Raw genomic sequence first — 243,793 nt, forward strand, 5'->3', positions numbered from 1 at the left:
CACACACACAATCTAATTGAACTGACAGGAAACTGGTGTTTAAAGGCAGAAAATTAAAGCTGTTAATATAATAATGAACAGTTGTGCTTACTGTCTGTGCCTCTGACATTTCATATTGTCATCTCACCAGCTAATCACTGCCTCTCCCCCTTTTGTGGGAGTTAATGTGTTTTCATCCATTCACCCAACAAGGTAGCTCTCCAATTGTTTGACAGTTACTAATATATCCTACCTGCTAATGAGCCACCGAGCTGGAGCCACACAGGTGATGGAATAATAACCGCCCACCACTCCGCAATAACCCTGGTCAGGCCAGGCACAGCGCGCTACGTGCCCGCTTGCTGCTCGCCTCGGTCCCTGGGATGAGGTGAGCCCCCCGATAGCCCCACTCGCCCCCTTGGTGCTGGGGGGGGACATAAGGGGTGACTCTATCCGAGCAGCGATGCAATGCTTCTGCAGGAGGAGGGGAGAGCCATGGCCGCTGCCTTCGGCCAGGGAGGTCCCTCCCCAGCTCAGGGCTGGGATGTTGGACCCTGGCCATGGATGTGGACCCCAGCCCAAACCGCTGCACCATCCGTGGCTTTGCAGGGCACCCGGCAGGTCTGCCCGTGCAGCTATTCCCAGCACAAGTCCTGGAGGTTTTGGAGGCACTGCGCTAAACACTGGTCCTGGCTTTTATAGCAGTTCGGCTCCTCTAATCTCCAGCCGAGAGCTGTGAGGACTTCAGCCTGCAGCCAGTCAGGCTACTGGGCTGGGCCATTTCAAACCATCTCTGCAAGTTTGCTGGCCAGCTGCCACCTGCCTGCTCGCCCAGAATCGGGGCCAGGAGCACCGTGGCTTGACGGCTTTTTTCGCTTGGGGAACTGCACTCACCTGTAAGTCAATAGTTCTGCTCCACAGATGGGGAGCCTGAGGGGAGGACACGAGGACAGGCTCGCTTGCCAGTCAGCGGCAGGACTGGGAAATGGACCCTTTCCCCAGCCACCAGCGTTGCCAGTTTCCATTTCCAACAGTGGAAGAGGGAGAAGGAGAATGAGGTTCATCCGCTTTTAAAGACGACCCGCGAGCTGATTTCCTCCACCGATTTTCCAATAAACTTGACTACATCGCTTGAGTGGATTTTTGACAGCCTCAGCATAACAGAAAGGGCACCACACTCCCTTACAGTAGCCCCCGCGAGGGCTGCACAAGCTCAAAGCCTGTGGAATAAATGTTACATTACCAAGGCCAAATCCTGCTTTGTGCTGCCCACCAGTCATGGCCTAGGTGATGTGTAACTACCTTGTTAATGGTAGAGGGATGAGCTTGGAGTTGCCAAAGTGATTGCACCTACGGCTATTCATCATCATGACCGGGAGGCACCTTCTTCTGCTTGCACAGCCAGTGTGTGCAGAGTCCCCTGTCCAGCTGGGAAGGAGGAAATCCAGAGGAAGGAAGGAAGGAAAAGCCACCGTTCTCCTGATCCGTCACCACGGGGCAAATGAACTGTGTGGGGTTAAGGAGTGGGCTCTGGAGACTCTCACACTTGGGCCTCTGACTTGAAACATGGGGATGAGCAGGACCTTGAACTGGTGCTGTGGTCACGTCCTTACTGAGACTTCCAGAGGACAATGAAAAAAACTCTGCAACATAAATTTATAAAAGCATGTGTCCTTTGGAGAAACTTTATCCACCACCCATCTCATAGAAACTGGCTTCTGCCACGAAGCATGGGGATTTATTGTCCATCTAATAAAATTAAGGGTATTCCATTATCCGTATTCATGCCTAATTTTTTATTTTGGCCCCATTCTGTTTTTTGGACACCTTAATTTCTGACAGCAAGGAGTTCCACAGACCTGGAGCTATGTATTACACAAAAACAATATCCAAGGTTTTTATGTGCAGTTTTTCAATTTAATGACTCCTCGCCAAGAAAGAAAGTAATTAGGAGCATCCAGTATACCTTGTCTAACCCATCTATTGTTTTACTCTTGTCTACCATGTCCCTTGCTATTTATGTCTTCTGTTTGATAAAGAGATCCAGTATTTTCCACCCCTTTTCCAAGTCTTTTCTATCTGGTTACCAGTTCCTTTTACTTCTCCTACACCTCTTCTGAATAGATCTCCAGGCCTGAGTACAGTATTGCAGGTTAAAGCAAGCCATCTAGCAATATTATAGCATTGCCACAAAGTTGATCTCCTATTACATTTCCAGCTGTTCTTTGCTTTGCTTCACCACCTTCCTGCATGCTGGAGGGGTTTCACGGAGCTCTCTGTACCAGAAAGCTCACTTTTTTCTTTCCCTTAAGTGAAGACACAGCAATGTCACTGAATGGTTTAAATTATCTCTCCCTGCTCCTCACCCATGATGGCACCCGCATATTTAGGAAACAGATCATTGGCTTTGTTCAGGTTAGCAGTCTCCCATCCTCTGCATCTCTGTGCACTTGTCACATCCTCTTTCAGTTCTCTGTCTTTATGGGGCTGCATGAATTGCCCTCCAGTCCCCGAGTTAGCCCCAAGTGTACACAGACCCACACCAGCCTCTGGGAGCAGCGCTGGATGGAGATGGATGGAGACCTCTTCCCCTGCAGTTTGCCCTAAACCCTCCACTGAGGAGCTGCAGGAAACCAGTCTCCAAGCCCAGTGTTCCCACTACCAGAGATGCGAAGAACAAAATAAATCTCCGTTCCCCCAAGCGGGGATCAGTACTCGTGGGTGACATTCAGGCTCCTGCAGGGAGCAACGAGGCAGTCAGATAGCCCCTGCTGCTGCTGCCGTGCAGTGGTCCTGCAGCTCGAGCTGGGCGGGTTCGCTTCAGTGCCTGGGTTGATAAAATCCAGAGGACAGTCAGCGAAGGTCACTTAACAAGCAGGGACAGTAAAAATCCTGTTTCAGAGGGAGAGGACAGCAAGGTAAAGTGGAGGGGGACTGTCCCGCTGAGCAGAGCCGGCTCCACAGCCCACCACCACCACACTGCAGAGCATCAGCGTGCTAGTCCCTGGGGATCGCTGCAGCGAGGGGGATGCTCGGTGGAGATGCCTCACTTCTGGGCAGCCATGGCCGCTGGCACCACATGCTGCATGGCAGTCAGCAGGGATGGGATATGGGGATAGGGACGATCAGAAAAGCCAAGATGTGATGAGTTGTAGCAGTGAATCAGCTCTTCCCCTGGCCTGGCCCGTCCTTGCCAGCAGACATTAGATGCAAATCACAGCTACTGGGCTTGCCTTTCCCATCGGGACTGAGCCCAGCCACATCCCCCACCCACAGACCCCATCCTCTGACAGGTAGGTAGCATCCAGGCTTGCCGCTGCAACTCGGGGCACTTTGCTCCTTACCCAGCCCACAGCACAACCGAGAGGAATGCAGTGTCACCTCCCCCAGGGAAGGACATAAATTCCCATTGCCCAGGCAATAAAAGTATCTTTCCTAGTTTTATAGACACCTGCTGACAGGCTTTAAAAACAGGGGACCCAATTTCCATTTTCATGGTGTTCCCTTATATAATATAAAGGAGCTTTAAATTGGAGTGCTCTATATTCATCTCATGGTTTCTTTCCACTGCCGAAGTGCTGTAAAATCTGTTGTAGTGTAAATGAGAATCAGGTCCAAAGTGTTCCTCTACAGCACAGAAGAGTGCTGGCCCCTCCAAGGCTTTAAGCAAGGTACCTGGGAAGGGGGAGAAAAGGAGAAATCCCACGGTCAAGGAGGGAGGGAAGTAGGAGGGCAGGGAGGGAAATGTGACCTTGACAGGTACATTTGAGAAATAACTCTCTACCAGCTTGTGGCTGTGGATGGCTCTCAGGGATGTGAATGCTCAAAGAGGTCACGCGTGGGTGAATTAATGTGGGTCTAGGCTTGTGAGAGAAATAAGCAACACGCAGGTAACATCTTCAGTGACGCTGTAGATATGTATGTGTATAAATCTATAGGTATATATACATGGATATCCCTGCGTTTTGGCAAATCTTTTCAATTTTTTTCAAGTACTGCTGAGATCCAGTGGATTACTGATTATTTAGAGTTATCCTTCCTGTACAAGATAACCAGTTTCATATGCGGTGTAAGCAAATATGTCAAGCAATTTCTTGGTTCACCCATCTGTAGCTGCCAGTCATGCTAGGATTTAGGTATTAACTGTGTTGGATCAAATGTCGGCTCAAATGTTGGATAATTTGGGGAGGGAGGCCAGTGTTTTTGCCACTGAAAAAAGAACCTGCTGGAAGATGAACAGGACTGTGAGCAATGGTATAGTTTTACTTTTTTATCCCCTGACAAATGCCACAGGCAGCAAGGCTGATCACCTCCCCTGTTAAAACTGGGAAGATGACTGTAGTTTTGGTGTATACCCAGCTTACATGGAGGTAGCCACCACCACTGGCAGCGCTCCCCTCTGACCTCCTCCACTATGCCTATGGGTGCAAAGTGATTGTTGTGACTCCCAGTCTGGGAGGAGGAGGAGGAGGTAGCGCAAATCCCAAGAGTCAGAGAACAGCAACTGCTCAGCAACAGGTTTCCCTAACACTGCCAGCCTCCACAAAAAACCATCTTTTTCTTTCAGGTTGTCTATTCAGCCTCTCCTCTCACTACTCACAGATGGACCAGCACAGCTAGGAGGAATTTTGTTTTAAGACCAAGATCCACATGGGCTCCCAAGTTGCTCTCTGCATTTGTCCTTCAAAGAAATTGGTATGGCGAGAAGAGGACAGCAGTGCCTTGTCCCTTGGACCCACACTAAGCTCCAGAGAAACTTTCTGGCTTGAAGAAATTGCACTGAGTGAAACCCTGGGACCTGCACCAGGCCAGTGGCTGAATGCTGGCATGTCCCAAGGCCCTCCCAGAGGTGCTTGGAGGATTGGAGGAGGGACAACCTCTCTGACCCTTGTGCCTTTGCTCTGATTGTGGTACAAGAGGAAATGGCTTCAAGTTGCGCCAAGGGAGGTTTAGATTGGACATTAGGAGAAATTTCTTTTCTGAAAGAGTGGTCAAGTCTTGGAACAGGCTGCCCAGGGAAGTGGTTGAGTCACCATCCCTGGAAGTATTTAAAAGACGTGTAGATGAGGCGCTTAGGGACATGGTGTAGTGGGCATGGTGGTGTTGAGTTGATGGTTGGACTCGATGATCTTAGAGGTCTTTTTCAACCTTAATGATTCTATGATTCTATGATTCTACCTCCTGCCCATCTAATTCCCGATGGGACTCTGAAACTGCTGGGAAAACCAGTAGGTGGGCAAAGGGGAATCAGCTTTCACCTGATTGCCTCTCCCCTAGAGCATCATGGGAAAAGTCAGATAGGAGTTTCTGGGATGCTGAAAGAGGAAGGAGGGAAGAAGGGAGTTCCCAACTCAGCAAGGGTGAAAGGACATGAAGTTTGCAGGAGGCAGCCTCCAGCCAAAGAGGAGGCTTTGTCTGAGATCTCTGGTGCATTAAAGAGATGTGTGAAGTGCAAACATACTGGCCAATGCTTTGCAATAATGTCCTCTCCCCACAGAGTTACTGTCACTGGGTGACACAGCATTTGGGGTTAAAGACAGGACCATGTGAATGTCAACGGTGTGGGTAACAGACGAGGAGATCCCATTAACTCTCTCCTCTCATGGATTTCTGCTCTAAAATAAATTGGCAGTTGGCTTCAGGCTCCCCCTACAGAAAACAGCTTTCTGGTGTCCAACTGGTAGTCTTCTCGTTCTGCAAACATCCATTGTGCCTTACCATCACACATTTTTCTTCAAAAAGAGAGGTCAGACATAGTTCAGAAGCTAGTTGAGTGCTGCACATTTTCCAGCCAGAAAATGTGAAAACAGCTAAATGAAGTGAGTGGGTTAGAATTGGTCCAGGACACTGGTACCCTTTGTCCTAGGGAGAAAAGCTGTGGCATTTGTCAGGAATTAAAGATATCACTAGCTGTACAGTTCCTCCAGGTCTTGCTGACTCTTTTGTTGAGCATGGATTCAAAGAGCATGAGAGTGGCTGTTCCCCACAATCACAGACACACCAAAATACCAGTGCCATTTCCCGCAGCAGCTAAGTTTCTCATAGTGGGGTATTGATGCAGAATGCTACTGCTTACTTTGTAGGACAGGCCAGAAGCAGACCCCCGAATGACGCCATGTGCTTGTCTTCTTCCTATAACTTCCTCTTGCTGAGACTGGTCACATCTCCCTCCAGCCACTTTGGCCAGCATATCCCGAGCAGAGAGACTGCTGTTGCCAGCTGAAGCAGACCTGGCAAAAAAACCATCAGAGCACTTGGCTCTTCCAGAGCAAGACCTGTCCACAGCAAGCCAAGAGATGAGCAGGAGTCACGAGTGACTCTTCCTGAGCTCCCAGGCAAGGAGCTGCTCATGCCAGGTTGTGCTTCCCAGAAGTTGGGATCGTTCCTCCAAGGCTCACTTTGCTTTCGCTATTTCCTAGCTCATATTTGACTAGTTAAAAGTTTTATCAGCCAGAGCCATAAATTACCATGACAGCTTCTAGGAAAACTCGGCCCTTTCGTCTCCTGCTCATTTCCTCTCTGTCCCTCGCCATTGATCAAACCTGCAGAGTTTTAGACTTTTCAAAAGCAGAAACAAAGAAAATTCCAACCCTGTTTAATTGAGATGTGGGTAAAGTTAAAAAGCAGCCGCCACATATGTATTTGCCTCAATTAAATTGGCTCCTTGATATTTCTGATAATTCCTTTTTCTTGTTTCCTTATTTTCTTTTAAAGCAGCTTTATGATTAATGGCCACTGTGATGTGCTGACATTTCAGCTTTTCGCATATCCCACGCCCCTGTTAAATGGCGGGGGCTCGAGCTCCTATTTGCAAGGAGCGAGAGGACCGCAAGTTGTACCATTAATCAATGAGGTAATTCAGCCAGGGTGCAGAGGGGGAGCTCGGAGCCCAGGTCCTGGCAAACATGATACTCCCCAGGAACCTCGAAAATGTTTGTATCCGATGCGCTCTGCACCTGAGAGCAAAGCGGCTCGGCTGAGTAGAGGGCTCAAGGCAGTATCACTGCACTGCTTGAAGGTCATTAATTTGTGTCTGATGAGGAAGAAAAAAAGCAGTGAAAGCCAATCTTTTCCAATGTGTGGATTGAGGGCTCTAACAGGCCCTGAAAAGCTGATGCTGGAGAGCAGGAGTTGTGTTTCAACCCATTAAGCTCTGGCCTGACTTGCAATGTCAAAAAGGAGATGGATGATGGTGCTGAGAGCAGTTTCCTTGCACAGGAGTTTGGAGGCCATACAGTAAACTTTGAACTGGAGGGAGTGTGAGGAATATGGGGCTTTGCTGGGGGCTGCCTCTATAATAACAAGAGTTTCAGACGTTGTAACTGCCTCTGATCCTGAAGGGACTTCAGCAAACCTGGGTACAGGAATTGTCACTGTGCTGAAAAGGGAAGGGCGGCTGCTCCCGGAGGGAAACAGTCACAGCGGTGTAAGACAGCACTGCATGCCAGGAAGGTGGGACTGATCCTTCCATTTAAAGGAAGCATCGAGAGTCCGAAAGCAATGAACTCAGGTAATGTTTAACCATGCCCCTAAGGGTACCTCCTAAGGTGCACGAGCACTATGGTGGCTTGCCAAAGAGCTTCAAATTTCCATAGGCAGGTTTCTTGGTCAGGTCTCTGCTAGGTCAGTCATTCTGTAGCTGGGGAGATCAGAAAAGGTCGTAGCCTGAGATGGGTGATGAGCTTAGTGCGTGAGCAGGGGAAAGGGAAAGCACAGCTGAGGGACTGGCGATCAGGATTCTCCCCTTCTGCCCCTGGCACAGCATTTCTGAACAGGGGTGCCAGCCCCGCATTTAGCATCTGAATGGGAGCAGAATCGACTCCCTTGCTGTTGAAGGGGTAGTTGCACAATATGAAGGGGTAGTTGCACAATATGGTGTGTTCAGCAACAAACAAAAAGACACAGGTTAAAAATAATCCTCCCAGAAAAGGGCTGGAGAAGCTCACCTCGATCTTCTTATCAATGCACAGCACAGCCCTACAATCAGTGGTATCAGGACAACTGAGGGGGCTGCAAAATGAGGTACGAGGGCAGGAATTTCTTAAGTCAGCTTTGTGAGCAAAGGAAACTTATGATGTAATTACACCCTGCCAGCAAGTACAGCAGCAGCAGGTCTCTGTTGTCTCTGGATTTCTGTTCCTCTCTAGATGGGTGTAGTTATAGTAAAAGTAATCCAGGCAATCCAAGCTACCCCACATAAAATAACAGCAGTGAAAACAACAGCTGAAAGCTTTGTCTGCCGTGGCCGTACAGGACTTGTAGATGATGTTCCCAGACCTAGGAACAGGAGAGGCTTCTCTAGGAGATCAGGACACCCACAATCACTGTGTTGCCTACCTAGTGTGGAGATGGAAGAAGTCGTGCTTACTCTTTGGGAAGACTCGTAGAGCAGCAGCCCTCAGAGAAAGCAGCAGTGCTGGTAATTAGCTATTGCAGAGAGCGCTCTGGTTTGGCACCACAACAGTAATTATCCCACACTGACTGGGAGGGGAGCAAAGAGCAGCAAAGCAAAGAGGAGAATCCCGCAGTTTATTCAGCATCAGTGCCTCTCTTTCCGAAGCACCAGCAGAGGTATATAAGAAGAGATGCAAGAGCCCCTTCTTGGGCAAGTGGTGTCCAAACCCCCTGTCTTTCCTGCTGCCCTGCCAAACCCAATTCCGAGATGTGCCGAACAAGTAGTCTCCAACCTAACTAAAACAAGGGATGAGCAGCAAGTGTTTTCCCTGAACTAAGGCAGCTTCCAAAACAGGGTTTGGGAGGCCTGGGAGGTCCAACAGAAAAGGATTTAAGGAGGCTTTGACAGGGGGCTCAGGACCACAAGCCTTAGAAGGGGAAACACCAGACACGTTGGCGTATCTCACCTTGCCTGGGGAGTTTCTGGTGTGGGTACATGTCTGCGGAGAGATGCAGCTCTAACTAACCCTGCCAGGGCAGGAGGATGGACCAGCAGATCTCATGAGGTCCTTTTTACTCCCATTTTCTGCAGCTGCTATGAAAGGGATCTCTTTGTAAATAAAACAAATCATTGTCTTAATTCTTCCACAACCAGAAAACAGGCTTAAGCAGAGCAAATAGATTTAGATATAAAACCCAAGGGACAGGCAGCTCCATTGGAGGCCATAGCTTTATCCAGTAACCCCAGTCACTTCCTCCCTCCCCTGCTGAATAATTCAGATCTTCATTTTCTTATCTGCTCTAATCTGGGTTTGTACAAACTGGCCCTGCTGTTAAGTAACATGAGCGAGATAAAGAACAACAAGGCATCTCTGTGCAGGGGGAGCCTCAGCAGGCAACATATACCTCCTCTTTGTGCTGCCACGCTCTGCGAGAGAGGAACTGGCATCTTTCCTCCGCTCTGGCACATTCACTTCCCTCCATTTTCTCTCCATGCTCCTTTCCCCACAAGGATTCGGTATGTGCCTAGGCTGGCCTCTACCTGGAGCGGGGAAAGCCAAGCAGCACTGGGGAAAAAAGAAAAAGGAAAAAAAAAAAGCCCCAAGCTCTGTAATAGTCTTTTCATGACATTTACTAAATCTTTTAGAAGTTTTCCTTCTTTCTGCACTAAATATCAGTTGCTTAAGATAATCTGCGAACCTGTAGAACGGCCATTAGGAGCTCCCTGGTGACTAGGTTAATTCACAGTAAATTGCAGTCACTGCCAAGGAGATTGCAGGGAGGTTAGGAGGAGATTGGAAGCGGCAGGCAGTAAAGCACTGTAGCATTTACCAAAAAAAGAAAATAGAACAATAATCAAAACTCTCCCTTGTAAGGAACAAGGAGGCCAGGCATTGAATGCACGTTGGAATACGGTCATTTCCAAACTCTGACAGATGCTGGTAAATTCTGAGATCAACACTGGGCAAGTTTTCTGAATGACAGGCCAGCAGTAGCCAGTGTTACCATGCCCAGGAAGCATGAGGAATAGCCACCGAGACCACCGTTTTCCCAACTCTTTTTTAATATGGTAGCACCCAGGAGTGCCGGGCAAGAACCAAAAACATGGCTGCACCAGGCACTGTCCTCATGGAAAGACTTCTTTCAGGCAGACAACAACCTTTTCCACCTTCCCTTCCCTTTCTCCTCACCGTCCTTCCATCCTCTCATATTTTGCAGTTAATATGGCACTGACCTTGTCACCAGCCCCATCACTGGTGTTGCTGTGTGTACCTGGGCTCTTTAATAGCCAAAATGTTTGCTAGTGCGCTGGGTACACCACAGCTCCGAGGCAGGCACTCTAGGTGCATAATCCTCATCCTGGTGATGACCAGGTAATTTTAAGCATTAACTCAGGGACAAGCTCCCTGTGCAAGTCACATCTCTCAGAGCATACTTTGCCTCTCTTCTTCTGGCTCAGTTTGGACACCAAATCCCTCCCATCCATTTGGCCATCCTGATGTTGAGCATAAGTACATTTTCATAATCACACTTGAGAAGGGAAAAAGGGGAAAATGCCATGATCCAGGCAATCCCCATATTACTGAACAGTAATTTGAGTCACATGCAACGTCTAAGCTCTGTGACCAAATTGTGCCTGGAGAGCTTTTTGGAGAATGCCAGAGAGCAGTCTCCACTGTAGGACTGTCCCTAGCTGCAGTAGGACTGCAGCTGCCCTACTGCAAACCTTCTCAGGGCTCCCAGAACAACTGTATGCATCAAAAAACTGCCAGAATTTCTTCACCACAGCTGCCAGACACAAAGGACTCCCGTACACACTTGTACAGTGTCTGCATCGCTTCAAGAGACCAATGCAGTGAGGACCAAACAAGCCCATAGCAGCAGTGTGGCCAAAAAGCAAAAGGACACATGGCACGTGTCACCATCCCGCTGCAGCTTCTCTACAGCCTCCCACGCAAGATCCATCTCCCATATCTTGACACTGCCAAGGTCTCTTGCTCCAGCTGCTGCTCCGGCTACCAGCCAATATTCCTAACCCTCTGATATTCTGGCTGTGGCTCCCTAGCATACAAAAGCCCGGTATTCGATAGAGTCCCAGTGAGTTGGTAGTAGATCATCCTCCAACGTGCCGGGGTCTCCTGCACAATTCAGCTCAATTCATTCCTCCACCACCTATCCCAGGAAGCTGCACCGGGCAGCTGCTTTAGAAAGGCAATGCCCTGAGTGCTGACAACCACCCTTTATCTAAAGTGGGCAACAGACAACAAGGTATAGAGGCCCCTGGAAATTCAGATATCATCTCATCCTCCTCTCCCTTCCTCCTTTTCTTCCTCCTTCCCTCCCTCCCTCCCCAGCAGCCTCTGGACTGCCAGTTCTTTTAATATGAACTTTAATTTCTGCTGCTAGTAAAATTTAACTCTACCAAAAACTAATTTGTTTTCTTCCTGAAAATATACATATTAACCTATCGGAAAGGCTTCCTTTCTTCTGCCAACCGGTATCAACAGTCAAACAGAATCTGTCAACATAGCAATTTTATCGTCTCCAACTTGGGTAGCAATGCAGTCGTCATGGGAACCAAAATAGTAACTATGGAATAGCTGCCTTAGTAACAACAACAACAAAAAAATGTGTTGGCATAAAATTGCATTTGTAGTAAATTTCAGTTAACACTTTAGAAATTAAACAGTTGCTGTGTGAATCCTGGAGTTTGTAAATCCAAGGGCCCTCTCCAGGGAAACGATGGCTTTTAAAGTTCCCCAAGATCTAACCTCGTTGCTGGTCCCTTGCACTACAACTTGAAAGAGGAGGAACAGAGGGAAACACGTGTTTATTTTGATATGGGCATCTGTATAACGTGAGATTAAGGATGCAGCAGCTTTATCCTGCTTGAAGAGGCAACCTGCATTCCTTATGTATGGAGTTAAATTTTGTCATGCTGGGGAGAACTACTAACTACAGACACTTTCAAGGCAGGTTGCTTTGGTCCATGCGAAGATCCAAAAGAACATGACCATGGGCAAACAGCAGGAAGGGAAACATGGAAATTGCTGTACCAGAACAGACCTGTGGCGCAGTACTCTGGGGCATATCCACGTTTCAAAGGAAAATGCATATTTTCAAAATGCTTTTTTGGTCACATATGCACAGATATTCAGCTTTGCAGGATAGTGGGTCATTCCCTTAATCCATTTGATGCTCACGCTATACTTCCAAAAGCAAGAGAACAGAAAGGCAGAGTATGTCTAAGAAGAGCACTTGCTGGGTTTTTCTTTTCAGAGGACAGGTTTAATAGACTCAGTGCTTTTATCTCATCCAGACCTCTGGTTTCTGTCCTGTAACACCTTCAGAAATGGAAAAAGTCAATCCTAGCTTTACTTTGTACATGACCTCTAAAGATTCTGCCAGATCTCCTTGCATCGCATAGACGAACGTGACTCTCTTAACAGTGAAGATGAATAGCTAATTTCCAGGAGGGCTTTTTAAATTCTCTGTCAAGGAGATGACCTACTCAGCTGAGCATCAACACTACCCACAGCAGCAGGTTCAAATCCCAGCACTGCCTTCTCTGCTCTGCATCTGCTTATGGAAGATAAATTGTGTTCTCTACCACTGAAGCCAACAAGACATTCTGGACAGTTGAGGAGGGGGTTATAAGAGTCCCCAAAAGAGTAATGAAGTTCCTTATGAAATGTTTTAGGGATCTTTTTGAAATGACAGCACTATTTATTGCAGTTTGCCAACACTACCAAATATATAGAAACCACATCTGGCACTAGAAAGGTTGAGCCACAGGAGGTTGGAGGCTGGATAAGATGTGGGGAAGTATCACTAGCTGCTTATGCTGATCTTATATTCTTCCTGAAAGGTCCAATTTTTGGCTCCTGACAGAGAAAAGATGCTGTGCTATGTGGATCTTTGACAGGCATGGTTTGGGTATTTTAATATTCTTCCATACACATGCCCAGTTTGTTATTGGCCTCCATCCAGGGAAAAGTTTTATTTAATCGGTGCTGTATTAAAATTGTGAAACCGTTCTGACAAAAAGGGGTTGGATAGGTAGCTACTGTTTGTCTTTCTAGAATAAGAGGTAGTTTACAAATTTGTGTAATTGATATGTCACAGGATTACAATCCATTACGTCAGCACCAAGACACCCTCTCCTGGAAACAAGGCAACTGAGACTGTCAATTTGCAACAAAGGCCAGTGACCCAACCTTCAACCTCCTGCTCCAGCAGATGATGTCCCCAAGTAAAACACAATCATTTAGAATGCTATAAGTGGTGTACACAATTTCAGTGACCTTTTATCCAGATGAGTTTGTTCTAGTGACTAGTTACCTAGAGAGAGCACGTTCAGAGGAGAGCAACGGTCAGAAAGGTCAAGAAAGCTTTCCACTCTTCCCCATTCTGAAATCTTTTTGTGAGGATGCCTTGAGAGGCTCCAGAGAAATCAATAGGAAAATTCTGCTGGAGCGGTAACAAAACCTGCATCATGTAAAGTGAATTTAAACCTAAGGTTTAATGTTATTATCTTAAAAGGGCATCTCTCTACATTCTTCCCAGCACTGTGATAGTACAGTGGAGAATGGCCAGAAAAGGTGTTTCTCGAGAGGAGATGTGAGTGCTGGAGGGTTTGGAGGATTAACCTTTCAGTTTTGGAGACCGGGGCTCAAACATAGACTTTGGCATTAGAGCAGTGGCTATGAGTAAGTGAAGGCTGCAACGCTATCAGCATGGACAGAGCTGACAAGGTTACAAAACAGTTTGTGTGATTAGCCAGGAGCCACAGCAGAATCAGTGACAAAAGTGAAAACAGATTAGAAATTCTGCAGCTTTGAAGACAGGAACTGGGACATTAGCTAGAGAATAAGGTTAGTTTGCTCAGAGGTGTTCTTGTGTTAATAATCAGGGACGAGGGGACTGGGGAGGGCTGTAAAGCTGATCCAGAAAACAGAACTGCGGGTGGGAAAGGGCTGGCCTTGGAGGCATTAGCAGGTCTAGGGTGTCCCCATGCAAAAGAGGGTTGTAGCTATTATTTCCCTTCCACACTTTTACCAGTTTCCCTCTATCACTTGCCCCTTCTCCCTTTCAATCTGACATATGCAACCACTTTTCCAAGCAAAGGTGGGGGCGAGGTGAGAAATCTTCGCAGTCGTACCACGCAGGAGAGCTGAGCACTAACCAGGGTGTTCACATGAAACCATAAAGCACTAATCAACTTCAGTGACTGTTGCCAAACCTTTTGTGTTTTCCTGTGACTATCAACCACACCCCTTCAGCTCCTGAAAGTTGATTGCTACTGTTCTCATTTCTAAAACTTACAAGAGAATTGTAATTCCTTTTTGCATTGGGGAGTTATGGGTTGATCCCAGTGTTAACAGTGCCTGGCTACTGCCTATACGGCTCTCATCTAATCCTCAGAAGGTTTCCGTATCCCACATATCCTACAATTAAAATATCTTATAGAGAGATTTAACTCCAAGCAAAAAGAAGCAGAAATATTCCATAAACCCACTAAAACCTACTGGGATAAGGAAGGTTTCAGGAAGGACGAAGGGAAAAAATAAAGCTATTTCAGAAGACAAACGGGGCATAGCATGTGCACGAGAGCCAGTTTGTCACTGTTCCTCAGTGCCAACTCTGGCTCAGGGGGTCCCATAGTTGCAGACCACAGGCAGCCGAGGAGAGCACACCAAGGAAGCATCATCCCCTAATGGCTTATTTCTGGTGCTCTTCTCCAGGCAACAGCTGCTGCCAGATACTGGATCCTGAGTGAAGTGGCTCTTGGGTCTCACCCAGAGCAGCTGTTTGGATGGTCGCATCCTGCGTTCCTGGAAGACAACTCTGACTATGTGAGCTGGAAAGGAAAGATCTCAGTCCAGGATGAAACACTATGAGCAATTCACAGCGGCTGTGCTCTAAAAGTCTGTGCTTACCTTTGACACTTCCAAGAAAATGTTGCTGAAATCAGGTCTGCCACTGCTGACCTATTTTTGCAGTTACAGAGCATGTGATTTTTGAGGAAAAAGTGACCAATTGGTGACAATTTTCCCTTCTCTCAAAATAAGGACCCAAACAGGGAAGGCATCTCCAGCATGCCCTGCATGGCTATGAGCAATATTCCGTGTAATGCGGCAGGACTCAGGTGAGGGAGAGGGGGGTGAAGCCCTGTCTCAGCCACACGCACATCCCAGCGCAGGCAAAGAGCCCGGCTCCACTTGGGTGAGGAGCTGTCTGAATGCCACAGCAAGAGGAAACCCAGGCCTGAAATGGTTTCCCTGCCCAGCTTTGTGCAGCACCATACTTATCATTTGATGAAATTATGTCATTAACTAATTTGCAAATTTGCATAGAACCATTAATTTAATCTTTAAATAAATAGTATGGATTTAGCGCTGGTGAAAGCACTCCAGATTAACTGCTTGGTGAATGAAGCCCTCTGCTTATCTGTGAGACAGCAGCAGAACAAGCTTTATCCACACGCTGCCCTGCCAGCACACTGCAACCTTGATTTGACAGATACGTGCACAGCTTCATCGGAGGAGTTTGAGGAAGGAGCTCAGCTCTCCGGCTCAGGCACCTCATAATCTCTCTTGAGCCAATTAGCGTACATCAGGGCAGAAAGTTTGCATGGAAGGCAGCTGGCACTGAGACCCGCCACAGTTCCTGCGCTTGAATCTCAGAATCCTTGGAATTGAAGTCACCAGTGAGTTGTCACAGAGAGCCAGAAATGGCCCCTCTACGAAACGAACGCTACGCAGCTGTGAGCAGCCTCAGCAGAACAACACTTTCGCACATTCTTCCGCTGTCTTATTGTCCTATGCCACCCACCTCGCTTAAGCTATTTATACCATGCTCTACACAAGATGCTCACACCTCCTTAGAGACAGGGAAGACAGACAAGGCATCTGATGGTTGCGTTATGACAGCTCAACTGATTGGATTATCTTGACTGCTTGGAAGCTGCTCCCACAACCACTGCTCTCTTGCAAGTTGCAGAGAGAGGCGGCAGTTGGGTTGAGGAGGGGCAGAAGATCCGTGCGTACCTGCTTGGTGGCGGATGGAGCTGGATTCCCTCATCTACCTGTCATAGCTGGGCTGACTGACAGCTAACAGCCCTTCTCCCTTCGGCTGGAAAAAACACATTACAGGCCTACACCGCGAGGGGAGGAGGAGGAGGAGGATCCAGGCTCTTGCTCCGCTGCCTTCGCCAAATCCCGGGACCGCGACATAACCATGACAACTACCGCTCTGCAATCAGGGGAGTGAGTACTAAAAGACAGTTGCGGCCAGCCACGAGGAATGGCAGACAAAAATCAGAGGTAGCAAATTAACAGGAAGGGGGGAGACTTCGCAGCGTGCGATGTGAAAATAAACCCTGCTGCCTCACGCCACGGCCAGGGAGGCACGCTCAGCGGCTGGGCACACCTGGACCAGCCGGTTGCTCTTGTTATTCTCTGCAACCCTTCAGCATGACTCTTGACAGAAAAATTACCAAATGTAATTCACTTGTGACTTAGTTAATTTGCACCTGTATCTAATTTCAGACTTGCTAGAATAACAGAGCAGTTCCGTAATCAGAACAGGAGAAAAAAAAGCCAGATCTGCCACTCACGGGCAGCTGCAGGGGGAACTGCCCCCACTTCACACAGGGACCTGGTACAAGAGTTTTCCACAACGGTCGTGGCAGGATGCAGAGGTTTCCCAAAGCGAGCCCCCGCGCGTGGGGCTCGGGAGCGAGCCCCTGGCAGTTCACAGTGGCAGCTGGCAGCATCACGCTCCTCCCAGGTTTCCCAGGCAGGAATTGCTTCAGCCTCCTAAATGCCTCCGCGTTTTCATTTCGGGAGATGATTGTTCTGAGCAGTTTACAATTGCCTACTTGTGTATAATGGCCATGACTTTCTGGATACCAGAGAGTGCCATGTTTCATCATCAGAGAAAGCACTAATGAGACAAAGTCCCTCTGGCCTATGGTTGTGGCTCATTAGGGTACTAGTCACGATGCCTCAGTTTCCCCTCCAGGCTCTGGGGAGCCACAGCAGTTAGAGTTCATGTGTTATTTTTAATTCTCTCCCTCAGCCTCTGCAAGGGTCTAGCTCCTCCGGGGTATTCAAGTCCCAAAACAAGAGATTTAAGAAAGTTAAAAACACTTTGCTTTTGAGTCCAGCCTGCTCAGCACCTGGCCACCACACCGTGCTGCCCACTGGCCCACAGACCTCTTCTGGGCTGCCCCGTGGGACCTCGGGCTGGCCTTAGCCCTTCTGGCCAGGGCCAGCAACCACCTCTCCTTCAGTGCCCGGCGCAGAGCTGTGATGACAAAAATGTTCTTTCTGAAGGAAATCAACAAGGAAGAGCTTTGGTTTCCTCCTTGGCCGACTTCTCTGTCCAGCCCTCCTCAAAGAGGTCCTATCTATATGCCTCGCTTTCTATTGTCCCCTCCCTGCATGGATCCCATTGCAGCATCTCCATATAGATACCCCTTGCATCTTGATATCCCTTAACCCAGGTGCAACTCTACCCTGTCACATGAACCACTGTTACACTAAATCCTCTCAACCCATACCCAGCCTTCTTCCTACACCTTCCCTCAATGGTGTCTGCTGTTCCTGTAGCACAATCACGCATCTCCTTCCCCGGCGACAGTGGTGACTAACCCCAGCCATCTTCTCCCTGTGGGGAGCTGGAGGCGATACAGACACACACACAGCACAGAGCAGCCTGCACTTTTCCCCTTTGAAAGACCATCAGCCTATGACAGAGCTGCATGAAGAAAGCAAACCAGGACATAAAACATTTTGAGATCTTCAGATGAAAGGGGTTAGTACGTCATTAACATCAATTTCTTTGGCTGAGACACATGTTAAGCACAGGACAGGGAATATGTAAGTCTGATTTTTTAACCTTGTCTTTCTCACTGACCCCACATCTCTAACCCTGGTCATGCATTTCAATACCCTTGTCTCAGTTTCTTGCCTACAAGGAGGCTGATCCTAACTGCCCTGCCTTGCAGGGCTGCTGTGGTTCTGCAGTTAGGCACAGCCTGTAGATCACTGTAAATGTAAAGAGCAATATGTAAGCATTATGTATTTTTAATAGCCTCAAAACTCAGTGTCCTACAATAGCCGGTGTACCACAGCATTTTGCTCACTGGGGAAATCTGTCCTTCCACCTCATGCCTTGCTTCTCTTCACGTGGAAGTGCTCTCTTGGGCAGCCTGCGCAGGGGATAGCCACCCTCTACAGCTGAAGCTGAAGGTTGAACCAAGAGCAAGGAATTTCAGACGCTGTCTCAGGATGTCCTCACACTACAAAGGCATTTATCATGCTATTATCCAAAAGGTCTTCTCTGCACTAGAATACAATCCCAGGATGCGGTTGCTTACTCACCGAGGGAGAACGGTGCAAAGCACAGCCATTGATCCATGCTGATCATCCCACCACTGCTGAAATTTCCTCCCAGTGATGCCCTGCAGCAACGCAGCTTGGAGAAAAGTCTGGGTGAAGGGTATGCACGTCTGTCCTCAAAGGGACAGCTTAAGCCACCAGTCTTGGCCTGCCACAGAAAAGCAAAGGTGGACCATGAGCAGACCATGCCAGGATTCACACCAGAACCACAAGAGGGAAAGACCATGGGGAGCGAGGCAAACTCAGGGCACTGAGCGGTGTCAAGGACTTTCTTCATACCGCAATCAGTGCCAGGGAACCCTCCACTTTGGTCAGCTGAAGAACTGTTTCACATTCACTGTACCTGTGCAGAAATTCTTTCTTTTTGCCGTTTCTATGCCGAATAGCCTTTATACGATACGCTCTTTATATGTTCGGAACAAACGACTAGCAGGGAGATCCTCAAGTCCTCTCAAGCCACTGTGACTCATGACTAGGTAATTGCCTGCAGGCCTGCTCCTGTGAGACAAGCACCTACCTATCGGTTGGCATTCATCACTCCTCTTGCTTTCAGTCCTAGCAGAGAGGCCAAGCCCCGAATACACCAGGGAAACCAAACGTCTAATCCCTAGAGGTGGTGCCTCCAGGGCAAGGTTGAAGGCGTATTAGCGATACAGTGTGGGAGAGCTTTAGTTTATCTCAGGATCCAGAGCTATCAATCCAGCGCTGCGGTGGGGAGATGCAAAATCTTTAATTAACTTTTGCGCGCTTGCTCCCTGCACTGGTGGAGGTGGGTGGATGTGATTGTCGCTCAAGGGAGGATTCTCCCCTCCTCCTGCTTTTGACTTCCAAGGCAATTAGTGCTCTGTATAGAGCAACATAAATAGAGCTCCTCAAACCTGGAGGATTTAGTTTAGTTTTGTTTGGGGTGGGTTTGCCCTCCTACCTGTTCTATCAAATACCAAGCAATTTTTGGACCACTTTGCATGTGTTTGCACACCCTTTTTGCATCTTAACTGACAACCTACATGCTTTTTTAATTAAAATTTTATTGGCTTTTCCATAAGTGATATACCTACTGTAAGTGAGCACAGTTCAGTACAGATAACGTGGTTTGTTTAGCTATCTTGCGGGAGATTATTTCTGTTATCATTGTAAGTTGATTATTGTAATTACTGAAAGAGAGAGGGCTGAGAGAGGAAAGCATGCAGAAGGAAAATGGGGGGAATTAAAAGATAATAATAAAAGATAATAACAGCCTCCTTTGTTCTTATTTCTTTCTCTTGACATGCTAAATGTACATGCTATTGTACATGCTAAATTCCAGTTTAATGTTAGAGTCAATCCCTCCTGTTGCTAACACACCCCCATCAATAACACAAGGTCTTTAAATCCTAGATGCCTGCAATTAACTTCAGGGCCAAAGAAAGCCAGGAATTGTCTCTCTTGTTAGTACCACCAGCCCTGTGAGTATCTCAGAATGCTTCTTTTCACCTCTTTATTCTGAATTCACTTGACATTTTTAACTCTCTTTAGAAAGTGTATGGCTTAAACGTACACCAAATTAAAGATAAGCATTATGTATGTGGGGGATGTGTGTGTGTGTGCATAAAAAGACTGGGGGAGAGAGATTATACACTGCACCGATAACCATGCTGTCCTGCCATCACTTTGAGGCCAATGTGTGGCATGGGAAGGTGGAAACCCCCAAAGGCCAGTCCCGATGCTGTTGGTGAAACACTGTGCTACCTTGCTCTAGCCAGGAGGGACATATGTTCCAGAGGCAGTGAACGTTCCCCGCTTGTGTGAAGTACAAGGCAATCTGCAGATGCTGGGCATCTCTGTAAGCAAAGTGCTAACCGTCCCAGGTGAGGAGATTGTTTTCCACGCTTCAGAGAGACGCTGACCAACGCTCACAACAACTGGAGGAGGATGTCAGAGAGCCACCTCTTCCCCATCTTACTTGTTGCTGCAGCGGAAAATGGCAAGGCTGTCATATAATTCAGATGGTGCTGATAAGGTGACCTGTTTAGATACTTTTAAGGCTTTCAAGGACTGAGACTTTGAACTTAACTACGTATTCTCTTAAAACTTGAGAGGAGAGGATGGCACAACCAGCTTGAGCTCTTGAAGTGTTCTGGGCTGCGGCAACATCTCCCACACCCTGATGACTTTGTGCTCATTAGCAGTAGGGGTGTATGTTCACGTCTCTACTAACTGGGTATGTCCCACCGAACCATTCCCACCAGACTGCAACCCCTCTCCTCAGCAGGGGCCAGCAGGGATTCATGGTCAACAGAGTCAAACACTGCAGAGAGATACAGTGGGAAATCTGTCCTCTAGCCGTTGAAAGCAGAAGTGCCACAAAAGCAGTTTCATCTAATGGCCTGGCCTGACTGCAGCCGGAGCCCTTGTGTCTTTCCAGGAGTACTGCGAGCGGCAAACCTCGCTCGGGACGGAGGGTCAGTGCTGAAGCTATCCAGCTATCAGCTTTTCAGATGCTTCTCAGAAAATTCTCCCAACAGACCAAGCCCCACGAAACCGACCTGAAAAATAAAAACCAAGAAATCAATGCTCTGCTCTTTACAGTTTCTTTGTGGCAAATAAATACTGCATTACCTACACCATGCTCACATTAAAGGATTTTCTTCACTATGGGTAGTTACTCACTTCAGCATATTCGGCGTTTGCTTCCCTTCTTTGCCAGAGGACCTGATTTGTGATGTCGCATGAAACTTCAAAATGAACTGCAGCTCTCTGTTTCTTCACACAGAAAAGGAGACTAACAAGCTGCATACCCTTGCCCACCTCTCCCGGGGAGGGAGAGCTACAGCCCACGTTATTGCTTTATAATGACGTGACTATTTACGGCTGCAAAAGTTCTTGCCAGGGTTCCTCTAGTGAGGACGAGAAAGGGAGGACTTAACGCTTTGAAGGTCAAAACAAAATGGACAAACCAAGAGAGTGTTTTTTCCACTGGGGGCGAGACGGGGAGAATAAGCCCCTTGAGATCATCTTGTGAACATAAAAAAGCAGTAGGGATCAAAACAGATGATTTGCATTTGAGGGGTAGAAATCTGGAGATCAGACTGAAAATATACTAAAGAATAACCAATTTTACCATGCCTTCATTATATAGCAGCGCCCATCCTGACCTGCATGTGGGAAGCAAAGAAATGAAAGAAACTGGAAGAAAAATATTTTTAAATTAACCCAGCTTTCTCAAGCCACTTCAAATAAGCAAACAAACAAATAAAAAAGCCTGAACCGTCACTCACTTCTTGGATGCAAGCTCACGTCAACTTTTATTTTTCTGAATTGATTCACTTGTTTGTATTGCTTGCCATTTTTATTTTTTTGTCCCTGAAAATATTGTAAAAAACAACTAATAGGGGTACAAAATACTAAGTTTTATGTACATTGCAGAAACTTGTATATGATGCAGTTTGTTAAGATCTCTGCCATTTCCCAGCAGTGTGTCAGGTTTGTCTAACGCCTGGCCCTTGAGTTACAGTTTTACGGTGCCGATTTATAGCGTTATAAGTTTAATATAGTGGTGCATTGTAAAAGGGCTTTTTTTCCCCCTTAATTAATATTTCAGACCCCAGGAAAACACCACAATGGCACACGGCAGGAGCAGGGGTATAATTTACAGAGTGCCTGGAGCACAGCATGGAAAATCGGATCCTAGTGATGGGCCGGGATGAGCCCCAGGGCTGGGCTCGACTCGGCTCGACTCGGCTCGGCTCGGCCCGGCCCGGCCCGGCCCGGCCCGGCTCGGCCCAGCTCGGCTCGGCCCGGCTCGGCCCGGCTCGGCCCGGAGCGGCAGGGCCGCGGGCGGGGCTGCCCGGCGCAGCGCTGCCCCCTGCCGGCCCGGCGGGGCGCTGCTCCCGCAGCAGCGGCCGCGGGCCCCGACCGCCTCCAGCGCCCTTGCGTCCGCCGTCGGCCCCGCGCCTGCCGCCGCCCTCCCGGGGCAGCCGCCGGCATCCCCGCGGCCGGGAATTGGCTGCCGAAAAGCCCAGGAGCCGCGGCGAATACACGAGAGGTGGGGGCTAGAGGGTCGTGGGGTGGTGTCACAACAGCTCCGTCTCCCCCACGCGCCTTCAGCGTGCTGAGCAAGCATCCTTAAAAAATAATAATGATTTTAGAAAAAGATAGCGCTCTCGCACTAGTTAAAAAAAAAAACTAACCACACCCAAGAATAGGCAACCAGAAAATAATAAAAAATGAACAGACACAACCCCTTAATACCCTTTCATTGCTAATGTTAGCATCAAACTGCAAATAAGTGGGGCAAAAGTCAAAACGTGCCAGCCCTTGTGCACTGGAAGTAAAGGCTCATGAGTTCTTTCCCGCACTTGTCTGATCCTCCTGGAAAGACCTTGCTGCTGCTGGGATCGTGCCACGTGCCTGGGACACCTCTTTGAGGCCTTCACCTCCCTGGAGCTCACCTCCAGCCTGACAGGTCTCCTCCAAGACACTTGGGAACGTCTGGGCAACTCCAGGAAAAGCAGCAGCATTGCTGCTACTTTTTAAGCCTTCTAATTTGCCGTTCTCCAGTGAATCATTTTCCCCACAGACTGGTGGGATCTGACACTATTGCCTGCAAAACGTATTGTCTTACAACGGAGGTGGTGTTGCAGAAGTGAGTTGCAAAGTGAAGTTGCTTCAGGGACAGAGGAAAGAAGAGATGCTTTGGCTTTTGCTGCAGCCCCTCTTCTGTCGAGCCCTCTCTACTCCAAACAGCTGCTTGCCATCAGCCGTGCCCATCTCTGGAGATGGCTTCTGCTTTAGTCCCTGCTCCTCTCTGTCACTCTTCTCTCCTTCCCTAGAACACCAATTTGCCTGATTGTTTGCAATTAACTGTTGATTATTGTGCACAAAAGTCCAAAGAGGATAATTAAAAACAGTTCAGCCAGCAGCAGTGGAAAGAGCCTGCTGCCGCAGAAGAGAGAACAGTGTACAGCAAGCACACCCCTGCTTACGGTGGACCGACGTGGGCTGGTGAGGACCAGCGAGGCTGGTGTGCACGGGTAGGCTGCAGGCAGGGCAGGGCAGGCTGGAGGCTGCTGGTGATCTCAGAGAGCTAGGACGAAGCACTGCAGCTTGCTGCCCCGGCTCCCAGGGGCCCTCACGCTGCGATAAGCACCCAGTAAGCCCTGAAAAAGGGGTCCTTCCCCACCCCATTAACCAATGGGACCAGGAGCCCTGCAAGTACAATGTGCAGCAACCGCGAAGCTTTGAGCAATTTCCTCAAGAACTTTGCTGAATGGGTTGAAGAAACACAGCTTTCTGCCTTCTCTAGCAGCATCTCTTTCTAGACAAATTGTCGGTGGAAATCCTTTCAAGAAACCACCTTGCTCTGAAAATACGCTTTTGTTGCTTGAAATAAAGGACACAGGCAAATGCTGGAGCTGATAATACAAAGTGCCCTCTGAGTCCTCTGTCAACACAGATCATTTTTATACACAGCAATAGACAACATGGAGTGTTGAGGAGAAGCCTGAGCAGAAACAAAGTACATATATGCTAAATTTAAACCTTGGAGGACAAAGTGCGGGAAGTGGAGTTTTATTGAGGTAGAAGGGTTTTGCCTCCCCAGTTATACAAAAAAGAATTGCAGATCGATTAGAATGAAGAAAAGTCTGTCCAGTTGTATGTGCTAAGCTGGCTCTAAATGCAGACCTCAGAGCCTCTCTCAGATGCCACCTGTGAACAGGAACAGCCTGTGACTGTGCAAAGAGAAGGAAGGTGAATGAGAGAAGAGGAGTTTGCAGGGAGGACTGCTGTTTTTCTCTAATAGCATGTCAGAAATGAAGAAAAGAGCTTTTCTACTTAAAAAATGAACCATGTATCCAGAAGGGGCTACTGAACTTCCTCCACCATGGGTGAAACCAAGTCTTGGTACATGGTCAGCTGAGGCAACGCAGCTGTTTCTGCTGAAAGGAAGGGACCCTCTTCCTCGCCCCCTTGTCTTTCTTTACCTCACCCTTTCCTCTGGCCCTGTGGGCTTATCTTTTCCCTTGAGCCAATTCTTGTTGCTCACCAAACCCTCCAGTGAACTACGTGAATCATTAACCTGGCAGGATATGATCCTATTTTCTGGGGTGGTATTCAGCAAGTTAAAGCCACTCAGGGTATGACACATGCAAAATAAGAAGAGGACAGATGCAGCTGGAAGAAATAATAAATCTTTCTTCAAAGGGAAATAGGATGCCAAAGCTGGTGAAATGGTTCAATATTTTGTAAGAAATAGACCTTGAGTAAATCCCAACCTTGACCTGTATTTGGGTGACCATCTTGTACCCCAGATACAACCAGCAATGCAGAAATGGGTAAAAATGAAGAATAAAAAGAATAATTGAACTGCTTTGATTTTCAAAGAGAGGTTCAGGACAGCCCAACTGTGAATATAATGAGCATCTTTTGTTTCCTCCATAGGAGGTCTGTAGGGATACAGTTCCTGTAAAGATATGGGCTCAACAAACTGATGAGACATGATACAGGAACTGTGCCATGCTGCTACAACAAAGCATTCTTCGAGACACAGATATAATATTTTCTCTGAAAAAGGTGGAGCTAATTGCAAATTCTCTTGGTTTCGCTGAAATCTGCTTCTTGGCTTCATTTCATAAAGCCTGAGCCAAGGAAATGTGAACAGCTGGGATACCAGAGGCAGAGCGGAAAGGAGCAGGAATTCTGTGCAGGAGAAAATGCAAAAAATCCAAGCTGAATGAGGCTTAATACATCAGGGATGAACTCTGCTTTAACTTTTTTTTTAATAATATCCTGCAGCCTGAAGACACGATGCTAGATACTATAAGAAAATAGCTCTCCTCTGAAGCCTGATGTTTCAAAAGAATCAAGGCTTAAAATCCCATTAGATGTTTGTTTAAGGACTAACACACTTAGCAGCTGTAAAACCTAACTATAATATCTTGCTGTTTGTCCACTAACTCACATTACGCTCTAGCAGTGGGATGTATACTCTGCTTTGCTGTCCTGCCTGTCCCCAAAACTGGGGTTTTCTCACTGAAATTGCCACTAGCATTGTACGGTTCTTGTTCTAGACCTTGTATTTAGGGCTGGTCAAGAGGGATGTGAGAAACATCTTTGAAAAAGCTGACCTCCTGCCAGGCAGCTCAGGAGCAAAAAGGCAGGACTTGAGCTGAGGTGAAAAAGGAAAAGTTTTTCTTTTGTAAGAATTCAAGAAGCAAAGGGTAACTCCTAAAATACACAGCTGTGGGACACCCACTGATTCCAGTGACACAGCGCCTTCCCCACAGGTTACTGCTGTCTGCACCATGGGTTGACAGACAGGTTTGAGGGAATGAGGGTTCCTCTCATGGCAGGCGCTGTCCTGAAACAAAGCAGGCTGCCCCTGTTTCATTTACAATTTCAGCAGGAGCTTTGCTCTCTTGAACCCAGTCTGCTTTGGTCCATGGATCCTTCCCAGTGAAGACTAATGCACGTTTCACCGATGCTCAGCTACTCACTGAGTCTGTGCTTGCGTGGACGGGTAAGTCCTGGCATCCTGGCATTTGGGCTGCTAAAATGCGACACCTTGAAGCCTCAAATCTTCAGATCAAGCTTCTCATTTTTCCCAGTCACTGTCAGGCTTTCATCCCATTCAGAAAAGCTGCTCTCGGTGTTTAGAAAGTCATCCTTACAGCCCAGTCTAGCCTCTCTGCTGAGCCTCATAGCCCATTGACAATTTTATTGCTCTCTCCCCTGCTGTGGATGTGCCAGACCCAGAACTGACAATCCTCAGTACTCAAATCAATAAATGGTACCCCAAAGTTGTGAGTTTTTTCCAAAAGTTGTAAGCCGAAATAGATTACTTACGGACAATTTCAATTTGCCTTAGTCCGTATTTCCCTATGAGTAGTTGGCTAGAGATTTGGGTTTTTTTAGAAAGAAGGAAAGAACAAAGGCATTAATTCCTTATAATCACCCAGCTCCAGGAGACAGACCTGCAAGACATCAGAGATCTGGTAAAACCCTGAGCTGGCAACACCCTGAGCTGGCAACATCCCAGCCCTGGGGCCTCTAAAGAGCTGCTGGGGGAAATCAGGCTTCATAGCTCGTCAGCACGGAGCAAATACAAACTTTACTGTGTAATCATTGTCGCTGGAAGAATTTTCTATTCTTTATCTCAGTAAGATCGAGAGAGATTAAGTTTGGAAGCCTATTAGCCACCACTGAAATGCCATTGTTATCATTCACTGTTAATCATCACGCCCAGCCCTAAGGAACTTAATCAGAGCAGCTGACACTTGGGCTCTAAATGAGAATCAGCCAAGAGGGAGAGAGGAGGAAAATAAATGCCCATGGCTGTCACATGGGGCTGGGTTCTTCTGCTCCTGGCAGCTTTTGAGTTAAACACCCCAGCAGCAGGGTGGGAACTCCTGGCAGATTTTTCCCGATCCCCAACTGATAACGGCTGGTCTTGGCAGTACATTTAAATGGCATGGGGAAGTCAGCAGAAAGGCTCCCTGTCATGAAACATCCAACACAGGACTAACAGACACGTTGAGGAAGCCAGCCCCTGGTCAGGGAAAATGGTTCTTGGGGTCTTTTTGGAAACTCCTGCCTGCCAGCTGTTAATGGATGGGGCTGAACTGCAGTCTGAATGTTAATGAGCCTATTATGAACAGCACTTTATCTTGTGACAAAGGTGGATTTAATGGAGTTGAAAGGTTTCCCAGAGTAAATTTCAAAATGTCCTAATAATGCAATGAAGACTCCATTAGTGTATTTATTAATTACAATGCAGCCATGTTTCAGCAAGGCTGTTTCAGCAACCCAGGATGTGAATCTCCCAGCAGAGGAAGCTCACATGGACATGTCCTGCAACCTGAAGATGAGAACATGCGGGGGCCACGTCGTAGCACAAAGGAGCTCCTCGCGGATCTGGGCCTTGTGGGTAGACAGCTATAGCAAAATATCATCTCCAAATTTAGCTTGAAACATTTCACTGGAGCATAGCAAACCAGAGGGTGAAAAAGCCTGCTCTATCCTGCACAGACACGTGGAATCCAGGCCAGAAGAGATCACTAAATAGTGCAGTCTGACCTTGTACAAGTCTTTAACATGATGTTTCTTATCTCATCTTGCACCTTTACTTCCACTCTGCTTTATTTTGCGATAATTCTAGCCTTGATGTCTATCAGGAGCACCAGGTGCTTATCATCCAAATGCTTCCAAACACCTCCTCAGTTGATCTGTCACTGATACAGTTCTGGAGCGGGATGAGGCCCCGTCTTATGTAGGTTCGTAGGTTAGGGCCATGTTTCACAGCTCCCTAGGCATACCCCACAGCTTCTCTGGGCTATTTTGTTGAGGCCTTTGCCTCTACCATGAATCCTCCAGCAAAACTGACAGTCATGTCAGCTTCTGCAGTGCCTGCTTTTACAAGCTACTGTGACATGTACCAATTCTTATTCTTCGCACGCCTGGGCTCAGATCCTTTAAAGTTCAGGTCAATCTCAAGGCTAAGATGAATCCCTTTGTCTCAGGATTGATGCTGTCCTTTTGACCCTGCTGGTCAGAGGCCTCTTCTATCTTAGATGCTCTGGCCGGGTTTCCATGAAGATTGTCTAGAGGAGATAGGGACCATGTTCATTGTTTTACAGCACTGACAGATAGAGGACATCTTTCTTTGTCTTTCAGCTTATGGTTTGAGTTAATAGTTAAGTGTGAATGACTGCAGGCTTTCCGTGGGTTTGCTGGAGTCAAGCTTTTGAACTCTTTCCTCTCCTAGGAACTAGCACACACAGAGGTGAGGAAAACAAGGTGTGCAATTAACATAAAATTCTGGCACAATATCATGATTCACAGTATCACCTGGGTTTTCTTTTCTGTGCTCATCACCTCTCTCTCTTATTGAATGCCCTCTGTGCACAGAATACCTATGGTGTCAAGCTGTAATCCGCATCTCATTCAGCAACCATACACCTGTTAAAAATAATTCTCAAAAATAACTCACAACTTTTCACTGACAAAGAGGATGTGATCTTTCCTACCTCCACTGAAACCTCCAGTTGAACTACTTGCTGTGAAAGGAGCTGCACTCATCTATAGAAGACGTTCTCCTTCATGCCAGTTGGCACACAAGTCATTTTAAAGGAAGGGTTTAAAAGTCTATTTTAGCTGGAGAAGGGGACTAAACAGTCTCCTTCAACCCAGTTCCACTCCAAGCTTTCAGCTGCATTGTAATTACCTTTACTATCTCCAGCAATCGAAGAGCATCTTCAGTCAAAATAAGAAACAATAATTCTATAGTACTTTCTATCCAAGACTGCTAATATCCCTGAATTATTTATCTTATCATCCTACTGCCTATTGTCTTCCTTTTGCTGTTGGAAGAGCTGACTCAAGGCGCTGTGAAGCAGCTTGTCTCTGCTGACAACGAACAGTGGTGGGACAGACAGACTCCATCTCGCTGGCCCTGACTTACTTCCCGTTCCTACACACTCATGCTGTCTCATTTGAAGACGCTATGAAAGAGGCCACGCTGCGTGAGCCCTATTTTGTGGCAAGCATATCTCGCTAAGTAATTCCAGATCTCCTGAGAAGTCTAGCAAGTATTAATGCTGTATCCAGAAGAAAAATGGCTGCATTTTGGTCTTCTAACAGGAAGAAAGGTAAGGTCATTCCGTCCTTTCTTTACAGCAAATAAGAAATTGCTCTGAACATGGAAAGGACCCTGTTCAGATCATCTGGACCACCCCCTGGCTCACATGCCATCGTGCAGTCATAGAACCGTGAACTTCAACATCATTACACAATGGTATCATTAAAGAGGTCCTCGTTAACACAGGTATCCACATATACCTCTGAGAAACAAAGGACTATGACAGATCTAGGAATCTCTGTTTTACACATTGCTCCACGGGTAAATCTCAGGAGTCTTGGCAGACATCATGAGGGAAACTCTCAGCTTCCTGATGTTTGTCATGAGTGACCAGAGAAGCACATAAAACCACAAATAAAGCCATTTGTATTGCTAAATGAGTCTTGAACACGGTGTTTTTTCTAGAAAATACAAATAATAGAAATTAATTTGTCAGCCCGTGTTTAGGCCCCAGCCTGTTCCACAGCAAAACATTGAGGAAAGCTGGTTGAAATAATTATTCTCGACTTATGCAATCATTCTTTTTATTTCTGAAGGCTAATGGAGTGAAAACACGCTTTCCAGACCTTTGCTAATGACAGAGTCAGAAATAATGATCGGGGACCCTTATGTTCCTCTCATAATGAGGAAAGCAACACAAAATGATAGGGATACGAGTCCTCAACAATCGCTTGTTCTTTATTTAAAAGGCAAATGGAGCGTTTAGATGAGTTCTTTAGGTTAATGGAGCCACAAATAAGGTTTTGGGGCAAAGATTTTTCATAGATAATGCAACACGGGCAATACCTTCTCTGGAGGACAGAAATATTTACAGATGTTGAGATTTCACTGACACCGAGAGGCAACCTAAAAGCCAACGCTGCGGGATAAGCCAAATCCATCCTTTTCTTCTCATCCCTCCCAAGTTCCAGCCTGGGTTTCAAGTGCTGGAATGGTGCAGGCAATGTGAGCCCCAAAACAGATTCAGAGAAGGGGCCACAGCAAATTTGAAAATTACTCCTCATATGCCTGTCACCCGAACCTCACGTCCTCCCACCATGCACTTTCCTATTCCATAGCTTTGCAGGAGGCACAGATGCTGGCGCCAACCCAGCCTGCACAAGACCCCCAGCAAGACAAAATGACTCCTGCACCATTGCTGTTTGCTGGGGGTCACATGTTTGGACAGGCCAAGGCCAGACTGGCCCAGGAGGCCCCTCAGAGGACCCCCAAGCAGCACCTCAGGCGGTTTTAACCCAAGGCCAGGAGAAGACAGAGGGAGTTGTCCACAAGACGTTAAGCTTCCCTGCAAGCAGCAGCTACAGAAGGAAGGGGCAGAGTGTGGGAAGTCCCCCGGGCACTTTGCTGATGATCAGATGCGACTTGTTTGACATCTGCTACAAACAACTGGAAGGAGAAGTGAGAGCCTGGGAAGACTTCTGCCCTGCAAGGTCCTTCTTCCTAAAGGGGACTTGTACCTGTTGCTTTCCCACAGGCTGGTGAAGGCAGCGGCAGAGCGGAGCCCCCCTAACCTTGGGGTGGCAGTTCAGGTCCAGGACTCTGAACGGATCTGTTTTTTCGCCACATCACCACGTGAAGCAGGTTCATGTTTCCCTCCTGGTTCTTGTGGTACTCATCAGTTCTCCTGTAAATAGACCTGACACAACAGCTGTAGGCTGAGGATTTTTAGCGAGAGGGACCTTAACTCCTTTGTCGCTAGCACCACATAAATTAATTTTGTACCACTGCTTTCACTCCTACTGCAGCAAGAGGATGGCCAGGCTTAAGCATGATCTCTGCCATACAGTCCTGAGTCACTGCTCTCTCTGTAGAAACATAGGAGGGAATACAAAGTCCCTCCTTCACTCTTAGCAAAACCTACCTTGCAAAGGGAGGATCCTCTTAGTCCTTCTCAGGCTGCTGGTTCAGACGGTTAAAAAAAATCCAAATGCAGGTATACCCATATCATTGATTACTCAGAAGTAGGAGGCAGTACATAATCCACCAAGTAAGTTCTGAAAGATGCATAATTAATACAATTAACAGTCTCTCATTCCTTTCAATCTGAGACCATCACAGGGGAAAAAATTTTCTAACAACACTATGATATTTATAACTCGGTATGTATCATGAAGCAGTCTCCTGGAAAGAAAGAGATAATAGTTCACAGATATGTTTGGTTTTTATCAAAGCCTGCTCAGCATTTATACTTTAGAAAAAGAAATTTAAACCCATTGATCTGTCAGGGTTAATGACTAGAGAAACAAATTTGAGAAATTGGTTCAATTCTCAAGTCCATATTTTAATAAAGCTAACTGTTTTCCTAGGTTGTGATCTCATCAGTTCTCACAAGCTTAGTGGCAGGAACTTTGTCAGCGTGTTCAGTGGGAGCCCATGAGTGTGTAGAGAAGCACCGTGAAGTGATGGAGGAAAGCTGCCCGATCCTGCACGTCAGGACTTGAGCCTAGCACCCTGGTTGACATTTGCCTGGTGTAGTCATCTGTGAAAAGAGATGTGGAGACAACATCCTCAAAATCTGTGACCATAAAAGATTCCACAAAACTTCGTGGGTTTATGTTAGGGTAAATGATGTTTATTTGCTTTTGAGCAGCAAAAAAGCTACTAAAATAGAGCATTTATCAATGGATACATCTTCATATGTGCAACTTCTCCCTTAAGTTTTTTGACTTTCACTTCAGATCCTGGATGAAATCAAGATATTCCTAATATTTAGCTGGAAATAGACTCCCCTTCTATTGTCTTTACATTGTTCTATAGGAATATGAGTCTTTGATGCTGTAGAGCAAGCACCAGCTGGAGAAATTCTGCTACTACGACTTCCTCTCCCTACTCTGACCAAGACAGTATGAGATGCTAATCACCCTTCAAATCTCGCAGCATGAAGACTGACTCTTGAGAGTCTATTAATGAAGACCCAGCTGCAGTAAGCTGGGCTTGTGGTTTGGACAGATGGTACAAGAATGCCCAAATAATGAACTGGGAAGGGCAGTTGTCCAAGAAAGTACTTCAAGTAACTTTAAATGCACATTTGCCTATGTGTAATTTATCAGCCAACGCATGAATCTTTAGTCACAAGCACAGCACCAAGCTTGGGGAAGATGTAAGCCGCTTTAATCAGCTTGCCCCTGGGCAGAAAAAGCACACAAGGACAAGGGTATCATCAGTAGCAGAGTGACACATGCTGAGCGTAGAATAGGTCTCAACAGTCACCTGCACCCCCACCGAGTCTCATTCACTCATTGCTGGCACAACACTGTCACCCTCACCTGTAAGAGACTAACACTAACATACGCAACCAGCTAAAAACAGCCTGTGCTGGCAAAAACCATTGGCAAAACAGTCAGTGATAAGATCCAAATGTGTTACCCTCATGTAACAGATATTTTAAGAGAAAAAAAACAAACGAAAAGAAGAAAAAAAATCTGTGTTAGGGCTGCCATGAATAAGAGTTGACCGAATCAGAATTGTTCCTTTTTCCTGCAATCCAGGTGAATGACTTGGCATTTGGCAACATTAAAAAGCATTTTATTGAAACGGGCACTGCAGACTGCACCATCCTATCTCTCCGTGTAACCACTCTGTTCCCATCGTTATTGGCTACTCTGTCAGTTTGTGTGTCATCCTCAGATTTTACCAGCAGCAATTTTATATTTATTTCCAGATCACCGATAGAGAAATTGAAATAACCAGACAGACTATTTTCTAAAAACCTCACTCCCATCAGTCAGCATTCCCTGCCTCTTTTGACTCAAGTCAAAATATTGCGTTGGGCTATGTTGAACACATTGCAAAAGCATATTATCTCTCTGCAGTCACAACTAAATTTGTAATCACATACAAAAGTTGTTCTCTTTAGCAGGCTTTACTTGCTTGAAAGCTATGTTGCCTGTTATTAATTATATTTCTTGTTCGCAATTGAATCTCATATTTCCCTGTTCATTATTTTGCCAGATATTGACTTCAGGTTGGTCAGCTTCTCATTATCTTAACCGCTCCTCACACTCCTCTGAAGTACTGGCAAAACCTAAGAGCTTTGCAGTCATCTGTAATATTGCCAGCACTCCCAGGTTCATTAAAACCAGATGTTTCCTGAGCCAACTCTCTTAAGACTCTTAGGTATATGTTAGCCTAATAGATGATGGTTAGCAGACTCTTCGGTTACTTCTTCTTGGAAGTAACCATCCTTATCTAAGCCCGTATGCTGCGGCTTTTAAAATACAGAGTGGAAATCATGACATAATGCCTTTGACTCCCTGGCCTCATTATAATGTCTTTAATTATCTCTGCCTGATAATTCCAGCAATTCTACTGTTCCTACCTACAGAAATTCCTCGTTGCCTCTACCTCTTCTCACTAAAGCTGAGGGTTTACATGGTGTGTTCAGCTGTCCCCTGCTCCAGCGACCCCTTTTCTGCTGCCCCTTTCCCCTCTCCGACACTGAAGGGGTGTCGTGGACAAGGAAGAGCAAGCAAGTCCTGGAGGAGGATCAGGAGGGACTCCCAACAACTGCCTAGGGATTCGGAGGCTTTCTGCAATTCACCTAAAGGTTAATAGGGCCAAAAGCTCTGCCTGCAATTAGGGGAAAATTTGCTCCCATCCTCAGGGTCTGCAGGCTGTTGTACAGGGCTTCTCTCTGTCCAAAAAAGGTCAGGAGAGTAAGGTAATAGTTGGCACAAAGCCCATAACAAAGACAGGGACAGAAGTCACCTCTCTAAACTATTAATTTTGTGTCTTTTTTCCATTCCACTCTATCTTTTTTCCAAATTACCTGCCCCATCTTGTCTTCACTGCCACACGCACAACTGAACTAAGAGCTTTGCACCCAGAATAAATATCTACTACACGGAGAAGCTTGTTATAGTAATAATGCATTCACCGCATACATGCTGCATTCTAATAACTATGGTCATGTAGAGAAATCCTCTTAAATCAAAGAAATACCACAACGAATAATGAGAATGTTCAACAAAACTGTCTGAAGCAAACAGGGAAATAGAAAGATTGTTTGACCTTTTAATACTGTGAATACATCTGCAGTGCCCAAGGAGTGGCTGCATCCCACAGCCTCCTGAACAAATAGCTGGTGCCTCTAATAACACCGTTTCCCTGCATGCGTCTGTCACAGCTGCACGGCTCCTCTTAGCAGTAGAACAAAACAGTTGGGATTATACGGAGCAGCATTTCCCAGGTGTTTTGGGTTTTGGTTTGTTTTTTTTTCTTCCAGGAACTGTGTCCATTGAGTAGGCAAGGTCATCAAATGCAGCATCCATTTCTTCTCAATAGAGTTAGGCAGTAGCAGGATACTGGGCATCTGCATGTGCAGCCAGCCAAGAGCTGCTTTATTACTCACGACAACCAGAAGAACCAGCTGCAATGAAACACATGTCACACTGGACAAGCCACACTTCACTGGGAGAAGTAGGATGAATGGCCTGATCTTAGACGTCTCACAGTCCTGAAGGAGCCATGAGGGTCAGAGGGGGATTTTGATGAGTGCCTGGGGCAATGGCATCCAGCGCCGCCTCAGTATCTCCCTTGGCTGACAAGGGAAGCAGCCTCCATAGGTTTTGAGATTCACCCCCATGCAGAATTAGTTGCAGGAAGAAGTCTCCTTATTGACTGAGGTTGGGGGTGAGCCTATACATTCCCCAAAGCACTATCTAGGAGCTTCCAAATGGCAGTGATGGGCACGAAGCATAAACTTGTCTGCTTCATGCAACTGTGCACAGGGCAAAGACCATCAAGTTAATTCTGCTCTAATTATCTCCCAAACTGGAAGGAGAATAGCTGTGAAGCCACTTTGCTGTACAGCAGGGCTAATTTGCTGGGCACTGAAAGGTCTACTGGATCTCTGGAAGATGAGGTGTTATCTGCGCAGAGCCGCGCTCTGCCATGAAGACTCACCAGCTTGTTAAGAGGTACCACTGCACAGCCCTGGATCAGGTTTGCAAAACAGTTCAGTTCCCACTCTGCTAGGTCTGTGAAACCCTAGTCCCAGGTATAAGTGCTGATCTGTTTGGAAAATCAAGCCCTAAGCTCTTGAAATCTGCCCTTTCTCATGCTCTTCCAATTACTACTGATCTCCTCTTTAAAAGCCTGGGTGGTGTGATCAGCATGGTAATAGGAACAGGTTTCTGGAGTCTGCAGAGCTACCTCTGGTTGGAATGTTTCAGCCATTCTTCCTTGAAAGTAGCATTAAGAATGGGAAGAAAATAGTAACAAAGTGTTTAAAATGATACCCACAGAAAGCAAAACTGTTTCACTAATCTCTCACAATTCTCTGGCCATGTCAAAGGAAAGCCATGACTTACTCAGACTGCCAAAACACTTTTGAGCAAACAATGCAAAAAAGAGAAACTCTAGGAATTAAGACAGTATAAGGGAGGGGGATAAAGTATTTTCTGGATGAAACTTTTAACAAAGAGAAAAGAAGCAAAGATGTGAAGAAACAAATGGCCTATTTTCACCCTGGCAAACGTCATATGCCTCAAGGCTCCACCCTGGGTCCCGCACTGTTTAATTTGCTTGTGTTTATGAATGATGTAGAAAGGGATGGAACTGAAATAGCAAAAATGGCACCAGCCACAAATTTTTAGGTAGGTCAGTAGTAGGAACAATTATGATGACATTCAGGAAGACCTTACGCAACCAGATGACTGGCCTATGTAATCAAATTCCAGTGCTGAAACACCAAAGACATGTAACATTAGAAAGGGGAAAAAAAACGCTTGCATGGGAATCTAAATGGAGGTGGGCAATTTTTTCTTTACCAAGAAATTTTTTCTTTAACAAGAAAAAAAATTTTTTCTTTACACCCATCCCATGTTCTGTGCCCCCAAACTGCCGAGGCCCCTCATTGCTGTGCAGTGCATCCCCGTAGCAGGCACGTGCCCAGCGCCTCTGGCACACAATGCCACCACAGCGCTGAGTGGCAATTGCCCCTGTCCCACCACGGGAGAGGCTGTGTCCCTGTCCCACAGCAGGCCAACACCTCCCCTGCCTGCCTCCTTCCCCCTGGCTCACATCGTGGGGCTCTGCCGGTTCACGCAGACAGGTCCTCCTCTGCCTTCTCTTGCCCACCACACACAAATACATACATGGATGACACAATGAAGTAGTCCAGGAAATCACTGTAGGTACATTAATGTAGATTCAATATGTGTACAAATGGTAACAGAGAGCCAAAGTTAATTAGAAATGAAATGCTGAAAAATGTTTGACCAATTTTATGTAAGCACAACAGACCCAGTTACACATAACATCTCTTCGTAGGCTCTAAAAACTTCCTCAGAGATACCACACAAGTTAAATGGGGTTATGAGATGCAACAGGGAGGAAAAAAAATCAAAAATTCCTGTTAAAGCAAGATATTACGAAGACATCCTAGGGAAAGAGCAGCAGACAAGGCTAAGGCTAGGGTTAAAAATGACAATAAAAGAGCTACAGTGGAGCGGGACAGAAAAAGGGATGCCAAAGGAACATGGAGGCTGCAAATGCATTCTGCACTGACAGCTTTTCCACCCCCAGGGTGCCTGAGGGTCTTGGGCAAGGCTGTGCTGACAAATAGGGCAAGTGGGAGGGTTAGGGTTAGTGTTGGGAGACACAACAGCTACTGCTCCAGTTGGAGTAGGGCAGGAAAGGGGCTGCCAAGGGATAGATTGTCCACAAAAATAGCTTTCCTATGAGAGGTTGCTCATCCTAGCCACGACTGGGAAAGCTGGGACAAAAGTCAGCCAAGGTCAGCAATTTGGAGTAAGGTGTGGATTAGGGTTTATGTTGGGAGAGATGCAAAGCCTATCTCTCTATTTTTGAGTGGGGCTGGGAACAGGCTGCAAAACCAATGCTTAAGCTGCTGAAAGAATTCATCCCCTGAGACCTTTTGTACAATAACATGATGAAGGAATATGCAATCTTTAGAGTATACTCACTTTATCCCTACTCCTTACTTCATAATGTCAGGAAAAGAGACATGCAGTGAAAAAAAATCACAGGGAAATCACCATAGATAAAAAGAAATATTAAATACTTTCTGCAAACAGGTATTTAAGCCTATGTACTCATTGCCATAGTAGACCAAGGACACAGGATGATTCAAAATGAAAATGTATTTGTCTATGGATAACATTAGTTTCCAGAGTCATGGGAGTTAATGATAACAACAATTTTTAGAGTCTATTAAATGCCATACTTCAAGGCTTAATCCAACTTCTAACTATTTAGGGATCAGGATGAGATCTAATGGGGCTTGAGAACAAGGTTGAAAGGATTGATTATCCTGCATCTGCCTGCTGTGAAGTTCTTACATCTTCCTCTGAAGCATGTAGTGCTGGCCAGGGTCAGAGGCAGGGTGCTGGATGGGAGGACACCCTGGATTAGCTTGTTTGTACTCCCTCTGCTCTGCCTTGGCTGCAAGCTATGCAAGGTTTTATGTCTGTAATCCACAGCTCTCCTTGAGGAACACAGAGGGCCTCTGAAATGCTAAGCAATCCAGGGAAAGAAGCTTACCTGAAGCCATGAGTAAACCCAGCAGTCAAACCTCTGGCATAGATTTTGGCTTCTTCCTCTTCTAAATGGCTCAAGGTTTGGATGTCTTTGTTTTCAGCCCTGTATCTGAAAGATAAAGGAATTAGCAGGATTTCTTTAATCTTTGTGTTCTCCCAGATAAGTGTATTAGAGGAATTTTGTAGGTTATGGAAATATTTATTTTGAATTAAAATTAAAGCTGTACCATGCTGTGTGTTATTGTATCTTCATGTAGGGCAAAGCTGAGCCACTCAGTCTCCTATACCTGACTGCAGAAACATCATTCCTTTGGTCCAGACCTGGATAAATGAAACAACGATGCTCTCTTCTCAGCGAAACCCAGTTTATATCTGTTGTGACACAGAACACATGGGGTCCAAAAAGTCTCCTTAAATATGTATTTTTTTTCAAAATTTCATAGGGAAATTGATTTTGGCTTTTAAACAGCAAAGAACTAGAAGTGTAACCTAGGGCATTATGGAGTCAGTATGCCCAGTTGTTGACAGAGGAGACCAATAATTGCATTTCTCTGTAAACTTCTTTTAGTGAATATAAGAGTATCTCAGCTGGCTTTACCTGAGCTCTCTCTAGCCAGTTTCCTTTAATTTAACCAGAGGGAAGGTTGCTGCTACCGTCTAAGATAAAGAAGAAAATAGAAAAAGTGGTAGACAATTAACAGGCAGACACACTTCCTCACTATGAGCAGAGTTATTGCTGGTGTCTACAAAATTCCCTTCCCAGCTCCAAAGGAAATACAGTTTTCGGAAAAGATGAAGCCCAGAACACAGTCTAAATCTCACAAGCAAAGATTTGTGAACGAAGTGAATGTATTTCTCACGTGCAGCGTTCCCCAACCTGGACAGAGGGATATAGGGGGAGGTGGGAAGCACAGTATGAACCCTTCCCATCTCAGCAGCTATGGGCCTCTCTGATTCCTCCTCGTGACTGCGTGAAGCCCTCACTGAATGCAGCAGCCCACCAAGCAGCATAGCTCCAGCACCAGCTGAACTACTTTCTTACCTACATCCTAGCAACCCTATCATAGCCTTCAGCAAATCTCCTTCACTCTTAGCCCTGGCCCAGTCAACACTCGGGGAAATGCAGTTTCATTAACCCTTTCTCACAAGGACCGCGTTCAAGTACACCATCCAGGTAAGTACTAGTGTTGGCTCCGGTCCTATTGCCTCAGTTTCTCCTGCCACTCTTTTTTTTTTCCCTTCTGCCTTCAGTAAGCTCTTTAGATTCAAGCACTAGCCTCAGTTAGTGCTTTTTATCCAGCTTTTTATTTCAAAGCTGGATTACTGCCTTAACTCCCTCTCCCCATTTTTCTACCACTTATCTCAATGCTCTCTGACTGTGAGGATGTAACACAGCAACAAAAGACCAGGGAAAAGACAAGGGATTAAAGTATAAATGGAACTAAATACTTAATAGCTGGAAGGAAGAAAAGTGTGACCTACATTAATCAGAGGCAAAATAGTGACAATAGGCTTCAACTGGTTGTGTACCTAATGTTTAATTTATTTTTAAGACACCAGGTAGCAAGAAAACATGCTTGAAAAGGTTTCATTCAAATGTGGATTCAGACCTGATTTGGAAGTTTTCTACACTTTGGAAAAAATCAGACAGCATTTGAGGGAAAAAAGTAAAATTCACCTTTATGAGAACTGGCACTCCAGACAAGAGACAGTCAAGAGTTGCAGATTGAACACTCCTGTGTGTGAATTACTGAGATTTCTGTTTAATTTCACCATGAGGATCTTTGTTGCCAGTTCTTGAAACTTATCCACATGCCTTTCAAACTGCAGCTTGAAGCTCCAGGCCCTGGAGTCAAGAGATGATATGAGAGTCTCAGCTTCCATCACAAATAAAATTGAGGTCTGACTTGTGATTGTGAAGATAATGTTGAATATCAACAAGGTTCAGATATCAGGTGGAAAAAACCACCCTCTTCTATCTTTTTTTGACTTACGATTTTTAAGGCAAACTCATAAGGATGGTGTACCAACTTGTCTTCTGAATGGCTGGATCAGCAGTGCAGTAAACGTGGGGCTGTTGTAAGTATGCAGATCCCTCACGACTGTTGGCTGCATCCATTATTTCTCACTCCAGCTGCTATTGGGAGGAAAGACAGAAGATGCAAATGGCCAGTGCCAAAGCTAGGCTTGTGCCATCCGCTGCCTTGTGGGGGGAAGTCTGGGAAGAAGGCTTGCTCTGCTGAGACGTCTTGGCCTGCCCAAAACAGGGTGTGTCTTTGGGTTCCCCGAGCCTGAAGCTATGAGCAGCTGGGAGTGATGCATTCATAGCTTCAACCTATACCTTATCTGCTATCCTCCTTTGAAACACTACAGCTTGACTCGTTGGCTGTACTCTTGTCTCAGTAGCCTCTCGAGCTCTGAGCTGGATTGGGTTTCCTTTAACAAATCAGCCTCCTAGCCCCCATTTTAACATTAATTGATTGGAGATGCTTTTAACTGTTCCTTCTGGGTGTATTAATTTTTTACAGATTGAATTTGGTTTGATGAGGCAGGAAACCTGAAACTATTCCTGGCATCTCCTGCATACTCAGAATAACCGCTCTAATGCATTCAGAGAAGCACAGAGCAGCAGGGTCGTAACAAAGCAGGGAGGCAGAAGGAGGGGGGCAGGGGGAGCCTAGGTAGTCACCTATCCATTTCCAAAAGACATCAGTAAGTGATTGCTTACCCGTGTCATCTTTTATATTAAACATTTTTCCCAGCAATGCAGGTATTTCGATCAGGCTGGGGCTGCTGACATTAACAGATATTAAATACACTCAGGAGAAATATGATCAAATGTTTGAAGTGTCTAGTAAATGTGCTGTTAGCCGCCCTCCCAGGGAGGCTTAGTGCAAGCTATTGTGTTTTGCTGAGCGAGAGAAAGACTGGAATATTAGACAAGGAATCCAAAGGCAATTTTATCAGCAGTGTTATGCAGCTCTGGAACACATTGCTAAAGGATTGGAAGCTTTTCTATTACAGCCATCAAATTACTTGCTATTCTTAAACATTGAAATGCCATTTTGCATTTTACACCCTCCAAGCTGGCACCTGTAAAGGATTGCTATGCTCAGCAACAACACCTCCTTATTCTGACACCATGGTGAGGCTCTGGGCAGGGATGGACTTTGATGCCCTATTAGACCAGACAAAGGTTTCATCCTTCCTGCTCACCCAGACAGGAGTGGGAGATACACTTGGCCAAGCTCCTCTCTCACGTAACCCTGCTCAGGTCAGCACGTTTAACCCATAGATGAGGTGACTGATTCCATTGCTAGCAAGATGTCCTGGATCATCAAATAGGCCTTATCCATCTCAGAGAGAGTTCATTTCTTCCTTCAATAGGATTTGCTATCTTTTTACTTCCAGAGATTTAGTACCAGCAAACCCAGTCATTACAGCTCAACTATTCTGCTCAACTATTCTGCTCCTGGAGCAGAGGAAATAGCAGATGGAAAGACAATTGACAGAGGAAGAAGGGGGATGGCCGTACTGGAAGCTATGTGAAAGAACATCAGGGAAAAAGCCTGGGAGAAGATCCTCCCTGAAAGTATCTCTCTGCACTGTGGCTATTTCTCCTCCGTTTTTCAGCTTTTGGTTTCATGAGAAGGAGCTTGGGGCTGCTCCTTCCTCTTGGCACATCAGGGATACCACGTCTGAGCCTGTGAGACCTCTGTTAGGCTGGACAATGTAAACACTCCCTCACAGAGGTTTCCTCATTCTTAAAACAACCTCTTAATCCTGCAGGAGTGTTCCACAGGGTCATAAAAAAGAAACCAACCAAAAGCAAAAGGCCACTTTCTTTGGTAAAAGGTCAAGTTCCTCTAGGGAAAAATGGTTGTAGATTACAGAAGACATCCTTTTTATTGCTAATAAATAAGTTACATAGATTAGTGACATACATAGTATTTTTCTATCCTGGAAGGCATCCTCATTCCTTTAAAACTTCCCAATATATCCAAATAATCCAAATACAGCCATGTCTGGACTAGATACAGCACCTCAAAATACTCCTCTCCAGCCAAAAGAGCTTTCAGTTCAATTCAGCCAAACCGAAGGACTGGCTTTTTTTTATTAAAGAAATCAAATGCCGTGTTTCTGGGGTACATCCACACCTTACCTTAGGTGGTCTGTCCCAGGAGCAGCCTGAAGCCTAGGGCACTCCTGAGACCCAGGGCTACATATCCACAGCACCCTTGTAGATTATTTGAATTCAGCCTGAACTCATGCTACACACAAACCTTGCCACCTTTCCAACAGGCGATGTTAGTGCCCTGCTAAGAAGAACTTGGACCATCTCATCTATCCAATCAATTATGTGATGTTGCTATAGGGCAAACAAGATACCTGAGGACAGCAGGGCCATGCATCTCACTCTGGGGTTTCCAGGTACACTCACCCTTTAACACCTGTACGGTACTGTGTTCCTTCTCACCCTCCTCCCTATAACCTTGGGCTGAACAGCTGGATTAGCCCAGAAGTACCCCAAGGCAGTGATTCAACAGGATAGACAGTCAGTGCAGCTGGCTTCAGTCAAGGCTTTGCGACTAGTCATTAATCAGTCATGATGGTGAAAAAGTAATTGGCTAATGCACTGCAGAGGTTTTTAACCCACCGTTCATGTACTGGGTACCAACAGGCGCTGACTTCCATGAACCAGTGGTCCCATTTAGCAAAGCAAGCCCTAGGCCCTCCTAGGGTTTGTTAGAGTAGCATGGTTATTTTAAATTAAAACCTGCTGTCTTTTTATACTCTTCTTTTTCTATGCTAAAAATGGTTTTATGACAGATCTTGATGGATATGAATTGTCTGCCATATGTTGTTTCCTTTCCTGACTGTTATCTCCATATGTCAAATGTACTTGGATCTGATGATCTCCATACAAACGATAAGAAAACAAACAGACAAGGAGAGGCCAGACTACAGGGGAAACGGAATCCCAATCAGAGAACTGAAATACCAGCAGACAGCCTTTCTACTGGAGACAGTACGGTTTACGTGCTGTCACTCAAAAACAGTGACTAGCTACTCATTCCAGGCACTCTCGCACATTAGCTGCTCTCTGACTGCTAAGAAAGGACGTATTTGAAGGGAAATAACCTGGGGATCCACCAGCCTGGTTAGAATATACAGAGTGTAGTGAGAGACCTTGTGAGTAAGGGTTGTTTTGCCTCCAGCATAATCAGTGCCAAGCTTTTTATATCTTGTTTTTTCCTGTTAAATTGGGTACATTATCAGAAGTGCCTCAAGTGACTTCAATTTACCAGAGATTTGATCTCCTAAGTCCCTTAGACACTTATGAAAATTGAATCCTTTCTCTCTTATAGTCGTTGCCTTTCTCTTTCATTTTCTCCTTACCACATTCCCATTTTCTTCTGTATCTTTGTGGTTTCTCTCATTCTCCAAGAGATCCAACAGTAAGGAGTATTTAGAAAGCAGAGGATCATAAATATCTGATAATCCAAGATAATGTAAGTTGAGAATCCTACCATGTTGCTCCTAATTACTTTTTCCCTATTCGTCCCAGTTTTGTTTTCCGAAACCAGATACGGGAATTCCTGGTCATGCTTCAGGCTGCTCCCCCCTGCAATAAGCATCTGTGAACATGGGAGCGCTTGGCCTGCCGAAGTCTCCTTTTCAAGTCTGTTGCAAAGAGGATAGGCTATTCCCAGGGAAGCTGGTGACCCTGAGGACAGGTGAAGCTGTGCTCCACAGCACTCTCATCTCTGTGGTGGGAGCTTTCTTTGAGGCGACGCAGATCCAAAGTCAGATTGTGCAGCCCCTGTGACCATACTGCATTGCTGGAAAGGAATAATCTTTCCAGTGACAAGTATATGTGCAGCCCTGCTCCCTTGCTCATGTGCCCAATCTTTCCAAACGAGAGCAAGGCACAGTGCCTTTCATCCTGGCTGAATCCACGAGGAATGAAGTTCTTCCTTATGGGCCAAGGTAAATCTGTGCAGTTCCTGAAAAAGAACCCACAGCAAGGTAAAAGTTAAAAAACACATTTTAGGTCTGATAGTTTCTGACTGCCTCAAGTTCTACTTCTCTGAATCCTTCGTTTCCTTCTTCCCCTCACGGTTATTGCCCTGCTGAGCTGCTCAAGAAATGAAGCAAAGCGTTGGAAAAAAGATCTTTGCAAGGTTAAAGAAGACACCTTTCACTTTAACAAATGATGGTCTCCATCTGTTTAGCATCCCTCTCATGTGTCTGTAACAGATACAGGCAGAATTGATTATCTTTACTTCAGGCCTACTAATTAAAGCCCTCCTCTGATGTAATGGTACCACTAAAATTTCCACTTGGGTCATCTGTGTTTTTCTGTGGATCCTACCTTTTTTATAAGACAGAAAGATAACATTTAAGGGGGTAGATTTTTAAAGGGAGACCAGACAGAGAAGAAATGAAAGGAGCTGATGAGTCAAAACAATCTACCCGAAGGAGTTCTAAGCTCTAGAATAATTCAGGTTGAAAGAGATTTTTGGAGTCCATCTAATCCAAGCACAAGCTCAACGTCAGATTCAAAAGTAGATCAGGTTGCTGAGGGCCTTGTCCAGAAGTTTTTAAGATCTCCAAGGGTGGTGATGCCACAGCCTCTCTGGAGACTTGTTCCAGTGCTTGACCACTCAACTTGCAGGCTAATACAGCAACCTAATAAAGGGGTTTATGGCTGGTATCTGTCTTGAGCTATCCTTTCAAGGCAAAACATGGAAAGTGGGGCTGGGTGTAGCCAGTATTTGCTTGGGGCTCAGCATCTACCCAAGAAAACTCTATGGCCCACAAGAGGAGCCAGTGATTTGGTGTTTCAAGCTTTTGTTCAACTACAAAACACATTAAGGATGTGTATGCTCTTAGGGAAGCGTAAGTCAGCCTGTACAGCCATTTGGTGAGCCGTGTTGAGAGAAAAAGATCTGTAACACAATTCGCCTTGAAGAGCCACTGTTGTGAATCCAGCACTTCCCAGAGCATCCCTCATCATGGGACTGGCCACACTGCACTTGAAAAACAAGACTCCTTTATCACCTATGATGCTACCAATGTTTTTATTAGTCTTACAGTGTCACACATACTCGCTTTGCCAGAAAACTGCAGCAGATTTCCTACCATTACCACCATTATCTTTTCAAAGTGGTCCACGTCCACAATACTGAGTGGTCCACATCCACTAAACACCCAACGGGGCAGTCAGTTTGGGTACAGAGGCAGAAACGCGCAGCAAAGAGCAATCCAGGTCAGAGGACAACAGACCAGGTTATGCCAGCTTCAGTGCCAAAGTCGATGTGTTAAAACTGTGGCCTGAGTGCTGAGCCACTGCTGGAAGAGATCCCACAGGAACACGTGCTGGTGCTTATTTGAGCGGTCAGGCACAGGAGAGGGACTGAACCCTTCAAGAAACGCCTCTTTCTGGAAGGCAGGTTACCACCTCCTAGTCTTGAGTGTAGTTAACAGAGGTCAGAGGTTCCCCATAACTCTCAAGGCGACTCCCTCACTTCATAACCTTGCTAGGTTTTGCTGACTCTTGTGACTATGGTGGTCCCTTGGGCCCTTCCCATGGAAGGAAAGGAGAGAGGCACAGGCTGCAGCAGACCCTTGAATGCACAGGGAAAGCCGGAATTTTTCTTAAGAAGTTGCAATACACGTGTAGTTTATTTGTCAAGTTAGTAATGCCTGAGATAACAAAAGGCTTGCTGCTTCTCTAAAGAAATCAAATTTTAGCTGTTGGCTCAGGCCAATACTATAGCAGACTGGTGGGGTTGCCTCTGTTCTACGTGATGGTTGTTATTAAATGTGTATTTAGAATATTTTAAAAAATGAAGGTGATTCATTCTTTTGAGCTAATTGAAACAACGAGTTGATCCAGACAGAGTGAATAGACAGTACAACATGCTTGCACACCCTGGAGTTTCTCTTTGAGTAATTCTAGCCCAACCGAGCCTCAGATTTCATTATTTAGCAGTAAAGTTCACAGTTGTTAAAATTCAAATCTTCTAGGTCACTTGCTCATTAGCCACAAAAGTGCTCTGCTTGGAAGTGCAATATAAATATAAATAAATAAAGGATAATGTATGTAATTCAATTTCAATTCAAGAAAAATTAACCTGGAGAGTTTTTCTTAAAGTCATTCAGCTTTCCAGGACTCTGGTCTTCTGACCGTGCTTTAACAACTGCTGTTAAAGAAACAAGCAGTTTAGCAAGAGGCACTGGGATATGGGAAGGGTTGAGGACCGGGAGAGGATCAGTTTGGGTGGACTATGACCAACCCAGCATTAGCACGGAAAGAAAGCAACAATTTCAGACCCTCCTCTACCACAGCTCCAGTTACCAGAAGTCTGCCTGTAAGGATTTACGTAATAAATAACTCCTAGTTTTGTCTCTTGTACATCTCTGGCCATTAAGTACCTGTGTTATTGCCCTTGGAGAGCACTTAATATCTCCATCTATTTTAATTTCATATCATTTTGCACTGGTTCTTTAGAAATGCAATTGCATGCATGGCTTTGTTTCAGTCAATACCACCTAGACAGCTTGAAGTCAGTACACAAACTCCTTAAAGATAATAATGCCCTGAGATTAAAAGAAAATATTTGACTGCTTCATACACTTGAATAGGAAGGAATTGAAAGGACCACTACCAACATCAGACAAGGTCACCATTTAATTTTATATTTTAAGAGTCTGATTATATTTTGTTGTCAAACTCCTCCAGTTCAATTCAGTACAGTTTTTACCAACATACCGAGCACTTCAAAGCTGCTAGTGCAATTGTTTCTATTTAGATGGTGCCCTTTAATCAACATAAGATCTGGCGTTACAGACAGCATATATGTAGAACTCATAGAAAGCCTTGCCAAATCAGAGCTCACGATCCTTCACAAGCTCTAAAAACCAGGCCTATCTGTGACTGGAAAAGAACAGAAATCATAAAGCTTCCCTAATTAGTGCATTCAGTTTTGGTGCCATCTAAAGACTGAAGCATGTAAGTCTCCGTGTTTAAAATTAATTCTACAAGACAGAGAGGAATCACGGTAGTGCACAAGCAGAGCCAGAAAAGGTGAGAGAGGAGGAACTGGAACAGCAAAACGACCGTGGCAGTAATGATTAAGGCTAATGACAAGATGTTGCAAGAGCTAAATCGTCCAGCGTGAGTGAGAAAGAGTGTGTGTGTGTGTGTGAGAGTGCATGGGTCTAGAATCAAAAGGATGAACTGCTGAACCTCAATGGAGTCGAGCAAATTATTCAATATAAATAACTTCTTGAATGAAGTTTATCTTTTAGTCTACTTACTCTTTACAAAGTGTCTGTTCACTGATTTGAGGTTTTTTCTGAAACTAATTCATCATTTGAAATGTATCTGGAAACTGTTAATTAAGTCAAATGATCTACAGTTCATTCACAAGCTGTTTGTTGCAAAACTTTGGTACTAAAATTGTGCTGGTTTTGTCTAGATTTCTGGGTGAGTTAATATGCTTCTCTATCCCTAATTGCTGTCCCTCATTAATTGCTAATACTGGTTTTCAAAGGTAAATTCTACCACAAATTCAAAATTCAATCTCTGAAAAAAATTCACACACCAGCTAAAATTCTTGGTAAACTGTAGGAAATTCTCCCTTTTTACCAAATTTCTGTGTACACGTGTGCTCCTGGGAACTCTGGCTTCCAGCTCCTCGGGAGAACATGGCAGGGACAATAACAACCAACAATACGTCTATGCTGTGCTAAGCCAAATAAGTCAGTGAATCCAGCTGCGACACAGTGAGGACTCACGCATGTTATACGTTTTAACTACCTTACAGGTGAGTTCCCTGATTCAGCTGCTAGATGGGCTGTAAAAATAAAGTACTGAAATCCTTCAGAGGATATCTAATGTGAGGTATCATGAAAAAAAAAAGCTTGTAATACTGAGATCTGCCAAGCCAAGGGACAGAATCGCAAGAGAAGGGGTAGGAAACACATTTCTGAGACACAGAAATTCGGTTTGATAGCTGCCTTGCACGGAGGCAGCTAGAGGGATGCTGAGTTGGTCTTTTCAACATACAGCTATGATTTTCTGGCAGCCGGTGCAAGAAAAAAAAAAAGAAACATCTCTTTTCCTGAGGGTAAAACAATATGCTATTTCAAATTCCCTTCCTATGGCAATATTAATGACTCCCAGTGAACAGGGGGCATGTTCCCCACTCCTGCTAGTGCCCCTTCCTCACACAACCCTTCCCATGCTCAGCACCTCTTTTTGGTACTTATTGCTCCCTTGTCAGTGATAAACGTACATCCATCACTGCTGCTGTAGATTATGGCATCAGGTTGGACTCCCAAACCCATGGACGCAGGACTGGCACCAGGCAAAAATTTTAATTAATTGAGATTTCCCTCCTCATTTGGAAACAACTCAGGGAAAACATAAACCTTGTCTGAAGGACAGCTTAATACTACACTCCTAAATGAGACATGACTGAGTCTTAATCCCGCTGAGTGAAACTTGACTAGTTCGTATTAATAGTTTATTATTATCTCTGATAGTTTTCCCCACTCCAAATCCTTTGTGCATCATTTACATGGGATTTTTAAATGGCAAAGCAAAATCCATTTGGAGAGACATTTTCCCATTTTAATAACATTTTTACACACATCAGCTAAGTCAGTCACTGTTGCAAGCTCAGCCTCCCTTTTCTGCAGTGATCAAAATTAAATGCCAGCTGACCTCCAGGGAGGCTACAGACTGACCCAAGCGCAGCAAGCTCCTGCGGTAGATACTGATGCTCTCGGCGAATCCCATCACTCCTTATTCATGTGTTTAGCAGTAATTCAACACCTCGTTTTTGCACAAATCACAGATCCCAGCCAAGCAATTTTTGCTGAGGGAGTTCCTCTATACCCTGAGATTGGTCTTCAGGCTGCCTCACTCCAGCCTCTCCATTTCTCAGTGCCAAGTTAGACCTGTCTCCACACTGGTTTGAGTGAAGAAGTGCCCTGAAGTTAACACAGGAGCTTAGAGCTAAAGATGGGGGCTCTTTCAGGAACCTAGGAAGCAGATGTCAAATTCAGGCTTTGCTGTTTTGTGGACATACTCAATTAGAAAGCTTCTGTTTTTCAAGAAAGAGCAGAATATAACTCCCTTTGTTTCTCCTTCCCACAGAACAGGTCTCTGTCTGTCTCTGCTGTGAGGAGCTGAAAGGAGAACTAGCAAAACCAGCATGCAACCTCCCTAACAGTCATGGCCAGCACTGCCTGGGGTAACCACAGCTGGCCAGGGTTCATCCAAAAAAAGCACTAGGAAATGTTAGCACCAGCCATGTCTTTTTACAGGTAAGGTCCTTCTTCCTAAATGCTGTGATCACGTAGATCACACTCATTTTCCTACGAATAATAACCCACAACACCAAACAATTCAAGAACCAGTGCCTTCAAGACCTCCAGACTTGGACTGGCAGATGTCCTTCTGAGGACACCAGAGGGAGATAACTTCACTTGCAGAAGTAGGAAATACACTCATTTCAAGGGTTCTTCTGTAACTACTACCTCCTCTTGTCCCCCAGGAATATTTCTCTTCTTAATAACCTGAGCCCCAGCCCCTACGCGGCTATAACAAAGAGTTCTCGCTTTGAAAGTAATCCTTAAGGGAGGGCACACTGCTGTCAGCACTGCCATCACCCAGAACATTTTGCCGGACTAAACCGTTTGGGAAAAAAAACCACAAATGTGCAGGACCACTGTATAATACAAACCCTTTCATTCCATTTGAGGTATGAAATGGATCAGATGTAGCAGGTGTTTTAATTGTGAGTGCACACAGCATCCTTTGCCATCCATTCTACTGCAGTTATAGGTGATCATAGGACACCTGAAAATTATCGAGAGTACAAACTGGCAATGTTATAATTCCTGTACGGGCTCAGATTTTGAAAAATTAAATTTTATTTGCAGGTTGCAAGTGAACAAGGGCATGGGAAGTGGTGTTTCATACCTAGTAGCTTTCTAAATTTATGCCAGTTTTGTAGGGTGAGGATCAGTCTCAGTGATCCTGTTTTCAGATAAGAGGCAGAAGAACTAAGGAAATGTGCTACTGTGTTTTAGCATTTGCTAGTAACATTCTGTGATTGGGACTATTGTAGCATCTGAGCTAGTCTTGCTTTGCACCTTGCACAGGCATTCATGCCTGAACAAAAAACATACAAAATGCTACTCTTTGGATTTGGCAGCGTGTTATAAGCGTTTGGCACAAGCATACATTTCAGTGTAAAGTGCAAGGCAACAAAGAATCCAATCCCATTCACTTCACAAAGAAAAGAGAAAAAAAAAAAGAAGAGTATTTTGCACCTACCTAATGACAAAATTTGCCAGGTCTGAAGAGTCCTTTTTTTAATGTTCCTATCAGCCTTGCTTTTAAAACAGGAGGAATGGTAGCTGAGGGCAACTAATAGCTTACAGGGTCAATCTCAGCATTAGGATTTGAATGGAGAGATGAAAGAGGTCTAAAGGGAATGAAATCCCCGGACACAGAACTATGATCCTTTTGGGAATCGTTCCCATGGGGCCACTTAGCAACAGGCCACCATCCAAGCGCAACACCCCTGAGAGTAGAAGAAAAACTTTCTTCTTTGTATTTTGCCCTCTCTGTTGAAAATCCTGTTTTCAGTTTATTCCCTGGGGAGTCAGTGCCTCATCAGGAAGAAATAAAGCCTGCCGGTCTGAGAGTGATTGTGTCTCATGCTCTGCAAAGGCACACATTTCTCTTATCCCCAGGAAGAAAATTGCCTCATTTTATATTCAGAATCAAATGTACTGAAATTATAAGCAGTGGAATAATTACGTTCAACATGACACACTAGATCTGACCTTAATAAGACAGCCTGGTGGCCTTAACAGTTATGGGACCGGCTCCTTCCATTTGTAGACCTGGGGATCATTTCCACATTCTCCCTCCAGGAAAAATAAGTTATGTGCTTCTTTCATCATGTCCATGTGCTCTGTGTGACCCTGGGGGCTAAAGCAATAACTCACTCGGTTCTGCTGCATCTGAGTGCTGACTTGGCCAGTGCCACTAACACAGAAACAAAGAAAGTAAACATTTACTTAGAGAGAGGAATAGACACAGCCGTAGAGTTATTTTTAACCTTTAATTGTTTGATATTGAATTTTAGCAATTCTAGAAGAAACTGTGGCTCCTCTGACACAATGAATTTGCCTGGAGTGTTGATGGCTCCAATGCAGCAAGGACATATCTCTTTGACAAAGGTATTTCGTATCAAAATCTGTCACACATCAAAGTCTGGCAGCTTCTTCACTTCTGACCTCCAGGTCACATTCGTATTCCAGTGCCACCCCCACACATCTCTGCCAGTGCTGCTCAGTCATGACCTACACCCCCTACTATTATAGCACCGAGCACCCCACGTGGTGTAGACAACGCATTTTTCTGATGGCATAGGTATAACACAAAACCATCACACAAGTTGGAATCGTTTGCCTTTGCTCTGAACCCCCCCTGCACTTAGAGGACGGGAGGGAGGGGGAGGAACAGATCTGTCTAGGACACATCCTTGGGAGCCTGCAGATGTGGTTTTTAATCCCTCTTTTCCTTGGGGATCAGTTAATCAAAAGCACGTAAGAGATGAAAATCAACATCCCACCTTTCTGCTGAGTAACAGCAGCAGCTGGAGAGAAATGTGTGGATATAACTGAGATCTAACAACTATGTGCAAATTCTACCCTCCAGAGAGGTGCAAACATGAAAGTTTGGTTGAGAGTTTGCCCCCCGCCTCCCCTGGCAGAGGAATTATTAAGGTTTCTGCAACTAAATATCAAAAAACAGGTTATTACAGTGCTTTCTTCCAGAACTTATACAACCATTACTTATTACCAGTTCAGCTTTCTATATAATCACAGATTTCTTCAAACCAAAGGTATGAGACACGCCTTAGACCCCCTGCATTGCTATCCCTTAGGTGTAAAAGAGGCACCCTAGTATTTCCTTCACAGGGATGCTGGAAGGATAACACTGCAAATGCTTGGAAGGTGTTCAGAGACTGTGGGTATAGATGTTGTACGCTATGAGGACGTGCAAAAAGAACTGACTCGTGTCTTTATCGAGAAATTGCATGTGTAGGGGTTAGACCAGGAAACTTGGAGAAAGGATATCTGTATTATTTTCTCAAGTCTGTCCTTGGTCTTCTAGGTGACGCTAGAAAAAGCACGTTTCTTCTCAGTACATCCATTTCCCCAGCCATAGTATGGGAACAGTTCTACTGACCTTACAACTCGGGAGATCGGGAAAGCCGAATCCACTCACATGCAGAATGCTTCACAATTTGCATCACAGAGCGTGGATGAGAATTAACAGTGTCATTGTCCTGGTGCAACCCCAATGCAGCTGATTCTGAGCCTCTCATATTCCAGTGCTAAAGCAAGGAAAGCAAAAGTCATTCTTGCTTTAACCGGCCTTGAGCAAACCCTGCCTGTGCTTTCTGATACACACCTTGGAAAACGATGACATGGCAGGTTGTAGCCCATGCATCAAGGACAACCGCACAACATGCCTCTGCGACGGTGACAAGCCATAGCACCTCTTGCATGAAGCCCCATCCCTGTTCAATGAGCTCTGCAAAACAAACCATAAGCAAAAACAAAGGCTGCAAGAGAACCCCAAAACACCGCTGTACCTTTGTCCTCCAGAGCTTCCCTGGCTCACCTGGCAGAAGTCCCTCAGTGCCTCTGATCTGCCTCGGAGAGCCTGGCAGGACAGCAGACACCTCATGGCGGTTTGTCACTCAGCATTGCAGGTCGAGGACTCGTGTTCCCTCCCCTGTAGAAAGCCTCTGGCAGGAATTTTCCAAGCTTTAGTATTTCCTTGTCTCTGAGGAAGATCCATGATCTGAAATCGGAGAGGGTCTCCTACACGGCAGGAACTGGTCAGTGCCCTGCTGCTTCCCAGTGACAGGGGTTTTGCTCCTTGTCTTATTTTGCATGGCCTCAGCGTTTATGGTCTGTAGCCTTCTATATACCCTGCTCTTTGCAGTGCCACCATGGAAATGTCTGTATAAATGTGAATTTCAATAGCCATTATACTCCCAGCAGCAGCAATCCACGTTCAGTACCTCAGAGCCTGTTAATCTGTAGTAGTCATAAGGCTACTTATCTCCTGCTCTTTTCAAATACCTCAGCAGTGGATACAAAAGGGAAATGGCAGGAGCTATTCTCCTCCAGAGTCTGAAAGGTTTTTTTTCTCTTTTTCTTTCTTTTTTTTTTATTTTATGCTGTACTGTTGCTACATTACCAAATGTCACATTCAAAACCGATGGCAAAGTTTGCAAGAGAGATAAAAGATGACAATCTCCAAAGTTTCTGCTAGTGTAAGACTCTTGGCCCAGGAAAGTCGCAAGTTGCAGGGTGACGTTGTAAGGGCCCAGAGTGCTTAGCTGTCTGTTAGCTAATTAAAGCACCGTGATCTGAAAGCTTTGAAAGATTTAGTTCAGATCTTCCTTGGGGTCATTTGGAGCTCTACTACCTATTTGCTGATGAATCCTCAGCTCCAGCCTACAGGTGTTGAGCTACAAAAGGATGTTTGGAGAGGGATGCTTGTATGCCATGGACATAGGCGTTGTTAAAAGACAAAGAGAGATGTGGCTGCAGAGAGACTTCTAGTGAGGATAACGAGAACTAAAAATGTGCAAAGAAAATAAATTCTGAAAGAAAATTATGAGCTGGATTGGATTTGGGCTGCTGCCTCTAAGATTTTTATGGTGAAAAATTTGGGATGATGATTCACTTAACCTCTACCACTGCTGAAATCCAAAGTTGAAACCATTTCAGCAGCCAAAATCTGGACAAGAGCTCTCCCTGAGAGCCAGCCCTCATCCCTTTTTATCTCCCCAGATGCCGTGCTGCTGAGCAATAGAGCACATTGCCCAGCCTTGGGAGATCTCGCCGTGTGGCCAAGTGTGACTAAAACAAGGCCACAAAAAGAGCATTAAGACACAAGCTCCATGATTAACCAGCTGGGTATGTTGGACACACTATGTTTAATGATGGACTGAAGAAAATTCTCTGCTGTGGGATGAAGTGTCCTGGACAAGAGCGGAGGTCTGCCAGATGCTAGCTAGGGAAATCCAGCTGTGGGGCTGGGTTTACAAAAACAAAGGGAGGTGCTGGACTTACTCGTCCAACCACTCCTGAGCAGAGCTGGGTCTTGCAAATGGAAAGCAATTGTGCCAACTAAAGCAGGATACAGAGTATTGCAGATGTGAGGGAATGAAGAGGATGCTGAAGGTGCTTAGCAAAAAACCCCAAAAGATGGGGGTGATCTGGTTCTTGTGAGGAGATGGTAATAATACAACTTTATTTTGTACATATAGCAATTAAGATACTTAACAGTTCTTTCAGTTCAATTTTAATCATTTGATAAGCAAGAGACCCTCAGTCAAGACACAAAAGGCCAAGAATGAAATCTTCATATTTATTGTCCATCACCCGGTCTTTGCTCTGCTTTTCTGGCTTATTTATCACAAGGTCTTGGTGAAAACAGCTGGCTCACCGACCACAGTGGAAAAAGGTTCAGGAGCACGTGCCAAGAACACCAGCACAAAGAGGAAGGCTTGCAACTTTTTGCTTGGAGCGGCCGGAATATTTCAGTAGTGGCAGATCACCTTCAAACTTTTTCTGTTCCTCCACCTTAGAAATAAACCCTTAGGTCTTTCTCCACCCACATATTTTTTCTAATTGTCATGAAGATAAATGGATATCCCATCACCACCAGCTAAGGAGATCAACCATCCGTACAGATGGGACTGGAAATCTCCTGGATCTAGAGGCTTGGAAGAGCTGATTTACTGAGGCAGAGGAAAAGAAAGGGCCAAGGACAGTCAGTTTATAGTGCAACAGCAGCAGCCTTCCTACACTGCCTGACACAAACAAGCCATTGCTCAAATGTTTCTGTTTTCTCTTGCTCTGACACCTTTACACATCCCTGAAAAACTTTCTCATCCTGGAACTTTTGCTGGAAGGTTCAGTCTTAGAAATAAATCTTAGATCAGCAAAATGGCAAGCTTTTCAAGTGCTGATTGCTGGAGACTGGGGAAGTGAACCAGGCAAGGGGCATAAGCGTTCTGTTCTTACATGTACACTGAAGCATCCACCACTGTCACTCTCAGACAGACTGCTGGGCTCAGTGGACTTTTGATCTGACGCATAGCGGCTGTTTCCTCGGTTCCTCTTTATAGAAGTGGTCAATAAGTAAATTAATGTTTTAAGAGTCAATAGCTTGAAGTTTCATTCAAATTTGCTTTGCCGAGGCAGCTAATGATAAATTTAGCTTTTAAGCAGGAGAACAAGCTTGTAAGCCTCTTCTAATTAGAGGAAGCTCAAGGCGCATTGTTGCTTCCAACCAATCCAGTCTGCAAATCTAAACAAAAACTCTGTCTTTCATAAGCAGGGGTCCATATAGATCAATATATTCATAGAGCTTCACTGATCTTTATTTTGTTAAAACCGTCCTTCACTGCTGCCACTTCTGCAACTCTAGCAATGGCAGCAACAGTGGCAGGGCTAGGACAGACAGAGCAGCACTGCTGCTTTAGTCACATTATCAGATCATTTGGGCCCTCACAAATCAATTTTAGGTGATATTGCAGTGTAAATGTCAGCAGCCAGGGCTGTACTATTGGGAAACAGTCATGGTCTCTGCTCAGTCAGGCTGGCATTTTACACTAGAGATAAGGAACAAGGGGATAGCACAGGATTTTCTCCTTTCCCGCTGCCCAGGGGCCAAGAAAATTCAGTAAAGGACAACGCTGGGCTCCTTGGAAGGTACCTTTAATTCCTATTGAATTTCTGCAGGCACAGCCATATATAACAATAACCAAGACAAGACAAAATAAAAGCAAAGAGCAAGGCCTAGCAACCTAAGATAAACCGTGCTGCTTTTGCTATTGATCACCTCGACTCCCTGCTTTCGTTCCTAGTCAAATCTGATCAACACATTGGAGAGAGAAACAACTCAAGGATTTCTGAGAAAATAGGCCAAATGCTGTATACCTGAAAAAAAATCTATCTGAAAAGCCGTGGGCCAGGAGCAAAGGAATGAAGTTGAATCAAAATCTGGCTTTCTTCCCCGCCACTTACCTCTCTTCCACTCCCCCACCGAGCTAACAAGCTTCTGCCATCATCTGCTTGTGGAACGGCAAAGGCTTCAGGCACCCTCCTTTTTCTGTGCCAGCATCATTGTGATTACATGAGCAACCACCGGTGTAGCAAAGGAGTCTTGTATTTTCTTCAGCGAGTCTGCCTCTATGTCCAACCTGGAAGGAACGTACTTGCGGTGTCTTTCCTTGTGCATCCGCATGGACGGCCCACTGCGACTTGGCTGGTATTTGCTTTTCCTGCCTCACGGGGATAGATATTCAGGAGGAAGAAAGTAAATGAGAGAGTACCCAAGGTGCCTCAAAACACGATTTGGTTTGCCTTCTGAATTATTGCTGCCAGAAGCTAATGAGCATTTCTCCCCAGACTTTCTCTCACAAGGACAGAAAACTCACTTGGTTTAACAAGATTTTCCACATGCCTGTTGTTGTGCGTACAGGCTATGCAAGCCAGAAAGGAGAAATATTTTCTTGGTTTCAGGCAGCCACACAAAAGCAAGAGAAGCTTTTATAGAAATCAGGAGATGCAATGAATAAGCTCAGATTTGCATTCAAACTTAACCTCAAATCCTCAAAGGCAGAGAGATTTGAGGTGATCGTTTCAGCATGTTTCCTTGACGTCTGCTGGAGGTTCAAGTGCATGAATACAATTTTGTGGTGTATGCATGGATGTGCATGTACCTGCTGATTATTTATGTGAACACTGGCATGTATGTTTATACATATATTCCGGGCTTGCTCCAATGCATTTGGCAATACCAGTAAACCTATTTTCCGGTGCTTACCTAAGCAAAGTAATAATCCAGTTGTACTTACAGCACTTTGCAGCCAGGACACTTGGGGCACTACAGAACAACAATAGAAGCATTTCAGAACACAGTACAAACACAGTATTAAAATCATCTTATAATTCAAACAAAACATGCTGAGTTCCTGAGAGGCAGAGCAATGGAGATGTCAGAAAGGAATAAATAAGTGGTTACAATGGTTTTGTTTCAAAGCACACTGTGAGAAAATGTGGTTTGGATGGATTTAGCAGGGAAGTGGCAGCGGGGTGAGTTCCTAGCGCTGGAGCCCTCTTTGACAAAGACTCACTCTAAAAGCGGGGCTGTGTCTGGCGCTGACACACAGTCAAATTAAGCTTGAAGGAAGCAAGTCTGGGGTATTGCAAGGATCGGCGCCGTAAAGGGCTTTCAGCCAGCAGTAGCAGCATGTGACAGTCGCTCTGCCCCAGAGGAGGCAGCCGTCGCGCTGAACGCGGGGCACGTGAAATTTAATCGCTGCTGTTTTCACCTACCAGTGGGGATTGAGGGAGTGACCTGCTAACCATTGTGGGAGCCATGTGAAGGGATGGGGTATGACACCTGTGACCCCAAAGGTGACTGTTGCTCCACCAAACAGCAACACCTGTATTTTGTATCTGTGGCCCATCCCAGGTACAAAATAGACACCCTCACCCTCCTCTTTTATTACACTTGGCCCTTACCTTCCCATAGATTTACCCAGAGGAACACAGGTCAGCCCACTGGGAACGCCAGCTCTCCAGCTTGCCTGCTCAGCCATGGAGGGGTCCCCAGGAAATGCTGTCGGAGCCGTTGTTATTCCTCCCGTGCCGTATCTCTGAGCACAGCACAGAGATATAAAGCCGGCAGGAGCCTGGCAGACAAGGGCCTCATGATTTGCTGAGAGCCTTCTCCAAGGCTAGCGTGATGTAAAGGGAGCTGCATCTGGTGATAAGCGTCTAGCTCCAAGGCTACTGGAAGCTAAATAAACCGATGTTTATTTGTTGTGTGGCAAGCAGAGCTCTAAGCTGGATGCTGCCCGGTGCCTTCCCCATGTAAATCGGGGAGTTCCTGCTCAGATGCCAAATGTTAGAGCTGCCTTGGAGTGCCTGACATTGATTTCAATGGGATGCAATTGCTGGAGCTTAGTTCTCACTGCACAAAATGAAAGACCTTAAACAAAGTCATGCCTGGTGGAGCTGAGTTTGGTGTAGCAAGAGGAAGGCTGAAGACTGCCCTCTGCCTTTTCAGCTCTATGCAATAGGCATTTTTCACTCCCAAACAGACTCCCGTAGTATTCCAGGAAAAGTGCCAGGAAACTCTCCAGAAGGAGCCTGGGGTCAGGGCTGAGCCCTGCTGGTGCTGAGTGCACAGTGAACTAGAAATACTGGTGGGAGGGAAGAGTACTGGAGGGGGAAAGAGCGGTAACCAGGAAAGCACTGACATTGCGCTGGAAAGAGTCGTTCAGTACCGGCTTGCTTGGGGAGGTACCAGGAGGCCGTGGATCGTGCTGGCTGTCCTGCAGGAGTCCCAGTGCCATCGCAGCGAAGGACCCCAAGCAACCTGCCTGGCTGTCTTGACAACTGTGTGTCAGGGTCCCACAGTGTGTGAGACCTGATGTAGTGTAAAAATAAGCCCAACACTTTAATATAATCCCACTGACATAAACACAATCACGAATTTCACGTGCCAATTCAATCATGAATGTGACATCCATATTTTCCCTCTAATTTAAAGAACATCAGATGGTCTTGGTCCAAACTTTAATTTAATATAACCAGGTAGGGAAAGAGTCTTCAGTGTATAAACAAAATTACTTGTTTGCTTTATCAGAATAGCATAGAATATAAATTAGTTACCAATATTTGCACAGCGCTTAGACAATGACTGAGTGCTTGGACTCTTGGAGCATCCTCTCAAGAAAAGGAGACAAAAGACACCGTTCTGCCATCTTTGTGTTCCCTCTAGCAGCTCTCCCTGTGGGATGGGTAGGAAGTCCGTCTGGCTGGCAGGGGTCATATTGGAATTTCTTCTCTTGCACAACCACCCTACCCCCAAACATCAAATTGTTACATGAAAGTGCAGGGTGCTGTGTATCTCAGGTACAGTGCTCAGAATCGGTACTCCCAATGAAGTCATTGGTGGCTGAGAGGATGAGAAACTGAGGTAGTATTGAGTCAGGAACCAGAAAAGCTTAAAATGTATAGTATTGAAGTCATTACTGATCTTCTCCAGTCTGTGCTTTAGCTGGAAAAGTTCCTGGGGCAATAAAACCAGCATCCCTGCAAGACTCGGGCAGAGCCTAAGACTCCAAGCTGACCCACTCTAGTCTCAATTTATTAGACAGGACCATGCAAGAACAGCTACAGCAGCTCTGTCATTTCAAGGTTAAATGTCTGAAATGATCTAATATATCAAAGAAGGTGAAACGTCAGGATATATTCGGCCAATTGATGTAATTAACCCCCAAAGGAGGACTGAATTCCACCTGTCCAGAATCCCTTAAGTGCTGCCTTTCTCTCCAAAGACCTCCCATTATGCTGCCTCATGTATTATTAGTGACATTAGACCTATATCTATGGTCTCTCTCCCTGTCACAGTCCCTACACATCAAACACTGACATTGCCCTTTCCTCCTAGCTTTCATAAGGAATGACATTTTTGACATCACCCTATGAGCAAGAAGTAAAGAAGCAGCAAAGCGGCAAGCTATTCCAGGATGAAAACGCACAGATCCACCTAGTTAGTGATCTGAGAGTTTTGCAGGCAGGTGATGTCTCCCGTAGATTTCTTCTTCAGATGGAAAGAAAAAGGATACATGGAAGACAAAGTCTCCCACAGTCCAGGGCACCTGGTGAGAAAGCGACTGAGAGTATTCACAAACTTCCAAAGTTTGTTTCATTCTTTTAGGGCACACTTATACTTTTGGGTATCTGAATTAAACAACCTCCTGGGGCTTCCTTGCTCATTTTGAGAAACTCTTTTCTTATGTGAAACACCTCCCTTGGGCATTTGGGCATGAGGAAGTATAGAAAACGTGCAGCCTGGGAGAGAAGGCTGGAAAGGCCGGCTGTTCTAGGAAGAGGTTTGAAGATGCTGAGAGAGACTGCTTATGTCTCACTGTGGACACTTCTGCCTTCCTATTCTTTTATTCTCCTTTTCCCCCTCCATTTTTCCTGAAAAGGACTTAAGGATAATAATCAGCAGTAACACAAAGAGCAGAAAACGACAGATACCTGGAAACTAATAGAGGAGATGCTCTTCTGGGACTGGTCTGGAGCCCATAACGGTGTTGGAAGTCACTGCAGTCGCTCCAATCTCTCCGTTTCAGTTTCTCACTTTATTTTTCCTTGGTGTCAGCACTATGTCTATACGGCAGTGTTATATGTAAAGGAACAAACAAAGCATTTAGTGCTGCACCAATTTTCTGAGGTTGTAGGCTCAGTTTTGACTCAGTCTTTCCTCAAGCTCCTTCTGGAGAAAGAGCTGAATCATTATTAAATAAGGAGCATGTAAGCTGGAAATGGATAAACAGAGTATGAAATTTTTCTCTTGGAATTCTGTTCATTCTTCAGCCATTACCCTCCATTTGCATACAAACAGGTGAAAGGATGGGTACAAATATGTTCCAGGCTAGACAAAGTAAAGTTGATGGAGACTACAGATGCCAGAGCAAATGAGATCTCTGAGGGCTCGGAAAGAAACTCGCTGACATATCCACTCAATATTCATTGAAATGAGCTCAGGGAACGGTGCTCAATTAAAGCCTGGCTGCGGGGGAAAGCAGATGCAAGCTGAACTCAGAAGAAGTGGTTTTCTGGACCCATGAGATCTAGGTCAGAAGAGACATAGGCCAAAGGATGCAGTATATTATAATGACATCTTCCAGAATCAGTGTTTTGGAGCACTCTGGCTTACTGATGCTCATCTCTCATGGTTACACCAGTGATGCAGTGTTAACACCTCTATAGCTAGCTTAGTAGCATAGCTATACCTATATATGCAGACTCCCACAAACAAAGGGGACTTTTGACCCTACTAGTCAGTGAATAACAATTAGAAGAGATTATGGTCCTAGTGGCAGTATATCTGGAATAAATCCACTGAATTCATTGAAACTTTGGTAGATTTACAGTAGCATAGACTGTTTTCACGTATTCAGTTGTGGTACTGCAGACTTACGTTGATATAATCATATATCTCGTGTCCATTTCATTTGGAGAGAGGAAACTACAGACAACTGGAGTCAGCACAACTCATCACCTCCCCAGACTCCCCGTAAAAGCTCCAGAACAGGCATGACTTTACCAGTGAAGGTTAAGCAAACCTGCATTGTCATTCTAAATGATGCCTCCCCACGTGGTACCGAGCCATATCAATGCAGTCAATTACAATAACATCTTACGTTTCTGTAGTAGCATTCACCCCAGAGGAGCCAGTGAGGGATCCAGTTTAGAGGTTTTGGTGGAACGCTTTGATTCTCCTTTGCTGCACGGAGCAATTAAAGACATTTTCAATTATTAATTAAAGACGTTTTCAAAATCAGCGCTTGCAGACTTGTTCTGCTTTCCACTGCTGCGGAGCCCTTTCCTGGAGCCTACGCAGCTCAGTCTGAAGCCCTGGACAACAACATCACCCACTGACCACCCAGCAAACACCTTCAACTGAAGCTGTGAATGAATGTGAAAAGCTGTCAGAGAAGAGCCACACTTTGTAGGTGAAAATCAGACAAGTCTCACTGCTTGCGCTATACTGTGAGGCATAAGGTGGGTCGTGAATCTCAAAACAACGGATAAATGGCCTGACCTATCGAATATGAAATTGGAAGAAGCATACTCAGAGGTCCAACCTAGGTCAGATGGAGGCCAGACAAAAACTGTGCATTTTCATCGTGTTGCATTCTCAGATTACACTGTGAATGTCTAACACGGAGAGGAAAATCTTCCCTGTAGGATCTGACTCTTCTCTGCCTCCGCTTTTGGTAATAGCTCTCATGTCAATGAAGGCAGAATATCATTTAAGTGAATTTGATAACTGAGTCTGGAAATAAGGGAATTAGAGCCGTTAGTAAATCTTTTCACCTCAGAACCTAAACAAACAGGATCAAATTGCTATCTGGTGTAATCTAATTGAATTCCATGGATTTACAATCACAGACAAATTTTAGCCAATAAAGAGAAGAATATAAATGTTTTGTTCTGACATTTGGGACATCATAAAATTAATATAGCTGTGCAATGAAGGGAAGATTTTCTGAGCACATTTGTCTAATTTAAGTCTCATTTATAATAGAAAGTAATTAAATACATTCCATGAAATTGGAGAAAGCAGAAGAGAATGCTGAAAAATGTCACTTCATTTGTGGGACAGAGATGTACTTTGTTGTTTCCTGCTGTTTATCTTTTGCTCTGCAAGCAGGAGTTCCCATTTATGTTCAGCTATCAGCTGCCAACCTAGAGCCCACTGGAAGTTGCATGTCATTTCCAGAAGAATCTTAATAAAAACCACCAGTGGAGAGACATTTCACACTTGGCAGTTCATCTGTCAGAGCAAGAGATAACTTCAAATTATTTCCATGACCATTCTGCAAGCATTTGTGGAAGGAGGCTAACACCGAGAAGATAATACTTAGGGAAGACATAAGTTAGGGAGGACTCTCTGGCTTCATTAGGGGAGAGGACAGTTCACTGAGCTCAGGGGTGACACTCGTCTTACCGTCGATTTGCTACACCAAGTTCATCAGGCCAGTTGAAGAAAATGGAAATAACAACACTTCCTTGCAATGAAATGTTCCTTGCAATGAACAGCACAGTGCTACTAACGGCATCCCATGGCTCTGGGGTGCCACTGCCAAACCTCTCTTAACCATGTCGTGGAGGGCAGAGCATCTGCAGGGGAGATAGGACCCAGACGAGTGCTTGCATCGCACAGAAAAGTTAAGAGGGCGTCCTTCAGCCTCCATAGGATCCTGCCTCTGTAGCAGTGTCAGGGTGATAGTTGTCTTCTGTTTCTCTAAGAAGCTCTGGAAGTTGCTGAAGATGCTCCAGCTTAAGAATAGGGCCATGTGGCATACATGAACCAAGCGGGGAAATGTGGTGGCTCTCACCCAAGCACTGCCCGTGCCCCTTTGGACTGTGCTCCCACTGCATCGTTTATCTGGCAATGCTCCTCTCTCCCCATTTTCCCATCTCTCCATCACCTTCCTCCACTTCTTGGATAAAAGGGAGAACGGGATGATAGTGAATTGGGAAAACAGGATGCCTGACTGACAAGCAGGCAGCAGAAACTGAGGTAAGTGTGGCTGTCTTGCAGTCCCTTCCCAGCAGAGAGGCGAAGGAACAAGGAAAGGCATGCATACACAGAGTCTCAGGAAAGGTGTGTGTAAAAGCAGTGTATCTAAGGAAAGGCGTGACTGAGAGGCTCGTTCTCCTGAAGCCATCTGGCAGAAGCTCCTGGCAGCTTTCCCCGTGACATAGCACTCCTTCAGCAGCTTCCCTCGCAGCGTGGCACTGCAACCTGCTCTGGGTCAGGCACGGCAGCAAGGCAGCTGCCTTTACTTGGGGTCATGTCATGTCCTGCCGCCCGAGGCGGCTGCTCTGTATTTTGGTTCTGGTGCTGGGGAGTAGAGATGAGAGCAGGGAGAGGAGCAGAGCGCTGGCCCAGTTTAGGTCCTCTCCTGGAGTGGGTTTATTCCTTGCATGTGTTCCTTGCATTTGGGTTTGTTTGCACATGGAGCCCAGCAGTCCTGAGTGGAATGTCAGTGTATCTAACAGTTAGCTAAATTGAATAAGTGGGTCCTCTCTGACAAGAATTTGCCTTTATTTATGAAGGACTTGATGTTGTGAATGGGAGAAAGGAGTCCACTTTGATGCCCTGCAGCCCCATAGTTTTGGTTTGGGAAGTAGGGTTGCTGGGATTTTTTTTCACACCTTATTCTTTGCTCGCAAGCCTTGCCAGTGTAACTGCTCCAAGCACACCATGTCCGCTCGCCCAGCCTTCTCCTCAGTGCCCCCGCAGCACTGCAAGGCTGTAGCAGTTCTTGTGAAATAGGAGCTCCGTAATTCTGGACACGTATCCTGGAGGGTTTATTCCTTCTCTGTTTGTGCCCACGGATGTCACTACCTCATTACACTGCAAGTTCACCTCTCCCAGCTACTACCAGCTGGTACCTACCTGGTTATGGGCTGCTGCTGGTGTTGCTGTCAGGGAAGCTATGGCAATGGTGCTGATAGTCCAGGGCAGGCAGCTGGGTGATGCATAGGTTTCTGACAGATTTGCAGTTAAACTTTCTGATTGCAGCTGATGATTCCTCCCTTACCCTCACACACACACACACATACACGCACACGCACACACACGGAGCAGGAGCAAGACTTCACACAAAAAAAGAAATTAAGGGCCTGGTTCATCTCTGGCAAAGGTCTGCCCATGTTTATATGGTGTGACCAGCAGGGATATAGGATGCCAGGACCTATAAAAAGCTAAGCCTATTTCATCTAATGAGAAATGATGACTCCAACACCACTTTGACAGCAAGGGTGTTGTGATGTTTTTCTGTTCTAAGAAAAGAATCTGTCCATCAGCTCCCCGGTTCATGAAACTTTTTCCTGGGCACTTCTATAAGACCTGCTCCATTCTACCAAGCATTAATGTGGAATGCATACAAAATATATATTTGGAAGGCTGATGAAAGTATGACAAAGCTGGAGGCTACTGAGCAATATCTGCTCCTGTGAAATGTGAACCTACTGTATATTTTGCCCCATAGGTAAACCTAGCCCTGAGCCTCACTGACTGGTAGAAAGGTGAAGTGCAGGGTCTTTGAACACGTTAAGGTCAGCAAACTGCAACAAATCATGGCTCAAAGGTGAGGGTGGTTTTGCATTCCTTCTTTAAAGCTAGGTGCTAACCATGCTGAAATGCAACATTATTATGCAGCCTGGCAAGATTTCAGTGATTTTATTGAAAGGGCATTTTGTTATGTTTATTAGATTTGTCAAAAAGGCATTTTATGATGTTTATGAGATAGCATATACATTTATGAAACTTTAACGCTTTTGTCAAAAATAGCCTTTACTGAAAATCAAATAATGCAAGCAGTAAAACCTCCCATCAGACAAATCCAGGCAAAATTTTCCATCAAGCAAGGCACAGACTCATCCACGGAACAATCTGTGAAATACTGTCAATGAAACCCACGCCGTAAAGCAGTGGAATAGCTGCTGGGTGTGTGCAGTAATGCTGCCATGCTCCCAGGTGGGTATAGATGTGGCAATTCTGTCTGATGTCCTTGCCTGACTACCACTGCCTGACCCTCACACTACAAGTGTGGGAGTTGCAGGGCATCTGCTGGTTTTGTTACCCTAGCTTTTGCAGTAGGAAGGAAAGAGCTTCTGGCTTGTGTTTTGTACTGCTGTCCATAATAAGCATTTGTCCCTCTGGGCTCCAGAGCACGACTGGCTCGGGTTGACATACTGCGCAGGAACGAGCCACAAGCACATCCTCCACCAGCTCTCTGCTTCTGTCTCCACTCCAGAAGCCCCTTCTGCAGGTTTTTTATTTTGTTGTTGTTGTTGCTTTTCATTTTCTGCCATTCATTTCCTACTTCCCACCCCCTTTCAAGTAAAAAACTGCCTTATATTTCTGCTCAGAGCTCCCTTCTGCTCCTCATTTTTTTCCTTTGTTCATACTCCACAATACCATCAAGACGATGAGAAACACTTGATCTCTTCCCTTTTCTGTGTTACTTAGGAGGTTAGTCTGGCACTCTGCGATTGATACTCTCCCCCTTCTTGGAGACTGTGATGTGGCAGCAAGACAGGCTGAGGAACTGATTAAGTCATTACTGTGTCAGCAGGGATCTCTGTAGCAGCCATGACAACATTTCCAAAATTATGATTTTGGAATGCCATTCCCAAGCCTCTTCCCCAGACAGGGGAAGGTTTAGCGACAATAAAGTGCTTCCCACACTGCTTCCCCTTTGCAAAGGAGCCCTAAAAAGTTGGAAAGGTGTCAGGGATGAGAGGATTGGGAGGTTAGGCAGGAGAAATCCATGGAGTAAAGAGCTGGAAGAAGAGCAGGGTGCAGGAGGAAATGCAGTCAGCCCTGCCTGTGTTGAGGCAGGCTGTCCTTATGCTGGAGGAGTTCATCCTGGCATGAATATGGCCCTGAAGGGCAGAGAAGGGAGCTATCTGAAAAGCAGAGGACAATCAAGGGAGATGTAGTCACTTCATGTGGCAGAACAGTCCTCTCACAGGTGTAGCATCACTTCACCAACAACCTTCTTGGACCTGCTCTGTCTTGCACTCTTGGTGAGAAGCTGCAGCACTGCCTTTGCTTGCTGTTCTCCCTTATTTCACCAGGGGACACATTCAAAGCACAATGCCAAGCAGGGTCCTGCAATAACCGTACTAGACCCAAGCTCTGATGATGGCAAGAGTGTGACTGTGACTGTGACCAGCCAAGGGGTATTTAACCTCCTTCCATTTCCACACATTTTCTTTTGGGAAATGTACCTCATAAAATGCCATGGGAGCTGAAAGCTGATAGTGTCCATCAAATAGCAAAGTGCCTTGTTTATTGTCCAAACTCTCCCTAGCTGAAGTATCAGTAGACTTGGATGCCTCTCTTAAATATTTATCTATCTGAAAGTGCTGCATTGTCATTAGTTTGATTGAGGTGGAGCCACGTACTGCAGTGATTGGCCTGGATAGCATGAAAATGCAAAAGGCTGGGAGAATGGGGATGGTGAGTAAGTGATGGTGTGCAATTACTATGCAAATTTTAGGGGAATAATCATCACCAAACAAAACTTCCCTGGTATGGATGCTGCTTTCAGCAAACATAGCATCAAAATGGGAGTTACAAGCCAAACAGATTGGAGAAACTTCCTAACTCTTGTTGGCCTAAAATAACATCAACTGCAGGGCTTGCAGAACACATCTGTGCGCCTTCCCTCATCCCTCTCTCTATAATCCCAAGATACGCCTTAACATAAAGTCTGCTACTACCGTCTTGAGAACCCTCTTACTGCAGTAGTACAGCAAGATTATGCTGTGTTTAGGGAGCACCTTTGTCTGGGTCTGCCCTGGCTTTTTGCACAGGGAAAGAATCCTGGATTTACAGGAATTTTCCATCCTTGTAGCCCTGGCTAAGTTAGGACAAGTCTCCTCTTTGCCACCAGCACAGGCCACAGCTTGCACACCACCTTATGCACCAAATATCAGACCCAAAGCCTTGGAGAAGAAATAGGTACATGGAACATTGCCAGAGACCTTGTTTACAGCCTTGGATTTTTTTCCCTCATTTTTGCCAGAGTTTCATTCCTTCATGGTTGCAATGAGCTATATCCTAAGTAGATTCTTCTCCACTCGTTCATTTTAGTATACTCACTCCTGTATCTCCAGGTCACTCCAGGCAAGTCTGAACAGCCCGCTTTCCCTGGGCGTATGATGACCTATGACTCCTGGATGACCCCTCATGTATGCTGGGCAAGGAGGTTGAGAGGCATGACGTAGTATATGAGATTTTGAGAGTATATATTCCCAGGCTACTTTTGGGTACACACACCGTTAGCTGAATCCCATTAGCTTGACCCTTGATCCAGTGAGAGCCTACAGGTAAGCAGATGAATCAACCCTGGCATGAAGCAATATCATATGGGACATCAGCAAGAGGCCAGGCAGAAAAGTTCAAAGTATAGATGTGTCCACACAAAACTTAATACACTGTAGCTTATCCAAAGATTTTCGCATAAGTCATTTTTAAAATGAATCCAGTCTATGAAAAGTGAACATTGACTCGCTGTAGTTCACTGTGTGAATTCAAAGTGTTTCAGGTTTGTAAGAAGAAGGTAGTACAAAAGCACAAATAGAATAAGCCGGCCATTAGGTAGCGTTTGTCATGTGGCTGCGAATAACTGAGGAAAGCATGTGAGCAGCACACAAGCGAGCCACAAAAGAAAGGAGGATCAGAAGGAATGTTAGAGCTTCTTCCTCTTAAGAATTTATTTAACCCACTGACCTCTTGTTTGTTTAGTTCAAAATAAAAGATTACTGAACGGCCTCCATGGTTCTTGGATGATATATTGAGGATACCTTAACTCCGCACTTTGGGCTGATACCCTTTGGACTAAATGTGATCTTGGCATAATCCCAGCATCTTCCACCGTGATGTACCCCATTACCACAGTGCTGATTCTGCCTTCTCTTGTTGAGGCCACATAACCGCGCTCAGCAGTTATGAAAGAAATGTATGAAATAGAAATGAAATAGAAAGAAAAGTATGGCTGCAGCTTCATTAATTTTACTCCAGTCTGAATGAACTTGGAAAGCTTTCTAGGTGAGGTTTTGAAGTGAGGGAATACTAAGCCAGCAATTTTTAAAAACCTATCATCACTGACCCTGATTTAATATTTTCCATATCACTTCAAACACCAGGATTCGTAGTCGATCTGACAGGACTTTCAGAGGAGGCTGTCCAAGCACTTCGAGGTCACAAAGGCCTTGGAAACCAGATGTCCCTAATATCTGAATGTTGTTAAGAGTTCAGAAGAGTTTCTTGTCCATTGGCAACCTCACTTTGTCTGTGGTAACCCGATATCAATTACCTCACCAGAGAAAATTTGCTTCAGACATAGAGGTGGCTATTGCCATAACTGGTGAAGACCTGAGATCCACCAACATCTCGAGCATTGTTTACTGTGGGAACAACTCTGCTGCACTGTGCTTTAGGGCCTTTAGAAACAAATCAACAGGAGTGGAGAAAAAGAAAGGCTCTGAGGGGGTCGATCAGCCCTTCCCAGCGCAGCTTGCGTGTCTCGTGATGGGACAGGAGTGAGTATGTGTTGGCTCAGTCCCACCTTCCCCTTCCTTCCCCCTGTGCTGCCCCAGATACTTTAGCATCCTTGCCCCAAGTCTGTTGAATCCTCTGCCTGTCTACCATGAAGACCTTGATGCTCCTGTACAATATGTGGAACGAGTAAGAGAGACTGGGTGGGCTCCTAACCATTCCCTGCGCCGGCAGCTTGAAGTACAAGAGCAGCTTGTACCTGAACAGACAGTAGCGTTCAAAATACCTGGGCTCCTCGGAGCCAGGGGCTTGAGTCCCAGCAGGGCCAATTCAGCCAGCTATTCCCAGTTGCTTAACAGCAGTCCACGTATCTTCTTGCCTCTAACGCTGAGGACGAGAGCTTCGCATCCTGAGGCTCTGCCTGGTTAGTATGCCTGCAATATGTTTTGTAGCACTCTTGGTGAAAGCTGGGTTTTCCCCAGTGGTTTTGGGTAATGTTTGCACCAGGAATGATCCAAATATCTAACTGGCAGGAATCCCAGACCTTCTGGGGAGTAAATTGCCTAGGGAGGTATTCAATAGATAAGATATTCTGCCATGTATATATCAATATTTACAATTTCTAGGACCAAATCTGAAGTCTCTTACTGAATAATTGGAAGAACTCACACATATTTTGACAGTGCTAAGTAAGCACTTTGGGCCTCGACTCTAATTTATAATGTGCTTTGGGATTAAAGGTGTCCTATAAATATAAGATTATTAATAATAAACAATATCATTGCAAGTCCCAAAACAGTGAGCTAGGAACAGATACAGGGTGTTCTGCATATTTGTTAAACCAAACATAACCACTACAGGAGACCGAGTTGTTCTGCCTTTTATTAGAATGAAGCAGAAAAGCAATATGAACAAATATGATTAAAAAGACCCTCTGGATTAAACGTACACCTGATTGCTCTTGCAAGCCAGATATCAAATTCTGTGCTGTTTTCTAGAGGTTGATTTTTACTCTACAGTCTTCATCTGATTTTACAGTCAGCATTACTTCAAGCTTATTACATTTGTAACAGGATACAAATACAGCACCATTAATTTAATTTTATTTACATTTCAGAGTTATTCAGCTGGAATAAATTGAACAGAATTTGATTGAAACTGTCCTGCAGGGCTGACTTTAAGCACATTCAACAGGAGTGCTTTATAAATAATGGCAGCATTTAGTACACAAAAGACACCCTCTTGGACTGGAGGATTTGCAGGAGTCATTAGCAGATGAGGGAAAAGCAACATTGCCAAGAACAGAGCTAAGCCGAACACTTCTGCTCTGGAGCCCACTTTTCACGGCGTGCATCTTCAGAAAAGACCTCTGCTGCAGAGCATGATGACCTTCCACGTACAGCTCTGTCTGTGACCTACAGAAAGCAGTGGCTCAGGTAAACTGTTCAAGTGAACCTTGATAGAAAAGGAATGAGGAATATCAGTGTTTGTTTTGCAGTGGCCCCTAGAAATCCTCCTCAATGATGGAGAAGCCGTTGTAAAGACACTTTGCAAGAACCAAAAGACCATCCCTACCTTCCAGATGTGCATATCAAAAAGGCAGTGGATCTATCTGGACAGACATGGCAGTAGGTAGGATGAATGGACTCCTGTCGTCAGTGAGATGGGGAGTGGCCAAACCACTGTCAAGCTCTTCATAAGCAGCATAGTGAAGGAGGGCTTTCAACAGAGATTTGGAAAGATAATGAGGGTCTTTCACTGCTCTTTACCAAGGTTCCTCCCACTAACAGCAAGGAAAAAATCACAGAAGTATTTCTATAAAAATGTTAACAAGTGAGAAATAGAGACTGACAGAATGATGAGAAGGGAAACGACACTGTCATAGCAAAGGAGAGCTCTTTGGCAGGGTGGGAAGGGCCTTGACAGGAAAGATAAATAGTTTGTGTTTGATGGGGTAAAGAAGAGGAATGTAGTAGAGAGGAGCAAAGAATGTGTAAAATCCTCAAGCTGATGGATTAGGAGGATGATCTTTACAGCGGTATTTTGCAGGGATGTGCACAGACTGAAATTACACTTGGCAAGACCAGAGAGAAGGGTGTTTCAGTAATCAAAATGCAAGGCAATTGAATTTTAGCCAGGTTAGATAAGGCCTCCTGATGCTTTTAAATGGGAAGGCTAGGCTACTACCAGCATCTTTCCTGTCTTGCCTGGAAGCGAAAGGAAGAGTTTTGAAGCATTTTTTCTTTCTGAGTATGATTGTTTCATTTTTACCTGAATGTGTTTTGTTCCAGCTTCTGACAGCCTGCAGCATCCACGAGACAATCCCATTCGCATGCGTGGGAGAAGGACATGCCCTCAAAAGCTGTAGGCTGTGGGGTCTTTGGTGTCCTGCCACCTCTCTAACTGATCTCGTGTAAGCCCTGCAGGAGAGTTTGAAGCTGTCACTGTTAGGACAGATAGGTGAGCTTTGTTAGTGCCTATTTGGTGGTGCCTAATAGGTGGGCACTGCAGGTCAACCCCCTTACAGAGCTAGCAGAAGAAAAAAGAGATTTTGTTTCAGACCGCTGGGATTAGTGTGATCTGTCACAGTGAGTTTGTGAAGATTATGAAGAAACAGAATTGCCATGCTGTACCAAACAAATGGACCACATAGTTTAATAAACGCGTTGTGACAGTGCCTGGTGAAATGCTTCAGATTAAGTACAGAGAACCTAGCAGAAGACAAGTAGGGAATGACTTGCCAACAGGGGAAGTTTCTTTTTAATTCTTATCAGTTAGCAACTAGCCTAGGCCCTGAAGCAAGAGGGTTTATATCCTTTCATAACAAAAGAAAATATGTATTCTATTTAATGAGAACATCCCCAATTACATTATCCATATAAATGACTAATCCTTTTTAAAAATCCTACTAATCTCTTAGGCTTAATGTTACCTTATGGGAATGAGCTAATTAGACAATGTAGAAAATATATTTCCTTTTAACAGTTTTATATTTGCTGCCTTTTATTTCCATTGCACGTCCTCTTGTCCTTGTATTCTGGGAGGGTGAATAGGAGCATCTATTTTTCCTTCTTTCTACCACCCACATTTTCCACATCCCAGTCAGGGACCTTCTCTCTGATGTACAATTTTCACTGTTTCCAGACCTTCCCCATCAGAATACCATGTTCACGTCATTCTGCAATTTCTGCCACTTGTATCCGAGAGCCTTATTCAGCTTTCTTACCAAAACGAGATTGTGCCATTGACTTAAACAAGGCCATTACCATGACTGCAGACTGGTTTGCCCCATACCCTAGGTAGATTGACATTATTTGCATATTTGATCACCCTTATGCCTTGAGGGAGAGAATCCGCTGCGCTCTCCTTTGCGGCACCCCAGTTCCCTTGCCGAGGCGTTACAGCTCCAGGAAAATCCGGTGAGGTGCCAGGGTGCCCTCCATCACCCCTTCTGCAGGCTCTGCCCTGTGCCTGCCAGCGTGGGAACGGGCCCGCCGCCGCCGCCGCCTGCTCCCGCGGGTTGCCGCTGCCATTGCTCCATCTCTGCTAGACGTGAGGAGACTCCATGGCAGTGTCAGATCCACCTCTTACACCTCACCCTCCCCGCCCTTTCCCAAATAGTTCAACAGTGGCCATAGCAGGGATTAAGGAGTTTTCTTGCTGCCAATTTTGATGAACTTAAAAACTGATCACTTATTTCTATATTTTGTTTCCAGCCCTTTTGCAGGTGTTTGATGGCTCCTCCTCTCACCTTTTACCCACCTTGCCTTTTTAACAGTGTCTTGGTAGGGGGGTTTGATACGTGTTTTTAAACGACCGAATAAAATTTGACAATTTGTTCACATCCTATATAACCCTGCAGTGGTCCTGGAGTCAGGATAATAAAGCTTAGTTCTTGCTAGAATATAAAGAGCCTGTATGGAGCAGAATATAGAAATTGTGAAGGATTTCTATATTCTGGATTCAGTACAGCATTTCTTCTGGCTCTCGTCCAAGCTTCTCCACATTGATTTTTTTTTCAGAGCTTATACAGGAAGCCAAACAACCTTTCCATTGAACCCAGAAGTAAACTGATCACAAGCCAAAGATGAGTCCTTTCTCTGCAGCCACCTGAACCATTACAGCAGCATTTGTTGAGCGTGCCTTTATTTTTCTGGTTTTAATCTGCAGTGTGCTGACAGCCCCAGAAAGATCCTTCTTAATGGACTTTAATAGCAATGCAGCGCTAAACTTATATAGCACCTGCCACACCAAGGCATCCCAGTAGACTTCCCAAATAATAGAGTTTAAAGCTTCTGCTTTCACGAGCCAAAGGCAAGGCTCAAGAGAGCAAAATTAAGTTTGGGTTTTAAAATATTGACAAGCTTGACATTATTAATTTCAAGAGAGGAATTCATCACTGCTGGAACGGATTGCAAAGGAGGAACCAGGGGAGGATCAGCAGAGACAGCATTGATCAACTTACAACCACACACCTGGATGGGAACCTTTCAAACCCCAGGAACGAAAACGTTTGTTCAACATGCAGCAATTGCATGTTTACAGCTGCTTAGCCCACTGTAATTAAAATAAGTCATCCAGAAAAGTGACAGGAAGTCTGAAGTCAGGCTCACTGTATGTAATTTTGAGCTTTCATGCAGTACCTTCTATACAACGGTCTCAAGGCATTCTACAACTATTAACGGGTTACGCCTCCCTGGTAGCAAAAGCATTATAGCTATTGCAAACCAAGACACATAAAGATCAAATGATCTGTGCAAATGAATTCATAGTAGTACTAATAGCAGAAACCCAGGAGCTCCGGTTCTCAGATTCCTCATCTACCCCTTAGACGATGAAGCTTTCTGAAACTTCGAGAGGCCAATGTGTCACATGCATAATTTCTCTTTCACGTTGGTTCTAATCCTAGGAATGGTTATATATGTGCTATTAGGGCTACTATAACGTTAATAATTGTAGCCTTTAACTGGTGTAAAGCAGGTGTCATTTCCTTTCATCAATAGGATTTCATGCTTTTAAAGCCAAAGAAGCGGGAGAAGAACCAAACCTTGTGTTTCCTGAGCTGTCCAGTCTTTCAGCAATAAATGAAACAAGCCTGAAATATCTTGCAGACCACCTGAAACAAGAATACAAGGAGGTGCTGAAATGTTTAGAACATTTATGAACACAGTTTATCAGATCCTGGTAAGAGATTTTACCTCTTTTCAATGGAATAGGAAACCTATTTCTTAGCTATACGCGTGAGCTGATGAAAGCTGCTTCTGAACTGCGGCAGCAAAGTTCAAGACAGGTCATGCTTTCCAATAAGAAATAGGGCATATGCTTTCTGAACATTACAACCAATATATACTTTTTGGTTCCATATCTTTAAAAGTTAAATGCGTCTTCAAATGATTACAGCTATCTTCTTATTCTCAAGTTATCTATCACATGTCTAATAAATCTGTGAGCACCAATCAGTGCATCAAGCTACAAGTTCCCATTTGAAACTCCTAAAATATTTTTTTCATAATGGCAATAAATGATTTTGATTCACACAGCATAAGTAACTGCAGCTTATAGATATTATTCAGAAGTGAGCTTGGAAATAAGGCATTTTTATTTCTCTGCTGTAAGATTGCCCTCCTTGATTTTCAAACCATTCTGAGACATTTTGATGCCAGGCAAAAGGTGACATGTAAAATAAGTTGTTGGAAGGAAAGGGTATGACTGAGCAAAAAGTATGCACAAAAAAGGCAAAAAGAGCTTTTCTCTGAAAGAGAAATTTTATAACCAAACTCAAGCAGTGGAAAAAAACTGGTTTGGGGATTCAAACTATTCTTATTATCCAATATATGAACTCCACCCTTCCCCAAGGTCATTCTCTCCTTCTGCCTCCTAAGCAGCCCATTTACAATCCTTTTTTTGAGTGACTTTTGAAGGCGCGAGGAGGGACATAGCTCTGACTGAGCTCTGTCTGCCTAGGAACCAATTAGTGCCCTGCACCTAATCCACAAATTTGCAGCATGACTTCTTTTCACCTCCGGACAGAGCCTCTGACTCTGGAAACCAAAATGCTGAACCGGTGCCTTTGAGCTCTCCTACAGCTGTTTGGTGTCAGGAGAATCCAGCTGGGTAAATCAGATAACAGGTATCAAAGGCCCAGTTCTGTCACTTTAAGTAAATACAGGACCACTATCAGTGCTGTCCAATGACGAAGTTCTTTGGGTTAAACAGATCCAAAATATGAAGTATTCGTACTAGTTCCCTCCAGCATTCAGATGGGGAAATGATGAAGAGATGTGTTATTCTAAATGCCTAAGCACCACAGAGGCACAGCGTAAAACGTGAGGCAGGCTGCACAGCAGAGCTCCCCTTGGCTCATGTATCAGCCTGCACGAGCTGGTGAACTGGCAGTAAAAAAAGCTGCATGCTGTCTTTTCTGTCATCACAACCAAAGCTGGGGCAAACAGTCATCAAGAACAGCTGATGCTGATACTCAGTAAAGGAGGAGATCAGTCTAGGATGGGTCATGGACACCCAAAAGGATCAGGCAGCAGAAGGAACACAGAAAACTCCTAGGTGTTTTATAGGACTGACGTGTCAAATCGGGTGGCCCTTCCTGAGAGATGCTGCCACCCAGGCAGGGTGTTTGGTGGGGGACTGAGAAGCAGCTTTTGCACCTTGCAGCTTGAGGGAGGAGAACAGATGTTCACAGATTCTCTGGGGAAGAGGCTGAGCTTTTTGTTAGGTTTTTCCCAGGGTTGGCATGGCATGGGAAGGCAAGAGAGGGGAGAGGGAGTTTAGTAAGTATTTTTTTTAGTGGGTTTATACATGTAGAGGATTTTATGTGTTTCATTCAGGAGCCCAGTACTGCTGGGCACTGTCAAAACATAAACCACCAAGGCAGTTCTGCCTTGATAAAGTTACCAGCCGGGAACAGGGAGCACAGAACAGATCAATATATAATGTGGGAGTCATCGGCAAACCACCTGCTTAACCAATGTCTAACAGCCTGTCTCCAGAAATAGACTACATGAGACAAACATGGGTGTAAGAGACTCTGCAGCAAATGATTATGGATTAAGCTACAGCTAACTACTAATAGTTTGTCTCTCATCCATTTTTGTACTGCCTCACCCATGGCTGCAGTCACCATGCGTTTTACTTCAAACTTTATTTTCATCCTCCTGAAAAAAGCTAGCCATAGGCATCTTGCAGGGGTATAAATTAGAGCCTGGGTTTCAGTGTAAGCTGAACCCAAACTGGACACAGCTGAAACCTAGAGAGCAGAGTTTAATTTTAGTAATCCTTCAATGCCACTGCAGTCTCCTGAGCCTGTACTTTCCAGCCTCTCTATTGCCCCTCCTTTTCCTCCAGCTTACTAGAAGCCACCTGCTTGTTTCTAGCAAAGCTGAAACCCAAAATATCACAACATGCTCCATTCCTTCACCACTCAGCTCTCTTCAACAGCCTGAAAAGATACTACCTGAATGGGCTGCTCGCTGGGCTGAGGGCTCAGCCCCAGGTGCTCACTGTGAGAGCAAAGAGCGTGGTTTGGGGAGGCGCGCTGACACCTGCATGAAAACAGCCACGGGAGGCTGGCAAATGAAAGGCTCGGGCAGATGGATGTCCCGCATCGGGGTAGATTAAATACAATCAGACCATCTCACTATCTGCTTTACGAGGCAAAGTACTGCGACAGCAAGAGCGGCCACAAGGTTGTCCCACAGCAAGGCACATGGTAAAGCGTTGGTACGAGGTCAAAGAAAGAAAGAACAGACTACCTTGGGAGAGACCTTGGCAACAGGAGGACCAAAAAAGCAGGAACAGACCTTGGGACAGATTGTGTGATTAAGTGGAGCTGGAGATAATTGTATTTTAAAGATCTCCTGGGGAATGGGCTCAGAATAGAAGCAGCAGCAGGGCTGGATCTGTAGCTACGTAGATAGCTATCGCTGCATTTCTTAGCATGGAGAAGGAAACGGAGAACCGAGGTCTACATGGGCAGTTTTCTTTTTAGCAGGGCAGTGCAGTGTTAGACAGATGTGCCAATACTAGTGGTGTAACATTGTCCCGCACAGGCTGTTGTAAGTCCTAGGGCTATACTAAATGAAACTGTTGACAGGAGTACTAGTCTCCAGAGGTTATTTGTTCACAGCCTGTTGTTTGAGAATAATGAAGGAAGCTGGAGAAGAGATAATTTTTTAACCATTCTCTGGTATCTCAGTTCAGCACTGCCTGGATGTTCACCCAGTTATTCCTTATTCCTGACTGGATGCTTGCCATTTTTTTTACAGAGGAGAGACTTGCTGCAAGCTGTGATATTCATAAGCAGGATAAATGTCCAACAGCTGCCAGCTAGCTCTCCCCATTCATTCATATGTCAACAGGTGCTGAAATCTCCCCTCTGAATAAGTAGATGGCTTTCTATCAAAAGCCCAAGAAAAGTTACCCAGTTTCTTGTTTAGGAGTCTACAGGAAAATGCCATCCTCGCAGGGTTTTGCTGGGCTGGAGAAGCAGTAGAACAGCGGTGGAAATGGGCCCTACATCTGATTGCCCTAACATTTCAAGCTACTCCCCTTGCTTTTTTTTCCTAAATTTGTTTAATGAAACCGTTTGAAACCATGACAATAGCATAGGTGTGGCTGCTGCTGGTAATAACCAGGCTACTAATATCTTTTGAACAGGCTCAGCAATTAAATAAAGGCATGCCTAGTAAGCAGAAATGCTAACTTGTGGCCACGCCATGCTGTAGGGCTTAATATAGGATTTTCTTTCTTTCTCTGGACAAAAAATAATATGCCCTTTCGTTGTTTTGATAGGACTTGCCACCTCAGCATGGCTAAGGGAGCCGTTCTGACCTTTCAGCAAGAGATTTGTGACACAGGAAGAAAGATGCAAAAGAACTCAGAGGGAGCAAGGTGCAAGGAAAGTCCAGTGGCTTTGTACGTGTGCCTGAGTAGCAGGAGGGAGAGAGGGACAGGGAAAGAGGAGACAGGAGCAGGGGGAGTGGGGACAGGGAGGTACACAGTACACAGGGTGTGAAGAGAGGGAACAGGACAAACAGCAGCAGCAGAGGCTTGAATGGCTCATAGTTTAAATGGCCATCAAGTAAAAACCGCAGCGACAGCGCTTGTGGCAGTCCCACCTCCCACCGTAGCAACCGAGCAATCTCTACATCCTGTGAAGCACCTAAGAGAGGGTGACACTGGTGGTGAATTCCCCTCACATGGGCAAAAGTCCCTATTCACTGCCCTGTCACCCCCTGCCACCACAGGAGCAGACCAGGCATCGTGCAAGCCCAGTGAAACACCACTTGGTGTCACGGGTCCTTCCACACCAGATGCACTCTTCTGCTTCATTCTTGGCGATGCATACTGCTTACTAGCAGCTGTGAAGATTTTCAGTATCACATTTGTTATTTTAAAACTTTGTTATGCCTACATAAATTGGTTAGATCGGACAGTAGATCTGTGCATATATATACGTGGGAGAAAGAAGCAAAAATAAGGAAGTTGTATCCAAAGCTTATAATGAAACATCGCTCTTCTATAAGTATATAAATAAGGGTAATGTCTTCCTCTGCCCTTGACAGCTGTACGCAGCACCACATCCCCCTATCACAGCATCGCAGAGGCCATCCTGTGATGTCGATCGTGAGAACACAGGTGACCCCTTTGTCACTTTGGTCCAGCCACAGCGCGGATGAGTGCCTTTGCTGGCTGCCCATGCACACGTGCAAACTAGCAAGGCTTTGAACCTCTTGCTGGAGAACTCTCCTGATCTTCTCACAGATGTTGTGCAGATGCACTGTGCTCCAGTGAATATGAGCTGCATCCAGTTGGCTTTGCAGGCAGCGTGGCCGTGCCTTCAGTGCACCAGATGTGTGCGCTAGCGCCGGCTCAGCATGTATAAACCGCCTGCTCCCAGGTGCTTTGATTTCAGCATTTAACTTCTTGAACCAGAGCAGTGTAGTCTGGTTTTCTTTAAAAAGGGATACTCAGCTTGTAGTATATGCAGCGCAGAGTCCCTTGCCTGGTTGCTGTAGCTCTTTTTCCCTGCGCAGCCAAGTGCCAGGTGAAAGACCCGGGGTGTGAGAGCAGCTATCTCCCTCTCTGCGATAAATCAGTATGGCCAGAAAAATGCTGGGGTGGAAGAGAGAGGGTCACAGTGTGTGGCCTTACCTCGGGGCCCAAAGTAGGGAGGTGATGTGCCCACCCCAGAAATGCAGGGAGCCACCACTGAGAATGAGTAATGGCCATCAACACTGGCTCCCACCCATGCTGTCTGCAGGACTTGTGTCACCTCCTGATCACACACTTGAATGAGCTCACATTAATGAGTCCCTCCTACTAATTGCGGGTAACAACAGTACTTCACCAATAAGCACAGTCAGTTCACACCTCAGAGCTGTTGTCTATAAATTGCCTTCGAAAGCTGGTAGAAATTCCTGGATAGGTTTTTTCAAGCTTTTCTTTGAAACCAGGAAAGCAGAAAGCTTTCTTCCCTGGAGAACTAGACAAGAAATAGGCCTACACTGACATGGTCTTAATCCAGCCTTGACTACAAATAACAGAATAGGAAACTAAGCAGTTTGTCCCAGATCCAATTTCAAGGTGTTAAAGAGAAACCGTCACATCGCTTCAGAAATAGATGCTATTACAGACAAAGCCACTGTGCCAGCTTTTCCCTTGGCCTCCTTAAACCTCTCATGTCCCTGTTAACCACTGCTGGGGGGGTTAATAAAGGAATGAGTAAACTCAGCAGGCAACACAAGTGACAGTCCCCAGCAACACCGACCAGCTTCAGGAGGCTAATTGCAACAATAAGGGCTTGAGGATCCCTGCTCAGGATCTCTCAGGTTTTGTATTGCTTCCCAAGAGCTTGCTGATGCCTTCCCTTTTCCTATCCTCCTGTTACTCTTTTCTTCATTGCTATGGTTTCTGCCTGTGGTGTTTCATGGAACTATTTTCAGCTTGTTAACCATTGACCTGTCCCCACGTTCCACCTCCTCCTGTCTCCTCCTGTCAGCAGCCTTCAAGATGTACCCTGTAACCTGTCTTGCTGTTGAAAAGTTTTCTATAAAATGTAATAATCCTCCTGAAACCCATTTGTAAACCCAAATAGTGACTCATCCTCTCTCCTACATGGGATAGGGGTGGTTAGAGATACCTGATCATCCAGTGTTTCATTCCTGTGCCAGTATTCAGCTCCAAACCTGAGTGTGGGTACTCACACTGGTCTTCTGGCCAGACTCTTACTCCACTCACATTCTCATTTGTCCTACGAATCCACACATTTGTAGCCCATACAGGCCAGACTCACTGCTGAAATCAAAGATGGGTTTGGGGAGCTGGAGGGGTGAGTGCACCTTCAGAAATCGAAGTTAAGAAGCTGTAATGAGTCTGTTTCCATCTCCCCTCCCCGCTACAGGACCTTTACATCCCCCACCCGTACACAAACACTTGGAGCCACTTTCCCTCCCGCCTGCTCATAAGAAGTCCTCCCTCTTGCAGGAGCTGACTGCAACTCCAGGACCATCTATGTACTTGGGGTGTGTGTTATACGCTATACAATCTGGCATGGAGAGTCCTAAAGACTTTGAGACAAGGCTTGCCATGCCTGCTGCTTTGGGAAGGAAAAGGAGGGCTGCTGCTTGAGCAACGGGGAGACATCACCCCCCCCCAGCAGCAGCCCCACACCGTGCAGTCCATCCCTCTTTCTGCACCAGTGGTAGCATCAACAGAGCTGCGCAGGAACAAAATAAGGACCAGCAGCGGGAGTCTTACGGCTACTCACACTGTGGTCATGCAGCTCAGGCGCTGCAGCTTCTCCCTCACCCCGCCTGCTCTCCGCTCTCTGTCTCGTCTACAACTACAATGTTGTTGCGCAACTCAAATTTCTTTCTCTTGCAACTGAGCCAAGGTTTCTCCCCAAGGCTGGTATCTTGTCAGAAGCTTCTCCCTAACCACTGCTTCACTTCCAGATTCCCGGTCCTAACTCTCTCAGTTCCCTGGAAACCGTTCTTTCACAGCTTACCGCTCTGGTTTCTTATCCACTGCTTTGCTCTCTAGGTTCTCCTCAACTTTCTGACTCTGAAACAAAATGGAGTATCCTGGCTTCAGCAGTAGCCTGTAAAAGTGAAATGCTTTGCAGCTTGACAGAGGGAGATACAAAGATCCTCTGTTGTGTTCCTAAGGAAAATTCAAAACCTTAGCATTCTCCTTACTCGCCTTCAAAGAGCACCATCTCCTCACCCTCTGGCATGTACCCCAGCTCCTCCAAACTGGAGTTGCAGGTCTCCCCTCGGGGTGAAAGACTCCTTCAGATCTCAGCGTTTCCAGCCTGGGGAGAGGAGAGCAGAGCACGCCGCAGCGGGTGTGTTACTGCAGGAGGCAGGACAAGACTCTCCAGCAGCACCAACTCACCTCCTCTTCTTCCCTCTTCAGCCTCTGTCCAAGGCTGGTGGCTGCTGCCCTGGCCTGGGGAGGACCAAGCTGCTCAGGGCCACTACCTCCCCCAACCTTTCCTGCTTGTATTCTGCCATCACCTCGATGCAACAGGCAGAGTGGGCAACACTGGGGCTCTCTGGCAAGATGGAGGGGTGCCTCCCGGGCCGGGGCCAGAAGGAGGCACAGATTTAACGGAGTGGGGCAGCAGCTTTGAGTACCACCGCAAGCACCGGTCAGCCCAGCAGATGCTCCCGTGTGGCATGACAGTTGTGGTTGACTGCACAGCATCCCTGTCCACCAGCCTGCAAGTCCACCCGCAGTCTGCCCGGCCATTTGTAGCCAACAGCTGGGGAAATGTTTCTCAGAGGAGTTGATCTGAAAAGCAAGGAGACTGAGCACAAATGTGGCAGCTCAGTCGTACGGCATAAAGGAAAGCCGTCAGTGTGCACACAGCAGGGGGAACTGTGCCATGGGTACAACTGTTAACACTTTAAACTTGTTTTATAACAGCGTCAGACAAATTTGAAACAGCTGCTCTGTATGCTCTTCATTTCCAGCGGCAATGTCTTTTTTTTTTTTACTGGCTGTAAAAGAAATTGGTGCTGCTGCTGTTTACAAAATTACCCAAGCTGCACTTACGACTTTTAACTTCTGATCTTGCTGTGACCACATGGATGCCATAAGATCAGGGTTTTCTCAGCTAACGTTGGTGCCACAGCCCTGAAAAAGCTAAATGTTGGGTACGTTATGGAGGGGAGCAGGCAGGGGCAGCAAGGGAGGACTGAAGGCTCCCATTTCACATTCTCTTAAGACCTTTTGTCATTGAACTACTGAGCACTTTCTCATGCTGCTGAGCAATTAAGCCTCCCTGACACTGGAGCGTTTATGAGGGAATTACCGCTCATCTCAGCCATGCTCAGAAACACCAGGTCAGAAGTCAGAGAATTGATAAACCTATTGAGGTGCCTGGAAATACATTCAGCTGCCGAGTCCCTGGTCTGACATCTTCAGAGCAGCGGAGGAAAGAGCAGAAATACCTTATATTCAAACAGATTGCCAGGGGCAGGCACCTTCCGGTGTAATGAAGGCTGGATTGTTTTATATTTATACAAGATGAGGGGTTTATTATGCTTGTTTATCTATGCCGCAGTAGGACCCAGAAGATCTAGGTGCAGACAAGGTCGCTTTGCACTAGGCATTATGAAAATGCTGAAGAGAAGCCAGGTAAAGAAAACCTGGTAAATATCACTTTACATATATCTTTTACCTTTCCATTTAACCATATTCTTTCAGCCTAGGCTCCTTTTTTAAATGGAAGGACATGTATAGTGCTTTATTTATTTTTAACTCTTTAATTTATAAACCAAATAGTCGCATCAAAGATGATTTGGGACACCACTGTTAAGTGAACTTGGATCCTGGGGCAGAGGAGGCAGGTCTTGGGGGTTATTAAAGGGGCACCCAAGGCATGAGCTCTGGAAGAGGGCACAGACTCTGCAGTGGTTGCTATACTGGGAATTGAGTGATGTGAATGCTATTACTAGATCTGCAGGTGCCTTCTTGTGTGACCCTGGGCAGCTTGTTTCACTTTACAAGGCTGCTTTCCTCCTGGTAAAATTGCTGTAATAATGCTTACCTTTTTTAAAAAAAGTGCTTGGAGATCATTTGCTAAAAAGAGCTTTCAAAGGCTAAGAATGGTCTTTGCTGAGTCTGCTATCCATCGTCAGGAAATGCCTAGCACAATGTGATCTTCATTACACATTCATAAGTCTCATGGTTTATAATAATAATAAAAGTCTGGGCTTACATAGAACATCTGCAGGTTTATTTTTCTGTGAGTGATTTCAGTATTAGTCACTGTCATATCTGTGTGGGGTCACTAGCCACTTTTGTTTTCTAGGCATCCTCTCTCCTTTTATTAAATCATGCCTAATGGTTTGATTTTTTTTAAATTTTAAATATTTTATCTGGCAATTTTAGAGTAGCCTAGAATGTTTGTTTAATTGCACTCCATTTTTTGTATTTGTGCTTTTCTCAAAGTGCCCTGGATTACATAAGGGGCGTGAAGGGGAAGTAATATATGTGTGAAATAAATAAAAGTATTATTAATAATAATTGCCTCTGGGTTAGTCATATCCATGCAAATTGCAACTGGCTGTGTTATGAGTTTTCTCTTTCACCTTGGACCCTCCATCCAGCCATTAATTGCAAAGAAACTGCACTCTCTTAGTCACAGTAAGAATAACAACAGCAATTCCTCATTTCTAAAAATGCCATCCAATAAAGGTTCATTTACCAGACTGCCCATAAGATTATTATCGTTTCCATTTCAGAAAACGAAACCGAGGCACAGAGAGACTTAAAATAACCAGGAGAAGAATGTCAAAGTCCTGACTCCGAATTCTGTGCTGTAACTATTTAAACTTGTCCTTTAGTGTTCAAACGTATGTTTTATGTTTTAAAAAGACATAGCTACCAAAACCTTCTAATCTACATGACTCATAAGTTGATAATTCATGGCTGGTTAAATTTTTTTTTTTTTTTTTGCTTTGTCAACACAACCGAGGTTGAGAGCCAAGATGAACTCAGCTTGCCTTCAATAATCTGGAGACTTCCTTCAAGCAGCAAAGAAAACTGGAGTCGGATTCACTGAGGCCCAAGCCAGAGGCTAAGGTGCGGGCATTTCCCTCTTCAGACTGCTTGCACTGACACCTAACTTAAATGAAATGAATAAGCAAATCTTGAGGCATTCAGCTGGATCACACCCTGCTATGCCAGGTATGTACAAAAACCAAGATACGCTTTTCAGAAGTAGAAAATGAGATGAGCTATGCATCGAAAAGCAGGCATTTGAAAGCCTGGCAGCCCTGGTCCCGATTCAGCCAGTCTTGGGCAGGGTTCAGTCACCTTTTCCAGGGTCGCATCTGTGTTGCTGACTTGCTGCAGGTTAATGTCTTCATGGTCTGTAGCCTATGCCCCGGGCTCTAGCAAATCATCGTAATTGTTCCCCTTATCATTAGCTATAACTATAGCTCAGACGTCCTCTCCACTGCCCTTTCCACACGCTCATTTTATTTTTCAGCCTCAATACAGGGTTTAACAAGAATGATCTTCCAAAAGAAAAAATCTCACTAAGAATATCTGCCTACTGGAGAGGAATAAAAAGTGGTGATTATTTCAATCAGTTCAAGAGTCTCTCTAGCAGATTGGCACCACATGAGTCACTTTTATCATTTTATGGTAATTTAGATCTCAAGATGAGAAGGAAGATGTACAATACTTGTGACATTCTCCACCTGCTCCACTTTATGGTTGTGCACGTGTATCTCAATTGGGCAATCATGTTTATACTAAAATAAACAACCCCCAAATGTTCTGATTATATACAGGTACAACCTTTTCTAGTATATCTGAAAAAAGGGAGCACTTGAGAAACAATGGTATTTAATTGTGGCTTCTAAATCTGGTGGAGTGATTCTGTGAGGTCTATTACCTCATCTAATCCTGCAATGGGGCCCCGCTGAGAACAAGCCAGAAACTCCTCAGCGAGAGGTGAAAATCAGACTTCACCATGAGAATGTTCTCCATATATGTCCTAAGCATTTCTCCCCTTAGAGACATCTCTTTTACATCTTCTACTAAACTCTGTGTGTCCTGCTGGCAAATACCTTCCATTTTTGTTTATAATTTTAAACATGAATGTATGGTTACGATCTCTCCCCAAACGCAATCGTTCCCTGGCCAAACTGTAAACATTAGATTTTTTAAGTATTTCAGTGTCTGCAGGCTGTATTTTGGTTGCTCTACTCTGCATTCTCTCTGATTTGTCTGCAAAAAGATGCCCGGAGAAGAGCTGCAGGGCCACTAGAGTTCCATTATAAGGATTACCACCTTCTCCACCTATTTCATGCATTCGGATATGCAGAACTAAAATGACATCAGCTGTTTCTGTTGTCATATAGTTAAACTGTTGCTCGCCTGTTCTCTACCGGCATTACTGTTTTTCAAGTTATTTTCCTATCACTAAGTAGGTTTCCCCCCACACAATGCATATTTGCTTCCCAAGGTTGAAACATATCTGGACCATATGATGATTTTCTGCGTACAAATATTCCCAGCCCTATCCAACTAATATGCTGCATATCCCTGCGTACGTTTCCTAAGTGCTGTTTATCCATTCACCTCTGGATGCTTATACATTAGTTGAGAAAGCATCCCGGGTTTGGACTCTTTGGATGAAAAAAAGCTAGAGAAAATGTCAGCACTGAAACTCCTCAGGGAGCCAGAGGCCTGGCTCAACAGGAGATCTGTTGGAGGAGGAGCCCACACACTGAACGGACGTTGCGATGCCCTGTTCATGACTGCATTTGAGATCCGCTGAACCAGTTTTCTCCCTGCCAGCCTCCAAAGAAGCATCACACACTGGTACTTCCCCTTGCTGTCACGTCGCACCACAAAAACACACTTTCTGGTGGTTGCAAATGGATGGATATGATTAGAAGAAACATGACACAAATCAAAACATTAAAGGGTTTAGAAAAGCAGGTATAGATTAAGATTAACACACTAAATTTTCACAAAACAATGCTGAATGGATACATCAGTAATTTAAATTTTGTGTTGTTTAAACAAAGTAGGAAATACCACAATTATACAAAACCAGTGTTGCAAAAGTCATACTTAAAAAAAAAAAACAACTATATTATAAACATATGGCATAACAGCATCAAAGCACACATGCTCCCTCTGCTCCGTCCCATAGTATTCAACTGTACTATAATCCTGAAGTTTTTTTCCCCCCACAGATTATTCCTCCTTAGGGCATTAGCAGTGGGCAGAGTTAGAGTTGTTCAGGTGCCTTCATCGTCATCATGCTTAGTATGTGTTTGCTTTGTGTAATAACATTATCCCTAAACACTGTTTTTCTTGTGTTTAACTTTGAATTACCACACCACTGTAGGGTTTTTAAAAATCTGAATTGCTTGGAAAACTAGAATTTTGACATTATCCCATTGTAACTTTACAAAATCAAGGTTTATTTGAAATGACACAAGAGTACCGAGCAGAAAGAATGCTTCTCCACAACATCTGTAATACTTGAAAGCTAACTCGATGTGAGCTCACTTTAATAGCAAATAAGGACATACAAACTAACAATCAAATCATCTTTAAAAAGCCAGCGTGTACTCCTTATCTGAGGGGAATTTACAGCCTCCGGTAGTAGTACAGGTAGCGAGCACATAAGAGACAATTTTAATTTTCAGTTGACTTACTGGCTTAAAGGGCTGAGTTAATGAGGCCAGGGCTAATTTGTTCAAGTACTCACTTCTCCTGGTGCACCCAGCAGTGCTGCCTCAGCAGCTAGGCTCCTCAGAAAGATATGCCAAGAGGAAGCTCTCATGCTTCGGTGCATAGGGTGGTATGCAGCCACAGACACTTTAAGGAGGGCTGGCAGTTGGACCAGTTAATGTGTCAATGAAAACTCTCAACACATGTCCCATCTCCATCGTACCACGTTGGTCTTACACTCAATAACATTATTGCATTCAGAGTTGCTGCTGAGGAAGAGCAGCGACTGGTTGAACTATTGAAGCATTAACGGCCCGCTTGATGCATCAACAGGGAATCAGGTAACCCCAGACTCAACAGTTAGATAAAACAACGGTTATTAATAAACTCTGTCACAAACCAGTCTCTTCAAAATAAGTCTGTTTACATGATTTCAATTAAATTCCAACTTTTTATTAAAAAGTTTTAAGTCTGTGTGTATATGTATTTCATTACTACTTTCTTCTCTGTCATGAATTAATTTGATATAAAATTCTTTAAGAAGGTTAATATTCAAGTCAAAAGGTCATTGGCAGAATTAATTAGTTGTTCACAAAGACCTACATACTCTGGATTTTGTTGAAGATGTTTATTATCTCCAATGTTAAACAACCTTGGATTTAAGTGCAAAGCAGAAATCAAAGTATAAGATGGGTCACAGCACCTCACAAATATATCAAAATTCCACCTTCATTATTGTCACACCAGTATTTTTCCATGTAGCATTCTTCACTCAGATCAAAAAGCAATTTCTAGCAGGGGGTCAGCAATATTTCCACTTCACAGACAAAACGAAGGTACAGCAAGTGCAAGACTGTAACTTGCTCAAGGCCATTTGCTAAATCCGCACCAGAAGTACAATCCCCATTACTCAGCTGAAGTCCAAATGCTGGAAATTCCCCTCTCCTTTCCTGTCCGTCAAAGGGCGGCAGCCGGTAATCGCCTATGCACCGTGCCCGCTGTACGCTTCCCTGCTTGCCATACCTTACCTCTTGCAGGTCCCTTTCTCTGGGGCCAAAACACGAGGGCCAAGGCGGCCCCCTTCGCCCGGCTTCAACCAGCCCGCAGCTTAGCGTCCTCAGGCAGGGAGTGGTGTTTACCACAGGCAAAGAAATCCCCACGTATTTTAGGCACCTAACCGATTTTATTTCGTACTGAAGGAAACCGAGGACGAACACCTACAGAAAAGGCAGGAAAGAGAAGCCGGAGCGTCGCCCTCTGGGCCCTCCCCGGCATCCAGGCCTCCCTCTCAGCTCGCAGCGGAGAGGCCTGGCACGGAAGCAAACGGAGCCCACGGGGAACAAGGCCCGGTCCACGCCCCCCCCCGCACCGGGGTCCCTCAGAGGCGGCCACCCGCCAGGGAGAGACCCCGAGTGCGCGCAGGCCGCCCACCTCCCAACACACCGGGCCGGCAGCGACCAGCCCCGCCTCGGCGAGGCAGCTGCCGGCCTGGAGCCTGAGCCTGGGCACCGGCCGCGGCGGCTCAGACAGGTCCCGGCCCGGGAGGGTGGGAGTGTGGGCCCGCCCGGCCCTGGGCAGCGCGGGGGAGGCCCCCGGGGACCCTCTCGCCACCGATCAACTTCCGCGTCGAAGGCCCTCCGCGCATGCGCGGCCAACGCCGGGGGGGGGGAGGGGGGGGGCGGTCTTCCCTGGCTGTACCACTATGTGCTTAACGTCTGGGTAGAGGCAAAAGGGGGCGGCGGCTCCAGGTAGCTCTGCAGGCCTCAGCCCCCCCCAGGTCTCCTCACAGAGAAGGTCATTTCCTCCTCGAGTCTATGGATGCCTTCCAAACTTGCTTCTCTCCTAGTTCCCACCCCCGATCTAACCCAACTCCCCCCGGGGATGGACTATGGTATATGCCACTCCCAGCTGATCCGGTGGCTTGGCGAAACCATCCCGCTCAGCACAGGGGGAGGCAAGGCGCTGGGGGGGGGGGGGCGACACGCATTGTTGAGTCAGGGGCCGAGCGGCGGGGGAGGGCGCGCGCGCCCCGCTGCGACAGCGGGGTCGTCACACGAACCGGCGGGCGGGAGGGGCCGCCGCAGAGAGCTCCGCGCCGCGTCCCCGCTCCCCTGCGGGCCCGGCCGGTAGGGCGCGGCCGCCCCCCTCCCGCGCCCTCCCCTCCACCGCCTCCCCAGTGGTCGCGCCCGGCTCCAGCTGACCGGCCTGGAATCCCGGCTGGGAGCCCCGCGCCCCCCCCCGCCGCTGCCGCCGCCCCGCGCACCGGCCCCACCATGGGAGACGCCGGCAGCGAGCGCAGCAAGGCGCCCAGCCTGCCACCGCGCTGCCCCTGCGGCTTCTGGGGGTAAGCAGGGCCCAAGGGTGAGGAGGGGGCTGGGCTGGAGCCGGCCCGGCCTGGCGCGGCGCGGGGAGGGGGACGGGCGGCGAGGCGAAGGGCGAGGCGGCGGGGGGCCGCGGCCGGGCGGGGGCAGGGCCCGGGCCTGGCCTGGCGGGCGGGCCGGCCGGGGCGCCGGGCCAGGTCGTAGCCCTGGCCTCGGGCCTGTCACGGGGGCCGAGCCCGCAGGTCGCCCCGGGGCGGGGGTGGCCGCTGGCCCCTGCCGGGCGGGCCGCAGGGAGTGCCCGCTGGGGGAGAGGGGTGTCCCCTGCCTCCCGGCGTGTGGCGGCGTGTGCCGCGGTCCCGGGGGGCCCGGGCGGGGGTGGCGGCGGCGGCGGCTCCTGGCTTAGAGGCAGCGGGTGACCCGTGGGGGGAGGTGGCTGCGTTGCCCCCGGGCGCGGAGGGGGGCCGGCCTGGCCGCGGGCGGTGGCCCCGCGGCCTCCCCCGCCGCTCGGGCACCTCGGCGGCGGCCTTCCCGGCAGCTCGGCGCGGGGGGGGCTGCTCGCTTCCCCAGACACTCAGGTTTCCTGGAGCGGCTGCCTCTCCTTTGGTGCTGCCGGCTGCGCTCCGGGGCCTGCCTTTAGCTCCTCGTAGGCGCAGATGGGTAGTGCCGGCCCCTGGTGCCCGGCGTGGTGTCCTGGAGCGCGGTGCCTGACACATCCCTGCCCTGCGCCCGGGAGCAGGGGACTCTCGCTGCTATTCACGCAGATCAGCGCGGGGCGGGATAACTAAAGAAGGAAAAAGGCTAAGGACAAAAATATACTTACTTCTCCACCTTACAAAGGCAGGGAGGTTCGTAATAGGTAAGGTCCTTTTTAGCCGTTGGCTGATCCCCGTTTAGAAGGAAGGAAGTAGGGTCATTCCTATTTGCCAAAGGTGGGAAAAAAAGTAAGCCTCTTCCTTGCTAAACTCTGACACTTCCAGGGTCATGTCTACTGAAGATGTTTCCGTTATTGATTTTTTAATATATTTTAAAATCAGATGTATCATGGCAGATGGTATACTGGCAGATACATGATCATAAAGCGCCTTTAATGTATATCACAGAAATGTTAGTCCTTAATGTTCTTATTTATGGAAAGTTCAAAGAATATGTTCTTATTTATGGAAAGTTCAAAGACTTTTGAGGGCCCACCTGAGATTTACACTTCTCTGTGATTGTACCTTCTTGGGATTTATGTCATACAATTTAAGGTACTCTGGGGGAGTGGAGGCTGAGAGGAAGGAGATGAAATAAGAGTGATTTAGTGATGTCACTGTGCTTTGGTTGGTTTATTGGAGTGGCAGGATTTTAAATGAAATCCCATTTCTGAGTTATGACAGAAGCCTGAACTGCAACAAATGCCATGGCCCCGCTGGGAGTGATCTTGCAAGACAGATTATAAATATACAGTAAATTATTTTGTTTATTTTTGTTTTGTTAGGCTGCCATATTTGGGCCTGATGCGTTCTGTAATGTCATGGAAAGCAAGTTGCTGCTATCTCTAATGTAGTGTACTGATTTCTGTAACATGATACTGATGTGAAGGGAGAGTTGCAGAAAGTTGGAAGTGAACTTTTTCATTGGGCTGAACTTCTTGGCTAGTTCAGCATGTTGCGATAATGAGAAGAAAATCTGGTGCTCTGTGATCAAGGAGCAGCTTAATGGTGACAGGAGACTCTCAAGAAAACCCATGGCCTTTAAAGCCACTACTTTTTTTTTTAAACATACATTTCCCTTGCACAAGCAGCTATCCAAATGGTATTTTTTTGCCCTTCCCCTTCCCCCCGCCCCCCAGGTTGTCATCCACACAGTAGTGTTTCTTGTAATATCTTACAAGAAGAAAGACATCTTTTGAAAGACAGCATTGTGAACAAACGCTCACTTTCTCCACCAATGCAGTGAAGTAATTAATCTGTTTTTCAGTTTCTTTAAGTGTCTGGCAGGTACATTTCAGTACGCGGTGGCAAACTACATATCTATTTTTTTCACTTAAAAAAGTCAAACAAAACCCAGCAAAACCCAAAACTGTGCTGTCAACTTCCAGAGTTTGATGTTTGTTGTACTTCTCAGTCCTGAAGAAACTTAAGTGTCTTCTTGTCCTTATTTACCTAGGCCTTGCTAGTACTTGAAAAGATCAGCTGGTAAATTGTGTAGACATGCTCTTCTAGTGAAGTTGCATTGGCAGGAGTACTTAAGCGGTCACAGTTTTATACCAGCTTTCTGAAGAAAGTAAATCATGATAACAAAAAGACTTATATGCATCTGAAGTTGGAATTCTGCTGCTGTAGATGTCAGCTAGGGTTATTACCAGCAACATGTCTTAAGACAGTCTTATGTGTGACTTTCATGTCACTTTTATATGGCTGTCAAGTCACATTTTGGAATAACCAGGCCATATTTGCCCTTTATCTGCAGGACATTCAAGGCTATGAAAAGTTCTGAAACTTGTAATTTAATGTAGTAGTTTCCATGAAATTTGTAAATAAAGTAATGTAGAAGAATAGTGTTGCTTTATGTTTCCCGGTCCCCATCAGTCCAGTGGTTGAGAATCCTTTCATGGTTGTTCTTGAGTGAGCTTGAGCCATGTAGGTAGCAGAACAATTCGGTGTCAGTGGGTCAAGCAATAGGGTCTACGTTTTGCCAAGTATAAAAGACGGTGATTTTTTTTGTTTTTTTGGATTAATTTTATGTAATGCTTATCCAGGACTGTTTGCAGTAAGATGCACACTTTCTGCAGTAATCCACAAAGATAGGAAACATTAAGGAAAATACTGAAAGAAGCATTAAAATTGAAGTAAGCTGTGGGTCTCTGGGCTAAAACTTGCCTATTGGTGAACAGTGATAGAAGTAGCTCCTGAGGTGCACATTGATAGTGGTGGCATGCAAAGAGATTACAGGAGAAGACTAGTATGTACTATTGCATTAAAGTTGGAGGAGTTCTTCTTTTAAAATGCTTGGTTTAATATTAGAAATTCAGATCCTGTAGGTTTCAAGAATCTCTAGTGACTGGAAAACTACTAAACTCTTGATGTTTCAAGATCTAAGAGACTGAAAAATGAACAGCTGAAAGAAGTGAGACTGTTCAGAACTTCTGAAACATCTGCTTAAGGTCAATGGCTAACGTTTGCTTACCTTTTGTGGAAGATCATGGAATCCATCCTTAAATCTTCTGCAGACTTGCCATTTTTTTTAAAATGTCCAGTCTGTCGTTTCTGCTCAAGTGAAGTTCAAATGGAGTGCTGAGATGATCTTTGTATTTTACAAAATAATTTCAGTTACCCAGATAATCTCAATTGAGAAACCTCATCTGTATTCATGTTATTTATGAAAAAGTCACACAACTTATCGTTTGGAAATATTTTGCTCTCCTTTCTTCCTATTTTTATATCTTAAACTTCAGGGAGTTGCAACTATCTCGCTTTTTATTGGAATAGTCTTAGTGTACAAAGATTGGAAAGGGTACAGTGTGCAAGTTGTTATTTTAGGTTACTTCATCTAGAGTTTATGCTGTGCTTAACGCCTCATTCTTATGATCTGGAAAAATTCTTTCTTCTCTTCCTGATTAACAGACCATGTAATGTTGTTTTTTTTCCTTAGATTAGTGGATTTCAGAAACCTGTTTCACTTTATGGCGTATATAAAATCTTCAACTCTAAGTTAATAAATAAATGAAAATATTACTACATGTATATATGCCAGTTAAGCCATTTTGCTTATTAGAGATGAGGCATGATCCTTTAATGAACTACATGTTGGCAGTTCCCCATTGGCTTTTAAAGGACTCCACAAAGGTTTAACTTGTGTATAGCTCATCAAAGGGCAGGGGCTTTTACTATTAAATGGTTATATGCATAGATGAGGCTTGTAAGCTAAAACACTCCTTGGCTGGTAGAAGCATATACTGTGAAGGAGTATGTCAGAGAGGGTAATACTTTTACAAGTCTATTTGTACTGTAGTGACTGCTGCTTATTTTTCTTATGGTCCAGACTGATACCATACCATTGCATTCAGTGCCTTAGAACCAGAAAGAAGGAAATATGTTAATGGATGTAAAACAAATGAATTCCATTCTTGAAATGGTGGCAGCCAGCAGGAAGTTGATTGAAAACACAGTATGATTAGCTTCATCTCATCTTATTTCTGGCAACTATAAGGTACTGTAGTCAGCTAAAACTGATGGCAATGTTGTTTGAGAACATGCCAGCAGGGGTTTTGCAGGATGTTACCATTTGTTCTGCCTTTCTCTGACACTGCATGCATCATATGAGTGATGAGACATTGTGCCCCAAGCATTCTGTGCAGGCCCAATCCAGAGTTTGTTTCTGAGTCTGGATTTTCCAGTCACTTATGTATCATCAGGTCCCTGCCATGCCAATCTGGCTCTTTTCTCAATTTTGTTTACTAAAATTAAACATTTGATCAAATGGTGAATCATTTAACATAAGCATGATTAGTTTGTGACTGTATATCACCAAAGCTTGCTTTTAGCTTCTAAACAAATAATGACTATATATATATGCACCATTAAGAAGCCTCTTCTCTGGCTAGTCTTTTCCTTCCTTTTTTTGGTGATTAAAGCTGCTCATTCCATGTGAACGCTCAGTGACTGTCCTTTTAATAAATACTTTCTAATCTCATAGGTTGTGTAGGTCATCGTGGATGCATAATGCCTTTATAAACCTAATTTTGCTTTAACCACTGTTGAAACCTCACATAGGTGTTCCTAAATGAGGCTTGAGTAAACTGTTGGAATACATACCTTTCCCTCTGAGAATTGGTTTTCACTGGGCTTGTCTCATGCAGTTCCTTAGCCAGGCTTTCACTTACTGGAGCTTTGGATCAGACGCTAGAATAAGCAATGAATTTGTCAGCTTATGCAAGGCAATGTTTGTGCTAGGTTATTGTTTATTAGACTTCAGTACTAACTGAGGTCTTCGAGTGAATAATGAGCAGTGAGGATCAAATAAGGTGCTTTGGGATAGCTGCGTGTGGGTACTGCTGTGTGAGGGGCAGGGTTTCTCTGCATTGATGATCAGAAACATCAGTTCTTCCCTCTAAAGTCATAAATTGATTTAAATCAATAAATTAATGACACTTATGTTTTAGAAAGGCTAATTCTTACTACCTTGTGCAAGACCTAAAACATTTTTTTGTAAGTAAGATAAAAGCTTGTTTGCTTTTATTTATTACAAATATTTATAGGCCATCTATTACAGCAAAACTAGTTGGTTGGAATCAAGAAATTTGCCCGCTGTGGTCCTTGTACTCTGTTTTGGTCTTAGGTTAAGACTAAAAATACTTGAATATTGTATTTTTTTGTTATGCGTGAACTTATCTCATACTCTCTCAAATCCTTAAGTAAAAAAACTTGAAGCGGTTTGTAGTTAAAGCCATCATTAACTGATGTAACACATCTACTGGTGTGTTACACAAATAGAAGTGACAAATATTTAACTAACAGAAACAAAGTGTCTGATGAGGAATTGATTTATTTACAAGTTTTCCTAGGAAATGCTACAGAGGATGATAACAGGCATTGGAGAGACACTGAAATTCTTTGTTTGGATCTTAATTTTAGACAATATTGAGAATGATGATACGTAGAGAAGCTTCTATCTGAGGAGGGAGTGGTGGGGGGGAATTGAACTTTGCCATGTTCCCTGATTGAATAAGAATATGCAGAATAAAGAATGATAAATTGTGAGGTTCTTGTGATTTCCCTCAGTCATAATACACGTAGAAGAGCATCTCAACTAAAGTCAAAAGATAGATTTTTTTTTTTTCACTTTTTTATACATAAGCACTTTTTTATATATAAGTGAGCAATTGCCTCTTGCAACCACAGTTGCAAGGTACCACGTTTTGGATCAGGGCTAAGTTTTCTATTTGCTGCAGAAGCTTACCTTTAGGAATAAGGGTTATTGACACTTGAAGTAAAAGCAGATGAACTGGCTTTAATACTTTAACTGTAATAAGCTCTTCTCTAGGAATGTGAAAACAATGCTTTCTTTTGCAGTACTTAATAGAATAGACAAAACAGAAAGGAGATTTCATTATTTAATGAAAAACAGCTGTTCTGGATCAGACCAAGGATGCATCCAGCCCTGTTTCTGATTTGGGTGATAAGTGATGCTAAGGGAATAAGCAAAAGAACAGAGCAAGCATGCAGTGATGCTTATCTTCGTATACCTCCTTTGTTTCTGGCAGTCTGACATAAGGTTGTCCTCTGTTTTATAGATTTACGGCTTAGTAGGTCTTACCTATTTTTTAATGAATTTGCATAACGACTTGGTGAATCCATATGTACTCTTGACCCTCACAACATCCTGCAGCAAGTAGTTCCATAATTTAACCATTCTCTTTATGAAAAAAAAAAAGTAATTGATTTTGTTTCCTTTAGTCTTGCTGTGATAATTCTAAGGAGTGAATAAATTCAAACAGCTGGTGTATGAGGGTGTTTTGTTTAAGACGATCCAAAAATAGTCCCGCTTGATTAAAAATGTTTGTTCACTTCTTCAGTGAAGCCAGAATTTGAGAAAACAAACACTTGTTTAAACCATGAATTTATTAAAAAATCTTTATATAAAATGTTTTAGAAATATTTTCTAATTGTAGATGGATGCAGCGCTCATTATAGACAGATGTATCCAGCACCTTTTAATCTAACTGTAACTTCCTTATCAGTCAGAATGAAATTCAGTGTCGTAGCTGCTGCTCCTACAAGTGGAACAAACAAGGAAGAAGTAGACTGTGTGCTGCTTTTTGAAGCTTGGAGGAGTTAAAAGTTACTGTGTCTAGGTTACCTCCCAGGTTTCTTTCTATCTTCCTGTCAGTCAGTACCTTCTTCATGTCTTTTGTAAACTGTAATTAGTTGAAGGTATTGTGATTTGGGCAGTGCTAATGATTATTCCACAGTTAGTGCTATGAAATATCTGTCTTAATGCTAATTAGTAAAACGTTCAACTGTTGTATGGTAGCATAGATATGTTGTGTTTTGTATATTGCTTCATTTTATTGAACATGCTTTGGGTTCTCAAAAGTTTCTAATGGTAAGTCCAGTCTGTTAGAGGGTTGAAATATAGGTATCAGTTTTAAGGAAATGCTGCTGCTGTTTTTAATTGCATAAATTTTAACTACTTCCACATCAAACGTCCACAAAAGTGGTAATGTTGTTGCTGCATGTTGGACTTGGAGAACTGTTGAAGCCTTGAATTGATGGAAGCATCATGACCCAGTATTTACTTTAAGGTGTTGAAATCGGTGATGCAAGGCATTAACCTGAGAGAATGATCCTTGATGGATATATTAATTGGAGATATTTGGTTTTGACTTGAATATTTTCACTAACGTGCTATGCCAATTATTATTGGATTTTAAAATTATTTTAAATTGAAGTTTGTGCATATAAATAGACACAGGCTTCTTTAGAGGCAGTTGGTAGGAATGATGACTATGATATATTTTCTCAGCAAAATATTGCTTATATTCTTTGAAGTTTAAAATGTCACTGTGCTCCTGTATCTCCTCAAATATGGAACCTTGACTAACTAAGTTTGTATCTTAAAGTGTTATCACAAATGTCTTGTGAATGTTTTTGGATAGTATTTGATCTTGATTATGTTGAAACCCTTATTTGGATCTTGGAGATAAACTTCATGTTCAGTTAAGGCAGGTAAATTACATTGATCTGTTCTCTCTTTTTTTTCTCTCCTCTTTTGCTCAAATGGCAAATTCCTGTCTATTCAGAATAGGCAGGGCTCACTAGCATGGAGTCCCTTCTCTGGTTTTGGAAGAAGAATTAAAAATCAGGCAATAGTTGCAGCATGAATTGACTTCTCTAGACATCAGATTTGTGAAGGGACTTCGCAAATCAGAGCAGTTGCAGATACTAGAAAGGCATCTTCTCAGGACACTGAGAAGGCCGCATAAGAAAATACTGTTGAGGATACTATATGCAGCAAATGCAAAATGATTCTGAAAAACACTTTCTGAAAATGAAACCTTTGTGTGGATGACCACAGTCAATGGTTTCAGACCGTAGAGATGATGTTAACATACAGTAGAAGTGCGTTGATATTTTTAGGTTCTGCAAAAATGCCCAACCATTATCTTCTAATTTAATATTTTGATGTAACACTGTTTTGTGGTTTTTTTTTTTTTAATAGGGATGGATCTTTTATTTGAATTGGTGAGAATTTTATATGCTTAAGGAGTGTCGGGTTTAAATTTAATTTTTTTTTAACACATTTTTTGAAATCTTGTAACTCGGAAGTCAAACAATGTGTTGTAATACATAGCTCCATTCCCTCTATATTATTCTTTACTTGTATTCAGGAAAATGTATTAATTGAAGAGTTACAGTATTCCATGAGTTGGAGAAGGAAGACATTTGCAGTTGTGTGTTCAATTTCTCTGTTAATAGCATCTGAGTAGTAGCGTTGTAGTAAGTGCAGTACTTACCTGTATGGAGAAGTTGTATTAGGAAATTGCTGATGGATTTTTACATTTAATCTGTTCTCTGGAGTCTTCCCTGCAGCAGGGACTGCTGCCCTACGTTATTTATGAAAGAATTGTAGGCATCCTGTTCACTTCCTGCTGTTTAATCTGGCCACCACATGCAAGTTCTGAACTTGAACAATGTAGGTCAATGGGAGGAAGATAAATTTCTGTTTCTAAATGTTGTAGTATTTTTTTATTAGTGGTTTAAGGGAACTTATTTTAAAAATTACTTTCACTGGCGTTATGTCCTTTGATAAATATACTTTGGCTAGTGCTGGATTTCCAATGTTTATTTGGTGTAAATTAAAGAGAGTAATTGGAAGTAATGAGAAATTTTGAATGGAGATAAAAATTGGTTTTCCTAAAATAATTTTAAGAAGCAGTCAGACAAACTGTGAGGTTGTTTGATGATAACTCTCTTTAGTTTCTAGCTCTTTAGTCTATGTAGTATCTGATGCTGGGTGAGTTGTTTAATTTGAGGGTCTGTTAACTTCTGCTCGTTTGAATGTAGAAGTTCTATTTAATTCCTAAGCACCCAAGGAAGGGGGAGAAGAAGGGAGCGCAATACTAGATTGGAAGCAGTGTTAAAAAAAACAAAAGTAAAAAGCTGGTTCCATGATAACCTCCTAATTGTGCACTTAGAAAAGCAGAATCCAAAGTCATGTCCTTATTGACTTAATTGCTAAAACACAACCGGCCTTCACAATATGACTGTTACTGAGATCAGCCCTGTCGCCATAACAGCAGCATTTTGATCTCTAATTATATGTTGTTAGAGGTGTCTCAGAGGAAGTTGTATATATAAAGTAGGTAAAATGCTGTCATTTAGCAAGAGTGCCTCAGTATTGGAAATTGTATTGTCGTTCTAACTGTTGATTAGATGCTATTTTGGTCCAAGATACTGTCACCATTAAGGAGTCTAGCTTTTTGATAAATCAATTATTTGTCTTTGAAACTTTTCTTTAACAAATATCCAATATTGTTCAATGAAATGCATTTTTAGGTGGAGAAAGGTGAATCTTAGGTCAGGTATTGCTGACACCAGTTTGCAAGAAGAGGCATTAGTGTTGAATGCAGTAATGCTTGTTCATTGTTTAATGTCCTAGTGTTACTTTTTTTTTTTAGTAATCTCCTTCAGTGAACTAATGGACAATAATGGTTTCTAAAATTGTCTGTGTATTAACGATTGTTTGCTTATTCATGCAGATAGGTTTCAAGTGTTCCCCTGAATTGTTAACATGTTAATCAATTTAAAAACTGATAATTTCTATTTTTAGAATCAACTTTTGACTGTGTACTTCTGTACAATGAAGTACAGGGTGAGTGAAAGCATTTTTACCATTGTATGTTTCCATAATAAAGGTTCTCTGCAGTTTTATTTTGCAAGCATGTTACTGTAATGATTCAGTTTTTAATAGAGGGGAAAAAAATTGATATGGAAAGCATCTTGATTTGATTTTTTAAAATGCTCAAAATTTTAGAAGATTTAAAATACAGTAGTTCTTTGAGGCAGCTGAAATCTTGGGGGGGGTTATTTTATTTTTACACGTATGTGTGGATGAACAGTCAGCTGTGCTATAACTGATAAAGGGCTTTTAGGATTAATCCATATATACTCAGTAAATTCTCTAGGTATTAACTCATTTTTGAGTTTTCAAAAGACAGCAATTAACAATAGTATTTGAACATTTCAAATATCTTTTCTTGGCATTGGGGCTTTGTGATTAATACTTCATTGCAAAGTAATTGAAATTAAACTTGCCTTGGAAATAATAATTAACTTAAGATGGAGCAAAGTGACTCCTTGTTTGATTTGAGGAAGTGGATTAACTCTGGTGCTTGTCAAATACATGGATTGTTTGTGATACTTCTAACATGCTTATTTTAGAGTATATGTCTTTTCCAGAATTAGTTAGATGTTAGAAATGGAAGTGTTGAATGTCACTATATATTCTTCTCTTCTTTTGTCTGTAGTTTGTTAGCAATTGGTTTTATTTTGGGCACTGGGCACGTTCCTGTTTTAACTTTCTGCTTGGGTACTGCGATTTTAAATATATAGATGTTGTTCCTCTAATGCTGATTTTTTTGATACATCTTATATTTATTGTAAGAGTTTAGAGACTATAAATCCATAAAGATAAGGGTAGTAGAATGTTCCTTTTTTTAATGAAAGTCCCCTTCTTGGCATTTAAGTTTGGAAAGGATTTATTATTATTTCTGCCACTGATGCACTGTGTGATAGTCAGTCCATGCTTTTCCCTTTGCATGTTTTCCTTCATTAGTGAATCATATATCACTCTTCATTTAATTCCACAGTGCTTTAGGAGCCTTGAATGAAAGACTTGCTAGCAAGGAGTATTTACAGCTTCTCCGGCTCTGTTCTGTAGAGAGGGGTGTTTGTTTTAAATCAGAACTTGCTCTAGGACAATATTGACCCATTGACATGTTGTTTCCAAAGATGTTCATGTAGAAGGAAGTGTTTGTGGTGGGTGGAGGAAGTCTCTTTCAATCAGAAGAGTTGCTATGCAATTAGAAGAGCAAGAACCGCCTGCATTACACATCTGCAAGTCTCAGGTGGTTTTGCAGCACTCTCTTGATGAAGATAGGACCCCATTATTATCCATTATTCTGTGATGCAGTCTCTCCTTTGACTATTAATGTTCTCGTGTGACTAATTCAGGAAAGACCAGAAATCTTTCTGGTGAATAATTAACACTTCCTGTCCTGCTGAAGTGGCTTGTAAAGACAGATTCAAACGGTAAAAGAAAAACACAGTCATGTATATCGTTACATAGTAAACTAAACTGATGTGTTGCATCATTCTTTCAAAATAAACTAAAATACTGGAAATTCCATCACTTGCTGGCATAGTGAGAACTCTAGCATTATAGGTTAGAATTCAGTTGCCTGAGCTGTCATGTCTTCTGAAGTGCATCTGAAATTCAGATAACTGAAATTACTGGTTGCTTTTGAAACTGCTGTAATTGGAAACTCAAACTAAATAGAACTAGACCAGGGCTTTGAGAAACTTAAGCCTATAGCTTTCAGAGGTTGCTATAATTTTCAGTTTCTTTTTTCTTGTTTCTTTTTTTTTTTCCCCCCTTCCGATCACGTTCCCAGCACATTGCTGGATGCCATTCAGATGGAAAGTGATTTAACTGCTTTCTCATTAGTATTCTTTCTGTCCTTATTATTTCGGTTTGCTGATTTAGTAGTGGGTTTCTGACTTCCGTTAGCAACGTGTTTGTTGCAAACTTGAATACAGAAATGCTTTTAAGTAGCCTTTATGTTGTGGTTGGAAATACTGAAATTGTGTGTGGATTTTTATTTTTTTATGTATACACACACAACTTTAATTGCTTTGTAACTTTTGATACAGAATTACAAAAACTGAAATGGCTTCTTCTGAAGTGCTCATGTAGATGGATTGTGTAGCTAACGACTACCACAGAAGAATGGTCGTGTGTTTATCAATTTTCAGGATGAAAACAGCTGTAAAAGAAATGTTTTTTTTCTTTGAACATGACTTTGACTATTCTAATAGTATTTTGCCTGGTATGAATATCATAAAAATAAAATTAGAGATGGTCTTGATTTTTTTTTTTTTTTTTTTTAGATTATTTTTAAGGACTACTTAAGGCCACTCAACCAATAAATACTTGAGTCAATTTATGGTCCAAATGGATTTGTACTCTTTTTAAGGTTATATAGTAAGATTGAGACACAAATGGGAGTTCCAAAGACTTGTATTTTTTGAGTGTCTGTGAAGGCAGTTAGAGAAGGGGGTAAGGGAAATTAGCTGGTTAATCAACAGTGCTTTCCTTTCTTCTGCTTAGCTTTCTTGTCCCTCATCACCTATGCCGGACAAATTCTGAAGTTAGATGTTACATTTTTAGTAGCACAACTGAGTACCTAGTTTGGAAAAAGTAGACCAGGCTTTGGAGACACAGGCTTTTCTTCAGTATGGGGAAGCTGGTCTACTTTTTCTAAGTATATACCTAGATATTACCTGTGTCCCCAAAATCAATCTTGCCTATATCCTTCGGTCATCATGGCTGCAACAAAACTACTACTAGGACATGAAAGGCAAGTGTCTTCTACCAGCTAGCTGGACAGACGGCCTGTGTTAATGTTTCTGTCTGTTTGTTTTCAGATGTTTACTTGTGGATATTGTTTAGAAACCACTGTTTTTGCTAAACTCATGTAGCATGATATGCAGCAAGCACTGAATGTGCTATTAACCTTATCACAAAAGATATAAGCTGCTAGTTGAATTTGCACCATCTAAAGATAACTACAGATGTGTTTAATTCATTTTGATTCTAGTTGAATTAGTCGAGTGTAAAGATTTTCTTTGAAAGGGTGTAGAGAGCATTTTACGTTCCTATAACAGAACAAAAACATCTACATAAATTTACTTGACAAAAATGATGCTTAGAGAGCTTAAAATCCAAAATTTTCATCTTCCGGTCTACTCTTTGCAGGGGGTAGGGTGTTAAGTGAAAGTACTGGGAAGTAAGGGGGCAAGAAAACAATGTACGTGAAGTTCATAGTTTACATATTTGCTATTCATTAGTTTCATAGTTGGAGACACCTTTTTTTTTTAAATTCTTTTACCTGCGACTTAATTTCCCAGACTGCTGTGGTGCTTTGGTGAAAGTGGAGAGTGAGAGAAGATTGTGTGGTCTCCTTTCAGAAGGGGCCTTCCATGAGTAAAGGATGCAGCTGAAGAATGTGCAGAGATCTATGATTAAAAGCTTGAAATCAAGCCGAATCATGGAAATATTAATTTTTCTTTCTTTTATTTTATTTTTCCTGGAGACTAGAGATGACTGAAGAGTTACGGGCTGATAGTGCTGCTTGCTTGCTTAATTTTCAAAACTCCATTTAACTCCTCCTTCTATTTAGGATTCAACATTAATTTGACATAGTTAATGAAGCAGTAGAGTTGCATTTTGCAGCTGCAGCCTGCCACAGTGGTTAGGTAGTTAAAACTTGCTTGTTCTCCTTGTGTACTGAGAAGGTTACACATAGCTTGGATGAGGGTTCAGGATGAGGTAATGTTACGGTAATTTTTATTACCTACTGTTAATGATCACTCTGTGCTTAGTTACTGTGCCTTTGCCTAAGATTACCTTCAGAAATGCATAAAAAGCTGATCTAATGAAAGAGTCTTTGCTGTTTGCTCTGCATGCATGCGAATGAAGTATTTAACTTGGCCCTGATTTCCCACTGTCTGAATTAGATGAAATAAGTGTACTGATTGTGATTTATCCCTTCAGTCTTGATCAGCAGAGGAAGATAAGAAGTTGAGGCTTATTCCCACATTTTCTCCATGTTATTTCAAAATAGGAAAATGATGAGGATAACATAATGGTTTCTGCAAGTGCTGTGATAACCTTGTTTTTGTTCATGTAAATAAATCTAGGCTGTCTACTTTTAACACTTACAAAATAGTAAAAGCCACCTTGTGAAAATGACGACTGTGAAGATTACAGTTTGCGTTTGCATTAATCTGGATCACAGAAGATGGAAACGCCAAAATACCAGTCTGTGTAAAGGTTTCCTTCTGTCATGGGATGAAGGATGTGGGATGAAGGATTGTTTTTTCACTAGGTGTTTAAAACCCTTGAACTTTAAAGCAAAACGTGCATGCTGAATTCTTTCTACCCTGGTAATTGAAATGCAATTGCCCGAGACCTGGGAAGTGTGCTGTGTGAAAGAGGAGAAAAGCACAATGCATTAAGTAGGGGGTCTCATCCCAACCTTACATCTGGCACCCTTTCTGGGAAGTGCTATGCTCTGCTCTGCCATCCACTGAACAGCACATGCAGCAGCTCATTTCTCATGGCTAGATGACCAATACTAACTTTGTGGAGAAAAGTGAGCTACCTGTACAGCTGGTCCACACTGCCCTCTGCAGTAGTTGCAGTCTTATTTAGGGGTCTTCCACCTGAACAGTGGCGGAATGAGAGCTGCTGACAGTGATCTTTCAAGGCACAACATGAGAAAGGCTATCACAGACGTCTACACTCGGGAATTAATTTCGACTGTGGCAAAACTTTGAAGGAGGTGGGAAGGGGGGAGGGTAAAGCACGTTCACATTTTGGTTGTTCCTTTAGTTTCCTCGTTATCTTTGCTTCAAAGTGCTCACAAGTAGAGAAGAAAAACTAGGTATTTTTATTTTTGTCAGAGAATAAAACTTAACAGTTTTGGGTGACCTTCTTCTCTCTGTCCTCCAGCCATTAAATTTTAGATCTGCTGTTCTTGCATAAAGGCTTTAGTTATAAATTTATAAGGAAAATGTCAAGTGGCTAGGTACAAAATTTGATCTATCTTGTTAATTATGTAGACACTGCAAACTTCTCCACATACTGCTTAAAACTCCTACTCTTCAGAAAAAAAAGCTCACTGCCTATGTGCAATTGTATTATGACAAAGCAAGGTACACATTATAGAATGGTAAATACCAATATTTTCTACAATTTTACTTTAAATGTTGAGGGAGTAGGTAGCATATTGGAGGGTAATGTTTAAGATTTTGAGAGATCCTGATAATTTATTTACTTAAAACAGGCTGCTAATGGACTTTACGCAGTTCAGAAGAGTAAGCTAGTGCTTGTCTTGAATTAATTGTATGAATTAACAGAACTCGCGTATTTAAAATGCAAAAGTGGACTGATGTAGATCAAGCTAGTTAAATTTGGGAGCTTAGATTTGTGGGTCACTGATTAACTCAACAGATTGGTTATGTCAAAGTTGTTTCCAAACAAGACTTACCGCTGTTGATAGCACGTTTGATTATTAAGCTAAACACTTAACTAACCCCCCTGTGATTTAGCATGCCTAGTGTTTACTTAGTTGCATTTCTCATTAGTTAGATGCTGAGAGGAGATGAGATTAGCAGGTTTTATTTATGTTTTGGCAGATTATTGAATAACACTTTCTTGTACTGCTGCAGTGCTAAGATTGTAAAATTAATAGGAAATGCTTTTTTTTTTTTTAAAAAAAAGCCATCTACTTGTTTTTTTGAGCTTTACCTGATTTGTTATTATTTGTAAGTGCTAGCCATGTACACCCTGCTTTGCAGAGCTGCCACAGCAAGACTGAAATACAAGATAAATACATTTTTCATTAAAACTTCAATTTTATTAAATGTAAATTTGGACAGCAATCATATGAAAATATTTATTTGTACTTTAGAGACACAAAGAGCCCCCTAAACTGGAAAAATAATTTATCAAGTTGACATAATGTGAAATTGTCAACTGTTAATAAATCAGTGTGTTCTGCACTAGAATAGTTCAAAATCCTAAAATGGAATTGCTTCCCAAAGTAATTAGGTAAAAGAGGAGAAGTGTGATGCAACATAGACCAGGAAATACCTGAGGTTAGTAGAGGTACAAATGAGTTCAGCTACAAAAATGTAGTTATAAAGTTGGGGAAAATGCATAGGAGATTGAAAACCAAGTTATTTGTTATCTTACTGCAAACCTAAAGGGAGATTTATGAGTGGAAGATGTGTATGGGGAATGCTGAATGCTCTCCACTGGGTATGTCACTTGCTACTTACAGGAGCAAAATTTGAATGGTGACTGGGTGAAAGCAGAGGGCAGGGTTGCTCGTACACTGTACAACCTATGGGTAGTCATTTGAACAAAATTCCAGAGGAAGCGCAGAACAGCTTTTTGTTGCAGTGGATGGGTACTATCAAACTCCAGCTTTCGGGGACAAACAGTAAGAAAGGACTCAAACTTTATTTTACCTCTCATATGTCATTAAGAGGAATGAGGATGATACTGGAATGCATGAGGCTGAAAGAGATCTGTGAGAAAAGTAGCTAGAACTTGTTTTTACACCTTGGAACATGAAAATGAAAAAAATTAAGTTACATGGATAGAGATCATGAATCAATGGACACTTTCAGCCTAGACAGTATTACAGTCTCTGCTTGATGCGTTTCTCTCTCTGAGATTGTTTAGCCTTTTTGTACACTTTCAAATATTGAAAAGCTTAAGACTGAAATAAACCCATCTGAATTCTGATCATGTAACAAGGGCCTAATGTATTTTTTTTTTCTTGTGAAAGTTGAGTTTTGATTTATTTACTGGGAGGGCCTAGTTAGAGAAGCCCTGAAAATCACACAATCGGGTTAAAACCAAAAAGAACTCTTTATCTTTCATGGGTAACAAGGCAAACATAGTTCTCGTAACCGAGTGTCCTTCACTGAAAGTCCAAATATAATAAATGATTTCAAAGCATCTAAATGACTTGTATGTCAAATCCCATTGACACTCGGGAGCCTTTGAAAATGTTATGTTACCATCCATACTTATGTAATGTGATCAAACAGTGATTGTAGGCTTGTAGGACTGAATCCAAAGCCAAAAATATGGTGAATATCTGTGGGGTGATTTAGTTCAGTAGCAGAGTCAACATTTGATAGGCTTGCCTGTGCATTTAAGCGCATTTAAAATGCAGTTGTGTAGTCCTTTTCTTTTATAAAGCATGCATACATCTAATATTGCAGCAGTTTTTAACAACTTTGAAATGAGTTACATGTTGGAATAAATAATATAGTATTACATTCTAATGTTTTCCCCAACTGGCAGGATAACAGAGCAAAAACTGTTGTAGATTTAATCCATAGTTCTCATTCATTCTTGTAGTAAAATTTTAGAACATTGAAATGAAGGAATGCCGTAAAACAGGATAACTAACCATAGCTCTGTCCATAGTTTGCACATATGAAAATCAGTCATAAATACATGGTGACTTATTAGTATTTCAAATATCAATATGAAATGTTTTTCTACAGCTGTGGACAGAAATGTAATTATTTTCGTCGTAGATGTACAATAATTATTTGATTTCATAAGGCAGTAATTTTTTGGACTTCTTACTGGTTACTTTTTTTATGTGTTTAATTACTGGCAGAAATCATCTTGTGTATTTAAAAAAAAAATATATTTTCCCCATTAGTAAGATGCATCACTCCACAGTAATTTATTATCGTTTCTGCTCACAAACTGTTTTGGGAGAAATACGTTCTCAGCATTATGTTCACATTCTATTTATGACTATTTCTTTGACAGACTCTGTAGCAGCATACCTAATTTTTGTGTCATTTGACCTATTTCCAAACAGTTTTGAGTTGGAAATTACTTCAGGTATTTGTGGTGCTTCAGAAAGATACAGTCATTTTTCTCTGTAAAAGTTGCAGATTTGTTGCATGAGTATGTTTAGAGTCTGCAAAATGGTCTACAAGTTTGAGGGAAAAATTTGGAAATCCTCAATTTAGTAGGTCTGTTCCCCTGTTGCATTTTAACTCCCGTACAAGTTTCTCTGCAGCCTCATTGTGATATGTTTAAGTATCTTACGGAAGCTTTCTCCTATCTTTGATCCCTTTCCTTGTGCCTTAGACTGCGTACTGTAACAGCGTGTGGGGAGCCCTGGTAGCAATAGGATTTTTCCTGAATAGGGCAATCAAGTAAATTGCTTGAAGTAAGGAACAAGACAGGATTACTGAACACATTGACTAGTGGAGGGGGAACAATTTAGATGATGGTAATGGGAAAAAAAGTGTTTAAAATACAGCTTAAGTTCAGGTATCCTGAATCAGCAGGTTCTCAGATTCACATACTTTCCTGTTACATTCAGAGGAGAGTTGGCAGGGCAAAGAGGGAAGGGCAATAGCTGTCATTAGAATGGATGGTTAACACTTGATGCTGTGAACTTAAAAGTAGTTTGGAATATTTGTACTTTTACCACAAGTCTTTGCCATAATAAACAGTTGATACATGCACCCAAAAAAGCCCCTTTAGTTTCAGTGAGATGTGGATGCCTGCACTGAGTAAGAAATAGTCCCTTACTCCGGACAAGCTGTAAGCTCCAACATTCCAGGCTGTGATGTTTGATACAGTACATTTTCAAAAGCCTCAGTAACTTGGAAGATGAGTCGGTAATGAAGAAAATGCGTTATTCCATTGACACAAATTCTACTTTCATAATTACATGCAATGTTGATAGAATGTAAAGCTTTCATACGACATAGCTTTTATAGAGAAGGTTGATGTTTTTGGAGGTGTTCTGCTTTCCCCTAACCAACCTTTGAATTATTTGAGACACTTCTATAAAATCAGACAGCTTTTTTTTGTATTATATACTATAAATGCCAGAAATACAGCTACAATCACTGACCTTCAGCTGTATAGTGGTAAGATAAAAAATTTTTAAAACCTTTGGGCCTGATATGTAAAGGGCATTGCTTTGTACATCAGGGAAATGTCACTTAGGAGTGAAGACCAGAGTATTCATCTGGTTAGTCCAATTCATAGGTTGATGTGTGGGTTTTTTTTTTTTTTTTTTTTTTTTTAATTAAACCATGTAATACTTTTTTGTTCCAACTAAAAGTGATGACTCAAAATAAGATGCTCACCTTTAAGGAATGAAAAGCAGTACAGGGAAAGACTGATATGACAGTCTGTCCCATTGGCAGCTGAGAGGAAAGAGGCAGTTCGTTCAGAAACGCTTCTTTTTTTCCTTTGGACCATTCTGTCGCTGTTATTGAGGAGGTTTCTGGACCTTCTTGTGTGCTCTGGGATGAAATGTTCGTGGTGTATTACAGAAACAAACCCTGCCTGCATTGTGTGGCCAGTTTTAGTATAGGTGTTATAAAGGAAAAATGAAAGCTACTGCAATGTAGCTATGGTTCTCTTGCACAGTAACAAAAATACAAAAATGAATATAACCTTTGTTCCTCTGAAACTACTGACAGCGATGGTTGTATTGCTGTAGGTGGTGGGTAAATTATGATAGGTGAGTTAATTAAATGCAAGCTAGAATTGTATTTGTGTCTTGAAGCTTTAGGGAAATGTTGGTCACTGATTTGCAACTAGTAAGAAAATACTGTTTTAATAGCAAAAGTAGTGTGAAATTTTTGGAGAGATGGGAGGATTTGGGTTTTTTTCCTTTGTTTTCATTTTTCCCCAGAAAGAGCATTATAACAGGGAAGAACTTGTTTTATGATGTTAAGGCTTTTAATTTCAAATGTGAGCGTTTAAAGAACTATGTAGCTCTTAAGTATGTTTAGAAAGTTGTCCAGAGAAAATGACAGTTAAGCAATATATCTTTATATTATTTTGTATTCTTATGTTACTAAAACCAAGAGCTGACTGCATGAGCCTGACCGTTGCAGTGTGTTGTCTCTTGTACCATTTCTAGGCAGTGCAGGGTTTCCAGAGAGCGTTTCACAAGCCATAAATTGATGATACTAACAGTATCCTTATATTCTATAAATATACATATATGTTATATATATCACTTATATTGAAGCCATGAGCCTTAGTACTTTCTTATTAACTCAAACATTTAATCTGTATAGTTGACTTTAGCAAAGAAGCTGTGTTATCTTTTTTTAAACTTTAGGATATAGGGAAACAAAATTTGGTCATTTCTTGTGTGATGCATAGAAAATTAAAAGCTTTAGCAGTGTTTAGCAATTCTGATAATTCTAATTCTCAGATGACCCACAAATTAAATTTTGAGGAAAATTTAAGTCTGAAGCTTCAGCCAGTTGAAAAGTCTGAGGTGTTTATTATGTTTTGAAAAAGGGACTGCTAAAAGAAAGTGTCTCTTCTGCTTTTTTTCCTGTTGTTGTTTTAACCTTTATAGAGACACTTAAAGGCTTTGAAATTTGTTTTATCAGTAGAGTTGTTGGGACTGTCAAACCACTTCTTTGCTTCTGTTGAATTTAATAAAGTCTCAAGAGCAGAAGTGGGAGCTCTCACAAACCCTTACTGAGGGAGCAGGAAGTGAGTTGAAATATACGGTGTTGTTCACTTTAGCATTGCTCAAGCATTTTGTGAATGCCTCTCTTATTCTATTTAAATAGATTAAATATTCATGTTTGGTTTCCTGGAATTTTTGTTTTGTTTTGTTTTTGGTGATAATATCTCCCAATGTGTTCATTCTCCCACCTTCTGATTTGCTAGTTCTTATGCTGAAAAGAGAAGCAGGAAAAAATAGCCCAGAACTCTTGTAATGTAGTGTAAAAAGGAAGCAAACAAATACATTTTTGTGTAGATTACTCATATTTTCTTTTAATTACTGGAGAAATTTTCTGGGTTATTTTGCATACGTGAACTGAACTCTGTAATAAGTTACAAGATTTATCCTGTTTCTCTTAATATAGTATTTAGCATTTCCCCTTCTATGAATAACGTACAAGACCACCACATTAATGAGTGTATTTGGTTGCTAGGTACTACTGGTAGGCTCTTAATAGTACAGTCCAATTTTTGTGAATTGGTATTTGGTTCCCTATAGATTTATTTGCATACATTGCAGGCTGGATTATCATATAGTAGTGCCCACTGCCGATGGCATTCAATGCAGCTTTGCAATACAAATGTAAGCAGGCTGTGATTTAACTTGGATTTTGTAGAGCTGAGGGGTGATCTTCTGAACTCAGTGTAGGTCCTACTGTGACTCATCCATTGGTACTGAAGTGTGGTAACCTGTTTCTGTAATACATTTCCTTTATGCAGTAAATTCTCATTAGTGTTTCTAGTAGTTCAGCTGATTCAGTGTTTACGACAGCAGGAACCCTTGTGTGCTGATAGTTTGAGTTATAAAATGTTTCACAGATGTTAGAGTACCTAGAGAATTATAAATGTTCAGTGCAAACTGGCAGAGACCCACAGAGTGCAGATTTTATAACACAGCAGAAAGGCAGTTTGCTAACTTCTGTCCTGTGTGGGTACTTTTCTGTGATGCCTTGTCATCTTAGGGGTCGTGGGTACAACCTATTAGGTGGTTATACCTATGGTATATTTGAAAGTATATAGAGTCATCAGAATTTTTATTGAATAAACAGTCAATTTAATTTTCTGACCTTGACTATGTGTGAAGGCCAAGGGGGAGTGAGCACCACCTATTAGAAGATGAGCAGTCTCTCCCCAACTTCCTTTGTCATGTCTGATTTTTTAAATTTATTTTCAAGAGTTCTGCAGACTTTTTAAGCCAAGAGCTAAACTGAGATTTGGAGTCCAGGCCACTTTCTCTGAGCAGGTCAATTAAACACTGGAACAATTTGCCACTTCTTCATAGGATGTGCTCAAGAAAAGACAGATGGAATATTTACTGTTAAATAACCTCCTGTATTAGTGGAGAACACTGTGGGACACAGCTGGTCTTTCTTAGAAACCCTTTCAGTTTAACCCATACCTAGCTCATACCAGAAACTTCTCTCAGAAAATAAGTGATTTTAAGAATGCTTAAGAATTATCTTTAAAAGATGTTTTTAAAGTTGGCTATAGTTGCATACGTATCACACCACCTGCATTATTTCTTCTGCTTTCAATCACCCTAATACCTTTAAGAAAATAAAGATTTGAGTTCTGGTTAGAAAATACTGTTGTTGTAGATCTGACTGCCTTTTCAGCTGATAATCAAGATAATAAGCAATAGGGTTTGATATTCATGCCTCTGGTTCTAATTTAACAAATTCTGGGGGTCTCCAGGTTCAGTGGGTGGTAGCTGGAAGTATGCCTGTGGGTAAGTGATTTGAATATCTTTGCAGTAGATTGGGAGCAGTACTGATTGACAGCATAAGGAATTATGTACAGTGTTTTGTTCCTTGTCAGGGATAATAGTAGCACCATAGAAACTTTTACAGTGATCAGTGTGAGTTAAAATTATTTTCAAATAGCGAGTCCTTTAAGCCTATGAGATAAGTGCACGCTAAAATGTCATATCTTCAGTCTTGTAGTTTTTAATGTCCACACCTTAAAACTTTGATTTCCTATGCTCTGTTTAGAAGACAACACCTAAAACTTGAATGCAAAAGTGTGTATCCTGGTGTTAGTCATGACCTAATACGTGCTTTAGTTTGTATGATCTCCTATGTTAGTAAATAATTTGAGAGCTATGCAATCTGGCATGCCAGCAGACTGAATATTCTTGTGATCGCTTATTTTTCAGTCCCTTATACTTCAGCTGGTAGAATGGAGTTTGCCTTGCCTCAATTTACATCTTCCACCTATGTAGGCAGGTTATATAGGTGAGGGTACTTTTTTTGAACAGTTTCATGTGTCAGAGTAGTTATATTTTAAGTTTAATAAGGGAGTCAGGTTTGGACTGAGGACAAAATCCTTCCAATAGTTGTGACAAGGGTTTTAAAAGCAAAATCAGAGTGTTTACCTATAATGGCGTGTGTTTCATTTTGACTTTTAAGATTTTTTTTTTTTTTTTTTAATCCTGCCTTCCTCCCCTCCCCCCCAGTGTAATTTATTTTAGTAATTGTCCAAAATCAGTGGAGTGGGTTAGATTATGTTTACTAATGTTTTTTTTCTGTAGCCCGTTCAGTATTTTGCCTTATTTATCTTGTTCTCTGATAATGAGAAGATTTGGGAGGGTGGGAGTAATGAGTGAAGAACACTGGAGAAGGAGAACTTCCTGAGGTTTTTTTTTTTTTTTTAAATTTTTGTTATTACTATGCAAAAGACAGGCTGTATGGGGAAAGATATCTGAAAGGTGTCTGTGGATTTGTTCTTTTCCCCTGATCCTTTCTGCTCTTCCCTGGGTACAGATGCTCATACTGGAATGTAAGGGATTCATTTTCCGGCATGCTGCAGTTGAACATGCAGAAGAGAGAACAGTTCTTGATCAGAGTCAGGAAACACAACAGTTGAGGCATCTGACAAGGTCCCCAGCACTTTGGATATTTTAACTAAGAATGTTTTATTGGGATAGCTAGATACATTAACTACCCAATCTTGAATATTTGGGAATTAATTGCTGTTGTTTCCTTTTGGAATTTTGAGAAATAGAGTTTTTAATATATATTTTGAAGAGGCATAGAGAGCTGAAAGATGGGAAAAAATAAGATAAACTCAGAATAATCTAGTGTAAAAATGCCAGTGCAGCTCCATAAGGAACAAACTCTTGTCTGTTAGATCCAGTTCAGCACTGGTGCTGTTTGTCTGGGTTGGTTTTTGTGTACCATGCTTATTCTATTTCAGTGCCTATGGAAGATAGGTCATGATAGGAACTTCTTGTTCAATGCAAGGACTGTCATAGTGACCATATAGCTGTGAAAGAGAAGTGAAAAATTTTATTTGCCAATGTAAAAGAAAAAGCATCTGTATAGTTATTAACAACATTTACATATTATGACTCAAAATACTTTTGTTTAATTGTATCCTTTTGTTTTGATTGTTTCATTATTTACATAGAAAGTTAAATATGCAGACATACATATCGTCAACTTTCCCATTACAAAAAGTTATTCTTTTATCAGGTGTTTATTTTCAAGACACTCAGTTTTCTCTGTGGAAGAAATTCATAAACGTAGACTTGTAATATGCCATTTTTATTCAGTGAGTCACGTTATCTTGGATTAACATGTGATAAAAGAAAATGCCAAAGACCAGAATACTGTCCACTAAAAGAATGCATAGGATGCTCTTCATCCTGTTTTTGAAGCAGCCTTACTAATACTTAGTTCTTCTGTATTTGAACTAAATTGTATTGTTACAATTACAGAAAGACAAATAGCTAGACGTATGGGCTAACTGTAGTTAATGAGAAGATTGTAGATAATAACTTAGTATTAGCTGTTAGATCAGAGATGGGCAGGTTTTAAATCTGTATTTTTGCAAGTAACTCCCCCCCTGTCCCCCCACCCGAGTTAGGGTGGAGCACTTAAGGTGCTTTTTCTTTCTGAAAAAGTTGAGTACTACTACTTCTGTTGTATTTGCTCTTGGAGATCAGGCATTTGCATTCCGAATGCTTAAAAAAGCAAGACATTGACACCATGGAGCATTACATTATTTTAAGTGTTTCTTATTTTACGCCACATAAAATCTGGACGCTATGGCTGAAGTGATTTGGGCTCCGGATGTTTATTACAGTGATCCTATACTTTAATGTGTAGTTCTTCAGCCCAGTTAAATGTATTTGAAGCATTTTTCTATTCGAAGTAAAATAGAGAAGAGTTTTGAAATAATGTATCTGGATAAAGTGCAAATTTGAGGCAGCTGTTCCTCTTGGCATGTGAGTCGTGCTTCCACATGGAAGCAGCATGTTTACTTGCAGTCCAGTTGCTGAACTTTACCACATCGAGTCATTAACTTTCCAGCGTCCTTTACTCAGAAGGAGAATGGAGTTGACCAGTGCGCCCCAAGTCAAGCTCAGGTCTCAGAAATCACATTGAAAATGTAGGGGGCAGCTGAGGTTTTCAGACATTAAAATATCCTTTGTATGCTTAATGCTTTAATCATGACTTAAAAAAAAAAACCCAACCAAAAAAAAAAACCCTAATGAAAAATATCTTTCAGGTATCATGAAGAATATGTTAAGTCTATGGATCACAAGTGATAGGGGAGGCAGAGATTCTTCTCAGGGGTAGGAGGAAGAGAAACAAGCATGGTAATGTACTGCATGGTCTCTTGTGTAAAGGGTTCAAAACTTACATGGTTTGCAATGTTGCCTCTGCTACTTGGTCTTTCAAGCACTTCCATTTCATTCTGGATTTCTTGACTTAACTGTCAAGTTAAATCAAAAAAGATTTCTCTTTCTTCCCACTTTGGCATTTGTCTTTTAACAGGATGATTTGGGATACTTTATAGAGCATATGTCATTCATAACAAGTGAAGGGTCGGAGGGCTGAAGGTAGTTTTCATGGCCAGCATCCACTGTGTCTTAGAAGCTCCTTAGAAAGCAACTTTACACCGAATACTTGTCTGAAAAGAAGATGCTGCATTGATATAAACTATTAATGGAGCTGTGGGTAACAACTTACCATGTCATCTTTCACTGAACTAACGATGCTTAGTGTATGGCTTCTTTTGTATTTGTTTACTTGTGTTTGTGCCTAGGTACACATTTATGGCAAAAAAAATCCCTCCATCTTCTAGATTCAGATTAATATCTTGCTTTGTATAAGTCTTTCTGTTTATCAGCCTAACTCTGGCTTATAGTGTCTGTGGTTTTTTTTGAGGGCTTGTTTGCTTTTTTTAAAGCAGCGTTGCCAAACATTTATGTTTGTATTGGTTTGTTCCTTGAACTCTTTCTTGTTGTAAATTTTACCTGATTTATTTAGTTTTTTTCAGATACCTCAGAAGTTGAATGTTTAACAGAAGCATCTTGAGGAAATTGTTTATAAGCAGTTTTATGCTGGTTAGAAATGCTATGTTCCTTGGAATTATGCTGAACTCTGGCTTTGTGGTAGAAAAACCAGAAGTTACATATGAGAGGAGATCTCAAGTTTAAATATCTGAAGTGTTGTTCTGGGCCAAAACTTTGTATAAGCTGTTAGTGCAAATACTATTTTATAACATTGCTGCAGTATAGCAAGTAAGCGGCACTCTGTTTCTTTACTCTGGGGTGTTTTTTAAGGTTGGGAGTCTCTGCTCATTACCTTGAGAGATGCAAAATCCGGTACAGACCTCTACCTGAGAACTATTAGGAAGTTGACCAAAATTTCTGTGTGACTAAGATAAGCATTCAAACCTGCGTGTGCTACCAGCAGGATAGGTCTGGATCATTGAAATACAACTGACAGAATTCTGCCAGAAAGGACCTTAGTGTTTTTTGCGCTGATTATGATGAGTTAACCATAGTTTATTTCGCTTCTAAAAGAGATTTTTCTGTGGTGGTTTTTTCCTATTTTTCTTTCTCTCTGATTTTTTTTTTCATTGTACAAGCAGGGCTGAAATGCTTTCTGCCAGTACAGGAGGATGTACTTTTAGGGATGTTTTGTTTAAAGAGTTAACTGGAAGATTGCTCCTAGTGTAGACATATCCTTGATACAATTCATTTCAAATTCCTGAAGGAAGAGCTGAAGTACTCTCTAGAACAGTATCATGAGACGTGGCTACAACTTCCCACCTGGGAACTGAAAATGACAGTGTGTAGTCAGGTGTAGAGGCAGCACTGACCGAAGTCAGAACCGTGTTGCTTCCTGACAGTACAATTGGGTATAAGGCTAGCTGAGATGGAAGAAAGTGAATTTCCCGCAGTGAACTTCCAGCTAGCCTTTTGAAGACTTTACTGAAACCTGTTTTAAATGGGGAGGAAGAAAAGTGCCTGCTAACTTACATGCTGGTAGCTTCTTCTAGACATGTGTGTTTATGAACAGTGTAATAAGATAGGATTGCAGGCACCCTGTCAAAATTCTTCAACTGCTTTTCAAGAACTGCTGCAATTCTACCGTAGCATGCAATTCCAGATGGGTTCGATAAGCGAGGAGTGCAAAGAACTGTAAAACTGAGATTGTCACTCATTCATGAAAATACACTGTTATATTGCTGCTTTTTGGGGTGGCTTAGGGAGGCCTAGACAAGTGGGTATCCTGCTGGACAACCTACCCCTTACTGAATAGATGTAGCTCCTTACCAGTCCTGAAACTGTGGTGCTTTCTTGCTTTGTCCAGGAGATACTCTTTCCTCTTCTTTATGGCTGCTTTATTTCTGAACCTAGCTTTCTGTGCTTTAACTCGTAGAAATGAATATTCAAAATAATTCTTGGGGTTCTGACTCCTCCTGTCACATCTTTTGCATATCACGTGCCTTCAAGTGCTTTCTCTCTCCATAGTTGGGATGGTCAACACTTTAAACTCCTTTTTGCTTGTGTAATGTTTGACTTGTTTGATATTAAAAACAGATCTCTACAACAAAGGAGTTTATCTTATAATTTTGATATTCTGCTAGCTTTTGAGAGAACACTTATGGCACAGTACTTAAACCAGACTTTGTTAGCGTGTTTTGTTAATACTGTGCAACAACATTTTTTCTAACCGGTTTATGTTGGTTGTCCTTGTAAATGTCATTTAACTTGCATACAACAGACAAGGTCTTTGAAATACTTTACAAGGTGCTTTTTTTTTTTTTTTTTTTTTAAATTCCAGGCCATTATAATGCCAGACATTTTAAAGTATTTTTTCGCCAGAGAAAAATAAGTTTGATTAAAAAAAGAAAAATGCTTCTCTATGCTTTTGCATAGAGAAGAGTCAAACTGGGCTTAAATTGAGCAAGAATTAAAAGTTTTCCTATTTTCTAAGCTAAATCTAGTTGTTCAGGTCAGGAGGTATTGGAATGGGTTTCCTGGGGAGGTTTGATATATGATTAGCCATGCCTTTAAGTCAGGGGACAAAATGGATACTTTCTAGAGGTTTCTTCCAGCTTCTTTTTTCTAAGAATGTTTTACTATTTAGTATCTATTACTAACCCTGTGGTAAAAGGAGTAACAGAAATGGAACAGGCTTTTGAATGCTGCTTATCAGTTGGAGTGTCTGATCTAAAGAAAAAGTTGATATGATTTCATATTGCAAGTCTGAAGAAGATGATTGTGTTATCATAGGGCAATGTTAGTTATTACCTGCAATACATGTAAATAATAATGTCCTTGAGGAATTGGTGGAAGATAGGTAGATCAGAACTTTCAAATTTTATTCCTACTTTTCTATTAAAGGTGTCTTGGACTCTATTAATACTTAGTGTTTCAACCTTTTTACTGTCCTTTAAATGATAGACTACACATCTTTGTGAAAAAGATTTTGAAGACTTGCAGAGGAGTGTTTGGTATAGGATTTTGCTGCTGAGATTTTTTTAAGGAAAGTGTGGAGACATGTATTTTTGGGAATGTGAAGCATTTAGCTTTGACTGGAGGGCAACTTTGTAAGCTCAGCTAGAAACCCCGTTGAATCTGATCTAAGTTCTTATAATCTGTCTAACCTAGTTTAGATGCATTGGATTCTTTGCAGTTTATTGTATGAATTGTTGGAGAAGGCTTTAAATTGCAACTCTATCAGTGCTTTTGTGTCATGTTTTGTAAGAGTAAGGAGTTACTTTGTTGCTGTGTATTTTCCCCTCTTACTCTTATGTATTTGTGCTCTTCTCTGGCCTTAATGTCAACAAAGCACCCCAGTGTCTTTGTATATTTAAAACATAAAAAGTGCCTCAGCCATAGAGTTTTAAAAGAATGCTTTAGTGTAGCCATTGAAAAAAAAATAAATCAGGATACAGCTACTTCATTGGGATGCGTCAGCATATCTTTTGAGTGTGGAAAGCTGCCAGAAGGGCATTGCACTATACACGGTGCTGTGCATGAAGTTTACCCTGCATTTAATTTCAAATTGAGGTCAGAATGATGAGGTCCTTATGAACGTGTGACTCACTAACTGAAGCATCATTTTCACCAGCTTCCCAAAAATCTTGAAATGATAAGCAACACTTAAATTGTTTGTGGTGAAAATGAGGAGTCCAAAACCAGAATACTCACATATTTTCCAAGCAAAAAAACGTGTTGTAGTAGTAGTAATAATAATAAAATCTTACTGACCACACTTTTCTAATGAAACTAGAATTCTTATCACTGAGCGTATGGGTACAGAACAGCTGATGAAGTAGAGGACATTGACTGCATTTGTAGGATATTTAATTTTGGATTTTATTTCACTTAAAAATCTGTTTCTGAGTGTATGCGAATGTTTCTGGTTGCCAGGTTCTCTATGGGTCTACCTGCATTTGACATGCTCCACTTCTGCTCTTTTATTTGAAAATAATTTGGCATATGTCATTCTTGAAGAATAACTGAGCTGCCTCAGTCTAAAAATATGAATAATTGTTTAAACTGTCCAAAAAACCTTGCCTGTATCCCATTAGCAAGATCGTAAATTAAGGAGGAACTATAAATATCAAATATGCAGCATATATGAAATCAATGAGGTGACTTCTGATTTAGAAAAGCAAAATGGCTTTCTTCAGAAGCTACTGTACAGGATATATAGAACTTTCAAAGGACGATTGAGGGTCTTATTAACACAATCTAATTAACCTCCTTCCTCTACAAGGTTATATGCTCTAAGTGTTGAAAAGTGTAAAGGAAATAACAGAACTGGATCAATTTTCTTTTAATGATAAATAATCCTTTTAGTCTTGTTGAATGAAAGTAAACACGTGGGCTATGGTTTTGCTTTTGCCGTGTGCCAGGATTCAGCTCAGAGTGAGTTCTTCAGCGGAGTTATAAACCTTTGAAAATTGCTTTATAATGGAAACGGTGACAGGCCATTAACTACAGTAGTATAAATGCACTGATTTAACATAGTTGTCGTAAGTTGCCAAATACATGAAGTATGTGCTGAACGTATAGGGAGGAGGCTTCTTTCTAGTTTTAACTAATTAATGACATGATTCATATTATGTTAACGTTTCTCAAAGATACGGCCCCTGACAATATTGGACAGGTATCATTCAGGGGCTAAGATATATTTGTACTGTAGTGACACTGCGATCCCACTCTAATTGCTATACTGGAAGGGGACCAAGAAGCATTTAACATGGTGTGTTTAATCACCAATGCAATTATAGTGCCACTGAAGCAGATATGTTTTCCTACTACCAAGTCATAGGAACTTCTGAATCATAAAGAATCATTACTAGATATGCTGGAAAACCTTGTTCCCAATAAAAATGCAGAATCTGGGATTTTGCAATCATATTTAATTAGCATCTGTGGCTTAAATCTCTTAAAATATCTAATGCATGCTATATGAAAGCATTTTTTTTCTCCAAATTCCATATTCTTCCATCCTCAAAAGACAACTGAACAAAAATTATTTTCAAGAATAACTATTATTCTGGTGTTATTTTTCAAGCATTGAGTATATACGCCTGTGCTAGAATCATCACTTACTTTTACTCTTGTACAGCTGCATGATTCTTGCTATTGGTGGGCATTTGCATTAATAATGCTAGTTCAGTATTATCTTAAAAAGTGTAGGAGACCTAATATAGACGTAACCGAGCATTTTGTATTGCCCTTTGGCACTTGTGTGGATTTAAGCAAGTATTAGTTTTTAGCATTTCTGTGGGTTTTTTTGTTTTGGTTTGGGTTTTTTTCCCCCTTTTTTTTCTTTCTTTCCTCTTAAAGATGGGAACGGGGAAGCTAGGAAGGTTCTGACAATCTGCTGGAAAATGTAGGCTTTGTTACAAAACCCTCAGTATTTATTAGGTATGCCTATATAAATTTCTTGGCAAAAAATTGTTTTCATTAGAGAGGCTGAGATCAGGCAAATTTCTGTATACTTTTTAACTCTCTTTGAATGTGCAAAATTTCCACATGTAATTTGTTCTTGAATCTTCAGATTGAGATTTTTTTTTTTTAGACTTTGGCTGTTCTGATCAACTATGTACATCTAACAGTCTTGTCTTTGAGATTTATGGCTAGAATATCAACTTCATTCTCTAGATGTGGTTTCGTATTGATAAAATCATATACTGGGAGAGGGGGAAAGAAAAACAAACTTCCAGTGAAGACAGAGTAGAATGCGCATGTTGATTTGAGTGGTACCTCGCAATGGTATACGGCCAAATGGCAAGAAAGAAAAGGAGTAATTAGTAGAATAGGGCATAAATTTGAGTAAATAATTTTCACTGCTTTTAATGGACTGGCTAAGGCCACTCCTTGAGAAGAATGTACTGGAAGTAACATGAAAATGGAATCAGGGAAGCAAGCAGAGGGGCTGAATAAGAATCTTAGTTCTATAGTTTTATTAATTAGTTACGTATCAATACACAGGATTTGACATGTGTTATTTTTGATACTTAGTGCCTCTCACTGGCTCTCACTTTGCATTATTCATCTTTAAGCGGAGATGCAGATGTTAATTTCACTGAAGTTAAGACCTTACAGTGGTCTGCATGTGCGTCTATCTGAAGGCTCAAATAGTTACTTTGGCTATAGAGATTTGTAGGCACAACAGTGTAAGTAAGAGATGATGGTTTGAATAGCCTCAAATGTGTTTTTTATTTTTATCCTTACATGTGATTTATTTATTGCTTAAAGTATAAATATGTTACAACTTCCAGGATTTCCCATTTCTGTAAATTTCTTCCTCTTTCAAAGTCCTTATGTCATTGTTACTACTTTCATGACTGTGTTGTTAAGGGAGTGGTTTTTTTTTTTTCCTTTGGCAGTGGAAGCACTTTTAATACCTACACTTGTGTTGGACCAAGTCCTGGGGAGTTGTTGCATGCAATCATTCTGTAGCCTCTGGGGTTTTCCAGCTGGCTTGAAGTATCCTCTGCCTTTAACTTGCTCTGCCACTTGACCTTCTGAGCTTGCTTCACCTTGTGGTTTCCAATCTACATAATAATTTTGTGTCACCCTTTAGTTAAATGGCTTCTTTTTGACAAGTGGAAGTACCTTCAGGTAGGGTTTAACTTTATATTCTGCCTCGGAGATAATACCATTCTGTTTGACTTGATTTATCCATAAATATGAATGTCTTTCTGAATACCAGCTTAAATTATATACAAGTGGAGATTGTAAATTACCAGTATAAAACTGGCTTTCTAGGGATATTGTACATATAAAATGTATACTGTAGTAATTCTGGATTAGGTGCTGTTAAGCATGAAGCTGACTTCTATGAGGGAAATCTGGGAATTACCTTAATACATTCGGTTAAAAACTGTGGTGATTTGATAACTGCTTCACAAGCGTGTCGAATATCCCCGATCTAACTGCAACAGAAGGGTGTAGAAATGTCAGGTGTCAGCCTAAAGACTTGCAGTCTAAAACATGCAATTCTCATTGCCAGAACTGACTTTGAATTTTAGCTTCATTGTGCCTTATTCACCTTTACACTCCTCATTTTACTGTATGTTCCTAGAAATCTGAAATGTATTGCTTTCCCTAAAAGCCACCTGCTCTGAGTAGAGTTGGACTCTGTGACCATCTCTTTCCTATGAAGTGGAAGGAAAGGAGGCTGTGTCATGACCAGGATTGTTCAATGCTTTAGAGCTTTGAGTGTTTCAAATAAAATTACCTCAAGAAATAACAGATATTACAGATATATGATGTATTTGAAAAGGCTATCAGGAGCAAAGAAATTTTATATTTTGGAGTTCCTGGCTGGCAGTATGAGTTTCTGGTGAATGCTGGAGTCACTGGGAAGTATTTAAAGTAAAACAGCTATATGGTTAACGAGATTTACTTCATAGAGAAAACAGCAATATGCAGATTTGCTCAACTTTAAGTCTGGTGAGAGAGCGCTTGCCTGCTGTAAAGAGGAAATCCTAGCAATGAGAGGAGGGATTTGCAGTGTGACAAAGAGCTGTCAAACATATGTTTTACTTGACAGACATTGACATGACTCTCAGATAATACCTAGTAAGTTTGACGTACGTAAACTGCTTAATGCATTTTCTTTGTAAAGCTTTTGCTCTAATTAAATATTGCACTTTCAAAAAGGGGCTGATTGTTGATCAACACTGTTACTCTGTCTCTAATAAAAAAATGCCATTTTCTTAGTTCTAGTTTAATGTTGATGGATCTGCAGTGGCAAAAGTGACTGTGTAAAAGAATCTAAAAGACAGAAAAAACGCACTCAAAGTTTACATTCTCATCTTCAAGGCAGCCTCAGATTGACTTGGATGCCTTAAAAAAGCATATGAAAGGATCAGAGAGAAAATGATCCTTGAAACTGTAACAGTGAACTGAAGTTATTTAGCTCACAAGGTCACTTGTCCAATAGCACTGTCCTTTCAGAAAATCGTGTGGTTTTTTTTTTTTTTTGTGTTAGAGTAAATGGCAGCCTTTTTTCACTGTATGTTGTATGTGTGTGCGTGTGTGTTCTCCATTGTTGGTGTGCTGATAAGTAAATATTATATGAGGCTTTGGATTGATATTTAACAGCTGAGATGGTTGATTATACCACTGAAAACATTTGTCATTGCCCATTCCAATGTCATCAATATGAACCATCTGAACTCTGCCTTTCTTTTTCTTTGCTGCCCCTGGGGTTTAATGGCTTTGCAGAGAAGCTCCTGCCTGGCATATTGAGCTGCTCCAGAAGGTCTAACCCATAAGCAGTGAGTACTGAACTGCAGCACACTAATGCTGTAGGTGTTGACTCACCATGCTGTTTTTAATTGCAGTTCTTTTGAAGGTAGATAATCTGTGCAGACTGTCAACATAGATATTGAATCTTTAGGTGTATACCAATTTGATGATGTATTTGTATGGCTACAAATGCTGTTCTGCTTTTCTTTTCCTGGGAATTAACTTTTCTCCTGTGCACATACTGTTTGCATTTAAAACTAGCTTTCATGTGTCTGTGGCTCTTGCTATAGCTGGCAAACGCTTATGTCTCATATCTGCAGTGAACTGTGTTCTAGAATTCTTGAGCCTGATGTAAACCAGCTTTCAAATGTGCATGAATTTAAAAGCATCTGTAATGTTTTGATGTGACTAATACTAAGATATGATTGACGAAGTCTGGATTTACTTTGTTACTGGAAAGTCATTCAAAATATCCATTTGCAAACTGGGGAGGGGAATTCTATAATCCTGATAGGTGTGTTCATTTGTGATATAAATGCTTTGAAAAAACTGTCAAAATTTTTGTCTCGAGATAATAAGCAGTTTTGATTTTTATAATTTGTATATTGTAAGATGCAGATCTCATCTCAAAATTCTATCCATGTTTGGCTGGAAATAGAAAACAACTGTTTTGGTAGTCTCAATTCTTTTTGTGTATGCATATTTCTAAAGATAAAGATGCGATTAATTTCGCTAAATGATATATTGCAGCTAGAGGCTGCTCTAAGGATGCAAAAAAGTCTTGTGGGCATGGACAGTTTTGGTACAGCCTTGCCTATCAATATGTACTTTGAGACCTGCTCAGGACGGTGTTAATGCTTATATGTAATGGTGCAGCTGATTCAGGAACGCTGAACAAATCAAATATTGGGCAGTGTGCACAGAAACTGGGTTGCTCTTACCTAAAGACATTTCAACATGTGGAGAGCTTTTGAGACTATTCTCCAGCTCACTTTGTAAAAGAGATGTTGTGATGTTAGAAGAGAACTTTTTGTAAACTGGGAGAAACTTGTTCTCCCATAGTATATTGCTTTGGGTAGTTTCATGGTAGCCCTAGAGAGGTCTATAGCCTTAATTTTTTTTTTTTTTTCTGTGGGCCTTCTGACTTTCTTTATGAGGGTGAACACTTATGGCATAATTGCACAAACACTTTCAAGACATCTGGGAGGCTTAAGATATCGCTGTCATTCTCCAGCTGTTTTTCTCTCAGCTGAAGGTTACTGCCCTCACAGTTGAGCCACACTAATGGATCATAGGAACTATCCTAGTCCATGTCAGTGCCAAGTCAGCCAGGTTATTTTAAATTACTGCTGGATGCAGCTTAAGGTAGTAATGAACAGCTTGAGGTAATAACTTCTTAAGCCATTCCAGCTAGACTTGCAAGAGCACATCTGTCTGTGTCCTTGTAAGTGCAATACTTTAATCTCTCTATTGCTGTCTGTATTCAGGATTTGTCAGGACTGCAAAGCTGTTGCCAAGGGGAGTCTAATATTCAAGTGGAATGTATTGGCTCTTCCTGTCTATCGTTATTATCATATTGCAATAGAAAGATCCGAATGACGAGTGTGTGATATATACATTGAATGGTAAAGTAAGCCTATTTTCAAATACAAGGTAAATGTGTGGAAGTCATGTTTTGGAAGCCCTTTAAATTGGAAAGAGATTGCCATATGAAGTCTCTTCCCCCTGTCCCTATTCCTAGTTTAGCCTTCTAGCCACTTATCTTTGATTCCTAGCCATTTAAGTTCTTACCCTCTCTGTACCCTTGCTTCATTCCCCCAGAAAACTTCCCTATATTGATTAGAATTATAATGAATTTTTTAGCTCTATTTTTTTTTTTATTTTTGCCCCAGGTCCAGCAAGACTATGAATCTCTGTTCCAAATGCTTTGCTGGTAAGTGCAGTAAAAGGTTTTGTGTTCTTGTTAGATTATCGAAACCACATTGTTGGCATCTCCTTCAGGATTTGTGCATGGGTTTTTCTTCCTTCAGTGTGTATATGTAATCAGATTTTCCTCACTTTGGTTCTTCATTTATTTGCTAATCAAGAACCTCTTGTGTAAATGTACCAATCAAATCTTGTTTTTGAAGTTCATGGAATTCTGGAACACGCTTGAACTACAGAGCTCTGCTGTCAGCACAGCTCCTATACGGATGATGTGGCTTTCAAAATGCATAAGTCTGAATTGTAATTTGGAATTTTGTAGGATTTGTTTTGTAATAACCTCTGAAATATGGTATGGATAAAAATGAAAAGGAAAGGTTAGTATAGAAAACCTCTTGCTCCATTTCTTTTTAACTTGCAGCCCTTGAACATTAAATCATCAGTAGCTCATCAGTAGGCTAATTCTAATTGCTAGATATTATTTTCTTATTGCAAGACCAGTTCTACTGTGTAAAATGTTAGGAATTGCTATTGACCTTTTCCTGCTAGTGTTTTCTAGCTTTGCCTTTCTGAATTTTTTTTTGCGGTATTTAGTATTGTAAACTTATTTTTAATTGTAATAAAAGTGCTGTCATAGTTCATGATTTTTAATTTCTCTTGGGGGAACAGATACAACATTAAAAAGTTCAGAATTTTTTTTAAAACTTTCAATCATTGGCTTGTCTGTGAAACATTAATATTGAGCTTGCAGAAAGTTTTTTTTTTTTAAGGTCATCGATTTCCATGGCAAGGTCATAGAATCTTTGAAAATTAAGGCAAAATGTACCAAAAAAATTTTTTTTAAAGCTTTTTCTGACTTTTTTTACAAAAAATAAATTTTGACTTGTAGATTTCCGATCTGGGGTTCAGCATCACTTCATTAAACAAACCCATGGGAAATAAAGATTGTCAAAGGCTGCAGCAAAATGATGCATATATTTCTCTGGCTGTTTTCCAAAGCCATGGATCACTGGAAGGGGTAAAATGAAGAAAGTGCAAATCCTTTCCTGTACTCTTTCCCTACTGACTGCTGTCAGAAACAAGCTACTAAGTCTTTGATTTGACTCCGTACAACTGTTATGTTCATATTAGCACTGTAAACAACTTCTGTTTGCGTACCTCAGAAATGTGGATTTTCTGATTCTGAGATATCAAAATGGCCCATCCCTCATATTCTGGGTTTGGCAGAGTACCCAAGACTCCACAGCCAGCAGGTCAAGCATTGAGCAAAGCATCTTTTATTTTGGTTTTACTGCTTGTTTGGGGTTTTTTTTTTGTTTTGTTTTGTTTTGGTTGTTTTTAACAGGAAGGAAAATTGTTGGCTTCTATTCTGTAATTCTTCTGAAAAGCCATTATCTCTGATCAAATTCATTTTTCTGTTGTAAAAATACAACATGATATCTAAACATTTGTGTGATTGGGGGGGAGGGAGGGGCAGGGAAGCTTACCTTTCAAATTTTCAAGGCTTTCTTTACAGCCTGTTTATTTTAATGAAATAAGACTTGAAGAGTTTGAGTAACTTAAAAAGCTACTGCTGGTTGGAACAAAACTAAGTATTGTGGAAAAAGGCAAATTTACTCTATCTTTTTAGATTTTTAACTACGATTCTTTCAACAAGTAGTGTTGAAATAAGCAGTCCTGTTTGAGAGTTTTTGAGTTACTACTCAATGTCATCAGTCCCACATAACAGTCATTTTTCTTTTTTTTTTCCTTTTTTTTTAATGTTACTGAAATATTTTTAGCGTATTTTTTATACTGGGTTTCCAGCCACAGTATTGAAATAGAAAGATGTATACTCTTGTTTCTGGAAATTTAACCACCACAGATAGCAAGATTTTAGGCAAGTAAGCTGTTGAAAGATGTTTTTCACCATTCTAGGCACTCCAAAGGTACTATGTGTAAAAAGGTCCTCTTGTTTCTCTTTTAATATGGCATGTTATTCATTCAACTGTATTGAAGCAGATTTATATGCAAGGGAAAATTGGGAATTATTATTTCTCTTGACCGTCGTTTCCTTTCTCTTTTATTTTAGAAAAAAGAAATCCACACAACGAAAAAGGTTAGTAACTTTGTTAAACGGGTTTGTTTTTTTTCAGAGGGAACCCAGTTTTCCTGTTTTTTTTTTTTTAAATAATTTCAGGCACACAGAGCAGCAAAGCCTCTTGCATTTGTGTAAGCATTATCTTTTTATATAAATCAGGGGAGAAGGGCAACAAGTCAGCAAGAGATGAAAACACTGTTGGGTTTACATTGCAGTATGAATTATTACATGGAACCTTCCTATCTTTACTGGTTTTTCAGACCTTCTAAACTATGTAGCAGTTTGTAAATACATGATCATGAGCTCTTTGCTTCTGCCATTTCCTTACCTCCCCATCCCTGGTCATAGTTTGATGTCTGTGATGGTTAATTAGCACAAAAATGGAGCAAAGGGCAATGGTCAGGGCCTGTCAGTTTGCCTTCTTGTTTGAGCAAATACTTGTGACTTCTGAATTTATTATCAAGATAAATTCACTGAATTTTCACTCTCATTTGTCCCTAGATGAAACAAACAGCAAAAGCAACAAGATTGAGTAGCAAGGAGAGTGGAATTCCTTGTTTTGGCAATCTTTGTACATTTTTTTATATTAAACACAGGAATACTTTTCACAGATTATTATAGAGATTAGGTTGTTCATCTGTCTATGGCAAGAGTGAGCTGGATACTGCACAGGTATTGCACAACCCTTTGCCTAGAAGAACCCAATGTATTGACCTAGATCTAGGAGGTCCACTAAGCTCTTCTGGACGACCACAAATCTGCTGTTCATTTGCCACAGACTAGTTCTTGCTTGCACATAAACGTTGATAAATATTGCAGAGGAGCTTGAAGTTAGCTATCCTCTTCAGCCCCCTTTGCCTCCTCTTCACCCCATCTGCCTGTTCCAAGAAGGAATACCTGACTTGTTTATTTAAGTCGCATAGAAGCGGCAGACTCTGAAACGTTCAAGAGCCTCTCTGAAATAATTCAAGTTAATTGTACTTTTGCAAAGTACTTTACAACATTCTGTTTCCAATTCAGTGCTGACCACATGTTATCAATGCCTCAAAGTCTCCAGATATGCTACAAGTGTAATCCTACATATTAAATTGCTTCAAATAAATTTGCTCTTCAGATGGTTAAGGCGTAGTTACTTCAGACTTATTGCACATCCAGAATACAAATGCAATAAAGTGTGGGGTGTTTTTAATCAGAATATAGGCTGGTAAGTAAAAAAATGCAAATTACGGCCAGAGTATCTCCCTTAGCGACACCAGATCTTTTGCTAGTACTGCAGCCTCTCTTCTTTCAATATGGTAAACTGTGAAATCTGAATGATTAAAATACAGGACAGTGGTAAGTGAAATTTTTCAAAAGTACTCTTTATTAATCTGTCTTTGCTCCCATTAGGTTTATGGAAGTTTTAATATCAACTTCAGGTAGGGACATTATTTGAGTACTTTTGAAAAGCCACTTTTACAAAGTAGGCTCTTTCAGGCAGGAATTCTACAAACATTCACGAAAACAACACCTGGTACCTCAAGAACTCAATTTTAATTGGAACCTCTGGGAACAGTCACAGAACAAACTATTACGAGTAAGAAAAAATATTTAAATACAGAAAACTGTAAAACTAGACTTTCTACTTAAATCACCACAAAAAAATGCAGTCTGCCTTTAATCCATTTGATTGTGAGTCTAGAAAGCTTAATTTGTGTTATAGTGCCATCGGCATTGGAAAGAGGGGTGCAGGAAGTGGATTTCAGCTTGTTCAATAGTATGTGAAGCTGAAGGTAAGTGCAGCACTGGATGGTTTGGTGGAGAGATGCACTTGGAAAACTGAAAAGATGAAATGATTAGGGTGTTCATGGATTTGTGAATCAGTTTCATAGCCTTTCTGTCTGAAGGTGTAATTGAAACTTCCAGAGGTGGGTGTCCATCTCTCTTCTTAATCCAGCTATGCAGTGTTTATGTTCATGTTCTGTGAAGCGCTAGATCAGCATCACTGAATTTGAGAAAATACTTGAACCGTATAACCCAAGAATTCTCTGAGTTTTAAGGGCTTCGACTCTGAGTTCAGTTTTATTTTTAGTTTGAAATCAAACACATTTTTTTACATACTGGTACCTTGATGAGTAAAAACTGGATTTTTGATCTCCATCTATCGAGTAGGAAATCAGTATTGCTGGAACCACATAGGTATTGTCAATATATATGCTTGGCTCCATACCAGATTATGAAATTTTGTAACTTCAATAGTATCTTTTATTCTCCTGAATTTGAAAGATCTGATAAGGGGGAAAAAAAATAAAAACAGACACTAATATCTTCTACATATCATCTGATTCTAGAAGTATCAGATTATTCGCTATTCTTTCTATTTTCTGAACTCACTCAGATGCCTGACTGTAGAGTTATTTCATGGTTTTGTGCACCTTAACCCTTCTGCTTTGTTAAGCAGAGCTTTGTTTTGTCATGCCTAAGTCACACAGAGTTTTTGGAGCTTACAAAATTGGGGGTTTACGTGATTCAGAGTCACTTGAATAACACAATTTCATTTTCTCTCAGTCTTTGTAAATCCTGGGAGCTATTTAGAATGCTGCCTTGTCTGGCAGTAATAACACCTACTGTAAGCATGAGCTGGCAAAAGTCAGCGTTCCTGCCTAAATAGATTTTGCTGTTAATCAACTGCTAACTTGATCCTCAGTCAAGCTTTCAGCTTGCTTACTGAAAACCTTTTCAACAGGTGAATCTTGCATGTTGCTAGTTCAAATTTTGTTATCTTTGCAGTATCCTGTTGTATGATAAATGATAAATTATGCTTTATTCAGCCCTTCTCTTCTTCATAAAGTTTTTATTCCTAAATGAATGATTAAAAAACTGTTATGTTTGTATTTTCCATATCCTTGTAATTTCTGATGTGAATCCACATGTTTTAGTACTTTGCTGGAAAAGCAGCAAGCATTTTCAGACGTTTGAAAACAGCACTAAGTACTACTTTTCTCTTTCTGTACACAAAATGTTTCTTTTTCAGTATGGTATTCCCTTTGTTGGCTCCTAATGGAAATTGGTGCCTCAATTTGTTGCTTCATTAGGCTAGAATTTGTGCTGTGTTCATGTCTGTCTTTGTATTTTGAAGTACAGAGACTGCTTGCCACAAAAAGCGCTTACTGGCTGGCACTTGAAAGTAGTCAAGTTTCATCTTCAACTTTTCTTACACAGTCAGGCTGGAAGCTAAATAATTCTTTGGAAAATTGGATAGCTGGTTACAGTGGCAACAAAGATACCTCTAATTTCTAGGGCACCTACTAATAAAGAATGATAACATTCCATATATAAACATAGATATTGTCTGGCATACATTTAATTTCTTTTACTCTATGCCCAAAGAATTTTTAAAAGGGTAAGGCTGGTAGGGAAAAGATGTCTTAGCATAATTAGTAAACTTCAAAAGGCTAAGCTTGAGAAAGACAATCACCCATGAGATGGAATGAAGAAAAAAAAATGGGATAAATGACTTTAGTTGGCCTTCACTTATTTATAAGCTTGATTTGCACTGCTGACCTCAAAGATTTTTTACTCTGTTAGTATGCATTATTCTGTGGCTTTAAAAAATGTAAAAATCTGAGTAATAGCTTTGTTTGGGTTGTTAGAACAGAGCAATATTTTGTGGAAGGATTGGGAAAGGATTTATATGTTTTCGGTTTACTCCTTTTCCCCTAACCTGTCTTAAAGTTTTGGAGGGGAAAGACAAATTTATAGAAAATGAGTTTATTGAAGTACAGTTGTATTATCTAAGCTTAGTATTAATTTTTTTACTTCTGTCAAAAATAGTACCATCAACCAAATTATCTAGCATATTTATGCTACACATTCCTAGTACTCAATACATACAGGAGAATTGGAAATACGGAAGAGAAGGATAGCTGAAGCTTTCTAGGCTTGCTGGAGTTTTAAGAGTTAAATAGAGATCACATTTTGAGTGAAGTTAGTATAATGTTACTTGAGAGGTCTATTTTTTTTTCTCTGTCTATACTATGATGGCATGGAAGATGCTTTGTGGTAATACTGATATGATTTTGCTATGCGTTGTATATATATAGAAAGGCATTAAAAGTGCTGTATGGAAGATACAACCCTCATCTTCCTGGGACCTGGCTGTGTGAAGGCGTTGTGTGCACAGCAGTGCAACGTAGGTTGTCAATCGGGCCAGTGGCTCAGCTGCTGGTTTGATTTGCTCAATTATTTTCTCCTTTTTCCTTCTCCTTCATCTTCCCGCATATAAAACAGTGGGAAGGGGCAAGCACTGATGGAAGACAGACCCATGAAGTATTTGTATTTCTGTACAATCGTTAGTGGAAGAAAAAGAATTTCTTTCACAACTGGCACTCGAATGTTGTGTATTGAGGTAGGACAGGTTTTCACTTTTTCTCTTTTCTTCTTTTTAGCTACTACTAACTTCAAGTTAGTAGGGCTTTTTCCAGTCACGTTTGAAAGTATCTTTTTATCAACACAATCTAGGAAAATTGAATGCCTTTTAATTAAGAACTTTAACATTTCACAGTCAATCAATCCTATCAGCAAACTACCCTGTAGGACATTAGTGGCTGTTTCATGGGATTGCATCTTGCTAAATTCACAGTTTAGTAGTCTGGGACTCATTTGTTAAAAATATAAATTACACTCAAACAAAAATATGACCTATTCTCAGTACTGGCTACCTGAAAAGACTGCCAAATAGTCTTAATTTAATTTTTTCCTCTCTTTTCACAAGACATCACTGATATTTTCCATGTGTTTTCTTCTTCTTATCTCAGGGGATTGCCAGTCCCATTGTACAGGGTAATCTACGAGCAAAGAAAAGAGTTCAGCCCTTTTTTGTCTCAACTTGCATTATTTTTAGTTTTTCATAGCTCTGTTTTCTAGTATATTTTCTTCTTTATGGTAAAGCCAGTTTCTTTCTGTTTTGTTAATATCTTGTTCACCTTCTAACTCATAACCTTTCCAAATGATTCGTTGAAACACCAGCTGTAATTTAGTCTCTTGTGTATAGGTTCTCTGATGATGTAAAAAAAAATGTTTAGAAATATGACTTAATTGCCATGATGTTTGCACATTGCCAGCGTGAAGTTACCTATTTAGAATGTGCAACCCACAGGTTTAATTTATTAAACTTTCTTGTAACTCCATTCTCTTATAAATGTGTGCATAATATAGGAGAGGGAATGTTTTTCTTTTTTTCCCATTTAGCAATTTGCTTGAGTTATAGAAAAGTCTGTGCTCTGTTTTGTGTATTTGCTCATTTGGAAACCTTCTATAGTTTATAGAGACACTAGTGATTTGTTACTTAGCCTCCCTGTGGAGTTTGTTCCATATTACAATCTAATTCCATGTCCGTGTCGTGCACTCCTGAGCTGTTAATTTGTACATTTCGATGCAGTTTGTTTCATCGTGTTTTTGTAATCCAAACTGAATGTAACGAGCTATGTGCTTTAGGGACCCAGCCTTGCCTTGCCAATTAGAACAAGTGGTTACTGAGAGAGAGCATGTTTTAAATAAAACATGGCACCTCTGCATGGGACCAGCAGCCTTCGGGGAATAAAAGAGGATATTTAACTCTTTCCCTCTGAGAAGAGAGGCCAGTATCAGTAAGCACATTTTAGAAACATTCCGTTCACTCCTTTGAGAAGAACGATGCAGATTCATGTTTCATCTTGCAAATAAAATTTAGTTTGTCATTGGAGGCGTGTTATGCAGCACTGCATGCGGAGTATTTAGGAATGCACAAGGATAGCTGTCATGTTGACTGCATGTTTTCTAGGATTCTAATTGCTAATGCCACATGAAAATCATACAGGACTAGCAGCTAACCTTTCTATTTCCCCTTGTGCTGCTACCCAAGAGGCTGAGGTAGGACAGGAAGAGTGCCAGGTGGTAAAAGAGCTAGTTTCAAAACGTATTTTACATGGGAAGGAATCTAGAAGCAATACTTATTAACAAGAGTACTAAGGTTATGTGCTAGGTGACCATGAGGAAGGGCTCATTGTTATTCTACCATTTCAAGGTAACTAGGAAAGGGTACCTCTATGACCATCACTATTTGTGATTGTTGCAGAAATTATCCAGCATTCTACTGGTCTTTACACTAACTAAACTTCCTGGTGAATTCAAGCAGGACACAACAACAATTTTAGAACTTTACTTCCTTGCATTCCAGCCCAACATTTCCTTTCCTCTCTCTACACTCTAACTTGCACATTCTATGTGCTTGTGCATCTTCAAAGGGAAGAAGTTACTGTCCACCAACAACCTTCAGCTAAGGACACTGAGAAGGAATTTAAGTGAACAGTCATGGTGATTGACTCGGACAACATTTCAACAGTCCTTGCATACACAAGCAAGGCAAGACCAAGAAAAACCTCCCTTGTGAAAACGTTTTAGCTCAGCAGCTAGGTGTAAGGGAACTATAGCTGTTCGCTAAAGTGATTTAAGCTGTTAGATATGCAGGTGTACAGGATAAACGTGATCTGGATAATAGAACAAAATGTAACTGACTTTTCAATTGTCTATCCATATTATATGAAAGGAATGTGATCTAGCAGCTAGACAGCTAGCCAGAAACTTGAGACCCAATTTCCTTTTCACAGTCAATGAGCATTTCTTCGTGATACTAGACAAGTCACTTTTTTTTGTCTTCCACTTCTGTTCCTCATTAGTTACTGAGAGATGATAACATTTCCCTGCTCCCATGGAATGTTTGTGAAGATAAAATATAAATTATGTTCAATACAGTAACAGTGGTCATCTAAGGAGCTGAGATAAATCTAGAGCCCTATATTGGGAAACAAAAGGTCATTTTGAGGAACAATATCTGTATTTTCCTCTTCCAAATCAGCTTGAAGTAAGCATGCCATTAGCACTTATTAGATTAAAATACAGATTGGCTGTCTTCAAAGTCAGTCGAGGCCCTCAGGCTGAGTAAATTGCCCAAACTCTGGGATAGAAGCTTGATCCTTTGGTTGTATGTAATGCAGATCCACCCACCAGCCCCAGCCCACCCCCCAACTCTAGCGTAGTGTTAGTGATAGTGCAGGAAATTAGTGTAGCAAATTAGCGTCAGATCTTACGGAGGAGGAAGGCAATTTTCTTTCACAAAATCTGTAATTAGGTTGATTTTGTCAATTTATGCTTTCACACCTATATACTCATAGCCCCAAGATGCATGTCCAAGTAGTCTGGCCAACATCACCTGTGTGTGACATGGAGAACAAGGAGTTCTGGCTATAAAGCCCTCAGTATGACAACAATCTGATTTTGGATTTGCCTTTTATACCCTTGAGGAATGGATGCTGTGAGGGATCTTTTGCTTCTTTATTTTATCTTAACCCTCATAAGTCTTAAGCAAAATTCTGGAATTTCAGTTCTCTTCTTTCCCGTATGTGGTTATTCTATCATTGCAGTTCTTTTCTTCATCTTCTTGACACTTTATCTTTAGTTCAGTTTGTTTCTCTTCTTAATTTGAATGAAATCACATTACGCTGTTGCATACTATTTCTGTTAATCCTTTGAATGCTGTTTCTTGTGGAGCCTGCAAACATTCCAGTCATTCATTATTCTTACCAGTCTTCATATATCTATTACAAATCTTGTATGTTCTCACAAAGTTAGTCACCAGAGGGCAAACTGCTCATGCAGATTTAATCAATACAACTATAACTTTGCTCTTTTTTTTTTAAAAAAAACCCCATTGTCTATGAGTAGTATTAATTAGATGGAAAGTGAAAAGTATAATGACTATCTTCTTCGGAGATATAGAAGTTAGTATTTTACTTTGAATGAGAGGGAATTTTTAAAAGTTAGCATTCAAACTGTTGGACTAATTTGCAAACTTTGGGGAAAAAAATCCCCCTTTAGATAAATTTTTTTCGTGTGATCACATCAAAATAATTATTAGTCAGGGAGAATAATAATAGGTTAAAATAGTTTCCAGCAGGAATCTGGCTTTAACCTTAATTAACCTAATGAGTAGATGAATCTCCATAACGGGGGGGCGGAATCTTATGCTGGAGATCTTTAAGCCTGCAGGATTGTAGATAAGGCCTTTCTGGAAAAGATATCTGAAATAACTGCATCTCTAGTAACTGAACGTGTAAGATTTTGTCCTTTCCTTTGAAGAAAGCATAGACTGACTAAATCTGGCACTGAAGATTTAGGAAATGACAAGACAGGTTATGGTGCCATAATAATTAATCCAATCTGTGTGTCTGCATTATAACTGTCTTTTATTTATGCTAAAAGGATCAAAGAGTACAAAAAAGCATAAGATTACTGGCCTAATCTCCTGGTTTAAATCACAGGTCATTAAATATCAGCTAGGTAAGCTCCGTTTGCTGAAAACGTCTCCTTTAAATAGATACCCTGTCCTGATGTGAAGACACTGGGGGTTCTGCATGCACCACGGGCACTAGTATTTCTAATGAATAACCTCTCTCACTATTAAGTAAGAAATAAGGTACACATTTTTAATTGCGACACTATAGGGATGTTTCCATAGAATTGTACTCTCATTCATTGTACTGAATAGGAAGCAATATAAGACATTCTGTCATGCCCTATATCTTCTTACTACAGCATTTGCACATTGGCCTGAATGGAGAATAATTATTTTCTTTATCAAATTTCTTTAGAGAACTAATTAGCCCCCTAGTGCTTCAAGAAAATAAGTAATTTACCATCTTGACATTTCTGAGAGTTGAGGTGATGATATTCTTGTTCACTATGCATAGATAAGAATCTAAAGCACAGATGTCAAACATCCACAGATTCTGGATATCAACTTTGAGAAGCGTCGGGACTGTAGTCCTTTCTTAATCTCCCTCCCCCAAAGCATATAATTTTATGATGCTTTAAACATTGAAAGTACGGATCTCCCTACCTGTATGGAACTGCAAGGGTACTGAATGCTTTTACTAGTGGAGACCCAAGAATACCTATGTGAACATCCTGAAAATAAATATGAGTAGGAGGAATTTACAGAAGTCACGTAGAAATTCTGTGGCAGAGACAGTGGGTAGAATTTAGTTCTCTCTGATTTCTCTTCAGAATTTTCCTGGGGGTTAAAGCGAAGTCAGGAGTCTAGCAGAAAGGAGCTTTGCTTTCTATAAAATTCTGATTACACATTTTGAACTTTTCATTCTATCCAGTAAGCGAGTTAAGGGCCCTCTAAAAGAGAAGTTCTGTTATTGATTGCATGCATTATAAAAATAATTTAAAATTAAATAAAGAGGTCATATCACACGTGTACAAAGTTCAGACACTTCCTGATTTCAGACTGCTTGACTTTTCAAGCTTAGTGTAGGATTTTGCCATCCTGTAATGCCACCCCCCATCCTTCTGGTATAAATAAATTCAGTTATGTGGAACTGTGACTGTTACTGGGCGAAAGCACTTGGAAACCATGAGTCAGGAGTGTTGATTCTGAGCTGTTGGGCTGCAATCAGGTCACAAGTTGCACCCAAATGTTCTGTCTCACTTGTGATGAGACGTGCTGAAGCTGAACAAGCAGTCTAGTGGTAGTCTTCCATAGAGACTACCTTCTGAGATTGCTCTTTTCTTGTTGCAGCAAGAAAAGAGCAAAGTAGCTCTAGTAATGGTCTTTGGAGCATAATGCAAGATTTTTCTCTCTCCTTTGCGTTAAGACTTGTCATGGGACAAATTTGGAGGGAGGCTCTGATGTATATATTTTTAACTACTAATGTTACCCACAGCATAGCTGCTTCTTATTTGTGTAAGTGAACACGTAAATTTTATGTTGAACAAGGTTAATGAACTTAGTGTATGAGGAGGAAACCTGGGAGCTTTCTAGACTTTGTTTTGCATTTATGTACATTTATATACATTATTTCAGCAAAATTGGTTGCATTTTTATTTTATCTCAGTTCCTAAATAACAGGAGCTTTTTTATTTTGGGATTGGGGCATTTCTGCCTAGCTCTGTGGGGAAATGCCCATATAAATGGAGAGCAAGTTACAAAGAGCCAATAGATGTCTTCGGGGGTTGTAAGCATTAGAAAAGACCAAAAGTAAACTTGTGCATCTCAAATACTTTAGGATTGCTCAGAGTGGACTTGGTATTCACTTGCTTCCAGTTAAATTCTCTTTATCTGAGGTGAAAGTTATTGCAGTGAGCTAAATCGGCAATAAAAGACTCATTTCTTCTTCTGGTAACTGTATAAATTACAGGCTTTGCTCTCTTAACCAAAGAAGATGTTTTTTTGCCTTCTGTCCGTTTTTTTGCTTCAGACTAGGGAAAAAAAACACCTCCAACACTTTAGATGGTATCTGTGGAGGTAAATACCAGTCTGGCTCATTTCTAAGCTGGAAATGAAATATATTGTGCTATCTACCATTGTGCTTTAGCGATGTTTAATATAATATTACTGCTGTTAATAGACATGCTTTCATTCACCTCTGTTGACATGTCCTGCCCTGCAATATGTGAAGAAATAGAAAGCTGATCCCAGTGTAGGTGAATGCACTCTTTCACTATGACATTTTCTGTGCCTCAGCAAAGTCTGTGCATCACTTCAAGTCCTCAGTAGAACTGCCGTCTTCTGAAGAGCTTTGAGCAGCAATTTAAAAGCTGGATTTTGGCAACACTGGCTTTTTTTTTTTTAATGAGACTCACTAGTATCTAGAGAAAACGGTGATAGATATAAATAATCCTAGAAATGCAGAAGCCTATAATGGGTGTTGACATCTACCCAGTTGACAAAGGTAAGTTAATGTTTAGAAGTACCTCAAGTATTAGTCTTTATTCTGCTCCATTTCTGTTGTCTGTAATTATTATTTTAAAGGTTAAAATTATTGTATAACTGGAAACTTTTAACTGTAAGGGTTTAATTTAAGATAGGCATAGCAGTCACTTGTTTTGATAATCAGCACATGAAAATCATAGCTGATGCATGACTGCTGCTAGTCAGAAGTAAGTGAATGGATTCCAATATGAATAACTTTTTTTTTTAATTGTGATCTTGAATCGATGTCGCAAATGAGTGGTTTAGAGGCCACTCAAAGAATCACTGTCAAAGGTATTAGCAGAAAGTGATTTTAATAGAAATTTATAAAAGCGCGACTTAACAGAGTTCGATGGCAAGGTTCACCCTCTTTCATTACATGGATAAAGCATACAAAGGAAAAGAGCATGGGAAGCTGAAAAGTCCTCGGCTACTGTAAACACTACTTAGCAACAACTAAAACATCAGCGTGTGTTATCAACATTATTCTCGTACTAAATCCAAAACATAGCATTATACCAGCTATTAGCAAGAAAATTAACTCTATCCCAGCTGAAACCAGGGAATTGTGCTAGAATTGAGTTCTAATAATAATAGTAATGCTGGGTGTACTTGGGTGGGTAATGTGGAAGGATGAGGAGACACAGTGTGTGCCTCAAGGAGATTTAACCTTGGGGGAAAAATAATCTGTGATGTGAGTTGTATGTTGTAGGAAGTGTATCTGCATCCAAAATCATTGTGGCTGGCAATATTCTTCAAAACAATGTATCTGGTAGCTGTGGATAGCAGTAGGTCTCCAGTGCATTTCAGTCCATGTTTTTGGTTTTTTCTCCCCCCGCCCCCCTCCCCCTCCTTTCTTGCTTTCTTTGAAAGGATCTTGTTGTGCCTCAGTTGGGGGAAAATATGTAGGAATATTCATGAAACAGGTTTAGAAATGCGGAGTGCTGGAAGCTTTTGTAATGGAACCTGTTTTTCTTGGTGGAAACCAAAAGAGCTTTTTTGATGTAAAGGTCAGATTTCATGTATTTGTTACCACTTGAATTCTTTTTGACAGAATGAAAGCTATTTTGCTCTTGATTTATAAGATATTTACTGTGAGTTAGTACTGCATAAACATCTGACATTGTGAGCAGCTCTGTGTTTTGCTGACCATGTTCTAGTAAACGGTGAAAGGAATTTTAAGATATTTACTGGGGCCTTTTCTGTAGGTACGGAGAATGTCCGTTTACAGGAGAAGTAATTGTTTGTTTTTAACTTGAAACAGTTTTCTACACAGCAAGCTGCAATAAGTAACTCCCTGTAGAGGAAGAATGAAGAGTTGTGACTCTTTGCATACACACACCTGAGCCTGAGAAATTAAATTGTGCCTTAACCTACAGGGAAGGAAAACTTACAGCTCACATACTTTTGACTTCTGAAGATGATGTCAGTGCTACTTGAGAGTGTATCTCCTTTTAGGAGACTTCAGAAAATAATCAAAGTACTAGACCTTGTATATATGTATATATACATATATATTATGGCAGCTTGTTCTATAGTTGGGCTTACCAAGGTATTCAAATCAGAGTCTAGCTGCTTTTAAAAAAAAAAAAGTTAAGATGATAATCTTATTGGTGTGATGACACATAATTTATTTAAATTCAAGTTGAAGATGATTTCTGTGAAGAATCAGAACAGTTTGTGACCCTTTCTGCACTTTAGTAAAATTGATCAGAATCCATTTCATGGATTTTATAAGGGTTTAGTTAAGAAGAAAACTTTGAAACCATTCTAGAGGTTTCAAAATTTGAAACAGATTTTTAATATATTTACACATATAAATATGTGTGAGGGTGGCATTTCAAGGCTTGTGTTATCAGGTAGAGGTCTTGCATCTTCTTTAGACTATGCTTGAGTAATGCCAGATTAAATGCTCTTGTCTACATAGGTTTTTAAATACTCTTCTTCAGTGCATAGAAAAACACTGAAGTTCTTTACCAATTTCTTTTCCCAATGAGTTGTTCCATGACAGTCAGGAATAAAGAAAAGATCTCTTAATCTGGACCATATTTTTGTGTGTCTACGTGTTTAGTGGGGCAATAAGATAAAATGTTGATCTGTGTTTATGTAAACATATACACATGTACATACACATTCTGTATTTTTGTAAGTATACACATTCTCTCTAGCTATATTCTGTATTTTATGTAACCGCTTTGAACTGACTTTTTACTCCGAATTGTATGTCAAATATTTCCCATTATGAAGTTACTTCACTTTTTAGAATTTTATGTTAACCTGTCACATTCCTAATCAAAATAATCCTTCAGAAATTGAAAGACCTTAGTGATGTGCCAGACCCCATGTATGTTCTTTTGCATCAACTAGGTTTTACCTACTAGATGCTACAAAGGAGCAGATGAGGCATGAAGTTATAGAAGTCACTGGCTAAGCACTTGTACGGAAATACTAAACTACCACTTGTTATAGTAACCTCTTCTGGCAGTGCAGAGAAAATATTTTATTAATTGTGGTTTCTTTTAATTATTTTAATGATTAACATGAAATTGTGAAACAGTAAGAATGAAAATTAACTTCCTGGCCTCTTTGCTTTAATCTGTAAACAGGGATGTTGGGAAGGAATATCATGCAGGATGTGACAATCTAAAGCAGTCATTTTTACTAACAGAAGTAGTACCTCTAAATAAATACCAAGCATGTCTTAAACTTTAAAAAAAAAAACAAAATACCATAGCATTTGGGGTAACTTCTTATTTAACCAAGTAATCAATTTTAAATTCCTGTATTTGTGAACTTTCTATTAAATTCCAGTTTGCATTCAGATGTATTCCTAAACTGTGAATAGACAAATAAACTAGCAAACAAGAAATGTCCAACAAAGCAGGACAAATGCTACGCTTTGTTATTTTGTAAATGCGTGTAGATATCCTTTAGTTTTTTTAGTTAACAAAAAGAAGTGCTAAATTTCATGTAAAAACATCTTTTATTACAAGTTGATATGTTTAAATGTCAACAGTGACTGAGAATCAGACTTTAAATTCTGATTACCAATTTATAAAACATTTTGGTTTAAATCAGTCTTTTGTGAAACAGGACTGGAATAACATTTACTAGGTTTAAAATCTGCCAATTCTTTCTAGAGCTGCCAGGTTAGAACCAATTTCTTCCATTTCCTTTGCCAGTGAAATTTGAAGGAATTCAGGACCTCAAAATTGAAGAAAAGTATAAACTAGAGTGAGATTTTATTATTGAGAAAGTGAAGAAATCCCGTGTTTTGTTCTGCATTCTCCACCAAGTCTGAGGCTGAGTAGCTGTAGAACCTGTGTAAGCATATAACTGCAAGGGTTGAGATGTTTGCAGCTTTCTACCCAACCTTCCTTTTTGCTTAGCCAACAGGAATTTGGTGTTCTTTGGCTCTGAGACTCTCAGTGGAAGCCCTTTAGCACGCAGCTTGACATATGTCTGGGTCACTTTCTGCCCTCTTCAGTTCCCTATTCTCTGAAAGAGTAAGGGTTAAGTGGGGGGAGACATTGCAGTGACGTGGCATTTGCTGTGTCCAAGACCTTGATTCCACCCCCCCCCCCCGCCTTGTATTAGAAAACTCTTCTTCCCTTTTATATTGCGCCTTATATTGCATACAGCGAAAGACTGTACTCTAGTAAGGACATGGGCACCTTTACAAAACACTAATTCATGCATAACTGGGTTAATGAAGGGAAAGTTTCCTGAGTTTTGACTATACCGCAGCTTCCAGTTGGAGGGTGGTTGCGTGAAACTGGTAGCAAATTACTGTTGTAGCTTTTTTGGCCTGTGCTGTTCTGGCTCTCTAGTTACACCTTTCTTTGCTAAAACCTTTCTATGGTACTACTTAGTATCATTTATTAAGTAGAGATTTAATATGGAGTTGAATTTTGTGGTTAACTAAAACTCATTTTCTGCCCTTTGCTCAAGGGAAAGCAAATAGGAGGCTTTCTGCCTCTTTTCCCAGTTTTACTGCTGATTAGGGAAACTGAGACTATAAAAGGTGGCTTTTTTTTCTGCTATATAAGTTTGTGCAGCAAGGTATTAACAGTCTTTCAGTTGCACACTGGTCTATTAGCCGGAATATATAGTGGTACAAGAATGAATTTGTTGAAAATTTTATGTCTCCGTGACCTATTGTAGAAAGTTATCCTGCTGCAGTGTTATTAAGTCATTTTTCATCTCCTCTTAAATTAACGTTGACATTCTATTACTGAATTTGTTCTTGTCTTCAGATTAGAACATAAAGGAAAAAAATCCTATTGCTGGAATATTAAAATTAATTGTTTGGTAAGCAGTACTTTGCTTGAAGTAGAATTCTAGAAAGATTATAATGTAAGATCAATCTCTGCTTTAGATTTGCTTTCATGTGTGAAAAAGTGCTTTTGCAGCATTCAGGACATCAGGAGAATGCAGGAGGTAAGGATGAGTTGAAATCACAGTGAGAAAGGGCAAACTGCAGAAGAAGATACCCGTGTCTGTCCATGCCGGTTTTGCAAGGGATAGTAACTCTTCAGAGAGTCTGCCTTTAGTGAGTATTATAATGCCTTTTCAATAACTGCCTGGTGACACTGTTTGCTATTTGGTGATGTGAATTTCATGTGATGTACAGAGAGGTGGGAAGGCTGTTTGAACTTAAATGTCAGTCCTGATGGTTGGGGTATTTTTGTTTGCTTTGAAAAGACCTTTTTTGCAAAACTGGGTGTAGGTTTGGAGCAGTCAGGTTTGGAACTGGCATTTTACAAATGCTTTTATTGTAGATTTTTTCTCTGATTCAACTTGGGTCAACCCTAACTAGAAGTTACTGATAAGGAATTTCTGTTTGCCTGTGGAAGACAAATTGGCTTTATAATCCAGTTTCTATTTAATACTTTTATCAAAATTTCAGAATACTCCAGATAAAACATTTGCTTTTAACTTTAGGAAGGAGGTAGATCCATAGAGATAGAGCTAGAGTGCTCAGCATAACCAGTAAGAGCTTGGGGTTGAGGAAGTGGAAATGAATTATTTGTTTTGCTTTTAAGATGATTTCACCACCCTACTTGGAGACTTACAGTCCTTCAGACAAAGCTTAGGCATGAAGTGACTTAGGTAGGTGACCTGGTGTTTGACAGAAGTGGTGGAGCACAGACTTGTGTGCAAGGAAAACACTCAACGCTTTCACAAAAAAAGTGTCAATGGCAAATAATTCACTAATTAACAGCCCTAGACAGAAGCACTCAATTTTCTGAGAGAGAGTTCTTAAATTGGTCATTTCAGAACCTGTTATGTTCATTAGGCAAGTGATGATCTGCTTTTACTGTTTTGCATTTGTTTTGTTTTTCTCCTGGTGGGATGGCCAGCAACACGTGATAGCTGAGGAAGAAGAAAATCATCTTCAGTTTGTTCTGTGGGACAACTGTGTCTTTCCAGGAGTTTTTCTAGTGTCCTGTCTTCTACTTGCTTTCTTGTAGAGTGGCAGCAGAATCACATAAGGTGTATATTTTTAATGCATTTGGTTAAAGTTAATGTCTTCACATTATGTTCATCTGGCTCAGATATAAGAATAAAACCAATGTAAAGTAAATTTCAGTAGTTTTGTGCCTAAAACATTTTAAGTTGCTGTGAACTGCTGGTTAAACTGGAGTCATGCACTGGCCAGAGAGGTAGGTTGAGATAGGAAAGTTAGGGTTAAAGTTAGTTTCTTTCTTCTGACCCTTACTGCTGAAATTTAGATCACAAAAGGGATAGTTGGAAACTTTTATGCCAAAAGTCTGAATTGTGTGTCTCATCTGGTGGGACTGACTGTTACTGTAATGGCATTTATGAAGAAGAAAGTTTTGGTTTGTTGGAAGCCATAAACTAGTGAAGTAAAACGAATTTGATCACCTAGTCTGTCTGCAGATGGTACAGGATTTCTGATCTACTTTTGACATGTGATGTGGGCTATAGAAATTACTTTGAGGATAAAAGGCAAATAAGTTAATGGAAGTGCTTCATCTTTACAAAGAACAAAGGAAAAATGCTCATTTCCCCGATGTCTACCAAATGAGATACCAAGAGGAATTGAAATACATATACTTAAAATCTGAGCATTGCTCTGCAAGAAAATAGCATTTTTTCCTCTATTTTCATGTCAAATACCGTGATATTTTTGCACTTGAGCTAGATTTGGTCCTAGAAGCTTTTAGAGAATTTGTAGAATAAAAACATTAGGTTTGTGCGTATGTTAGGTTACCAAAAAAGTGCAAGACATGAGTGTGAGTTTTCTAGGGTTAAAATAAGTGAGGGTAGCACTGATTTTTTTTTTTTTTTTTTTAATTATTATTATCTTCCTCCTTCCTTCTGAGAAGTGAGACCTTTACAGGATGTTGAGTATAGGTTGGTTCCCAATAGACATGAAGAATCTGAGGCGTACCTTACTTTGGAGCTGCCTTTTTTCAATTATTCTTATAGCGCTGTCAGTCTAACTTAGCTTTTTCTAACTTGGCTTTGTAGGCTACAGCTCCTGCCTTAGGCAGAGCGTACTCATGATTGGTCCCAGCTCAGAAGGGATTGTTATTTTTTTTTTTTTTTTTAAGATTTGTATGAAAGCTCAAATTATTCAATTTGATCTACAGAAATGCACAGAAGAAAATGGGGAATCTATTTGAACAGAAAAAACTTCATTAAATGAGGGATCTCTGTGTTCCAGATGGCAATGGTTTGTGCTGCCACTCACCAGGTCTACATGTGTCTGCTGGAAAAAGCTCCCTTATACTAGACAGTTCTTTGTCGTGTCCCTGTCCCCCCACTTTTTTTTATTTTCTGGTTTGATTCAGAAGATGAGCGATAGATACGCATCCGTCACTGTGGTAGTATCTTACAGAATGCAATACAAGAGGGTTAAAGGAAAGCATCTGTATCTCTGATAGCTTTCTGAGAAGCAGTTTTAATCCCTTGTATGGTCACTGGTAAGTTTCCTTACAAATCAGGCATTCTGTGGCAATCTCTTTGAATTCTTGAAATCAAACCCACAGTGTTCAAGAATTGTTAAACCAGTATTATGAAGCTTCTCTAAGAAGCAGATGTGCATTAAAATGTTAAGCGGCATGCTCCTAGTGTTTTTCACTGAGAGAAAATAAGTAAAACATTAACAGTTTTTATTCTTTGTAACGTGATAAGTCATTTGTCATAATGCTTCTCCCTTCCCCTGTCATCTTCTCTCACGTAGGTATAAACGGTAAATGTGAGCTGCATTTTTGAAGGAGTTTTCTGCATCTGTGCTGTCTGGTGTTTAAATTGATGGGGCCTTTTCTTTTAACTCTTATAATGAGGTTTCAAAACTGGTTTAGTTTCTGATCAAGGCTTTCAGATATGTTCACACTTGAAATGTGCTGGGATTATGGGTAGAGTAAATATTTTTTTTACATGTATGCTTACTACTTTTCCAAAGGAACTGAAAATTAACCTTCACTCTAACCTGGTAATATTGTATGTGTGTGATATTGGACTCTTCCATGATTAAAAATTTAGGGCAAGGTTAAGTTACTAAGTACTGACAGACAAATTATGAAAGGTGTAGTAGCTAACTGGAAGAGAATCCGTAGAGAAACTACGCTTACTTTTGAAAATTTTTAATATTTAATCTTTCTCCTTGTTCAGTAGCTTGTGTCTGGCTCCCCAGTACAGCTGTACCTTCTCTTCTGCCAGTAGCCAGTGAAGTTGATACGCAGAGCTCCATCCGTAGGGCAGAAGAGATGAGAAAAGTGTATAAATAAAGAGAAAAATTTGAGAATTCACACTGAATCTTAGGATTCAGTCTAAAAATCTTCACAAAAATCTGAGTTGCTTTTTATTTGCAGTACGCCAGTATGTCACGGCACTCCTGTCAAATTTCTTGAAAGCACTAAACAATGGTGCTGCACGCACTTATGTAGGGTTGGCAGCTGGGCTGGAAAATCACATTACTCTTTTGGAACCCATCAAGGCTATTCAGTAATTAGTAAATTTAAAAATAATTGAGTCTGCATGAGTCGGTGGTACCATGTGATACCACTGGTGATGAAAAGTTATTAGCAAGCCTGAAAAAATTCTTTACTCCCTAGTGCTCTAGTCACCATAATAAGTCTTCTAGATGATCTTCAGTAAAAGCAATGATAAGAACTGGATGCTAATTTCAGTTTTGTTTTACAGTAACAATAGTGTTTATGGAATTTTGTTGTGGGGATTTTCTATTATTTAGGCAATGGGCTTTGTAATTTCCATGTGCTTCAGTCAAAAATAGAGCTCTGTACTATACAAATAAGTGATGATTCACAGTCTGAGCTCAAGTGTGACAGGTAGGAGATTGGCAGTGCACTGGGGAGGCAGATGCCACTGGTAGGAGGAACGTGCAGACAGGGTTCTTGCAGTGGGAAAAGTCTAGTACTTCTTGAAATTCTTCGTTCCATGTCAGTGGCAAAAACTTCCACACATAATAAAATTCTGAATGTTGGATTTTGAGTTGAATTTTAAAAGTTTTTTATATTTAATTTTTTAAAAATTAGTATATTTAAATAACTAATGAATCAAAGCTACATTTGCATTTTTAGTGGAAAACATACGTGTAAGAAATTTTTGCCTAGCTCTTGTCTGCTGTAGAACATAAATAACTGAATTATGTTTACTTTGGGGTCCAGAGGCAGAGAATAGGTTTCATTAACATTGAAAGGGGGAGAGGGAACAGGTGCTTCAGCAGAACTCAGTCTGTGGAGTCACCTCGCTTACAGACTGTTCTTTTCATTGGCATAGTTCAATGACCATTGATCTTCTCTTAGATTGTGATCCTGAACAAGTAGCATGGAGAAGAGAAATATGTGACTGAATAGACTGCGTGGAAAAAGACAAGATTTCTTTTTGAAAGAATGAGTTCTGTTTCCTCCTCTCAAGGTGGAGCTCATTTGGGCTTTTAAGGGGGGGTTTCCTGCATGGTGCAGGAGAGCAAGATGAGTTTTCATCACAAATGTATGTTTGGTTTAGAATACCGCTTTACAAAGAACCGCCCCTTTATAAATGGAGGTAGCATTTTCTCTCTTCCTTTTTAACTTTTGCTGTCATACAGCGGAACAATTTATGAAAAATGTGAGTGCAAGTTAAAGCAAGGCACAGAACTCTTCATTGAAGACCCTGTAATGAACACAGGATTTTTACTCATGAGGTAAAACCTGAAATGTTGTAGGCAAAAGAAGTCAGCTAATGCTCCTGAACTATATAGGCATGTACACATCAGGTTTTTCTTTTTTTTTTTTCTTGATTTTATATATGTATATATATAAAAAAATCATATTTTGGATTCATTAAAGTAAGCTGCTTTAAAAAGAAATGTTCCTTTACTTGCCCTATGAACAGTAGGACCTTTAGTAAGTGTTCAAATTTTCTTGCATTCACCAAAGCAAGGAATTGTCAGAGAAATGGAAGTGCAGGACTCGGTATAGGTGGCATTGGGGAAGGGTGCTTTGCCTGAGGCTGTAAAAGGCATGCTTGTCCTGTGAAATCATGTAGGTCGTAATAGCTTCTGAAAACACTGAAGGCAGCAAACCATTGAAAATGTTGCCCTTTTTTTCTTCGTTGGGCGTAACATACTGTTTTTTAACACTGAGAGCAGCTTCTTTCCAAAGACTGTTCATTTGGCATGATTTGGTATAATAGATTTCTTTCTGTATTTCAAGTGATATTAGATTGTTGTGGCTGACTTAGGAGAGATAAGGAAGAGTGTGTGCATGTGTGTACACACATTTATTTATATTTGTTTCCCTCACAAATATATAGACATGTTCCTGAGACCCTTCTCTCCCCCTCTGTTTTGGCTATGTTTCCATAGAAATAAGTGACAATTTCAGTAGACAGAGGAAATATTCCTCATTTCAAGTTTCATTCCTTGATTGAAGATACTCTTCTTTCTAGGAGTAAGTACAGGAACATTTTCTTCTTGTTACCTATCATTGTGCTTTGCAGTAATGAGAATGTTTCATCAGTAAAATACCTTTTCATCTGCTTCTAACTTATTTCTAACAACATATATGAAACACTTGACAGAATAACAGAATATGTTTATAGTTCAACTCTTACTGGAGTTCTGGATAGACTTTTGCAAGAGGACATTCTCTATTTTATGCATAGTCTGTGCCATACGTAAATATATATTTTATTTTATTTTGGTTTTTTCCCCCTGGCAAAAGGCTCATCAAACATATTTGTATGTCATGCAGCTGTTTAAAAAGGGAGGGGAAAATGTGTTGAGCATGGCCTGAAATGTGTCCTCTACTACTTCAACAGTTCTAAGTAGAAAATATCTCTCTTGCTGCTAGTGAAATAAGAGTTGATCAGCTATATTGGATGTGACAGTGAATGAATGGGAGAGTGAGAGGTGAAAACAGAGAAGGGAAGGTGACAGCATCATAATACTGGAGACATTTGTAAAAGAATATTAGGTCTATTGATGTGCTATCCTGTGTCAGGGCCATAGTGGAAGCTATTGACTCTGGCACAGATTCCATTAACCAGATTTTTCTCAATTCAGGAAGCTTCTCAGTAGAAATTTAATTTGTTAACTTGACTCGGACCTTTCCCTTTGCCTCTGTTGAATTGGTGTAAGGAAATTAATTTGTATCAGATACTTTATTCAGGGTTTTCATTCAAGTTCTTGGAAATACATCTCTATTTCAGTTGCCTTAGGCAAATCAATCTAAAAATTTCTGCAGTGAGCTCTGTTTGGTGCCATCTGTAGTATGTGTTCATTCTGCAAACTCCCGTTTGCATAAGAACCTCAACATACAATATTAAGTTGGACTTTCCTTCTCCTTTATGAAAATCTTCTATCTGCAGACATAAATAGGCATAGTTCAAAGCAGTTTTCCTGATGATGATATAATTAAAACTGTGCATTTTACTTTTTTGGTTTTAAGCAGCAAATTAAAAGATAAACTCACACTACTTTTACAGCATTTAAATCTATTTCATAGTACTTAAATATTTTTATATACACAGTATCCATTTGTTTTTTGCAACTTCCTTTTACTCTGCTATGAATTTCTCATTTAAATAATCTATCATTTTTTCTTCAGTTCATATATGGCATTGTCTTTGCTATATTGATTGCACAGTACAAAAATTTTAACAGATAAGAATTGCTAAAAGAAGCTAAGAGTTACTAAAACTGTACGATTATAAAGTGTTGTTCTAAAAAGTGAAATTTTCATTAACTGAAAGATGAGAATAGTTTTGGAGAAGATGGCATCAGTCATTGTCACCACAGATGCAATAAATCCCAAAGCAAGATGGTAGCTCCAAAGAGTAATAGTGGAGTTGAGTCTTGCTCTTAACTGTGCTAAACAAAATGAATGTGTGGTTAATATTAAATATATTTATAAAATATTTTTTGAGCGAAGAGAAGAAAACAAATGTTTTTACCCATTTTGAAGACCGGAGATTCTTATACACATATTTGCTTTAATTTATCAATTGCCATACCCTAGTATTGAATGTAGAATATGAGATAGAACGCCTTTTGACGTGAAGTGTAAACACACAAATAATTTGCTTTGGTGAAAGCCTTCAAATCTTGCACTTATACTGCATATACTTTTAGTGTTTGTCAATATTACAAGACAAAAATGAGAGTTAGTTTCCAGTGTAATGGATGTGAAACAAAAAAATACATAAAATTCTGTTTTAACAGGAGAGTATATGTAAACAAAAGGGGAACAAGTTAAAATTCATGAGAGAAATTAAACAGTATTACCTGATGTCTTTGAGAAAAATCCAGAGACACTCTTTAAAATGAACTCTCTGTCAAGACTAAAGTATTTGGATTTTTTTTTCGGTACTGTTGTCTTTTATTATGGAATATTGTAAAAATTACAAATTCTGTTGCCTGAAGTGTTTAAAGTGTGTCTATCTATATTTAAATATCTACAGAATAATGCTTCCAAGCTGTTGACAGCCCTTCATGTTAGTGTTCTACCCAGCAAGAGCACAGGTGCTCTCTTAATTCTCTGTGGCATTGCATGATCTTCTAGAGGATGTTGTGTTCCAGCATAGCTACTTGTCTACCTCAAACATAGTGTTTTCATAGTGTCCTGGACTGCTGATGTGTTGGCTCAAATGTGGTGCTTTCTAATGGATTTACCTCCTTGGTATGGAGGTAAATTAATTAAGCAATGTGATTAACATCTGTTGTGAGTGGTTTGTTCTTTCTTTCTCCAAGGTAAATCCTGTAGGGCTGTTATTAAATATGTTATTTTATTCTCTGCTTTATATTTATGTTAGCAAAAGCCAGATCACCAAAATATACCTTGCCTTCAGAGAAGATACTGATAATATTTGCAGTGGTTTTAGTTTCTGTAGGAATTCATTATGCAGACTTGAATTGACTGTGGGGAAGAGTCTGTGCTATGCAGGTGAGCTTCACCCTTGCTTTAGGCAATTTGTGGTGTGTCGGTTCACTGCATAGTTCTCTTCTCCCTCCTAGTACCATGTTGGCAGATAACTGGGTTTCACAAAGATAAGATCTGAGATCTCACCTGAATTTCCTCTTTGAGAAGCCAGTCTAGAGGTATGGACAGGCTTCATGTGCTACTCGCAGTATGACGACGACTGCTATGTTCAGCACTAGTTGTAGTTCCCTGAGGGTCTGGGCTGTAGAGCATTGCTGTAGAGCATCCAGGTTATGACACAGCTGAATGTAGTTGAGGCTAAATCATCACCATCAGATGGGATGCAGCTTGCCTTAATGCAGCCATTTCTTAGAGATCATATTTACCTGTAGGTGTTGGTATATAGATTGTTGTCTTCTGTAAGTTGACAATAAGAGATCATTCATGATTTTCATGGATGCTGTTGATTTGATGTTCCATATGCTGTCCAAATCTTTTGTTTGTTTCTATTCTCAAATGGTAGCATCAGGAATACAGTCTTAGTACTGGCAGATAGCTCTTTCAGCAATTAATGAGAACTGCTTTACACAGAGAGGGATTCTTCATCATTGGTCAGACTGCTGCACATTTTACAGAATCACAGAAGGGTTGAGATTGGAAGGGACATCTGGGGGTCATCTGATCAAACAGTCTCCTGCTCAAGCAGGGCCACCTAGAGCTGGTTGCCCAGGACCATGTCCAGGTGGCTTTTGAATATCTCCAAGGATGGAGACTTTGCAACATGCCTGGGCAACCTGTGCCAGTGTTCAGTCACTGTCGCAGTGAAAAAGTGTTTCCTGATATTCGGATGGAGCCTCTTGTGTTTCAGTGTGTGCCCATTGCCCATATTTGAAGGAATGTGGTTATTAGGGAAGGAGCAGGATGAGCAAGTGGTCTAAATAAGTATCCTTGCTATTCCAAACTAAATATTTGTGAAGAAGGAGGAAAAATATAGTTAGATTCTTAATCATTCAGATTACTTCAAGGAATATTTATTTCTTCCTTGGGCTGCTGTGTGTTGAAACCATTACGTGGAAAGAACAGTGTTTTCAAAGTTCTGTTTGCTTTAACGCAGCCATATATCTAAACACATGATGGTATACCAACCAAATATATCCCTGAACCTTCTTTCTATGCTGCATAGTAGTATTCCTTTCCACCTAACTTTTTGTGTCTTAGAACTCAGTCAAGCAAAAGCATAGTTCCTGATTGATGAAGAGTTTGTTGTTTCTTGAGAGTTCAGGTGTTAAAGGCCACATGATAGGAAGCACAGGAGAATTTGTCTTCATACCTCCCAAAATGCAGTCATTTGAAACAGGACTAGTTTTTCTTGAGGTTTTATTAATAACGAACAGCTTTTCATCCTCTGTACTATTTACAGGGATCTGAATACATTAAATCAAATAATTAGGCTAGCTGTAATGATGAATTTCAGAAGTCATCTTAATTTACATACAATTACTGTGATATACATAGTTAATAAGTTGTAGCTTGCCATAAGGCAAGCAATTCCTTTGGGTAAAATCAGTATTTGATCAAGTTCTCAGTATTTTAATTTTTCCAGGCAGAGGATTAAAAGCAGTGGGCCCGGTATTGTGTATTGTCATTTCCAGGAGCTATTGAAGCATGTTTATGAGAACAGGCAAAAGTTGTTGTGTAAATTGCATACAACAGGCACAGATAGCAACAGTGTAAAACAGCACTTCAGCCTTTTTCTCTCCTCCTTGTGCTGACCAGGATTTTCAATTCCTGGATTCACACGGCTGTTTTATAGTACCTTAATCTGTCACTGTGCTTTTTTCTAGTACCCATTAACTCTATGGTGTTTGTCATAAAGAAACAATAAGGTGGATGACTGACACTCTCCAGCTCACCTACTAAAAATGTAACTGTAAAATTTGATACTAGAAGAACAGCTAATATCATTTTAGGTTTGTATTTGAATGGCTTTGAGCAGGAACGTATCATGCCCTAGAGAAAGGTCAAGTTAATCCTCTGCGTTGTGGGTACTAAGTAATTTATATAGTGTTTCCAGTAGAAAAGCAGTTTAATGGACCTGCAGGTAATGTTTAATAACTGAGAATGTAAGTTAAATTGTCCATCTGTTACATGTCTCTGCACTTGCTGCAGTGGCATGTGAGATGGTGGAGGAATTTCACACTCATTTTGTTTCTGATTGTTCTAAATCTTTCATGCAAAGCATGAAAAGGCTCTTGCAATTAAGAGAATGCCCTCTTTAAATTAAATGTAAACCTGGAGATTTAATCAAACTAATTTCCAAAGTACGTTCATTCCTCTTCAGTGATACAAGTGATTGAAGGGACAGTATGTAACTTCGTAACTGAGTTGAAACAGGACTTCATTGCAAATGGTGCCTCTGACGTGCCTACTGAGTTGCCTCTCTCTCATTTCTTGACTGATTTGCATTGCTAGCAGATTGGTTTGTCCTGGATTGTTTTACTTTGGACAGTTGCTTAATAACTTGCATAGTTTTTCAAAATTCTGGTAATTTGCCTTAAATTTGTGATTTTTGGTCCTGTGTTTGAGGTCACAGGACTAGCTAGAGATTCTCAGGAAGAAATCAACAGGAAATAGAATTCAGAAGAATTTTGTCCATATACAAAATATGGTGATGAAGGTGTTAATTTCAGAGACTCTAAATAATTAGGAAGTGGTACCATCCCTTGGTAACTCTTGTATTCCTCTATGGACAGCAGAAAGGTTGCACCATATGCTAATGGAATGAATAGCACTTCCTCATTGTGAGAAGCTGTAGCATCTCAATGTCAGATAATTTGAAAAATGTCCAGAATGAAGTCATGCACCATAAATGAGAGCCCTCTTGAGAAGGTGATTGCTAACTGTAATACAAGAACACTTTTTAAAAATCAAAGTTACTTCAGGGATCAACATGTTAGTTGAAAAGTGCCCTCAAGCTGACATGTATTGGAGAATAATTCAATGTTTTAGCTACAAAGTCTCTTTGGAAGTGTTATAATCAAAATAGTGTTCATTTCTTCAGTGTACCTAGAATTAAATGGAAACCTGTCCATATATGCTGTGAGCATAGTTTATCTTATCCAGTGTTGAACCTGAGCTATTAATGGTTCAAACACACGCTAGTGAACTATATAAGGTATTGGTATGTACAGGAGCTAGCCTTGGCATAAATGTGAGTTGAATCTTCAGTAATATTTCTTTTTTTTAACTACCTACGTGGTTTTAAGTGCTTTGTAACTGAGAAAATAATGTTTTATTAGGAACTAAGCATGCATTTTCTGTTTTTCTATATCCAGGAATTAGGAGGGGGAAAAACAACATGGTTTTGGTTGAAGTATTAATTCTTATGAGCTGTTTTAACCTAATGTTAAGTTGGTCAGATAATGAGTGAACTGGCTGTATGATATAGAAAACTGGTCCCAAATCAATTAAATGTCATCAGTATTTGGTTCAGAAACACTGAAATTGCAAGAAGAAAATATTTTTAAAGCATGTTCCTGGTTTTGGGTGAGCAAAATAAAGGTACCTTTCATTTAAGGATGTCAATTACTACATGTTTTTATATTAACATAATTTTATTGCCGTGACCCCTTCTCTGACCCCCACCACAGCAGCCTATCCACATGATGAGTGGCATAAGTTGTAATCTTTTGCTACCTTGATATGTAGCTTTAAAAACATTAAATTTTGGCTACTGTGCATTATGTACTGGAAGGTACTTCAAGCAGTGCAGGGTATCTGTGCCACTAAATAACCGCTGATCACGGGTGGTGTGAAGTATTAGCCGTGTCTGTTTCTAATTGAAAGCTGACATGGTGTTGGCCATTTTCCAGAGAAGCTGATGATTATATTAGGCATAATAAAATCACCTTCTTCCTGAAGGAGGAATAGGAAGTGTTTCTGCTGGTTCAAAGCATCTGCCAAGTTCTGTGAGTGGGGAATTCCATATTACATTTCTTAAGCTGGACCCTGATGGTGTATTTGTTCAGTTACCTATTTTGTCTTCCGACTGAGCAGCATTACAGTACAAAAGCATCTTGAATTTATTGGACTTAAAATATTTAAAGAACAGAAATACTTATCAAGAAGCTCAGATAACTTCCGTCAATCCTTTATTTTGAATTCTCTTTTTGTGGAAAGTGATAGGAACAAATTCTCAAGTGTGTCTGCATATATATATTCCCCCCGCCCCCATAGGTGACATTTGGGTGGTCTAAGGGCTACCTTTGAGGGGTTTCTATAAAAATGAAACATTGCTTATACTGCTTGATTTACTAGAGCAAAGATTATCAACCCCTTAAGGTAAATTGCTATTGATTGTTTCACACGTGTTTTCGAAAGTTTCCTTTACTGTACATTAATGTCATACTAACAGAAATGAATGGAAAAGTAGCTGCATTTGTGCCTTCCAAAACAATGAACAACCATCTTTGGTATGACAATTCTTACTGTTTATTTGAATGTCTTTTATATAATGCCATGGGGAAAATATTTGCTAATGTCCAGTGTGCAAATGACAGAAGCAGTGTCATGTATAATCTCTCTTGCACACACTAGTATTTGTTAGTTATAGGTGATATTTCACAATCCATCTCTGCAGACCTGTATCCTTTCCAAAACACAGCCATGTATCTGTTGAGAATAGTATTTATCTCCCAGCTCACCAAATGCAACTCAAATATACTGCAATTTATAATAACAGGTGAAACAATATAACATTTTTAAATCTCTATTTTACATCTGTTGGTTTTGCAGCAACCTGCCAAAGCAGGCTTCTGTGCTTTGGGACCTCTGTCGTGGTCCTGTAAACTCATAATTCCATTTAGGAAACCCCAGCTTTCTCATCTGTCACATGCTTCCTACTACTAATGTGATAAATATTTGGATGGTTAACAAAAGCTTGTAAGCCACACTACTTTCCTTACTTGAATTTTGAATTTCGCATTATGCTTGTTGCCAATACATTTCACCAACTATGAATAATAACAGATCCTAAAATTCCTATTACTGCTAAAGAACATGGGTCCTGTATACTTTCTATCCCAAAATTTTCTCCCAGAAAACATAGCTTTTAACTTGAGTGACAGCCAGCACTGGACTTTGTTCTAGCATGCTAATTAATATGCATATGTTCAAGAGATTATCTTGTTGTTTTCACTACTAGCTGCTAATTCTCTTGCTTCTCATATGTCTTCCCACGGCTTTTCCTTGCTCTTGGACAGTGTGGGAGTTTTTTGAGAGCAGGAATGATTTTCCAATTAAGGAGCTGAGACGTGTATCTTGGGTTCTGCTGTAATCCACACAGTGTTAGATCTCTTAATTCCCACTGCTCTGCCATAATGGTTTAAAAATGCTTTTTATTGACCATATCTGTTAGACTTTGCATTGATACCTGGGACATACAGTTTGAGTCTTTCCATTCTGACTTGCATCATGTAACATAGTCAGGATTATCTATTGAACTCAGATTAAAAAATAGTTGTAGTAACAGAAGTACTGTACCATACCCATGCTTGGGTATCCCAGGTTGTTCTTCAGACAATTAAATGAGGACTGCAGCTGTGGTTTATAACTCATGAGGACATGGAAGAAACAGAGGGAGGTCATTCTCACTGTTCTGGATATAAGGATGTCGTATACCCCAGCCGGCAGCTAAGCACCACACAGCTCACTCCCCCCAGTGGGATGGGGGAGAGAATCAGAAGAGTAAAAGTGAGAAAACTCGTGGGTTGAGATAAAGACAGTTTAATAGGTAAAGCAAAAGCCGTGCACATAAGCAAACCAAAACAAGGAATTCATTCACCACTTCCCATCGGCAGGCAGGTGTTCAGCCATCTCCAGGAAAGCAGGGCTCCATCGCGCATATTGGTTACTTGGGAAGACAAATGCCATCACTCTGCATATCCTCTCCTTCCTTCTTCTTTGTCCAGTTTTATATGCTGAGCATGATGTCATATGGTGTGGAATATCCCTTAGGTCAGTTGGGGCCAGCTGTCCCAGCGTGTCCCCTCCCAGCTTCTTGTGCACCCCCAGCCCACTCACTGGTGGGGTGGGGTGAGAAGCAGCAAAGGCCTTGACTCTGTGTAAGCACTGCTCAGCAGTAACTAAAACATCCCTGTGTTATCAACACTGTTTTCAGCACAAATCCAAAACATAGCCCCATACTAGCTACTATGAAGAAGATTAACTCTACCCCATCAAAACCAGCACAAAGGAAAATAAAAAGCAAATGTTTACTATAGTGCTCCTAAATCTAAAGAAATATGTTTTATCCAGATTCAGAACAGTTCAATAATTGTGACTTTATTTTTAGAACAGTGGGTAATGCTTTCTAAAGCAACCAAAACAATAGGGTGCTTTTTGAGAATGTAACCCAAGTCATTAGCCTTGTACACGAAATAGTTCTCAAGTTTCACTTACACGAGTTTGTGTATATTAGTTTTCAATATGATAAATTAGATAGCCGGCAAATAGTAGAGAATTCTATTGTGGGTTTTGTGAACAAGCAAATAGGAGTAATGGAAAAATAAGCTGTTTTTCCTGCTTGGCATTCATTTAGTTAGGCTGTCTTTCCATTATAGAGCTACTTCAGCTGGTATTTGAAGTTGGTTGTAAATGTGCCCAGCCAGCCATGTATTCAGTGCTTTTAAAATACAGTCTGAAAGCTTGATCTGCTTAGTTCCACTATATCAATGTTCCTGTTTTTGAAAACACTGAACTGCCTCTCTTCATTTTGTACATACAGGGATTCAAGATAAATTCTGAAATGTGTATTTATTCTTAAAGCTTTTTCTATTGTCTCTTGACAATGTGGAAGCAATAGGAGGAAAAGAAAATTCCACATCTTTGTAGCTATCGCCTAGCCTGAAGGGAAGAACAGAAAATCGCATAACCTCTCAGAAGCTGTGGAGCTCACCACTCAGATTTCTCCTAGTGCTGTCCTTTGAGTTGGACAGATGACAGGAGAAAGATTTCTCAGCAGACAGTGAAGTGACACTATGATGTGTTCAACTTTTTTATCTCAAAGATAAAACCATTCCCTAGAGACATAATGTTACGTTTCAGGTTACTACTTTTTCTGTAAGTTACTTTTAGAAGGTCTATACTGTCTACTGATTTAATAGTTGCTTGACAATAAAAATGTGCTTGTTCGGGCGTGTGAGGTTCTTTGGGATGAGAGGAGGTGGTGTATTTTTTCCAAATTCAGATGAATTTTCTGGTGTGGTTCATCACACCGTAGTACTGGCACAGCTGAAAGCGCAGTGTAGGATGGTCGGCTGAGGAGCATGCAAGGAAAGCTGCTTAAAATGCCGCAGCTGTTAGAAGAAATGTTTTCTGAACTGTGGCATGTTTCTCTCTTCAAGATGAGATTCTTAAATGATGCAGTCATCCTGTTTGGACACATTTTGGTTGGAAAGTGCTTAGGGTATTTTTGCATTGGACAAAATTTCAGACTTTTGGCTTATATAGATAATTGGGTGGGATAGGTTTAGGGTTTGTTTTTTTTTCCAGTTTGAGGAATAAAATAATCTACAACGAGAGATTAGATGAACTGTATTTGAAAAATGACGTTTAAAAAGTGAAGGGAGGTTTATTTTTCCTGAGGGTAAAAACTTTTTTTTTATTATTGCAGCATGTAAAACTTTTTTTTTTCCTTAATGTTATATAAGAAGGGAGGATGGCAAGGCTTACCATTAGCTGCGTAATTCTAAAACTTCAGGGAATGCTGCTTATTTATACCATTATAGTATTTGGGGATTTATAGACTTTTTTCCTAGCTCTTGATACACAGGTAGTTCAAAGAGAAGGTCTGGAGGAAGAGAGCCAAGTAGTAGATTTACAGGTCACTTCAGGATTGTGTTCTGTGTTGGGAAGTGTCAGATCCCAGAAAACAGCCTGACATTTTCCTCATTTTAATTATTGCAGAGGATTCATGGACTTGAAATTTCATTACTCTGCAATAAGAAGCATGCTCTCAGTGCCACAGAAAGTTGCTTAAAAATGCTAATTAACAGGATGATTACTCTTTATACTAGGTCATAAACCAGTGTGGTTTGATCTTTTTATCTTAGTCACCACAAAGGCGGAATCCCATAGAAATGTTACAGAAGACTTTGAACTTGTGATTTCATTACAAGATTTGAAGTACACTGTAATATCCCAAATATACTTTCTGCAGTCTTGCCTCTGCATGTTCTCTTTTATTTACATCGTACCTTGTATGGTAGAACAGCAGCCCTGCCCTGTTTGGGCTGCTGGTTATTACTGCAGCATGAACAGATACAGAATTGTTTTTTTCTTATTTAAGCATGTGGTACTTTTTGTTTGTTTGTTTGTTTGTTTTTTTGTGGGAGGGTGTTTGTTTGGGGTTTGTTTTTTTTTTTGTTGGTAGGTCTTTCTCTTTATTTTCCAGCAATTGGCATAAGTCAAGATACTGGTTTGCTTTTCTGCCAGTAATTACAAATAGGTCTGACAGTGGTTGAGGTTTGAGTTTTGCAATGGTCATAATGTGAGAGAGAAACTGTCATTTCTATTACAGCCATGTTCTGAAGTGTCTGAAGAAAACATGATAATGGTAGCGGTGTTATTACCATGAAAATCTCCTTTTAACTCAAGCAAGTCTGTGACATGCTCTATCGAGGGAGCTTACAGATCTGTGCAAAAGCATTTGCTTTGCAAAGCAGGGGCGATGGTTTGTGCACTGAAGCAACAAGGCTAAATAAAATGACTTGTGAAATTAAAGACTGCCATCTCCTTGAAGAAATGCATCTTCTTTTTTTCCCTCTCCCAACCTTTACACAGTCTTACATTGTCCAGATTGCTGTGGGTCTCTTTGTTAAATGAGCTTTGTATCTCTCAGTTAATTTTCTGACAGTATCACTTTAGGCTGACTGTGGGTGTTTGTGTATCCATTAAGCACACTGCCAGGACATGTCCACCACTTGCCACCTCTCCTGTTAAATGGCTGTCAGCAGGTTTACAGAGCTGCTTTCTTGCTTTGCATTAATTGCCGCAACTTACTAGTTGCGGTGAAAAGCACCTACAGAGAGAGAACGCAGAGTTTGCCTTGAAATTTCTAAAGGTAAATAGAATGCCATGAGTAGTTAAGTCAGATTTCATATATAGTCATATCAATATGATTAGCAGGAAGGAAGTGTCACTTCTTTTTAAGTTTTCTTTTTTCAACTAATCTTTCTCCTTGAGCTCCCACCCCCATAAGGAAAATACTGCAAATCTAAACAAGTGCATGTCAGCAGATTCTTGGATGAGACTGTCTCATTGAAGTTGTATATAATCCCATGCTGAGATTTACAATTGGTTCTGAAATGAAAATCTGTTAGAATTAGATCAAACATTATCCTAGCTGAGATAAGCAGTGTGGGGAAGATTAACGATTTGTCCATGAAAGTCAGTATATAGTAGGGTTATTGGTAGGGTAAGGCTTTCCAAGAGACGTACTAAAATGGAGGAGGAGTGCTAGGTCAATTTGATGGGCTGCAGCTAGTTTGCTGCATATTAATATGGTGTATTTTTGCAGAATAGGAAATTCTGATTCTAGTTCTTAAGACAAAGAAGCTTTTTTTGGATGGAAATTTCTGTGTACTACTTGAAGCAGTAAAAGCAATAATAAATAATTAAGTAGTAAAGCAGTAATTTTGAATATCTAGGCTTTTATTAAAGCATTCAGTTTGGTTATCTACTGGTGAACATGCATAGAAGGCCAACACAAGACATGGGAAAACTTAAGTGAATTGACTGGAGGTGTGAAGTTGAATCTAAAGATTTGGTATATCTCTGAGAAATTTATGTGAGGCTTTACTATAGTTAGACTTAATGCTCTATGGCTTCGGACTTCATTCATTTTCATTTGAGTTAGCTTTCCTGAGCATCCTTCATAGGTGAATTCTGAGAGCAATCATTGTGCTTAGGAGTTTGCAAGCTAATTTGACAGGGCCAGCATACAGAAAAAGTGGAAAGAGACTTAGCTGAAGTGATTTTTGCAACATCAACCAGAATCAGTGTTGGAGAGCAGAGTAGCTCCTAAGTGCTCTGATACAAATACATATCTTATACACTGGCCAGTGCAGTCTTCTAAAAATGAGTGCAATAAAAATTCTTCTATTCATTCTTCTATTCATTCAGCTTTCCGTGTCTTCTCACACTCTGCAGGACCATGAATTTTTCACCCAGTAGTGTTCTCTTCAGAATCTATGTTCTTTATACTTCTTGCTGAGTATCATTGAATTGGTCTTTTGAGGGCTGTTCAGTGTTGCTTTTCAAGCAGCCAGCTAAGGGTACTATTGAATGTTCAGATACTTACCTCTCTTGCCAAACCTGTTGGGGGGTAAGCTTTCTATTTCCACTGGTCACAACATATTGGTGAAATAAGCAATTTTTAAAGATGATTAAGATCTTCAATACCTTCTCTTGTAGTCATTTGTGTGTTCTGTGTTTTGTCCCTACGCAGTATTTCTCTCTACCCAACATCTCTATGCTGCGTACAAATACAGATATATAAACCAAATCCTGGTGTAGGAATAAAATCAGCTTTGTCACCAGGCGTGTTCTAGTATTAATAGTTTCTAGGCCTCTTGGAGATACCAGTATAAAACCATGTTCATCATTTGACTTAAATATTTTGAGTTCCTTTCTGCTCCTTAGTAATCATCGCATTGTTGCTCATACAAAGTTTTGATGAAAATTCACACAATTGCCCTTCCTGTACTGTAAGATGCATTTAATTCCTAGAGCTGTTGTCACTTTTGCAGAGAAAAAGAAAAAAAAGCCCCTACCTTTTAAACATGTAATTGCTTTTAAAATCTGGTGTCTCCTTTTTCCTTCTGCTCTCCCTCCCATCTACTCTCCCCATTCTAGTGGGACTTGCTGTCTTAACAGAAAATAAATACTTTCTCTTGGGTTTTCTGTAGTTTTTCCTAATTATTTTTGGTGCTTTTACCCATTAAACATGGCTAGTGATTTGTTTCTAGCCTCTGACAAACTCATAGTTTAATGGGTGAAACATGATAGGTAATGAAGAAAAATATTTTGCTGCATGCACCAGTTTTGAAAATGAAACTTATGAATGCAATGTACTCAGATCTTGATAATAGTAAAAAAGGTCCACTCAAGTTTCTAAATTTTATTGGACGTGCTTAAAAATTCTGTTGTGCTCTACTCCCATATAATTAAAAAAAAACCAAACAAAAAACCAACAAACAACCCCTTTAAAAATATTAACATTCAACTTTCCCATTTTCTGCTTCAAATTTTTCTGTAAACTGATATTGCATAAACTTTTTTGTGGTTTATATTACCTCTCAAAATCTTTGGAGTGCCTACTACTTCATCTTGACCAGCATTAGTTAGCATTAAATCAGCTCTAAGGCACATTTTTATGACATTTTATTTTATGCAGGCGTCTTTACCATGTGTCACTGTATATTTTGAGCATTTTTCAACAGTGCTGAAAAAGTATGATATCTTCATGCTGGCAATTCCCTTTTCCTTTTGCCTGGGGTAAAATCATGTGCAGGCAATGCAAGTGTGTTTTGTTTGAAAGGTTTTGGAAAAGGGATGGGACTAGGTAGGTGATAGGGTATATATGTATGTTACATGTTAGAAGGGATAAAAAACATACTTGCCGTATGTAGCAGAATGAAGTGAGCTGGTAGTGGTTCATTGTTCCTGAGGGAGTTCATTGCAGATTTTGGTGAACAATTTGTCTCCTCCATTTCACCTATCTGATTTTTATTATAAAAAAGTATTCCGTTATTGCAGAGAGCTGTCAGCCATGATGTCAGTGCCGTCTCTCGTGGAACACTTTTAAAGGAGGGCATTTTGAATATGATCCCAACTGTTTTGGAAGGTATATGAAGAATAAAGATTGATTTAATCCCATAACACCCTCTGGTTTCTGAGCAGATGTGCCTATATGAATCCACAACTGTGATTCAGTGTATGCATAGAAAATGTACACAATCATAACCAGGACTGTTTTCCACTGAGATAGGAAAACATCTTCTAGCCAGTAGAAAATGACAGCCATAATAACTTGTTTCCCATTGATGAAGTCCTTTGGAGGTGAAAGCAGAGCTTTCAATGCAATCAAATTGTCCATTAGCACATTTTCAAAAGTGACTTTCAGATTTCTTTACATTAAAGATGGTAGGACGCACAGGTTTGTGGTCATTTAGGGTCTCTTTTTTTTTTTTTTTTTTTACTTTTAATGTGGAGATAGATAGATAGATAGATATGTGCACTCACTAATTAGATTATTATCTAGGCACCTAAGTCTGTAAAGTGATGTTAAACTCGTAGAAGAAAGAAATGCAAGTAGGAAAAGAAAAGGATACGAAGATGTGGTATCAGTTTGGAATTTCTCATAAATGACTTTACTACCCTGAAAAAAATTATTTAATTTTTCTACTTATGTCTCATTTGTAAGATGTGTGTTATAAGGAATCAGTGCCATTTAAATTTCTGAGATAGAAATTCAGGTTTGAGTACCATGTAAACAAAAATGAAGTGGTCCTTGCACTAAACAGTATACCATCTCAACAAGCAGAAGAAAATAGTTTTAGTATTTTCCTGTATTCCAAACCCGTACTCCTGGCCCTGTACACTGAATACTGATACATATTCAACCATGTGGAGATGACATCATATGTTCAGAATGTCATTGGGGTTTGATGAAAATTTCGAATTCTGGAAGCTTTAAGACAGAGGGGTTAAGGCTTTCTAACATTTATGTATAAATAGCAAACCATCAAATTAAAATATGTTAATCAAAGATCTTTGAGACTCTAGCACTGGGAAGCAAGATACTTCACAAGTACAAGGACTTGTTCCATAGCTGAAAGGTCCTAATTCAGATTAAACCTGTCTTTGTTTAGGTGCTTATAACTGAAATCTAATGAGTGTTTAACTCATGTCTGACACAGACCCATGATTGCAACTTGGAAATTGATGGTCAGATCTTAAAGCAAAGTATTGACTCCAAATGTCAGACACATTCAGTAACTTGTCAGTTCTCAGGATTTTATCAGTATAATCACAATACTTGTGTGTTTTCCAAATGGCTTTTCTTCCCCTTTCCTCCTTTTTCATCAGACCATAACTCACCAAGTGCTGTGAACATGTTATGGCTATGTTAAATGTAAATGTCAGGAGATGTTCTGAAGAGTTGAGTTGCTCTCTAATTCCAAAAATGTGCATGTTTGTAAGTCATGAAACAATGAGTGCCAACCAAGAAGTTACTTTGTTCTTTTGAGTCTGGTGCAATAAAGAGGGGAAAAAAAAATTCACTTTGGAGGCATGTTTTTCCTCAACATCTTAAAGTGTCTTTGCAGAGTTCTTTGCCACACAATATCTCCTAAAGCATGGGGTTTGTATACAGAAACACTTTGAATGCATTTTTTTTTTATCCTTATAATTAAGTATATAAAATACCAATGAACATATAAAAGATTAAAAACCCAGTGGAATCCTGTAGCTAACTCAATTTATGCAATATTGGGTGGAGCCACAGAAAATCAAAATAAAGTTTTGAAGAAAAACTTTTTCACAGCTGACTGCTTTTGTAGGTGTGAAACATTAATATTTATACAAAAGACTTGTCTTTTCAGTGGAGACTATACAGCTAGTATGGATACCCGAGGGGAAAGGTTCTTAATCACTAAAAGTAAGATGTCATGAAGTCAGCAAAAACAATTAAGGTAGTAGAAGCTTCTGAAGCCAAATGTAAGTTTCTGCTCTTTTGCACTTCTTCATTGCTCTGGCTTCTTTTCACTTCTGTGGAAAAATTCAAGTTTTGTATTTGTTTATGGACTTGGATTTTAACAAGGGCAGAGTAGCATCTCTTGTAATTCTAGCTCATGTATTTACTAAGAATGTGGTTTGACAGTTTAGTGTGTATCACAGTCTCTGATAATAACTGCCTGTCATGGTACTGGATTAAAATAACTTGATGTTTTTGGGGTTTCAGAGTTTTTTTGTTGTAGGTTTTTGTTTTTTGTTTTTGTTTTTTTGTCTTTTTACAACATGTAGATTAGATGCAATGTTATACTAGCTAGAGAGCTCCGTAATTGTTACCTTCTTGCTCAGTAAAGCCCTAATTAGGGGGGATGAGCATGGAAAATAGATATTGAAAAACAGTAGATAAAGGTAATACTGTGCCACAAGAGAAAAGCTTTCTTCATTGTGACCAAATTCTGGCATATTTAAAATATTTAAGAGGATTAAATGGGCGAATTAAATACTTCTGCTCTCACGCACCACTTATATTTGCAAAGGAGGACTATGGTACAGTTTAAACAAGGAGACGTGTCCCAGCCTGCTGAAAATTTCTACAGAGAAGAGATGGACCTACTGGATTTCATCACAAAAATTTTGCTTGCCAAATCATTTTTAGGAGAGTAGCAGATATGCATAAACTTCATTAAATTTAAGAGAGATTTATTGATGCATTTTGCTTTAAAGTGAACTAACGAAACTAAATGGCTTTTTTGGGCAGTTTAGTGAGTGCTTGGTATATATATACTTCTCTAATAATTTTGAGTCTTAATTAACCTAGGACTATTTAGTGCTTTCTTAAAGATGACAAATGATGATTTTTTAAATAAAAGCAGTATGTAAATTGCATGCTGTTATTGCTATGTCTCATTGTGAGGCCCATTCTGATTTTTATTTTCCAATAAAATTACTTTCAGGTGCATGATAACCGCAGGAGCATCTTTTCTCTCTTGGTATAGCTAATTATTCTCTATTTATTCTCTCTGCTCTCATTATATTTAGTTGTTGAACGGCATTTTAAATAAATACAATATTTCAGTTGCACTTACAGTTTTAATTGGAAACAATACTTTGAAGTTGCTACCATATGCTTTTCCATTTGCATCTACAGATTTCTAATAGATGAATAATTGAACTATGGCGTAATCTGATGTTTTTTTAAAGAAACTGCATAAGGTATTGGTACATAGTCTGGACATTTTCAAGAAATAGTGATTGTTCTTAAGCGGATACGTATATATTCTAGTGTTCTTTATTTTTCTGATGTAACTTCTTTAGCTTAGATAGTATTTCCAAAAATCTGTTGTTTGCAGCTGCATACAGAATATATGTTGTCTTTTGCTGAAACAAAAGACATGTAACTTCTGTTTAAAAGTTTCAGAAATTCCTAGTTGTGGACTTCCTACTCCTTCTGGACAACTGAGCAAGTGTAGGTCCCAAGCACAGGAGCTTGGAAAAACTTCCAGACATCAGTGATAGGTCCGTGACGTAACTTCTCTTGTGGAAAATTGCGATGTAAAAATAACCTGTAACTTTGTCAGTAAGACAAAAATCTGCAAAGTAGTTGTGGCTTGGCAGTTTTGGATCAGTTTCATTTGAACTTCGATTAGACGGTCATTTTGTATTAACGTAGAGACCTGTGCTTCCAACTTCTATTTTTAAAAACAGATATTTTTGAAGGTATTTTAGGACTGATCGGGCATCGAGGTGGAAAGCTACAGCTTTCTGTTCCTCACCACATGAGATTTGATGAAAACCTTTCAGTCTGCTGTCATTGAACAGGTAATGAAGATAATAGAAACTCTACTTTCTCAGCATCAGAATAGCAGGCTAAGATTTATTTCCTTAAAGAAACTATGAAAATGCGTTCAGAATAGCAGAGGGATAGCTCTGTGCCTTTACTGAACTTCCAGATCTTCCTGAACGCGATACTGTCAGCATGCTGTGCTTCTGACAGGATTCAGATGCATTGGGACTGCTTCCATTTGCCTAGTGTTAGCATTGCTAACACAGCATGTTAAGAATAAAGGCGTTCTTACTTGCTTCTAGCCGTGTTTTTTTTCGTTGTGCTTGATAGCAGAAGTAAGAGAATGACTAAAGAAAAAGAAAGTAGAATTATGCTCAAGTGAGAAGGCAATACAAATACGACCAACAATAGTCTTAACTTCCTTTTTGTAGAGTATCTTTAAGATATCATTTGCTTGGGGTTATTATCAAAAAGAAGGAAAAAAAAGTTGCAGGAAGTGTCCATCAATGTAAGATCTGATACTCTCTCCCTAAAAATAAGTGATGAAAAGAAGACATCTATTGCTAAGATAAAATACCTTTTACAGCACTGAAAGAAGTCTGGCAGGCAGGTAATGCAGAAAATCATAAACATGAGTCTTGAATCTAGAAGCTGGTGACACATCATTCATGGGCATGTACAACTACCACTCTCCACTGACCAATCCCTGCCTCAGTCTTTAGCATGAATTAAACAGAAAGCTTGAGAATCTAGCATTGCAACGAATTTGACAGACAAGCCTGTTCCTAGCAGTCTTTGTGACTGTAACGCTTTTTAAAAAAAGCATTACTTTTCTGCTACTTAATTTTAATGTGAGAACTAGTGTGAAAATTCTTAAGAGTAGTGCCATGTTCTCAACATGAAGGACTGCAGCAGATTTTCAGATTGATGCAGTTATTCTCATGGCATTGCAAATCAGTATCATTGTGCAGTTTTCTTATAAAGCAAGTTTGATGGGAAATACAGACTGTGTAAATAATCTTTAAATTGACCAGAGAACATAAGTTTCATGTTTCTAAAACTATTTCTTTGACGAAGTGTGGAGAAGGGAGGAGATTTCAAGTTTGATGAGCAGGAATAAGAGAAAGAAGTTCTAGAACTAGAAAGTAGTAATTTTTCCATACATCATGATGAGCTACTTCAGGGTCCTCTGGAAAAGGAGAACAAAAGTCAGGGACTAAAAAGCTCTTGATGTCAGCTGTGGCATTACTTTATTTGAATTCACGGTAGTCACTTTGCTGTTTGCAAAATAACAGGCTATTTAGGTATTGTGTAATGTTTATAAAGATGTTATAAGTTGCTCTTTCTTTTCAGGAGGAGGACTGGGTGAGCCCTTTTTCAGAAATAATTTTAAAAAACAGGTTTTATTTGTCTAGAATGGGTCAGTATGATTAAGCAAGATATAAATGGCAAACCTTACAATTTGCAAGCAAAATGGCTAATATCAGAATATAATTTTAATTGATTTGAGGGATTGAGTTCTTCACACAGTATACTCCTAACGATGTTCTTTCTTTGCTGATTTCTGTTCTTCTTTCCTCAGCTCCATTCTCTTTACAGTGTTTCTTGCTCTCTTCAAACTGTTTCCTGTGCACAAGGAACAATTCCTAAATAATTCATGAAATTGAATAAAAGAATGTCTGTACAGGGCCAGCCAAAGCTATGACTAGCCAGCACCCTGTCATCAGTAGTGGCCAAGAGTGCCAGGCTAAGAAAACAGGGCAAATTGTTCTCAAAACTTCTAAAAATACTCACCAAAAAAAAACCCTTCCTAAATTTGAAATGAATGTAGTCTTCCTGACTTTGTCATGCATCTCCAGCATGAAATGGGCAAGTGGCTTAATTTTCTTCATACACAGCTTTTCCCTATCTCTAAAGGCAGTTGGATACCCTTACAAAGTGGTTATGAAAATGTAGCTAACAGCGTTGAAAGTGTATTTGCAAATACCGAAAAGATCACTCAACAATAAACACAAACTTTACCTTTAGACATATGAGATGGGATATTTTTCACTCTAAATGCTGTACAGTTCAGTATAAAGCAGCTTGAGATAATCTAGTTGAACATACTACAGAAGCTTGGATTTCATCTGTCACCTCTGCCACTATGATCTTTTTTGGGGCACTGATTTTTTTGTCTTTGTTTTTCAAAAATTCTTTTAAATGTGCAAATTTAAATCTACTATTTCAAGCAGCATCACAACCAGAACTTGGTTTGATGGTAATTTAATAAAGCAGAATTCGACTCGGGACAGACTAGGCAAAACAGAAGTAGCACAGCTGTGTAAATGTCTGCAAAATAGAAAAATGAGTATTCCTAAAACTAAATAAGAGGTATTGAAATCTTGTAATTGAAAGTTGAGCTTCTGTAATCACAATGTTTATCCCAGATGCAGCTGACATGTTCTAATGTAGCCTGGGGAGCTTGGAAATGAAAGAATAAGCAGGAAGCCAGACCAGTGTTGCAGTCAAGATTGAATTATGTTCTGAACTGGGAACTGGAGGAGATTGTGGATTCAAATCCCAGAGTGTGTTGCAGAGGTCACAAATTAATTAGCAAGGAAGTATGTTGATGGAATTGAATACATGGGTTTCATACCAGAGTGTTTGTAGTGCTAATGTGTTCTTAGCCATTGCTGAATTTGGCAGGAAGAAGACATGGCAGAACCAGGAACACTCTTGGGTCTTTGTGAAATCAAGTGCAGGAGATTTGCAGAAGACTTGCCTTTATGAAACAAGATTTAAGATTCAAATTTTGAGTTCCTGTGGAATATCACGCAGTTAGCATGCAAGTCTACAAATCAATTTCTTAGTTAAAATCTTGGAGAAAACATGCATCAACTTGGAATTTAGTTCTGGGGAAAAAAACTCAAACATTAGGCTGTTCATTGATGTAACCACCTGAAATACCTTCATTTTACTCGTGTTTTCAGTTGAGCTGCCACTATTATTTGCTGGGAATCTTAATGTATTAATGTTTACAGAAACCTTGGACAAGTAAGAAAAAGATAAATGTTCTTTAAAGTTGACTTTTAAAATATCTAGTGCAGCCCATGTTTTATTTAAATAAACACATAAAACATTTTTGTGTGTGTGTGTAAGTAGTGTTTCTAGAGAGAATCCAAGCCCATAGTATGAATAAAAGTAATAGTTCTAGTGTTCCTTTCCCATACAGAAAAGAAAAAAATCCTTTTTCTTCCATTTTGGCCTGCATTAAATATATTTCTTTTGTTGAAGTTTATTTTACATATAGGCATAAAAATGTATCTGGTGTCATATCTATCACTATGGTCCTACTATATGATTATGAGAATAAAATCCATCCTTCAGAAGAACAACTTCTGAAGTTGTTTGCCTCAGAGATGTTTTAATATACAGACAATTAGGCAGCATTAAAATGTTGCCTTACAGAACTTTAGATGAGGAAGAAGAGTAGCAAGTCAGCCAGAGTATTACCTGTTAGATTTACTGTTGCTGTTTCCAAGCAAAAACTTTACTCCCCTTTTTTTTATTAGATATATTTCTGCTTCTCCAGCAAGATCAGATTTAACATTGGAGAGTCTCCTGATGAAAGCTATCATCTAAAGTTCATATATTGAAGAACTTGCAGACTTTAATTAGAAATGGCCAGTGCAATGGATGACAGGTTTCTTCTCCTGAAGACTGGAGTTGGTGTACTCTGTATTTGAAGTGATACAGGAAAACCTCTCTTTTTCATCTGTATTTCTATTTGCTGTTGTTTCAAGTGTTGCAGGTATTATCTGTTCAGCTCTGTAGCGTAGGAAGCATATAACTCCTCTTTTTCAAACACAAGGGGGTGGTTTTTATTCCCTACATGTGCAGAATAGGAGGAATCATTGTAAAGCAAGATGGCTGAGTTGTGGGATTTCTTTTTTTCCCCATGCATAACTGCATTGCCCACTGTAGTCAACAGAGGCAAGTGAGTATTTCAAGAGAGTGATTTAGGCACTTTATATTGCAGTAGTTTTTCTCCTCATGTTGGCACTCTGAGTCTTTTTCAAAAGGTATCTGGCTCTGTTTACTCACGCTTGTGCACAAATTAAGTGACTACAGTTAGACATTGTTGGCACCACTCCTTTGTCTTTTAGGAAACTGTACTACTGGTTATTCCCACAAATTTATACAGCAGAATTTACCAAAGATTAAATGACATCAGTCATGCTTCTGAAACACTCTCTCTTTTTCTCCTCTTTAATTTATGTATCTTTCAAGTTTGATGATTTGCTGAACCAGTTCATGCAAGATAGCAAGGTGATGCCATTTCCCTTTTTTTTTTTTTTTTTTCCCCCTCCCCACTGAAGAAAGTAGGAGTAGTTTCAGTTTTGGAAAAAATTCTGTAATGGTCCCCGGTCATATGGAAGATGAGCATTTCTATTGTCTTGGTGTTATGGGTCAGCAAGAGAGTGTAAAGGGCAGGGTTTTTGTTGATTGTCTGAGATGGAAATGATAGATTAGTTACCAAGTTGCTTCTGTTAAACAGAAAATCAAATTTGCCATAGCAGTAATTAGTCTAAAGTGGATATACATAACAAGAGAATCTTCAAAGTGTCTTTACAGAAAGAAGGAAGCTTGTTCCCTACTGATGATGATTAAATAGAGTTGAAATCAACTTGCAGGGATGAAGTTTTTGGAAAATGCAATATAATAGAACACCTCCCTCTGGTGGTAGACATCACATACTTTAATCTGCTGAATCACACACTGAACTGGAAACTTCATGGTGCAGGACGCCTCTTAGGCTGCTCCTGAAGAAAAATTAGAACTTTTTTGTAGAGAATTGAATTGCATATGGGGTTTCCTGCCACTCTAGTTCTTTGAGTATGATGGGGGAGGGTTGGGCTGCTTGACCCAGTTTATTCTGAGTTTGTCAGTTAATTTAATTTTTCTGCTACCCTTCCTTCTTGCTCCTGGAATCGGTTGCATTTTGCCGTTTTTGCTGGGCTGTAAGATAGGCTCTATGGATGTTTGTGCTTTAAGCAGGTAATCAGAACAGCATGCACGAAACAGCTAATAGCTTCTAGCAATCATTTGGCTCTTTCTGAAAATTTATTCATCCTTTAGTTTATTCATATTTATTTGTTTTATCTGAATTTTATGTGCCAGTCCTCAGTTTCCAAAGTAATGCCTATAATTACTTGTACTTCAAACACAATTAGCCACCCTAACTGGAGGAGAAAGATTGTTGTTAACTCTTTATCTTGTAGTTTATTAATGCCAAGAAGCAGATAATTTCTAAGATTTTCTCTATAAGCTTTTCAGGGATAGGTTCAATCTATCAATCTATAGAATGCGAGCTCCTTGAGAGGCTATGTAATATAATTGTTATTTCTAGCTCTGTTTAGGCATAACAAAAAATGCTTGAAAGAATGCTTTCAAATGCTTCTTGAAAGCTTATTCTAATTCCTTGTTTTTCATGGCCATTGCACTTCAGAAAGTGTAACAAACCAGCTGAATGTGCGAGAATAACATTTTCCATCCTTGTTTTCCTTTCTGTTCAGTAAGTGTTTTAGGATGATTTTTCCTGTTGTTCTTTCAGAGCATAACAAAAACTGCTCTTCTCCCTGCCCCCAGGTTGAACACTCAAAATAGTTTTTGCTTTTTTTGTATGCAAAAGCTTGTAAATCTTCTCTAAGGCTCTAGATGAAAAGTGAAACAGCTGGGGCCTTTCCATGAGTAGGAATCCTAATGCCATGGCCATGACGCTGTTAAACTTGTAGAAACAAAACTTGGAACATGGAAGACTGGCCACAGAATCTATTTGCATGTGCAGGATGCCAATGTTACCAGCATTTAATCAATGTATTTTTCAAGGTTGGCACATTGCTGCTCTGATTTAGAGATTTATGCTTTGCTGATGAAGACTCCCATTTAAGGGATTCCAGATCTATTACGCCCAATAACAACCATTTGCAACCCAGATCTCTGGAAACAGCGCTGGTAAAAGGCTAATTTTCTCATCTCCAATAACTTGCAAGTGGTAGCAAAAGAAGTCAGATCATATCAAATGACAAATTGTGGATGCGAGAAGCAAAAGGATAATTTTCTTCATGTGCTTTTTTGTTTATTGCACTTTCTCTTTATTTCCATATTAACACATAGACAAGAGTGGGTGTTTTAGCCAGTATATCAGCAGTGATCCTCCAGCTGACAGACGGAAGGATCACTTCATCATCACAAGAGTTGCTTTAAGTACACATGTATTTGCTATATAAAAATAAGTGAATTGAGGAGAAGTGTATTTATCTGTCCTTTCCACTGGGGGGACAGGAATGCATCATTCTGAGGAGAGTAGTTTTTCCATTCCTTTTCTACACTTCTTTTAAAGTAAAGAAACCAGAGAAGTATCTAAATATTAAAATAGTCAGCATTTGTAAGAAAAAACATTAAAAAAATCCATAAGTTTTATATATGAACTCACTAGATGACTTATTTTTGCAGCCATTTTATACTGATTTCAAATTTTGAGATGTGCTCCAGCTGTTTTCTTTGGGATTAATTGGCTAATAATGAAAATGTGTGCTGTCATTGACTTGAATTCAACATTGCTACTATGTTCTTCTAGAAGACAATTTTAATAAGTAGGGGAAAAAAAAAATTGTTTTTATTAACTGAAAACTTCAGCGTGTTTTGTTGCTCACAGGAAGGCCTAAGCAATGTTTATTTTATGTAGGCAGTTCTTTGGTATCTGTGCATATTCATATTTTTGTTCCTAAAAGACTGGAAAAGAAATATATATATTTCAAATTTGCTGAAAATAAGCAAGGGGTGCTTAAGTTGGGGTTGGGTTTCTGAGCCATAGTGTTTCATAGTCAGAATTTAATGTAACGCAGTGGTTTGCAGCAACTGCATCTAGTAAGAGTTTGCTGTGTTTGACCTTTTGGATTCATAAATCTAGATCAACTTTCCTTTCCTTGGTCCTTGAACTTCTGCAGTTTTTTTGTTGGCAGGTTGAACACTGTGCTCTCATGCATTTCTGTGTGATTACAGAAAAGGATGGAGGGGATGGTAAGTGGGAGACTACAGCTACTCCCTTAACCTCCCAGACTCCTTTGGGAAGTTAGTAAAATGTGGAGCTTGAAGCTAAGGCACAAAGGTGTCAGATGAGTTTCCAGTGAGCTTTCTCACTTGTGTCATTAAAACATGACCTGGGTTTTTTCATATTATTGTAGATTATTGCAGTCACAAATTGCTCGTATAAACTCCAACCATGTTAAAGTTTTTGCCCCCGCGACTAAGGACTGTCAGACTTGGAGTTTCCTCTCCATGCTTTTCTCTAGCTACTGCATATGAAGTCAGATATTTATTACAAGAAGAAGCATCAGATTCTAGTAAGGTTGGGAAGAGTGGGAAGAAGCTCACCCCTTATGCTTCACCTCGCCATTCATGGCTTTGGTAAAACCCAAACAGTGATAAAATACTAAGAGTGCCTTCTCTCCCTTCTCTTCGGAACCGTCTTTGGCTCTGCCTCTTGGCTGTTCAAAGGAGATTGGGGAAAAGAGTCTGATAAATGAGTAATTCTGAGGGATGTTTTGAGAGTTTCAGTAATGGTGATTATTAAGGTGTCTTAACTGGAGATGAGGGAGAGGGAATTGATGAGGGGTTTGTGTGTTAGTACTGAAAAGGTTTAATTTACTGTAGAGGCCTTTTATCCCTTGTGAAAATCCTGACAATTTATAGTATAGTCAAATATTTGGGAATGCTTGAACTATAAATGTGACTATTATTGACAGAAAATGAGGCAAACGTTCACTTTAATTGGAACCACATAAATTGAACTGGAGGAATTAATTAAAAAATAATAGACGTGTGTTGAAATTGGAGGGTTCTCTCTAGGTATTGGAAAGGGCGTGATAAGGTGACTTAGAAGGTAGCTCCAGTACAAGAAAAGCTAATTGAAACATTTCTTTTATTAAAACAATATTAGTTCCTATGTGCCTGGTGAATGAAGTGTCCAGAATAAATATGAATGGTAATTAAATTCTATCAGTTACAGTCCCATTTTCAAGATCTCTGATTTATTAGAAAAGCACCTCAAGAAGTTCACTTCATTAGTTTACTTCGTATGACTCGCTGCTGTTGCAGAGTGCTTGATTTATGGGTTTATGGATCAAATTCTTCTAATCAAAATGAAGGTTTCTCCCCCTTTAGGAGCATAGATTTTGATGTATCATCACTCTGTGAATTTAATTTGAAATGGGACATTTCTTACTAATTTGTTTCATTTCGTAAAGGGGTACTAGTACTAAAAAAATCCTAGAGATAAAGATACAGAAGTTTAGGGGAGTGGTTTTTGTAGGTTGTGTGCTGTTCTTCATCAATTCTAAACTTACACTTTAAAGTATTTTCCAGAATTTTGTCTTGTCTGTTTTTAAATGCTCATGTTACACGTTTTCCAAGTCGTCTTTGAGAATAAATTCTGTAGATCACAGCTGCCTAGATGTTTTCCTCAGGTACTTTTTTTTAAACTCTCCTATATTTAATTCTCTGTTACATCTCCACTGTTGTATTACCCTCAGATCATGTTAAATGATTGTTCTTCTTAAGTGCCAAATGGATCCTTCAAATGGCTGCAGCCAGTTAGATTTGCAGACTATTTCCATAACCTTATATCAGTTTACTCTTCCTGACTGTTGGGTACCGGATTTTTTCTTGTTTCTTGCTAGAGTTGGTCAAATTATTCTTATTGCCATCTTTTGCAGTGGCAGCACGTAAGAGTCGTCCACTTGGTTGGTGTTTTACTAGTAGTCCGTTTTGGTAGATGTTCTTCCTAATGAATTCCTACTCTACATATCACTGAAAAATAAAATATTTCTTGCAGTCATGATCAAGGGGTGGTCGCTTTGTTTTCCACGGTTTGTTTAAAGTTCATGCTTTCCCATTGGGTTGGATTATTACCAATATCATTTGATACGGATTCAAAAATCCATATAGTCTCAATTAGTTGGGCAATAAATTGTCTTAATTTCCTGGTTCCACTGTCAGATGTAGGTGCTACATAGCTAGCCCCTTATTGGTTTTAGGTTTTGCAATGTAATAGTACCTTTGTATAGTACCTTCTCATTGTACATGCTCTGTAATGAATTAAAGTATGTATGCTAACTGCGGACCTGAGGGATTCTGTAACAGGAAATTTAAAGTGGATTGTTAAAATAGTAGTTCAGTCTTCATAGCTTCAGTACTTTGGATCCTGTGATGACAGGCAATAATATTTATTCTTCTTTATAATGTAAGCATGCTACTCTAAGTAACAATAGGAAATGTGACACAAGGGTTTTTAAAATGTTACGGGGGTTTTCAGTGACCTTATTCCTGGTCAGTGCTGAAATAGCTATGGTAAGCAAATTGTTATTATCAGGCAGAGCAAGGAGTGTTTGTTCTGTAGGGAAGCCGCTCTCAGAGGATGCTTTTGTAGATGATAATGAAATTCCTTTTTCATCAGTTCAGGATTTCGCAAGTACTTTGGAGATGGTGGGATCACATGGTGTAAAAATGGCAATTTTTTTCATGGCAGTCATGTAAGGTGTTACAAGCCTGGTTAATACAGTTACTGCAGGTTCTTCTACTCACTTTTATACAAAACTGCATTTCTCTTCCTTAAAAATACGTCTGCATATATATTTATTAATTACCTGGATCTTAAGTTGAAGGTCATATGTAATAATGTTATGCTTGTTGTCTTGCTAGCCTTTATTTATTAGTGTCGTGGTTTAACCCCAGCCAGCAGCTAAGCACCATACAGCTGCTCGCTCACTGGTGGGATGGGGGAGAGATTCGGAAGGGTAAAAGTGAGAAAATTCATGGGTTGAGATACAGACAGTTTAATAGGTAAAACCAAAGCCGCGCACGCAAGCAAAGCAAAACAAGGAATTCATTCACTAATTCCCATCCGCAGGCAAGTGTTCAGCCATCTCCAGGAAAGCAGGGCTCCATCGTGCGTAATGGTTACTTGGGAAGACAAATGCCATCACTCCGAACGTTCCCCCTTCCTTCTTCTTCCCCCAGCTTCATATACTGGGCATGACATCATATGGTATGGAATACCCCGTTGGCCAGTTTGGATTAGCTGTCCTGGCTATCCTCCCTCCCAGCTTCTTGTGCACCTGGCAGAGCCTGGGAAGCTGAAAAGTCCTTGGCTATGTAAGCACTACTTAGCAATAACTAAAACATCAGTGTGTTATCAACATTATTCTCATACTACATCCAAACCACAGCACTATACCAACTACTAGGAAGAAAATTAACTCTATCCCAGCCAAAACCATGACAATTAGTTATTTTCTTGCTAAAAAATAGGCAAAATCTTCCTGTGTAGCTTTGGGGGAGAATCATTTTATAGAGCCAGGAGACAGAAAGCCAATTCGGAATGTCACCTTTAAGCAAGGGGTGTCTTTTTTTGAGAGAAGAACACCTCAAAACACAATGTCATCAGACTTCCTGGAAAACAAACCAAACCAATCAACCAACCAACCAAAAAAAACCCCCCAAAACAACAACAAACTTAATCATGTTAAACATCCCAGTAATTTTACGAATATGGCAGTCTTATTACATAGCTCGATCCTAATTCCTGAATGATAAATACATGTAATTGTATCCATGTTCTCACTGTCTGCCATCCTTGCAGATCCATCTTTTTTTATCTTTTTAGTTTATTTTGCCCATTTTCTAGTATTTTTTGTGCTTATTTGAAAAAAAAAGAAATGTCTATGAAAAGCTCAGTATATGCAACATGCAAATCACAATAATATTTGAAACTCTTATTAATAATGTTGCCATTTAAAAAAGTATAGCAATCATGAAGGATAACTGAGCATAAAGAGCTCAGTGGGGTGGGGGGGAAGTTGTATTTGTGAATAAAAACCCCAAGAGCTGAATGGCTTGCCTGTACCATATGTGCTCACTATTCTAAATAAAGTTCAGTTCTATAGAAAATAATCTTTCTAGTATTTTTCTGTTTTTTTAATTCTCCCTGTACTTTATGCTTAGCTGTGAAAGTGATGAGCTCTGCTGGTAGCTCATACAAGTATATACTGCGATAGTTATTTTGTACTCTTCAGTCTAATTTTAAATTCATCCACCTATTGTTGCTATTATTATTGTGGATTATTGAGAAATATCTTTTTATCTATGTGTATATGTTATATATTGTTTATATATTTATAAATATAATTTTGTACAGTACTTAACTCTCATTCTGATTTATGACTTTGGTTGTCTTCTCCTAATACAAATGCTTATGCAAATTCTACGGTGCATTCCCCTCAGGGCATGTGTTTGTTCTGCAAGTGGGCTAGTGCATCTTTCTGTGTGTTATTTAAAAAGGAAAAAAAAAATCATCTCAAGTGGAGTTTTATTGCCAGTCCATTACTGGAGCTTTAGATTGCATTCAGTTATCTACTTAAAGGAAAGGTTTTATCCATTTCACACTAATTTGTTATGCAAAATGTAGTTATATATGAATGACATTTGAAATGCCTTTGTAAGCTATGAACCAGAAAAGTCCAGTGAAGAGTTCTCAATAAATAAGTAAAAACTTTAGGACTTGCAGTACTATTCCATGGTCATATATGAACAGTATTTCGAGGCACGTGAAAAAAAAAAAATGATGCAATAACTTAAAATAAACATTTCATTGTAGCAGTTTCAATGTCATAATATTTGTGTTACTTTCCATAAAGTACTTTCAAAATGCATTTTTTTTAAGTGTGGAACTGTTTTCTGGTGAGACTAGAGTAAGGTCAAAGTCTCTTGTGTACCTTGGGATACTAATGAGCTAGTAGATGTTTGATGTGACACTTACACATTAATTTATGCTCTGTAAAAGAACAAGATGCTCTGGTAATAGAAAATGTGCAGATTGCACATTTAATGCAGTGTAAGAAGCAAACACTCTCCAAATAACTTTTTTGCTAGTTCACACTGGTAAGTTATGGGAGCTGTTGGACTGAAGAATAAAGAACTGGTGCAATATTGCCTATCAACAAAACAATTACTTTAAAGACACTAATTTTCTCCTCTTAGCATGCTGTTTACTCTGACACTTCTTGCAACATCCGTAATTTATTTGGATGAACCCGTTTCTTATTAATGAAAACATCTGTTATAGACCAGAGAATAGGAAGTGTTTGTAACCTTGACCCTTAAAATAAGCCAAGAGGAGAGCTAAGTGTAAGACCCTTTGGGAGTTCTGTACATTTTATGATTTCTTATACCATAGCATGAGTGCAAATGATAAAAACCTTTGGCTTAGTATTAAGTCATTTCATGTAAAATTTTGACATGCCTGTCTTTTTCAGAATAAAATGCTTTGACACACTGATATTGCTCATATTTGCCTTTACGTCAAGTTTCAGCTAATCATCATCGCAGAAGTTGCTTACCAGAAGCTGAAGGGTTGTTCCCTGCTTAGTTATAGACCCCTTACAGTTCAGCAGAAGTTGAGGACTCAGTATTTCCTTAGGTATTTTGTTGGATATTGATGGCTAAAGTAAACTAAATACTGGAATTGGGACTGTCTGATTTTGTGTCTCACAGAATTGGGAGTATTTTAGGTGATGGAAGAGGTTGGATGTTCTAAATATTTGTTAGTTTGATCTTGAGGTAATGGGTAAAATGAACATACTGGGAAGACAGGCTCTTCCTGGTTGCTCACCCTAACCTGCTAACAGGAACTGGACAAATACGAGGGAGTTTCAGTCCTGTGCAGAAGACATGATTTTTTGTGACACCTCTGGTTTTATGGGTTAGAATTGGAAGCTATAAAGGTAATGGCTTTCATTATCAATGTTCTTTTATGAATGCAAATGGACAAAAAATTGTCTTGCAAAATAACTTGTCTTCTGAAGTCTGGAAACAAATCTGGCTTCTTACCTTTCTTTTAATCTAAACTATTTGAATTCATTGTATATATAGAATATGAAATGTTTGTATCATGTCTATATATGCACATAGCCATTGTTTTGTTTACAAAGAAATCCTAAGTAACAAAACAAAAATAACACTATCAACATCCAGTGCATGAGAGTCCTGCCTGAGATCTTCTGCTCCTGCTCAGCTAGTTGAGATGCTGGGTGCAACCCTTAAACTCAACAAAGCAAAAGCATTTTGGAGCTAGAAGATTGGCAGTGTTGCTGCTTGCTACTCGCAGTTTTTCTACCATGCAGTAATAGTTTATTGGAAGTATTTCATGCATTTTATTGACAGATCTTTCCTCCTGTAGTTCCCCCATGCAGGAAATGGCTAATTTTCACATCTTATTTTGGTGCTGGCTCCACCTTGTAACTAACACCGGGATATCTTGCACTTTAAAAAAAAAAAAAAACAAACCACAAAAAAACCCACAAAAAAACCAATTACCACCACCACAAAAAAACCCCCAAACCTGAAGGCCATGGAGAAAATGAGACGATGTTGAGAAGAAAAAAAAAAACGTATTTTCTGACAAATGGAGAAAGTTTGTTTCCACTAAACCTGTGTACCAGTTGAAGTTTCTGTAAAAAGTTACAAAGTTGCATTTCATTAACTAGGAAAGGGGAAGGTAGATTTGATAGATTTTTGGTCAGTCGTGCATTTTGGCATGGATTTTGCTAGCATAGTGAAAGTCTCAGTAAAAATTAAGGAAAAAATTAATTTAAATGAAAGTGTTTTGCATGCATCTCTAGTTAAATAGAAACTTCTGGAAATGATGATTAATGTCTTGCCAACTCTTGTTCTGTTTTTTCCTTGTTGAGACTATTAGGAGACGTCAGTGTTCTGTCAACAGAATTACATTCTGATTTTAATCAGAATAAAGCCTCCCCTTCAAAACTTGCCAGGGTCTTGCCTGTATTGTGTGTGTATTTTTGTTTTATTTGTTAAGCAGTTAAGGCTTGACTGGATGGATTTATTCTCCTGTAATTGTTGCCAGCTTTTATTGTGCTTGGGGGGAGATCAAGGTGATCTGCAAGTTATTTCTGTTAACAAGAGTCCTGGTTAGCAGAAGCCAAATGCCATCCACCGATACACAGAAGAAATATAATACAGCTGATCCAGTATGTCATTAGATATGTATTTGTGCCAGGTAAATACTGGACCACAAATCATAAAGCAACATTTCAGAAATCTGTTGATAATTTAGGTCAAATTTATTATATAAACTATGTTACTGAATAGGTCCTGTATTGCTGTTAACACCACATTACTAAGGCGACTGTTAATAATTTGCTGTAGTATAAGTAAGTAGTACAACTTCAGTTACAGTTAATATCTCGGGCGCTTGAGATCAGCAGTCTCAACACTTTCCTCAAGTACTCTTGTCTGCAGTGAAGAAGTGATTAAAAAGGGGGGATGGGAGATGTTCTCAGCTTCCACGCAACTGAGCAAGCTATGACTTTTTGGAAAGTTAATTGATTTGCAGTCTGAGTAAAAGTTAGTTCTGAACACGAGGTCCTGGATTCATGAAGGCAAAGGGCTTTTAACAGCCATGGTAGATTTTGCTGCTCTGTGACAGCTCTGAACTGTTTCATTAGTAAGCTTGTTGGGAAATGCTGTCACTGACCATTTTTGACAGCCTTTAATGCTCTCTTTGAAGTTGGAGAATTTATCAGTAAGTTGCAAAAGTGAACAGATTTTCAGGGGAAAAAAAACCAAACAAACAAACACTTTGGTCAGTGTACTTTTAAACTTGCAGCTTTGGGAAACACAGGGTAGCACTAGTACTTACCATACTCTCATTAAAGGACTGTCAGGACTTTTTATTATATAGACCATTTTGTAAAAATGTTTTATGTTTTTCTGTAAATGCCTTTTGTGGATGACACTGAGGTAGTGCAGACCAAGTAAAGTATTTGCAGCTATCTAGCAAAAAAAAAAAAACAAAACACTGGCTGAGAATTTTTAACTTGCTGAATTTTAATATATTTCATAGTATCTATTGCTGTTCTGTAACTCTACACTTTCTTTTTTAATGCATTTTATAGATTGCTCGCAGTGTATAATATTGAGTGTAACCATTATTTTTGCGCTGCTCCTTGAAGATGGAGTTGCTCCCACTTCTGATACGTGCACACAACACAGCTTTACTTCTGTGCAATGCCTTGGATGCAATCTCATGTAAAACACTTACAATCTTTGTAGCCACCTTATATTTGCAGGCAACGTGTGAGATTTTCATTTATTTTCTGTACTGGTTATTTATAGACCAGTGGTTCCCAAAACATCTCCAGCTGTGAGCTCCCCTTCTGACAGGACTGTGGCCTCAGTAGAGGCGTGAAGAGTTGGGTATCTTCTGGGGTGGTGGCTCCAGTTACAATTGCTGCAGCTGATTGTGGCTGGTGCAGAATCCCAAGTGCTTGAAGCTTTCTTGATTGCACAAACACACTAATAATATCCAGAAGCCCAACCTGGGTGAAATTTTGTTGATGACTAGTGAGGCCTGAGTAGGACATCTTCCTGGGTCCAGTAACTCATCCCTGACAAAGAGCATCCCACTGGTTTTTCAGAGCTATGTTGTAGAGATTGGATGATTTCCTGTCTCCTGCCTCTTTCCTCCTCCTCCCCATCTTTGAGCTAGTTCCTCTCCAAGCTGGACTTCCGGCTGACTCTTCCACAGCAGAAGTTACAGCTTAATTTCTCTGGTAAATCACTTAAATCCTAAATCGGCATTTAGGGACTGTTTGACTGTAGTGCTTCCCACTCCCAGTGAGTCATGTTGGCGACTCGTGTTTCTAACATGTCATCATCTGCAAATATTTATGGACTGTTCTGTTTTCCTCTCTGTCATGACATAATAATGAGCAACCACTATTGATATATGTATGTGTTTGCATAATGAGTTCTGCCTTTGTATGTCATTTTTAAAAAAGATTTGTTTGGGAATACCAAGAGGTGGTACACTTCATCTTCAGCTGTCTCTTTACAAGGAAGAGATGCCTTTGCGGTATGAGAGTAACTGCATGTTAAGCAAACCAAAAGCCACTTGGCTGGGAGGGGTGTTCCCAGACTGAAATCCAGTAGTGTAGCTGTAGGAACTGAGACCAATGCTGTAGTTAATCAGGTATCAGGACTGTGGGGTTGGGAAAGCCCTTGAGGGAGGATTTGCACTTGAAAAGGAAGAGAGTATTTCCCCTCAAACCTGAATCTGGTTTGGAGGCAAGGTAAGCCTGAGGATGGCATCTATCAAATCACAGAGTTTGGAATATGGGGGCAGTTTGGAGACTTAGCATGGCTTGGCGCTTGCTGACCAAAAAGAAAACAAAAGGAAAACTTTGAAGCCAAATAATTTGTCCATAGCTTTAATGTATTGTAGTGATTTACTTCCCATACGTAACTCTATGGTCATAGATCAATGAGCAACTTTTACTACCCGTGTTGGAGTAAGTGAAGGAAAGAGGAAGGAGGGAAAAAAACACACGCACAAACCCCCCCACACACCGAAACCCCCATCAAACAAGTGGTGCAAATCCCTCACCAGCTCCTCCGTGCTAACCTGGAACCGTAGCTACCTACGCTAGCTTCACCAAAACTGTTACAGGTGGGATTTTATAAAACAGCAGTGAGAAGTATTATTTTTAGAGAAGTGTAACATTTCCTTATACTTGTATTACATGCCTTAGTTCTTCCCTCATCAGATGTTTGCTCCTTTATGCTTTTGTACGTGCTTTGTGTGAACTATTTTTAAAATGATGCTATGTGCTGTATACTGATACACACAGTGGTAAGCTTTGGATGCTCTTGAACAGCTTGGAAACAAGAACTTTGTGTAGTTCTGAAATTGTTTGTTGTTCTTCAACAACAAATAACTTTTAAGATACTTTAAATCTGAAATAAAAACTTGAAGGCTGCTCTAACTTTGTGTTGTATGAGATAGACAAATGACCAGAGTGGTGATACCTGTGGCAGTGTTTTGGGGGTATTTTTGTTATGCTCAGGTTTTTTGCATAACATTGGATGATTAGATTGAACAAGTGGGTGACGCATGAAATCTTGGTTTTGATAGATTTCCAGAAGAAGCAGCCAGACGATGACTCTACTCCCAGCACAAGCAACAGCCAGTCAGATTTGTTCTCTGGAGAAACGAACAGTGACAACAGCAATACCTCTCTAACCACGCAGGCCGCTAACTCCAACCAGCAACTTTTGACAGAACTGAATGTAACTTCACCAAGCAAAGAGGAATGTAAGTGCGCAAGTCCTAAGTGACAGCAGAGGAGGCATAAACATTTTGTTTTGTTCTCAGGCTTATGTTTTACTGACTCCCTTTGGAAGTAAATGGCCTGTCTTTCTGGACAAAGGGAAAGCTTAGAAGTTATTCACAAAATAGACATTGATGGCTTTAACCGAAGAACAAGTTAAAAGGGGTTACAGGAGTTTCTAACTAATTTTACATCTGTTTGAACTGCAGTATACAATTTAATTACAGTTTTCAGGCATTCTCATTTTGAGAAACTTTTTCTCACATTGCTGGTAAATTAATATATATATTTTAGGACAAACACCAATGTCTTGTAAATTTTTACTTTAAAACCTTTTGTTTTTTAATAATTGCAATTGCACATAGCACTGGCTGTAGTGCATGTTTGTCTAGACTGCTGCTTTTTACTTGCATAAAACTTAAGTTTCATGTGGTAATCCATCTCTTCTTTCATGACCCATCTTTCTTCTTTATTGAACTCGGTAAGGCAAAAATTCTCCCTGAAGGTAAGCTAAGATGTTAAAGATTAGCAAACACAGTGAGATACTAAGTTGTCTTTTAAGTTATTCTAAACCTCTCTATATATTCTGTGTTTAATATATGGTATTCTAAAATCTGCATACTACAACTTAAGCTCAACTGTGTAATTTGTAGTTTCATTTTCCTCCAACTGTAGCTTTATTTTGGAAGATGCTTTATGGAGAGAATCCTTCTTGAGCTGAGTTTGCTTGTGCCTCTTGGCTGGTAAAGAGATGTGCACATTGCAAGAAAAACATGCTCGTTTTTTAGTAGGGAATTTGCTAGAGCTGCTCTGATTCTTGAACATTAAGGCAACTGCTGGAAGTAAAAATGCTGATAAAGCACTAGGACTAAAAAATCTTTGATATGCTACATTTGTTTTCAGTTGTGTTAACTATTTGCATAGGATGGTTTTGCAGATTTGCTGAAGTATTTATTCTGTTTACAGGTATGTAGACTTGGCCTATATATTCTTTTTACTTCTGCAGATTGGCTGTGAACAAAGCACAAAGTGTCATTTTGGTATTGTGGTAGTTTATTAGACTAACTAAAATAAAATTTAAATTTAATTATTATTTTCTATTTGTATGTGAGAACATTCAGAAATACAGCAGGGTTCAAACATGAATGTTCTGATACCAGTTCTTGTAATAAGAGTAAACTTGCCGTGTAACTCTTGTCTCTCCTTCGCATACACAGTTGCTGCTGACCACCCATCATCTCTTCCTTCTGTCCAGCGTTTCTTCAGGGCAAACCTGTAGTCTGCTGTAAAAACAAGGCCTTAAAACAACCTTCCTAGAGAATTCAGCAAAACATTATGCTTCAGTAACACATATGGGCCTTCACAGGGCAGGGGGCTTCAGCACCTCTGCTGGTGTATTAGCCAGGATCTACTATTTGGTGTTACGGGGTGCTTCTCCAGTGCTTACTGGGGTCAGGTTTTCTGAAAATTTGTTTAGTTAGGAAATAAATTGTATTACAACAATGGGGCTGAGAAGGACTTGGGGGTAAGTGGGAAGGTGATTACAGGGATGGGAAGGAGGGAAGGAAATTAAATAGTGTCCTTCATTCTGAATTGCTGTAAGCTTGTGAACATACACTGAAGGTGATGGATATTAGGCAGCACAGCCTGCAGAGCATCTGAAAATATTACCTATAAAAAAATTCTTTATGACTTCCTGCTGGGGTGATTTTAAATGAAATACAATGGAGAGATTTATTTACAGCTTGATCTCTCTCTGTCTTCTCTCGCATCCCCACTATCTCTTTAATGAAGTTTAATATCATTTATCAGAAATAATTATACACAGATGGAGCTTTTCTGATGGATAATGTCCTCAGTGTAGAAGATTCCTTCCCATAATGAAGAATGCCCAAACTTTAAATGTCTTTTTGATTTTAATTTGAGGGTGTCTTTTTCTGTGCAATATTTATTTCTTTTGCAGCAAGTTCTATAAAGCATGCACTGCTCTCATTACAGCTGTGCTCTTCAAAGATTGATATTTTGCAGTGCCATGTGATGATGTACAGCTATGTGCTGTTCTGAATAGAATTGTGGTAATTCACCAGAAATCCATGTATAGGGTAATTATGGTAATCCCTATCAAAGTGTGGAAAGATTGGAGTACTCGGGAAGGATTCTCATGGTGCATTCCACTCCCCTCTCTTCCCTTTCAAGCTTTTGAGAAGAGTCTCACATCAAGGCATTTGCCATAGTACTTGAGTCCATAGGGTAGACAGATAGGACAGAATTGCAGCAAGTCATTTAGGGAATTAACAAATTCCATTTATGTTATGACAACTGAAGAGAACCATAAAAATCTCATGTGGTAAGATTCATATTCTGTGTCAGAGAAAGTGAGGGGTTTTTTTTGTACTTGTTTTTAAGTAGCCATTTGCTTTTTTAACACAGAATGAATAATATAGGAGAAAAGTTCCTTGGACTGGATTTTGCAGGAATTCAGTTTGACAATATGCAAGTATTTCTGCCTTTTTTCGTTACTGTTTTGATTTTTTGTGAGAGTTGCATTTGCATTCCTGAGTGTCTTATGTACACAACCAGGTTGTAGCGACTTTTCATCCCCTGCCACCCTCAGTTCTGAACAATTACCTACCCCAGTGGCTGCTTTGCTGATTAATATCTGTTCCCCTAGTAGATGAAAGGTAGTTCTCAGTCTTACAGTTACGGACGACAAAAATGTGTTAGATTTATGCCCAGACCAGTGACGCAAGCTTCAGGACTTTTTTTTCCTCCTTCAGATGTGTTTTGTTTTTATGAAGTATTACTTACCACCAATTTCAAAAAAATGCTGTTGCAATTGGGGGGGGGGGAATTCTAATACATTCCTCCCCTCCCCACTCCCCCCCCCCCCCCCGCTTCTTGCATTGCCTTTTTCTATCCAGAACCTTCAGGTCTCATCAGTTGCAGTAAGTTTTCTTAAATAAACCTTTGCAGACAAGGAGTATCTTGATATTGGTATAGCTTTACTAAGTCTAGATTTGTATGGATTTTAACGATCTGTTTCTTAACAGATGGTTAAATCAGTCTAACGTTTGTTCTTCTGCTGCTTTCTGTGCAGATAAGTTTCTCGTTCAAGTTCTTGTATAGTTTCCATCTATTCACATTTTTCCCTTCCATCTCCTCCCTTCATTTAGGAGGTCCTAATGGTAGTTATTTCAGTGTCAGTCAGCATATGAGCCAGTTGCTCTGTCAAAGATTTCCTTTTCTTGTTTGGTGGGCAGGATTTTTGTTTATTTTTAACAGACAGGGAAAAAATGGATTTGACAATGGCCCTCGCTTCTCTCTCTCCCTACCTCCAGCCACCAGCACTCTTTAAAAATTTAGCTTATTAAGGAAGGTTCTGTGTATTTTGGCAAAGAAAAGGTCACACCGCACATGGAATAATTTTGCTTAGTTTCAGGCCTTCATTGCTTTCTTTGGGGCTGTCACATTATTTTTCTGTCACTATATGACTAGACCTAAAGCTGACGCTGTGCAGGTTTAAAACTAACTGTGTTGTTATGTGACAGGAGAAATGTCAATGTGAACAACTCCGACTCTGGCAGCTGCATCAGATTTGATATTTCGGTAGTTCTTAGCTTCAGTTGACGTGATTTTGTTTTAATTATGTGCTTAACTCTTTCCTGGCCTCCTTGAATTAGCAAGAACTACAATTGAAAAAGGACAAAAGGAGTATCTGATGCTTCTAGAACAGTTAGATGCTCTACATTTCTGCATTGAAGACTTTGTAAGAAGATACACAAAGATCTTAGATATTGCTGTAAATATCAAAAAATACACTGGAGATTTCAGCTCAGGAAAAAGGTGATGATCACTGACCACACCTTACCTCTGTGTGTGCTGAATTTTAGATGCCTAAATATGAATTTTCAGGACTGAATGTCTTTAAATTTTGGCTAGTTATTGTATACCATCCAGAATTGAACTGTTGCATGTCAAGCTAAGTGTTTAAAACATCATTAGTTTATCTCAAACACTTAAATTTGCAAGACAAGTTTGAAGAATGCCTTAAAACTTTGTTTATTTTATTAAGCATTTGCATGTGCTGCAAGCACTGAAATATCCCCGATTAAGAAGTTATTTTGGTGAAGTTACTTCACGTACATAAAGTGTATTACATCTGAGTCACAGATGCACCAGGCTTCTGTAAAAGATCTCTGGCAGAAAGGTGAGAGATTGTTTTTTCTACTGCACCTATTTGATGTTTCTACTCTGAATTTCATGGCTTGTTGAAGCATGACTGTGTAAAAAGCCACATAGGCTATAGTACTAGAAAAGTAATGATATTTTTTCTGTTTCTGGAATAAAAAAAAAAAAATCTTACGTCAGTTTTTTCAACATAACCTTATGAAAAATGGATAAACAAGTGCGTCCTTTCTTTTCTTTCTTTCTTTTTTGTTGAATGGCCTTCTCTCTGACACTATCAAGAGGTTTCTACCAATTTATAACAACTTCACAGTTTTTGCATTTTGCCTGGGTTTGTAAGTAGAGTCAGAGATGACAGCTTTTCTATGTAAAGTCTGAAGAGACTTCATATTTTGAATTATTATTGTGATATCCTTAATTGCGTTTTGTGCCTTTTAAGTAAGGACAGTGGTTTTTTTAAGATGATAATTGCTACTGGATGCTATCCATTGCATACTTTTCTAAATTCCCTGGCTTTGAGAACTCAGTCGCTCATTGTAGGAGTCAGTTTTGTACATCCTGTCTTTTTTTCCTAATCCTGGCTATGGGGAACTTTGTTTTCTGGCTCATCTTTGACTGAAAGTTACATGCATACCCATTTCTATAAAGTATTAAATGTATAAACAGACCAAGCTAGCTGCCTGTTTTTGTCTTGCTTGTTACAAATGGTTGTAGAAAATAATTTGCTTTGTTGCCAACTTCTGATACCGATTTGTACGTTTTTCTCTGATCCAAAAGAATGCAGTAACTGTTAAAATTATGCTGAGCTACATGATTTAATATTGCAATTAAACTTGTACCCAAACATAACTGAGAATACTGCAGCTAGGTGGTGGTGATGATGAATAATTCTAATTTTACTTATCAGCTCACAAGATTGTCATATGTTCTTTCTTCTTGTACTAAATTTTGTGTGTCTTGTATCAGAGCAAGAGGGGACACACCTCTAATAAAAAAACCAGCCAGATACATATTCTATATTACAGAAATCTTTGGATTTCTGTGCCACAGAATAAGAACTAGCTATTTTCTCAGGCTTTTTCTTTTATTAAGTTCGGTAATAGTAAAAGGTGTTTTACATCTTAAGGGATTTTTTTTTTTTTAGCTTTATTTTCATTAGATGCTATGTACAAATAGCCTTTTGGTACTGTTTTTAATGTTAATGTTAAAATTAACAGTAACTCAGTTTTTCATTTGGATTGTTATCAAACCAAATGTATTGATGCAAACACTTTTTCTCTGGAAATTTGCAAGAATGCTTTCAAATATAAAACCTGATTAAGTTGTGGGCTATTTGAGTTGTCTTTTGAGAAATGCCACTAGTATTAGGTGCCAGTGCAGAACATATAGGCAGTTAGAAATTTGAACAAAGCAGTGTCTAGTAGAAATGTCGCCTTGATCGTCATTTCATGGCGTGAGGATCTTTCTGTAAGTTTCAATCTAATCCTTACAGTCACAGTTTCATTTAAAGGACATTTCTGCCTCTTCTAACATCTTAAGCAAAGATCTGGCACATAAATTTATGGAATGAACACTTCTTTCCACATCTGTGGCATGATAATTTTGAAACATAATGAAGACCAGCGGCATAGTACCGCTGTTAATTGTTCCCTCTGATTTATAGTCGCTTCACACTGCAGAGCAGACAGTGTATCCTAGGGTCCCATTTATTAAAGTGAAAGGACCCCATGGAACATGAAACAGAAACACAGTCACATAAGAAAAATGTGGGTTAGAGCTGCATAGCTATCAAGGTTACGTAAAAATTATTTATAAAAATATAATTTAACTGCCTGTTTCAAAAGCACATTTTTACACTTCAACTGACACCCATAAAGTAGGAAAGTATTGTGTCTATTTTACCAATGAGGAAACCGAGGAAAAGCAAGTAACAAAGTAAGACAATAGCAGGGAAAAAAGTGGAATCTGAATCCTGTCTCTGTTTACTTTGTTATAGTTGTTAAATTTAGCAGCTGTTCAGCAGCAGCAAAGCAGTCCAGGTTTTACTTCCTTCTCCAGAAGCTGCATGTAGATAAAAATCCACAAAAATAAATAATGGGAGATTTGTAAAACTAGAATTTAAAAAGTATGTGTTTGTATGTGATATAATCCTCTTATCTGTTTAGTAATGACATAACTTAAATTTTCATGCAGCTTACCCATTCTGCAGCAAACAAGCAGTTCTTAAGTGGTGTAAAGTTGTTTTGCTTTTTTTTCCTTGAAGAGTGTGTATTCTGTTTGTGCAGACTGAATTTAGAGATTTATGTTCCTGTTTGTTTATGTATTGGTGTTTGTAATCAATGACTCTTTTCAAACTCAATTGTGTAGATTATTTAGATTATGTCTGTACCAATTCAGGAAACACACAACGAGATTACTGGTTTGGACAGGTTTCCAAAGATGGGTCCTTTCCTGTATTGCAAATAGCTGTTAAGTTCTCCCTGTCCTTGCTACAACACTGCTGTCCAAGGAAATTCAGCTCGTACTTATTACCCTCTTCCAGCCCGTTGCATGCAGGGAGTTGCTGTGCTTTTTGTCGGAAAGAACCATCACGGTACGGAAAGTTCAAAGCAGTGTTCAGACATGCTTATGTCACTCTGATCAAATGTTACTGAGCTTCAGGCTCCTTCACTTATTTTTGATATTTGTTCATTAGCTGACTCGCAGTTTTTGCGTTCTCTGTAATCGTTTCCGTGTACTATTGTGATCTTAGACTTTGTACTCTTGTGCAAGCTTGGTTTCGCTCCATTTTGCTTCTCTTCCTCTGCTCCATAAGTGCTTCCAAGTGCTGTTCAAATACACCTGACACACGTACTCTTGGTTCAAACTTAGCACTTCCTCGAACAGCAAAAAGAGGGGGCTTACCCTAGTATTCACTTTTTCCTGCGCAGGAAGTTCTGACTGAGTGGAATCGCTTCACTTTACAAAAACTTCAGGAAGGGGAAATAAGAAGTTACCCTGACTCAGGGTATGTCTTGCAGGACAGGTGCTACTTGGCAATTGTTACCGTCTTTCAGGAAGGGAAGTGGACAATGCAGAAAGACATTCTAAAGGTCAATTTAAACATTCACAAATTATAATAGTCTATAATAGTAAACAATAACAATATTAACATATATATAGGCATGTAAGTAATATATAAAATTTTACTACTTCGGAGAGTTAGCAGAGAAACTGGTTTTGAACCTGTTTTTCCAAATTGATATATTTAGAGTACGATTAAAAGTAAGTTACAGAAAGCCAGGGATATCAGAATCCAAAAACATAGCAGCTACATTAACAAGACCATTTGTTTTAATATATGATAATGTTCGAGTTAAAGGATCTTGTTTTATCCTTTATTAATTCTGTGTTTGAATTTGCAAACTCGGTGATTCTCACAATTCTTCTAACTTCTTCAGTAGCTTTTAGTATTTTTTCATTTTTAATCATCTTCTCTGGGGATTACATTATTGCTGGGCAGTGGCTGCTTTTGTTTGGAAGAGGAGTTGCAAATGCCAGAAACCAGACACTGGAAAAAAATAGGAGCAGAAGCTATTGTTTAATCTGTTAATTGGATATAGAGTAGAAAGATATCTTTATTCTTCCGTTTTAATCTCTTGTTTGTGCTGAGAAAAAATAGCAGTCTACAGCCCTGTGGGTTATGTTAGAAGCTAGATGTGTCTGGCCTTTCGCTGTGCACTGAAGCGTTTTACGCACCACAGTTAAATTCCCTTGAAACACTTATTTTTTGGGGGAATGGAAGTGCAGATATATCCTGAATCATGCTGAGTAATAAGCCTACCTTTGTGTATAGCTACGAAGGAGTGGTGTTCTACTCTTACCTGACTTCCCTTTTCTTTCATGCAGAATTTTTATCAAAACGGCGGATAACATACTGCCCTGTTTCAAATAATACAAAGATGCTGTATTAGCCGCTATGTATACTAAAAGATTCAACATAATTACTTCCACATAGAATTGCACAGCCAAGCCCACACTACATAGTATTGAATTATGCATGACATTTTTAATGGTGGAACAAAAACAGTAGCAGAAGGAAGTGCTGCAAAGGACATGCAGCCTTGGCTGGTTATTAGGCACTGGTGTACGTGCATGCAAATCCCCAAGATACTCTTTTTTGAAACTCTAGGGCTGTGCTAGACAAATCAAAGCTATATGAAAGTAATACCTCATGAGGGAAGATTAAATAAAAGAAAAACTCTGACACAGGGAAGTGCAGAATACATACCGACTTACTGTACTTTAGAGAGTGAGAAATAAAGATCTTACATATAGTTGGATGCTGAAAGTATCAACTAGTGTAAATATTTACTGTGCAATAATTGCAAGGATTAGCCTTACTTGATAGTCCACAGTGAATGATGCCTGTCAATGTCTATTCAGTGAAAACTGGGAGAATGTAACTAAAATTATTTAAAGAAGAGCTGCTGCATCTTAAGAGGCAGCTGTGGTCTAAAGTCAGTTCACTGAAATTCCATACCCTGTTGAAATATATTTTGATACGTTCCACATTCTGTTGTATATATTGTTTATCCAAATTCTATGTTGAAACCAAATACTATATGCTTGGTCTTTGAAAGTTGAGACTGACTTAACAGACCTGCTGTGTAATTTTTTGAATATCCAAAAGGTTTCAATGGAAAACCTCGTAAGGGTTCTGTTGCAGTATTCATTTTCTTACCAAATGCACCAAACCTTAGACTAGGCATTTTTTTGAGCTTTTTATGAGAGTGTTACTTACCTAGATCAAGCTGATATTTTCTTTTTTTTATATCCTAGCCTAGAAAAAGATACGTTGTAAAAAATGATTGGAGCTTACTTGACCATTTCTGGTTGTTGCAAAGCGGTTGTTGCTTGCCAGTGCTGTCAGGCCTGGCGCGGGCACCAACATGGTGATACCGGGATGCTCGATCCGTCCATCCGGGATGTTTTCGTGTTGGCCAGGGAAGGCACCCGGCCCACGCCTCCCAGTCCTCCTCGCTGCCGAAGCAAGCTTGGCTCTTCTCACACGCAGACTTGACTCTGCAGAGAGGTCCCCACCGCTCCTGCGGAGTTCAGCCATTTCTCACCAGCGCGCTGCTTACCAGCCTGCAAAATCCAGCCCTCCCGCACAGCGCTGTCTGTAACTTCCGCCAGCCGCCTGTGCTGTTGCCTGTCTCGGGCAGCCGTTTCCTCGGTCGTGTTCGGTAGCTTCCCGTGTCCTGTTCGCGGGGCTTAACCTCGGGCCAGGCCCTATTGAGTGGCCTCGGCGTTCGCCTGCAGGCCAAACACTGGCTTGTTGGCCTTTGTAACCACCCCTTTAAAGATATTACCTGTTGCACGGTTATGAAATGGTGTATGTTGCCAGAAGGACTTTTTGGGATAACGGAAAACTCCAGCAGTTTATCAGTCCTTCTCTGGAAAACTGAAAGTGTAAAACTTGTGAGATCTTTGCTCCCGAGTGCATTTCATTGAAATCAAATGCACCGAAATAATTTCCTCAAACCTTTCCCTCCCGATTGCAGAAGTTGCTTTTCTTTTTTTGTAGTGTTACAATGCCATGAGTTTTACAGGTGACAAAGTTACCCAAGACCTGATACTTACTGAAAAATAGAAATGAAAGAAAAACTTGAAGGGGGAGCATCTTGGAGGGAAGCAAAAAGAAACAGCTTACTACCAGGCCAGACTTGAAAATATTTGAAAAGAGAAAAACATTGCCAAAGCCACAGCGCTGCTTTCCAGATATGCAAAGACTGAAAAAAAATTAAGGGAAAAAATGTTTTTCAGGGCGTGAAGACTTATGTTAAAGGTTATCCTGTCATACTAAGCTCTGTTGTATTTCCAGCATCTACTATATCCGCAGCAGTCCAGTGCAAACTTGATTATTGGTATTTTGATAGCCAAACTCTACTAGATCTAACTTAATTTCAGGCTCTCCAGCATCATCCAATTTATAATATCCAATTATCAAAGCTATGATGTGTTATTACCACTGGTAATGCTACTGCCAATTTGTCTTGGCTTCACTATACGGGGTTTTTTTTTTTTTATTTATTTATTTTTACTGCAAGTCACTGAGTACACTCAATTGGTTGCTATTTTAACAAGATCTCTGGAGAACTCTTCAACGATGATGCATGTTAAGAAAAAAGCCAGAAAGCAATTTACTACCAACCAGATTCCAGAGTTCAACAAAAAAACTTAAACATGGAAAGAGTTTGTTAGCATATGCTTTGCCACACTTTGAAAACATAATGAGAACAAGATAAGAGGCAAAGTTGTTATCTCACTGGAGTCAGTGACAAGGTTTCTGTTGACATCAGGGAAGCGATCCCTTCGTCCCTTGTGTTACTTGTGGGTTAGTTAGATACGTTTCTAGCTTTGTTCCGACATAAACAGTACCTTTGTCAACGCTGGAAAAATGGCAATTACAGTGTATATTTTCCTAATACTGCCTCTTGGAATATAAAGTATGATATAACTTGTCTTTTTGTCCCAACTTCTCATCTATTTTTTCAGTGCAAGACATACTTGGATTTGACTGGGAAAGAAATACTGAGAATAGTAGACGACTTCCATATGTGCTTTCCAAAGACAAGTGCTCCTCAGCGTTTTATATTCCTAAGTATAATCTTGATGTGGTTGTAAATGTTAAATATAGGTGGTATTTTGAGATATATGATCTTCTCTGTTTCCAGGTGGGCCATGCACAGGTACAGCTCATGCCTCGTTAACCACACCAACCAAAAGATCTTGCGACTCAGGTATGTGTTTTGTGGGGGTCAAGAAATTGATTTGGCATGACATATAGCTCTATGGTTATAGTTCAATAGTCAAGGATAGTAACTATATCTGGTGAACACCAAATGAAAATAAATATTGTTGCTTTGCTGTCAGAAATGCTTATATATAAAGGGATCTGTATGGCAGATAGTTCATCTCAGAGACCTGTTAAACATAATTCTGTAAATATACTAGTTTTCAGTTAATCTTTGTAAACATGAGACATACAGGAGTAATCGGTTTGATTTAAGTCTAGTGATTGTGATAGCGTTCTGGAAATCCCCCTTTAAATGCAAAGTATTGAGTAGAAAACTGTTTGGAGTATGTTGACTTTACTTTCCCTGATCGAAGGTGCAGTATAGACAGCTGATGTTTGTGTTGAGACTAAATTTTACCTGCTTTGGGTCCTTTTGATGACTTTATTTCTCCATGGAGGATATAGATGGAACATCTCTCACAGAGCTAGTGTTAATAGTGACAAGATAGGTCATTGCCGGGCTGAAGTTTCTGCTTCTGCAGCAGATCTGTCACGAAGAATCGTGTGAGCACTCATTCAGGCAGGCAGCCAAGCTACCCGCATTGGCTCAGACCTTTTTCAGAATTTGGTTTTGCATGGATTAAGGAGAGCTCATACAATCCTTTCCATCAGTACCACTATGGGAAGCCATAACCTCCTGCGAAGTGGCAGTGGCAGGCGTCTAGATAGTGGTAATGTTCTAGCAGTCTGTGTTTCCAAACTAATTTTTGCCTATATTTGCATTTATGTACCAATTGAGCGTGCAGAAAGGAAGGGTATTTCTGTTTGATTAAGGGCTCTTATTCTTTCAGGAGTTCAAGGTAAATTTCCTCTGAAGTCGTTCTTTCAAAAAGTGTTTCAAATTACTGAATGTTTAGCTGAACTGTAGTTATTCCATGTATGCATGTTGTTAGCTTGCAGCGAATGTGTGATGATGCAAGTTGGCTTGGTCTGCAGTGAAGGAAGGTTAAAGAGAAACTACATTACCTTGCACTTGGTGCAGACCTCTCAAGTGATGCATGATAATCTGTGACAATGTTGTCAGTATGGTTTGCCAAAGACCTCTCTAAGTTTGGCGCTGGAAGATACTGGATTCAATTTCTCCAGAAGAGGAAGACCGTGGATTTTCTTTTGTATGTAGCCACTGCGGTGTACCTAAACAAGAAAGAATGTTTGCCGCTGTATCCCTTGCAAACTGATCTGCTTTGCTCATGATATTACTAAATTGTATTTTCTTTATACTTTAGCTGTTGTAATGTTTAACTCTGGTTTTCATTGCAGGGTAATTTAAAAGCTTTCTATGATGCTATAGATACTGAAAACTGAGAGTACTATATGAATGTTTAAAAAAATGTGCTTGTGGTTAGCAAAAAGGCAAGTAAGTCCGCTATTTGGAGTGTCAAATGGCAACAGTAAAAGCTCCTTAGAATAAAGCAGATGAAGCTACTAGACATGTTGAAAAATATCCATTAAATGGTTGGCTAACTTTGCTCAGTAATTCTCTTATTTTCAGTTTATGCTAATGTTTGGTCCCTACATGCTTGTATGTTAATCATTTGGTGTGTTTAGCAAGAAAATTAGATCTTCTTAATCTGATGCCACAAGTTTCATCTTCAGTCAACTAAACCTAATGATTTTATATTACCTCATTTTCCCCCAATGTTTTTTACATTATTTGCTCAGTGATCTGCATATTTTGTTTGTAGTCCCTTACACTAATAAACCTGTTACCAGCAGTTACAATTTTCTTCTCCAGAGCTTGAATTTCCAGCAAACTTTCGTTTTTAAAATAAATTACCATGTTTTCAAAGTCTGCATTTGGGAATCCAGATAAATATGGGAATTTACAAGAAAACATTGGCTACCAAATATTACCCAGAAATGGTGTGACATCTTCAGGCATAAGCAGCAGAATATGTAGGTGAATATTTCACACTACATTCACTTCAGCTTAGTGTCCCTTCCTAGGAAGCTATTTAAGTGATACAAGCAATATTTGTCAATACTACACATTGTGTATAAGCCTCTTTTCTGTAAGTATTCTACATTTTTTCTGCTTGGAAGAGCTTTGAAGGAAGAATGTTTCAGTGGAATTCATCTGTGTAATTTTTTTCCCCCTTCAAGCATAGTTTTTCCCTGAAGTCTGCCATATATCAGCATTTGAGACAGAAAATTAGATGTTTGACCTACTTATCTTGCATGCAGGTTCCCATCAGGAGGATATTAAGGAAGACATAAACCTTTCATATTTTATTAGCATTAATGTAACTGTTGAAGAAAGATCAAAACAATAAATCTGCCAAGACACAAGAAAAGTTCTCTTACAAAAAAAAGAGTTTTTACCTCATGCAGTTGTCAACTTGCATGCTGGAGGAGCTGTTCAGATAAAAAATTGTATTATGACACCAAATAGTGGGTTTTTTCCTCCTCCTGTTCACCAGAATCATCGCTGTGGTAAAAAGTATTTCTATTCCAAAGTGTGCCCATAGGACAAGGATTATAATGAAAAGAATGAATAAAGCCTTGCAATCATTAGCTTGGATGATGCCTCAAAGGTTTTTAAGAGCCAGCGGTCTGAAGATTTTGTAGGAAAAAAGATGGGACTGTGTGGCCTGGTGTATAGCTTCTATAGGTTAGGTAATGCTATGATTGATGGCAGATACTTTGAGGCTTACTCTAGTCAGGAGGGCATCCAGATCCCATTTATATTGGGTGCCCGTGTCGTGAAAGTGCAGTACTAAGTGGCATATTACTCTTCCTTTTCTGCTGCACAACTTAAAGATGATTTAATACTCAATTCTAAACAGCCAGATATTAAAACATTTTTGTGCAGCTTAAAGAAACCTGGAAAAAAATTGGTGGAACTGTGTGAGTGCGCTCAGTTAATTTTTAATTGTGCAGTAGAGAGGGCAGTAGAAACAGGCAGATAAAATGCAGTAATGATGCAATCAATTCATACACTATATCCATAAAGTCGGTGAGTTTTTAAGTACTTTATTTCTCAGTAGCAGTTCACGAGGAACATGCATCTTTAATATTCTGTATAGTTATATGTGCAGGTAGCTCGCATTTTATGAGCATATCTGTCCTAGATGGGTGTGGTGGTATTTATATTATGTGAGATTACAGTATCTGTCTCATTGCTCTATGCTTTTTCTAGTTTAAAATTTGAGTGTAGAAGATGCAAATAATTCCTCCACTGCTTGAGCAAAGCAGTTAAGCCAGTGTATGGTCCTTTTTGACGTTTCGGGTTTATTGATGTTCTCAAACTAAGTCATGTGCTTGATTGTAGCGGTGCCAGAAATCTAAACACTTTGAGGATGAACCTATATAATTGAAAGGAAAGCCTTTTAAGAGTTACAGAAAGGGCAGGTTGTGGAAATAGAAGTACACAAATTTTCAGCTAGAGCCAAAACCAAGAAACCATTACTTTTGTGTGATCATTTTTTATCAATCTTTATGTATTGAGTAAGGACAAAAAGACCTGGTACACCACTAATTAGAATTTTTTTTTTTAATGTGTTAAGCTCCTGAGCAAAAAATATACAAAAGATTATGGAAGGGGGTTTATAACATTAAACCAACTTTGAGGTATGCTTTTCATTGGTGTTCCAAGGGACTTTTAAGGTGTTCTTTAGTGTTTGACTTCTGGAGGGCACCGTGTTAGAAATCCAACCTTCTTGGAGCTCTCTAACCGACAGGAAAGTAATGATAGAACAGCCTTCGAGCAGCATAATAAATCACACAGCCCTGGCAATAATAGTGCCCATTAGAGACGCTCTTCCCCCCCCCCTCCCCCCCCGCTCAGTTTCCAACTGTACTAATAGAACAGCGCATCAAGCAAGGCTGTAAATAAAAGTTATAACCTAATAGGTGGGCACTGAAGTGGAACAGACAGGAGCTGAGGCATGGAGGCCTTATTACTGCTCATCAGCAATTATAAACAGGATAAAGTGTCTGGGACTTGCACTGTTGCAGCAAGAGCTAATAGAGGCTGGGAGATGACACCGTACCATGATCAGATGATGTATGTTGATGGGTTTTTACTATCTCATCTTATTGCCTATTTCTGTGATGTGTTGTGTTATCTGTTCTGTGCTCCGTATCTATCTGGATGGACAAATTGGTTTCCTCTCCTGCTCAAAGGAGCTTGAGCAGATATACTTAAGCTTGCTTTTTTGCACATACGCTTTGCACCAGTTGCCAGAACTGGTTATCTAAGAGCTTTCGCAAAGTGTTATGATTATTGTAGATTAAAATCCTCCTAATGGTAAGGATCAAATAGTCTAATTTGTAAACAAATTTAAGGACTTGCTGCAATTGTAGGATTTATTTTCACTCTCACCTTGTTCAACTTTACAAAATCATCCTCATTCATTAGAAATAGTGGATATGGTCACCTGAACGATCTTTTACACTAGGTGCATCCCATGCGTTTTAGACTAAACATGTTATAACCAGTGTGGTTGGAGAATCCAAAGAGATGGGCTTGGGGTCAATATATCAAAAAGTTTGTTAAAAGTCAGCTATATCCTTGCCTCTGAGTTACAAAAACTTCCGCTTGTTAGCACGCAGTAATTGGTAATATTCACAAAAAAGTCTTTCTTTAACTTTTATCTATCATGGAGTCTAGCACATTTCTGTGCTAGACATCTAAATCATCTCTTTACTAAACCATAGTGAAAAAAATGCCTTGAAATTTAGCCTGTACTTGCTTTAATCTAAAGAGAAGTTTTGTAAGCATCTTCATAGTTCATACATTAATCACTCATGCAGTTTACTTCTGAAGAGAATTTTCTTCTGAGTAGTGGAAAAAATACAACATTCAGAAATGAAAAGGTGTGGAGCAGCATGACAGCATGTGAAAACAGTCACTCCTATCCTTGTCTGTTCAGTACAGGATAAAATAAATAGATTATTTTTTTATCATCTTACGATATTAGGACAGGAGTATTAGGACAGGAATACTTACATCTGCCTGTAAAGTACAGGCACTTTACAGGTACTTACAGGTACTTTAAAGTACACTAAACTGAGATGAATGGAAACTCATCCTTTTCATAGTTGGTATTTCTTTGAAAATAACTTTCATACTTACCGGTTCCCAGGTGTTCCTTTCCTTTGCATCGTTCATGAAGTGAGGAAGCTAGATAGTTGAAGTAGCCAAAGGGACAAAAAATGTAATGTGACTGTGGAAGCCCTATTTCACATGTGTATAGATGAATTAGAAATACCTACAGACAGTGTTTTGAAGGTGGCTCTAAAATGTGCTAGTCATTCCTATTTAGGAATAACTCCTTTTTCTAATCAATCTGTTGAAGCCATTCATGAAAGGATTTCTGGCCTTACTGTTATGGAATAGGATAAGTAGATTAATATGATAATTTATACGCTTATTAATGTTTCTTATTTTATAACATTGTATTCCCCAAAACCATAATAACACAGATTAATTCTCTTAAGAGCATGTAAGGCACTCACTCACGATCTCCATGTTACTAATGCATCCTTTCTAAAGACAACAGGAAGACCTCAGAAACAAGAGGATTGCTGCTTTCCCATTGTGTGGTATATCAGCGAATCTTTGTAGTTAGCTGCCTCGTGCAGAAAGTGGGATCGGTGTATGCTAGTGTGAATGGCAGGAATGTGTACCAATTTAAGTAGATTTTGGTTATACAGGCATACATAGGTTATGAGAAACAAGCTTTTCCTCCCTTGTGAGGAGGAAAAAAAGACCCAGTATGATAGAATTAAAAAATAATAATCAAAATGTATATGTGGATGGGGAATAAGGGTCTGCTGGCCTATATAACCTCCCAGCAGGTGCTGAGACACACCTCTGTGTACCTCATAATACTCCCAATGATCTGAGGTCAGTACCATGTTGGCAGTTCATTCAGAGTCTAAGTTTTCAAGTCCAGCATCCTAATAGAGAATGTCCTTCAGGTGCTTAAAACTGTTACTCCTACTACCTTTATCCTCTTAAATCACCCAAATTCATCTTCTCTTATCCTTTGTGCTGTTCGGATATGCCCTTGAACCTTCCTTTTTCGTTCTTTCTTCACCAAATAGCCCCTTTAAGACTTTTTTTGATTACTTGTAAGTTCATTCCTCAGCTTTCACTTGTCTGTATCTCTTTTTGCTGCTCTTGATTCAAATTTTTCGTCTGTTTTCATTTCCATATCCTGAATCCCATTATGAAAAAGACCACATTCAAAGTAGAACAACTTTGAGGAAAATGTGCTTAAGTCAAGAGGACAGGTGGATCTCTTGAGTTCACATTGAATTGTAAGACAGTAGGAAAGTTATTTCGAATGTCGAATTAAAGGTAGTACCAGATGATAGGAGAAGAGTAGACACTGTCTCCAGATTATCTGTGTTAGGAAGGGATCAAGGGAGATCAAGGGAGGGATTTTTGCCCTCTAGTTGGCACTGGGACAGGTACCCACAGAGGCTGCGAAATCCTAGTCCTTGAAAATTTTTGAACATGGCCTGAACCAGGCCCTGAGCAACCAGGGTTGCAAACCAGCTTTGATGTTTACTCTGCATCAAGCCGGAGGCTGGACTAGGTGACCCCCAGAAATCCCTTCCAACCTAATTTTTTTCAATGACACTACCAGAAAAAAAGCACAATCTGAGTGATTAAAGTCTAATCTCAATAGCATTCATAGCACTTAATGAGAGCTGAGGCAGGTAGGCTCTAGAAGTACAGGCGAGCGGTTAGTGCCTCAAGCATTGCAAAGAGCCAGGAGAGAGACTCTTGGAAGGGTGGGAGAGTTGGGATGGTCAATGCAAAGCAAAGAGCTGGGAGAACGGTCCTTGCAGCAGGGTTCTGAGTGGCCATGAGCAGGATAAGCGAAGATACTCTCCTGTCCTGAAAAAATGTGTGCTGCTGCCCTTATCCTTTCTCACCACTTTTTCTCTATGGTCTGATAGGTGGGTTTCAGTCTGGTTGGTGACATTCTTGCCAAATACAAAATTGTATGTTTTTAAGATCATTATCTTTTAAAATTCAGTTATGACCACATCTTTATATTAAAGTCTTAGGGAATTATGACAAAGGATTTGTCCTCGAATTCATTGAAACGGAAGAGTTAATATTTTATTCTTTATGTATATTTTGATTAAAATGAAACAACTTTACCTTGAATATTTTTTTCGTGGTTTCATGCCATGTTTAGTTTTCAGAACTATCAGGAGCTCTTTGATCAGTTAACTGACCTTTGACAGTAGGTACATAGTTATTATTAGAGAATATATATCCGTTAAGCTTACTTGGCATTATGCTCCCAACAGCTCTGAATTCCTTGTTTCATTACCAGCATCAACTCACAGACTGCTGGAAAGCCATTCCCAAATAACAAAATTGCAGCTCATAACTTTAAATAAACCACATCTTCATTAATTTCAAGGGTAAAAGAAATCAGGGTTACATGTCTTGCATTTCCCACCTGCAACCCCTTCCTAAAACTTAATAAAAATATATATTGGAACAGGATTGATGGAGCTTAGGGTTTCCTTTAATTTCAATTGGGCTTGCCCAATAGCAAGACAATATGGAGAATGTCGCAATGAATAGTTGAGATCATTAACTTCAAAATCTGTGAGGAACTCCGCTCCTGTCAGCCTGAAGAACTGAATTGGTTTTACCTCAGTGTGTTGCAGTCAGCACCTTCATCTGATCTGTACAGGTCAGACAACTTTCTTACTGGTATGCTTTAGCAAATGAGACACAGCTTTTTACCTTTTAAATTTGTTATTTTATTGCACTGGAGGTTTTTTTAACAAGTTCAGCATTAAATAACTGGCCTGAAATATACTTAAAAACACATAGCCACTTACATTTGCTTTTGAATTTTTTTTTTTTTTTTTACTATCTTGAATTAAAACACATGTAACATGCAGGGAGCTAATCCATGATCCTGTTATTGCTGTACTTTTTGATGTGAGGGCAGTGCCTCAAAGGTTTCATCTGACTCTCAGTGAAGGCATCTATTCTGACTAATGATTTCAGTGAGCATCAGACAGTTTTTAAGTACAAGTTTTCACTAGTTTCCATTCAGATATTAATTTTCATAAGGACCTTAAAAATATGTGGAAGTAATTTTAGGGTCTCTTGGAAGTATCCTTAAGTCTGTTGAGCGTACACAGGGGAAAGTGTATCTTCCTACAAAGTAAGGGTTTTATAAATATTTGTATTTTCACTGAATTGTCGTGCAAACAAGTTACCTCTTTTTCCTATTCCCGTTCCAAATTATTTTCCAAAGCATAAACTTCAGGGAATAACTAATGAGACCAACATCTTGAGGCAGAAGTGGGTTGAAAAAGAGCTGGATGTAAGATAAAAGACAGTGCATGTACTGTTGCATCCTCTGAATTTCACTGCTCTGTTCTACTTCTCCCCTTGTGTAGATCTGGGCTTTGGTTCAGGTTAGTGTAGATGCTTCCTAAAACAGTAAGAACTGCCCAGTAAACCAGCCTGACTTCTGATGTATGGTAGACAGCAATCAGGTGTACAGAAATTGTCTGCTATGCCAGGGCTGGTTGTTTTTTCCCCACAAAAATTGCTAGAAAAAGTAACACAATCAAAATACAAACGGATTTTCAAGCTTTATTTAAAATAACTGAATCAAAACCAAGTGGTTTTTGAAGATAGATTAGCTGTACATTTCAGAACCTACTCTTAATGCATTCAGTAAAATTTTTATCAAAATACAAGAGATCTTAGGTTTTTTCCTTAACATTAATCAGTTACAGTCCTTGGAATTATAGCCTCTCATTGCAAGAGTTCTGTTGCTAATGGCATCACTGAGGTTCTGCAGTTAATGACAAATAAGTTTTTTGAAAGATAAATATTGAAAATATATTTTTTTTCACTGCTAGCAGGCAAGAGTTCTTTACAATTCCTCTTCTGAATCTGTGTCTTAGCCTTGGAAAACCCTCATTACACCAATGGGGGGAAGGGTGTACTAAGAAAAACTCAGTGTATGAATGAAAAATAACAGAGCAAGTAGTTTCTATATAGAACTGGTTTTAGGCTATTAGTTTGAAGAATTACCTTCCTGCATACTGTGTACCATCTGATTGATGAGGACATAGCTGGAGTACACTACTAGGATTTTGAAGCAGAGCAGCACACTTATTTATGCACTCTTGAGCTGACTAGCAGATATGCAATATTTATAGCATTATCTATTCTTGTTAATCCAGTATTAGAGAATTTCACAAAGCATAAGAGGGCTCTCATTAAAGCCAGCAGAAACAAAACTATGATATTGCTGAATGCTTTTGAATTTCCCATTTTATCAGAACCAGTGTAAGCTTATTTGTATGTGTTTGTACATACATATTCATATATGTAAATATACATATTTGAATAGCTCAGGTGCTGTGGAATGGCCAGGTTGTTCATGATTTGCCTTCATAACTTTTTCATCATGTATATTCCTGTGTTACAGCTTTCTTCTTCCTTCTTGTGTTTCTGTTCTTCCATTTAGCTATCTGTATTTGTGCATTACTCCTTCACTTAATAATCCTGTTCTGATTATTCAGGCCACCTATGATATCATTTGTTCCCCAACTTTAACTGTCACCAGAATCTGCCTTTGTTCCTCTCCCAACCCTAACCCTATGCTGCTCAAATACATAATTTAATAATGAGAAAATAAGTTCAAATTGACACCTGTAAAATATTTTTTTGAAAACTAGTGAGCTTAGCATTGTGGCCTTTTTTCTCTTCTGCCCTTTTCAAGGTTCGTTCTTTGTAATAGTCTGAATATATGAAGGGCTTGAGATGCTGTTTGTCAGCTATTAAAAAACAACGACCACCCAAACCAGCCTCCCTTAATATCCTTAGAATAGTATCAAGCTTCTACACTGCATAAATTGCCCCCAGTAATCAAGACAACGGGAGTTCAGTCTCGTGCCTGCATGCATTAGCAGTCGCTATCTGTGTATGATTTTGCTGTCAGCAGCTGTTTTTAAACACGTTCTTCAGGTGTTTACCCTTGTAGCAAGAGATGGGCTGCGAGCACCAGGCCGAGTGCTCAGCAGGACTGTCCAACCTGCGCTCTCTCCACAAACTCATCCGTTGTTGTGGGCTCCGGAGGTTTACGGACTTGGCCTGTTGATGTAATTCAGGAAAGGAACCCCACTCGCCTCATCTCCTAAATAAACAAGATCCTTCTTTCAGCCAGCAGCAATAGGGGTGGCCATTGCCTTAGGAAATGTTTCAACTGATTGAAATGCCCTAAGTTAATCCATCAAAGGAACTGTACAGTACAGGTGGCTGAATACATTTAAATACGAACTTGTTTGAATCAATTGGGTATATAAGTAAAAATGTTTGAGAAATAAATGAACATTTCCATTAACTAAAGACATTCTGACATCAGAGAGTGTAGGGGAGAGTAATGCAAGAATTTATCAATAAACCGGATGTAGTACAGGAGCCTAAATAGGAGTTGAAAACTTTTCACTTAATTTAGCAATTAGGAAATTTATTGACAAGAAAGGATAATAGGCATTTTCACACGTTTTCTAATTGTGACTTAGCTCAAATGTATGCAGTAGCCTATGTAGCTCACTATTTGTCATACAATTTTCAATATGCATTTCATTCATCTGGGTTACTGGCACTAGATTAGTCTCTTCCGTTTCATTAGAGATGGTAGTTAATAGCCTCATTAAGTTACACTGCAGTACAGTATACTCCCTTTTTGATGGATGATAGTACCAACAATACAGGTTCAGAGGAAAACAAAAAATGTGAGAGGTAGGAAGGAATTAGTATATGATTTTTTTTTTTCCCCCGTTCATGAATCTCAGAATTACAGAATGTCTGAGGGTAGAAGGGGCGCCTGGAGACGGTCTGGTCCAACCTCCTTGCTCAGAGCAGGGTCACCTAGAGCAGGCTGGGGGCCGTGTCCGGTCAGGTTTTGAGCACCTCTGAGGATGGAGCCTCCACCACCCCCTTGGACAACCTGTGCCAGTCTCGGGTCTCCCCTACAGTAAAAAAGTGTTTTCTTGTCTATAAGTGGAATGTTCTAAAATTATATGGTTATGCTCAACATTTTTCTGTTTTCCTGAAGACGTATGCCATCAATAATACATGCATTAATACTCATTCACATACATATATAAAATTTTAACTAGAGAGTGTTAAGTTTTGAAGTTTGGTAATAAGAAATACGAATTAGGTTGATGCACGTAAACCACTGGGCAGGGGGGCTGTTGACTGTTTTCCTAAGGAAATAAGGTCCCCATAGTTTGTTCTGCAATAACTTGTGAATCTCTTGGATTATTTTAATCAAATTTAACAAAGGTATCAAGGTCTTGAACACACTAATCCCACATGTGGGTTTTGTGAAAACTGGCAGCATAGTACTTGGAGGGGGTACACCTGTGACACGAGGCAAATCAGTGTCCCTATTGAAGTAACCTTTAGCGGTGGCTGACCTCCCCTCCGCACCAGGCCAGGCTGCTTTCTGGGGGGTGACTGGTGGCCGGGGGACCCACCTTGCCTTGCCTGTGTGTCAGGTTGTCCGGATTCAAATCAGCTGGAGCTGCTAGGCTGTGTTAGCTGCGTTAGCTCAGCCACAGCCCTACGCTGTTAGGCAGCATATTTGCTTACGCATAGCACTGTACTTGTGCGCTGTAAGACATGCTGTCAGTTAGCCACGTACACAAGTTTTGTGATGCTCTGGAGTGGTCATCTTTGTGTTTCACAAATGCTTGTTTTCACTATGCTAGCAAAGGGCTTGGTTACTGCACAAGTTTGATTCTCCTCTTCTTTCCTTGCAACACGTGCATCATGTGTGCCAGCTCTCATTTTGGGAAAATTAAGCCATGCTCAAAATCAATGCTTACACTCAAAAGCAATATACATGCTAAATTTCATTTTTTCGCTGTTTTTTAGTGTTCATTAAAAAACCGAACATTTTAAGTCACTGTCTGTAATGGAAGCCTTTTTCTTCATCTCTATTGCAAAGGGGAATGGAGAGTTTTGCTGGCAGAGTTTGAAGCACCTCAGTCATGTTTCATATTTGAAACGTCTTGCAGCAACTCTTTCCATTACGCATCTCAAACAGCTAGGCTAAAAGTTGTTGGGGTGGTTTTGTTGTTGTTTGGCTGCTTGTTTTTACTCATTAGGGCTGGAAACAACTACTGTTGAATGGTTTTGGTAATTGATATAGAAATAATAACTTCTATAATGCAACTTCTGGGGGTTTTTTATAGTCTCCAGAGTGATTTCACCGGGAGCCTCCTGAGGCAAAGAAGGGGCTGACAGGACTTGAGTTCCATAGGGACTATTCCTGTACAGTCTCTCCACTCCACATTGTTTAGGGACAATGAGTTTTAGTGCAATTGCTTTTAAACTCTGGCGGGGGGGAGGAATAAATCAGTGAAATGGTGATGCTAAGGGTACTGCGATGATATTAGAAAACATTGTGTGGTTAAATGTTACTGAAGGATTTATGTAACAATTTTTGAGACATCTGTCTCTAGTGTTTTAAGAAAAATTGAGGTGAGTTCACAAAAGAAATTAATTTCTTATGAGCATGAGTGCTTCCAAAGAGATGCACGCTTAAGTTTCTGACACAGCTTTGAGATGCAGTCTTGATTGCATGAGGGGATGAGATGTTCATCTCAATGTAAATATCAGAGTTTCAAAATAACTGTTTCCACAGCATTATACAGCAACAGGGAGGAACTGAGGTGGTCGCAGTTGTTAAACTTGGCTCATAAGATGTTAATCTTGAATTTCTGTCTCTTCATTAATAGTTAACAAGCAAATGGGTTTTGGAACAACTGTGTTAATTTTAGGTTCATTTGAAGCAGAAGAGATAATTTTAAATGATGATTCTGGTAAATGTGATAAGAAGGATTTGTAAAGAGCAGTTTCCTCTAGATGAAATTTCTAATGCATAGTCAACATGCCAGGGAATTAAGTAATCCCTCACCTAAAAATGGAATAACGAAGGAAAAAAAAAAACCTCAAATCTAGAAACTGGCAAGAAGATACTGCTCAAACTTTAGTTAATCCCTGTTATGTAGTTATTGTCTGTGACCATGCAAGTTTCTTCATGGACAGAGGTTTTAACAGCTCAAGCTCCTTTTAGAATAGTTTCAGAGGAGATGGCAGTGATGTTTGAGGGTTCATTAATTATTGCTCTTACTGGTGTTTGCACAGACAGCTGAGATCATAAATGTCAGTCTGTTGGTGTGATGGGTGCTTCATGAAAAGAAAAAAAAACCTGACTGAGTGCCTCAAAAGCTGTCATCAAACCAGAGATTAAACAGATTCATCTCATTCTTGAAGCAAGCAGCAGCAGAGGAGGGCTCCTCTTTCTCTTACTGCTCTCCCATCTCCTCCTTCCTTCCTCCTTCCCTGTTACATTTTCTCAGCCCACGTCTCTGCTGGGCTTAGAGCTTCCCACCCTCTCCGCAAAATGCCATGGAAGAGCCATCATGATTGTTAGTGAAGCCATGTGCATGCAGCCTGCAAACTCCTCCATGGCAGGAGAGTAAGAGTGGGATTCAGCTCTGACAGTTGTAACACCATTTATTTGGAAAATTTTGAGGGAAGAACATGAGTAATGAAGACGAGAACAGTGACAGTAAGGAACAAATGTGGGTTTCTGTCCAAGACATAACAGAATTTTTAAGAACACTACTCTGCTTGTTGTTTCCAGACAAGCCTCCAGTTTCAATCTTGCTCAGCTAAATTGCTTAGTTCTCTCATTTCAAATAGGAGTTTGATAGTCACCACAATTAGAAGAATCTCCATTATCAGATTATAGATTAGAAGAATCCTTATTTCTTAACTCTGAATTAAAATTGCGATGGGAGACTGTCAATGGCAGTTACTCTGCTGAGCAATTTCTTTGTGACGTTTTGGGCATGTCTCATCTCTATTGTTTTTCTTCATTTTTACAGAAAAGTTTTATGATTTTTGACATCTGCAAGTAAAAGGAAAGCATTCTTTTTTTTTTCTCAGACGGTATTTGTTGGTTTAGGTGTAATGCTAAAATGCAAGTTGAGTGTGGAAAATGTTTCTTAAAAGCAAAGCAAGAAGTAATTCTTGTTGCACGAACCATCCGTCTAAGGAAAGCCACTGTCAGTCACTGGCTGAAAGAATCCTCTTCTCTGTAGCCATTTTTGATTGTTTAATAGTTCACACTGAGAATTTACTCTCGAGTCCAGTTGCAGCACTTCACCTTGTTCCTAGGGTTTTTTTTTTCTCTGTAATCCAGATAGTAAACCTCTGCATGACAATTTCCTTTTGCTATCACATCTCTGAAGTTTAATGTTGCAAGATTCCAGGTGCTGGAAGATTTAGTTTGCATCCTGTATTGCTTGTGGCAGTATTGTGGAAGGCAACGTGATCTGGAAGAAATGCATGCAGGACTGAGTCTAAAAGTTCTGATTTCTAATCTGTGCTTTCTCCTTGCTCTGTGTACTTGCCCATGAGAAGATGTAAGCATGTGTACTGTTGGTCTGTTTTGTAATGAGTATTAGCTTGTGCTCGCATGGTCAAAGCGCTATGCAGTCAGTGATCAGACAGCTGGTACTGTCCTGAGAGTCAGGCTAATTTTACCTCCGTGTTAACACTGTTTAATTTATGGCAAAAAGATAGGCATTTTAAAAAATGAGATACCTAAATTTTCATTTCTATCATATTAACCAACTTATGGTAATACTCAATTAGTCATTATCAATTAACAGGAAATGTATAATTAAATATTTTAATTATAGGACTACTAGCCTGACTTGGAGTAGCTATTTTTCTCATTAAGGCACATGGCTTCATTAACTGATTAGATACTGGTTGACTCATGCACATGAATCCTTTATTTGGACTTTATTGTAAGCAGACCACTATGGTTTCCATTGGCTTAATTCAGAATGCCAAATTCACTTCCGAGAAGTACCAGAATGGTTTATGTTTTCAGAAGCAAAGATGTGTGGGAGGCAGCTATTTCAAAATAGCAGTGTACCTGTTTGTCTGAGCAATGAATAAACTACAAATCGTGTATTTCCCCATCTTTGGCAACAAGGTGGCCTGGAACAGATTTCTACTGAACCCTCAATCAGCCAGGTTACAGTACACAAGCTGCCTGTTGAAGGGTGCACCCTACTACATTTAAGGCGAGGCTGCCCTTCTAGGCACCCTGAAAACGAGTGTCTGTGTGATAGGACTGTTGCCTTGGAGTATGAGTCGGGATCTCTGCAGTCTGTTCAGAGGATCTTTGTCTTAGATGATCTTCTGCAGAGATGTAATTTAAGACAGGACTAGTTGTTCCATAACGGTATTAATTCATTATGCACTACTTTCTTTTCCTTGTCAAGGGTCCTGCACAGCCAGGCATGCAGAGGTGGAGTAGGTTACATACTGAATGTTGGTTTAGGCCTAATAGATGTATTTTGTAAGGTGTAAGTTGTAATCTACGACATTGATCAAAAAGAAGGCTGTATTGAGGCACACATCAGATAAAATTATTGCAGCATAATAAAAACTTATCACCTGTATACTGTGCAGAAAGCAGCTCACTTTTCTATTAAATGTGAGATGCGGGGACTTTGTACTTATTGAAAACCCAGGCGCATTTTCAGCATATCTCAACAGCAGTATCACAGAAATAAAGCAGACCCAAGTGCGCTAAGTTGTATATTCGTAATGGCTGTAATATTGGAGTCTAACAACTGGAAGAACACTCTGAGACAAGGTCTGAAACACAGGTAAGAAAAGTGGGTTAGTATATACAGCATGTGAGGAACCAGGGAAAGTTAAGAGAGCATACCCTGGAGGGAGAGGCTAGCAGGTATTCCTAGTCTGACTTCATTAGGTGTTTGGTCAAGGAAAGGCATGATGTTGATAAGCAGTGGATCAGCTAAGATCACTGAAATAACAAGGATATGGACAATATTTTAGCCATGGCAGTTATCTTCTTCTGGCTAATCCAGGATGGCTAACATGAAGTAGACATGTTTTCCGTAAGCACAGGACACCATGCAATGGAAACTTAAAATAAAGGTAAAAACATGTTCAATAGGCTACTGTTCTGCCAAAAAGATATAGTTATCTTGTTATTTGTTGGATTAATGTCCTTTCAAAATGGATTTAACTGAACTAATGCTTTTTTTGTTTTCCTTGATCACAGTCTTGCACTAGAACTGCGCAAGTCTTGCGCTGACTGATTGCAGTAATGGCTTTCAGCAGTTAGTCTCCTTGCAACACTACTACAAACAATTTAATTTTTAGTACAGCTTAGGTTAAATTTATTTGCAGCTTCTATGAAAAAGAAATACAGACCTGATTCTGCTATGCACAGGTTTGGGAAGGGTTTTTCTAGCCTGACCTGACTCAGATTGCAGAGCAGCAGATCTACTGAAATCCACTGCCTCTGACATGACACAAAAATAAAGGTTGGGCATCCCATGTTCCAGTCAGTAATGTGCATTTCATGTGCTACTCTAGAGCCCTGATCCACATACTTTCCATTGTAAAAGGGCGGGGGGGGCGGGGAAAGAAAGAAAAAAAAAAAACATAGGCACTGTACTACCTGAAGTAACACTTTCCTGAACTTTAAATTCTTAACGTTTTCCACACACTATTTTCTTATAAGCTGAAATTTATAACGTTATTAATGCAAATAGTATTCTGACTACTACTTTAAAAATGGCTGGGCATATACAGGTTAGGCTTATTTGTTTGGGTTTGTATTGTTGGTGTATATACTAATTTACATTTAAATTGTTATCCATGTAGAAAGAGAGGGAAGCACGGTATGGTGCTTTCATGTACCGCCTTCAGTCATAAGAGAGAGAGTTCACATGCTGTGCCTTAAAAATCTCCCTCCTGCCCAGGGAGGAAACAGGTTGAACCTGTGTTCAGTTGTTTTTCATCAGCAGTCTGCTTCAGTTCGCTTGTGCAGGGAGAACGAAGCAGGTGCACAGGAGAAACTAAACGAGATGACAGATGAAGCCTGCAATTGTTCAGGATGGTGTGTACTCTACATGTATCTGTCTGTGACCCAGCCATGGCTGGAAGGAAGCTAATCAGTTCATTTTCTATTCAGTATTGCCAGCAGGAGGGGTTCTTATAGGGAACAAAGATAATTTGTCCTTTACTTGATGCTCATTTTGATTGTTAAGAAAATGTTTATATGCAATAGAATGGGAAGTATCACGCTGCTTGGTGGAGACCCCAGCTGAAAGCAATATACCTTCAATCTGCCCAAAGGGATGCCTCAGCAAGGAAGTTCTAATATCTTTCCTAAAATATTTATTGTGAATACAACAGATTCACAGTCGGAGAGTGAGGCTTCTCCTGTGAAACGGCCACGGCTACTGGATGACAGTAATGACAGGCCTGAAGAAACCAGTCGATCCAAACAGAAGAGTAGACGCCGATGCTTCCAGTGCCAAACAAAACTGGAGCTAGTACAGCAGGAACTGGGATCATGTCGCTGTGGTGAGTACTGTTTGTCAGTAGTGTCCAGCTTTCTAACGCAGCTGTGCTTGGATTCGTATCAGAGGTGGAAATACAGAGAACACTTGCATTTTGTATCTTTCAAAGATACTTTAAACAAAAGCTATAGCTTCCACTGGTAGCAAAAAGTTATAATTAGTTCCTGTCTAATTTCCCCTTTAAAACTTTGGCCTTGATGTACTGCCTTGTCTCAAGAGATCTCAGATGTTAATGAATTCAGCTTCAGAAGTCCCTGTAAGACGGGAGAGCGTCATACCTACTTGACAGGAGGAGAAACACAAAGCACATCAGTAAATACACAAAGATGACAAGGCTTTTACAGAGCTTAATGGAGCATAGGTCAGCATCTACATTCTGCATTTTATAATTATGTTATTATTAAGAAGTTAAACCCCAAAAAACCTCTGACTGAAAATGTTTTCATTCTCACAGTTAGCTGTTGAGGGTTCACCATACACTTAAAATCATCCAACCTTGCGCTTCCAAAGTTGATGGCACTTTTCAGCTAATTGAATTGAGGATGATAATCTCGTGCAGACAGCTAATTTGGGGTTTCATATTACATGCAAATAATCTTTCTGAAATAATAATTAATGTGACTAGATTCCAGAGGAGATGCTCTCTCCTTCATGGAACAATTGTGTTCACAACTGGTTTAAATCTGCTCATCAGACCCAGTGAAAATGCACATGGTAGTTTTACCTGCTAATTTTTTTTTCATATAATCATGTATTGAAAGCTTACACTTGCGCTCTCTGACCATGCTTGTATTGATACATTTGGAGAAGTTTGTTTAGTTACTTTATCGTGTCTCAGCAGAAGGATAATTTCCAAAGGATTTGCATAGATGATATGTGCAATTCACATTGCATGTGTGAAATGCAGAACATTGTATTAAAATGTTTTCTGGATAGAAGGCATATCCTTCTGAGCTGCAGTGGGGAAAGAAAGGATTAGCTAAGCTAGTTATAAAGATCTGGTTAATGAATTCTATGTTGAATACCTAATATCAAGTGAAGAGAAGTGATAGAAAGCTGCAAAGATTCCATCTTATCCTTTGTTCTTTTCTTCAGCGTCTGTCTTCAACCTTTAGAGATTACTGTTGTGTTGTGCTCTTTTGGATATGAGGCTTTGCTTCAGATAGTGGAGCACTGCTGTAGAACTAACTAACGTTATATGTGAAGCCACCAAACATGAAATCAAAAGCTGTAATGTTGATATTCTTGTTATGGAAATCATGTGTCTGGATATTTTGAAGTATCCAGTAAGATTTTTATCAAACTGAAAAAATTCAGCACTATCAATGACATGGTTTGGTATGGCTTTTTCTGCTCAGCATGGTAGAGGCGGGACTTTCTGCTCTTGGTCTGCTGCTGTCACATATCAAATGACTGAGGCTGCTTACAGGTACCTAACTGAAATAGAAGAATCCTCTCTAATATTGGGAGCAAGAGAGTTTTACAAGTCTGGAGAGAATTGGAGAAAAGATGACTTAGAGATTATGTTCTATCATGAATCTTTCCTGCATTCTGCAAAATTGGAGCTATGTAAGAGCAAAGAAGTTGAAAGCAACTTTTTAGAAGTCTTTCTACTGATTAGTAATGTTTTTAAAATTATAAAATAAGACCTGCCTTTTTTTTTTCATAAACTGGATGACATGTTCCTCTCAAGATGACTTGGTTCCTCTCAAGTTTTCTTGAAGTAGTTCCATAATTCAACATTGTTGCAATATAAATGTTGTAGGAATTATTCTTTAAATTGTTTCTACTGGATATATACAGCTTTATGGAAATACTTCTGTTAAAGGTCATAAAATCTTAATAAAACATGAATATGAAACAAAAAATTCTGAGTTCCTCAGCAATAAGTGAGGAAATGAAAATTTGCATTCCTACATTACATATTACATCCTATATAGTTTAAAGGATGTATAATAAACATTTATATTCCACACATTTAATGAGAAAAGTGTGAGACAGGAGTCTATTTCCATGTTTACAACACGGCTGAAAAGACTGCAGATCTTTGGTTCATCTGTGCAGCTACAGTGTTTCATTAATAGTGTATTCGGTACATGTGTTATCTGTAATGAAATGCTCTCATGGGATGTGAAAGTAGGCATACCCTCCACTACTTACTTTTAATAGTAATATTGATAAGAAGCAAACAAAACCCTACTACTGAGCAAGACAAGTCACCTCAGCTTCACATCACTGAAACTGCTTTACCAAAACTTACCAGCATGTAGCTTTTGTCATTTTTAAAGAAGCTGCCTTAGAAACCATTCTCACTAACTTTGCCCTGCTATCTGTAAAATTGGGTTGCTTTAGGTCATGAATGACAAGCCAGATCAAAAACCCTAGGGAAGGGGTGATGGGAAATACAGAATAAGTATGTTAAAATTCTCATTCACTTAACCTGATCACATATGGATTTAGAAAACATTTTATCCTTTTAGTCATAATGTGAAGCCCAGGTAATGATGCACGTTTAACTGGAAGTGTTGGAAATATAATCAACTGGTGTAAAATAAGCATGTATATTCTTCAAAAGTAATGGTCAAGGGTAGAACATTGTTTGATCTGGACTTTGGACCCCTGCTATTAAATTCTTGGCATCTTAATCCTTAACTGAAGCAATGGGGAAAAACGTGGAAAAAACCTTAATGTTAAACATTAAAAGAAATTCTGATAGTCAGAATCAATAAAAAGGCAGACACGATCTTTAGAAGGACAAATGTGTGTGTTTGCTTGGATGTAAAGAAAAAGAATTAACTACATAAATATTATGTAGTTCCAAAGCTGTGTCTGAAACACTGTTGTTAAAATCCAAATTAACTCTTTAAGACTCCACAGAATAGCAATTTTATTTTTTGCTGTTACACATCTTTTTGTCCTAATGTTAAAAGTACTGGAAATCATCTCCTTTTTTGCTGATGTGTCCTGGTGACTCTTCCAGTGAGATTTTTAGTAAGACATAGTGGAAAGAAAAATCTATACATACGGGACAATGTTTTAATGTACCTGCAGATATTAATCCAGCGTAACTGGGACTTGTCCAACGGGGCACAACCTTTTTAAAAGGGGACAGAGAGAGCGGGCTGCTTCTTTACACTAAATTCTGAGATCTTTGGGAAACTGCTGTATTGGCTCTATTGTCTCCTGTAAGACCTGTCCAGAGAGAGGTGATGCTGCTGAGCTCGTTCTCTTGACACTATGTGGCATTTTAGACAGATTTGACAGTGCTGCAGGGCTTTGCCATGAAGAAAAACATGAGAAGGGAGTTCCAGTAAGGGTTCTTCAAATTCACACACAACATTTTTCACCTGTAGAAAGATTTGTTTATTTTCATGCACACATACAAGCATACTCTCAAAATCTTTTTTCATTCTGCTTCTACTCTGTACAAGTTATTAACTGCTGACAAGAAATTCACATCTCATAAATAATGCTTAAGAGCCATTGCTATATAAATTGAATGTGTTATGAATTGTGATGGGCCTTTTTGTAGTGTTCTGTGCCTGGAGCAGGAAGAACAGAGGATGTCATTTTCATTAATTTCTAATGAGGTGCCAATTAAAGGCAAGGAAGGAACTCAGAAGGGAAGAGTCACAGAGCTCCCCTGAATCCTGTACCCTGGGGCTGTCAAACGAGCGTGCTGCCAAGCCTCCTCTGAAAGTTCCAGTAAATTACAAACTCATCCAGAGCACACACAGACAAATTCGGCTTCCCTTTGATCTTCAAAAGAGCAATTTGTAAGACGAGTTCTGAGCCTTTTCACACGCCGAACTGGGAGAAGTGATAGGAATTGTTAATTGCTGATGCACTTTGTAAGCTTCAGTGAGAAAGACAAATTTTAAAATGAATTCTCATTTTGTGCCTCTCTGACTGGATAACCTTTAAATCAACACTACTAGAATAAAACCAGCTTCCTACGAAACACTTCTAGATGACAGTTACACTAGGCATGTTTTCCAGACAGCGATGTTCTCCAGTTTTGCGTGGGCCTTTCAATAGTTTAGTGTCTTATGATGGATAACGATTGTATTGAAATAATGTATTTATTTAATACCAGATTTAGTAGGCAGTTATATCATCAAGGAATTACAGGAATCGTATTCTTCAAGAGCCTTAGAGCATTTCTGCTGGAAGCGTAAGCAGTCCGAAATCAATTGCCTTGATCTGAAAACTAAGTTGTCAGTGCAGTGATGTGATAAGCAGGTGGTTACCACAGACTGGCTTTAAAACTAGGAGCAACGAATTTGTGAATTGAAGTAGCTATATAACACAGAGTTCTGGAAATGTATTTTAGAAAAAGACAGGTTGATTATTTGCAAATTATGCTATAAATTTATGGGCCTTGTCTTGTATTACTTGACTAGATATATATCGCTACTAAATAAAGTTGTGTACATTTTTAAAAGATACTGAGCTGTAAACTTCTAAGCCATAGAAATTATTTGCACAGAAAGCATAGCTTAATTTTATGGCAGAGGTTTAGTATTTTACAGCAAAAAGTAGTCTGGTATCACTTGTTGTGCAAAGCCAACACACAGAAATCTGTAGTGGTCATTATTGTTGGAACTGCCTAAGTTGGACGAGGATATTCTAGATGATCAGTAAAGGAATTTCACATCTGTCATGTTAGATCCAGTCCTAGTCAGCAATTAAAGAAAAATTATACAGCGTGCCAGCTCTTCAGCAGCTTTTGTGTAGAATGGTTTGCTATTTGTAGGCTGCATCCTAATGGACACGTCTGTAGCGCAGGCTCCACCTAGCCAGAACTCTTGGCAATCAATGGGGTGGCCAAGATAATGGGCCCTGGAAAGTAAGCCTGGCTTTAGCTTCCAGTAGCAGTGCCTTAAAGAGATGTTGCTGATTTGATTGTGTGCTTCTCAGGTCGCAACCTCAAGTTTTTTGTGTTCTTTGGCCAGAGTAGATGCTTAATAGGATGGGAAGATGTTGAAACCTTCCAGTTTGATCAGACTGTATTAAAAAATTACTACTCAGTTGTGGTGCAATCTGATCAAACAGTTGTTAGCAGTATTTCTTGCCTGTGTGGACAGAAGATATTTTCTTGGATTTTTACTGGCCTAGGTTGTGTTGTAAGAAGTTATAATTTCCCAGAACGCGCTCAGACTTGAACAGTTATGTATTCATCGCTGCTCTTGATGGAGACTCTGCAGTAACCACTAACCTCAGGCATGGGTGAAGGCAAAACATGTTGTTCTGTAATTTTTATTTGTGAGATGTTGGCAAGTATTGATGTTTGTCTGTTTCTTGATTTGAAGGGATGCACATTCACAAGTGGCCTCTACAGCAGGAAGACTTTGAGTCAGGAAACGAGAGTCTAACTTTGCCAGTTAACCAGAGTGCTGCCTCGCTGTGCTGAATGTGTGGAATGAGGGCATAGCACGTTGTTGGAGAACACCACAGACTGCGCCTTTATAGGGACATAACTTTCCTTCCTAATTAGTTAGGAACTTTATGTGGCTATAACTTTATCCACATAGATCACTGTCCACTGCTCATTGTGATTGAGATCTAACTACTAAAGCATGTCTCTAGAAAGAGGACCCAGATTTTAGCCTTTGCAGTATATAATGTGCTGGGCTTGTTGGAGATGGTGCTGAATGTGATTTTAATGCAAACTGGATAAATGCTGTGTTAAATTTTTATTAGAAGTTGGTGAAATGCCTCATCAAGATGTGATCAAAGTGGGTAAGATTGTCTTGATAAAATGGTTTCTAGTTCTAACAAATTTAACAGCAAGCTGCTTGCTACAGCTTAGCAACACAGAAAATCAACATGTCTGAATAGTTGATAGCTCAATTTGTACCCAGCTACTTTGTGGCTTGTTTCTCATAAGGTTAATGCATAAAAACACTTAAGATTCTGCATTCTTTGCTTAGATTAGAGGAGGGGACAGGAAGAATGGAAAATAAAGAAAAGAGGCCATAGTGGTACAAGATGTACATGGTGCATAGTACAGTTGGCTCGGATGACAAATTCATTCATATAGGAAAATGAAAGAAAGATAAAGGAGAAGCTGAACTGTGAAAGAATATAAAATAGGGAGGTAAAGCAACAAACTAAGTATTTGACTAATCTTAAAATTACTTGCCTAGAGGTGAAAAAAACATGTAAATGAATGTTTAACTACGTTGATTGACTACTGTTTAACAGAAAAAATAGGGGCAATGGGACAGGCAATTATAAATGTCTATTAAGTAGATGAAAGGAATCATTGACAGAAACAGACGTTCTCTGGTTGATTATTAAAATAAGAGGAAAAAAATTTATTTAAAAATGACAGCTCATCAAAAAACTGCCAAAAAATGCATGTGAAGCCTTCAGATTAATTTCTATACAGGTATCAGTGCACCACATTCCTTTGCATGTGAACAGTGATCATGAGGGAAGTTACTCTTGGGAACAAAATTACAAATTTGAGAAGTCATTTGAAAAAAGTAGCTCAAAGGAAAGCTGACCTTAAGGTGATGACGGAAGAAACCCATGGGGAACATATTTATGTTGCACTAGAATGAAGTTAAAAACAAACTGGCATTATATCTCTTACAAAATATCCTACATCCTAAACCATCTCCTGACTTAAGTCTGGTGCATTCTAAAGATAATTTGGTGCTTGCCAAATTATAAAAATATGCATATACATATAATGTTAACAATGGAAAGGACTTTAAAACATTAATGAGTAAATGCACATTAAAGGAGATTCAACCATCATGAGAAAGCATTATAAACAAGTTGTAAAAATCTGTAATCTTGGCAGGAACAGGAACAAAACTTTAAAAAAATATTTGGCAAAACATACCTTCTAAACTATTTCAGAAACTCGTCTCATATTACTTTTATATATGCATGTATATATATACACACAAACACATAAGCATAGTTAATAAGTATAAAAAAGAGAGTTCTGATATGTTATTATGCCTATTTTTCTACATCCCTGCTTTTTATGTAGTCCTGTATAGATCTGTAATAACCCGGCGGAATGCTTTTCTTGGGATTATTTAAAAGTGTCTGTTGCTTTACTTCTGTTTTGGTCTTCCACTAAGCAGAGGGGTAAGAGGAAGAAAAGAACAGATTCGTATCAAGCACTGAGCATTTCTATTAGCCATCAGAAACAAAATGTGTCCACACAGAAGAGAGCGTACCTTTTTTACAGATACTGTGGCAGCAAGTCTCACTGTGATTCAGTAATAAAACAGGTGGAAGAAAAACAGCTGCAGATTCTTAACTTATGTAACAGAGCTGCTCGTTCATAAACACAGGAGATGAGGCACTTGTTTGGATTATGCCAGAATAAATGTGGAATGATTTGATTTACTCAGTTAATTTAGAAATTAGCTTCAAAAGGACAGGAAGAAAGAAACAAACTTGAATAGATAAACAAAACAAAACAAAAAGCTCTGACAACTTCTTCATTTTTGTACAAAGTAGTCCAACATGTATTGAAACTAATGTTTCTCTTAAAACTCGGTAAAATATTAAATCATGGTTCCATTTCCATGGAACCTTTTTCTGTGGAGAAGAATTTGTAATGGCAATGATCAATTCACTTTCTAGATGGATAGTTTATCTGGTACAAACCAAAATGCTTCAGCACGTGATCATGTATTGGTATAACAGATGTACTTCCATTGATTAAAATTAAATATCTGCACTGCTTTTGGAGATTATGAGTCAACCAGTTCAATAAGAATTATTAATGGAAAAATAAACCTTATTAGTAACTGGTTACATACTATAATTCTGGCAAGTCTTCCTGCCAGGCCTTAAGATGTACCATATTCAGCTGTCTTCTATAGACTGTTCTCCTAAGATAGTTGCTTGCAGAATAGTACCTTTGTCTCAGCCACTCCAGTAATGCCTAGCAGCTTACATTGCTGCAAGTATTTAAAAACAAACAAACAAAACTATTGAAGTTTGAATTCAAACTCAAAGGGGTTTTTTGTTTTCTTTTGTTTTACAAAGATGTTATCCCAAGACTGTAATTTATTTGGTAGTGTATAGGAGCTATTAACTAATGTTGGTCTCTCTGAGTAATAGGTATCCTGAAAATACTAGAAATTAAACAGTTAAAAGCAGTTGGCTAATTGGTGTATCATGGGTTCCAAGGATAGGACCCAGAAAAACACTTTAGCATCTAGGCTTTAGAAAAGCTGTCCACAGCTTTAAAAGTGTAAATGGAGTTCATGGTCTGTTTATAATTAGGATCATGAAATACAGTTTGAAAAGGCTCTAGTATATTCCCTCACCTTGTTCAACTGATGTGTGTTTCTTACAGCATGTACTGACTTTGATTTCTTCCACTGTGCTACCTAAGTTCTGAAACAGGCGACTCTCTTGATTTAGTAACGTATACTGAGCCTTTTCGTTACCTTCCTATAGTCCCAATCAATATATGTAATTGAAATGCGTCAGCTGGTCTCTTAAGTCTTCGAGTTCTCCTTAAATAAAACAAGTTAGTATGTTCCTTTTAAAAAGAAAACAAAAAAAAGAGGTTTTATTTTGACACTACTGATGTGTAAGTCCTTCAGTATATAACCGTCAGGTGGTTTTTGCAGGCATATACAGTATGAGGAAAAAAATAAGCATTTTGTTGGTGTGCCACATTAGGTCTCTTCTTCCATACATACCTGTACTGTGGTTACAGAGGAAAGAAGCATATGCATAAAGTAAAAGAAGATGCAATTTTTAATTGTCCTGTATGCACAAGAGATACATGGCCTAATGAATTTGAACATAAAAATCTAGCCTATCTTATTTCTAATTCCATCTCTTTCAATACCTTTAGGGAAGTAATTTGCTCAGTCTTTGAGTCATTTTTTTCTTATCAGAAAAATGAAGATAATAGCCACCTACCTGGCAGATGTTAAAGGAAACATTTTTGAAGGTTAAAGTGCTCTACCTTTTCTAATGAAAATTCTTTCTTTACAGGGTTCTTATTTATCCAGAGTCTCACAGGCACACGTTACAGGACTGTGCACTTAGAAAGCTTCTGCTGGTCGGCAGGAGGCTGTTGCAGTCTATTCTCAAAAGGAAAGATACTGCCTGGAAAGCGTCCCCCTCAAAGTGAATCAAACATATTTGTCCATATGTTAACAAATAGCTATGCACATAAGTACTGATTTTACTAATGTGCTTGGTATTTGAAGTAAACACAGAAGACCCAAAAATATGCTATAATCATCTGACAAATCCTGAAGCAACATCACCAGCTAGTTCAACTGACCATGAAGTAAGGCTTAGGCAGGGAGGAATGATGCCCAGTGAATTTTGTTGGTGAAAGTCTAAATTCTTCATAGGAAGAAGTGGGGAAAAAAACCATCACACCAATGGCTGCCTCAGAACTGGGAGGAGAAAAAGGATTTTGACAGGAATTGTCAAAATTTGCCTTGAAAAGTCAGGATTCTTTCCAGGAACTAGAGGTTTTTCCCCCCTACAACCTAAATAAATAAAATATTACCTAAAGGAAAATGCCACCTGTGGTCTTTAAATTCCGTATCTAAGGTATAAGAAAGTGTTAAAGCGAGGTACTGGGACTTGAGACTCTCTGCTAGAGTTCCCTACTAGGTTGCTGTGGGCCTTCTAAGGAAATGGCATAAAGATCAGTGTGCATCATTTTCACAAAAGTTAAAAGAATAATATTAGTCTCTGTCAGCGGCTTTTGATATTAAGTATTTCTGGCCTTGGAGGAAAGTTTCAAGAGCTGAAAATCTGTATTTATGGATATTCTAATCACTAAGGTATAGTATTTTCTTCAGTAGGTTTTTAAAAGTAATACATTTATTTAACTGTATCTCTGTATGTATTGAAATGAAAATGTTTACCTATAGAGGTGTTCAGAGCCATTAAATGTTCCTGAGTAGCTGAAAGTTGCTCAATTGTGTGCATAAGTGTTGTACAGGGGGTCCTGCCATATTCTGAACAAGCAGGAGCAGGGAATGTTGTGTAAGTCTTTGCACCCAAAAAAAAAGGGGAAGGGTGGAAGTGTACATCGCTCTAAGTGTTTGTTTTCCTCTATGGTATAAACAGAGCTTCTGAATGGAGCTCTATTTCCCTTTGGTTAGAAGAAGAATTACTCTTGACATAGATAGCAACAGGCTACAGGAATAGAAGACTTGCATGGACCAGAATGTGTAATCTAAGAGACCCTGGACATAAGGTGTAAATAGGGGATAAAGGCATAAAATAAATTTTGTTTAGCTTTAAAAGAAATAGAGCTGCTTTGCAGTGATTTGGCCAGCAAGTCTAGCTGTTGTCAGACTGTCGATCAATATGGTGCAACCTCTAGAAAGCTATTTAAAACTAAGGCATAAATAATATAATTCGGGAAACATATTGAAAGTCAAACCTGGAACCATATTCAGCATGTGATGATTTGAGATCAAAATACACGCAGGATCCAGGAGAACAGTTAGAATTAATACAACACGAACAGTATGTTAGTAGAGACCCTTTCATTTTTCATTCTGATTCTTTTATTAATAGCCTTATCTTTCCTGCATTTTCATTGGGTTAAACAAAATGATACACATACATTATTGAATCACTTGGTATTGCTTGCTATTTTAATTAAATTACTGGGTACACTTTGGCTTTTAATTAAATCCTCAGCTTCTGGGAGAAGTGTATTAGCTCAGGTGGGCTTGGTGTAGAGAGAATTCTAGAAGTATTAATACTCATCTAGCTCTTTTGAAAATGTCAAACACTCTGCACCAAGGCCCTGCATGGATGCTAGGACAGCTCTGTCATCTACCTGCCCTTTCTCAGGAGGCTTTGGTTTTTTTTAGAAGATTTCACACTAGTCTCAAATCTAAGTGTTCTGGGTAGAAAATAAATACTTCCTTATATGCTGGTATAGCCTACGGAAAATCTTATTTTTATAAGAGTACTAGCATTTGCAATAGTGTTACCTATTATTATGGTTTACCTCTACTTTATTAGGTTTCTGTTCTTGGACACTAGGATGCCTTTTTCGCATAATTCTGCCTTTTTTATTGCATACCCTGTTCTTTGGATTCATTCTCCCATGTGCTACAGGATATAACCTTGTGAAACTAGGAATGATAGGGGAGATGAGTGAATGTTCCTTTTACAAGTGTAGCGGTGATATTAATTCCTCCTGCATATATCTTTGCAAGATCACATGATTATTCAAAAAAGCAAACTCTCTTCACCTACCTAAAGTCTAAACTTTTAATTTTGAACCTAGCTTTTCCTCTCCCTCAAGTTAGTCGTACATTGGTGTTCACTGTCTGGCACCACTGTTGATGGAGCAAAATGGTTCCTTTGAAAATTCTCTTATTAAATTAAACTTCAACAGTTTTGCCTTTGTGCTTCAACAACTGCACGAGTCTTTTGGAGAAAAGTGTTTCTTTCAGTTATATTCAGAAAGTATGTGACAAATTAAAATGCTAATTTCTGTGAAGCTGCATCTATCACCATAGATGAACTGGGATCATACCCCAGTTCTAGAGACATTTCACTACAGTGGTAACCCACCATTGGTGCTAGCAGATAAGTCAGCTTCTGGGGTTGCAGCTACTGCTTGTGCCTGACTGCTGTGGATTGCAACTTAGACAAAAAATTGAGGACAGTGTATAAGGTTGGAAGGGGAGCCTACAGATGAAACGTGTAGGTCAGTGACTTCTGAAGTATAAAGCAGTGTAGAAATGAGTATTGCATGCTGAATCCGTGGGAGTAATCGTGTACCAAAGTTGCTCCGTTAGACTGTCTCCGATAGGTGTTGGCCTTAACTCATGAATCCACAGTGGGGTGAAGAAGTTGTGATGTAAAAGTAGTTACTCTAATGTGCATGTGTTCTGTAGAGCAAGGAAAATATTTGGTCCAAACCAAAAGATTTAACCACCATTATTCTGTGGTACATGGCAGAACTGAGATACGATCCTGACTGAGCCCTGCAGTATTTAGTAAGACCTGACTCACAGCAAACTTTTTTTAATTGCAGTTTTCTATTACAAAGCAGGTATGCTGTATTTATCACTTTGATTCATTGAGGATTCTTCGAAATTCAGAAATAATTTCCTCAAAACCTCAGTTCTGTTCCTGAAGATGCTCCCTGCTTCTGTGGAGTTGGTATCCCCTAGAGCAAAAGCAGGACTTGAATCTAGGAGAGTGCCGTATCTTAATTTTTCCCACTCCAAATACACAGTCTTCAAAGAAACAGGAGGAAACTGTTTCTTTTGAGGAGGAGTTCTTAGTTCCAAAGCCAAGATGTAGGATAGTGTCTTACGTAGAACCTCCTTAAGAATTGTTGATTCAAAAAAAACCCTAAAAAATCAGCATGTGCTCTGTCCTCAAGTGATATAAATTCTCCGTTCAAAATTTGTGTCACATTTAATGTAGGAAAAAATAGTTTGACAGCTTTCTGTGCAAGTAGTAAGATAAATAGGAAAGTGAATTTGAAATTAGTACAAATCAGGATAAAAGGTAGTTTGTTTGCAGAGTCTCCACAGTGCAAAACGGCATCTTTTGCGTGCTCCCTAAAACAACTTCCCAGGCTTACGATCTTCAAGAAAATAGACAGAAGACACTTTGAAACACAGGTTTTACGTGACTAAACTTGGAAATACAAAGTCTTTGCCTTGCAGTCTAAAGAATTCTTGCAGAATCTTTAACCATACCTGTCTAGTGACTGTTCCAGGATTAAGATGACGTCATCGTTCTTTTGTATACAATTTCTTCCATTCATTTCCTGGGCAGTTTTTTTCACTAATAGCTTTTTTGTCTCTAATGCATGCTCATACATATTACTTTACCCTTTTTGTGGTATGCAGCAAAATAGAGCAAGAAAGCAAAAAAAAAAATCTTTGTTTCCTTCTTTTCTCCTGAGCATAAACCCAATAGTAGAAATACAAAATGAATCTGCAGCATCTTGTAAGCATCCTCAGTCTCAGACATAAAATTTTTGTAGCATCATAGATGTCATGGAGCTGTGTGCTTCTAGCATGAAACCTGAGGTTATGACTGACTTCAGAGCAGGATGGAAGTCCCAAGTGCACATCCAGTCCCGGGGACAGATTGGCAGATTAAAGGAAACATTCTAAGGTGTCTTATACCACCTCTTTTCTTTTCCTCTTTTTGGTTGTTATTGATCATTTTGGTAGCCATGAGTAAGTATAGACGATCTATATAAAGAAGAAAATATTGAAAGGCAAGTTGTAGTGACCATAGCAAATGGTTAGAAAAATAAGTTGTTAAGATATGTATACTACTTCCTACTATGTGTTTCCTGAATCTTTTGCAGCTGTGCTGTTTGTGAGGGAACGTGGAACTGAAATGCCTTGAGAGGGCAATTTTTAAGATACTGTTGCATTAATATTTAGAGACTTCTAACTTTGAGCACTTAGAAGTTAACATTCCTCATCCACTCTTGTTGGGGTGGAAATGATAGAAAGGACTGCCTCAAGCTATGTTTTGTGGAGTTTTAATAAATACATCTATTTGGTTAAAAAGCTTCACCATAATGTGGCTTACTCCCCTTTCCCCTTGGGAAGGAATGACAAGATTCTTAGCCAAGTTCTTCTGGACTACTCAGTACTTAATCAAAGACCATGACATCTTGCAAAGCTGGGAAAGGGAAGCAGGAGAACAGTTTAGCTCACTTACTTCCAAGAGCTTCTTGTTTAGCTTGTTGGGGTTTGGTTTTATAGAAAATGTCAGTAAAACTGAATGTTCCTCGAGTTGTGTAATGAAATCTGACAATGCCAATGCAGAGCATTCCCCACAGAAGAGAGAGAAGAGATAATTAGAGTATATGCAGGAATGGAGCTGTCTAGAAGGAGAATAATACAAGATATCAGCAGACTACAATATTTTTATACTGTAAAATAGCAGTGCATACAAGCTGCACTGGGAGTTTTGCTAGGCTGGACTGTAGGACACTTTTACTTCCTTCCATTGCTGGATGTTCTTTTTGAACAATCCCCAAAATGTTAGGGGAACAAGCTCGATTATATTGAAATCCAGAGAGCAAGTGTTTTCTGAGGTACTCGATGCACAAGTCTTTAGGATCTTGGTAGCTATTTGTTCTACATTCATTTCTTACCTATTCCATGTCTTGAAAAAAGAAAAAAAAGATTTCCCTCCCACACTTTTAAAAATAGCTTTATTTTTAGTATCATTTACAACATGTTAAGTCATCTTTCCAGTTGGAAGGGATGGGGGAGAGATGCATAAACGTTGTTTTGGGGATTACTAGATTCTTTTGAGGAATGATGTCCCATTATTCTGAACAGTGCTGCAGCAGCATGTATCACTGCATGAGCTGATCTTCTATGCTGGTTAATCTGCCTGGTTTTGCTGTGTTGTATGATATCCTGTAGATATGTTCACCTTTTAAAGGTATGTTAAAATCTGCTCTTGCACAGAAATCTGCATGTAGACTCACACATACCTTGTTAGGTAATACACCTTTGGTAGAGAATTTTTGCAGCACCTTCATCTCTTAAGGTTACAAGGTATTTTTAAGTTCTGTTTGAACCTCTTGTTGATTAGAATTTCAAATTAGCAAGAAAGGTAAAATTTCTTGTGAAGCATGTGAAGAAGCCAAAGCATACAGCACAGAATTCTGCATAGGAATGAGTCTATGCCATTATTAAGACGACTTTTGAAAAGGCTTTGTATAGGGGATCTATATAAACACAAGTTGTTCATTAAATAAAATTTAACTGCAAATTCTAGCAGTTTTGAACTTCTGCCTTTTGACTTGGGAATGAAAATGATAAATAGCAGTACTAGTGGGCAGGTGAGATGATTTTAAAGTGTCAGAAGCTTTGATTTTGTATGGTAATTGTGGCAGCATGCAACTATTTTTAAGGTAATACACATCAAGATGTTTCAAATAGGGACACTGTTAAATGTTTTTAAGCCACTTTGTAAATGCGTAAACTGTATAAATATTTAATAAGCTTGTTTGGCACTTTCACCACTTGTCAAAACATGCTCACAAACAAAACAAACAAATCTGTCTTCCTTTAGCAGCTTTCTGAATGTCTCATCAGAAGAGACCAGAATGAGATTAGGACCAGAATCTTGGGGTGGGAGAAAAAGGAGCTTCCTTTCTACCATGATGCTATTTGTGTAACAGGGATCATTACATTTATTATGTATCTGATGTAACAGTGTGATGTTCTCCAGCAGTACATTATGCCTGGCCAAGGACATCCACTAGAGTAGCCCCACCAGTGTGCTGTGCTTTTCCATTGGTAGTTTGCAGTAATCCAATTATTGGTCATTTGTGCCGTGTTCCAGAAAGTCTGACCACTTTCTGTTGAGTTAACAAAGAGAAAAAAGAAATTTAACAAAATCAGGGTCCCTTCAAAACTATAATCTGGTTTTTGTGTTCTGGATTATTATGCCATTTAGTTGACTTGTTTCTGATGCTTCACATACCATTTTGTTGGTGTTTTAGCAGCTTACTGTTTTCAGAATTTGAAGACAGAAAGTTAAGAATTAAATGTAGGTTTTAGTTGAAATATTTGCTTATTGTCATTCCATACTCCCATCAAGCCAGTGCTCTTGAATGTAACAATGAGGAAAATGCAGTCATTTTTCATCGTCACCCACATAGAGCGAGCTGTAGGTCTGTGCTATTCTCTGGTCTTGAATATGGAAGATTATTTTGTTTTCTGTCCTCTCCAAGTGCCTTTTCCCAGCAGATTCCTCGAATGGAATAATGAAAGCAGCTTCACAGTTGCTTGAGTGCAATCTTAGACTTCCTTTGAATGATGTTTTTTTGCATGTCCTACACTCATCTGTATGGGTACAAGTAAGGTACAAGAGATGGTACACTGCTTTATGGCTTTAGCCATTTATGCTCCGGTGATGAAATGGAAGTGAGTTTTTTATGATATATTGTGAAGTAGCTGCTGGGCTGCTTAGAGGAGCTCAAAGGTTTTGAGGCACTACATAATGTTTTTCCAAAATGTTTGCATTAGAGGCCTGAGGAGTAGGTGATTCACAGTTTACTTCTAACATCAGAAAACAACAATTGCAATGCTGTGAGATGTGTTATTACATTTACTAGACTGAAATCTTCTGTGCTTGGAGTGGAAGTCTGGCATGTTTTTGGTTGATGACTAGGGTAAACTAACTCTAGTTGGCAGATGGATTCCCTTTTCCAATGCTCTTTCCCCTAGCCGAAAGTTACTTATTTTGTCTTTTAATTATTGTGTGCTAAACGAAGCATTTCTGCAGTAAAATCCTTCAGGGGAGACAACCTGTAATTGGTATCTTCCCATAATGAACTTAACAGTAAATACACCGCAAGAGTTCATTAATCTAACTTGCTTTATAACCATAAAAGCAGAGTTCTCAGGAGAAAAGGTTTCACCTCTAAATCTGGATTGGTTTTAAGGATCAAAATAGAAGTACATATATTGGCCTTCTGCCCCAGTGCACATAAGTTAAGAATGGAACTGTTGTAAAAACTGATAGTCTTGATACGACATCAGGCATTTGTGCACGTGCCAACCACAGAATGTCCACTCTGGTTTCCAGACGAGTGAAGAAGCAAGGAGTGAATATAGCAGTAATAACTTAATTGAACATATCCACTCTGAAGTAATGAAAAAATGTTCAAAACTATTGTTACTCAACTAGCTACTATATAACAGTATTCAAGTCCTTTAAATTTTAAATAAAACCTACAAAAATACAAGTTCCTATCTTTAAAGTGACTTTGGCATTTGGAGCAATGGGACTAAAGATCTGAAGTCTGTTTTGGAAATGAGACTTCTGAAGATCCCCGTTGCTAATTCAACAAGAATAAACCCCCTCCATAAGAACAGTCAATATATGCAAAACTATCTTTAGTAACGTTCAAAATGTGCTTGGTTATTCTTTCATTAGGTATTATCAATTCTAATTAGCAGTACGTATTTAAATAGATATATGAATAATGGGTTTAGATCATTTAGTTGCTGAAACTAGAAATACTTTTCCCATAGTCTGGGAAAATGAAAATCACCTGCCATTCTTTGTGGACAGTTATTGCGTTTCTGTTCAAGAATGCATAAGGAAATACTTGACAAACAGAAAAAATAAATAACGTTTCATCTGGAATAAAAGTGGCATACAGTACAGCTTTTCCTACATGAAAACAGGTGCTCTAAAAAGAACTAAAAGGTGTTCAAAAAAGAAATAAAGAGATGGCAAAGCACAGAATAGATTGTGTATATGTATACATATATATACACACAATCTATATATATAATAGATTGGGGGGTGGCAAAGTAGAAAGGAACATCGTGAAGTTACACTGGTCTACAAAAGGCAGGAGGCTTGGTAGAAGGTGAGGAGATGGGGCAATTGAAAGGTCATGTTCACAAATGATAAATCATGTTGTATATGATTTATACATATTCTGTATATATAAATCTTTTGTCAAAAGGGTCTTGCTAAAGCTGTGTAGAAGATTGTATACATGTTCAAGATCTCTTTTAGATAATGTTAAATAGCATTTCTACATATGCTTGTTAACCATGTGGAGAGAATCTGTAAAACCATCAGGATTTAAAACCATTTTTTACCTACAAGGGACTGAAACGACTCAGCCCAATCCGTATCTGCAGGCTTTCTTGCATCTGCTTCTTACACATCCATTGCAGATAAGATGATGAACTTGATTTTTGAGCTCATCTAGTCGGGTATTTATGTATTCTTGTGCCTGCAGTGGATGGTGGTTCAGTAATTTGAAGTCTTATTTCAAGAAATAAGGGAAGCCTTCAGTCCATATTTTCTGTAAGAGAGAATTGAGTGAAATGCCTGTTCAGTATTGAAACTATAGTCCAAGGATGTTTTCATTTTAACAGTCAGACCTTGAATTTTTGGCACCTCAAGAAAGATATTTGTCACATTTGAGTGTGGTATGACCCAGATTGAAATTGAAGTGGAGGCAATGATCACAAGGGGCGAGAGATGTATCAATTCAATCTGCATCTTTCCATCCATATTTCTGAATCGCATATACCAATACAGAAAACTTGTCTTTTTTTGCTTTGTTTCTAGAACTGGGTTTCAAAGCCAGCCACAGATAATAGACATGTCTTTTCATAGCTGGTGCTATTGAAACAAAGAGCAAAGATAAATCAATTTTTCTTCACATTATTATTTTTTTTTTAATAATTCCATGTGTGATACTTTTTTCCTTTCTGTTTTCTTAGCAATCACACTAACATAAAGGTAGCCTGTTGTTCTCTCCTACAATTGATGTTTTATAGTCCAGGAGCTTGAAATACCTTACACATTTTTTTTTATATATATATATAAAATATATATATATGTATGTGTGTGTGTGCACGCGCGCGTGCGCGTATATATATACGCACAAACACACACTCTCTCAATTCTCTCAATCATTCACTCATTTTTATCTTTTTCCATCTCTCAAATATCATCATTTTGTGGTTTTAATATTTTTTGAACATTCAAGGAGCAGCAGTAATGTAAAGCATTCAGTGAGAGGCAGAGTGATGCTCTTTGCACCATCAGGCAGGAAAAATATTGCAGCATAGGCGATATCATACTTCGTTTCATATACGGTGGACAACATGAACCCTGTAACTGTATGACTCTTTTCCCTACTATATCATCTTAATACTACTTATGTAACATTGATTTTAGAGGTAGGAAGTTTGAGGCAATTTCTTTACTGTTATAAAGTGTTAGGGCCAAATAAGAAAAAAGCTGATTTTCTTTGTAGACTAGAAAGAGGTGGCTACTGAAGATGCCCTCCTCACCTGTAGGAAGAAGTGTTGCCATGTGTTTCTGAATCACATGCTCCCTGGAAAACTGAATAACATTGACTAGATTTAGACAAAGAGACAATAACCTACATCTTTTCAGCTACAGAGTAAGATGATGTGGCATGACATGTCCTTATGTCAAATGCTTGTTCACCCCCCATGCTTAGTGTCAGAACAGTTCATGAAAAGAAGCTTCTGAAAACTGGAATAGTAGTGGAGCAGTGAACTCTCCCACAGTCACTGCCACCTTGGGGTGCTGGCAGTAAGGAGGAAGCAAGGTGCTTAGATTTAACAGTTCTGACTTGAATGCCTGCTTGGGAGCTAAATCTGAAGTAGCATAGGCATGAATTTCAGAAATGACAACCAGCTCCACATAAAGTAGAAAAGATTTCAGTGAAGGTGATCAGCCTGTTTTTTAAAAAAAAAAACAAACATTAGCTTTGTTACTATCTGGGCATACCTAGTTTAGATGACTTTGGGGGCTTCCTCTATAAGATGAGAGGATGGCAAAAAAAAACCCCAAACCTAATATGACTTGTGTTTTGATACTGTGTTGATAAATACTCATGAAAATGCAGTAAATAATCAGTTATTTATTAATATCCTGTAAGGAAGATAAGTAGAAACTTAAAGCTGATATCCCCCAGCAGGTGATCCTTCAATTCTGATTCAGGTAAGGTTCTGCCATTTTATAAAATCCCTAACTGTATTTTTTTTTTCTCCCTTTCCATGGTAGGTTATGTGTTCTGTATGTTACATCGCCTGCCTGAACAACATGACTGCACATTTGACCACATGGGACGTGGGCGTGAGGAAGCCATTATGAAAATGGTGAAACTGGATCGGAAAGTAGGGAGATCTTGCCAACGCATTGGCGAAGGATGTTCCTGAGTGCAAGACTGCAACCAAATGCTGTTCTCTTAGTTCACTAATGTTAGCCTTATTTAGGACAAAGTCAGCCAGACACCTTGTACTAGGCAAGTTTCAGACTACAGCCAATCAGTTTCCTTTCTTTAGCCAACCGTCCTGGTACTGTAGTTTAGGGGTTGATGGTGGTTGAAATTGATTTCTGGCTGGTTACTAAGGTGCCTGCTAGCCACCGTATAAAAATAAAACACGAAGAAATATTATTTTTGAGCATGGCTAGTGGATTTAAACAAAACAAGAAAAATCCAAAGGCTTCTGTTATTGCTGGAGTCACTCTAAAAGCCTTACGCTGGAAACATTCCAGCTGCAGAGTTAAAACAAATAGTTGTATAGAAGCTGGTGTAAAAGTTTGCTATGCACATGGCTTTCGGACAAACTGTTTAATGTGCAGCCTTTCACCTCTTCACTGCTAGTGAATCCTGAGGAGGTGAAATACTACTAAGAGCAGCAACTGCAGCTGCTTAAGCCCAGAAGACCTGACTGGTCACTCGTGCCTTCATCGCGTGTGGCTTTTGAGTTAGGCAGTGTCACCAGCATCAGGGATTCTGTTGGGGTAGGAACATCTTTCTGGTTCTTCCCAGGAAGCCAAAAAGAAAGGGGGACAGAGATTCTTATGAAAAATTTTTATATCTATCTTACTATAAAGAACCTATCAGGGTTTTTTTTTTTCTTTCTTTCTTCTCAGTTAAATTATGATCTCACTTTAAAGCCAACTCCATCCCAGAGCAGTAAATGGTGCATACTTTTTACATGGCATCCACAGAGATTCTATGAGTTGTGTGAACAGATTCCACATACCTTGAGCAGTGCAGCCATTTCCACCGGCCGAAACCTGATTGGCTCTTGTTTGCCTTTTGCTAAGTGCAGGTATCTGATAATTGATCAAATAAGGCTAATTCACAGCACAGTAGCCATGGCTGGATTCTACAGACTGACTTTCTGTAGCTAGACTTATATATTGGGGAAAAAAAAGGACATTTTGTAGCAAATGGAATTCAGTAACAGTATTGGGGAACAACCGGTAAAAACACCCTTTATCAGATTGTGTTCCTCACTTCCAGAGTGTCAATGAGATAATCAAATGGGCTATATCAGCCCTGTTTCTATGCAGCTGAACGCTCTCATGAAAATCTCTGCCCGCATCTATTGCAAAGCAAGTATAGCAAGTGAATGTGAAAAGCATTACATGGAGTAGAATGTTTTGGATCTGTTTAGACCTATGGTTCTGTATTACAGTATGTCACATTGAGCTGAGCTGAACTGAATTGCACCAGTCTTGTCAGTTTGGAAACAAAAAAACCAAACATAATAATCGGCATGTCTCCTGCTGCACACAGGGTTTATGCAGGTAAAAAGGATTTGTAGCGATGTGGCCCAGCTGAATCCTGAGTGAATTTAGCTTCTGAGTCTATTAGTAAGGTATTAACAAACAATCAGGTAAATTTGTAAGGAAACCTGAGGAAGGGAAAGATTTTGTCTCATCTTCAAATACTGGGCAGATATAAAACATCAGAGGGGTGAAGTAACGTGTCACTTGAAAAACCCCAGCGTTTTGGGAATAAGCTTGTGTGAGTCATCCTCCATTCTACTTGTTACAGGTAACTAACTCCTTATAGGCCAAATTATGTTGTTACTTTGGTAGCCAGCTAGGAGCGTTTAACAAGGAGACAACTAATTTAAAAAAAAAAAAAAAAAAAAGAAAAAATATATATGTCTTTCCACACACACACTCAGCATCTGACTGTATTAGCGTTAATTAACCATGAAGCAAATCAGAAGTGTCCCATCATTATAAAATGCAAGCTATCCAAAAGGCAAGCTGTTTTTTTTATTATTATTGTTATTATTCAAGAATATGAAACCAGCAGCAAAGTCTTCTGTAATGTGATGTGCTGCATTGTCAGGAAGTGATCCTGGTGAGAGGGACTGTCCAAGGATATTATTTACATTTGCCATGAGGAGTTTAAAAAAACATGGATTTTGGCGGCTGCTGTGATACGCACTTTCTTTTCCTACAAAATCCTATCATAGCATTTGATGGGCATTCTGATTGATACACAAGACTTTTCTGCATTAATACTGAAGATGCTATTTTGTTCCTCCTTAATATTCTCTTTAATCTCGTTACAAGTGCACAGATGGTTTCAAGGTGGCCCTTGAGAGAACACTACTTAAAGTTCATGTGAATTATGGACAATGTTCACTTTAAACAAAAAAGTTGGGGAGGGGGTTGTTCCTTTGCAGTATCTGTTCTGTGAAGTTTGTTAAACGTAAAGAAAGCTTAAGTTCTTGTATCTTAAAAGAAGATCTTATTTAACCCTTTTGTGTTCTAGATTTACTTACACATGTAGCCTAGAGCTCAGTTTTAGTTTAACATTGTGAAAATATTAAAAAAATCTTGTAACTTTATTCTTTTTCCTCCTGCTAAAAAAAATTAAACCAATCAGATTAAAGTTTGAATTCCTTTCTGCCTATTCCAACAGGTCTTGCTATTTTGCACCATTTCTGCTGCAAGTTCATGTAAGAAATATGAATGGGGAAAATACTAATGTTAGGCCAGTAACTTCAAGCTGAATTTACAATTGGTGGAAGGTGGACTGTATTTTCTGCCAGTTTGGAAGGGGAGGATAATATTTCTGCTGAGTTCAAGTTTAGTGATTTATTTTCTAAGCAAATCTGGCTAAATCTACTGTAGCCTGAGTATTGGTCGATTTAATTTTGAGGTTAGATACAGTAATCAAATGAACAAGTTCATACTCTTAAGTCAAATACGTACTGTGCACTATATCATTGGCATCAAAGTTTTAAAATGTCTTAAATGTTCTTTCATTCATTTTGACAACTTCTGCACCTAGAGTAACTGTATTTCAAATCATAATGGGCTGTACTCATAATGGATAAGTAAAGGAATAACTATTGTTTCTTAATAATTTAGATGCTAGAAACCCAAGGCTAATTAAAAAAACAATGGGCTGTATTAGAGGGAGCGAGAATATCAAGGTGATTATTTAAAAACAATTTTGAAAATTGTTTGGAATTGAAATTGTGCCTGATTCATGGGACATGTACACCCATTTTTTCCTCAAATTAGTATGGTACATTCAATTATAAAACTGTGTGTGATTCTTGAACAAGATGGCTGTGTTATAGTAAAGGTAAGTTACATAAAACAGCTCTGCCTTTTCATCAAGTTTCACACCTATAGCTGGGTGCAGACCAAGGCTTCAAGCAACCATGAGGGTTGCTATGCCAGAGCCTGTCCTTACTAGCACTGGTTTCTGTTTTGAAGCAGTTTAGTGTCTTAAATGAGAAGCAATGCAACTGTAAAATGAGGTACTTGAGAATATGAACTATTCTTCAGTAGTCACAGGCAAGACCCTGGAAAGAGTCCTGGTGCAATTACAGCAGTCCAAAAGTAATATTAACTGCTTTTATTTACTCTATGGAAGGTGATAAATATGTTCAAAACTTGAATTTTGCATTACTTCCTTCTTTTGAACAAACTGCAATCCCCTGGCCTCTTGAACACAATGTCCTGTTTATATTTAATTTTGTACTCACTGTGGTGTTCAGTTCATTCTACAATCATAGCAGTTCCTTCTGTGACTATGCTACAACTTAGATGTAAATCTCTAAGGGATGAAAGCACTTTTTTTAATCTTACAGTGACTATTTCAGTACAAAGACTTGCCAGGGAAGAAAACTGATACTAATTGTGTCATAAAAATATACACTTTATAATAGTTTCCAAGAAATGCATCAGTGGAATAATTGACAGCATCTATGCTCACAGTTGCTGTGTACACAGTTAAGTGCCCAGACAAATGAATTAACATTCTTTTTGTTGTAGTGTAGTTACTGAAATTGTCAATCATCAGTGGAACAGCAAAGAGAAGGTCTAATTGAAGTAATCCCTTAACGTCACAATGAGATTGTAGCCAATTCACGCTGGAAGTAATTTTGTATGCTCCTGGGAACTTTTATACCTAGAAAACAAATGGCAACATTTAAGACAACAGTACTTAAAATGAACTGTATTTATTGGTACCAGATGTTTATTTCATCACTCAAAATACCTGATTAGAATTCTGCACACAAAACAAAAATAATATAAGCAGTAGTAAGCTGTGGTTCACACAAACGCTGATGTGGTAGGAGCTGCTGTATAAGGATACAGTTCTAGTGTAACCAGTTCATAATCTTAGACTTAGCTGAGACTGTGTCTGTACATACTTTGCTACACAAAGGACCACACTGGAAAAAACAGTGCATAGGATTAAAGTGTTCAAAAGTATTCACAGTACATATTTTACATGCTGAACTTGGGCAATAGTGGGCTTTATCTCTCACTATCGGCAGCTTTTCCAGGAGAACAAACTTTAATGCTGCTGGTAAGAGCCACTCTTAAATAACAGTTCTCAACGACATCAGTGAGGCGGACATATTTTTCTTTCTCTTCCTAGTCTTCATTCATTTTTCCTTTTTGTTGAGGCAGTCAGCATGCGCAGCTGGGCATTTCAAAGTAGTTCTGCTTGAATGTTGCTCTTTTTGGCTTTTCAGTACTCACTACAGGAAAAAAAGCATTAACTTTGTTGTTCTTGCAAGCCCCTGCACGTTAGTTCAAGCAGATTAAAATATGGATGTTGGTCTATAGAAGTGATAAGCTCCATGTGTATTTTACTACAGTGATAGGCTATTTCTTCAATTAACTGAAACTTAATGCAGACATGATTTAGTTGTTCTGGATGTTAGGCTATGGGTTTTTTGAACTTCAATTCCGTGATACTGTTTATACACACCTTCCCATAAACTCTGCATGCCCCATCTTCCAATCTGAAGTTGACTCAGGAGGAAAGAAGGCATGAAAGCAGGAGGCAGAGGATGCAAACTGACAAATGCTTAGCGATCACATCCACCTTCCTCTTCAAGTCAGCTCAGATCATAAAATGGTAAAGAGGCAAATAATTACTTGCCAAACAGCACCAACTTTCTTGACTTGGTACTACAGAAGACTCTTCTGCTTTATCTTTGTGAACATACCTGTGTAAAGTTTGTCTGAGTCAATTCTGCAACATATGTTATATGCAAAGAAATGAAACAGGACTGTCATAATTAGAAAACATTTTTGATGGATTATTTAGTAATAACTACATATTTTGCTACAGGACCTTCCTATTTTGCAATATGCTGCTATTCTTTGGAAGAAAAACAAGCAGAACCTTATAAGACTAACTGTAAAAGATTTCAAATTCAATACATGCATCTGAAGCATTAGGAAAAGATTACTGAAATTATATATAGCTTTTAAAGATGATGACTGCATCCTCTAACAAAAGGGTTTGTTCTTCAGATAGTAGCAAGTGTTGATGGCCATGGTTTAACCATAAGCAGAATGTTCCTTTCTGCTAGGTTTGTGCAAAGCTAATAACATGGAATAGGATGCTGTGAGTTAATAACTTGTAGCACAGTGCAGTGACTGTGTAAGTACTGAGAATAAAATTACAGAGCTCTATTCTTGTCTGTCGGCTCTCCCTTCACACCGAAGGACAGAAGATGGCACCCACTATTTCTTCCTTGCTTAGTCCCTTTTATTCTTTTCTGAGTTGCAGAAGACCTTTCCTTCCCTCTACCAAGCATACTTAAGGAGGATGGGAAACCACATTCTAACTAGAGTTCTAAACACTTCAGGGTTTTTTAAAAAAAAGTTGACATCTCTGAAAGCAAAATGTTGAAGTCATCTGCTGTATCAGAGATGCAACAACACCAGAAGGAGCTCTTTTAAGGGTTCTCAGAACACTTGAAAATGGTGCAGTGTTTTTTCCTCTCAAATTGTTCAGGGTCTCTTGGAAGCAAAGTAGCAATCCTTAAAAAAAAGGCATGGCATTGTATTATCTTTTGAAAGGAAGTCCTGCATGATCAGCACTTCTACATTAAGAAAGCTAAATGAAAGGCTCGTTGTTAACTCCCGAAATGCTTAGTCTTCTCTACTTTTCAAAGGAGCAAATAAATGCAAGACTCTTAAAGGAGGGAGAAGAGAATCTGAGGCCTCTGCTAGATAAGCTAAATTCAGAGTTTATTCTTCATTCTAGCAATAGTTTGTCTTTTTTCTTTTCTTCTTCTTCTGCAGTGTTTAAAGTATACTACATTTGCTTTAGATTTCTAAAAGCTTTCGCTAGACTAGTTTCTGGAGACATCTTTTAACATACTATATTTGGCAGCAGCACGAGGAAGATGATGAATGATCAGCTCCAAGAATAAGTTAAATTTTAAGTTGACCACTGTTGGCTAGCACAACTGTTCTTGTCTACACTAGAGTTTTAAAATGGTGGCTAGCTAAAAATGTTTGGGGTTTTTTGTTGGTTGTGGTGGGGTTTTTTGGGGTTTTTTTTTGTTGTGGTTTTTTTGTTTGTTTTTGTGGTTTTTTTTACTGATCCACCCATATCAGCTTTGCATGAATCCTGCTCCTTTGGATAGTCTGTCACGTGCACAGCAGCCAGAGGTGTTACATTTGTTCTGTCCGCATGCAGACATTGTCCCCTTCATTACACCCCATGTTTATATAGATTAAAATACTAATCAGGTAAGCAGCAGTTAGTTACAAATTCTATAGCTATCTTGAAGTCACACTGTACAGCCCTTGTTTTCCCTTTCTGTTTTTTGACTGTTTTGTCTCAGGTCTTGTAAAAAATAATAGTTCCAAACAGATTTTCCATATATGGACACATACACACACACAAATCTCCTGGGACATCAAATGGCTGAAGCAGAATTATGCTTCTGGGCTAAAAACAGCTTTCACTTTCTGCACACCCACATACATATAATCAGTCCTTGTCTGGCTTGTCTCCTGGGGAAATGTAGCATGTCCCAGTATCTCAATTTGCCTGTTTAATAGTAGCTGTAGTTTAATCATTATCAACTACTATAGACTTGGTCCTGGAAGCATCATTATACTCATTTGCAATTTCATTAAAAATACTCCCCCCCAACAGCTGAGAAGTTTGAGTGAATGCTAACAGTTGGGTTACAGGTATTTTGCAATAGTGTGTCTCATGCTATTCCCAGGGACACAGAACTCTGTAAAGGGGTGGGTGAAGGTTGTGTGTGCGTGTGCATGTAGGTGTAGGATCAGCTAGGTGCTGCTGACCATATTCCAGCTGCTACCTTAATAGCAATACTTTGCCTTCTTTCTAAGGCAGCAACTCCTGCTAAATTAGTGGGAGCAGGGAAATACGTGCTATTTGAAACTTACTGATACCTCTGTCAGCCTCTGTTCTAGCCCCCATGCCACTCCCTGGCTTCTCTGCTGTAATTTCCATAGGCTTTCTCCATCATCCCTTTTGCAAATTCTCCCTCATTAACTACAATGCCCCCCCCAAATTGGCATGTTCAAAGACAGAGTCTATGTGAAGACAACATAACAGTAGAGATGATCACATCTAAAGGTATTGAGGCTTGTATTGCCAGTAGCTGTTTCTGTCTGTAATGACAATGTTATTTTTAAGTGTTAAATGACTGACTGCTGCTGTTTAGTATATGAAATTCCTAGAGCTGTCTTAATACACTGTAGCAAATAAATAACATTAAGGCTGAGTTGTACTCCAATTTAAACACCTTCTTCATTGCTCTTAACTTTCTTTGTGGACTTTCTCAATACAAGGAACCTTAAGGCTAGCTTGATACTACAGCCACTAGAGATATGCAAGCAGTGTTTAGTAGTACCTCTACAGGTACCGAATACCCATCCAGACCAAGAATAAAAAAAAATGTTGTCTTTGTTCTGCCTTTAATTCTTTCTTTGTATTGTTAACCCAATGTTGTTATTCTGTGGATAAAATATAAAGCTATCACTCATTTGCCAAGTAATGCTAAATGTTTATCAATCACACTGATTGATTTAAAATTATTAGCATGTGGTTGATACTATGGGTTGGTTTGGTTTCTTTACATCAAAGCTTCATGAAGACAATTCTCAACTGTCACAACTACTGAAACAGGCAGATTTGATTGACACAGAAACCATGGGTCAAGTACACCCAAGACAAACTTCTTAGATGATAAATCAGAACCAGTTCCTTGCCTTTGCTCTTCTCAGTCTGGATAATAAAGGTAAAGCCAATTATGCTGCCCCAGCTGCATGCATGTGCAAGTTGTCCACTGGCTCAGCAGCTGCAATGCTGCTCTGCATTGTTACCCCAAGCCCTGAAAGATCTCAGGATTCACAGGACCTATCATCCATGAGTCCATGAAGGCAATCAAGTTGTATATTGTACCTGCTCTTTCTAACCACGTTTGTTGTGTGAAACAAAATTGTTTATAAAGAGATATAATGTATTAAACAAGACAGTGCTAATCTGTGATTGAATTGTGCTTTCTGGGGTGGCTTGCTTTTATTAGCCTTTTGGCTGATAGCAGAAAGGTAGGGAAGGAAATTCAACAGCTTATGGAACTTAAATCACTTCACAGGAACTCAAACAAGTGTTAGGCCCTATGCAATTTGCATACATCCAGCAAACCAGAAAGATTAATGCAGTCTTTAACCATTTGTTTCACACCAGTCCTAATTCAGTCACTTTTAACCTCAACACAGATCAGTTTTCCTTAGCCAACATTTAGCACCTTTCTAGACTAAGGGCAAGGAGGATCAATTATTTTGAGAGCAGTCTGAAGATAAAACGTATCAGACAGAGCTAAATATCTACCGTAAGGATTACACAGATTTGTGTAAAATGTACCAAAATAGAATTCTAATACTGAAATGTGTTTCAAATACAACATTACATTTCTGATTTCTCAGAAAGCACCATGGGAGCTGAGATAGGGCATTAACAGCAAAAAGAACAAAAGACAATAGGCTTCCCGCACCGTATCATTCTTCACGGTAAGACAGTCTGACCCTTGCTGTTCTTACTGTTTATGGATTTCTTGGTGCAATTTTCAGTTTTGAGAGAGCTTAACTGTGAACTACAGTTTGTGGCTACTGTGTAATTCCATTAGTAGATAACTGCTACTCCAAAGCATATGAGAAGAATGAAAGCACTAAGTCTTAGAATGGCTAATTTTTATCCTTTATTTTAGAGCATATGGCTAAGGGGTTGATCCCCTAAATACAGAAAAACAGAGAAATCTGAATAGTAAATTCTTCCAAGGAACCTGTGTAAACTCTTCCTGCACAGAATTTATCAGCATATTAATTCAGAGCTGCTAGGTAAATAGTCTTCAGTTTAAAAACACCCCAATGATAAAATGACTTGCTCACTTCAGCTAGAAGCACATTCTTCATGCCATGCTTGTATCGCATACGAATTACTCAATGTGCTACCCATGACTACTGGAGCCCTATCTGTGCCAGCATAACCAGACAAATGAAAGTACAAGCATTGCATGCCGACTCTTACAGTCAATGAAGGCAGCTGAACTTCAAAGGTTCGCAACAGATAAAGGGTTTACATGATGCTGTTCTAACCAGTCTTTTGTATTACCTCTCTGGTGGTATGTAGGCCTTACGGAGAAAGTATAACAACTTCTTTTGTATTGGTGAGGCACCAAGCAAACTAAGACTTAGTCACTGCAAAAGAACTCTGAAAATAATAAAAAAAAAATCTTTCCTTCTCGAGGATACGGAACCTGGTCGCATTCCTCGAGTTGTAACAGGCCTAGGACATTTACAAGATAGTCTCACACACGCAGGCATTATTTGATTAGAGATAACAGACTATGCAACCTTCACCTGCAGGCAGTTCAGCAATTTGTTCATGTAATTTGGCAAGGAAAAAGAAGTAATACTGGGCTCTAAAGTATCCGCTTATCCTGAATTTATTTGAATGTGGTAGCCACCCCTGATACAGAATTACAGTCCAAACCCACCCATGTACAAGAATCAAGCTCTATTTGTGTATTTGTCCATACTGACTATGCCAAACCAGTAAAAGAAATGTGTGCCAATCACACTGGGGATGACAAGTTCCTCATTACTCCAAAGTCATAGGCAGTATCAAGAAGTTCAGAGTCACTGGGCCAGGCTGAGACCTATGCACCAACCCCTCTACAGAGAAAAGAGTACAAACCCTGCTACTGTAGAGAGAAGTCACTGTGAGATTTTCTGCGCCTTCTTTGATAGACAGGCAGGAGAAAAGGACAGTGATGTGCAAGACACTGACAGTACAGTGTTTGTGCAACACTGGAGCTAGTGAGGCATCTCCTGTATTCGTTTCATGCTCATGCTCTGTCTACACCACTTGACCACCATCTGCCTGTACTCTGCAGACCCTCTCCTCCATCAGTAGGAAAGGGTTTAAGACCTCCTCTGCCATAACATCCACCCACTTTCTCTCCTCAGACAAGTGGCAGATCAACACTGTGGCAAACGATAGATCAAAAGCTCTAGAAGAGAAGGGAGAAGAGTAAAACTCCCCATGCCCCCTTGGACTGCTGAAGTCCATGATGAAACCTTCCCTCTCTCCATCCCCCAAGTCTTGTTCCAGGTCCTGAACAGTTGGCAAGCAAAGATCAGTGAAGGGACACACATGGTCCACACAAGTTTCCTTCCTACATCCTACCAACTCTTGTCCAAAGTTCCAGTGGTGGCTTGGTATTTGATGATATTGGGAAGTTTGGTGGGTGTGGAGGGGGATGCAAGGCTGGGTGGAAAGTCCACCTAGCATGCAACAAGGGCAATTGCTTGGCTGTTTTTTAGGATAAGCACTAACCAGCCTCCCTTGGTAGCCAGGCTGTGAGCAGAATCTAGCAGTTCATTTAATGAACTGACAGTGCCCATGTTACCATCTTGGACACAGAGCTTCCTGCAGAAGCTAGTTTTAGTTACTGACCCAAACTGTGGGTGCAAGACGACCAAACTGTTCCTCAGGAACAGAAACAGTAAAGCTCTCTGCCACAATTTCATTCTCTGTTTGCTCAAGATGAGCCCTGCATCAGTGACTGCACAGTGCCAAAATATGACATAACATACCTGACTCCATGCTGAACTAATGCTTTGGCTCAACATTTGATTTTCACAAGAAATGAAAAACAAATAGACATGGGAGATTACTAAAAGGACAGGTCACTAGCCAGGATGACTAGGCTCTACACTAGACTGACGACTTCTTACAAGCCATTTGAGTTTCCTAAGGTTAACTGGAGTACTATTCTTCTCTTTCTTGCGCTAAGGGGGTGTATGATTTTGCTTGCAATGTTGCAAATGTGGCTGTTTCCTCCCAGAGGTATTTGCCCTTTGGGAAAGGGATCAAAGCATGCAATCATATTTGTAAAGCACTGAAATACTTGTAAAAAAAGTGTTACATACAGACTATTAAGAAGCTGTCTGTCAGTATTAATTTCAGAATAACATAAAGAACCCTTTCTACCAGAAAAAAAGCTGCCTGTGTATAGGACAAAGGGCCACACACTTATTTATTTTACTGAGTATAAATAAAGCCAGCACATGGCTCCTGAAGGAAAACATGAACAAAGTAAACCCAGAAGCTGAAGGTCAGGGTTTAAAGAACCTTCCTTTCATTTAAGTTTTAGCAGCCTTGAAAGTAGAAATTCTCCCCCATCTCACATGGCTACCTCTTCCATAGATCAGGTCTTTGGTAGCACTCCAATTTCACATCTATATTTATCTAATCATCAATGGACAAAATTTATTGAGCTGCAGCATTTAGCAGCTGAGAAGTAATAGATGTATCAAATAACTATGAAGATTTCTGGTATCTGGCTGAATGAAACTTGTTCCTAGATAAACTAGCAGCTCCTTCAGTTTGACCATTAAGATTCCTTCCCCTTCCACTGGTATTTAAAGAAAACCTCTCTAGGAATGCTGCTGCATCAGAGAAATTGCACAAGGCTTCTGTAAATTTCTGGGCTAATAGTGAAAACTTTGGAAAAAACCAACAAATACTAAGTGCCATGAAAATGAGTTTGCTACCATCTGTTAGGCAGTAAAAACTGCAGACAGTGTCACTCTTCAAAAAAAGTTTTAGTTTGATATTGCTAATAACAATTCTGTAGACAGAAATAAAATGCATAGAATTATGCAACTGTGTAATAATGCTTCAGTGTAGGTAATTCTACTTAAGTGCTGTGGGAAATAAAGTGAGCAAAAGAAGAAACACTTCTTCATAGCAACAAGAGGATCTGATGCCAGGAGAGAAGCTGCCATCCTAAGGACACAACAAACAACTGCGTAGGTGCCGTTGCACTGATCATGCTTCCACTCACGCAGATGCAAAAGCAGTTCTGTACTTCACTGGAGTACTGCTCAGTGTGCATTGCTTGGCTTGCAAAGGCATTGATCAAGCTAGCTTGCAAACCTGGCCAAGAGTGTTAGGGCTGTACTTGTCTACAATAACTCTGGTTGAATCCTTGCCACCAGCCTAAACCTGTAGGTCTTGGACGAGTCCAATGCTGAAATCTCCTGACTACAAATTTGCTAGCTATGCAGTGCTCAACACCTCAGTATCAACACACTACCACCATGCAAGAAGGACAGCAGCAGAACACTGACCAGTCTTCAGTAAAAACTTGTGTTATTCCTTATATTTGGCAGAATTGCCATTTTGGCAGATAAACTGTGCCCAGCCTTGCCCCACTGAGCTTCATGGCCCATTCTCTGACCTCAGTATAGCTGATGCTTTGGCATAAAGACCATTTCCTGTTGGAAACTGGGCAAGGTCTCTTCTGCTCTAAGATCCACCAGGCCACACTAGCCCGCAGCTGCTGAGCTCTGTCATCATCTTTGCTTTCAAAGCACTCTGGACAACCACGATGCTGCATAAAACACACTCATTTATTTAGCCAAATGACATTAGCTCTGCCTATTATATTGATGCAGCCAAACTGAATTTTATTGATCCAGGTAGCCTGTTCTATGAACCCTCTTCATTATTTTCCATTTGTCCAATTAATGTAAAAGGAGAGAAGAAAAATAGGCTGTGTCAGGACCTTGAATCAGCTAGAGTATTTATGTGGAACTATTCCCCATCTTTTCTTTCAAATGAGCACATTAAAGTACACCAAGAAGCTCCCAATCTCTAAACTAGAATATGTTCTAGTTTATTAAGCTCTAAAATAAGCTCTCTCCTCAAATAGATTAAAAAAAAAAACAAGCCCACGAGATGTGCTTGGTAAGGCAGTCAATAAAAGAGTTTCAAAGCAAATCCTCCTTTCCTCAATGTCCTTGTGGAAAGAGGCACTCTGTATCTTCTGCTGGAATTTCCGTACCCATGTCGCTGCTCTTCTTTCCCTCTAGAAGATTTTCCTTACTGAGAAGAATGACTATTTTTTTCTGAGAGAAGGTGCAGATACTTCCATAGTATTTCACCTGAGTGCAGCAGCTACAACAAGATAAACAGCAGCTCTTCCTCACTGCTACTCTGCTACAACGCACAGAACTCAAAACAAACTGAACAAACCAAGCAGCTATACCCTTTGCTGCATAAGCCATCTATCTGGTGCCATTTGCATATACTAAAAAATAAAAAAAAACAAGAACTGTCCTAGCACAGCTCAACTGACATGCCCGAAATCTTCATTACTACAGTACACCCAAGATAATGAATTTCCTGCAGCCAAGCATGAACAGAAGACCTGGGAACAATGAGCTAGCTAAATTTAATTCAGAGTGTTAAACCTTAATTTTTGTTGTCAGATTTGATGCACAACTTAAAAATAAGCCATAAAGAGCTGCAAAGACAATATTCTTCTTCCCTTTACAAAGAAGAAACTAAACAGAAGGCAGCTGCCAATAAGGTAGCATTTGTTTTAGTCACATAAATAACATCTTCCATAACCTCAATTTCTTGATGTCAACAAATGACAGTAATAGAAAAACCGAGATAACAGCAGGTCTCCATGAGCCCAGAGGTAGCATTGGGGCTCAAGTGACGGACAGTTGAGCACTGTGTGCCATATGGCCTTAAAACCTGTGCAGTGGCTCGGCTCATTCTGAATGCCTTCTCTTTATGGTAGAATGTAAATGGCACATGTTTACTAAGCTGTGCAGGAATCAGAGGGAGA

At 40.3% G+C, this 243,793-nt stretch overlaps 1 protein-coding gene across 1 annotated transcript; it reads left to right on the forward strand.

Moving 5' to 3' along the window:
• The first annotated feature begins 87,729 nt into the window (after positions 1-87,729).
• On the forward strand, positions 87,730-232,234 carry ZFAND3 (zinc finger AN1-type containing 3). The gene is given in 8 exon segments (XM_075146797.1): positions 87,730-87,835; positions 87,838-88,207; positions 123,462-123,502; positions 125,564-125,590; positions 181,354-181,533; positions 192,454-192,519; positions 209,860-210,030; positions 229,584-232,234. Coding segments are annotated over 8 exon segments (1,101 nt in total). The 5' UTR covers positions 87,730-87,744; the 3' UTR covers positions 229,739-232,234.
• The last annotated feature ends 11,559 nt before the right edge of the window (positions 232,235-243,793 follow it).

This window comes from Calonectris borealis, chromosome 3 (genome assembly GCF_964195595.1).
Source record: "Calonectris borealis chromosome 3, bCalBor7.hap1.2, whole genome shotgun sequence".
NCBI classification, from domain to species: domain Eukaryota; kingdom Metazoa; phylum Chordata; class Aves; order Procellariiformes; family Procellariidae; genus Calonectris; species Calonectris borealis.